General features: G+C 43.7%; 1 protein-coding gene and 1 pseudogene across 2 annotated transcripts; both read right to left on the bottom strand.

Moving 5' to 3' along the window:
* Positions 1-62,690: 62,690 nt before the first annotated feature.
* On the bottom strand, positions 62,691-221,984 carry LOC141145371 (neural-cadherin-like). 2 transcript variants are annotated; one of them, XM_073631992.1, is made up of 35 exons: positions 221,278-221,984; positions 185,877-186,071; positions 181,395-181,620; positions 179,762-179,966; positions 178,576-178,687; positions 177,184-177,433; positions 175,226-175,368; positions 174,819-174,991; positions 173,608-173,776; positions 170,892-171,062; positions 170,574-170,746; positions 167,947-168,114; positions 165,469-165,718; positions 165,125-165,252; positions 162,931-163,117; positions 160,569-160,712; positions 153,085-153,368; positions 150,685-152,302; positions 134,908-134,998; positions 133,891-134,075; positions 133,300-133,532; positions 131,818-132,095; positions 125,311-125,525; positions 111,398-111,525; positions 109,342-109,457; positions 97,697-97,820; positions 96,942-97,122; positions 92,491-92,657; positions 90,656-90,920; positions 84,272-84,452; positions 82,343-82,596; positions 80,500-80,645; positions 78,390-78,449; positions 78,118-78,252; positions 64,194-64,325 (listed from the first exon to the last, which is right to left on the bottom strand). In XM_073631992.1, the coding sequence occupies exons 1-34, from the start codon at positions 221,903-221,905 to the stop codon at positions 78,157-78,159; spliced, it is 7,944 nt and encodes a 2,647-aa protein (XP_073488093.1). In that variant the 5' UTR covers positions 221,906-221,984; the 3' UTR covers positions 64,194-64,325; positions 78,118-78,156. The 2 variants fall into 2 exon arrangements, with proteins under 2 accessions (XP_073488092.1, XP_073488093.1); XM_073631991.1 differs by lacking the exon at positions 78,118-78,252 and having other exon boundaries at positions 62,691-64,325.
* LOC141146333 (5S ribosomal RNA) lies at positions 139,408-139,523 on the bottom strand (annotated as a pseudogene).
* Positions 221,985-246,133: the final 24,149 nt, after the last annotated feature.

Below are 246,133 nucleotides of genomic sequence, written 5' to 3'. Positions count from 1 at the left end.
ACAGCCAGCCACACGCATATGCACCCCCTACCCGGAAATGCAGAATCGTGTGTGTGAGTACTGCTACAGTGCGGGCCGACTGCGCAGAATCATATGTGTATATATATATATATATACACAGTATCTCACAAAAGTACACCTTTACCCTCAACTTCTTTAGCAAGGCAGTGGTTGTCTTGGAGGTGTGTTTGGGGTAGTTATCATGTTGGAATACTGCCCTGCCATCTAGTCTCTGAAGGGAGGGGGATCATGCTCTGCTTCAGTACAGTGCCTTGCAAAAGTATTCACCCCCCTTGGCTTTTTACCTATTTTGTTACATTACAGCCTTTAGTTTAATGTTTTTTTAATCTGAATTATATGTGATGGATCAGAACACAATAGTCCAAGTTGGTGAAGTAAAATTAGAAAAATATATACATTAAACTATTTTTCAGAAATAAAAAAAATGATAATTGGCTTGTGCGTATGTATTCACCCCCTTTGTTATGAAGCCCATAAAAAGCTCTGGTGCAACCAATTACCTTCAGAAGTCACATAATTAGTGAAATGATGTCCACCTGTGTGCAATCTAAGTGTCACATAATCTGTCATTACATATACACACCTTTTTGAAAGGCCCCAGAGGCTGCAACACCTAAGCAAGAGGCACCACTAACCAAACACTGCCATGAAGACCAAGGAACTCTCCAAACAAGTAAGGGACAATGTTGTTGAGAAGTACAAGTCAGGGTTAGGTTATAAAAAAATATCCAAATCTTTGATGATCCCTAGGAGCACCATCAAATCTATCATAACCAAATGGAAAGAACATGGCACAACAGCCAACCTGCCAAGAGACGGCCACACACCAAAACTCACAGACCGGGCAAGGAGGGCATTAATCAGAGAGCCAGCACAGAGACCGAAGGTAACCCTGGAGGAGCTGCAGAGTTCCACAGCAGAGACTGGAGTATCTGTACATAGGGCGACAATAAGCCGTACGCTCCATAGAGTTGGGCTTTATGGTAGAGTGGCCAGAAGAAAGCCATTACTATCAGCAAAAAACAAAATGGCACGTTTTTAGTTTGCAAAAAGGCATGTTGGAGACTCCCAAAATGTATGGAGGAATGTGTTCTGGTCTGATGAGACTAAAATTGAACTTTTTGGCCTTCAAAGAAAACGCTATGTCTGGCGCAAACCCAACACATCACATCGCCCAAAGAACACCATCACTACAGTGAAACATGGTGGTGGTAGCATCATGATGGGGGGATGTTTTTCAGCAGTCAGGACTGGGAAACTGGTCAGAGTTGAGGAAAAGATGTAGGGTGCTAAATACAGGGATATTCTTGAGCAAAACCTGTACCACTCTGTGTGTGATTTGAAGCTAGGACGGAGGTTCACCTTCCAGCAGGACAATGACCCTCAAACACACTGCTAAAGCAACACTTGAGTGATTTAAGAGGAAACATGTAAATGTGTTGGAATGGCCTAGTCAAAGCCCAAACCTCAATCCAATAGAAAATCTGTGGTCAGACTTAAAGATTGCTGTTCACAAGTGCAAACCATCCAACTTGAAGGAGCTGGAGCAGTTTTGCAAGGAGGAATGGGCAAAAATCCCAGTGGTAAGATGTGGCAAGCTCAAAGAGACTTATCCAAAGTGACTTGGAGCTGTGATAGCCTCAAAAGGTGGCTCTACAAAGTATTGACTTTAGGGGGGTGAATATTGAATGCACATTGACTTTTTCTGTTATTTTGTCCTATTTGTTGTTTGTTTCACAATAAAAGAAAAAAAAAGCATCTTCAAAGTTGTGGGCATGTTCTGTAAATTAAATGATGCAAATCCTCAAACAATCCATGTTAATTCCAGGTTGTGAGGCAACAAAACATGAAAAATTACAAGGGTGTGTGAATACTTTTGCAAAGCACTGTATGTCACAGTACATGTTGGCATTCATGGTTCCCTCAATGAACTGTAGCTCCCCAGTGCCGGCAGCACTCATGCAGCCCCAGACCATGACACTCCCACCACCATGCTTGACTGTAGGCAAGACACACTTGTCTTTGTACTCCTCAATTGGTTGCCACCACACACGCTTGACATCATCTGAACCAAATAAGTTTATCTTGGTCTCATCAGACCACAGGACATTGTTCCAGTAATCCATGTCCTTAGTCTGCTTGTCTTCAGCAAGCTGTTTGCAGGCTTTCTTGTGCATCATCTTTAAAAGAGGCTTCCTTCTGGGATCACAGCCATGCAGACCAATTTGATGCAGTGTGCGGCGTATGGTCTGAGCACTGACAGGCTGACGCCCCACCCCTTTAACCTCTTCAGCAATGCTGGCAGCACACATACGTCTATTTCCCAAAGACGACCTCTGGATATGACTCTGAGCACGTGCACTCAACTTCTTTGGTCGACCATGGAGAGGCCTGTTCTGAGTGGAACCTGTCCTGTTAAACCGCTGTATGGTCTTGGCCACGGTGCTGCAGCTCAGTTTCAGGGTCTTGGCAATCTTCTTATAGCCTAGGCCATCTTTATGTAGAGCAACAATTCTTTTTTTTCAGATCCTCAGAGAGTTCTTTGCCATGAGGTGCCATGTTGAACTTCCAGTGACCAGTATGAGAGAGTGAGAGCGATAACACCAAATGTAACACACCAAATTTAACACACCAAGGGCCAGAAGAAGGCAGGACGGGTGAAGGGGAGCCGCGCTGTACATTACAGAAACGATCTCACTGCGTGTTCTCTCTGTGGCATTGAGCTCAGACATCAAGCTATTTACTGCCACCTCTGGCTACTATGTGCATGTGCACCCTCATTTACTGGGCTTTTCTGTGTCAGCAACATGTCAGCTTTGTGAAAACCAGCTGGGACCGGGTAGGAGGAAATTCTTTACAAGTATGGGCTGTGAAGATAAGGGAGGGGGGCTGTTTGTATACAGGGGGGACAAGAGCCTTATATGTTTACAGATTTGTGTATGTGTGGGGCTGACATATATATACAGGTGTGTGTGGGGGGCTGGGCTGGCATATATACAGGTGTCGGTGTGCCACCCCCTCTCTCCAGCCACCCACCTCTATGTATCATGGATAGATTCATGCATTGCATTGCATGAATCTATCCATGCCCGCTGTAGCTACCCCCTATTCAGGCGTCCGGCCCCTTTTCAGCCACTGGGCGCCTAAATTACAGCAGCGGGCGTGTATTTTTAACCCCTTCCCGCCGAGCGTATGCAGATGTGCGTACTCGGCTTTCGGGGGTTATACCGGGATGATGCCCACAGCTGCAGGCATCATCCCGGTACTGTTTTTTTAGAGCCGGCGATTGGCTTTCCTGGTATAATAAACGATGCACCTAAAAGCCGCTCGGCTGTTATACCGGAGGAGTGGGAGGGGACGTCTCCTCCTCCCGCCGCCTCCCGCCACACTTACCGGGCCTCCAGTTCCATCGGGAGGCCCGATGACCAATCCGCCACCTCCGGCGGCTGGGGACAGACTGGAACGAAGCCGTGAGTGGCTTCGTTCCAGCCTCCTAATAGTAAACACAGAAGCGACGTCATGACAACACTTCCCGTTTACTCGGCTGCCAATGGCGCCGGTTTTAAAAAAATACACAGTATTCAGAATCGCTGAAAACGGCGATCTGAATACTTTGAAGTGCAAAGGAGGGATTGGGGGTCTTTTAGACCCCCGATCCCTCCATAAAGAGTACCTGTCACCACCTATTACTGTCACAAGGGATGTTTACATTCCTTGTGACAGCAATAAAAGCGATCAAAAATGTTTTTTCTTTTAAAACACAATTTATCAATATAAAAATAAATAAAATAAATAAGAAATTTTTTTTAAAGCGCCCCCGTCCACGCGAGCTCGGCAGCAAAGAAAACGCATACGGAAGTCGCGCCCGCATATGTAAACGGTGTTCAAATCACACATGTGAGGTATTGCCGCGATCGTCAGAGTGAGAGCAATAATTCTAGCATGAGACCTCCTCTGTAACTGTAACCTGGTAACCATAAAAAAAAATTTAAAGCGTCGCCTATGGATTTTTCTAGGTACCGTAGTTTGTCGCCATTTCACGAGTGCGTGCAATTATAAAGCGTGACATGTTTGGTATCTATTTACTCGGCGTAACATCATCTTTCACATTTTACAAAAAAATTGGGGTTACTTTACTGTTTGGTTTTTTTAAATTCATAAAAGTGTCACTTTTCCCAAAAAGTTGCATTTAAAACACTGCTGCACAAATACCGTGTGATATAAAATATTGCAACAATCGGCATTCTCTAGATTCTCTGCTAAAAAAATATATATAATGTTTGGGGGCTCTAGCAAAAAATACGGATTTTAACTTGTAAACACCAAATTTCAAAAATAGGCTTAGTCATGAAAGGGTTAAAGCACCTGATTAGAGCCATAGGCTCTAATAGGCTTCAAAAAAGGTGAACTATGAATATTTGCTTTTCTAACACTGGACCGCCTCTCCGCCAATCAGGAAGCGCGGGTGTGTTACCCATCACCTGATTGGCTAAAACGACAGGCACTGTGAGTGGACGCCTATCAGGGGGAGGAGAGGAGACACATGGAGGACACACGCCGTCGTCACCCGCTGCCTCACCGAAATAGGGTAAGTGCCAGGCAGACAGCGAGCTGGCTGTGGGGGGGGGGTCACAGTGTTAACTTTTAAATGGGCACAGTGGCGGCATTTGATGGGCCCAGTGGCTGCATTTGATGGGGCACAGTGGCTGAAATTGATTGGCACAGTGGGTGCATTTAATGGGCACAGTGGCTGCATTTGATGAGCACAATGAGGCTGCAATTGATTTTTTTTCTGAATTTTTCTTTTTTTTTGCGCCCCCCCCCTGAAAAATTTTGAGCACCAGCCGCCACTGTATACAGGTGTGTGTGTGTGTGTGAGGAGGGGGACGGCATTTATACAGGTGTGTGGGGGAGCTGACATATACAGGGGTGAGGGGAGCTGACATATATACAGGTGTGAGGGGGGCTGACATATATACAGGGGGGAGGGGGGCTGACATATATACAGGGTTGAGGGGGCTGACATATATACAAGTGTGTGGGGGGGACTGACATATATACAGGTGTGAGGGGGGCACTGACATATATACAGGTGTGAGGGGGCTGACATATATACAGGTGTGAGGGGGGCTGACATATATACAGGTGTGAGGGGGGCTGACATATATACAGGTGTGAGGGGGGCTGACATATATACAGGTGTGAGGGGGGGGCTGACATATATACAGGTGTGTGTGTGGGGGCTGACATATATACAGGTGTGTGTGTGGGGGCTGACATATATACAGGTATGAGGGGGGCTGACATATATACAGGTGTGTGTGTGGGGGCTGACATATATACAGGTGTGAGGGGGGCTGACATATATACAAGTGTGTGGGGGGGACTGACATATATACAGGTGTGAGGGGGGCACTGACATATATACAGGTGTGAGGGGGCTGACATATATACAGGTGTGAGGGGGGCTGACATATATACAGGTGTGAGGGGGCTGACATATATACAGGTGTGAGGGGGGCTGACATATATACAGGTGTGAGGGGGGCACTGACATATATACAGGTGTGAGGGGGCTGACATATATACAGGTGTGAGGGGGGCTGACATATATACAGGTGTGGGGGGGCTGACATATATACAGGTGTGAGGGGGGCTGACATATATACAGGTGTGGGGGGGCTGACATATATACAGGTGTGGGGGGGGCTGACATATATACAGGTGTGGGGGGACTGACATATATACAGGTATGAGGGGGGCTGACATAAATACAGGTGTGTGTGTGGGGGCTGGTATATATACAGGTGTGAGGAAGGCTGACATATATACAGGATTGTAGTGTACAGATGAGGTGGCCGGTGTGCGGATTCGGTAGGATGGTCCTGGAGAATGTTGGTGGTCAGGCTGGGGGGGGGGGATTTCTGATAGCTGCCCTGAGTGCAGGCACAGCCCCACTACAAAGGATACAATTTTAGCAGGTAAAAATAAGTATTGAACACGTCATCATTTTTCTAGGTAAATATATTTCTAAAGGTGCTATTGACATGAAATTTTCACCACAACAACCCCTGCAATCCAAACATACAAAGAACCCAAAATAAATACGTTAAGAAATTAAGTTATGTGTAATAAAATGGAATGACACATGGAAAAAGTATTGAACACGCTAACCAGAGATTAATACTTTGTACAAAATCCTTTGTTGGTAATGACAGCTTCAAGACGCCTCCTGTATGGAGAAACTAGTCGCATTTACTGTTCAGGTGTGATTTTGGCCCATTCTTCCACACAAACAGTCTTCAAATCTTGAAGGTTCCATGCGCCTCTTCTATTAACTCTGATCTTTCGTTCTTTCCATAGATTTTCTATTGGATTCAAGTCAGGTGATTGGCTGGGCCATTCTAGCAGCTTTATTTTCTTTATTTGAAACCAGTTGAGAGTTTCTTTGGCTTTGTGTTTGGGATCATTGGGGGTTATTTACTAAAGGAAAATCCACTTTGCATTGCAAGTGCACTTGAAAGTGCACTGAAAGTGCATTTGGAAGTAAAGTCGCTGTAGATCCGAGGGGGACATGCAAGGAAAATAAAAAATAGCATTTTAGCTTGCACATGATTGGATGATAAAATCAGCAGAGCTTCCACTCATTTCAGATCTACCCCTTAGATTTAGAGTGACCGCACTTCCAAGTGCACTGTCAAGTGCACTTGCAGTGCAAAGTGGATATGCCTTTTGTAAATAACCCCCATTGTCTTGCTGAAATGTCCTCCCTTGTTTCATCTTCATACTCCTGGTAGATGGCAGCAGATTTTTATCAAGAATGTCTTGGTACATTTTTCCATTCGTCATCCTTCAATGACATGAAGTTTGCCATTACCGTATGCTGAAAAACAACCCCACACCATGATGTTCCCACCTCCAAACTTCGCTGTTGGTATGGGGGTGTTTTTGGGGTGATGTGCAGTGCCATTTGACCTCCAAACATGGTGTGTATTATGGCATCCAAAGAGTTCAATTTTGGTCTCATCTGACCAGACTATATTCTCCCAGTATTTCACAGGCTTGTCTAAATGTTGTGCAACAAACTATAAAAGAGGTTCAACATGCTTTTCCTCAGCAATGGAGTCTTGCGTGGTGAGGGTGGATACAGGCCATGGTGGTTAAGTGCATTACTTATTGTTTTCTTTGAAACAATTGTCCTTCTAATTCCAGGTCTTTCTGAAGATCTCCACAAGTGGTCCTTGGCTCTTGGACAATTCTGATAATTCTTTTCACTCCTCTGTCAGAAATCTTGCGAGAAGCACATGGTTGTGGCCAGTTGATGGTGAAATTATGTTCTTTCCACTTCCGGATTATGGCCCCAACAGTGCTCATTGGAACATTCAGTAGTTTAGAAATCCTTCCGTAACCAATGCCATCAGTATGTTTTGCAACAATAAGGTTGCGAAGGTCTTGAGAAAGCTCCCTTTGCTTTTACTTATCATGAGAAGTTGGCAATGAGACACATCATGACACCTTGGTAATGAGACACCTTTTTATAGGCCATCATTTGAGACTGAACCAGCTGATATTAATTTGCACTGAGAAGGGGCAGGATTGCTTTCTAATTACTGATAGATTTCAGTTGGTATGTCTTGGCTTTTCATGCCTTTTTGCACCCCCTTTCTTCATGTGTTCAATACTTTTTCCCTGTGTCATTCTATTTTATTACACATAACTTAATTTCTGAACTTATTTATTTTGATATCTTTGCATGCATGGATTGCATGTGTTGTTACCAAAATGTGGTAAAAATGTCATGTCAATAGCACCGTTAAAAATATATTTACCTAGAAAAAGGGTGACGTGCTCAATACCTATTTTACCCACTGTATTTCCTGATATTCAAAGGACAGTCCTACATAATTAATTTTCAAGACTGGCATAAAGCCAGGCTCAACAGCCTACCGAAATTGGCAAAAGGCAAGTAACACTGATATAGTTAATTATTGATAAATGATTCCCCTTTGAGTTGGTTTTTAGACAATAGTTTTATATTCTGTTGACATTGTCTAAGGTCAAGGAAACTTGCGCCAAAACTTTCAGCTTCAATAGTTCTGCACTCAGTGGGGACACCACTACAATGGGGTGCAGGAAAAAGAAAAAAAATAGATATGTAAGAGAAGGATGAAGGATAAGAATGTGGGAGTTAGTAGTGAAGAGAAAGTAAATAGGAAAATTCAAATTTGGAAATAAAAAAATTAAAAAAGGGTGTGTGATCTTGATTCCCCTGGGATTGGATAGTTTTATTTGGATAGTACATTAGACATTACCTCAAACTGAGATTAGGTAAGCCAGGAAGACCATACCCTTTCATGGGTATTTTGTGCAATTGTTTTCAGTTTTTCATTTATCATTGTGCTGTTTGACCTGCTTTTTATATCCAAGAATCTCAGTGTTGGGGGATTTCCAGCATTGATAGTCAGCATAAAGGTAATATGTTTGTGTGCTTTGTGGGGAATACCTAGTATTGTTTTATTAAGAGGAGCCTCAACAGGATCTTTACTCAAGCTATAATGAAAGACTGCATTAAAGTGGACCTTGCACTAAAAGGCAAGTTCTGTTTATCACATTAGGACTCCCCTTCCTTTACCCTACATTTAAATCTATGCATTTTTTAGTGCATTTTGCAGTTTGCAGAAACACACTACAGTCCATTTAACATGGTTTCCTATGGTACACGTTCACATATATGCGTTTTGGTGCTGGTGTGTTTCTGGAAACAGCCAGGGACCCTTTTTCCTGAGTTATGCATGTAATAGACTTCAATGGAGTCACACCAGAAATGCAAGTGTTGCATTTGTGATGTGGTTTTTGATGTGTTCTTTTTTTCTTTTAAAAACACTGTATATAGCTGGTTGTTAAGGAGCAGTCCTGCAAGCCGGCCGCTGCATCCTTAACAACTGACGAGTCATCAGCTGTCAGCTTCCGGCAAAAAAAGAATCGAAAAAAAACAGCGCCCTTCAGGCCTGGTATGGATTTGGAGGGGACACCGACGCCAAAATGTAAAAAAAAAAAAATGTCATGGGGTCCCCCCCAAAATCCATACCAGACCCTTATCCAAGCATGCAGCCCGGCAGGTCAGGAAAAGGAAGGGGACGAGCAAGTGCCTCCTCTTCTGAACCATACCAGGCTGCATGTCCTCAACATGGGGGGGTGCTTTGGGGCAGGGGGGCTGCTCCCCCACCCCAAAGCACCTTATCCCCATTTTGATGGGGACAAGGGCCTCTTCCCCACAACCCTGGCTGGTGGTTGTGGGGGTCTGTGGGCAGGAGGTTTATTGGAATCTGGAAGTCCCCTTTAAGAAAGGGGGCCCCGGAATCCCGCCCCCCCATGTGAATGAGTATGGGGTACATTGTACCCCTACCCATTCACCAAAAAAAGCAGTCTAGTGTTACAAGAAACAAGAGACAGTTTTTGACAAGTCCTTTATTAAAAATGAAGAATGTCCGCCGTCGTAGCTCTGTGTCTTCTTTCTACCACCACCGATGTCTTCTCCCTCTGGTTCAGTCTTCTCCCTCCGGTGATGTCTTCTCCCTCCGGTGATGTCTTCTCCCTCATCCAGGTTCTGTTGTGATTATGATTTAAAAAGAGTAAACACAGTTGGTTGATAATAAATGGCTCCAGCCAAACACTAACCATGAGTGAAAGAAATGTTTTTGTGTTATCATTCATATTCTCTGAAAAATGGCAAGAAATCATACATTTTGCCAGGATATGTAAACTTATGAGCACAACTGTATGTGCCATACTTATGGGATTCCACTGGAAGCTGGAAATCACTGTAATAGGCACAGCTAATACAGTGATTGCCGCTAGCTTCCTGGTCCCGTGCTCAGCGGTTGCACTGCTGCTTGCTGAATACATACAGAAATGTTCGCTGATTAGACAAGGTAGAGATTATGACATCACAGCCCTGCATCCCCACCTTATTCAATCGGAAAACGCTTTGCATTCATTGGGAGCATGTAAAGTGTTTTCCGAAAGGCACCAATGCTGAGGGAGCGAGCAATCTCCTGTGTTCAGAATGCACGGTTGCTCAGCATGGAAACCAGAAGCTAGTGAAGATCATTGGAGTAGTGGTGGACCAATGTAACTATGTAAAAATTGCCATACCTGAAAATCAATTTTAACCTGAAAAACCTAAAAGTTACTATGACTTAACCCCTAAGCTTAGACCCTAATCTAGACATGTGCAGTTCGTTTCATTCCAATTTAATATTCAGACAAATTTGTCGTTATTCGGAGATTTGGATACATCCAAATACCCGAATTACAGTATAAGCAAAGTTTACCGAATGCTCCGAATAACCAGGGCCGTCCTTAATATTGATTGGACCCTGGGCAAATGTTTTCTTGCCCCCCCTTAAAATCAGTTTACTGTATCGGATCAAGCAGCGATTGCGATTGGTTGCCAGAGGTTACAGTTTCTCATTACTGCTTCCTGACTGGTAGCTAGAGGTTACAGCACACATTACGGCTCACTGATTAGTTGCTAGATGTTACAGCAGTTGCTTGTTGATTGGTTGCTATAGATTACTTTACAGTAATACTGCTCAATGATTGGTTGCTGAGGTTACAGCACATCATCTCACTAAAGGGAGCATGATATGCATATGAATGCCGCCTTTATTTACATATCTATGCCGTCGGATGCAGTTAATAGCATATGAATGCAGCCACTATTTACATATGATTGCCGGTTATTTACATGTAAACACAGGGTCTGCAGGTGAGTCATCTGTACACAACAATAGGGCAGAGCTGGGCAGCATTAGTAGCAGCACTTCACACTGAGATATCAGGACACAGCACGGGACTAAAACTTCAAGGGACAAGGGAATTTAATCTGGGATAGTTAGCAAGTATGAGGCAGCTGCTTTGGGCCTCACAACAATGACAGGGCCCAGGACAACTACCCCCTTTGCCCTGCCTTAAAGATGGCCCTGCGAATAACAAAATGAAATTCACCTGAATTTCTGAATTTTACATCGAATTCCATTAGAATTGGAACTGTAAACATATTTCTGAAATCAAAGACTGTGTTTTATTAGAGTACCATTTCGAAACAATGCTGTTTTTGTTAAGCCAAAGGTGATTTAAAGAGTAATTGGGGTTTATTTAATAAAGACAAATCCACTTTGCACTACAAGTGCACTTGGAAATGCAGTCATTGTAGACATGAGGGGGACATGCAAGGAAAATAAAAACAGCATTTTTGCCTGCACATGATTGAATGATAAAATCAGCAGAGCTTCCCCTCATTTCAGATCTTCCCCTCAGATTTACAGCGACTGCACTTCCAAGTGCACTACACAGTGCACTTGTAGTGCAGAGTGGATTTGCCTTTAGTAAATAAACCCCAGTGTAATCATTTGATGAAGATTTTTCTTTTGTTTGTTCACTTTGCCGCATTCGAATCGAAAAAAAATATAACATTTTAATTTCGACCAATTAAAAATTTATTGATTTGACCGTTTCAAATTGAAAAAATCTGTAAATTAGAAGAAAATTCAAAAAATTCTGAATACGAATCCCAAATACGAATTGAACAAATCAACCAAATTTAACTAAACTAAATAACTGGATTAATGAATCTAAACAAAACTAAACACATTTTTTCGTCATGCACAAGTCTACCTTAATCCTTCCCTTCCAGTATATCTACTAACAAGGGGGAAAAATGTCAGTTGAAAGCAGAACTATACTCACCTCCTCTTCAGTGTCAACATCTTTGCCTGGTATCTTCCAGATACCAGGATTTTCACTCATTTTGGCCGTACGAGGATGACATTATTTCCCCACAAGTGCAGGAGTTCATTCATCCTGGCATATGTTGAAATTATATACTGAGCTGCACAATGTACATTGTTATTAATAGGCAAACAAGAAGGTAAGAGTCTTTTATTGCAGAGGAGACGTATTATGTCTTTTCTACAATAATAAGCCTGCCTGGTCGTCCCTTTTTCAATCGTTCCTTAACATTCCGCTTTAAATCCTGAATGAGACAACCAGATAAGGAAAAATGACAGGTGTCAGCTCATATCTAATCTGTTCTAATAAATTTGGTGACATGTCGTCTTGCAGTGTACAATAGCAGGTGCTAATTTATGATTGAAACTGAGAATACATATGTCCTTTGTGTGTACATGCCCCTCCCATGTTTTCATTTACAATCCTTCCTTCAGGCCTCATGGCAGCTGTGCTGCAGTATAATTCCCCGAGGTGTCTGAACGAGAAAGGAGAGAAGAGAACTTTGAATGCAAACTTTTTTTCTCAGTAATGAGCACAAGTGCTGTGTGATCTATTAGGCCGGGTTCACACTGGTACGACAAACGCTCCGACATTGGGAGCTCATGTCCCATGACGTGTGAAAATCAATGTTTCCCCATGGGAGCCGTCTTAGTTGGTCCGATACAATTCGGTAAGGCTTTGAAAATGCTCTCTGCACTACTTTGGTCCGACTTTGATCCTACTTCAGCCCATTAAATATCACTGAAGTCGGATCAAAGTCGAATCGCCGCCTCAACCGATCCGACTTTTGCACGCAACTTGTGCTCTGATGATCTTGAAGGGAAACTCCACGCCATGTGATCATGTGATAAGGGGCCGGGATCTACCCCTTACTCGGATCTGTGATCAGCCGAGTCTCATAGACTGGGTGACCACAGAGCGTGGCGCGTGCGACCCGGCAATTAAGGCCCGTGCTGCAGCCGTCTTTTGGCTATAGTGCGGGCGCCAAGTAGCTAGCCTGTGTTTTAGTGTAAACAGTGTGCTGCTTTCACTAAGGGAAGTAATGGATTTTATTCCCTGCCTTGTGGGGGGAAAAAATCCATTACTTCCTCACTGACAGGACAGGGCTCTGCCTTGTTTACATAGGCAGGGCTCTGTTCTGTGTAAATTCCGGATGACCTGTGGGTGCCGACGGCATTCCATTGACCGGCACCCGCTGATCGACATCTGCTGTATTTAATCACAGCAGGGCTGGGTCCCCGGTTGCACACGCGCCCCCCTACCTGGAAGTTCCAGATCATGTACTAAGTACTGCAAAGCCACCTTGCTGCCGTATATCTATGTTATATGGTCGGCAAGTAGTTAAAGTGGAGCAAAATATATACACAAAAGTGAGTACACCCCTCACATTTTTGTAAATATTTTATTATATCTTTTCATGTGACAACACTGAAGAAAAGTAAAGTAGTAAGTGTACAGCTTGTATAACAGTGTCAATTTGCTGTCCCCTCAACAAAAATAAGAACACCCCTAAGTGAAAATGTCCAAGTTGGACTCAAAGTGTCAATATTTTGTGTGGCCACCATTATTTTCCAGCACTGCCTTAACCCTCTTGGGCATGGAGTTCACCAGAGCTTCACAGGTTGCCACTGGAGTCCTCTTCCACTCCTCCATGATGACAGTGGCGGAACTTTCAGGGTCGCAGCAGTCGCACTTGTGACTGGGCCCTGCCGTTCTGCCACTGTGGGGGGCCCCAAGACCTGGCATCTGCCCCTGCACCTCTGGCTGTTGGTTTTAGTATGCAGTGGGGGGAGGTGGGAGGTGACGATCGGCAGTTGTATGGTGCCCACGAGCCACGGGATCTCCCTGGGGCTTGTAGTTCTCTCTCCGAATGTATACAGTGGAGAGGGGAGTGGCCTCTGACCCGGGCATGTATCGGCTTCACTCTTCAGTAAGTCGCTCTGCTTCTACACTCTTGCCGATACCTGCCCGGGTCAGAGACCCCTCCCCTCTACACTGTATACATTCGGAGAGAGAACTAGAAGCCCCAGGGAGATCCTGTGGCCCGTGGACACAATAGAGCTGTTTATCTTCGCCTCCCACCTCCCCCCACGTGGGGGGTACAGAGATGTGCTGTGGGTTGGAGGTGCACAGACAGCGGAGACCAGCCAATTACAGGTGAACCTCTGGAAGGGGGGGGCGGGTGTCTGGGGCCTGTGATGTAGGGGCGGCTCTCTGGGGACCTTGATGTAAGGAGGGGCTCTCTGGGGACCCTGATGTAAGGAGGGGCTCTCTGGGGACCCTGATGTAAGGGGGCTCTCTGGGGACCCTGATGTAAGGAAGGGGCCCTCTGGGGGCCCTGATGTAAGGAGGGGCTCTCTGGGGACCCTGATGTAAGGAGGGGCTCTCTGGGGACCCTGATGAAAGGAGGGGCTCTCTGGAGACCCTGATGAAAGGAGGGGCTCTCTGGAGACCCTGATGAAAGAAGGGGCTCTCTGGGGACCCTGATGTAAGGAGGGGCTCTGGGGACCCTAATGGAAGAGGGGCTCTCTGAAGACCCTGATGTAAGGAGGGGCTTTTTGGGGACCCTGATGTAAGTGGGGGCTCTCTGGGGACCCTGATGTAAAGAGGGGGCTCTCTGGGGACCTTGATGTAAGAAGGGGCTCTTTGGGCACCCTGATGTAAGGAGGAGCTCTCTAGGGAGCCTGATGTAAGGGGGGCTCTCTGGGGACACTGATGTAAGGGGAGCTCTCTGGGAACTCTGATGATAGGAGGGGTTCTCTGGGGACCATGATGTAAGGGGGGGCTCTCTGGGGACCATGATGTAAGGGGGCTCTCTGGGGACCCTGATGTAAAGGGGAGGCTCTCTGGGGATCCTGATGTAAGGAGGGGCTCTCTGGGAACCCTGATGTAAGGGGGGCTCTCTGGGGACCCTGATGTAAAGGGGAGGCTCTCTGGGGACCCTGATGTAAGGGGGGACTCTCTGGGGACCCTGATGTAAGGAGGGGCTCTCTGAGGACGCTGATGTAAGGGGGGGCTCTCTCAGGACCCTGATAAAAGGGGGGGGGGCTCTCTGAGGACCCTGATGTAATGAGGGGGGCTTTGAGGGTCCTAATGTAAGTAGACCAGCCAGGTACAGGGGAACCTCTGAAAGGGGGGGCGGCTGTCTGGGGACCGTGATGTAGGAGGGGATGTAGGAGGGGCTCTCTGAGGACCCTGATGTAAGGGGGCTCTCTAAAGACCCTAATGTAATGAGGGGAGCTTTGGGGGTCCTAATGTAAGACCAGCCAGGTACAGGGGAACCTCTGGAAGGGGGGGGGGCGGCTGTCTGGGGACTGTGATGTAGGGGTGGCTCTCTGGGGACCCTGATGTAAGGGGCGGCTCTCTGGGGACCTTGATGTAAGGAGGGGCTCTCTGGGGACCCTGATGTAAGAAGGGGCTCTCTGAGGACCCTGATGTAAGGGGGGCTCTCTGTGGACCCTGATAAAAGGGGGGGCTCTCTGAGGACCCTGATGTAATGAGGGGGGCTTTGGGGGTCCTAATGTTAGTAGACCAGCCAGGTACAAGGGAACCTGTGGAAGGGGGGGCGGCTGTCTGGGGACCGTGATGTAGGAGGGGATGTAGGAGGGGCTCTCTGAGGACCCTGATGTAAGGGGGCTCTCTGAGGACCCTAATGTAATGAGGGGGGCTTTGGGGGTGCTAATGTAAGGAGACCAGCCAAGTACAGGGGAACCTCTGGAAGGGGGGGGGTGCTGTCTGGGAACTGTGATGTAGGGGTGGCTCTCTGGGGACCCTGATGTAAGGAGGGGCTCTCTGAGGACCCTGATGTAAGGGAGGCTCTCTGAGGACCCTGATAAAAGGGGGGGCTCTCTGAGGACCCTGATGTAATGAGGGGGGCTTTGGGGGTCCTAATGTAGGTAGACCAGCCAGGTACAGGGGAACCCCTGGAAGGGGGGGGCGGCTGTCTGGGGACCGTGATGTAGGAGGGGATGTAGGAAGGGCTCTCTGAGGACCCTGATGTATAGGGAGGCTCTCTGAGGACCCTAATGTAATGAGGGGGGCTTTGGGAGTCCTAATGTAAGGAGACCAGCCAGGTACAGGGGAACCTCTGGAGGGGGGGGGGCGGCTGTCTGGGGACTGGGATGTAGGGGTGGCTCTCTGGGGACCCTGATGTAAGGGGCGGCTCTCTGGGGACCTTGATGTAAGGAGGGGCTCTCTGGGGACTCTGATGTAAGGGGGGAGGCTCTCTGAGGACCCTGATGTAAGGAGGGCTCTCTAGGGACCCTGATGTAAGGGGGGCCCTTTGGGGACCCTGATGTAAGGAAGGGGCCCTCTGGGGACCCTGATGTAAGGAGGGGCTCTCTGGGGACCCTGATGTAAGGGGGGCTCTCTGAGGACCCTGATAAAAGGGGGGGGGCTCTCTGAGGACCCTGATGTAATGAGGGGGGCTTTGAGGGTCCTAATGTAAGTAGACCAGCCAGGTACAAGGGAACCTCTGAAAGGGGGGGCGGCTGTCTGGGGACTGTGATGTAGGAGGGGATGTAGGAGGGGCTCTCTGAGGACCCTGATGTAAGGGGGGCTCTCTGAGGACCCTAATGTAATGAGGGGAGCTTTGGGGGTCCTAATGTACGGAGACCAGCTAGGTACAGGGGAACCTCTGGAAAGGGGGGCGGCTGTTTGGGGACTGTGATGTAGGGGTGGCTCTCTGGGGACCCTGATGTAAGGGGCGGTTCTCTGAGGACCCTGATGTAAGGGGGGGCTCTCTGTGGACCCTGATAAAAGGGGGGCTCTCTGAGGACCCTGATGTAATGAGGGGGGCTTTGGGGGTCCTAATGTAAGTAGACCAGCCAGGTACAAGGGAACCTCTGAAAGGGGGGGCGGCTGTCTGGGGACCGTGATGTAGGAGGGGATGTAGGAGGGGCTCTCTGAGGACCATGATGTAAGGGGGGCTCTCTGAGGACCCTAATGTAATGAGGGGAACTTTGGGGGTCCTAATGTAAGAAGACCAGCTAGGTACAGGGGAACCTCTGGAAGGGGGGGCGGCTGTCTGGGGACTGTGATGTAGGGGTGGCTCTCTGGGGACCCTGATGTAAGGGGCGGCTCTCTGGGGACCTTGATGTAAGGAGGGGCTCTCTGGGGACCCTGATGTAAGGAGGGGCTCTCTGAGGACCCTGATGTAAGGGGGGGCTCTCTGTGGACCCTGATAAAAGGGGGGCTCTCTGAGGACCCTGATGTAATGAGGGGGGCTTTGGGGGTCCTAATGTTAGTAGACCAGCCAGGTACAGGGGAACCTCTAGAAGGGGGGGCGGCTGTCTGGGGACCATGATGTAGGAGGGGATGTAGGAGGGGCTCTCTGGGGACCCTGATGTAAGGGGCGGCTCTCTGGGGACCTTGATGTAAGGAGGGTCTCACTGGGGACCCTGATGTAAGGAGGGGCTCTCTAGGGAGCCTGATGTCAGGGGGGCTTTCTGGGGACAATGATGTAAGGGGGGGGCTCTCTGGGCACTCTGATGAAAGAAGGGGTTCTCTGGGGACCATGATGTAAGGGGGGCTCTCTGGGGACCATGATGTAAGGGGGGGCTCTCTGGGGACCCTGATGTAAAGGGGAGGCTCTCTAGGGATCCTGATGTAAGGAGGGGCTCTCTGGGGACCCTGATGTAAGGGGGAGGCTCTCTGGGGACCCTGATGTAAGGGGGGACTCTCTGGGGACCCTGATGTAAGGAGGGGCTCTCTGAGGACCCTGATGTAAGGGGGGCTCTCTGAGGACCCTGATAAAAGGGGGGGCTCTCTGAGGACCCTGATGTAATGAGGGGGGCTTTGGGGGTCCTAATGTAGGTAGACCAGCCAGGTACAGGGGAACCCCTGGAAGGGGGGGCGGCTGTCTGGGGACTGTGATGTAGGAGGGGATGTAGGAAGGGCTCTCTGAGGACCCTGATGTATAGGGGGCTCTCTGAGGACCCTAATGTAATGAGGGGGGCTTTGGGGGTCCTAATGTAAGGAGACCAGCCAGGTACAGGGGAACCTCTGGAAGGGGGGGTGGCTGTCTGGGGACTGGGATGTAGGGGTGGCTCTCTGGGGACCCTGATGTAAGGGGCGGCTCTCTGGGGACCTTGATGTAAGGAGGGGCTCTCTGGGGACTCTGATGTAAGGGGGAGGCTCTCTGAGGACCCTGATGTAAGGGTGGCTCTCTGGGGACCCTGATGTAAGGGGGGCCCTTTGGGGACCCTGATGTAAGGAAGGGGCCCTCTGGGGACCCTGATGTAAGGAGGGGCTCTCTGGGGACCCTGATGTAAGGAGGGGCTCTCTGAGGACCCTGATGTAAGGGGGGGCTCTCTGTGGACCCTGATAAAAGGGGGGCTCTCTGAGGACCCTGATGTAATGAGGGGGGCTTTGGGGGTCCTAATGTTAGTAGACCAGCCAGGTACAGGGGAACCTCTAGAAGGGGGGGCGGCTGTCTGGGGACCGTGATGTAGGAGGGGATGTAGGAGGGGCTCTCTGAGGACCCTGATGTAAGGAGGCTCTCTGAGGACCCTAATGTAATGAGGGGGGCTTTGGGGGTGCTAATGTAAGGAGACCAGCCAGGTACAGGGGAACCTCTGGAAGGGGGGGGGCGGCTGTCTGGGAACTGTGATGTAGGGGTGGCTCTCTGGGGACCCTGATGTAAGGGGTGGCTCTCTGGGGACCTTGATGTAAGGAGGGGCTCACTGGGGACCCTGATGTAAGGAGGGGCTCTCTAGGGAGCCTGATGTCAGGGGGGCTCTCTGGGGACAATGATGTAAGGGGGGGGCTCTCTGGGCACTCTGATGAAAGAAGGGGTTCTCTGGGGACCATGATGTAAGGGGGGCTCTCTGGGGACCATGATGTAAGGGGGGGCTCTCTGGGGACCCTGATGTAAAGGGGAGGCTCTCTAGGGATCCTGATGTAAGGAGGGGCTCTCTGGGGACCCTGATGTAAGGGGGAGGCTCTCTGGGGACCCTGATGTAAGGGGGGACTCTCTGGGGACCCTGATGTAAGGAGGTGGCTCTCTGAGGACCCTGATATAAGGGGGGGGCTCTCTGAGGACCCTGATAAAAGGGGGGGCTCTCTGAGGACCCTGATGTAATGAGGGGGGCTTTGGGGGTCCTAATGTAGGTAGACCAGCCAGGTACAGGGGAACCCCTGGAAGGGGGGGCAGCTGTCTGGGGACCGTGATGTAGGAGGGGATGTAGGAAGGGCTCTCTGAGGACCCTGATGTATAAGGGGCTCTCTGAGGACCCTAATGTAATGAGGGGGGCTTTGGGGGTCCTCTTGTAAGGAGACCAGCCAGGTACAGGTGAACCTCTGGAAGGGGGGGTGGCTGTCTGGGGACTGGGATGTAGGGGTGGCTCTCTGGGGACCCTGATGTAAGGGGCGGCTCTCTGGGGACTTTGATGTAAGGAGGGGCTCTCTGGGGACTCTGATGTAAGGGGGAGGCTCTCTGAGGACCCTGATGTAAGGGTGGCTCTCTGGGGACCCTGATGTAAGGGGGACCCTTTGGGGACCCTGATGTAAGGAAGGGGCCCTCTGGGGACCCTGATGTAAGGAGGGGCTCTCTGGGGACCCTCAAGAAAGGAGGGGCTCTCTGGGGACCCTGATGTAAGGGGGGCTCTCTGGGGACACTAATATAAGGGGGGCTCTCTGGGGACCCTGATGTAAGGAGGGACTCTGGGGACCCTGATGTAAGGGGGGCTCTCTGGGGACCCTGATGTAAGGAGGGGCTCTCTGGGGACCCTGATGTAAGGAGGGGCTCTCTGGGGACCCTGATGTAAGGACAGGCTCTCTGGGGACCCTGATGAAAGGAGGGGCTCTCTGGGGACCATGGTGTAAGGGGGGGCTCTTTGGGGACCCTGCTGTAAAGGGGAGTCTCTCTGGGGACCATGATGTAAAGGGGGGCTCTCTGGGTTCCCTGATGTAAAGGGGAGGCTCTCTGGGGATCCTGATGTAAGGAGGGGCTCTCTGGGGACCCTGACGTAAGGGGGGGCTCTCTAGGGACCCTGATGTAAAGGGAAGGCTCTCTGGGGACCCTGATGTAAGGGGGGGCTCTCTGAGGACCCTGATGTAATGAGGGGGGCTATGGGGACCCTGATGTAAGGGGGGGTATGCACTCAGATATGTAACAATATATACAGTGGGGGCGGAAAGTATTCAGACCCCCTTACATTTTTCACTCTTTGTTATATTGCAGCTATTTGCTAAAATCATTTAAGGTCATTTTTTTCTCATTAATGTACACACAGCACCCCATATTGACAGAAAAAACACAGAATTGTTGACTTTTTTGTAGATTTATTAAAAAAGAAAAACTGAAATATCACATGGTCCTAAGTATTCAGACCCTTTGCTGTGACACTCATATACTTAACTCAGGTGCTGTCCATTTCTTCTGATCATCCTTGAGATGATTCTACACCTTCATTTGAGTCCAGCTGTGTTTGATTATACTGCTTGGACTTGATTAGGAAAGCCACACACCTGTCTATATAAGACCTTACAGCTTACAGTGCATGTCAGAGCAAATGAGAATCATGAGGTCAAAGGAACTGTCTGAAGAGCTCAGAGACAGAATTGTGGCAAGGCACAGATCTGGCCAAGGTTACAAAAAAATTTCTGCTGCACTTAAGGTTCCTAAGAGCACAGTGGCCTTCATAATCCTTAAATGGAAGACGTTTGGAACGACCAGAACCCTTCCTAGAGCTGGCCGTCTGGCCAAACTGAGCTATCGGGGGAGAAGAGCCTTGGTGAGAGAGGTAAAGAAGAACCCAAAGATCACTGTGGCTGAGCTCCAGAGATGCAGTCGGGAGATGGGAGAAAGTTGTAGAAAGTCAACTATCACTGCAGCCCTCCACCAGTCGGGGCTTTATGGCAGAGTGGCCCGACGGAAGCCTCTCCTCAGTGCAAGACACATGAAAGCCCTAAAAAAAACACCTGAAGGACTCCAAGTTGGTGAGAAATAAGATTCTCTGGTCTGATGAGACCAAGATAGAACTTTTTGGCCTTAATTCTAAGCGGTATGTGTGGAGAAAACCAGGCACTGCTTATCACCTGTCCAATACAGTCCCAACAGTGAAGCATGGTGGTGGCAGCATCATGCTGTGGGGGTGTTTTTCAGCTGCAGGGACAGGACGACTGGTTGCAATTGAGGGAAAGATGAATGCGGCCAAGTACAGGGATATCCTGGACGAAAACCTTCTCCAGAGTGCTCAGGACCTCAGACTGGGCCGCAGGTTTACCTTCCAACAAGACAATGACCCTAAGCACACAGCTAAAATAACGAAGGAGTGTCTTCAAAACAACTCCATGACTGTTCTTGAATGGCCCAGCCAGAGCCCTGACTTAAACCCAATTGAGCATCTCTGGAGAGACTTAAAAATGGCTGTCCACCAACGTTTACCATCCAACCTGACAGAACTGGAGAGGATCTGCAAGGAGGAATGGCAGAGGATCCCCAAATCCAATCCAATCCAAATCCAATCCAAAAAAGACTCATGGCTGTATTAGATCAAAAGGGTGCTTCTACTAAATACTGAGCAAAGGGTCTGAATACTTAGGACCATGTGATATTTCAGTTTTTCTTTTTAATAAATCTGAAAAAATGTCAACAATTCTGTGTTTTTCTGTCAATATGGGGTGCTGTGTGTACATTAATGAGGGAAAAAATGAACTTAAATGATTTTAGCAAATGGCTGCAATAAAAAGGGGGTCTGAATACTTTCCTACTTTCCGTCCCCACTGTATATATATATATATATATATATATATATATATATATATATATATATATATATATATATATATATATATATATTATATTATATACAGTATGTCACAAAAGTGAGTTCACCCCTCACATTTTTGTAAATATTTTATTATACCTTTTCATGTGACAACACTGAAGAAATGACACTTTGCTACAATGTAAGGTAGTGAGTGTACAGCTTGTATAACAGTGTAAATTTGCTGTCCCCTCAAAATAACTAAACTCACAGCCATTAATGTCTAAACCGCTGGCAACAAAAGTGAGTACACCCCTAAGTGAAAATGTCCAAATTGGGCCCAATTAGCCATTTTCCCTCCCAGTGTCATTCACCAGTGTACTCACTTTTGTTGCCAACGGTTTGACATGACACTCCCACCACCATGACTTGTAGGCAAGACACACTTGTCTTTGTACTCCTCACCTGGCTTCCATCTGGGACAACAGCCATGCAGACCAATTTGATGCAGTGTGCAGCGTATGGTCTTGATCACTGACAGGCTGGCTCCCACCCCTTCAACCTCTGCAGCAATGCTGGCAGCACTTATACGTCTTTTTTCCCATATACAACCTCTGGATATGACGCTGAGAATGTGCACTCAACTTCTTTGTTCGACCATGGCGAGGCCTGTTTTGAGTGGAACCTGTCCTGTTAAACCGCTGTATGGTCTTGGCCACCTTTCTGCAGCTCAGTTTCAGGGTTTTGGCAATCTTCTTATAGCCTAGGCCATCTTTATGTAGAGCAACAATTCTTTTTTTCAGATCCTCAGCGAGTTCTTTGCCATGAGGTGCCATGTTGAACTTCCAGTGAGAGCGATAACACCAAATTTAACACACCTGCTTCCCATTCACACCTGAGACCTTGTAACACTAACAAGTCACATGACACCAGGGAGGGAAAATGGCTAATTGGGCCCAGTTTGGACGTTTTTATTTAGGGGTGTACTCACTTTTGTTGCCAGCGGTTTAGACATTAATGGCAGTGTGTTGAGTTATTTTGAGGGGACAGCAAATTTACACTGTTATACAAGCTGTACACTCACTACTTTACATTGTAGCAAAGTGTCATTTCTTCAGTGTTGTCACATGAAAAGATATAATAAAATATTTACAAAATGTGAGGGGTGTACTCACTTTTGTGAGATAATGTATATATTAAAAAAAAGTGAACAGGCAGGCTTTTTATTGTGGAAGAGATATACTAAGATTTACCATAGTTGCACATATACATCATTACATCAAAATCCTGAAACTGGAAGAAGACCAGGCATAGATGTCGGTGCCAGTGAAGGAGCTCATGGATGTAACACAGCTGGAGAGGAGGTATGTATAATTTTGCTTTAATGGTAGCATATCTTCCAACTTTTTGAGATGGGAATGAGGGACGCCTATCAGCAAAAGTATACAGGCATAGGACACACCCCCTGCCACACCCCCTTAAAGGAGAATTGTACAAAAAAAAACAAGATTGCTTAAACCCACAAGTGCTTTTTTTTACCACTACTATTCCTTTATATTGGCTTTTGGAATTTACAAATGCAGCAATTTAGAAATCAGATGAAAGGTTTAGTGCTGGAAAACACTTTATGATAGATAAAAAGTGCATTTTATATACATCTATATAGATCAGACCAAAAGGAAGGAAAAATTAGGAGGAATGTAGGACAGAGGGACATTGCTCCAAATCAGGGACAGATGGGAGCTATGTGGTAGCCCCACCAGCTGCTTATACTTACCATTCGTTCACTTCCCTCCTGCTTTTGTTCAGCTGCTGGGAGCAAAGAGTTCAAGCACTGTGTATGTTCCAAGTCAGTGGCATGAAGATTACAAGGGCTAAGGACTCTCTCCCCTCCCCCATGTGACAATACTGGGTGCCTGGAAGTCAATATCCAAGCATCAGCAATATTGCATGGGACACATGGAGAGAAGGGGAGTGAAGCCCACACACAGCATATCTGAAAGTACCAAGTATTGTTCTTCTCTTCTGGTGGCCCAACAAGAACAAACGGTAAGTACAAGCAGCCACAGTACTTGTTTTGCACTCGGAAAATACATTGGGTGCGCATGTGCAGGTAAATGCCGATACAAAGAAGCATTGGCATTTAGTACGGCTGTATACTGTTTACATGTATGGCAGGCTGTACATGGCATGTGCAGCTATCTGGGCACTGGAAAGGCCAGGAAAATAAGCCAGGCATCTAAAATGCATGTGTAAGCCCAGTGGGCATGAACCTCATAGCTGAACTCAAGGTAAAAAAAAAATTCAAAATGCAGGTTTGTAATTCTAAATACAACATACATTGTTAACTGTAACGGGACGAATCCGTCGGACAATCCAACCGTGTGTGGGCTTCATCGGACCTTCAGAGAACTTTTTTGATCGAAAATCAGACGGACTTTAGATTTGGAACATGTTTCAAACCTTTCTGACAGACTCGAGTCTGGTCGAAAAATCCGCTCGCCTGTATGCTAGTCCGAAGGACGAAAACCGACGCTAGGGCAGCTATTGGCTACTGGCTATGAACTTCCTTATTTTAGTCCGGTCGTACGTCATCATGTACAAATCCGTCGGACTTTGGTGTGATCGTGTGTAGGCAAGTCCGTTCATTCAAAAGTCCGTCGGAAGTCCGTCAAAAGTCCGTCAAAAGTCAGTCGGAAAGACCGTCGGACCTTTGATAGCGAAAAGTCCACCCGTGTGCATAAAGCCTCGTACACACGCTTAGGTTTTTGGACAACCGAACGTCCGTTTTTTGTGGCATGCTAGTCTCATGTCGAAAGTGAAGAGGTTACTCACCATACGAAAATTTTTGTGCGACAGAATACAATGTCAGAAGCGACGTCATGTGTTGAACAGTTTTGTATGTCTTTCGTTTCTGAGCATGCGTAGTCTTGCTCTTACGATTTTTTTCATACGAAAACCATACTAATGAAACGAAAATTGGACGTTGAGTTCACATCTGCCAAAAATTTTATAGTCGCATTTACAGCTTTTTTGTGACGAAAAATCTAAATCGGTTGTCGAAAGCACCGTACTAAGGATCCAAAAATCGTCAGACAGCTCGTCTTTCGAATTTTTCCATCCGGTTTTTGGATCGTGTGTATGGGCTTTAACAGTCCCCAGCAAGGTCTTTACTTGCAGTGTCTCAGCAGCTGTTTGCCATGCAGCATCCACAGGAAGATCCTAAGTAAGGGAGATTACAAGGTCCTTCTCCAGACCAGTGGAGTGCCCTCCAGCAAATGTAATCCTCTGGCAATCTTCCCTAGGACTTCAGCCCAGCAGCTGCTGAGGCCCAGACTGCAATGCCCTGCAGCCCCAAAAAACCCGGAATCCTCCCTTGAGGCAAAGAAGCCTCTGCTCAGGCTTTTTACACATTTATTACCTCCACAGCCACCATCTGTGTGCCTCCAGCGATTGGCTTGTACATGACAACTATTCAACTCATTATTTGAATCTCTCAGCCCTCTGTTCTGAGGAAGGGGTTAATTAAACTCCCAGCTCAGGAACACCTGAGCAGACCTACATAATCAATCACTGCTCCACTTACTACAATGGAAACTAAATTTACCTAGCAACCTAACCAGAAGAGGGTGCTACAAATGCAAGCACCCAAACTCAAGCCTTTTGCTATCTACTGTATGGTCTGTGCAGCAGATCTCAGAGATAGGGGAGAGGGGGAAGCAGCACATGAGCCAATCAAGTGCACTGTATGGTCATGATGATAGGAGGAGAGAGCAAAGTGAAAGAGAGATGAGGTTATTAGTATGTTGCTTCACTGTCCACTCACAGGGAGGAAGGGCTGTGGGAAGGGGACCCGTGTAAGGAAATGGCAGCAGTGAAAGTTTGAGTCCCATTTTCTGCTTGACTTGTTGTAAGACAGAGCTATGTAAATCTCAAGGCTGCATGGACAGATTATACAAATCCTTTGACAGGTAAAAAAGCTGTCATGTATGTACGTCATCTATGTATTTCGTTGTTTGCCTGGAAGTCAGCTTTAAACTTCTGATATACATGCAAAAATGTTACTGGCTGCTCGGAAGTATATTTCCAGGAAGGGAGAAACAGGATACAGATTTCAACAAATCCTGGTTTGGCTACTTGTTTATTCTTGGTACATTGTTATGATAAAAAGACATCATACTAAAGTATTTTACTAAAAGTAAACTTTGATTTCTCTTTTCTAAGTGATTATTTTTAACCACTTGCATACTGGGCACTTTTACCCCCTTCCTGCCCAGGACAATTTTCAGCTTTCAGCGCTGTCACACTTACATAGGTTGAAGACGCAAGTCCATCCAGTTCAACCAAAAAAAATAAAAAATACAATCCCATATACAGAATCCTTCACACACAGTTTATCCAGAGGAAGGTGAAATACCCCAGCAAAGCATGATCCAATTTGCTATAACAGGGGAAAAAATTCCTTCCTGATCCCCCGAGAGGCAATCAGATTTTCCCTGGATCAACTTTACCTATAAATATCAGTACCCAGTTATATTATGTACATTTAGGAAAGAATACAGGCCTTTTTGTAAAGCAATTTACTGAGCTGACCAGAACCACCTCTGGAGGGAGTCTATTCCACATTTTCACAGCTCTTACTGTGAAGAAACCTTTCCGTATTTGGAGATGAAATCTTTTTTCTTCTAGGTGTAAAGAGTGCCCCCTTGTCCTCTGTGATTACCTTAAAGTGAATAACTCAACACCAAGTTCACTGTATGGACCCCTTATGTATTTGTACATGTTGATCATATCCCCCTTAATCTCCTCTTCTCAAAAGAGAATAAATTCAGTTCCTCTGATCTTTCCTCATAACTGAGCTCCTCCATACCTCTTATCAGTGACACACTGTGATTGGCTCTTTACCTCGATCTGTGATCAGCTGTGTCCCAAGGACACAGCGATCAGAGGTCCCTGCGGATGCGCGCCCCAGGTGGTGTGCCAGAAGCGTGCCCCAGGGGGTGCGCGAGAAGCGCGATCACAGGAGGACGTCAAATGACGTGTATACATAATCTCTACTACGGTACCAGAAGACCATGTATATAGGTATTAAAGCATATCATCCCTTGTAGAACTTTATGCTTCCGGTACTCAATCTGCCAGGTCAACGTTTTGCTGATAACACAGCTTCCTCAGGACCCGATGACGCAAGGTAGAGCAACTAGTATTGCAGTGGATCACATGAGTACAACAAAGTACATTCTGGGGGTGGGCACAGGGGCACCAGGGTCCACAATCAGGTGGCGAGGAGCGTAGCACACAAGAATGGGGGTCTGGTGGGCGATGGTCTATGACGGTTTGAGATAATAGTGTACCTTGGGGAACACCCATATCTCTTTGGACTTTAATGTGGGACATGCTAGTCATAGCCATAGATATAGCCATAGGTTCCCTAAACTCCTTGGCTGGTGTTTTGGGCCTTATGTGACCTTCCATGATACATCTCTATACATTTGGTCCAGCGAAACCACTACTGATGTTCTAATACGACGGCCCTTTTGAAAATCGAACTATATAATTCTTGTCCACTACGCTCCTCGCCACCTGCTTGTGGGCCCTGGGCCCCTGTGCCCGCCCCCAGACTGTACTTTCCTGCACTCATGTGATCCTTTGCGATACTTGTTGCTCTACCTTGCCTCATTAGGTCCTGAGGAAGCCGTGTTATTGGCGAAACGTTGACCTGGCAGATTGGGTACCGGAAGCATACAGTTCTACAAAGGATGATATGTTTTAATACCTATATACATGGTCTTCAGGTACCATAGTAGAGATTATGTACACACGTATTGATGGATCTATTTTACCCTTCTATGCCTTTGTTTTTATAATCTTTGTATAATAAAATGTATATATTTTCTTATGCTGTCTCCCATTCTGAGCCTCTAAAGTCCGATTATTTAGGCAGGTTCCAGCTTATGTGGCCCTGCATTTTCTTTCTATATTGCATATTGCGGATGTGGCTATAGCCAAAATTCCTTTTTTTCCTATATGGGAGCTGCCAAAATATTTGTATTTCTGTCCCTCTAGTTCTGAAATGTATACAGCGTTGCCACTCAACACAATCCTGCCTGGCAGGGGAGAGAACCTGATCTTTCTCTGGTGCAATTTCACTTTCACTTACAGGTCTCCTTATGATGTGACTGGGCGGTGAAAGGAGAAGCAGCAGGCTGATCAGCTCATCTTTTTTGTCACTTTGCTTTCTCCTCCTATGAACATGCACCTTGCATTTCAAGACACCTGATTGGCTCCTTGTGTTGCTTCCTCTTCTCCCTCTCTGGACTCTGCTGTTCAGGGATGGCTAATACCACATCAAATTCAGGTACTGACCTTGCTTGCATTTACAAAAAATACATTTTGGGCCCATTCACACTTTAGCGATCTGTTGTGCATTAACGCACATGTGTTATTGTATTATTTTGCACGTTAATACACCAAAACAGATCAAACAAATGAACAGCACCGTTTTTTGGCAACACGGCACACCACAACGCACATTGTGTGCTATGGGTTATGCTGTGGTGCATTGCACGTTACTATACAGTGTATTGGGGTGCCATTCACTGTAAATGGCACCAGAATGCACTGCACATAGAGCAGGTGCATTACTGTGCATTGTGGGAGCATGTATTGGACACACTTGAATGTGTGTTGCCACAACACAGAAGTGTGAATGGGTGTATTAAACTCTATGTAAACCCCAAATTTCAGTATGCTTGGCATTATATCTCATTGTATGCAGTTTACCTGGAGATCGTATAAGTACTTCCTGTTACAGGCTGACAACACTAAGCCAAGGCCTTGAAATTAGCAGTAGCATTGTCAGCCTGCCATGTGCATTCCTTCACTCGACCTTTGGCCTGCTTATTAGAGCTATCATACCTGATAAGTGGGCAGCGGCCTCTTTCCTCCTGGGCCTCTAGCCAACTGCAGGTCCCCAAACCTCCCACAGAATGACCCAGCTTCCCATAGTGCCCCCCAGTCCTCCTGATTGCCTGCAGCATTCACAGTGCCACCCACCCCAAAACAGTGTGCCACGGTACCCTCTAGTCTCCCACAGTGCCCCTGCAAATCCCCCAGTCTCCTGCAGAGACTCCCCAGGCCCCTCCAAAGATCCAAGCCCCCACTGTTGCCTGTAGCTACCTCCAGGAGCCTCACCCCCTACAAGGCCTGAAGTCTGCTACAAAGTCCCTTAACCACCCCCACAACTCCCATCCCCCCACAGTGACACCCAGCCCTATCCAGAGCCTTAGAGCATTTCAATACATATTTTGTATTCCCATCTTTTTTTTGTAAGTATTTTTTTTTTAAATAATAATAATAATATTTTTCTCAATATATGGTGAGCAGCAGCCCTTGCCTGCAGAGAATGAGACACAACCAGTACCATGTGTCCTTCTTCAGCATAGAGCAGGGGTCTCCAAACTTTCTAAACAAAACTCCAATTTACTGTTCTTCAGACTTTGGGGGCTGGACTGTGGCCATTGGAATTAGAAAATGTCCCAGCATCAGTAGAAAGCAAATGTCTCATCATTGGTGTCAGTGGGTGGGAAGAATCATGCCCCGTCATTGGTGTCACTGAGAGATAATGTGCCCCATCGTTGGTGTCATTGGGAGAAACTATGCCCCATGATTGGAGTCATTGAGGGGAATTGTGTCCGTTCATTGGTGTCAGTGGGGAGTATTGTGCCCCATTGTTGGTGTCAGAGGATGAAAAATTACCCCAAGGCCTTGATAAAAGCATTCATCTGGCCACATGCAGTCCCCGGGCCGCAGTTTGGAGACCACTGGCATAGATGATCAGATACCCACTTTCTACCTAATGTGGCAGACTTATGACCCATGGCAGCCACTTGATTAGTGGCTCAGGGGCGCCGCCCCCCTAATCCATGTGCCCAGTCCCTAATCTACATGGATTTCAATGGGATTTTTTTTGAAGCACATGGTTAGAGCCCGAGGCTCTAATTGGCTTCAAAAAAGAGTGGGCTCAGGGCGCAGTGAGCCCACCCAGCTGTGTGACAATAGCGAATTAATATTCGTTTGCCGCCCCTCCCCCCCCCCCAAAAAAATGGACCACCAGCCGCGACTGCTTATGACATGGTTTATTAAAGCTAAAGTCTGGTCCAGGGCTATCTAGTTAACTCAGGTCTCAGTTGTTCTCGTTATATTGCTGACTTAATTTTACGAGAGGCCTCTCAGTGGTGGTGGTCTAAACAAGGTGGCTCCAGGTAACTACCACAAAGGATTCCACTGCACACCAAGGCCCCTGAAAAGACCAGGTATAAGGTTATATGGTTCATCACAAGAAAAGGGCAATCCATACCTTCTGACCCACAGTCTTTTAGCAAGCCAACCACCTGTTTCCCCATCACAGCCCACAACACATTAATGCCCAGTCAGGTTCCTTTGCAAAGTAACTTGAAACTTTATCCAGAAGAGCGTTATGTTACAGACATATAGACGTGCCACCTCCCTGAGTGATCTATTGGTGAAAAGCGAGTTTCAGGGATTCGAAGAGAGGAGATCCATGCAAAATATTAGGAACATTTCCTTGTGGCTCATGCACATACTGCAAATACATGGACCCCAGAAGAAATATTTATCTACCAAATGGAATGCGATTCATGCCCAAACTTTTTTCAAACTGCCAAACCAGCGCAGTTGTCTACCTATTAACATGCAGCTGCAATTGCTTTTATGTGGGTAAGACCATACAGAAATTATGGCAAAGATTATATCGCCAAATCAAAGGTATGCAGACCAGCAACCCTGACGTACCTTTAGGCAGACATGTTTTACAGACCCACAATGGTATTTGCCCTAAGATAAAGGTATTGGTTTTGGATCGGGTACACCCCAATTCTCGTGGAGGAGACCTTGACAAACTCCATCAGTATATTCAAATATTGTATTGTATTGATTATATTGTGACACTTGTCTGTTTTTTCTTGTTACAGACACCAGTCTATACGGTCAAATAACAGATGTAACTGTTCAGACGATAACCAAGGGCCTTGGGAAAACTTTGCTGCATTTGCCACTTCATATTTTTCACAGGTCCAGATTGTACTGCCCTTGGTGGCCCACCGAGGCTCCCCGGCACACAGGGGCCCCACAGTGGTATTGTATGCCATTCTGGGGCAGATTCTCGTTCTGGGTTGCATGGGTGAATGCTTCTGTGGAGACAGTTGTTCTCCGCATTCGCGCTAGACACGGTGACGCCGGACGCCGCATCGACCGGGAGATACCCATTGGAGATGGAAACAGGGATCGGTATTGAGGCACAGGTGATCTGGGGAGACATCAGCTGATGATCCCCAGCACCTGTGTTTTCTCCCCCCCATGACCACAACAATAAAGAGCTCTGATTGGCTTGTCTCTGATCCCTGGGCGTATATATGCCTGTCGTGGAGGAGACCTTGACAAACTCCTCCTACAACGAGAACTTAGGTGGATATTCAATCTTAATGCCACATTGCCCCCTGGCCTCAATGAGGCCTTCAATCTCAAGCCATTTTTACCGGGCTTCACCTCAGGATCCTATGACAAAGATTTGTAAATACACATATGTGACCCCTCCCCCCCCCCTTTTTTTTTTTCTTCTTTCTCTCCTCCCCTTCCTTTCTTCCTTCTCTAATTGTGACAGTGTAATATTGTATATATGGTTACATATATTGTTCTCTGTACTTTACTCTATACATTTATAGGCTTGTTGCTTATTGTTATTGCGCATCAGTATATTCAAATATTGTATTGTATTGATTATATTGTGACACTTGTCTGTTTTTTCTTGTTACAGACACCAGTCTATACGGTCAAATAACAGATGTAACTGTTCAGACGATAACTGAGGGCCTTGGGAAAACTTTGCTGCATTTACCACTTCATATTTTTGACAGGTCTAGATTGTACTGCCCTTGGTGGCCCACCGAGGCTCCCCGGCACACAGGGGCCCCACAGTGGTATTGTATGTCATTCTGGGGCAACTTCCCGTTCTGGGTTGCATGGGTGAATGCTTCTGTGGAGACAGTTGTTTTCCGCATTTGCGATCTGGACATCTCCATCGTCCAGTGCACCCGCCCACCACGGTGCCGGCGGCCGTGTCGACGTCTGACGTCACCGCGCTAGACACGGTGACGCCGGACGCCGCATCGGCCGGGGGATACCCAATGGAGATGGAAACAGGGATCGGTATTGAGGCACAGGTGATCTGGGGAGACATCAGCTGATGATCCCCAGCACCTGTGTTTTCTCCCCCCCATGACCTTAACAATAAAGAGCTCTGATTGGCTTGTCTCCGATCCCTGGGCATATATATGCCTGTCAGTGTGAGCATTAATTGCTACACAGCCAGGAAATGCCAGGGATCTCTGTGAATGTGCTATGACATCTGAATCACAGGTAATAGAAACTGTTCATTTCTCAGCTTCTGCAACTTTTGTATTCTTTTAATATATTGCCCTCCTATGGGTTGTGACTAATTTAAGTTCACTTAACCCAATGGAGGACTGTTAATATATAGCTACACTACTTTCCTTATACATATATTTTGTTATATTTTTTTACCAGACATCCGTCACTATTAGTTAGGGGTTATCCCCGTGAGCTTTGTTGGATCGCTTCAGGGCCACTCCTGGACCTGTTTCCATTTATCTAGTTGCAACTGTTTTAGTTTGCACTCCAGCTACATGGGACTGATTTTTTAAACACCCTAAACTACATGAATGCACTTTGGAAGTGCAGCTCAGCAACATCCAGGGCCTGACATTTCGCCTACTGACTTGTACTGTTGAACCTAAACACAGATCTGTAAGTACAGGATACATCTATTCCATCGATTACATGTACCATATTGTTGCTATGCCAAATCAGTTTATTGTAATCAATAGTATATGTTACTCTAATACTGATATACTCCCCCTCCCTTCTTTTTCAATAGAAATGGAACAGCACGCCTTCTTGTAACCCCTGAGGAAGGAAATATACATGTCTAAAAATCCCTCTTTTGCTTTCCGAAACATGTTGGGTACCTTGGTATACACACCCCATCAGCTTGACCTATAGTCTTGATCTGTGGTGTGTTCTAAGTTTAGCGGCTGTTTCATTCCATTGTTAGGTGTTTTATTCCATTGTTTTTAGGTGATTTTTGTACATTTATATTGCATTGTGTATTTTTGTATTAATAAAATTCATAGATTTTTTACTTAATCTTTGGCGTACCCTATTTGCACTTCTCTCTGTGTCCGCAATATCCCTGGGGCTAAACCTTTTTTCCATATGTTACAGACATCTCAGCATTAGAGATGATTTTCTTCAACAAATTGGAAGCTTAGTTAGGACACAAAGCAGCATGCCACAATTAACATGTATCCAGCTGCTCAATAGTCTCTTAGGGTACACTTCTGCTTTTCCCAAGGGACATCCTCTCAAAATTGTACACAACCCTGGATCTAGGATTCTTCTTACATGATGGCTGCTGCCTCCACTTCTTTTTCTTTTTTCGGCAGGCCTCCCTCATTTGATGCAGCATGTAATGTTATATATCATGTCCACCCTAAACCACAGTGTAAGGCAGGGACGCAGATAGGGGTATACGGACAACTTTCTAGTTCAGCTGGAGGCCTGGGCAGCTGACAAGTAGAGGGAATCGGATCATCATGGACTGAGAGGGTGATCAATGCTGGGGGGGGCTGGGGGCTGGGGGGGGGGGACTAGCAATTAAAGGAACTAATCCCCTGTGAGGCTCTCCTTGCAGCAGCTCAAAGCCAGCAGGAGAGAGGATAAGCCGGCTTTCAGCTGCTGCAGAGAGAGCCACATGAGGGATCAGTTTCTGTAATTTCATCCCCCCCCCATCGCACCAATCACCCTCTCTGTTCAGGCCAGGGTCCCCTTCCCCCTGCTGCCTGTGCTCACTTGTGTGCCCCTTTCCCCCCACAGCACTGCTGACTTCCCTCCACTCCCTCCCGATGATGTGGGCACACAGGGGGATTGTTTCAGGATAGATATTTACCAGCTCCTTGCTATTCTGAGTGAACACAGTGAGTGATCGGTACCATAAACTTTGTTTACTATGCTTCAGTTTGTGAATGAACAGGAAGCCTCTGTAAATAGCACTTCCTGTTCATTCATCTCCAGTGCAGCTGAGGCTGCAGAGAAAGAATTTGAGGAATGTATGTCCTTAATCCCTTTCTATATTTCAAAGTGAGACATCGGGGGTCTATTTAGACCCCTGATATTACACTATCAGTAAATGGTAAAAAAAATAATAAAAAAATAAATAAAAAAAGGGCACATTCACATGGGTTTCTTGGCCCATACAGTGTGAATGAGAGGTTTGTTTATGCAGCTGGAGCCGCCTGTTACTCCATGGGGACAAAGTAGGTCCTAATTTGACAGGTGTGCAGGTGCAGGTTAGTGACCCCGAATGCACACTCTCTATGTTTGGGGCCATACACCTGCACCCACATGCCTGTCAAATTAGAACCTGTGTCTGTGTTCACACAGCCATTGTGTACCCATAGGGGGTGATTTACGAAAGCCGTGCGCAATCAGTAGAGGAGCATGGCGAGGCGCAACGCACATCTCCATATTTACGAAATGGTGCGCCGGTAACAGATCGCGAATCCCCCATTTACTATAGCGATCATGGCGCACGGGAGAATGCAATCTGTGCGCCACTACGTGACATGGCGCACGGCATCTCCAAATCAATATTGACAGAAGTTGGAGGTGCCAATATTATGGGGTGATGTCAGGAAGTTTAGTAACAACTGCCAAACTTACAAATATGCCAAAAATAGAATGAGAAAGTAACTTTTTCAGAGAAAGCCTGCTGTGTCTGCAAGTACGTTTAGAACTGCGTGAGATCAATGTAAGCAGTGCGCATGCACAAGTGGTTGTTGCGCTCGTTTACATGCGTTTTTTCACTGTGCGGCCAAAATCTTAGTAAATGTTAAGCAACGTACATGCAATTGCATGGGTTGAACGGGCGCAACTCTAAACTTCACAATTTTTTTTTATGCTGGTTCACCTCTATGTATTTTTTTAAGGAGATTTGCACACAGGTCATGTTAGCATGTTACGTTGCCAACATGTGACATGCTCCTTGTTAAAATTATGTAAAAAAGACTGTCGCTCCTCTAGCTCCTCCTAAGGGAATTTAACCTTCCCCCTCTAATGCATATGATTTCCTTGTGCTAGCTTTTGCTTTTAAAGGGGAACTCCACACTCCATTCTCCAATGCTCATCACCCCCCTCTAACCCCTTGGATATCCATAGGCTAACTATTGCTTTTAAAAGGGAACTCTATACTCCATTCTCTAATGCTCTTGTCTCCCCCCCTCTAACCCCTTGGATTTCCATGGGCTAACTTTTGCTTTTAAAGGGGAACTCTCCACTCCACTCCATTCTCAAAAGGCTGTGTGCATACAACAGGGCCAGCTAGAAGAGCGATCGCCCAACCCCCTCCTGAACCATACAAGGCCACATGCACTCAACATATCCGGCTGCCTTTGGGGCATGTTGGGCTCCGCCCAATACCAACCACAAAGCACCTTGTACACACTAGTTTAAAGGGGTTTTCCACATTCTGTAAAGCCCCCTGTCTGCAGCCCCCCACAACCCCAGCCTAGGGTTGTGTGGAAGAGGCCTCTTGACCCCCTGAATATGGGAACAAAGTGGTTGACTTTTGGGGTGCCCGAGCCCCTCTTGCCCCCAAGCATCCACCCCCCTTTCATGGGCTGGCTTGCTGTGTGTGTTTGGCTAGGGGTTTATTAGTGTGTGGGAGACTAGCAAACTTAACAAGTCAGTTCCCATAGACTGCAATGGTATTTGTTGTATAACTCTTGCCAATGTTAGGCTCTTTGTTTGCCCCCGACCGGGGGGGTGTTTGTCCCATCTGTAATTTTTTAGCATGTTGAATGATGTGCTAAATTTTGGACAAGGGGTGGCTTATTTTGTGCTAGCTGCATTTGGGTTGTTCTAGGCATGCTTAGGGACTTTGTTTTTTTGCTGTGGCTTTTGGTGTGTGAACAGTACTTGGAATTTTCTGGGCATGCTCAGAGAGTGTGTTTTTTGGGTAGTAATTTAAGGACATCCTTAACAGGTAAACTAACTTAGAAGTTCTGTCTCTACATTGGGTGTGTTTCAAGGACTGCGCATGTGTTTTTAATTGCTTCATTAGCACACAAACCTATGTAATGTTAAAGTGGAGGTCTGACGAAGATTTTTCTTTTAAAAGTCAGCAGCTACAAATGCTGCAGCTGCTGACTTTTAAAATAAGGACATTTACCTGTCCAGGGTGCCCGTGATGTCGGCACCCGAGGCCGAACCGTCCCTTGGCCCTCGGGTCCTGCCACCACCATCTTCGGTAAGGGAATCAGGAAGTGAAGCCTTGCGGCTTCACTTCCTGGTTCCCTACTGCGCATGCGCGAGTCGTGCTGCGCAATCCGAATGGTCCCTGCTGTCTCTGGGACCTGTGTGTCTCCCAGCAGACAGCGGGGGTGGACAGGAAGTGGCGTAGACCTCCCGCGGGAGTCTATGCCCTGAAGTGGGTGCAAATACCTGTATTATACAGGTATCTGAACCCCCCTCCCCCCCCTGAAAGGTGCCACCGGAGGGGGGGAGGGTTCAGAAAAGTGGAAGTTCCATTTTTGTGTGGAACTCCGCTTTAAGTGTGTGTGTCATGTATTTTGTTTGTTATGTCTTTGCAATACAGATGTGTTTTAGAGCAAGTTTTTATTTTTGGGGGGGGTATTTTTCACTGAAATATTTTTGATGTTGTCAATCTGTGTTGTTTGTAGGTTGTTAGTTTCACTTTGATTTAATTGTCTGTGCTGCATTATTTTGCAAATTCTTCCTCAAGCTGTTGTGACTAATAAATGGTTAAATCCTTAAGAGTCCTTTTAACTTCTGTTAATTTCCTCTGCAAAATGGTCAGACCTAAAAACCATATTCAGTGTCTCAAATTAACATACATGTGTTTTTTTGCTTTCCTTGCTCATTTCCAAGTCCTGTTTTGTTGACCAATCCAAGTAATGCATTTTACACCCCCCCCCCCCCCTCCATTTTCATGCAACACATTTCGCAGCTGCAGCTTAACTAGGCTGGATTGGCATGGCAAAACAAAAAAGGTGTGATTTGTCTAAAAGATACTTTCCTGGTGCCTTCATGGTAGCATATGCATGGATTGTGCGTATGCTGCCATGGATAGGCACCAGGAAAGGAAAATTGCAGAGAGGTATGTATTCAATTTTCCATTTTAGTGCAGTGGTTCTCAGCCTCAGTCCTCAAGTACCCCCGACAGGACACGTTTTGGGAATTTATCTTAGCTAAAATAGCTGTCCAAAATGCCAAGCCATTGATTCTGATTTAAAGCACCTGTGCAAGATGAACGAAAACCTGCAAACATGGCCTGCTGGGGTTTTTTGAGGACAGGGTTGAGAACCAATGATTTAGAGCACTGAGCTAAAATCTAGCTCAAGACAATCCTATTCTAATTGTGGGCATTTGAGGGAAACCAAGTGAGTGTTAGAACCCCTGCTTGTTTTTTTAGGTTGGGCTTTGTGTCCCTTTTCTGAAAATTGGCTTCACTTCCTGCCAAACAGGAAGTGAGGGTAAAACCCTACCAATGTCTTTCCTTGGGGACACACAGGTCAATCTAACTAGTGTCACCATTAGGCAAATGGCACTCTAGCACTTTGTTGTGTACACCCCAAATTATTAGGTATTTTGGGGTTTATTAAAGGCAAATCCACTCTGTAATTCAAGTGTACTCGCTGTAAATATGAGGGGAAGCACTGTTGATTTTATCATCCAATCATGTAGAAGCGAAGGTGCTGTTTTTTTATTTTCATTGCATGTCCCCCTCGGATCTCCAGCAACTGAACTTCCAAGTGCACTTGTAGTGCAAAGTGGATTTGCCTTTAGTAAATACACCCCAAAGTCCAAGATACCTAATAATTTGGGGTGTACAGAGCAAAATGCTAGAGTGCAATTTACCTAATGGGGAAACTATTTAGATTGACCTGTTTCCCCAAGGAAAGACATTGGTAGGGTTTTACCCTCCTGTTTGGCTATGTGACAGGAAGTGAATACATTTGAAGGAGAAAGCGGCAAAATATGGGAGGTGTCTTCACCCTATCAGGGGTGCAGACATCCCCAAAAACTGACAAGACTTCTAATCCCTCTGTACTCTATCCCCAAGCAAAAATAAGAAAGGATTTAATTTAGTTTAACTTTGCAAAGACACATTCCTAAGTTCAATTGTGATGCATATCAATGGCCCATTTAGACTTTGTTTAATAGAAAACACCAGTTGCCTTTCACTAGAAACATTTGTTAGTCCAATCCTGGAAATCTGCATCTGCTTTACTATTAATTTCCATAAAAATTGGGTTCCTGCAGCTAGATGTGCCAAATGCATCTAGATGCGCGACCGCTGTGTATGTGAGGTGCACAACTGCTGTGTGTGCAGAGGTATGTACCCGTGGAGCATATCTGGTTCCCGGAAGCGGTGGCCAGAACACAGGAATGACATCATGTCCCTCTAGGAATTTGCTTGTACTGCTGCTAATTTCTTGCCACCAACATGTCCCGCTCACTGTTCTCTGAGGAAGAGATGATCCTTTTTTGCAAATTAAGATCATTTTATATTTATTTTTACATGGGGTGGTGTTTGTGTGGGTCATGTGTGTATGTCTAAATGATTTGGCCTCAAAACACACACCTACTTCCTGTGTACAGATTTACTTCTGGGCCAATGTATCCTGCTTCAGTGTGTGTGTGTATATATACATACTGTAGTAGAAGTAATAGGAATGAGATTAACATCAAAAGGTTTAATTAACTGAGAACACCTACTAATTGCCCAACAAGACACATACAATGAGATGAAATTAACCAATTGTATTGGGTGTGCGCTATTATCGATGAGAAAACCGCAGTTACCCTAGCGACAATTGCAGTTTACATATGCAGGTATTAATTATCGCTATTTGCACTTCAATGTGCGCCAGTTCGCACGTTCAATTATTGACTTTTCTGGTGCACCAATTAAATGTACGTACACATGATCGGATTTTCCGCAGACAAAACCTCAGACTTTTGTCCAAAGGCGTGTGCCTGTATTTTGTCTTGCATACAAACGGCAAGGAATTGTCAGCCAACAAACATGAACATAGTGACGTACTACGTGGTTTTTCAGCCCTTTAGTGCCACCCTTTGGGTTCCTTCTGCTAATTTCGTGTTAGTAGAAGTTTGGTGAGTGTTGATTCTCGATTTTCATTTCGCGCTTTTCATTTTGCGCTTTTCAGTTTGCGCTTTTAATTTTGTGCTTTTCAGTTTGTTTCTGAACGGCCGTTCGTCAACCACACATGTTGCGTAATCAGAGGAGATAACGTGTTATTTATTATTGGCCTTGGAGTTATTGCTTTGACCCATGTCCAGTCCAGGAACAGGAGGAGGAGGAGGATTTCTTGGACCAAAAATTGGTTGCTTTATTAATAGTGACCAATTATGTCACATGCCTTTGCTGCGGGAGCTCCAGGAGAATAATCCGGATGATTTTCGGAATTATCTCCGGATGATGGACCCCTGCTTATAGCAACTCTTGGCATTGGTGACCCCCTATATTAAAAAGCAGGACACATGCATGAGGCTTTTATTTTATTTTTTGGTTGAATAATGTTTTGATTTGGTATATTTTCTATATTTTTGGATGCATAGAATGCACTTTTTGGTTAAGTTCTATTAGCAGATAGCATGTCTAATTGTATTTGTTTTCTTTTTTTAATGCACAATAAAAAAATTATGTAGAGTAATACTTGGCTATGTGTTTTACTTCAAATGACAGTTTGGAAGTAGACAGTTACATTTAAAAAAATGACAATGTAAAATTGACAAGGGACCCCAACATAGTTGTATCTTTGATCTTAAAAACCAGGGGATAATGATGTTGTGGTAACTTGCCCAAAAAAATAAAATAACAAGCATAATAATATTATTCTTGATATCACTAGAAAATAAAAGCCTTTTAAAATACGTTTGGCAGAACTCCATCAGTATCCCCAGCAAATCAGCTTCATTATTATCCCATTAAAGAAGAAGAGTATTGTGCGCTGTATTTTGAGATTTCATAATTTGCCGCGTCACGAATGTGAATTTTCCATTACGAACGCTAGTTTACAAGACCGACCGCTTCTGGCTTGTCCTTGCTTCCGAGCATGTGTGTTTGTACTTTGGACTTTTGTCTGACGGACTTGTGTACACACGCTCGGAAAATCCGACAACAGACATTTGTCCGTGGAAAATTTTAAAGCCTGCCATCCAACATTTGTCCACGGAAAATCCAACAACAATTGTCCGATGGAGCATACACACGGTCGGATTTTCCACCAACAGCCTGTCATCACACAATTCCTGTTGGAAAATCCGATCGTGTGTACGCGGCTTAACAAAGGCTACCTGCACACAGCTCCAGCAACATAAAAAACCCACGGATCACACTGTACAGGCCACAGCACCCATGTGAATGAGCCCCAAGACCTAATTTACATACAGAGCTTTATTTATTAACTCATTATAGTTTTATCTTTTAGATTTAACAGGAATTGTGTTAGTTACGGTGTTTGTGTCTGCTAATAATAACTTTATTGTATTTTTTTAGCAAAAAATATTGTTTTGGGGGCTGTCAGGTAGGCTATACAGGGCCCTGTGCTTTCTAACAACAACTCTGTTGTCACCTGCAATGCCAGGAGCTCAATTGTTAGACAATTGTCTCTCCATAACAGGAAGAACCTAAATAAGGACCTTTGTAGCAGGATCAAGTATGTACTACAAATCATAAAATGACTTTTGAAACAATCTTAATATATAATAGTTTCTATGAGATGTTAGTGATAAGGTTTGGTACTACAGGTGCCCATATACAAGAAGAGATGATAACGCAATACAATCATGGCGCATTCGCCATAAACATTAATGTGATACAAGTGATCAGACTTTATAATTATGGTAGTTTACCCAGTATACTCCAAATAATAAATAAGTATAATAATAAATATACAAGTTCATAGACAGTACTGGGCAGGTTGGTTGGCTCACTCTTTAATATACTCTTTGATACCAGTTGTAGTCGTTCAGGTGTCTGGTAGCTCAGATCTACAGCTCTATAACTAGATTCACTAAATTGAAAATTAGATTTTTTTTTTTTTAAATATACAGTGCCATCTAGTGGCCATTTTTGGAAAAAACACAAAACAGAACATTACTGTATAACAGGAGCAGTTACCCATTGCAACCTATCAGATGCATTGCTTTATCTAAAACATAAAATCTGATTGGTTACTGTGGGCAACTGCAGGAGTGCCCACCAACATTCAGTGCTGAAGAGAAGAGGGCTGGATAGCTGGAATGTGGGTTAAGGTAACGTTATTAGGTAAATACTGGTTTATTGTAAACAGTAATGATTCCAGAGGTGTCATCTAGGTAATAAGGAAGCAGCCATGGTGAGAAGCAGGTCTTGTATATAGCTATAACACACAGAAGTACCCCAGTCAAGAATTTCCAGAGAGGAATGTTTATACCATAATGTGCATTATAACATGCGTTGCCATAGTACGCTGTAGATTGGGGATGAGCTTTCTGTTCGAGTCAAACATGAGTTTGACGCGAACTTTGGCTGTTCGCCCGGCCTTCGAAAACCAAACATTATGGGCCGTTCGCGCCAAATTCGAGCGGCGCGTAACGGCCCATAATGCACTGCGGGAGCGCAGTGCATTGCTGTATGATGATTGGCCAAAGCATGCACCATGACCTGCATGCTTTGGCCAATCCCAGCGCCCTCAGCTAAGAGAGCCATAATTGGCCAAAGGCAGGGTGCCTTTGGCCAATCATGGCTCAGGGAGACTAAGTCCACGCCCCACACTATATAAGGCCGCCTGCACATCGGCCTCGTGTAGTGTGTTGCTGGCGTTGACGGAGAGAGAGTGTAATTTAGATTGAGCAGACAGGCAGGTTATTCAGATAGCTGCAGTGTATTTAATATATATACAGACAGTCTCGTGTATATATATATATATATATATATATATATATATATATCCACTGTATCCAGTTTAGCTATATCTGACTGCAGGCCGTTCCTGGTGTACTTTTTCTAATATACTTCAGGCGGTGTACACAGTACACAGTACTGTGCACTCATAGTGCAGTTGCTACTACTTTTCTGATGGTGTACACAGTACACCTATAGTTGTTATTACACTTCTGTTGGTGTCGTGCACCCCTAGTGCAGTTGCTACTACTTTTCTGGTGGTGTATACAGTACACAATACATACAGTACACCCATAATTGTTATTACACTTATGTTGGTGTACACAGTACCGTGCACCCCTAGTGCAGTTGCTACTACTTTTCTGGGGGTGTATACAGTACATAATACATACAGTACACCCATAGATGTTATTACACTTCTGTTGGTGTACACAGTACCGTGCACCCATAGTGCAGTTGCTAGTGCTACTACTTTTCTGGTGGTGTACACAGTACACAATACATACAGTGCACCCATACTTGTTATTAAACTTCTGTTGGTGTACACAGTACCTTGCACCCCTAGTGCAGTTTCTACAACTTTCCTGGTGGTGTACACAATACACACAGTGCACCCATAGTTGTTATTACATTTCTGTTAGTGTACACAGTACCGTGCACCCCTAGTGTAGTTGCTACTACTTTTCTGGTGGTGTACACAGTACACAATACATACAGTTCACCCATAGTTGTTATTAAACTTCTGTTGGTGTACACAGTGCCATGCACCCTTAGAGTAGTTGCTACAACTTTCCTGGTGGTGTACACAAAATATACAGTGCACCCATAGTTGTTGTTAAACTTCTGTTGGTGTACACAGTACCATGCACCCCTAGAGCAGTTGCTACTACTTTCCTGGTGGTGTACACAATACATACAGTGCACCCATAGTTGCTATTACAGTTCTGTTGGTGTACACAGTACCGTGCACCCATAGTGCAATTGCTACTACTTTTCTGGTGGTGTACACAGTACACAATACATACAGTGCACCCATAGTTGTTGTTAAACTTCTGTTTATGTACACAGTACCGTGCACCCCTGGTGCAGTTGCTACTACTTTTCTGGTGGTGTACACAATACATACAGTACACCCATAGTTGTTATTACACTTCTGTTGGTGTACACAGTACCGTGCACCCCTAATGCAGTTGCTACTACTTTTCTGGTGGTGTACACAGTACACAATACATACAGTGACCCCATAGTTGTTGTTAAACTTCTGTTGGTGTACACAGTACCGTGCACCCCTAGTGCAGTTGCTACTACTTTTCTGGTGGTGTACACAGTACACAATACATACAGTACACCCATAGTTGTTATTACACTTCTGTTGCTCTACACAGTACCGTGCACCCCTAGTGCAGTTGCTACTACTTTCCTGGTGGTGTACACAATACATACAGTGCACCCATAGTTGTTATTACACTTCTGTTGGTGTACACAGTACTGTGTACCCCTGGTGCAGTTGCTACTACTTTTCTGGTGGTGTACACAGAACACAATACATACAGTACACCCATAGTTGTTATTACACTTCTGTTGGTGTACACAGTACCGTGCACCCCTAGTGCACTTGCTACTACTTTTCTGGTGGTGTACACAGTACACAATACAGTGTAGTGTGGCTTTGCTAAACAAAATTTACAGCATGTCCGGAAGGCCACCAAGGAGAGGCAGACACTCACAGGCCACTAAAAGAGGGCTCTGTGTCTACAGTCGCCAGTGCAGGTTGTGGACACGGTATATCCTCAGCATGTGGCCGTGGGGCACGCTTGTCCTTTTTTTCTGCAGCTGGCCGTGTTATTGAGCCACAACATGCAGAAGAGTTGGTGGAATGGATAACAAAGCCCTCCTCATCCTCCTCATCCTCTGTCACCCAGGCTCAGAGTAGTTTGCCTGCTCCATGTCAACAGTCACTCCTTCCCTAGCCCCACCATCATGCACAGAGGAGTCCCCCGAACTATTCCACCACAGTGTCGGGTACATGCTGCAGGAGGACGTGCAGCGATTTGAAGACTCCGATGATGGTACCCAGGTTGAGTAAGGGTAACGTGAGCCTAGAGAGAGGGAGTGCCCAAGAAGGTCAAGAAACTGGCACTCATGTTTCCCGAGCTGCAGTATACTGCCAAGTTTGCTCCAGTGACGAGGAGGGAGGGGATGATGAGGTCACTGAGTCTACTTGGGTGCCTGATAGCAGAGAGGAGGAGGAGGAGGCACATCTCCAACGAGGCAGGATGCCCTCCAGGGGGCAGCTTAAGGGCAGCCACCCTATTGCATCACACCGCAGAGCTAAGCAGGTGCAGGGCGCTGCTGACTCCCCACATATTTTGAAAAGTTCTTTGGTGTGGGCCTTTTTTGACATGTGTGCAGCAGATCGCACCATTGCTGTTTGCAACATATGTCTGAGGCGTATCCACCGTGCCCAAAACAGCAGCCGCTTTGGCACCACATGCTTCACCAGACATATGATGACCTCCCATGCAGTCCGTTGGCAACAGCACTTAAAAGACCCACATCAAAGAACAAGGCAGACCTCTCCTTGCTCCTCATCAGCTGGGATCTCCAACCCCACTATACCTCCAGTCCTCTCAGAAACCTGCACTGATAGGAATGAAGGTATAGAAATAGGTGTCCCAAGTACTTGCGGCCAATCTGCAATCCATACACCAGCATCGGATTTTAGCAGGCAAATTTCCCTACCCCAGTTGCTAAACCGTCAAAAGAAATTCGGTCCCAGCCATCTACATGCTCAGCGTCTGAATGCTAGCTTGGCCAAATTGCTAGCACTGCAACTGCTGCCTTTTCAGCTGGTAGACTATGCCCCCTTTCGTGAATTTGTGGAATGTGCAGTACCTCAGTGGCAGATTCCCAAACGCCATTTCTTTTCACGGAAGGCCATTCCGGCTCTCTACCAGCATGTGGAAGGCAATGTCTTAGCCTCGTTGGACAGGGCGGTCAGCAGTAAGGTGCATATTACTGCTGACTCATGGTCCAGCAGGCATGGACAGGGACGTTACCTTTCTTTCACGGTGCACTGGGTAACTCTGCTGGCAGCTGGGAAGGATGCAGGACAGGATTCAGTATTGTTGGAGCTTGTTCTGCCACCACGCCTCCAAAATGCCAGTGTTGATTCTGCCACAGCTCTCTCCTCCACCCCCTCCTCTTCTTCTTCCTCTATGGCCTCTTCCTCTGCAGATTTCTCCTCTGAACCAGCGGTGCTCCGTAGGCGTTCAAGGGGCTACACAAGCACTGAGGCAAAAAGATGCCATGCGGTGCTTGAGTTGGTCTGCTTAGGGGACAGGAGCCACACTGGGGCAAAGATTCTGTCACCTCTGCAGGGGCAGGCTCAGAGGTGGTTGACATCATGCCAGCTTCAGCCAGGAATGGTCGTATGCGACAATGGCACCAACCTCCTCTCCGCCTTCCGACAGGGACACTTGACCCATGTTCCCTGTTTGGCTCACGTCCTGATTGTAGTGGTAGTTCAGCGGTTCTTGAGCAAGTACCCTGGCTTACAGGATCTCCTGAGGCAGGCCAGGAAAGTCTGTGGTCATTTCCGCCGGTCATATAATGCCAGTGCTCGGCTGCCTGACATTCAAAGAGAATGCAGCCTGCCCAAGAACCGCCTCATTTGTGACATGCCCACCAGGTAGAACTCAACATTGGCAATGTTGCAGCAGTTGCATACGCAGCAGAGGGCCATCAATGAGTATCTGTGTGAGTATGGCACCAGGACAGGGTCAGGGGAGCTTGGCTTTTTTTTGCCACACCAGTGGCTACTGATCAAGGATGCATGCACTGTCCTGTCACTTGAGGCAGAACAGCAGGAGGAAGAGGCGGCCTTCCTTACCTCTCAAGGCCGCCTTTATCCAGATACTAGTATTCCTGCAGGCCCGCCGATCACACAGGAAGAAGAAGAGGAGGAGGATTGTGTCAGCATGGAGGTGGAGGATAACACTCAGCAGCAGTCTACAAGGGATTGTTTGCAGTCCCCAGAAACCCATGGAGTTGTACGTGGCTGGGAGGAGGTGGTTGAGGATCATGTGATCCTTGGTGACCCAGAGGACTCAGGATCGAATGCCTCTGCAAACTTACGCTGCATGGCCTCCCTGATCCTGCAAAGCCTGCGAATGGACCCTAGGTTTAGTGGTATCAAGGATCATTACTGGCTGGCAACCCTTCTTGATCCACGTTACAAGGGTAAGGTTGTAGAACTTATCCAGCCTTCGCAGAGGGAGCAGAGGATGAAACATCTTCGGGAGGCCTTGCAGAAAGGTTTGTGCAATGCGTTTCCAGAGCCTGGGAGGTTACAATTTCCTGGTGCTGGACAACGTGTTGCTGAGGCTTCGTTCAGTCACAGAAAGAGCGGTGGAGAAGGTGGCCGACTGACCGATGCCTTCAGACAATTCTTCAGTCCTCAGCGTCCAGGTCTGATCGTTTCCAGCAACCATCGCCAGCGTCTGAATTACATGCTGCAGGAATATCTAGGGGCAAGATCAGACTTGGAGACATTTCCACCAGAACATCCACTGGGTTACTGGGTCTTGAGGATGGACCACTGGCCAGAGCTTGCTCAATATGCAATTGAGCTACTGGCCTGTCCTGCATCCAGCGTTCTTTCTGAATGCACATTCATTGCTGCTGGAGGCTTTGTAACCGATCACAGAGTCCACAGTCCTGTCCACAGACTCTGTTAATCGGCTCACATTCATAAAAAAAATCAGTCTTGGATCACCAGCTACCAAGCAACCGATGCTGATTTAACCGATTGATTTTTCTATGGATGTGGGATCCCTTGAAGACTGCATATTCTGAGTGACTATCCTATTATGCTGAGTGACTATCCTATTCCTCCTCAATCTTCATTCCTAGCTTCTAGAAATATTTTCGGTTCAGGACACCACCACCACTGCCTAAGGCCCAATTTTTCTGCCCGTTTAACAGGGGCATGTAATTATAATTTTTGATCTAATATTTTACAGTAGGGCCTGTTCCTGCGCTCAACAAAAGTATCTGTGAGGCTTTACAGTGTTGTGCCACCACCACCACCGCCTAAGGCCCAATTTTTACGCCCCTGTTTAACAGGGGCACGTAATTACAATTTTTGGTCTAATATTTCACAGCAGGGCCTGTTCCTGCACTCAACAAAAGTATCTGTGAGGGCTTACAGTGTTCTGGTCCCACCAACACCTAAGGCCCAATTTTCCGCAGAGTGTATAGGGCAGGTCGTATAGTAAATACAGGCGGTCCCCTATTTTCAAACATCCGACTTACAAACGACTCCTACTTAGAAATGGAGTGAGACAACAGGAAGTGAGGAAATCTACCCCTAGATTTCTTTGGCTGGAGTTACACTTACAAAATGTACCTGTTCCAAATTACAAACAGATTCAACTTAAGAACAAACCGACAGTCCCTATCTTGTTTGTAACCCGGGGACCGCCTGTATTCTGCTGCTGTTCAGAGTATATAGGGCCTTTTTTTTTTAATTTAGGTGCGGGGTTCCCTTAATAACCATACCAGACCCAAAGGGCCTGGTAATGGGCTGGGGGGGGGCAACATTACATTACAGCCGCAAGCAGTTTTAAATGACTTTTATTCCTTTAGAAACGTCATTTTGTGCAGGGACTGCTCTAAACACGGGAAAAAAAACCCCAGGCTCGATATTTAAAGGAATATTTCACTTTTATTGTTTCACTTTAAGCATTATTAAAATCACTGCTCCCGAAAAAACGTCCGTTTTTAAAACTTTTTTTTTGCATTGATACATGTCCCCTGAAGCAGGACCCGGGTCCCCAAACACTTTTTCTGACAATAACTTGCATATTAGCCTTTAAAATTAGCACTTTAGATTTTTCACGTTCGAGTCCAATAGACTTTAACGATGTTTGCATGTTCGCACAAATTTTTTGCCTGTTCGCATGTTCAGCTGCCAACCGAACAGGGGGGTGTTCGGCTCATCCCTACTGTAGATGTCCATTGTATAGCACTGGGATGCAAAGGTGATTGTACCCCAATGCACATGTACAGTGTGCTGCAATGCATCTGCATTTTAGTGCACCGTAATGCACAGGTGAGTCCTATTAGATGTAATGCCATGCTCTAATTGCAAAGGATAATATCTACCAGTGATGGCCAGTCCACAAGGGGCACCACCCTCCCAGCCCACACCATCTGTGTGGCTGTGCACTGTGTCTCTACCTGGTCCGTCACCCCCTCACAAGCACATGACCACAGCCTGAGGCCCTAATTGACCTGTATTATGTTGTCCTTGAGGCGCAAAGCACTGCACCTCGAGCCCTCCCACCCTGCAACACCAGCGAATGGGCATTGGCTTCCTGCGCCGGCAGGAGCGTACCAGCGTGGGGGGGGGGAGATGTAGCCCCACCCTGGGTGCCACACATTGTGGGGGTGCGGTCCGGGGTCACCCGGGTCAGGTGACACCCGCCAGAGGTGACACCATCCCGAGGGCGGCGAGAGGGCTGCACCCCTTGGCATTTTGTTTTTAAAGCTAAACCAGGACACCTCTGGCGCACTAGCCTGGTCTCGTCTGTCACTGTCTTTTCCCCTTGGTCTGTTGTTTTAGTCCTAGTGGCAGTCTTTCAATAAACCTGTTGGAGGGATGTTGGTGTGCAGCTAATTTTTTTCACTTTTTTTCACTTGGTCTACTGTCTTTTCCTCCTGCTCCACCCACCACTGCTGTGAGCCAGGCCTGTGTCATTATATTCCACCCGCGGTTGCTGCTGCACACTGTGTCCACAGTCCTCCCTAGCTGCCGCCCGGGTGTACCTGAGGCTGGGGGGGGGGGGGTGATGTCGGATTGCAATGATTTCATATAGGGGGTGTTGCTGTGTGTCCACCAGCCACGTATAGTAGCCGATCTGATAAAGGGGGGGGGGGGGTTGCTGTGTCCAACACCCAGGTATAGTAGGTGAGCTGATCTGATAAGGGGGGGTGGTGTGGGGTGTCTGCAGCCTAGTTGAAGACAGACAGTGACCCCCTACCACATCTTGCGGCCATCAGATCCGTCCAGCAGGTCACAGCAGCATCTTGCCATTTTCCCTGCGGTCATTAGATCCCGTCCAGCAAGCAACACACCTTGTCAGCAGGTCAGTTCCAAAATACAAATCAAATAATAAATGCCAATGATGCCATTGTCTGCTGTCCTCAGGGACAGATCCGATCCAGAGATTCCCATACAGTGGGATCTCTGGATCGGATCTGTCCCAGAGGACAGCAGATAATGCAAAATATGGGCCATACTTTGTATTGTCAGCTGTCTCCCCATGTCACTCCAATGTCTCCCTCATAACAGCTACAGTCCAGCCCTCCATGGTGAGCCCTCCACTTTCCTGACCATGATCTGTCCGAAAGTGTGAGATCTGTTCACACCTGAGTGACTGACACCTCTGTCTTGTCCAGTCTATTGTCACTGGCTGCCATGTATGAACAGCATCGGCTGTTATTACACGGAGCAGCAGGGGATGTTCCCCCTCCGCCCAGGTCTCCCATCCCACCGGGAGACCCGAGCCACCAGCCGGCACGTCCATCGGTCTCCGATGTAGAAACCCAGAAGTGACATCACAGTGTCAACAGCACCATTTTTAAAAAAAAGTGTGTGGGGGGGGTGCCAGATATCGGGTCTGCCCCAGGTGCCAAATGCTCTAGGTACGTCCCTGTGTCATCGCAGAAGCCGCAGCGCTGGGCACCAGGAGAGCCATGACTGCTGGCGGGTGAGTGCGGAGTCTGGGTGATCCGGTTCTAGCCCAGCCTGCTGCTTGCTGACACTCTCCATCAGTGGAGCCATTTTTTGGCCAGGACTCGCTCCCAGTCTATCCCCCACTGGCGGCAGGACTATGTCACAGCCGACAATAAATCCAAGATGGCCACCGCACAAGACACAGGTACTGCAGCTGACAGGCAACACTCTCCCCCTCTCCTGCTTTGGCTTCTTCCACGTCCCCCCAAAATCCTCCAGCACCAGCCGCCACTGGCGTCTACTAAATTTAGTAGTATGTACACACACTAAATGGGCCCTAATTTCACAACATTACCAGGTGAAAATAAAGGTTAAAAAATAAACCTAATACAACCACCACATCTAAGGACTGGTAAGCTGCAATATGTCAACTGCTTGCAGAACGTATACAGTAAATATACGGTGGCAAGGCGGCTCTCCTGTGCAAAATCACATACCTGTACGTGATTTTTCACTTCAGATTCTGGGGCACGCGCGTGCGCCGCTGAGGCCCCGCGCCCGCTGTGGTTGACTCAATTTCCGCCGGGACCTGACAATCATTCCCGAGAGAAGCAGATAGCCATTATGTCATTAGGGAAGGTAGTAATCCTGTGTTTCTGCTAAGCAGGGACATGGATCTCTGCCTTCCCACAGTACAAGAACCTCCCCCACAGTTAGCAAGCACTCCCTAGGAACACATTTAACCTTTTGATCACCCCTGACGTTAACCCCTTCCCTGCCAGTGTCATTAGTACAGTGACAGTGCATAGTTTTAGCACTGATCACTGTATTAGTGTCACTAGTCCCCAAAAAAGTGTCAGTGTCCAATTTGTCCGCCGCAATGTTGCAGTCCCGCTATAAGTCGCTGATCGTCACCATTACTAGTAAAAAAAAAAATGAAGTAAAAAAAAATTCCATAAATATATCCCATAGTTTGTAAACACTATACCTTTTGCGCAAACCAATCAATATACGCTTATTGGGATTTTTTTACCAAAAATATGTAGCAGAATACATATTGGGCTAAATTGATGAAAAAATATAGATTTAAAAAAAAATTTTATTGGATGTGTTTTATAGCAGAAAGTAAAAAATATTGTTTTTTTTTTTTCAAAATTGTCGGTCTTTTTTTGTTTATAGCGCAAAAAATAAAAAACGCAGAGGTGATCAAATACCACCAAAAGAAAGCTCTATTTATGGTAAAAAAAATGACATCAATTTTTTTTGGGTACAGTGTCGCACGTCTGCGCAATTGTCAGTTAAAATGAACGTAGTGCCGTAAAAATGGCCTGGGGCCTGGTCATGAAGAGGGGGGGTAAACCTTCCGGAGCTGATGTGGTTAAAGTTTGGTCATTGGGTTTAGATACGCAGTAAAGAAAAACAGTTGTGCATTCAGTAAAAATATTAATGGGATGACTCACGCCAGTGCTGCTGCTATTCATTTACTGTCCAATCACAGGCTGGGACAGGTAGGTGACCTAGCTGTGTTGCTTCCTTTCATGTCCTTTCTCTGATAGAGCTGTGTATATCTTCCAAACTGGATGAACAGAGATAACATTGTTTTTGCAAGTAAACAGCTCCCATGTACTGTATGTATATATTTAAATGGTGCATTCAGTTTGCCGGATGTTTGTCAATTCAGCAGGAACCAGATTAATTTTTATCCATGTGTAACCCTGTCTGTTCAACCAAATGGGCCTGCTGGAAAACCAACATTCAAACAGCACTTGCAGCCAATGGCTACAGCGCTGATCTTTGTATTCTGATAGAACCACCATCGCTTGAATGTGCAGAGTATGCAGGAAAATGTTACCTCCCTGACAGCAGCCAAATCTGGTGGCTCCAGTGTAGTCCTGGTGTGGAGTTTTGGGCGCGCTGTGAAATATCGACCCCTTTGGTTGGACAAGTTTCTCTGACAGCCTGATTTAGCACACGCTTTTATCCTCATCAGATACTCCTACCTAGCACGGTGTATTATTATATGTGGTCCACCCTACCTATCCCTTGAGGAAGGAATATATTTCCGAAACACGTTTGACATTCTTGTCTGGATGCTACATCTTAGAGCTATTGTGCCATACTCAGGCAGCTTACACTGTGATATCTTGAACATAGAGGGTATCTGTGACCGCTACATATCATGCTCTGTATGCAAATGCAGCCATTTTTCATATGTACCACCTATGTTAAGTTTTCTAGGATTCTGCAATAAAGTTGGTATACTTACCTTTTAACTTACTCAGTTTTTTTGGTGTATTTGTCTATAAAGTCCTACAGGGGGTGTTCCTTTTTGGCTGCATTGGGATGCTGGCAATACACCCATAATGCCACTTACCCTATCTTTATATTACATATCTATGTACATACCGTACACATGTAACATTTCCCACCACCACCCCTTCTTTGTTTGGCACATATGGTGCACCAAGATACTGGCATATCTTTAAAAGTCTGAGAAGAGATAAATTCCCCGTTTTTGTACAACTAGGCGCCAACACAACTGAGCATGCTCAGACCTGCAAATAACTCCAATGTCTTTTTTAAAGGGCGCTATAGTAAATACCAGAATGAGCGCTGTATTAAAGAGCATTTTTTGGGAGTGAAAATTGGCGCTATTATAGTCCAATAGAAGTTTTAGCCATTGATTCTAATGGTAAAATTGTAACTTCCCCAAATAAATCCTTTTAATGTTGAGATGAAATGTATCTTTCTCTGAAATACATTTGCCTTTCCAAAAATGTTGCTTCTACTTCAACTATTTTGTTTTTAAGAATGCTAGAATGTGGAATGTTTTGATGTTTTGGTAAAATATATATTTTTCTCTGTCACTTTCACTTGTTACTCTCCATCTCACAACAATCTTTATCCAAACTCACACAGGTGTCTTTACAAAGCACAAAAAATACCATTGCTGATGCAAATTTAAAATGAGTCACAATTTTTTGTGCTTTTTATTATTTCCAATACTTGAGCCCAAAAATGTGATGTCTACCAACATCAGAAATCAAAATGTAATTCCCAAAAATTTGAGGGTAACATCACTATTCTACACTCACCCACAAAGAGCCACCAAGTATCACAGAATAAATCAAGAAGAATAACTCTTGAGTAATGTAATTCTATCACCTGTATGTCCAAAGAAATGCAGTATTTATGTGTGGGAGGATCTCACATGTGGCAGCTCTGTGTCTTAGAGGGTAGAACTCCTGCTTAGCATCTATGAGTGTCTGGGTTCAAATCCCAAACATGCTGCTTCATGTGGAGAAGTTGTCTCATCTCCCAGTTCCTAAACCTATGTCTAAATATAGTATTTATGTGTAGGAGGGTTCCACCACCATTGTAAATCTTGCCAGATACACTATCTAGCCAAAAGTATAGGGATGCCTGCCTTTACACACACATGAACTTTAACCGCTTGACGGCTGCCTCACAGTCACCTTTCCATAATTTTCCTTTCCTGGTGCCTACCCATGGCAGCATACCAATGGTTGGTTGCTCCACCCCCAACCAACCCACAGGACCACTTTAAAAAACTCTAAAAAAAAAAGAGCTGTTGCCCCCCTCAGGCATTCTTGTAACTAGTCTTCAGAACCTTAAGGATTATGGAAGGGAGGGTATATGCTACCATGGGTAGGCACCAGGAAAGGAAAATTATGGAAAGGTGAGTATTCAATTTTCTGTTTTCCTGGTGCCTCCATGGCAGCATACCAATGGTAAATAACTCGCTTACAGGGAGGGTACTGCAATAAGAATTTTAATGAGATTACAGACCTGATAGTTGTAAGGTCTTTTTCCCAAAATCTTGGGAAGTAAGGACTGCTGGATCTAAGCAATAGTGCGTCATGAAGGTGTTGAAGGAAGACCAACTAGCCGCCCAGCAAATTGTCTCAGGGGAGACCCGCACCAAAACTGCCCAAGAAGAGGCCCTTCCCCGCGTTGAGTGAGCATTGACGGCATCTGGGACTGGAAGACCACTAGCCCGGTATGCCTTCTGGATTAGCCTCACGATCCAGCTAGTTAAGGTCGTCTTGGATGCTGCCATTCCTTTTTTAGCGCCTTTGGGAATAATTAATAAACGTTCATCCTTGCGGAACTGCTGTGTCAGTTCTAAATAGCGCCTCAGGGATCTAGCTACATCTAATTTGTGCAGCTTTGAGGAGAATGGATCCTCCTCGAAGGCTGGAAAAACCCATTGAAGAACCCAGAATCCCATGAATAAGTCAGGTATGACGAAACATGTCGGGGCGTGGCTGTACGGCATCCATCAATAGCAGAGTGTGACGGAGGAGACGCTGCATCTCATCTCCGTGTGTCAGCGGCAGGTCCTTGCTCGACCAGACGAGCTTCAGCGAGTGGGGGTGAGAGCCTGTTACCGCTTACCTTGGGTCCGCCGCGACCATCTTTTACATTGGTGCTGGGCGTTTCACATAGGAGGATTGAGACTTTGGATTGCTGTGTTGATTTGGCTTGATTTAAAGAGTTTATCATGTGAGTGCAATGATTGAAGTTTACACAGTTCAATAAATTTTATGTTTTACGGTATCACACTATTTGCGCATTTTTATTTGCATATGGAATGAGATGACACTGGGACGGATGGAACTTGGATTTTTCACCACAACCTGATTATCCAGTTTACTATGCTTGTTTGCCAAAACACGAGAGTGTGAGGCATATTCATCCGGTGAGTGTTGAATCCAGAGGGAGAGGAATCACTGGCACGGTGTGAATTGGTGGACATTTTAGAAATCTGCACACTTTCTCACGGTGTTCTCTCTATGGACATTTTACGGATGGACTGTTTTATTATTAGTTTTCACTTATGATGCAATATTGATTTGTGGCATATTTACAGATTTCTTTGTGAGTGATACACACAATTGTCACGCACTACCACTATAGTGCAAAGGTTATATATCTTGAACAGTGGGTTGTGTCATATCAATGGCATTAGCGCCGCTTACATTAATTTACCTTAATTTTTTTGGTTTTTGCGAATTAATAGAGGTTATTCAAGAACCCATTCCTGGCTGAGGTGGTAGACTGAAGGTACCTTGGGGACAAACTGGTGAATGGGCTGTAAAACCACCCTGTCTGGGAAAAAGGTGATGTAGGGCTCCTGTGCTTGGATCTCCGATACTCTTCGACCTGATGTGATTGCGAGTAGGAAGGCTGCTTTCAAGGTAACATCTTCCAAAGCACATCCTTCAGTGGGAGCAAAAGGAGGGTTTGTTAAGGCATTAAGCACAACTGTCAAATCCAATTTTGGGTATAGTGATTTCCTGGGAGGTCTTAATCTTAAGACTGCTTTTAAGAAGCGCTCTATGAGAGGGTTTAATGCCCACCGTGTGTCCTTTAGCGCTGACGAGGCTGACACTTGAACTTTCAGTGTGTTAAGACCCAAACCTAAGTCCAATCCATTTTGTAAAAAGAGTAGTACATTCTGGACCCCAGGGTTGAGTGGATCGAAATGGTTGACCTCTGCTAGCTCTGTAAATTTTCTCCATACCCTTTAGTAGGTGGCATTGGTGGATGATTTCCTTCCAGGCCCTCAAGTCTAGGTCCGGATGTGGATGAAAGAAATCATCCTAAGATAGGAGGTAGTCCACGCATGGAAGGGGTAGCAGGTTGCACAGAGCCAGCTTGACTAGGAGCGTGAACCACAATCTCTTCGGTCAGTATGGAATGACTGCCAGAATCGTGACCTTCTCCACTGTTGCGCTGGAGAAACCTCAGTATCAGAGGGGTTGGAGGAAATGCATATCCCTTCTGAAATTCCCAAGGTTGGATTATGGCATCTACTCCTGCCAACCTTGGAGATGGGAATCTTGTGAAAAATAGAGGCGTCTTTTGCATTGCGTGGGGAGGCAAACAGGTCTATCTGGGGAGTGCCCCATTGCAGACATATCCAGTGGAAGACAAGCGGGTTCAGAGACCATCCGTTGTTGCTGCTGAAGTCCTCGAGAGGCAATCGACCAATTGATTTTCGGGGGCTGAAATCTAGGAAGTCCGTAGATTGACCAAACTCCTCTAGGCCCATGTTAGAATTGGGGCTACTTCACTGGCTAGGGATCTGCTGTGTGCCCCCCCCCCCCCCGGTATTGAATGTAGGCTACAGCTGCCTTGTTGTCCATCTGAATCAGTACGGACTTGTCTCTGAGAAGAGTGGCTAGATGTAATATTGCCATCCATGCTGCTCTTAGTCCCAAGATGTTTGATACCACGCCTTCTGTATTGAATTGCCATTTTCCTTGTACTAACTGGTCTTTGTAGTGTGCTCCCCATCCCAACCGACTTGCGTCTGACGTAAGTATGGTCCACAACATGGGCCCAAGGGAGCAGTGATCCAGAAGGTTGGATAGTCTCATCCACCACCAGAGGCTGGACTTCATTGTAAGGGTGATCAGTATCATTTGCCCTAGGTGTTTCTTCCTCCACTGTGCTAGGAAACCTAATTGGAACCCTCATAGATGCCACCTGGTCCATTTTACCATTGGTATGCATGATGAGAGGGATCCCAGGAGACTCAGACAGTCTGATGCTGGCATGGATTGGCTTGCAAATGCCCTCTTCACCTTTTCTATCAATATAGGGACCTTTCCTGGCGACACTGCCTTCTCCGGGGTGTTGAATAGTGCTCCCAGATATGTCATTTTCTGTGCAGGTGTGAGTCGACTTTTCAAGTAATTGATAAGCCACCCAAATTTGATCAATGTGTTTAGGACCAGCTGCACATGTGTTTCCAGAGTCTTTCTGTGCTGGTATAGGATCAGAATGTCGTCCAAATAATGTAGGACCCGTATCCCCTTCTCCCGGAGGGGAGCTAAGATTGCCACTTATACCTTCCTGAAGGTCCTGGGTGCCGTAGAGATTCCAAAAGGAAGACATTGAAACTGGAGATGCAGATTGCCTATTTTGAACCGGAGAAAAGGCTGGAAATGATGATGGATAGGTATGTGAAGGTACGCATCTTGGAGGTCTAAAGAGCCCATCCAATCTCCTGGCTGTACCGACAATATCACTGTGTTTAGGGACTCCATCTTGAAGTGTTCTACACAAATGTATTTGTTTAGCCTTTTCAGGTCCAAAACAGGCCTCCGTCCTCCTGACTTCTTGGGGACTAAAAAGACTGGGGAATAGAACCCTGCGTGCCTTTCCGAGTCCGGGACTAGTACTACTGCTTGCTGGTGTAGATGTATTTGAATATATTGAAATAGAGCTCCCTTTTTTTTTTTGGTGGGCTGGAAGGCAAAAGGGTGGAGGGCGGCTTCTGAACTTCCAAAAATGTCCTTGAAGAACCATGGAGATGACCCACTGATCCATACAATTCTCCACCCAAACCTGAGCAAACGACCTGAGTTGAGCTCCTACTGGACCGGCTTGGGTGGGTAAGAAGTCAAAAATACTTCTGGCTCTCAACCGCAGATGTTGAGGCCTTAGGCTTTCTCATTTTGAGAAAAGTGGCCTGAGAGCCCTTCCAGCAACTTCTGTACTCCCTACCTGGGCGGTATGCCCTGGTATCCTCTGTTCTTTGTTGGGTAACTGGCCATTTTTGTGAATCTTTTCCTCCTATTTCTTTCCTGGGGAATCAGACCACTTTTCCCCCCTGTGACTCTAATTGCTGTATCCAATTTATCGCCGAACAGAGCTTTCCCGTCATATGGTATGCAACATCAGGTCTGCTTTTATGATGGGTCTGCTGACCACAGATTTAGCCATAACGCTCTTCTGGTCGTGATGGAATATATAGCATGACCCTGGAGGAACACTTCAAAATATCGATGGCTGCTTCCATCATCTGATCTGAGGCTAGTTTCAATTCATCTAGTACCTTAATGGTTTTGTCCGAGCCTATGCCTTGTCTGAGGGCTGTCACAATATTATCTGACCAAACTCTGGTGGCCCTAGAAATTGATGTCAAGGCCACTACCAGTTTGCACGCTCCTCCCACTGCTTGATAAGTTTTCTTTAGACCTGAGTCGATCCTACAGTCAAGGACATCCCTGAAGGAGACTAACAGCAACGTATTCCTGGCTAACCTCATGATCGAAGCGTCCACAGCTGGCATGGAGTCGAAAAGCTGAGCATCTGCTTCCGCCAGTGGATATAGTTTGAGAAAACGATTATAGGCGATGGGTCTCCTATCCACCTTTAGCCACTCACCCGTAACTACCTTCTTGATCTCCTCCATTAAGAGGAAGGCTGATAACTTCTTCTTTAGGTGAGGAAAATATCTCTTCGCTTTGGACGGAGGCTCCGGATCTTCCTCCCATTGAATCTCGTCTTTTACTGTGATAACAAATAGCTCGACTAAACCGAAATCAAACACTGAAGTGTTTTCTTCTACTGCATCCGTCTCGTCTTCAGAATTAGTTCCTGGTTCAGGTTGATTGGTGGATGTCTCCACTGCTCTTTCGCCCGTAGATGGGGCTATTTGATCTTGGGATAAGGCTAACTCCTGGCAGGGCCGTCTTTAAGGCAGGGCAAAAGGGGCAGCTGCCCTGGGCCCTGTCATTGTTGTGGGGCCCAAAGCAGCTGCCTCATACTTGCCAACTATCCCAGTTTAAATTCCCTTGTCTTTTGAAGTTTGAGTCCTGTGCTGTGTCCCAATATCTCAGTGTGAAGTCCTGATACTAATGCTGCCCAGCTCTGCCTTATTGTTGTGTACAGGCGACTCACCTGCAGACCCTGTGTTTGCATGTAAATAACTGGCATTCATATGTAAATAGTGGCGGCATTCATAAGTAAATGGCTGCGGCCGGCGGTATTGATATGTAAATAAAGATGGCATTCATATGTATATCATGCCCCCCTGCAGTGAGGAGATAATGCGCTGTAACCTCTAGCAACCAATCAGTGAGCAGCAATACTGTACAGTATCTCTAGCAACCAATTAACAAGCAGAAATCATTTGCTGTAACCTCTAGCAACTAATCAGTGAGCCGTAATGTGTGCTGTAACCTCTAGCAGCCAGTCAGTAAGCAGTAATGATATGCTGTAACCGCTGGCAACCGCAATTGCTGCCTGATCTGATATAGTAAACTGATTTTAAGTCTAGCTGCTATTTATTGTATGTCTCAGAGCAGGTGGAGAGTGAAATTAAATGGGGGGCCCAAGAAAATTTTTGCCCAGGGTCCAATCAATATTAAAGATGGCCCTGACTCCCGGATTGAATCCTTAATCAGTTTTTTAAATGACTCCATAGATTCCTGTTTGTCTTTTTCTTTGTCTCCTGTGGCTTCTAGGAGGCACTGACCACACACCAATTTCTCCGGGAGGGCTTGTTTTCCACACACCCAACATGCTTTATTTCCTGGATGTGCGGGCTTGCGTTGGGGGTCATGTCTACTCGAGGTATGCTGAGGTGACCTCTGACCACTGCGGGAGGCATGAGTAGAGGATGAGTGTGTGTCCAGAGCCTCTATGGCCTCTTGACCTCCTATTTGGAGAATTTCTGTGAGAAGATCTGCGGGATGATTCGTGATGCGGGCTGCAGTGAAACAGAGACAAAAAAAAAAGTGTTTCAACATACCCGTAATGCTCTTTTGAGAAAGGAAACTTACCTGTCTGTTGCAGCCCTTACCTAGTGGCATGTTGAGGATCTTTTTAACGTGGCATCGGGCTACTAGAGGCAGCTAGAATGAAGATAATTTAAGATAAATTAATTCATGTCAAAAACAAAAATTTTTCCCTTCTTGGAGGTGTTTTTCCCCCTGACAGCTGGCCCCAAATGAACTGACAGTCTCATTTATATGAGAAGGCAGATTAGGGTGTACCAAGATGGCCACTGTTAGCCTCAACATGCTACTGCGCATGCGCCGTGATGTCATTCCGCGACTCCGCCCACCGAGCCGGCAAAGCGGTGATCAACGGCGTACGCTAAGCGCTGACACACACACAGGAAGGGGAGATGCTGTTGATGCTCCACGTGGGGACGCCATCAGGTTCCAGTAGACCCTGCTCACAGATGTATAAGGTGAGACATGCCGATAATGGGGAGAAAACAGAGGAGGATAACGAGGTTCCTAGATCTCTTGGCTGGCCCTAAAAAGATCCACAGAAAAACAGGCTCCCATACTTATATGGCGCTTTTAGCAACCCAAGTTATGGGACTCCATACTGCAGGAGAGCATGAACCTGCAATGGTCACATCATATGATGGTGAGGTAAGGCTGTTCTGTGATCCTGCAGGAATGAGGACAGAAAAAATAATGCCTGAGGAGGGAACAGCTCTTTTTTTTTTTTTTTTTATAGAGTTTTAAGTTATCCTGTGGGTTGGTCGGGGGCGGAGCAACCAACCATTGGTATGCTGCCATGGAGGCACCAGGAAAGTATTATGTGTTCCTGCTCATCATGTGCAATTACTTTAGACATACATGAAGAGACAGATTGAAAGATACTGGTGGGCGTGTACTTCTATTGGGCATGTGTCAGTGTGCTAACAATGCAACCTAACTTATATAAAGGGCTGCAGTGGGGGGGGGGGGGGGGTTAGTTTGGCCTGATAAGGCCAGGTTTTTTGCTGTGATTTGTGGGGGAGAAGGAATGATATTGTGCATAATGACAAACACCCAAACTGGGGCTGTTTGCTGAAATTCTTGTGCATTTTTTTCATCAAAAGTGGGTTTATGTGGCCATGCTGTCAATGTTGTGTGTGTATTGTTTCTGTCTGACCATGAAAACATGGTTTGGGAGCATGTGCTGACCTTCTACTCTTTGATTTCATTGCTTAATCATGTACACAGAAATGCAGCTTCCAGCAGAACATGGTCACTTATGTATGTGTGTGGATTGTGGGCTGGTGGTGGGTGTTATATTTTGAATATATGCCTTTTTTAATATTATGTTGGAATGCTTTGTAAGAACAATTACGGTTAAGTATGTTTCTATAATCTTGCAGACAGCACCAGAAGTAGATTATGGCGGAAGACACAGCTTGGGGGAGAAGACCACTCAGAGCTACTGTACAATAAAGGCTATTGTATTTTGTCACATTTCACTGCTTTTTTTTGGTCAATGGGTAGGGATACAATGTACCCGATACCCATTCACATGCCCAGAGACCCCCACAACCACTGGGCAAGGATTGTGGGGATGAGGCCCTTGTCCACATCAACAGCTCTCTCATCCCCCCCTCTTTTCCTGTGGCCTGCCAAGTTGCGTGCTCGGTTAAGGGTCTAGTATGGATTTTGGGCCATTTTTTTTGCAAATTTTAGTGTGGGGTTCCCCTTAATATTCATACCAGACCCAAAGGGCCTGGTAATGGACTAGGGGTGGGGGAGACTCACGCCGTTTTTTTCAATGATTTTTATTTATATTGCCAGGACCCAACAATACATTACAGCTGCGAGCAGTTTTAAAAGACATTTTTTTTTCTTTGGAAATGTCATTTTGCTGCAGTACTGTTCTAAACATGGGAAAGATGCGCTACTTTACAGGCATACTAAGGACACCCCCTGGTACGATATTTAAAGGAATATTTCATTTTTATTGTTTCACTTTAAGCACTACTCACTGCTCCTGAAAAAACGTCAGATTTTAAAACTTTTTTTTGCATTGATACATGTCCCCTGGGGCTGGACACAGGTCCCCATACACTTTTTATGGCAATAACTTGCACATAAGCCTTTAAAATTTGCATTTTTGATTTTTCATGTTCGTGTCCCATAGACTCCCATAGACGGTGTTCGCTGTAATTTTTTGCCTGTTCGCAAGTTATGGTGCAAACCGAACCGGGGGTGTTCGGCTCATCCTTACCCAATAGCCAATGGCACATGAGCATGGTTGGTATCATAATATTAATGGATCAAATGCAAAACTTTATTGTATACAATGAAAAGAATCAAACATTAGTAATAGTATTTTCAATGTACGATCATGCTCGACCCAATAGCGTAGTGGTATGCCATGCTCCCTTTAAAGCCATGGGTTTGAATCCCACCAATGGTATCACCTTCTGAAAACGTACATTGTACTCAGCAGCATAATTAGTGAATGCACATCAGTTTGGTTTATTCCAAAATTTTAACTCTTCAAATGCATGCAATGGTATGTAATTATTCAAAAATATTATGGTGTGGAATGACAAAAATCCAGCTATTCAAAAATCAAGGAAAAAAACGGAGTAGGGTCCCCCCCCAGGTGCATATCAGGCCCTTCAGGTCTGGTGTGGATTTTTGGATTTTAAGGGGAACCCTGCGCCAGAATAAAAAAAATGGCGTAGGGGTCCCCGCCAAAATCCATACCAGACCCTTATCCGAGCCCGCAACCTGGCCCCCAGATCCCGCCCCCCTATGTGAATGGGTATCGGGTACATTGTACCCCTACACATTTAACTAAAAAAGCAGTGAAATGTGACAAAAGACAATAGCCGATTTTTGACAATTCCTTTACTAAAAACGTTTTCTTCTTTCCCCCACTTCTTCCTCCATCTTCCTCCCGTCTTCCTTCGGTTTTCTCCTTCTTCCTCCAGCTATTTCTTCCCCCCGCTTCTTCCTCCATCTCCCTCCGGTCTTTCTCCTCTGCCGCCACCGACCCGCTGAACATGAAAACAATGACCCTCCTCCGATGCTGCGGCCAGCCGATCATATCATATATAACTATGGGGTGTGGCCACCAGATGATGTCAGCAGGAGACCCCGCCCCCTTGTGACATCACTGACCCATCATGCCCCGGGTGGTGAGGGGCTGGTTCTGGAAGTGACATCATGCGCCCCATCGCAGCATCGGAGGAGTTTCATTCTTTGAATGTTCAGCGGGAACGGCGGCGGGAGTGGCGGAGGAGAAATACCAGAGGACAAAACGGGGAAGAAGAAGCTGGAGGAAGATGGAGAAGAGCGGAGGAAGAAGCAGCTGGAGGAAGAAGGAGAAAACCAAAGGAAGACCGGAGGAAGATGGAGGAAGAAGCGGGGGAAAGAAGAAGGCATTTTTTATAAAGGAATTGTCAAAAACCAGCTATTGTCTTTTGTCACATTTCACTGCTTTTTTAGGTGAATGGGTATCAGGTACAATGTACGCGATACCCATTCACATGGGGGGGCGGGATCTGCCAGGTCGCGTGCTCGGATAAGAGTCTGGTATGGATTTTCGGGGGGGGCCCCTACGCCATTTTTAAAAATTTTTGGGGTGGAGCTCCCCTTAATAACATACCAGATGCGAAGGTGTGGATTGGTGGGGGGAACCTACGCCGTTTTTTTCTTTGATTTTTACTCTATATTGCCGGGAACCAGCAATTCTTTAGAGCGCGAGCAATTTTAAATTAGATTTTTTCCTTTGGAAATTTAATTTTGCTGCGGTACAGTAATAAACACGGGAAAGATACGCTACTTTACAGGTATACTAAGGACACCCCCCAGTCACGATATTAAAAGGAATTTTTCATTTTTATTGTTTCACTTTAAGCATTATTAAAACCACTGCTCCTGAAAAAACAGCCATTTTAAAAAAATGTTTTCCAATTGACACATGTCCCCTGGGGCAGGACCCAGGTCCCCATACACTTTTTATGGCAAAGAACTTGCATATAAGCCTTCAGTGAGAACTTTGGATTTTGCAGGTTCCAGCCCCATTGACTTCCACTATTCCCACATATGTGATCTGACAGGCATGTTTTCCGGCAATAGCGCTGCTTTCCATTTGCATTAGTGCCCAGTTTCTGAGAGATGAAGTCTTAATTGGGCGCTATTTTTCGGGACTGCAGGATCATTTATCTGCGCTATAGTAAATGACCCCCATATGCTTTAAAATAAATATATATCCTATAGCATTAGCAGTGCTTATTAGGTATATTCCACCCTGTGTCTCTCCAATTCTTGTATTTCACATATTCAAATGTCCAACCAAATTGTAGACTCAGTCCAAAAACATGGTTCATAGAGGAACATCCAAATTTAACCACAGCTCCCATCACCACACCTCGAGACCTCTCCCTTATGCTATTAGACTCATCAGAAAGACTGAATGTATACGTCTGTGTTACAATCCGTTATTTGGATCCTTCCATCTGCAGTTGTCTTCAAGTCAGTTCTTGTGTGCCATGAGGACCCTGCATCCTAGGTCCAGACAGTCCCAAAAGAAGTGTCCACATGTAGTAGTTGAGTGAAATGGCATACCCCATTTAATTCAACTATTACATGTGGACACTTCTAACTTCTAATACTGAATTTTAAAATACCATGACATTTCGCCTTTCAAGAACATCTTTTATAAATGAGAAAAACCAAAGAACTTTGTCTTTAATGCCTTCCTCCTTGGCAGTGTTACGCCTGGAACAAAGTTTGGTCTGTATGCTAAATTCCTTCTTAATGTTGTCACTGTTTGGACAATGAATGATCCTTTAAGCCTTCTCAGAACTTTTGAAAAGAAAAAAAAATAATACATATGCTTCATCACATCATTTTTTTCCTTTTTAAACTAAGATGTTTATTGTATATTTCATATAAAAAATTCCTATGTTATAAATTAGTGTATAACTGTGGGTGTCTGGGTTGCTCTACGAACATGTGTCTGCGGCTAGCTATGCCTCCGTGTCCAACCCCTGATACAGATCTCGGAGTTTGTTAAACTTGGGTCCCCATTCACAGAGGTAGTCATAATTTAAGTCTTCATCAATACTGGAAGAGGTCAGAGAACTGAGACTCCCAGCCAATGAGCCATCACCTTCTGTGGCGTACATGTGGAGGACCTCAGGAGGTTGTTTTTTTTTGTCATTATCTGCAGCCTTAACTATTTGTGAAACATATTCCTGAAAGTTGGGGTTGCTGGTCTCAGCTTTAGTCTGTTCAGGATAATCTGTTCCTCTCGATGCACCAGCACCCTGTAAATGCCAAGGAGTGTGACACAAGTTCAAAGTGGAGGGGACAGTTGAGGTAGAATATAACTGATGAGCATTTACTTTGACTGTCTTTTTCACTTTTTCAAGTTTGTATCCATTCTGTAAATAAAAAAAACAGTAGGTTAGTTATGTCAAATGTTGATGTAGACATATGGACTATAGTTGCCACAAACAGCTATTCTCTGCCCTATCTTATACCATAGTATCCCTCTAGTGCCCAGCGTTATCAGTCTGACATCATATTTGTGAGCCCAACCAAAGGAATTGTGGGATTGGTGGTACCAACAGATGGCTGTTCCCCTGCATGACTATGCATCCGGACATATCCAGATCCCAGGGATCTTTGCTACTACGAGGAAGATTGCTGGGAAGAACTATAAAAGAAACCAGAGACCCGCCTCACGCTTTCTTCCTCTGGGGGCCTTGTGTGTGAAGGACCCCTCCAAGCAGGGAGAGTGAGGTCGCGGCCTACCATGAGGTCCACAGCATTCCTACCTGACCGAGAAGAGATCCAGCGATGTCTGCTGATTATTGGACTTCTGATCAGCACCTTCTCTACAGTGCAGCTACCCACGCTTCGTGCTCCGTAACATGGGATCATCACCAGTTGATCTGCAGCCAGAACGTCCATTTGGGGGTCGCTATCTTGAAGGCGTTGAATCAGCCCGGTCGCTGGTGAGAGGGCCATTGCCTATCTTTGCAAACCTTTCCTTTAAATCATTGGAACACTGTGCACATACAGCTTTACCTTAGGAACACTTCACTGCACCTTTATTTGAACACTGTACTTAATTCTCTTTAGCTACAGTCATCACAAGATATACTACCACTCTGTTACTACACCCTATTGAATACAATTAATGCTCTCTGACTGCCGGTGAAGACCATCAGATCTGCAACAGGGGCATTCTGACATTGCTACATAAAGGGCCCTTACACCATCCATGTTTAGCTGCATCTCTCATTAGGATCAGAGATTAAACAGGCCGGCCTAGGTTTCTCTTTCTAGAAGTACATTCAGTATTGCTGCTTAACTTGTTTATCCTTTCATTTTATGTCCAAGGGGTATTCTACTGTACATAGGTGTATATAATATTCCGTTGTTGCCTTCTGTCTCAACTGACATTTCTTAAGTAGTCATTCGACTGAGTTTGTGCTGCTATCCCAAACTCAGTTGAACTATTACCTCTTTGTACAACCAGACCTTAACTGAAGTATTCCAGTAAACGTTAATAGAATATAAATGCATTGAGTGTTGTCTTATTACTTAAAGGTATTGCAATGATGTCTGAACCCAGAGTGTCAGGTGGGTTGGAAGGTTTACAGGGTCATGGCTATGGATGAGCAGGTAAATCCAAGCAGTCCCCTTGGGGTCCATGCTACATTTGGGGGCTCGTCCGGGATGCTATCTGCAGTGGGCCGTAGCCAACCTAGACAAGAGCCCAATCCGCATGGGAGGCCGCCCTGGAAGCCGCGGTTGCTTGGGGTAGAAATCAGAGAGCTCAAATGGAGAGAAGCCTTGTCCTAGAGATCTCGGGAAGTAAACACACAGAGAGAGAGATTAGGAGGTGGGTGAGAGCTCTGGTCCCAGAACACAGAGCTTTCATGGTAGACACGGAAGTTGAGTACAACTTGGATCAAGTCTGGGTATTACTGGAGTGGCAAGAAGAGATACCTATGTGCTTCCAGAGGGAAGAAGTACGTCTAGCCAAAAAAGTGACTGCTAGAGTGATCCCACTCAAAGTGGGGGGAGAGTCTCCTGAGTGGCAGTCCCCGCCAAGGTCTCAGGAGAAGGGCCCCGTATCGGGGGAGCCAAATCCCAAGGATCCAACATCTCTCCTCTCTCTTTTTATACAGATATGAGCCGGCTAGTTGACAGTTTGGTGAAGAATGGCACTGGAAATGCCAACCAGAGCTATCGGAGGTTTTTCTCGGGGCAGTTACCAATCCCTGTAGGGGAAGATAAGTTTGAAACCTGGATGAGTCAAGCTTTACAGGCCATGGAAGAACAGAGTGTTCCAGAGGCTGTGAAATGACAACGGCTCAGTGTGAGTCTCCGGGGTCCGGTGGCTGATGTGATCCGTAAAATGAAGATGGGAAAGAAAACTTGTTTTGCTATGGACTACATAGGTGCCCTGTATGCTGTATTTGGAAGAGTGAAGACTATCGCAGACTTGAAGTACAAATTCAATTACACCCACCAGCAGAGAGGGGAGAGCCTGTCTGAGTACATATCTCGAGTAGACAGAATGCTGCATCAAATCATCCACAAGAGGGGTATTGATCCCAAAGATGCTGACCAAGCTCATCTAGACCGGGTTCTGCAAGGAGCTAGGCCAAACCACCCGATTGTATTAAAGCTATTACTAAAGAGAGTTAAAGTGGTGCCTACCTACCCTGAATTGAGAAGAGAGAAGAAGAGGCTCTATTGGAAGAGAAAAGCCAAAGGACCAGGGAAGAGAGGGAAAAAGAGAGAAAGTGGTGGCCCAAGCTGTTCATGCGGAGATGAGTTTCTTGGATGAGGACAAAGGGACTGAGTCTGAACTGACAGGGTTGGCCATTCCTGACACTAATAAGCCAGTGAGTGAACTTGGGCCAACCGAATTAATGGCTCAGGTAGCCCAAGCTCAAACCCAGATGTTTAATGCCTTGATGCGGGTGATAGAGACCCAAGCTAAGGTCCAAGAACAAGGGACTCACCAAGGGCAGCCAAAGTTTCCCCAAGGGCGAGAGAAGAGATGTTACGAATGTGGGGAGGTTGGACACTTTCGAGCTGAGTGTCCCAAGGCCAGAATCAACCCTCGAACACTCAGATGTTCTGAGAGCTTTACAGAAATTACTCTTCCTAAAACTGACGGGAAGCTTCAGGGGACCTCAGGGAAGGAGCTAGTTGAGAGTCCAGAGGGAAGACTGAGCTCCAAGGCCAAAGAGAGATCCAAGAAGAAAAGGGGATGCAAGTGACCTGTTGCCCCTCCCCCTACTGCACCAAAGGAAAGACCTAAGAAGAAAAGGGGACACAAACCACCTGTTGCCCCTCCCCTTTCCTTGCCAAGAAAAACAAGAGAAACAAAACCCTCAAGGAAGGAGAGCTGGAGACCGGAAATCAATGCACACCTTACTGAGCGAATAGTTAGACCAACTCCTCTACTTCCAAAGAGACTGATTAGGGCCCAAACTATAGAGTCACCCGCTGGAAATATACCAAAGAACCTAGTGGGGCCTTCTCTTATAGTTTCGATACAAGTAGAAGGAATCTATACTCAAGCACTACTGGATACGGAAGCCCAGGTAGGTGACGTTGCTGTAAGAAGATTTTTATGACAAGTACCTGAGGCATATCCCTCTGTGCAAACTTGAGGAGTTAGAGATTTAGGGCATAGGGACCCAGAAATGCCCATACGACGGATACATACCCATCAAGATAACCTTTGACACTTCCTTGGCTAGAAAACCAGAGACTTTTGACACATTGGCTGTTGTCTGCCCCTGACCTCCTGGGGCAGGTTGAAATTCTTTGTTGATAGGCACCAACACCATCTTGTGAGGAGGCTACTCACTCCACTGGCCCTGAAGGGTGCTCCAGTAGAAAAGATCCAAACACAGCTGCGACAGGCCTTTCAGCAAGTGTTTCAGGAGAAGAAGGCCCCAGTGGAAGGAGTAGGAAGGCTGTGGTGATTGGATGCCCACGAAAAGGTATTGCAGCCGGGTGAGAGGGCCTGCTTAAAGGCCACTGTCAAGCTATCATGGGACCAGCCGGGTCCTTATGTGTTGGTGGAAGCTGATTCAGCAGAAGAGGATGTTGGGATAGAATGGGTCCCGGAGATCATACCCACTAAAGCCTTACTGAGGAGCGGGGGGCAAATCCCTGTCAGTGTGAGGAATGTCATCGGTCACCCGATTATTCTGAGGCCTCGGATGGTGATTGGGAAAGTGAGTGCTGCCACCCCAGTGACGGGGAATGATCTAGTTCAGAAGGGAGATGGAAGAGAGACCACTGTCCACTGCTCAAATCTACCTTCAGGATGGGAGGAGAAGGTTAAAGCCCAATTAGCCCGATGGGAGAAGATGTCCTCCAAAGATGACTTTGATGTGGGCTGCGCCAGGAGTGCCCAACATCGAATTCGGCTAACTGAAGATAAGCCTTTTAGTGAAAGGGCCAGGCGAATCCCTTTGTGTGACCTGGAGGACCTTAGAGAACAACTGGCTCAATGAACTGTCTTTTTCTGCCGTCACTTTTCTATGTTTCTATGGCTAAGCTGAAGAAGTCTGGGGTCATTAAGGAATCCAGGAGCCCTCATGCATCCCCAATTGTGGTAGTGAGAAAGAAGAATGGGTCCCTTAGAATGTGTATTGACTACCGAAACCTGAACCGAAGGACTATCCCAGACCAGTACACAACCCTCCCCGCATAAAAGAGGCCCTTAAATGTCTATCCTGGGCCAAGTGGTTCAGTGTGCTTGATATAAAGAGCGGATACTACCAGATACCCATGCATCTGGATGACCGAGAAAAAATAGCCTTCATCAGTCCTCTGGGTTTTTCGAATTCGCCCGAATGCCACAAGGATTATCTGGGGCCCCCGCCACTTTCCAGAGACTGATGGAGAACACTGTGGGAGATATGAACTTGGTGGAAGTGCTAGTGTACCTTCATGATATCATCATGTTTGGGAGAATGTTGGAGGAGCATGAAGAAAGTTTTCCAACGGTTACACACAGAGGGACTGAACTGTCACTAGAAAAATGCCAGTTCTACCAGACCTTGGTTACGTATCTTGAGCATGTTGTTTCAGCTGAGGGGATAGCTACTGACCCTCAGAAGTTGGAGGCCATTACTTCTTGGCCTCTCCCGAACACCGTCACTGAATTGAGGTCATTTCTGGGGTTCTGCTCATATGATAGGAGATTCGTGAAGAGCTTCTCAGATTGCCAGACCGTTGAACAAACTCTTACAGAAACAGACGGAAGGGGATCTGCAGAAAACCCAGAAGGGAGGCCCCAGGAGGCCATGGGAATTGATCCAGGAACAATAGACGGTGAAGTGTGAAAAGGCTTTTGAATGACTGAAGGGGAGCCTTGTGGAAGCACCAGTGCTGGCCTACGCGGACTCATCCAAGCCTTATGAGTTGCACGTGGATGCCAGCAGAGATGGCCTTGGGGGAGTGCTATATCAAGAATCGGAGGGAAGACTCTGCATAGGGACTTATGAGAGATGCAGCCTCACCCCCCCTGAGAAGAACTATCCTGTATACAAATTGGAGTTCTTGGCCCTAAAGCGTGCAGTGGTAGATAAGCTACATGACCATCTGTACGGGGCCACTTTTGTGATGAAGACGGATAATAACCCTTTGACTTACCTATTAACCACTGCCAAGCTGGATGCCACTGGACAACGGTGGTTGGCTGCTCTGTCTGAGTTTCCATTCAGTCTGAAGTACCAACCAGGAGTGGGAAATCGGGATGCTGATGCCCTTTCCTGAAGACCTCATACCACAAATGCTGGCCAGAAGAGTTGGATTCATTAGTGATTATCCGGGCTCCCTGTGTACCAAATTCAGCCTGAGAGTAAGACTGGTCCCCCGAAGACCTGGTACCGAAATCATCTGTTACCTATATCTGAGGCTGTTTGAGTAACTCCATCTCCTTGTCTAGAGACTTACCAGTCCCCTACGCTGAGGCCTAGGGCCGGGAAAGCCTGCCAACCCATGCTACCTGAAGAAGAGAGTGATGAGGAGGAACTAGCTCTTGATTGGTTATGGATTTCCCCTCCTGAAGACAATCCTGCCCCTCAGGGGACACGTCCTCTACCAGCAGAGGTTGAAGTGTTGGATTTCCACCCAATGAGAGGAAACAAGAACGTCAAGATGGAACCTATTGAAGTAATTTATGTGCCAGAGACCTCCAGTCCGCTCATCAACGAAACAGAGAGAGAAACTGTTCTTGAGCCAGAGTTTGAACCGGAACATGAACCAGAGCTTGTACCAGAACATGCCACAGAGCTTGAACCAGACCGTGAAACAGAACCGCTGGAAAATGTCTACTCCAGATTGAGAGAGAGAATATGCCCCCTGAAAAGATTGACATATGATACCCTTGGGGAAAATTCTGATGAACTTATTTCTATCGCTCAGCACCATAGTCAAGCACTTGCCTCCTTTATTGAACCTTTAGTAAAGGATGACCTTGATCTGCCCCCTGACACTACTGGGTGGGCCACTAACTTGTTACTGGCCTGTCATAAACTTGATATGACCCTGCCTGATAATGTACATACGTTTTTGTTAGAAGATCCCTCTTTGGATCAGTTATTGGCTGTTGCAACTTCTATTTTGTCTTATGATTAACCATTAGTTTCTTATATCCATTGAGGTGATCCTACAGGTTATGCTCTGTCTTCGGGGACCAAAGACTTTCAAGTGGGGGGAGGATGTAGCAATATGGACTATAATTGCCACAAACAGCTATTCCCTGCCCTATCTTATACTATATTATCCCTCTAGTGCCCAGCATTATCAGACTGACATCATATTTGTGAGCCCAACCAAAGGGATTGTGGGATTGGTAGTTCCAACAGACAGCTGTTCCCTTGCATGACTATCGTTGGAAGGCAACATGGTCTAATGTCATATTTCTGGAGTTTCTCTGTCAGTGTTACTGCGTTTATTGGTAACAGTGTTTTGGTATTATCCAGAGTTTGAATTGCATCTGTCATAGATCCGTTACATATCTGTTTCCTATTCCCAAAGATCAGCCATGCTGATACTTGCAGTTCCATTGCTTTAAAGGGTAAAGGTCTGACGTTCTTCCTGGTTGATACCAGGTCTGGAATGTAACGAGTTGCACATCAAAGCCTTGGAGCATATCTGAAAGAAGAGATCAGGCCTCCATCAAAGCTGGACAACTTGGCTCCGAACCGTTTGTTGTTATAATGCTATGCAAGCAAACTTGAAATGGGCCATAGCTGACAAGATGATTGATGAATGTCCTGCTACAGAAGATCAAATGATCAAAGGCATTGAAGATTGACCAGGATACATAGACATAGACAATCCTGCCCCTAGAGGCCAATACAGCAGGACGAAAAGTAATATAAAATATTGAGGAGGACTGCCCCATAAATACTGTGATTCTTCAAAAGTCTAGATGGGATGGCAATGGGGTTGTGTCTGGATGGTGTATGATTGAAGTATAAAGGGCTGAACGAGTCAGAGAGCTATCCCTCTCTAGCCCTTTTTCACTCATGGTTCTTGCCTGATGGTTCTGAGCCTCATGGCTATCTCTCTTTGCCATCTGAGCCCAGCTGATGAAACAAAGTCTCGAGGAAAGCATTGTGATAAGTATCTTTGATATTCTTGTATTATATAAAAAACAAAAAATTAGACAAACTCCGCGATTAGGATCAAGCAAGGGTGTGCAGCCTCCCCTAATAGACTCCCCTAGGGAGCTAAAATATGAGTAAAAGCTGCCTTTGAAAACGTCAATGACGAAACACATAAGGCGGAGCCACGCAAACACATCACTTCCGGTACGATAGCAGGGAGCCTGGAACGCAGTTGGAGCGCACGCTGCAATCCAGTCCCTGGATATACTATATCGACCATAGCCTGTAGCAGTTTAGAAGGCTTTTTACCCTTTTGGTGGGAAGCTTGTTTTTAACCGTGACTTTTTAAATAAATAACCTTTATACTACACTATGGGAGCCATATCTCTTCTTTGTGAGGATTTATCCCTGGGATTTTCACTGAATATTTGCTGGGAAACTGGGATTGGAAATTCCTGGATAGGAGATCACTTTGAACATCCTGGTCTGCAGGATCGGCTGGAGGAGCCATTAAAGGGATATCACGCCAGGCTATCGGTGAATCAGGTGGAGGACCAACCAAGGGACATCAAATCTATGGTTATTCTATATATGCCATTTACCCCTGCAGGGGTAATAGGAGCTGGGGAGTGGGGACCCTTAAGGGGGAGCACAAGAGTCACCTGATCTGCTGAACACTTTGGTCACTTTGAAAATCTCTGGCAACTTTTACAGCAATTTTGCACATCACTTGTGTGGGAATATTAAATTTTTAAATATTTTTTGTCAACACATTTATTCATTTTTTGATGCATTATTATTTTCTATATATACACATGTACAGTGGGGACGGAAAGTATTCAGACCCCCTTAAATTTTTCACTCTTTGTTATATTGCAGCCATTTGCTAAAATCATTTAAGTTCATTTTTTTCCCTCATTAATGTACACACAGCACCCCATATTGACAGAAAAACACAGAATTGTTGACATTTTTGCAGATTTATTAAAAAAGAAAAACTGAAATATCACATGGTCCTAAGTATTCAGACCCTTTGCTGTGACACTCATATATTTAACTCAGGTGCTGTCCATTTCTTCTGATCATCCTTGAGATGGTTCTACACCTTCATTTGAGTCCACCAGTGTTTGATTATACTGATTGGACTTGATTAGGAAAGCCACACACCTGTCTATACCTTACAGCTCACAGTGGATGTCAGAGCAAATGAGAATCATGAGGTCAAAGGAACTGCCTGAAGAGCTCAGAGACAAAATTGTTGCAAGGCACAGATCTGGCCAAGGTTACAAAAAAATTTCTGCTGCACTTAGGGTTCCTAAGAGCACAGTGGCCTCCATAATCCTTAAATGGAAGACGTTTGGGACGACCAGAACCCTTCCTAGAGCTGGCCGTCCGGCCTAACTGAGCTATCGGGGGAGAAGAGTCTTGGTGAGAGAGGTAAAGAAGAACCCAAAGATCACTGTGGTTGAGCTCCAGAGATGAAGTCGGGAGATGGGAGAAAGTTGTAGAAAGTCAACCATCACTGCAGCTCTCCACCAGTCGGGGCTTTATAGCAGAGTGGCCTGACGGAAGCCTCTCCTCAGTGCAAGACACATGAAAGCCTGGAGTTTGCTAAAAAAACACCTGAAGGACTCCAAGATGGTGAGAAATAAGATTCTCTGGTCTGATGAGACCAAGATAGAACTTTTTGGCCTTAATTCTAAGCGGTACTTGTGGAGAAAACCAGGCACTGCTCATCACCTGTCCAATACAGTCCCAACAGTGAAGCATGGTGGTGGCAGCATCATGCAGTGGGGGTGTTTTTCAGCTGGAGGGACAGAACGGCTAGTTGCAATCGAGGGAAAGATGAATGCGGCCAAGTACAGGGATATCCTGGACGAAAACCTTCTCCAGAGTGCTCAGGACCTCAGACTGGGCTGAAGGTTTACCTTCCAAGACAATGACCCTAAGCATACAGCTAAAATAACGAAGGAGTGGCTTCACAACAACTCCGTGACTGTTCTTGAATGGCCCAGAAAGAGCCCTGACTTAAACCCAATTGAGCATCTCTGAAGAGACCTAAAAATGGCTGTCCACCAACATTTATCATCCAACCTGACAATACTGGAGAGGATCTGCAAGGAGGAATGGCAAAGGATCCCCAAATCCAGGTGTGAAAAACTTGTTGCATCTTTCCCAAAAAGACTCATGACTGTATTATATCAAAAGGGTGCTTCTACTAAATACTGAGCAAAGGGTCTGAATACTTAGGACCATGTGATATTTCAGTTTTTCTTTTTTAATAAATCTGCAAAAATGTCAACAATTCTGTGTTTTTCTGTCAATATGGGGTGCTGTGTGTACAATAATGAGGAAAAAATGAACTTAAATGATTTTAGCAAATGGCTGCAATAAAACAAAGAGTGAAAAATTAAGGGGGTCTAAATACTTTCCGTCCCCACTGTATATAGATATATATTAATTGTTGGGTTTTGGTACCTTTATCCACAGTTTATCTGTATTATCACATTTGAGTTATTTATGGTGTTGCTTCTCACAGATGGGATTCAGTTATTCTTTGACATTTTGGATTAATTATTTGATCGATGTTTTAAGCAGAGGATTTTTGTTTGTTTAATATTAACCCAAGGTATCATATTCACTGCGGTTTATGTGATTCTAATCATTATTAGAGCACACTTAGCCGCTGGGGGGCACACTAATGTTAATTATAGAGAGTGAGATATCCCTCTCAAATTTAGGGTAGCGCCATTCACCCCACTTTTTGCTTTTACTTATTCTTGTATTATATGTTTTGGTGTTGTATGCTTTGTAATATCTGTCTTTAGTATTAGCGTTTTCCTATTTTCTTGGGTAATAAATAAGACTTTGTTTTATTAAGCAGTGTGCTTGTTTTCATAGCTAACCTTGTATTATAGTGATATCAACAGTAACATGTGATCAGAGTTTTAACAGACTAGCTAACTAGGGGAATAGACATGGTAATACAGAGGTGCAATAGATAGAGGGAATCCGTAACCACCCTTGAATAATATTTATTGTACCAATGACTTCAACTATGCATCCGGACTACATATCCCAGGGATCTTTGCTACCACCAGGGAGATTGCTGGAAAGAACTATAAAAGAAACCAGAGACCCGCCTCACGCTCTCTTCCTTCAGAGCCTTGTGTGTGAAGGACAGGGAGAGTGAGGTCTCGGCCTACCACACGGTCCACAGCATTCCTACCTGGCCGAGAAGGGATCCAGCGCTGCCTGCTGTTTATCGGACTTCTAATCAGCACCGTCTCTACAGTGCAGCTGCCCACACTTTGTGCTCCATAACAGGGGATCACCACAAGTGGATCTGCAGCTAGAATGTCCATTCGGGAGTCGGCAGCTGGAAGGCATGGAATCGGCATGGTTGTTGGTGAGAGGGCCATTGCCCATCTTTGCAAACCTTTCCTTCGTTTCATTGGGACACTGTGCACAGACAGCTTTACCTTGGGAACACTTCACTGCACCTTTATTTGAACACTGTACATAATTCTCTTTAGCTACAGTCATCACAAGATTTACTAGCACACTGTTACTACACCCTATTGGATACAATTAATGAGCGCCGACTACCCAAGAAGACCATCAGATCTGCAATGGGGACATTCTGACATTGCTACTTAAAGGGCCTTTACACCATCCATGTTTAGCTGCATCCCTCAGAAGTTAAACAGTCTGGCCTGGGTTTCTCTTTCTAGAAGTACTTGAGTGTTGTCTTATTACTTAAAGGTATTGCAATGATGTCTGAATCCAGTGTCAAGTGGGTTGGAATGTTCACAGGGTCATGGCGATGCAGATGAGCAGGTAGATCCAAGCAGTCCCCTAGGGGGCCGTGCTACATTTACTTCTTGATAATTAAAGATACTTAAAAAAAAACTGAACAAAACAGCTGCAGAAAAGATGCGTAGGCACCTAGAGGAGACTACACATACAAACTCTTATTGCCTTTATGAGACAAATTCACGGACATTTTTGTAGGCACTTCCAGTTAGTGCCAGAGTTTACTGCTACCCGCATTCCCACACATTTGTATGAACCTACTATGCTTGGCAGCTTATGGCCAGCCAGTAGAAATATACAGCAGGCAGGCATTGCCAAAACTTTGCCTGCCTGAACAGCCCAACATTCACACATAAAGGCGACTACATATTATATATGTAGAAGTTTTTTTTTTTTTTTTTTATTCAGACAGGTTTCTTTTAAAACATAGTTTGCACTATATGCATAATGCAATCAATAGTGCGGTATTCTCCCTGCATTCAACTATCCTCCTATTATGTTTTATCAGCATTTTTGCATGTGAGTAGGTCAACTTCAGCAGAATAATGCCTATATTCATTCCATGGATAAATCTAGAGGAAATTTACAAGTACAATGAGTGACTTTTAAAAGGGTGCAGGATGGAACTGGACAGGTGTACAGTATAAATGGCCCCATTAATCATCATATATCTCCCTGTAACCTTATTTTAAACACAATGAAGTTTCTCAGTTCTCACAATACTTCAACAAGAGTTCTCCACCAAGTCCTACAAAACCATGACAAAAGATGTTATTCTCTTGCAGTTAGGCTCACCAGTTGTTAAAAGAATAGGTCTCACTTCAAATTTTATTGATGTGTTCTGTTCCATAGGGAACAAAGTATATGCAGTATTTTGTTCAATGTTCCTATATGCTGTTTAAAGGGGTTGTAAAGGTAAACATTTTTTCACCTTAATGCATTCTATGCATTAAGGTGAAAAAACTTCTGACAATACCGTCGCCCCCAGCCCCCCCGTTTTACTTACCTGACGCCTTGAAAGTCAGCTTCTCGTTCCCGACATCTATTCCTCCGCTCACCCTGGCCGCTGATTGGCTACAGTGGATGGATTGGAAGCAGCGCAGCCATTGGCTCGCGCTGCTGTCAATCACATCCAATGACGCGGCGCGCTGGGGGGCGGGGCCGAGTGATACAGTGAGCGGCTATAGCCGCCGGCTGTATCACGGGAGCGCACCCGCAAGCACTAACCACCATGCGAGGGAGCTCGCATTAAGGTGGTTAATGCTTGCGGGGAGGAGCTGAAACAGCCGCCGAGGGACCCCAGAAGACCAGGTTCGGAGCCACTCTGCTGCACAGTGAAGGCAAGTATAACATGTTTGTTATTTTAAAAAAAAAAAAATTTTACCTTTACAACCCCTTTAAGGCTAGCTATGAGGCTGGACAGGGCACCCATCCTCCTTTCATGGTTATCTAACAACACAGCTAGTAGAGAGATGGCTGCTTTGACAAACAGTACTTTTCTTCACCTCCAAGCACCTTTTCCAAGCAAGTGCTAGGACAAGTGCTAGGAGAGGAAGTAAAAGGCAACCTCCTTGATAGCTTCTTTTTCGGACAGTCATGGAGGAATGAGGAAGGAGGGGTGCTCTGTCCAACCTCACAGATTGCCTAAGACATCACATAAGAAGATGGGGCAAAGTACTACATGTATTTTTCCCCTGGGTAACAGAACACATTAATCAAATTAATCTTTATATATGCAGAATCTAAGGGGGAAGTGTGACATAATAATTGTAGCAGGAAAAAGGTACTGGATTCTGGTTGGGATATTATGTAATATATGGATCCACACGGCAACAACCATATGCCTTGTATTGCCTTCCTCTGGATCATCTGTGGGTATAGGATTGTGTGTAGCACCCTCTAGTGTGCTAGGTGCGAACAATAGTTTTTTTTCTCAGTGTAGGCAAATTTATGCAGGCTTGGCTAGTAGTCAGGCCTGCTTGTTTTGTTTCTTGGGTTGGCAGAAATCCAGGGAGAGCTACATGACTCACAGGCATCACTAAGACCTCCCAATTATTTCCAGAACGTGGTGGAACCTTCTGGAAAGATAGGAGGAGAGGTTAGGTGGAGCTGCCTGGAGTATTCTGAGGGCCCTGACCAATCCCCAACTTGGACTGGCAGGGGGCAGGCCTCCTAAAATACTCAGCGGACTTGTTCGGGTGGAAGCTGGAGATGGAGTGTTGGGCTGTCATGGCCTTTGAGGGAGCTCTCCAGTCTGGGGGAGGATTGGGGGTGACCTTCGCGCCTTGGACCTGGCTGAGCCAGTGTCAGGCCTCAACAATAGTGCTACTTGTTCCCAGGGAGTGATAGTCTGCAATCAATTGAATGTGCTGAAGGAAAGGAGGAAGTTGCATATACCGGAGGTGTATATAGTTCTCAGTCCCTATGTTGCTTTACAATCAAGTGGGCATCCCATATCTACCCTATCACCATCTAAGTTACAATCCCCTAAATAAAATAACAAAAACAAAGTACAAAGGACATTAAGTGACCACTGTATGTCTGAAGTTTTTGTGCCTGGCTGTGCAGGATGAGAGGGGGACCACAGCTACCAGCAGGCCCTACGGTGATGCCGCTACATGTGCATTTTATGCATTTATCAGTTATGCAGTGTGGAAAAGCCCAGTCTCTGCCAGCATTCATTGATCATGTGGACTGAATTAGCTCCACCTCTGCTCGCACAATCTATAATGCTCACGGTTGGAGGTGTGCTCACCTGGTCATTCAGATCACACAGTTCAGGCTTGGTTGGCTGTCAAGGGGTGGAGCCACAGCAAAAACATGAAAAATGGCTGTCTGCAGAGACCGGTACACGTGCATTTTCAGTGGATATTGTGGGAAAACTGCTCCTCTGAAACATAAAAGAAAGTCATACCCTGGTTGTCTTGGAAGATGCATTTTAAAAACACAGATGTCTTGTTTTGAGGTAGACAATATTTCAAAATGATGAGTACAAATGTAGTGATAGACAAAACAATGGCTACTTACAATAACTTTGGTGCCTTTGTTGTTTAGTGCTCCGCTTAGTCTGTCTGTTTTCTTCCAGCGCTGAAAATGACAGCACAGTGACTCTTCCTTCTTTGCAGTATATATTTAAATGTAATATATCACTACAAATTGTGGCACGGTTTAATGGGTCCCTCCACCCTGCTGCACTATTCTCTGGCTTATATATCACTTGAAACAGGTGATACCATCCCTTAACAACCATTCTGATTGTTAAACCGACAAACCCTATTATTCTCATTTTTTTTTTTTTTTTTTTAATATTTATATATTACGCTTCATCTGAGCAGCACAAACCAAAAATGCTATTTAATTCATTTTTAATATTCAAAACAAACTCACCCATCCATCCATCCATGTCTCCATGCTTTATTTTGTTGAGAAATCAAAATACCCAACATTTCTGGCCATGGCCATATTGAGTAAGGGCAGATGATTCATGTTGCATTCATTTCCTGGAATCCACCTGCCCTTAACTCAGTCATGCAAGCAGGAAAGGATGTGCTTAGCTGAAAAAGCCCCTCCTCCTCTCCTCAAGACTCCTGAGATGTAAAACATAATTTGCCTAGGCATGGAAACCAGAAAGTAACTTAAAAGAGAAGGGTTTTTGTTTTTTTAGGAATAATACTTACCTCGTTGGATGCAGCATTGGTCCGATGCTGCATCTGTCCCCCGGCGCCTCTACACTGAGAACCGAGCAATTGAACACCACTGATCATTCGATTTTCAGGTTTTCAGAGCTCCGCGAGCAGAGAACTGTAGACTGTCAGTCACCAGCTCTCTGCTCTGCCTCCTCCTCGCCTCCTCCTCGCTCACTGGAGCTGTGGGCTGTGGAGGGGGCGGGGGCGGCCTGCTCAGGCTCCCAGGGGCTCGCTGGGAGGCTGAGCCGGGTGTCAGTCCAGGCACCTGGCGGATCCAGAATTTATTGTCACGATGACGCATTGCCTGGACTGACTTCTATGATGTCAGCAGAAAGCAGACTTCAGACCGCTCTCCACTGAAAACGGGTCACAGAAGTACAAAACGAAGTGCACTCCTGTGATCCATAGGAGAAGTACAGCCAAACGAGCTTAGGCTGGACTTCTCCTTTAAAAAATGGGAAAAAAAGTTTCAAACACGCAAATATGATATACTTTCCTATCCATTTACTAATGCTAGCAGCATAAGGATTAAAAATAGTCAATGTTGATTGAGAGAGTGAATTACTGCTTTAACTCTGGATAAAATAAGTTGTTTTAACAATACACTTTTATATCATATAAAATATGCTGAATTGCCATGCAGCATGTGTGCAGCATCAAATATTTGCAATATACAGATTTATGCCCCGTACACACGGTCGGATTTTCCGACGGAAAATGTGTGATAGGACCTTGTTGTCAGAAATTCCGACCGTGTGTAGGCTCCATCACACATTTTCCATCGGATTTTCCGACACACAAAGTTTGAGAGCAGGCTATAAAATTTTCCAACAACAAAATCCGTTGTCGGAATTTCTGATCTTGTGTACACAAATCCGACGCACAAAGTGCCACGCATGCTCAGAATAAATAAAGAGATGAAAGCTATTGGCTACTGCCCCGTTTATAGTCCCAACGTACGTGTTTTACGTCACCGCGTTCAGAATGATCAGATTTTCCGACAACTTTGTGTGACCGTGTGTATGCAAGACAAGTTTGAGCCAACATCCGTCGGAAAAAATCCTAGGATTTTGTTGTCGGAATGTCCGATCAATGTCCAACCGTGTGTACAGGGCATTAAAGTTAAAGGGAGAGCCTTTCAAACTACTAGGGAACAACACCTCAGCAAATGGATCCCTGAATGCCATGATTCTAGCAAACAGATGGCCTTGTTTTATATATGCAGACCAAAAACTGCCTCCTCTCTGAATATGTTGGTCAGAATTTAATGGTACTTTTTGGATAAAATATTCAAGTTCCAAGTTATTGAATCAGCTTATGCCCAGATGATCTGTAACCTTATTAAAGGATGGTATTCCTCGCAATAAAATTTAACTTTACTGTCAGAGGCAATATCGTTTCAAAGACCACAATCAGGAATTCAAGTCAAGAGACTATGTAATACTGTGTACCTGGCCTCCACCCTCCTCGTTATAATTCAAGACGTTCCCTCTGATATCTTCCCAGCTTTCATGTTCTGCAGGAATGTGATAAACTCCACCTTTCCGAAACTTTGATCTTCCCCACTGACTCCATACTGTGTAGGAGACCAACAAGGCTGCAACAAAAACATCAACCCATCTTAAATAAAGTCAGAATATTGATCCAAATAAGACAGATTACTGCTGCATCTTAGATGAAGGTGGAACAAAAATCTAGTTCAGATAAAAGGGAATGAGCGCTTCTTCTCATATAAAGAAGGGCAGAAGATTACTTCATTTCAGGTGAAGATTAAAGGAGATGTATGGCCAAAGCTCTTTTGGCCATACTTCTACAGATCACAGAAGAGCACTTAGTTCTGCACTCCTGTGACCCATATTCAGCAACTAGTGCTGGGAGCTCTCTCAGGTCTCTAGAAGTTAACAAAAGCCAGGGAGCTCCTGCAGAGCTACACCAGGCAACAAATTAAATCAGTAGACTGTGAATGTTTTCCAGGAATTAAAATAAATATACTAAACAGAAAGTCTGCCCAATTTACAATCTTAACTGAATATAATTTGTTACAGTTGGAGTCAGAAGTCTTTGATGGTGCTTGTGGGCTGCAAGCTGTTGTCAATTGGAACTGTTCTGTACACACTCCATCTCTTACAACTACGGAGGACAGAGAAGCACTTCTTCACCCTTACATGTTTCAATTCATATCCAATCCAACTGAATACTATAGGGAATTTAGACATAGCGCACAATTGAAATGTTTGCAGAGTACCTTTAAGAGGAAGTAAACCCTGATGGGTTTTACTTCCTCTTTTGTTCCCTGCAAGTAAAAGCATGATGGGCTAGTGGTGCCACTTACCTGCAAACAAAGCCCGCACCGGAAGTAACGGTTCTGCCGCCCGGAGAACTTGTCGTGTCCCCGCTGGTGGCCGCATCCATCTTCGCCCCTCTTCCTTCTGGGGCTGCGGACTCCAGCTCTGTGACTGTCCGGAGCCCCGTGATGTCACTCCCGCGCATGCGCTCTGGAGCCGCCAGTCACGGCACTCGCTCGGGAAGAAACGGCGTGGAGGGCCATTTCTTCACAGTGCACTGCAAGGTAAATATCTCTTAAACAGCGCACGTTTAGGAGAAATTTACAGTACCTATAGGTAAGCCTTATTCTAGGCTTACCTATAGGTACAAGTTCTAAAAAGAGGTTTACAACCACTTTCACTTCAAACCACTGGGTCTATTGAAATCTGAGTTCAATGTTTGGTGGGCTTCACCTTTACTATTGTGCCTCAAATAATATAAACCCTAATGTACAAAAAAGATACATCTATATGTGTATGGCAGGATTACACTAACATACAGTAGTTTTTACCAACTTCTATTTTATATACCATTTTCCAGATAAGTGTATAACTAAAGGCAAAAACCTTTTCTTTAGTTTTGGATAGAGTGGCGAGGAATTGAACGCTTGTCAGTTTTTATTGCTTTCTGTGTCCCTGTTATGGAGATTCACTCTCTCTATTTATCCTGTTTACCATTATCAATGAAAGTAAAAGAGAGTCCCAAATTTTGGGTTGTCAACAGAAAAGTAATAAAGGAGAAATCTTCCAATGGGCACACTAATTCTTTTGACCTGGGGGTCCCCAGAGAATATCATTATTTGCTGGAATTTCCGTGAAGGGAAATCACTGCAAAGAGACACAAATGACAGAAAACAATCTGACAGTGGTTATAACCCTTCCGTGCTTTATCCAAAATAGAAAAAAAAAGTTTTACCTATAGTTCTACTTTAACAATGTGAAAAAAAAGGAAAAAGAACCATGATCTTACCTATGAAGATCAGAAGACACATGCTGATGGCTAAAATGGATCCTGAGCTCAGTCCAACAATCTTCCCAGCTCTGGCTTGAATGGTCTCACAGGTCCTGCCCTTGAAGCCTTTTTTGCACTGGCAGATATACTTGTGCTGAGACTGAGCTACACAACTGCCCCCATTCCGACAGCTCCATTTCGTACAAGGTGATGGGTGACAATCCTTCTGTCCTGTTACATTATTCATCACTCCAACTTTATCTGTTGGGCACCTAAACCAGAGAAACGTACTGCATATTTGACAAAAGCATCGAGAGAATTACAGAATCACTACATAGATATGTCTAAGATGATCTTCAGTCATTGGGTATCTATTGGTAGTAAACAGAACCCAAATAGATATGAAATTCTACCATCTTTTTTTCAGTGCCTCTGTGATAGAATGGGTCTGTCTGACTAATTCATTTAGCAAGTGTTTTTCTCTAAGATCCATGTGACATCTTAGCCTGTTACTGTAAAGCTAAGGAGTAAACCCCTATTATTGGAACCTGACATTAAAGAAGAACTCCATAAAGCATCAACAAAAAGGAAGAGGTTTTATATGTATTATGTTAATAACTTACCTTAGTGCTGTCCCTTCTGGGATGCAACAGTATTACCATTAGCTGTCTGCTTCTGATCCCTGCTCATTATATGTTGTAGAAATAGAAATGTACTGAGACAAATTTGTATCTCAGGAAGGACAACATACAGGTAAGTGCAATAAACTCAAAGCCCTACATTCCGCAGTCCGTTTTTGATTAAAATGATAGTAAAGTCAATTCAGTTCGCTAAATAAGCTACTTATAGCAAAACTTACACATGCTTACTGTTGTTCTTATATTTTTTTCTGAGTTTCCTCCTTATATAGCAGCCCCATAGCCCACTGCCTGCCTCAAGGTATGTCGTGCCACCATGCCTGCCAGGACATATGTGGTTCTGCTGCAGTCTCCACTATGTGTAAGCTTGTGTTTATAACTGCAAACTTATATGCAGACATTCCCAGTGGCGCACACAGAGAGAGCGAAAGGGACACTCTTCTCCTCCTTCTTTATAGCAGCTCCTTAGTCAGCAAGACTTTAGTTCTTTGTCCCTCTTGGAATGGATGCATGTGAGTTTGTAGTTCTAAAAGGGAGGGTGTACATATAGAGACTCCATAAGGACTCCATAAGACCTGGCAGGCGCAGGCGAAACCCACATACCTGGTGTCAGGTAGCATGGCTAGGGAGCTGTATGAGGAAGAAGCTCCGAGATGGAAAATTATAAAGACAACAGTCAAAGTATCTAAGTTCTGCTATTAGCTGCATAAAAAAATCAGCACAAGGGATGTTACTTACCTTTAATGTGATGTGTCCCTTGTGCTGCTTTGTCCTGGTTTAGCTCAAGAATGTCTGAATATGCCGCCCTTTCTGCTTGCTCTTTCAGCTTCTCCATTTATAAAAGCTGGAAGTACAGCTTCATCGAAGGTGGAAGATTTCTGCTAAATCAGGGCACAGCAACACAAGGGACACATCACACTGCATGTAAGTAATATCCCTTGTGCTGATTTTTTTCTTAAGTAAACTTGGGCTTTAAATACCACCAAAAGAAACCCCCATCTGTCTATAAATGATATAAAATTAATTTGGGTACACTATTGCATTACCAAGTAATTGTCAGTCAAACACAATACTGGAAGCTGAAAAATGGCTCAGAAAGGAAGGGAGTGTAACATACTGGTATTGCCGTGGTTAATAAACCTTTTTCTATAAAAAAATGAATACTTGTACATAAATGTGAGCAATATACCGGAGAGCTTTCAGGAGCCCTGGAGCTTCTTCTAAGATCCATCAATCAGAGAATAAGTGGGCGTCCAAGAGTAGTAAACCCTGCCTCTTACCAATGTGTCATCACCAAATAGTATTGTACCTGCATTCATGTTTTCTCCATAAATCAATACAGTTGAGGTGAGAGGGGCAGGGCTGATTCCTGCAGACATCCGAGTGGCACCCATTGCTGATTCCCTGCGAGCTGACAACAGAGCTGTGCTCATTACCCTCTCCATCCAACGGCAGTACAAGACCATTGACGCGCACATCCCGAAAACATCCTGTGCACAATTAAAAGAGCCCATTAAAGTTTTCCTTAGATCATGAGGACAAATATTCATAGATTTCACTAACATGACAGAAAAGAAAGTTAATGTTGTAGCTCTATCTGCAGATAAGCACATCCTGTTCCCCTTCTGGCTGTGCAGATTATAACATGTAAGCAAACTTCTGGCTACTTTGCAAGCAAAGCTAAACATATTACAAGCTTTAGAGAAACTTTGGGTTATAAGGATGAGAATTTAGGTTTCATTTACATTGACGCACATCCCCGTACAGCGTGAAGAGCCCTTTGATTACTTCTCTTTCCTAGCGCTGAGCTGCATGCAGACAGCCCAAATTACTGAATGGACAGTGCATAGTGCCCAATGGAGATCCTGTGCATCCAGGGCCATGCACTTGTCCCTGTATACCTGTCAAACGTGGCTGTGTGGGTGGATTGCTGATTCTTGCTAAATATTACTTAAATATTGTATTTCATTGCAGTTATCTTTCAATTTAACTCCCCAACACCCCCCAGAGCACTACTCACCTGTCCACGCTCCTACCAGATCCACACTGTGACCCACACATCCTTGGGCCGGCCCCTAGCTACCTGTGCAGGTGTGTGGAAAAACCCAATGCATTCCTATGTAGAAGTTCATGTGACACAACAGCTGCTCTATAGGAATGGACAGAATTTGTGCGCAGAAGCAGTTAGGCCTGGTTCACACCTATGCATTCTTTAGCACGTTTTCAGTTTTGCAGAAACACACTACAGTTCATTTAACATGGTTTCCTATGGATGTATTTCACATCTGTGCATTTTATGGAAAGGGCCAGGGACTTTTGGTTCCATAGACTTCAATGGATCAAAAACATGTATTGAAAAACGCAAAATGCATCGGGAACCTGCAAACTACAACCTGCATAGGTGTGAATTAGACCTAAGTGACCAGCCAGGTGTGCATCTGGCTGGAGCATGCAAAGATGACTTTGAATATCAAAATATTGGGAGTGCTAGGGAATGGGGGGGGGGGGGGGGGGGTTGCAATTTAAGGATAACATTCCAAAAAAAAAAAGTAATCCTTAACACTAAAATAAAAGAGATAGCATTGATTGAGAGGCCACTTTACCATGTTTTAAGGACGCTTTAAGATACCTTAAAGTGGACGTTCAGTCAAAACTAAACTTAAACCTACTTCCACCGCTATTCTAAGCCTATTCTATCTACCCTGTAAAATAAAAGATGCCTATAATGACCTATTCCGAAGTCACTCTGGTCCAGTCACATGACCGGCTTCCTGCTGCAGCTTCAGTGTAGAGGAGGGACGGCCGACAATGGATACCCCATAGTCAGCCTCTGCAGCCGTTGTCGACCGTCCCTCCTATACACTGAAGCTATTTTCACTATTCGTACAGCAGGAGGAGATATCTCTTACGAATAGAATGAAATACTGCAATCTTTTGTTACTTATTATAGTAATTTATATCAAAATAAAGTTAAATACTCTAAGACAAGTCTTAAGGAATTCTTAGACCCACTAAAACTCCCCTCTCTCTCTGTAACTTATAGACAGGAATGTAATGCCCCATTGACATTAGAGGAACTTGTCAAGGCAGTGGCAGAATCCCCAAACGATAAGGCCCCGGGTACTGATGGTTTACCATCAGAAGTATACAAACAACATGGGGAGGTCTTGCTTCCAGAACTGTTGAAAGTTCTTATCCAGGCCTTAGAATCATTTAAGCTTCCAGATTCTATGAGGGACACCTGTATCATTGTGCTACCAAATCCTGGAAAGGATCCTTTGGCTCCAGAATCTTACCGTCCGGAAAAATGTGATGGTGATTCGAAAAAATATGAGTGAAAATAAGCAACAAATTATAAGTGCAGTGTCTACACACATGAATTATCTAATTAGAATAATATACATCACCCTACATCACAGCAGTGTATAGTAGTATATAAGGGAACAAAGTCCATACATAAAAAACTCTAGCGATAACGCTGTGCAAACTGTGGCACTGATGAGATCCCGTAGTGATTGTTACATCTGGTGGGCAATCTTCCTGCATACAGATTTCATATAGAAATAGTAAGAGGGATGCGCTTACCAGAAGGGATGGACACTCTCACCGTACGGCGGGGTGTCATAAGAGCTTGTGGATCCAGATGATCCTATGGGTGTTCACTGGAAACTCGGTGAGGCGTGCCAATGGACAGTACCGGAAATTGCATACACAGCGACTTCAGAGACGAGGTAGACTGTAGGTCATCGGATGGATGGATGGATTCACCTCTCCCAATACGCTGGTGACCGAAAGGATGTAGTTCTCACTTTTTTATCTGATGCTTGTGAAACGTCTGCTGTACCGCTGATGATTTCAACTAAACCTGCTGTTATCGGTTCATGCACCATGTGGAGATTCCCTTTTTTTTCCCCTATGTGGATGACATTGTGACGTGGTGAGAACTACATCCTTTCGGTCACCAGCGTATTGGGAGAGGTGAATCCATCCATCCATCCGGTGACCTACAGTCTACCTCGTCTCTGAAGTCGCTGTGTATGCAATTTCCGGTACTGTCCATTGGCACGCCTCACCGAGTTTCCAGTGAACACCCATAGGATCATCTGGATCCACAAGCCCTTATGACACCCCGCCGTACGGTGAGAGTGTCCATCCCTTCTGGTAAGCGCATCCACCTTACTATTTCTATATGAAATCTGTATGCAGGAAGATTGCCCACCAGATGTAACAATCACTACGGGATCTCATCAGTGCCACAGTTTGCACAGCGTTATCGCTAGAGTTTTTTATGTATGGACTTTGTTCATAGGTGTGCACAGCCTAATGCATTAGGGTGTGCACCCTTAAGCTCAAACACACAATCATGTGTATGTTTCTACATATATATGACCCCGGCACATTGATCTTCCTGCTGGCACAGTGAAAGAGAAAAGGATAAACACTTCTCTTATGGCAGAGCCGGTAAGAGGAAGATCTTTCCCATGTTCCTGTTGCTACACAGAACGATAACACTAATGCGCATGGGGGGATTAGGGTGTGCCTGGGCACACCCGGCACACTCTGTGCGCACGCCTATGACTTTGTTCCTTTATATACTACTATACACTGCTGTGATGTAGGGTGATATATATTATTCTAATTAGATAATTCATGTGTGTAGACACTGCACTTATAATTTGTTGCTTATTTTCACTCATATTTTTTCGAATCACCATCACATTTTTCCGGATGAACATCCTTATTACCTATGAAAGGTGATATGTTTGATTATATGTTTGTATAATCACTGAAAACGCATGTTTGATTATACGTTTGTTTAACCACAGAAAAACACATGGTTAATGACACTTAGCGCTGCATTTATTTATTTATCACATTTTGTATACGGTTATCATACTGGTGATGTTGGCAGCTGATTTACACTTTTAAGAGAAAATCTTTTTAGTAGCGCAACAATACTTTTCTCTCTTTCCACAATCTTACCGCCCGATATCACTACTGAACTCGGACGCTAAGATTCTGGCCAGGGTCCTGGCAACAAGACTAAGCAGATATGGGCCCCAGGAAGACGTAAGGTATTACGAAACATGTAGGGCGGTGCTATGCGCTGATGCCACCACGCCACATGTGACCCTAATACACGGGTGTTTGCATTTTGAGTCTGCCAGCTATTTTTATTTATTTTTATCTTGCAGTATTGCGGTTCTTACCGCCTGCTTTCCTTTTTAATAATAAAGGCTCCTTTTTAAAAAACGTTATTTCACGATTGGAGTCCTTTTTCTTTTATCCCTTGTACACTTTTGGCTTCGGGTCGGAGTGTATTCCCCTAGATTGGAGTGCCTATTAGTCTGTTCCTGTTATACCCTGCTGAGTGGCTCCTGTTAATACTCTGAGGATTCCGGAGGTATCGAATACTTATCAGTCCCCGCAGAGGGCTTAATCTGCCTGCACTTATGACCTTGCTCTAGAGGGGGTCCATCTGTTCTGGTAAGGGTTCCCACTCATAGAGTGGGTTCTTCTCTTCAGATTGGGATCCTTTCCTTTTCTCTCCCTCTCCTCCCCTGTTGGTGAAGGTGGACAACCCTTGGAACTTTGTACCTCAACGGATTTTTCTTTTTTCATTTATTGTATTACTTTAATGGACTTTTTTTTATTCATTTTTTCAATTGCCATAATTTTTTTTTTATTTTTATAATATTCATTAACTTCGTTTTTTACTACCCACTTTCAAGTCTGTTATTTGCATACGTTTTTGTGTTTATGAATTTTTGAACTTTCACTGTTTATTTATTTATTTGCACCTTATGTCACTTGATTTGTGATCTTTTTCACATTTAGCGCAACTTATTTTTTACTATTTTACTTGCACCATAGAGATATTTGATGGTTTTTGTTGCAGCTAATTTTTGTTATTTTTTTTTTTTTTTATCATTACTTTGTTTTTTTACTAGATTATTATTTATAGCACAAAAGCTAATTGCCCTAAAGTGGATATCTCCAAGTGTACCCTCATTGGAGGAATTAAGCCTTCAAGTAAATGACAACTTTCTGAAGGAACAACAAATCTATTGTAATAGGGGAATACCTATAATAATTTAATTAAATTGTGGAAACCATAGATATTGGCCCCACGATTGGTCCCATCTTCATTGGCTTTTTTTGTTCCCTTGTAGGGAGGTCAAAGGTAGCTTGTGATAGTAAGTATGGTATCAGAAGGAAAATGGGGATGGAGGGCCATACCAGTGGGCAGAAAGGAAGGTATTGTAAAAACCCACCAGAAGTGATAACTTCTTTTATAGACATAGATAAACAGCTTAGTATATTAGCCAAGGATTGGATTAGTCGCTCGATTTATTCGCCCCCCTTTTTTCTTTTTTTTTTTTTTTTTGTTCTGTGTTTTTGTTTTTTGTGTGTTGGTTAGTTTTTATATTTGTGTAGTGTAAAAGAAAAATTTCAGAACTGGCCTTGGACTGACCTTATATAAATGGTTTTAGAAATAAGGAAATTATGTATTAGTTTAATAAGGAGATAAGAATTAGATTTTCCAACAAGAATGTATATTGGTCTGTAAATGATGAAATTCTATAATAAAGAAATATAAGTGAAAAAAAAACACTGAAGCCTGTGCTGGAAAGATCATGTGACCAGACCAGAGCAACTTCAGATTAGGTAAGTATAGGCACTTTTCCTTTTTCAGGGTAGATAGAATAGGCTCAGAATGCTGGAGAAAGTAGGTTTAAGCTTAGTTAGGTTTTACTGCATTTCCACTTTAAGTGCTATTTCAACTCGTAGATCAGAACCGACATGTGTTACTACCTTCCAGGGCCGGGACAAGGGGTGGGCAGGAGGGACAGCTGCCCTGGGATATTATGTGAGATGGGGAGGAAACCACAAAGAGATTTTTTTTTGGGGGGGGGGATATGTGTTGGGGGGGATTTGAGGGGCAGGCAGCAGGGGGTAATAATTGTTCTAGGAGAGGAAATTTGAGGGGGGGATTTGTGTTTGGAGGGGGAATGGGGGTAGAGGATTTGTGCTGTAGGAGGAGGGATTTGGGGTATTTGTGCTAGAAGAGATGGTATAGTATAGTGGGGAGGGGAGGTTGTGCTAGTAGGGATGATTGGGGGGTATTAGTGCTTGGAGGGGACATTTTTTGGGGTGGGGGAGATTTGTACTAAGAGGGAATACTTGTGCTAGAAGGGGGGATTTGGAGTAGGGGAAAGGATGTGATCCCAGGGGGAAGTAGAGGATGTGTGCTAGGAGGAGTTTTTTTTTTTTGGGGGGGGGGGGTGATATGTGCTGGGAGGATTTGGGGAAAGAGAGGAATTGAGCTGGGAGGGGGTATTTCAGTAGGGGAGTGGATTTGTCCTGGGAGGAGGGGGGATTTATACCTAGAGGGTAAGCATGCAGATTAGTGCTCAATTCTTTTTGTGCTAACACATAATGCTCATACATCTTGGGGGGGGGGGGGGGGGGGGCACAGATTGCCACGTTTGCCCTGGGCTCTAGATGGCCTTGTCCAGGCACTGCTACCTTCACTTATATTTTCTACTAGATTTGAGGATAAACTTTTTATTTTATGAGCTGAGCAGTTTTCTACACTGATAACAGCACACAAGTGTGGAACTTTAATAAAACATGAATTAGAATTTGAGAAGGCTAAACCAGTTTTATGATACTCTGTGTAAACACGTACCTTGAAAATCATTCTCAGCTTGCTGTGGTAAGCTGTTTCCTAACATAACATTCGATGGATCAGCTTGGAATAATCTACTTTTTCCCATAGTAGCTGTCACTTCTCGGACACCGCCTCCTCTTTCAATACGCAATGTGAACACATTGCCATAGCGCTCCAGGCTCAGCAGTGCCCATCGCCCATGATCTATACGTAGGTCCAGCAGCCTGATCAGATGACTCCTTTCACCAAAGTTGAAACCAACAGTGAGGTGTCCTCCACTAATCTGCAGGTGACACAGGTACATGAAGTGATAGTGCTTACCAGTATAGAAGGAAAGTTGCTTTATAATAAAATATTCTTTACAAAGCAGGATGTAATACATGCCTGACAATAAAGGATGTGTGGTGATAAAAATAATGAAAAAAAAAAAACAAAACACAAGGGAGATTCCTGTGCTCACCATAAAAACATTTTATACTCTTAAAGCATATGTAAACCTGAGAACAAAACTTTCATATATTGCAGCTTTCACCCGATGATCCTGCCAGTAACACACGTTCTGTCTTAGGGTGACAACACTGGCTTGCTATATCATATCTATGGAGAGCAGTGTTGTCTCCCTAGACTGGTCTCCTGATTTAGACCATATAGTCACCCCCCACCCTTTCTTCGTCTACAATCCATAGGGGGCAGGTGTTCTGTAGCTCACAAAAGATTCCTGGGATGGCTGATAACATTGCTTGAGATATCAGTTCAGTGCACAGGAAGCAACATGCACACTGGGTTTCTAGCAGGATCAACAGGTATATTCCTGCACTTTCTGAAAATGTTCCCAGCCTGAAAAAATGAAATGAATGTCACCCAAAAGAAACTCCTGCTCCTTTTTGGGCGAAAAGCTTAATGCAATGCAATTTGCAGTGATTGCAAATCGTGCAACAATCAGGGCAAAACCGCACCCTGTTTTAGGTGCTATTGAAAATAATAGCACCTGATTCTGCATTTTGTGATTGTAGCATGTTTTGAGAATCGCAATTCTGCCGCAATCCCAAAACACCCAGGTGTGAAAGTGGCTGTAAAGGCTTCCCCTCAGCCCCCCCTAATACTTACCTAAGCCCGATCTCGATTCAGCAATGTGCACGAGACCCGAGGCTCTTCCGGATCACTCCCTGCTGATTGGTTGAGATGCAGCAGCAGGAGCCATTGGCTCCTGCTGCTGTTAATTAAAGTCAGTGAGGCAGGGTTGAGTCATGCTCTCTGTGTATTATGGACACAGAGAGCCGGCTTGGGAGCGAGCAAGCAGGGGTACCCCCACAGCAAGCAGCTTGCAATGGGGGCATGCAGCAAGGGGGAGGGGCCCAGTTAGGTGGCAGGGGACCCAAGAAGAGGAGGATTGGGGCTGCTCTGTGCAAAACCACTACACAGAGCAGGTAAGTATAACATGTTTCTTTTTTTTTTAAAATACATTTTTCATCTTTATAATAATTAAGCTCCAGCAGCGTGGCACGGGGGGGGGCGACTCTTGCCCTCTTCTGAATGCTGGGGGTGCTCCTGCTGCTAACATTGTAGCAATGCATGATGCCATGCATACTGCCCCAGAGCATCACTGGTTGGTATGGTGCTGGTGGAACCATAGCAACTCCTGGTGCTGATCCAGGGCAAACTGGGTCCCTTGCTCCAGGCACCCCATGGAAACCCAAAAGGCACCCTAGTTGAGAAACGCTGAATTAAAGAACACAATAGGTATCTGGTTGTAAATACTCATTCTATAGGTTGTGATTGTTACCATGATGAATTGCCACATCTTTCTATTTCATGTATTATCTGTGATAACATCCAGCATTTTTGCAGCTCACCTCCAGCTTCAGATAAGAAGACCTGTCCCTGGAAGTCAGGTGGAGTATAGTAGCAGAAGATATTCGAGTTCGAAGCATGAGTTGTATATAAGTATAATGCAGGCTGAGCGGATGATGAATCACATAATGAAGCCAACTTCCTTTCTCAAGGCTCCATTCCTGTAGAACTAACAGACACATCATACACTTACATACCTCCCATGTGCTGGGTATTACAATAACAGAGATACACATAAATAGGGTTACAAGGATATGTATGTGTTTATTACATATGTAGACTAGGCTACAATAGTTATTGGTATGTTGTAGTCAGGGGGCCGGGACAAGGGGTGGGCAGGAGGGACGGTTGCCCTGATCACTGTGGTATCATTTGAGAAGGTGGGGCGCCACAAGGAGATTGGGGTGAGGGGATTTGTGTTTGAAGGGGGAATTTGGGGGGGCGGCCAGGGGTAAGTATTGTTTTAGGCAGGTAAATATGGGGGTGGGGGGGCAGGGGTGCTAACAGTGGTGATTTAGGGGGATTTGTGTTGGGAGGGATGGGGGAAGAAGATTTGTGTTAGTAGGGGGGATTTGGGGGGAATTTGTGCAGGGAGGGGGATATTTGAATTGGGGGAAAAGATTTGTACTAGGAGGGGAAATTTTAGGGGTAGATGATTGGTGCTGGGAGGGGTGAATTTTTTTTTGGAGGGGGGGGATTTGAGCTGAGGGGATTTGGGGGATGGAGGGCAAAGATTTGTGCTGAGAGGGGGAATTTCATAAGGGGGGCAGATTTGTACTTGGATGGGGGGGCGGGGTTATACCTGGGGGATAAGCCTGCAGATTAGCGCTCAGTGTTTTCGTGGGGGGATTGTTGCTGACACATAATGCTCATACATCTTGGGGGGGTGGTCAGTTTGGCATGTTTGCTCTGGGCTCTAGATGACCTTGTCCTGGCAATGGTTGTAGTATTAAATATGCCTACATGGACCTACAGCAAGGTCCATGTAGGCGGAGTGGAGGAACTTGGGGTGGAGGAACTTGACTGGCCTGCACAGAGTCTTGACCTCAATCTGATAGAACACCTTTGGGATGAATTAGAGTGGAGACTGTAAGCCAGGCCTTCTCGTCCAACATCAGTGCCTGACCTCACAAATACGCTTTTGGAAGAATGGTCAAACATTCCCATAGACACACTCCTAAACCTTGTGGACAGCCTTCCCAGAAGAGTTGAAGCTGCTATAGCTGCAAAGGGGGGGGCAACTTAATATTTAACCCTACGGACTAAGACTGGGATGCCATTAAAGTCCATGTGTGTGTGAAGGCAGGTGTACAAACTACAAGATTGTTCAGATTGTTAGGAGTGGGCTAGAAGTAATTGAAATACAATGTGAAAATGAATATAGGATTTTACATATTGACCGCAGATACGCTTCAAATTTAAAACCAACGATTATGAAAGACAAAGGAATATAAATAAAAGAGGAAAAAATATTTATGTGACAAGAAAATACACATCAACCACTTGCCGACCACCCTATAGCAGATTTACTGCTACAGGGCAGCCCGTTCTGTACAGAATTACATATATATATATATATATATATATATATATATATATATATATATATATATATATATATGATTCTGCACTTAGTCACAGCAAAAGCCGATCAGCGGGTGCTGGTCAATGGATGTCCGCCGGACTTCCTATGTAAACAATGCTGAGCTCTGTCCTGACAGTGGGGATGTGAACGATTTTCTTTTCCTGCCAAGCAGGGAAAGAAAATCCTTCACGTCCTTCAGTGAAAGCGGCACATAGTACACACAAACACTGGTTAGGCACACATTTAACCCTTTGATCACCCTAGATTTTTAACCCCTTACCGAGCAGTGTCATTAGTACAGTGACAGTGCAGATGTTTAGTACTGATCACTGTATTATGCCGCGTACACACGGTCGGATCTTCCGACGGGAAATGTTCGATGGAAGCTTGTTGTCGGAAAATCCGACCGTGTGTAGGCTCCATAGGACATTTTCTGTCGGAATTTCCGACAAACAAAATTTGAGATCTGGATTCCGACGCACAAAGTTCCACGCATGCTCGGAATCAAGCAGAAGAGCCGCACTGGCTATTGAACTTCATTTTTCTCGGCTCGTCGTACGTGTTGTACGTCACCGCATTCTTGGCGATCGGAATTTCCGACAAGATTTGTGTGACCGTGTGTATGCAAGACAAGTTTGAGCCAACAACCGTCGGAAAAAAAACATGGATTTTGTTGTCGGAATGTGCGATCGTGTGTACGCGGCATTAATGTCACTGGTCCCCACAAAGTGTCAAAAATGTCAGTGTCAAATTGTCTGCTGCAATAATACAGTCCCGCTATAAGACACTGATCGCCCCCATTACTAGTATAAAAAATAAAATAAATAAAAATTCCAGTATATATCCCATAGTTTGTAGACACTTTAACTTTTGCGCAAACCAATCAATATACGCTTATTGGGATTTCTTTTTACCAAAAATATGTAGCAGAAAACGTATTGGCCTAAATTCATGAAGAAAGTCATATTTTTTACATTTTTTTATTGGATATGTTTTATAGCAGAAAGTAAAATTGTATTTTTTTTTTTCAAAATTGTCGGCCTTTTTTTTTTGTAGCACAAAAAATAAAAAACCCAGTCGTTATTAAATACCACCAAAAAAAAGCTTTATTTATGGGAAAAAATGACATAAAATTTATTTATGTACATTGTTTCATGACCGCGCAATTGTCAGTTAAAATAACGCAGTTCCCTATCGTAAAGAATGGTCTGGTCATGAAGAGGGGTAAATATTCTGGAGGTGGGTAACACAAAGGGGTATATTTATAAAAAAAAAAATATTGTATAGCCTTTCGTTCAACAAATCCGCATGTACATTGTCAATAGTTACATTTATTTTCTAACTCCCTCTAGTGTTCTTTAGAATTGTTACATTTCTACAAAGACATTTCTTATGCTCTTCAGCTCCATCTTGTGGCCATAATGAGGTATTTTACTGAACATTTGTCCAGAAGAGGCAAAAGCACATTTGTTTTTGCCCAATTAAAGGAAAAGTACAGCCAAACAGAAGTACAGCTCGTTTGGCTGTACTTCTTCTGTGGATCACAGCAGTGCAGTTCGTTCTGCACTACTGGGACCCGTTTTCAGCAGACAGCGGGCTGAAGTCTGCTGACCAGGGCCGGTGCTACCACTAGGCAAACTAGGCAGCCGCCTAGGGTGCACTGCTGCCTAGGGGCGCCGGCCACTGATTTCCCTCTGCGTCTGAATGCTTTGCAGGCTGCAGCATGTAACTAACTCAGTTTTAGGCTCCGTCTGTCCGGTAGTATAATTAGAGCCGCGGCGCAGCACAGCACTGGAGCCAGAGCTAGAGGAAGCAGAGCTGATACTTCCTGTATAGCGCCACCTCCTGTCACATGGGCAGGGCAAAGGGGGTGGAGTCAGGGGTGGAGCCAATGGGGGTGGCAAAATGAGGTTTCGCCTAGGGTGACAAAAATCCTTGCACCAGCCCTGCTGCTGACTTCACAGAGCCGGTCCAGTCTTGGGCAAGACAGCGACAATGGAGTCTGGATCCGCCCTCAAGCTAGGACCGACACCTGGCTCAGCCTCTCAGCAAGCTGCTGAGAGGCTGACCCGGCCTCTCCCTACCCTCTCCACAGCTCAGCGCTCCAGTGAGGGGGGAGGGGGCAGAGCGGAGAGCAGTGACTGACAGTCACCAGCTCTCTGCTCAGGGAGCCCTGAGAACCGATCGATCAGCGGTGTTAGATCACTCGGTTCTCAGTGTTAGAGCCAGCAGAGGACAGATGCTGAATCGGACCGATGAAGTAGGTATGATTCTGAAAAAAAAAAAAAAAATCCCATACATCTCTTTTTAAAACAGAACAAATGTACAAGCAGAATTGCTGGACAAATTACTGCTGTTTTTCCTCATGTGACACATAAAAGTTCATGATGTGCCGGTTACACACTTCTCACGATTATTAGGACTTAACGGCACTGTCCATAATTTTAGCAACTTGACTACAGGTCAATAGATTGTATGCAGTGTACTTTACAATCACTTTAATATTACATTGCTTCTGAATCAAACCCTTAAGAATCCAAAGTCCACATAACCTCCATTTCACACCAACCCTTTGGGCAGAATTTACAGAATGCCAGTCCAGGGCTAGAAAAACTGAGAAGGTTAAATGTAAATAAATTTGATGGGCATTTTTTATGTAGCGCATTTATTTATAGCAGTCAGATCTTTACACAGCTGAGCCATGGTATAAAATATAATGCCCATGTTCATGAACTTGTTTTAACCCAGTACTGATGGGACTAAAACATTACTAATCCTGTGGAATTAAGTTTGATACATAAACAGTTTTAAAGGTTAAAATGGTTCATGGATTACACATTTTTATTTAACTCTTGCTTTACATTTTACCTGAATCACAGAGTTTCCCATAATATCCTGGATGACAGGCACATTTAGCAGAAGTCTGATCACTTATGCAGAATCCATGCTTTCCACAAGGTGGCGATCTAATTGTACTGCACTGCTCATCTGTCCCAGCACATCCTGCAGCACTGTTCACTGACTCCAGGGGCTTTTCCAAATCATTCATCTCCAAAACACAAAACAATTCAGTTGGTTCATTTTTTCTTCCGAAAATAAACACCATTTAGGACTTTGCATTTGTACATAAGAATGGACCACCGAAATCCATTTCAGTAAGAAATTGATTAGTAAGATTCCAAATGTAAAATAATCTGAAATTGAATTTAACGCCCAATATTTAATAAAAGGCAAAACCCACCAGTATGGTGCTTCTTCCTTTTTGTATAGATATTGTATATGTATTGATGCTTAGAAAGGTTTTATTCCTTTCTTGAGACATGGCGGCTACAATTACTACTGCTTAATCTGCACATGCTAGTTCCCTGGTTATCATGCTTACACTCTTAGACCCCATACACACTATTAGATTTTCTGCAGATTTTTGTCTTCAGATTTACCAAAACCATATAATATGAGGTCAACCCTTAAGAGTTTCAATTTGTATGCATTTAGGCATTACATGGTTTTGGTAAATATGAAGACAAAAATCTGCAGAAAATCTAATAGTGTGTATGGGGCTTTAGACCTTGGACTGTGTTTACACATCCTGAACTCATATACCATACTGAATCATATCTTACCTTACTATCCACCTGCAGATTTCTGATGCAGCCAGAAAACCCTGTGAAGTGGATGGATGAATGAATACTGCCTGGTATATTCTTTACTCCTCCAAGCTGCAGGGGCTGGTAAACATTGAGGAATCTAGAAAACAAGACGCAAATGCAGTTTACAGTTAATATTCAAAATCAATACAATTCACAGATTATAAAGCAAATGTGATGGCAGGGAGCCTAATAAAATCGAACTTAATTGATATTAAAGTAGTTGTAAGGCTGAAGGTTTATTACCTTTATGCATTCTATGCATGAAGGTAAAAAACCTTCTGTGTGCTGCTCCCCCTAATACTCACCCGAGCCCCCTCTCAATACAGCGATGTACAAGGGGAGACTCGGCTGTCATTGGCTGAAACACAGCAGTAGTAGCTGTTGGCTCCAACTGCTGTTAATCAAAGCCAGTAAGCCAATGAGGAGAGAGTGGGGCGGGGCTGAGCACCGCCTCTGTGTCCCATGGATGCATAGAGCGGGGCTCAGGCGCGAGCACGCACCAGTGCCTCCATAGCAAGTGTCTTGCTATGGGGGCACTGATCAAGGGGGCGGAGCCAGCAGTGCTGGTGGGGGACCCAAGAAGAGGAGGATTGGGGTTGCTCTGTGCAAAACCACTGCACAGAGCAGGTAAGTATAACAAGTTTATTTAAAAAAAACAAAATTAAACAAAAAAACAAACCTTTAGAATCAATTTAAACTTATATACCAGCAATTTATCGGTGTGCGACGCGTTTTTTCAAATGCCACTTCACAAAAGTTATGCTCTAGGGCTCATTCACCCCAATGCCATTTGTTAGCACTCGCATATTAATGCTTGTCAAGTTGTGTGTTAACGTGCGTTGCGTTAAGGCAGCCTATTCATTTGAATGGCTTGTGTAACATACTAAAAAATATGCATGTACCTTTACCTTTTCTGGCAGCACATCACAAAGCACATTAGTGTATTTTGCCATGTGTTGAGCTGCACTGTAATGTATGTCCGTCAGCAACGTGCGTTGGCGTTCCATTCACAAAGAATTGCAACACATTACACTAATGCATGCAGCGTGCGTTGCCGCATATTGGGGTAACACAGTGGCATAAGTGGGCCCTTTTAATTTTGAAAACAGTAAAGAATGGTTAAAACCTCTATCAAATTTTTTCTTTGCCCATTGTGTCCCTTTGAGGAAATTTCCATTCACTTCCTGTGCTATAGAGCAGCCTTTCTCAACCAGTGTGCCACGGAACATTAGGGTGCCGCCAGGGGTCCTCAGGTGTGCTGCGGGATCAGGTGAGAGAAGGGCCGTCAGATGAGCCCGATCCCCCGATTTCCCAGCCGAACTGTACATCAGCACTGTGAAGGAGCCCTGTCAGCCTCAGCAAAGTGAAAGTAAAGGGAGGGGGAGTGTGCTGTGCTCTCTGCTTCCCCCTACAGTGCAGTACCCAGCTGAATGAAGAAAGGTACTGTGCTAGAATGTTTTAAAGGACTTTATACACGTGTATGTGTGTATATGTGTGTCTACGTGTGTGTATGTGTGTGTGTGTACACATGTGTGCGTGTGTGTACATGTATCTGTGTGTTTGTGTACGTGTCTGTATTTGTGTACGTGTTTGTATGTGTGTACTTTGTGTGTGTACATGTGTCTGTATGTGTGTGTACACATATGTGTGTTTGTGCCTGGATATGTGCATGTATACATGTGTGTGTGTTTGTACATGTGTCTGTATGTGTGCGTGTGTATCTATGTATTTATGTATGTATGTTACTTTTAATCAGGGCCGTCTTTAATATTGATTGGACCCTGGGCAAAAATTTTCTTGGGCCCCCCCCCCATGCAATTTCACTCTCCACCTGCTCTGAGACATACAGTAAATAGCAGCAAGACTTAAAATCAGTTTACCGTATCAGATCAGGCAGCAATTGCGATTGGTTGCCAGCGGTTACAGCATATCATTACTACTTACTGACTGGTTGCTAGAGGTTACAGCACACATTACAGCTCACTGATTAGTTGCTAGAGGTTACAGCAAATGATTTCTGCTTGTTAATTGGTTGCTAGAGATTACTGTACAGTAATACTGCTCTCTGATTGGTTGCTAGAGGTTACAGCACATCATCTCCTTACTGCAGGGAGGCATGATATACATATCAATGCTGCCTTTATTTACATGTCAATGCCGTCGGCCACAGCTATTTATTTATGATTGCCGTTTATTTACATGTAAACACAGGGTCTGCAGGTGGGTCATCTGTACACAATAGGGCAGAGCTGGGCAGCACTTCACACTGAGATATCGGGACACAGCACAAGAGTAAAACTTCAAAGGACAAGGGAATTTAAACTGGGATAGTTGGCAAGTATGAGGCAGCTGCTTTGGGCCCCACAACAATGACAGGGCCCAGGGCAGCTGCCCCTTTTGCCCTGCCTTAAAGACGGCCCTGCTTTTAATCCTGACCTCCGTATTCCTGTACCATCAGAACTGCTTTTGTAGGGCTTGTTTGTGATAGCAGCAAGAACTGCTGCTCCTCTGAAAAGCAATCCATGCTCAGATCGCTCTTCAGAGGCATTTGGCAGGTGGTAAAGAGGCAATATGTTGCCTCCTTACCACCTGTTTTAAGCCCGTAAATGCAGCATCAGCACACCGCAACAGTGCAATGCACAAAGTTGCGGGGAGTTGCAGTGCAGACCCATTCACCTTGGGTATACCTCCAGCTGCAGCCACAGCATGTGTACACCTCCAACTGCTGCCTTTGCAGCTAAAGGGGGAGAAGTTGGGGGTGGTAAAAACAGCTCAACAATGTGGTTTTACCGCCCTTCCAAACTGACATGTGAACAAGTACTTGGTTCACATCTGTGTGGATGCGTGCTGCGTGTAGGGCAGCCCATTAATTTCAATGAGCTTCTCTACCCACAGAAATGCAGGGAAAGAAGTCATCAACCCTTTTTTTTAAATTGCACCCCATGTTTGCCAATGTGTGGGGTACCATTAAGAATTAATGTATAGTGTGGTCCCTCGCGCTATATTGAGTAAACAGGTTATGTGAATATCCACGTGATGAACTAAAATAACGGATAATGAAAAATTTGAAAAATAATGATATTAAATATGTGTAACTGGTGATGATGTCTCTACGGACTGCAGCAAAATCGAAAGTGTTCACTTACACTCAGCAGTACAATAATAATAAAGTGATTTCGCGCTTCAAATCTATCACCTCGAAGTGTAATACATACAATTTACTAATGAAATAAATGTGTTCTATAAGTGTAACATCATAGCAGTGCTCAATATAAAATCAATAGGTGATCATCAAAAGTGCTGTTGTGCTTCAATATTTAAAATAAAAATGAAAATAAAAATCAAGAGTTTATATTGTGCATCAATATTTGAAAAAGAGTTTGTATTGTGCTTTTCCACTGGGGTCATATAATGGAGAAGGGAAGTGATAATGATTGTTAAAATGTGGTGATCCGGTGACACCGGGCTCTCTGGACTCTCACCTTAGATAAAATAAATATGGGCATCAAAACAGGTTCTTTGTTCTCTGTAGTGAAGTGCCATTCAGGTGGAGCTTCTCTGGTGGTGTAGTGGTTCTCCTGATTTAAAGCACCTATCAGATATGGGAACAGAAAGGGGTTGCCCACCTGGGCTCCACCAGTCCGGTGGTAAGAACAGGAAAGGGAGAGAAAGATGCCTCCAATGGTGTAGTATGTTAATTAAAAATAACTATTTATTGAAAATATAGGTGGTCTCTTACATTAAAAATAATTAAAAACAGCATAAACAGTAAAAAGAGGTTGAGGAGCGGCGTCTGAGGCGCCTCCTTACTGGCTTCCGGTTTCGTCTGCTCTCGGCCACGCCCTACGCGTTACGTCACCGCTCGTGACTTCAACTGGGGAACCGGATTGGTCCGAGATGGATGTCTTTTATGTGGTGATACCGGAAGTTGTGTAGCGGCCATTTTTGTTGTGGTAAAGTGCCCTTATATTGTTAATGGTCTTTATAGCGGCCATTTTTATACTGGTAAAGTGCGCCTGTGCTGTCGCGGCCATCTTGCAGGTGGCACTGTGTGTAAGATAGCGGCCATATTGAGGAGAATCAAGTCAAATATAGAACGCTGTTTAGTGCGAACTCCGTTTATATCCTATTTATCTTTGTGATGAGGAACATAAAATATGTAAAAGCCAATGTGAATGTTTCCGGGAATACATGTAATATTGCTGTTTCATCATTATATGAAATATTAAAGCGAGAAATGATATTGTATGTCGGCCATTTTCTTGTAGTCTTTTGAATTATACCCGGCCTTAATACCAATTAAGTCATATAGGTGGCGGATATTTTTTGAAGGGAATAGTGTTGTTGTCTGCCATGTTACTGTCTGCAGTGGAAGTGTTGTGTACTAAATGATGATAGGGACCATCAGTCGCCACCCGAGTCCCGAAGGAGGCGTCTCAGTCCTCATATCAAAATTACAATACATGCACAACTATAATTCGAATAGTATAATTAACATAATTAAAATGGTACACATGCTCAGATATATATTAAAATAAATAACTAGTCTAATACATAGACTTAATATGTATAATATACTAAATAAAAATAAATAAATAAAAATGAATAATTATATTACACCAACAATGATTATTGGTAACGATAAAATCGATCAAAAAAGATCATAAAAATTAAAAATTGCTTAAAAAACAGTTTAAATCAAACTCTACGTTCATGCCCCTAGGTGTAAGTGTACGTAGAGTGTGTATCCAATATGACTCTCTTTGGCTTATGCTTCTAATTTTGTGACTACCTCTCCATGCACCTTTATATTTTTCAATACCCCAAAATTGGAGGTGTGAAGGATCTCGGTTATGTGCTATCGCAAAATGTTTTCATACGTTGTGTTTGGGATTACCCTTTAAAATATTTTGGATATGTTCCTTAATTCTTAATTTGAGGGCTCTTTTGGTTCGTCCTACATATTGTAGTTGGCAACTGCACTGAAGTATATAAACTACCCCCTCTGTATGGCATCCTACAAAGTCTTTGATTTTGTATTTCTGCTGTGTTGTAGTACATGTGAACTCTTGTCTTTTGCCTTGGAATTTCTTTGCATGGCTGCATGCGTAGCAGTTTCTACACGGGTAAAATCCTTTTCCTGAAAAAAAGGAATATGTTGCTTGTTTCGGAGGTTCTATAACTGATTTGACTACCATATTTCTCACCGTTGGTGCTTTCTTGTATATAATATTTGGTTTTGTTGGTAGTATTTGGTTCAAATCTTTATCGTTCCGGAGAATATGCCAATATCGTTGGATTATACGTGATACCTGTTTGTAATGTACACTGTAGTCAAAGATGATACTTGGTGCTTCTTGATGGAATGTTTCTCTAGAATTCTTTTCCAGCATTTTTGTTCTGTCCATCTTATTGACTTCTTCTATTTGTTGTTGTATCCAAGTGGGTTCATATCCTTTTTCTGTGAATCTGGATCCTATGAGTTTAGCCTGTTCTTTGTAGTCATTTTCACTCGTACAGTTTCTTTTTATTCGGACTAGTTGTCCCTTGGGTATATTATATAGCCACGTTTTGTGGTGGCAGCTGTTTAAGGATAGATAGCTGTTGGTGTCCACTTGTTTAAAAAATGTTTTCGTGACTAATTTGTCTTGTTCTAGACTGATTTGTAAATCTAGGAATTCTACAGTTTTTTCATCTATATTCCATGATAAGTGTATGTTCTTTTCATTTTGATTGAGTTTTTCTAGAAATTGTTCTAGTGCTTCTCTTTTGCCATTCCATACTATGATTACATCATCGATGTATCTTCTGTATAGCGTGAGTTCTGGTGGGGTATCTGTGTATATGGATTGTTCCTCCCACTGGGCCATAAACGCGTTGGCCACGCTCGGTGCGAACTTGGCACCCATTGCTATACCTGTGGTTTGTTTATAGTAGGCTTAATTATGCCAAAAATAATTACATTTCAGGTAGGTGTCTAGGCATTTAATGAGGAATTTTCTCTGTTTGCAAACCAGATTGCTATATTTCCTGAGAAGCCACTTAGTTGCTGAACATGCATCATGGTGTTGTACTATGGTGTATAGCGAACTGACATCCGCCGTGGCTAGTATCGTTCTTCCCTCCAAGACTGGTGTTTCGATTAGTAACTGTAAAACATGTTTTGTGTCTTGTAAATAAGCTGGTGTCTGTTGTACTGCTGGTTGTATGAATTCATCTAGGTATTGTCCTACTCTGGATGTGAGGGAGTCTATCCCATTCACAATGGGCCTCCCCGGTGGGTCTTCTCTGGACTTGTGAATCTTGGGAACAGTGTAGATAACAGGTATTCTACATGCCTCTGGGATTAGATATTTTGATTCTTTCTTGTTGAGTATTTCTTTTTTTTTTGTTCCCAATTGTATAAAATGTTCCAATTCTTTTTTATATTTCTTAGTGGGATTACTCAGTAGTTTGATGTATGTATTTTCGTCTTGTAGTTGTCTTTCTAATTCATTTAGATATTGTTCCTTTGATAGTATCACTGTTGCTCCTCCCTTATCAGCTGGTCGGATTACGATATCCTTTCTTTCTTTTAATGATTTGATCCCTTTCCTTATATGTATGGGATCCGACACTTTTTTGACTTCTAAAGCTTCCAGGTCTTTTAGCACCAATTTTTTGAAAACTTCGATGTGATGGTTGTCCGATACTTGCGGGTTGAAAGTGGAGCTGTTCCTTAATGTACTATGTTTAATTATTGTGGGGGTGATTCTCTCTGTGTTGGTGGTTTTGTACGGGTTAGATAGGTAGTATTTCTTGATAATGACTTTTCTAATATACTTCAGGATGCCTATATATGTATTGAATTTGTTGAGGTTGTTGACCGGTGCATGTTTTAAGCCTTTGTCCAGAACTGATAACTCTTCCGTTGAGATGGGGCATCCACTCAGATTAACCACATTAGCGCCTACTTCTCTCTTTTGCGCTTGGATTCTCTTTCCCGCTCTCCTTCCTCTCTTCGTTCTGGACTGCTTCTTCTGTCCTCTTGTTGTTTTCTCCTTGGTGAGGGGTAAGGGTCCTGTGGGTATCTCCGTGGGGAGTATTCCCTTCTCTCTCTCTCTAAAAAATGTTGTTGTTGTTGATTGTATTCTTGTTCGTTATAGTATTCTCTAGGGTCGTTATAGTAAGGTTCTGGATGGTTCCTAATAGGTTCAAACCTATTGTAGGTGGGTATCGGATTTCTTGTCGGTTCTCTGTATACGTCTTGGTTGTTGGGAGGTCTATTATATTCCCTTTGATTTCTGTCACTTCTTTCATTGTATGGTCTCTGATTATATGGCTTTTTAAAAGGTTTCTTGAAAAATTTCTTCCATGGTTGTTTCGGAGTATATTGGTTATAGTTGTTGTAGTGTCTATATTCTTGTTGCAGTGTTCTTGTTCCTTGTTGTGTCCCATTGTCATAATGCGTTTCTCTATTATCCCATCTAGGGGGATTGGACACGTGTGCCATTGTTGGATCTTGTATTCTTACTTCCCTTTCAGGTGTGGAATATGTTGAATCTGGTATAATTGGATCTGTTTTTTTCTGCCACTTGAAGACCTGTTCAGTTTTGTAGTCCTCTATGTCTCTATGGTACTTTTTAATCTTCCGTTGTTGTACTTCAAGGTCTTTATTAATTAGATCTTTGTTGAGTTGTGTGGCTAGTTTTTTGAGATCAGGAGATTCCTTATATGGTTCTAGTTTGAGCTTGATCTCTTCTATTTGTTGTTCTAAAATTCTTGTTTTTTTATATTTTCTTCCTAATAAAAATTTCAGGCCTTCTATGCTTTTGCTGTTAAAAAATTGAAACCACTCTTCCATTGACTCCTTGTCCGTCAATCCATCATTGGGTGGTAGTTCCCACCGGAGTCTTCTGGGTACAATATTCTCTCTAATATATTTTTCAAACGTAATGGTGTCCCACCATAGTAAGACTTTTTTCTCCATATGGTGTCCCAGTTTCCTTACTAAGCTTTCTAGATCTGTGTTCCGTGTGTTGGTTTGTGATTTAAAAATATCCTCTAAATTAACATTCCTATTCTCCATGAACTGGAATATATCCATGTTAGCAGCAAAGGTGGGTGAGTGAATAGTGTCAACAAAAATGTATAGTGTGGTCCCTCGCGCTATATTGAGTAAACAGGTTATGTGAATATCCACGTGATGAACTAAAATAACGGATAATGAAAAATTTGAAAAATAATGATATTAAATATGTGTAACTGGTGATGATGTCTCTACGGACTTCCGGTATCACCACATAAAAGACATCCATCTCGGACCAATCCGGTTCCCCAGTTGAAGTCACGAGCGGTGACGTAACGCGTAGGGCGTGGCCGAGAGCAGACGAAACCGGAAGCCAGTAAGGAGGCGCCTCAGACGCCGCTCCTCAACCTCATTTTACTGTTTATGCTGTTTTTAATTATTTTTAATGTAAGAGACCACCTATATTTTCAATAAATAGTTATTTTTAATTAACATACTACACCATTGGAGGCATCTTTCTCTCCCTTTCCTGTTCTTACCACCGGACTGGTGGAGCCCAGGTGGGCAACCCCTTTCTGTTCCCATATCTGATAGGTGCTTTAAATCAGGAGAACCACTACACCACCAGAGAAGCTCCACCTGAATGGCACTTCACTACAGAGAACAAAGAACCTGTTTTGATGCCCATATTTATTTTATCTAAGGTGAGAGTCCAGAGAGCCCGGTGTCACCGGATCACCACATTTTAACAATCATTATCACTTCCCTTCTCCATTATATGACCCCAGTGGAAAAGCACAATACAAACTCTTTTTCAAATATTGATGCACAATATAAACTCTTGATTTTTATTTTCATTTTTATTTTAAATATTGAAGCACAACAGCACTTTTGATGATCACCTATTGATTTTATATTGAGCACTGCTATGATGTTACACTTATAGAACACATTTATTTCATTAGTAAATTGTATGTATTACACTTCGAGGTGATAGATTTGAAGCGCGAAATCACTTTATTATTATTAAGAATTAATGGCACCTCACCATGACCGTGCCCACGGGTCCCGCGGACACAATGTCCGCCGGGAGCCCTCAAACGTGTCAGAACGGGGGGATGCCTATGTAAACAAGGCATTTCCCTGTTCTGCCTAGCAACATGACAGAGATCTACTGCTCCCTGTCATCGGAAGCAGTGATGGCTGTCATGTTCTAGTGAGACAATCTCCCCCACAGTTAGAATCACTCCCTAGGACAGGCTGTCCGCCATAATGTCGCAGTCCCAATAAAAATCGCAGATCGCCGCCATTACTAGTAAAAAAAAAAAAAATGCTATAAATCTATCCCCTATTTTGTAGACGTTATAACTTTTGCGCAAACCAATAAATATATGCTTATTGCAGGCATGTAATGGCCATTGGGACTACAGGGAGTTTCCCGGTGGGCCGATGGCTCAGTGGGCCGATTTCAGTCACAGTGGACCGCTGCCTCCCTCCAGTCCTCTGCCCCCCCCGCAGTGCTCACCTCCTCTCCCTGGCTAGTTATGCAGCACACCTGAATACAGACATGATGCTCAGGAGTCAACACTTAGAAGCTCATCATACGATCTGGAAGGAGGGCGGCCTCACTTTCCTGCCTAATCTTGTTCCATTGGGGGGGGGGGCACCAAACTGATTCTTTGCCCCAGGTGAAATAATGTCTAGCTTCCCCACTGGTACTGCCTATAAGAGAAATAATGTAGAACGGCTAATAGCTAGTGGGGGGGGGGGCTTGGGTGGCAAGCCGGCATGGGAGAGACCTGTCAAAGTGGGCCAGTCTGGGTGAAGTCCAGGGCCAAATTTTTGTCCCAGTCCAGCCCTGGCTTATTGCGATTTTTTTTTACCAAAAATATGTAGAAGAATACATATCGGCCTAAACTGAGAAAGAAATTTGTTTTTTTTTTAATATATTTTTTGGGGATATGTATTATAGCAAAAAGTAAAAAATATAGCTTTTTTTTCAAAATTGTTGCTCTTTTTTCGTTTATAGTGCAAAAAATAAAAACTGCAGAGGTGATCAAATACCACCAAAAGAAAGCTCTATTTGTGGGAAAAAAATGACGTCAATTTTGTTTGGGTGCAATGTCACACGACTGCGCAATTGTCAGTTAAAGCGACGCAGTGCCGTATCGCAAAAAGTGCTCTGGTCAGAAAGGGGGTAAATCCTTCCGGGGCTGAAGCTGACAGAGGCTTCTTACCACGTGATCAGCTGCGACGAATCAAAGCTGATTATCGTGTGAACCAGGAAGTGCTGGTAAACGGCATTCCTCGGTTCGCGCTGACAGGGAGAGCCCATCTGTGGTTCTCCCTGTCAGAGGAGGGGAGCACATTGATTATCAGCACAGCCCCCAGATGTGCCAATCAGCTGTCAATCAGTGCTCAACAGCTGCCAGTCAGTACCCCCTCAATAAAGTCTCTCAGTGCCCACCACAGTGTCAATCAGAGCCCACCACAGTGCCAATCAGAGCCCACCACAGTGCCAATCAGTGCCCATCACAGTGCCAATCAGTAACACCTGTGAGTACCTCATCATCAGTGCTGCCCATCAGTGCCATCTATTAGTGTCCATCAGTGCCATCTGTCAGTGCCAATCAGTGCTGCCTATCAGTGCCAGTCAGTGCCACCTATCAGTGCCCATCAGTGCCACCTGTCAGTGCCCATTAATGCCACCTATCAGTGCTGCATATCAGTGCCACCTATCAGTGCCCATCAATTCTACATATCAGTGCCTCCTCATCTGTGCCCATCAGTGCCACCTTATCAGTGCCAACTCATCAGTGCCCATCACTGCTGCCTCATCAGTGCCGCCTCATCAGCGCCCGTCAGTGAAGGAGAAAACAATATTTTATGACAGAAACTAAGAAAAACTATTTTTTTCAAAAATGTCAGTCTTTTTTAGTTTGTTTAGCAAAAAATAAAAACCCCAGAGGTAATCAAATACCACCAAAAGAAAGCTTGTGGGAAGTATATGAAAAAAATTTAGTTTGGGTACAGTGTTGCATGACCGCACATTTGCTATTCAAAGTGTGACAGCGCTGAAAGCTGAAAATTGTCCTGGGCAGGAAGGGGGGGGAGTGCCTGGTATTGAAGTAGTTAAAGTAAGGGAAATCTCCTCTTAGAAAGTTGTCTGGAACAAGCACCCTCACTGGAAGATTTATCCTCTATGCCTAAAAATTTGGGATTTTGCCTCACTGTCTGTTCCAGAAACAATGGTGACCAAAATTCACAGAAAGGGTTCATCTCCACAGCGGTGTGCTTGGGGAGAAAGCACTTAAAGGGTTTTCCAACCTCATTAGATTGCTAATCTTTGCTAGATACAGGGCACAATGGTCACTAGGACAAATAGAGAAGGTGACTCTCCCCAGTGGGGGCATAGACAGCAATAGAAACCCAACAGGGGTTCTAAAACCTCATCACTCTATCTGAAATACATTAAAAACAGTTTTTGCTTTAGGCACATTTATTTTTTGGTTTGTACAATAGAAGATAAATGGAGGACATGTGATCAGCAGTGACAATAACTATAACTTCTATTTTTAACTATGTTTTTACATTACAGTTATCTTATTACCTCTTGCTCCCAGGTGTCTCTCCAGACACTTCGCACCATGACCAGTCTGTATTAAATCCATCAGAGTCTTCACTCACCAGGTCTCCCAAGCAGTTATCAAGGGTCATCTTCACCCTCTAATGACAAAATATTTGACAAATTAGTAATATTATAAAAAAAAAAAACTGCTGTAGATAGGGTTGGTAACTGTCCTTCATTATCAGGAACTTTATTTTATTTAGACCTTTGCAATTACTTTTTTTTAACAGAGAATTACCTTTGCAATTACTTTAATGTCTTTTGAAATCAGTGATTGGTAAGCTGTGTCGGGGTCAACCAATCAGTGGAAGTTATGTTGTGTCTGGGCCAGCCAATCAGTGGAATTTAAGCTTTGTTTGAGCCAGCCAATCAGTGGAAGTCATGGTGTGTGTGAGCCAGCTAATCAGTGGAAGTTAAGCTGTGTCTGGGCCAGCGAGCCAGTGGAAGTCATGGTGTGTCTGGGCCAGCCAATTAGTGAAAATTAACCTGTGTCTAAAAAAATGGATGTTGATGGAAGCGGATGAAAACTGATTAAAATAGAATGATCATCCGTTGTCATCCGTTTTTCCATAGGAATGCACTGATGTCTGTTTTTTCATCCGTCAACGGATGTTTGAAAAACGGACGAACGGTCCGTATGTGTGAAAAGGGCCTAATTGTACAAAATTTTTATTCTACAAATACAACGAGCAAAATTCTAAGCGCAACACTTTTGTGTTTGCCCCTATTTATCATGCGCTGAACTTAAAGATCTACTACTTTTTCTATGTACACAAAAGGCCTATTTCTCTCAAATATTGTTCACAAATCTGTCTAAGCCCTGGTTCACACTGGAGCATTTTGACATGCGATTTGACATCAAATCGCATGTCAAATCGGCGGCAATTGCCGTCAATGGCACCGTCCTAATCGGTGTGACGCCGCACCAATTTCAAAAAGTAGTTTCTGTACTACTTTTTGCGATTTCTGGCTGCAATTTACATTGACATCTGTGCAGAAGCCAGCACAGATGTCTCTGAAATTGCGGCCGAAATCGGGGCTGACATGCTGGAGTGAAATCGTACGTGTTCAGCTGAACTCACGCGGCTTCATTCCTACAGCTCAGTGTGAACCTGGGCTTAATCTGTGTTAGTGAGCACTTCTCCTTTGCCGAGATAATCCATTCACCTCACAGGTGTGGCATATCAAGATGGTGATTAGAAAGGGGCAAACACAAAAGTGTTGCGTTTATACTTTTTCTCAGTGTGTACTAAAGGAAAATAGACTGTGCTTTGCATATGCAGTTTCACTCTGCTAGTGCATTTGCTCCAGAGCTTAGTAAATGAGGTAAAGCTTCACTTTACAAAGAATACCCAATCACATGCAAGGAAAATAAAAAAACAGCCATTTTGTCTGCACATGATTGGATGATGGAAGTCAGGAGAGCTTTACCTCATTTACTAAGCTCTGGAGCAACTGCACTTGCAAAGCGCACAGTCTATTTGCCTTTGGTAAATCAACCCCAAAGTGTTTGTGTGAAACACTATTTGAAGTATAGTATTAAAACGACTCAGCAAAATAGTGGAGTCCTGAGGGTGCCCCTTTCTAACTGGTAATGTCATAGCTCATATTTAGTTGACTAAAAGCAAATAAAATATATAACATTTTAAAATTGTATTCCTAAAGGTAATAAGAAGTATATAAAAACACAGGCTATGATCTGGTGGCCCAACAAACCCTGTTTCTTAATTTTAGGTGGGAATGGTGTAAATATATGGTTGGTAAGGTTGAGCAAAGACATCGATCCATACAGTTCAACCCCAGCTATAACTGAATTTTTTATATCAACTTAGTCCCAGCATCATTAGTCTAGACTCAGAAGCCAATACACTATATACTATGAGAAAACACAATTTTCCTGATCTTAGTACAAGGGCAACATTATAACGCATACGTTTAATCTAAAAAAAACATGTACCACCAATCAAAGCCTCCCAGTCATTATGTAGGTTAGAAGACAGGTTGTCCCTGTTGCTACATTTATATCCATTGGCTGTACCTTGCCATTGCTCATGATCTTTATGTTATGCCAGCGCTGATCTAACACATTGGCTTTTCTTCCAAACTTCAGGAAGAGAGATCCAGAACCATGGTTAACAGAGAGGGAAAGAGATCCATTGTAAAGCACTAAATAAGAGAAGCACAAAATTAACATATGATTAATACATAATTTGCTAAGACAAATGAATTCCAAGCTGCTCCTCCACACTGCCACCTTTAAACCCGGGTATCGGGGGTTGTAGAAGCCATCACTGCTTGCCGACTAAGCGCTAAGACGAAAGCAACTGTATACCGGAGGGATCACTGGTGTCCCATATTTATTGGGAAGGATATCCACATTGACAGGCCTCATCTAGGACCATGCCTCCAATGCTTTCACTTATAGGGCTTAGTCGTAGACTAAGTGATCTAAGTGACTAAGTGATCTCTCCGGTGAGCAGTGGCTTTCTTCTTAGCACATCATTAACTAAGCTTAGAGTCCAAATTTTTATTTTGTTATGGATAGAAAGGGAAAGCGGTAGAGCCTTTGTAATTTTTTAATTGCTGTCTTTGTCCCTAATTGGGAAATTCGGCTCACTTCCTGTCAGGGCAGGAAGTGACAGGGAATCTCTCCAATCAGAACAAAACAAAAACACATTTTTACTAGAGTAAAAAGGTTTAGTCTGATGATATAAAGAAAATATTCCCTAAGTCATACTGGAAAGTGTGTATTGAGGAGCACTTAGTACAGAAGCTTGTATCACTTAAAATACTTTTTTGATCACAGGCACGAGTAAAGAATATATTCCCTAAGTCATACTGGAAAGTGTGTATTGAGGAGCACTTAGTACAGAAGCTTGTATCACTTAAAATACTTTTTTGAAATGTTTCTTGGATAAGCGCATCAAATACAGAAAACATGGTTTATGGGAAAGGCCTTCCTCCTTCCTCAGGGCTTGAGCAGTGGATCTTGTTCAAATCACGATGAGATGTAGTAGTCCATCAGCCGGAAGTTCACAGTGATGACAGTTTTGATAAAGCCCTAAGAAAGGTCTTCTATTAGATCTCATTGTGATCCTAACAGCATCCAGAACTCAAGCCCTGAGGAAGCAGAAGGCCCTTCTCCCGAAACATGTTGGCTGTGTTGGCTGTATTTGATGCTCTTAACCAGTAAATGCTTCAAAAGGACTTTTAAGTGATATGAAATTTTGCATTAGGCACTCCTCAATACCCAATGCTCCTTGTGTCACAATCAGAGAGGTAGCAGCTTAGGACAAGAACATGGTCCACCTACACAGTAGCTTCAACATGGCACATCTCCTTTGAAGAGCTTTATGTGTATATATATCAGAACCAAGCCTCAGTTCTATTGGTCCAGTGCTATCACACACATATCAGACACCAAAAAGTCACAGACAGAGATAATATAATAACCTGACAGAAATTGTAACTCTTCCTCACCCTATCCAACAAATGGAAAAAAAAAAGGCTTTTGTTAGGACTGAGAGCTTATACATTTCTCTTTCTGCTTATAGCCCAACTCCAGGCAACTACAAAATGATCTCCTACTGCCCACACTGCAAGGGTTATCTGTTCATTTAAAGTGGTTCTAAAGCCTAAAGGTTTTTTACTTTAACCACTTCCGCTCTTACACCTCTTCACCCCTCATGGATCAAAGCAATTTTAAAATTTCTGCTATAAGCCTGTTTATTCGCTGATAATTTTGTCATTACTTAAGATAACGTAATATATGTATTACCTTTTTAAGGACAAACAAGGCTTTCTTTTTGTGAATATTGTCCTGCAACAATGATTTTTTTCCGCAATATTTAGACAATTAAACGTAATAAAAGTAAACAACTTTTTCTTTTTTTGAGCAGTGTTCATTTAAAAATAAATAGTGTTACTGTGCATAAAACGTGTGCATTGTATTCTGTATTCTGTAATTTGTCCTGTTAAAAAAAACACTAAAATTATGATTTTGGTATAAAGCATTGCAAAGTTATTTACAAGTCACCATCAGGTGATTGGACACTAGCAAGCCTAATTACAAGGCGAGTTCCTCCCCTATATAACCCCTCCCATATGGAGAGTACCTTTTTTTTTTTCGCCAGTGTCTAACGTGGTTGGTCACGCTAGAAGATGTGCTAATAAGAAAGCTCTGCTTGATGGTCTCTGCGGGGGCCTAGGAGCTATACAACCGTATCCATACCTCGGGCCAATATATACGCCTAAGATGGATGGTACCCGGGCCTCGTGTGTGAAGAAATTAGGTTTTGCCTGTAATGTCTCTCTTTGAGGACTGGGCTCTGGGATCCAGTGCTTTGGTGCACAAATTAAGTTGCGCGAAAAGTTTTTCTGGCAGAGTCTTCTACAGGTCCAGGGAAGAGGATCCTGTGAGTAGGAACCCAGAAACCTGAAGGTTGGCACAACACTACCCACCGTGATGGGTGAAGGTTGGATCTGTCTGTTATCAGCAGTCATGCGGTGGGGATAAGGTAAGTGAAGACAATCCTAAAGTATACACATTATGGATTATATTTTTTTGAGTAGTTGCATGTCTTACCTGGTTTCCACCACTAGAGGGAGTAAGAACATACCTGGTGTATACTTATATGAATTGTCGGTCCCGGTAATACACATAAAAGTCATTGATAAAAACGGCATGGGATTCCCCCACAGTCCATTACCTGGCCCTTTGGGTCTGGTATGAATATTAAGGGGAACCCCGCGCCAATTTTTTTTTAAAAATGGCGTGGGGGTCCCCCTCAAAATCCATACCAGACCCTTATCCGAGCACGCAACCTGGTAGGCTGCAGGAAAAGAAGGGGGCGAGAGAGCGTCCCCCCTCCTGAACCGTACCAGGCCGCATGCCCTCAACATGGGAAGGGTGCTTTGGGGTAGCCTCATCCTCACAACCCTTGCCCGGTGGTTGTGGGGGTCTGCGGGTGGCTTATCCAAATCTGGAAGCCCCCTTTAACACAAGGGGACCCCCAGATCCCGGCCTCCCCCCATGTGAAATGGTAACGGGTACAAATGTACCCCTACCATTTCACAAAATAAGTGTGAAAATGGTAAAAATGACATGACACGGCTGGCATGGGAAACATGCGCCACTTTACAGGCATACTATAGACACCCCCAAGGTACACAATTTACAGGAATATTTCACTTTTATTGTTTCACTTTAGGCATTATTAAAATCACTGCTCCCGAAAAAACTGCGGTTTTTAAAACATTTTTTTTGCATTGATACATGTCCCCTGGGGCAGGACCCAGGTCCCTAAACACTTTTTATGACAATAACTTGCATATAAGCCTTTAAAATTAGCACTTTTGATTATTCATGTTCGTGTCCCATAGACTTTAACGGTGTTCGCGTGTTGGAACAAATTTTTTGCCTGTTTGCATGTTCTGCTGCGAACCGAGCCAGGGGGTGTTCGGCTCATCCCTACAGTAGAGTACTTACAATACCTAGGCTGGGTCCTCAATCTAGAAAAATCTTCCTTAAAGCTCCTAAAAAGGCTGGAGTATCTGGGCATGATCATAGACACAGTCCAAAGCCGAGTATTTTTACCCGGGTCAAAGGCCAAATCCATAAAAGATTTGGTCCGGGTAGTCATGGCAAGGAAGAATCCCTCCATTCGGCTATGTATGAGACTATTAGGGAAGATGGTGGCCTCTTTCAAGGCTGTCCCTTATGCTCAGTTTCACTCAAGGCCTTTGCAGAGCAGCATCCTCTTTGCCTGGAGCAAAAGGGTACAAGCCTTGGATCTCCCAATGTGCCTGTCTCCTTGGGTACGCCAGAGCCTCAATTTGTGGCTGCTGACCAAGAATCTGCTAAAAGGAAAATCTTTTGTTCCAGTTACTTGTTAATCTCTGTATCAATGAATTACCTTTTTGCTCTGTATGTTGTCCTTGGCCGATGTCTGTTTTTTTTAAAAGATTGTTAAATAAAATATTTATTTTATTATATGCTCTCTACCTTATTGATCCTAGCACCGTTAAAAGTCCCTGGGGCCCACATATGGCCTCAATGTCCCTTTCTATCTTAAATGTATTCTCTGGGATGTGGTGCTTTTGATTTTTTCTCCCTTCCGAATATCTTTATTTAACTTAAACTTGAGGTGTTACCCACCTTTCACCTTTTAGGAAGTGGAGGAATTTCAAATTTATATTCAAATGTACCCATGTATTAATTACCTACTACATCGATTGATCCATATTTAATGATTTAGAACTTTTTGCAATAATATTTTTTGCTTGCCCGTTTTTGTTTTGCTTTTTGTGTTTGTTTTTTGTTTTTGTTTTTTTGTTTTTTGTTTTGTTTTTTGGTTGTTTTTTGTTTTTTTTGTCTCTTTTTTTCTATATGGCTTACTATTGTGGTAACGCATTTGAGGGATTTATGGATCAGATCCATAAATCCCAGAATGCCACTGGGGGTGGCTTATCCATGGACCGCTTCTTTCTTCGTCTCCAGCAAATGCTGGAGAAGAAGGCAAGAGTCTATTGGAATAAATGGTACTTTTCGAAATATTTGGACGATCAGATTGCCCCTTGGGGTTTGAGAATCCAGATTTTTCCCACAGTGAGTAAATTAGAATCAGACTTCAGAACCAATTGGGAAACCAATCTCCAATCTTGCTCCATGAGAATGATGGAATTATTATGTGGACATTATGGCGAGGAATTGGCCTCTCTAGATAAGGAAATAGAAAAACTGTATGCTGAAAATAGCTCGATTGTTTCAAGTGAGCTCTTCTCCAGTCGTGAGGGAACCCTCAAAACGCATATAGAGACCTATGTAGCTGAAATTTTAAAGACTAAGGAAAAGAAATTTTTAAGAGATAAAGTATCGTATGATAACAATCAAGCGTATGCTTGGACACAGACCAAAATAAGTAAGAGACGAAATACCAAAATGCGAACTTCTAGAGATGCCCCTTCCGAACCTAATGATTCTGACACCTCTTCTTCTTCCTCCCTCTCTTCACAGGCACCAGAAGGCTCCAAGGATTCTGGATCCTCTAAAATACGCACCAACGGTAACACCAACGCACCCGCGGCGCCAAGTAAGCGGCACCAAAACACTAATCGAACACCAATCCACACGAGAGCCACTACGGCCAAATCTAACACCTCACACGCACCGGTACACCGGGACACTCTTCCTAATACTCATGCAAGTATTTTATCATCCCTAACATCGGTACCTTCAATAAATAACACTAATAACTCCATTAGTCAGTCGGATTTTCGTCCGGCTCCGATCTTCACACAACCGGTACACGAACCGAAAACAATGACTATCATGGAGGGTCTCCAGAAACAGGCCAAAAATTTGAAATAATCAACCTATCCTCCATTCCCCTCAGTGCTGATCAATTTTCTGTCTTGGAATTAGGCTTGACCTTCTGTCCGACAAAGAAAATCGATCAGTTTGAACTTATTAAAGATCTCAATCTATTTGCTCGCAAGCTAATGCTTCGCATTATGTCTGACAAACCCGCACAATCTAACTCCACATCACCTCACTCCCAACCCGCAGTGGAAAACATCACACTGAATGAAATTAAAGCAATGGAAGAGCTCATGGAGCTTTGGGACAAGGGTCACATAGACAAGATAGATCTTTTGGAAGCCCATACCCTTGATCGGGATGGTCCTCCCAATCATGAGCCCTGTGCCACCCACCCAGTAGTCCCTTTCACTCCCAGGGAATACAAACCAAAATCTAAAACTTTCCCCACACCACAGGGCAACCCCAATGTTTGGGCCTTCATCCACCAGGTCACTGAGGACATCTGCAGGACCAAATAGAAGGGCATAAGACAATCAAATCTCACAAGCCAACAAAAAATGGCCTTAAAGTCACTACAGTTGGACTCCCGTCTGGTGGTTAAGCCCTCAGATAAGGGAGGCAATTTGGTAGTGATGACCACTGAACAATATGAATCCATGGTCTTATGCCTTTTACAAAATCGAGACTGGTACAAGAAAGTCTCAGAGATGCATGTCACCAACATGATCATACGTTATAGAAAGTTAATTGGGACTGCCTACCATCAGGGCCTGATTACTAAACCAACATGGGAGTTTCTCAATGTGCCCTGTCCTCGGATTCCTACACTGTACGCCCTTCCCAAGGTACATAAGGACCTAAACAACCCCCCCGGCAGACCGATAGTGTCCGGAAACGGATCTCTCACTGAAAATGCTAGCCAATTGATAGATGAATTTCTTAGACCCCATGTGGAAGGTTTGACATCTTACTTACAAGATACTAGTGAACTTCTTAGAACTTTGGATGGTTTGACCATCCCAGAGGGAGCATGGCTTGTGGCTTTGGATGTGGAGGCCCTCTACAACTCCATCCCCCATGAATTGGGAGTGGCAGTTGTAGAGGGCTTGATGGTGATGTCCCTCAGACTTATAGGGGATTCATTCTGGATCTTTTGAGGTTTATCCTCATGAATAATATTTTTTTGTTTGCTCGCTCCCACTACCTCCAGGTGCAGGGGGTCGCTATGGGGACCAGGTGTGCCCCCACCTATGCGAACCTGTACCTGGGGGAGTGGGAGCAGAGACTTTTCTTTAGGGAAGATTTGCAAATCCTGGTGGAAAATATACCGATATGGAAACGGTATATTGATGATGTGTTCCTAATTTGGACCGGTAGCAGAGAAGATCTCTCCCGTTTTTTTGAGGGTTTGAAAACCAATCCCTATAACCTTACTTTCACCATGGAAGCAAGTCAGTCCACTTTAACGTTCCTGGATGTCACCCTCTTTATCAATCCTGATAGAACCATAGGAACTACCCTTTTTCGTAAAGCATCAGCAGGAAACTCACTCCTGCATGCCACCAGTTCCCATCCTCAGCCACTCATTAACAATGTTCCCTACGGACAATATCTAAGATTAAGGAGAAATTGCAGTGAGAATGCCCACTTCGAATCCGAGGCCAGGGCACTGAGAGAACGTCTCAGGGCACGTGGCTACAGTAATAAATGTCTAAAAAGAGCCTACCTTCGGGCCAAAAAAAGTAACCGCAGTCAACTAATTCATGGGCACACCAAACCAAAATTAGACCCAGGTTTAAGAATGATTACAACTTTCTCCGGACAACATCGGCAAATACGTGAATTGCTGCAAAAGCACTGGTATTTGTTGATGGGGGATCCGAAGGTGTCCAAACATTTAAAAAATTATCCCGAGATTACGTACCGACGATCCCGATCAATCAAGAATCATATAGTTCATAGTCACTATGTCCCACTGTCCACAACCCATACTAAAAACAAGGGCACTAAACCCTGCCACAAATGTGACTTTTGCAGATATATCTATGCATCCCGCAATATCATCCTTCCAAATGGTCAGCTTTATAATCCCAACTTCCAAGCCACATGCCAATCCATCGGCGTGGTTTATATAATGATATGCGAATGCAACGCATTCTACGTGGGGAAAACCAAACGTCCTTTTTTCCATCGGATCAGAGACCATGTCTCTTTAGTGTTTAAAAAAAAGATGCAAACCCCCATAAGCCGACATATGGGTCTCTATCATCAATTCGATGACAGTAAAATGCACTTTTATGCCCTGGAACATGTCCCCCCAAACGAGAGAGGGGGGGGATTATGATAAGATCTTATTACAACGCGAGACTAAGTGGATTTGAAACACCCAGGCCTAAATGATGCCCTGAGTTACAAACTTTTTTGTAGGTTGTTTGTTTTTGCTTGGGTTTTTTTTTTTTTTTTTTTCTTCTTCATCACCACCTACGTATCATTTTCATATACAATTGATTTGTTTATATAATTGGTTGATGGATTAACTAATTACATTTTTTATTCTTTTTGCCATTATCTGCATATCCTGATTTTGTGCGTGGTATGAGCTTTTGCTCTTATTTCTCCTTCAGTCCTTTTTCCTCCGTTTCTTTGGTATGTACGGACACCCGGGGCACTCAGCAAGTCATTTCTTAATCAATGTTTTGATTGCTTTGTTGCCCTTCAACTGACACCTAGTGTTGCTCTCCCCTCTTCCGGTTATCTATATATACGGTATAATCATGCTCTAATACCTTTGCTGTAGCCTTTGGGCTTCCTTAGTGCAAAACTCAGGGCATAGGATTTACAAAGATGGCCGCGGGACAGCTACGTTATACCAGACGCCGCATACATTGCCCGCGTTGCCAATACCTACAATTTAATCTCTATTTTTGAGCCTTGTGAACTTCCGTAGTGCCAGATTTAGGGCACAGGATTTTCCAAGATAGTCTTATATGCCTGACGCCGCTTACGTCTATCTCCGTCAAATGAGTTGGGATGCGTGCGCATGCGCAGGTGTCATTTTCGGTCCGCAGCGTGACGATGAGTCAGACGTCGTCACGCTGGAGAGTTTTAAAAGCGGGTTTTTTCCCCGCCAACTTCTGTCATTCCCCTTGTTAATGCGCTGGGCAGACGGACCTTCCCTATCAGCAACGCTGCTATAAAACTTCTCAACCATCAGTAGTAAGTCTTTTCAGCTACCTCTTTTTTCAGCAATGATCTATTTTAGTGTATATGATTGAAAACTTAGTTTATTCATCATGCCTATATCTTTAGGTTCTCTGTGGGAGTTTGCAGACGTTTTTTCAGGTCTAGCTCATCCATCAGCTGTTTATGGGCGTTCTGGCCCTGTATGCTGCCCACTTCCTGACTGCTACTCTACTGCAGTACAAGAACCGCCGTCCCATACATTCAGCAATCTAGCTCCTTATCATCCCTTGGATGTAACCCTTCATTATCTATAAATTGATTCTATTAGAGGTAAACCTTTATCTTTATTCTGGATTCTTTTCACTCCCATACACAATGTCACCGATAGTTGACTCTATTGAAACTGATATTACTTACCATAATACCTTTGTATTTGATTTTTCTCCTTTTCAGAGAATTTCATTTACTCCTAGAAATTTTATTCCTCTCTGCATGCCTTTATAGTGAGGTGGGGACTGAAGAGCAAAAACATCTGCCATCGCACAAATCCATTTTTTTAACTATATCTTTCTCTATAGGTAAGACTGAAAAGTAAAATTGTGACGTGGTGGTCGATGGGGTTTTTTTTTTTTTGTTACAATATCATTCTGATACACATAGTATGTTGTATGTACTTTGATGTATGATATATGTATATATTTTTATTTTTTGTACCTCCCATTCATTATACTGTTTCTTTATGATTAAATCAATATACATTATGATTGTAGGATTCACAAGCAGACATTAACTCTTATTGTTTACATTTATTGTTTACATATATTTTTTCTATTTTCATAGTTGACCATAATATCACAATATATCTCCTGAAGAAGCTTAGGAAAGCGAAACATGTTGAGAAATGTGGTATTAATCTCTGTATCATTGAATTACCTTTTTGCTCTGTATGTTGTTCTTGGCCAATGTCTGTTTTTTTTAAAAGATTGTTAAATAAAATATTTATTTTATTATATGCTCTCTACCTTATTGATCCTAGCACCGTTAAAAGTCCCTGGGGCCCACATATGGCCTCAATGTCCCTTTCTATCTTAAATGTATTCTCTGGGATGTGGTGCTTTTGATTTTTTCTCCCTTCCGAATATCTTTATTTATGGTAACCACAGATGCCAGCCTAATAGGCTGGGGAGTGGTTGTGGAAGAAGCTTCCACCCAAGGAAGATGGTCCAGAGCTGAAAGGCTCTTGCCCATCAACATTCTGGAGATTTGGGCAATTCGGCTAGCCCTCAAGGCCTGGACTTGCAGGTTGCAGGGTTGTCCTGTCCGGATACAGTCCGACAATGCTATGGCTGTGGCATATGTCAATAACCAAGGGGGCACCAAGAGTCTGGATGCCCAAAAAGAGGTGAATCACATTTTTTGATGGGCAGAGAGACATGTTCCTTGCCTGTCTGCGGTCTTCATCCCAGGGGTGGAAAATTGGCAGGCGGATTTCCTAAGTCGCCAGCAGCTGTGCCCAGGAGAATGGTCTCTACACCCCAACATATTTCAGGCTATATGTCGAAAATGGGGTACCCTGGATGTGGACCTGTTGGCCTCCAGGTTCAACAAGAAACTGGACAACTTTGTGTCAAGAACAAAGGATTCGCTAGCACAAGGGTCAGATGCCTTAACGATTCCATGGGATCAATACTCTCTGCTATGCGTTCCCTCCATTTCCGCTTCTCCCACAATTCCTTCAGAGGGTCAAAAGGGAAAGAAAGCCAGTAATTCTGGTGGTTCCAGCTTGGCCCAGGTGACCTTGGTGTGCGGAGATCATAAAGATGGCAGAGGGAGGACCTTGGGTTCTTCCGCTCCGCCCAGATCTACTCTCACAGAGTGCAATATTCCATCCTGCCTTACAAAGTCTAAATTTGACGGTTTGGCGGTTGAGACCCACATTTTAAAGGGTTGTGGCCTTTCAGGGCCAGTCCTGTCCACCCTGGTTAATGCTAGGAAGCCAGCTTGCAGGCTCATCTACTACAGAATCTGGAAGGCATGTGTTTCCTGGTGTGAATCCAGAGGGTTGCATCCTAGAAAGTATGCCATTAGCAGAATTCTTGCCTTTCTCCAATTAGGCATAGAAATGAAGCTGGCCTTGAGTACTATCAAGGGCCAGATCTCGGTCTTGTCAGTATTCTTTCAAAGACCACTTGCCTCTCATTCCCTCGTATGGGCCTTTGTTCAGGGAGCACTATGCTTGAACCCACCGGTTAAGCCTCCTGTGTGCCCATGGGATCTGAATTTGTTTTTTTCTGTTTTACAGGAACAACCTTTAGAACCATTGCACCAAGCTTCTTTAAATGTTTTAACAAAGAAGTTGGTGTTTCTGGTAGTCATATCCTCGGCTAGAAGGGTATCAGAATTAGCAGCTCTTTCTTGTAAAGAGCCATATTTGATTATTCACAAAGACAGGGTGGTGTTGCGCCCTCACCCGACTTTTCTGCCTAAAGTGGTTTCAGGATTCCATCTGAATCAAGATGTGGTCCTACTGTCCTTTTTTCCAGATCCACAGTCTGTGGAAAAGGAGTTGTGAGATGTTGTGAGAGCAGTCAGTATCTATCTGCAGGCAACCGCTCAGATACGAAAGACTGATTGTCTCTTTATTCTGCCAGAGGGCCCCAAAAAGGGCCAGGCAGCATTGAAATCCACTATCTCTAGCTGGATTCGGCAGGTTATTATTCAGGCTTATGGTGTAAAGAAGAAAGTTCATCCTTTTCAGGTTAAAGCGCACTCTACTAGAGCAGTTAGTGCTTCATGGGCAGTGCATAACCAGGCCTCCATAGAGCAGATCTGCAAGGCTGCTACTTGGTCTTCAGTCCATACATTCACTAGATTCTATCAGGTGGATGTAAGAGGGCATGAGGATGCCGCCATCGGGCGCAGTGTGCTGCAGGCAGCAGTATAGTTCCCCTAGTCCGTTGGCGGTCTATGTTTTTTTCTGATCTGTGTCTCCCTCCCCTCAATTTGGGCATTGCTATAGGACATCCCACTAAGTAATTATCAAGTCTCTGTGTCCTGTGATGTATGAACAAGAAAATAGGATTTTTAAATACAGCTTACCTGTAAAATCCTTTTCTTGGGAATACATCACGGGACACAGAGCTCCCGTCCCTCTTCGGGATTATACACTGGGACTCTTATTGCTTTGCTACAAAACTGAGGTACTCTCCATAGGGGAGGGGTTATATAGGGAAGGAACTCGCCTTGTAATTAGGCTTGCCAGTGTCCAATCACCTGATGGTGACTATCTAACCCACTAAGTAATTATCAAGTCTCTGTGTCCCGTGATGTATTCCCAAGAAAAGGATTTTACAGGAAAGCTGTATTTAAAAATCCTATTTTCATTGTAGCTTTCTGTATTCACAGCTGAGCAATGTTGTTGATAAACATTGCCAGCTCCAATTGCCGGTGTTCTGTCGAATAGTGCCCTCTATCGAAAAATACCCACTTCCGGCTGTGCATGAGCAGCACGGAATGGCACAACAGCTGATTTCCCGATCAGCTGTTGCGACGGCGCATGCGCAATGCGTCGTAGACAATAGCAGACGAGCACCGAGGGACAGAATTATTCTCCGATTCGACCTCGCACTTGTGGGGCATGTTCAGTGTTGTGAAGGGCAGGTTTTTTGGTGTTGATGGCCAGGTTCAGTACTGCAAAGGGACAATGTTATTCTCCGATTCATACGCCCTGCAAAGCACTGATCCCGCCCATAAACAAAAAAGAAGACTGCCCTTCAACACACTGAACATGACCCACAAGTGTGAGGCAGAATCAGAGAATAACATTGTCCGTCGGCGCTCTTGGCTATTGTCTCTGATTGTCTCCGATGCACTGTGCATGTGATTGGAAAATCAGCTGTTGTGCCATTCCGTACGGCGCATGCGCAGCCCGGAGCGGGCACTTTTCGATAGAGGGCACTATTCGACAGAACACCGGGACCTTTTCTGTGTACTCAGCAATGCAGCTGTGATTAATCAGAGCTGAATTGCTGTGTACTGTGACAGGGGGAATCCTGGCAGCAGGGCAGAAAGACTGGATGTACTAGACATGCCCTGTGTACAATCATGACATTTTGTTTGGGAATGTCTAGCATGTCCTGAGTCTGCAACTGGTTAATGCATCCTATGTATTAATGTAAGAAACCTTTCTGTGTCACAGAACCCCCACTGACCCCTTATACTTACCTGAGCTGATCTCGATCCAGCGCTGTGCATGAGAGCATTGGCTCTCCTGGCTTGATCCCTCCTCACTGAGTAGATTGATAGCAGCAGAAGCCATTGGCTCTCACTGCTGTCAATCAAAATCTGTGACGAGGGAACAGGGTGCAAAGCTGAGCCACCCTGTCTGTGTCAATAGACGCAGACAGGACAGCTTGGGAGTGAGCCTGTATGAGTGCCCCCATAGGAAGTGGCTTCTTATGGGGGCACTCGCAGAAGAGGAGGAGCAAGGAGCACCAGCTAAAGACCCGACTCGAGACTCTGGTCTGCTCTGTGCAAAACCATTGCACAGAGCAGGTGAGTATAACTATTATTTTATGTAAAAAGAAGCAAAGGTTTAATATCACTTTAAGTCTAGAGGGGGCAATAAAATAACATTTACTTACCTGATCCTCTGCTCCTCCCCATACCTACACCATCCCCCCCGCAGTGTCTTCTCCCCCAAGCTCTAGTGGTCTAAGGTCCTGATGTCATCAAGACCAAAGCAGAGTCCATAGCCCTGCACTGGACATGTTGACGTAAAGGAACAGTCCACCGCCAAAGTGTGGGGGAGCACCATCTTCTGGGGGAGTGGAGGATCAGGTAAGTAAAAGTGGTAAACCCTCTACCCTAGACATACCAAGCAAGTAACCGCTGCAGTGTGGGCGCAGCCCCACTGCAAGGTATAATTGCACATTTTCCCAGAGTTGGACTTTAAGGCTGGGTTCACATATGCTGCGGCCACGTCTCACAGCAGGGGTCCGGTGCATCTCTGTACACAAATCCAGGTGCGAATCAGGTCTGAATTTTTGCCTGAATTCGCACCTGATTAAGAACCAAAGACGCACAGGACCCTTTTTAATTGCGGACCGTGGCCGCTCAGGAGATGTGTGAACTGGCTCCATTGAGAGCCGGTCACACTCTCCTGTCATGCAAATTGAATGTAGGGGAACCCACATCCAACTCATATATGTGTGAACCTAAAGATTTTATGTTAGCTTTGAAGAGGCATTAACCATTTACTGCTCTATCCACAAAAACATTTTTCTTTGGAGTTGGACTCTATAATTAATAGGGAGATTTTTATATTCATTGTATTATGGTGAACTAATTTGTTTTGTTTGTTGCACCTTAAAGTAGAGAAAGAAGTTTATTCAATAATGGCAATATCTGTTCTATGGTGCAGTTTACCCGGCAAAAAACATCCTCACCTAGAGCGATGAAATCCCCTGAGTCTCCATGACTGCTGGCGGACATGGGACCATTGTACAGCAGAAGGCCATCAGGTACGTCAGTGATAAAATCCAGGGAAATCTGACTTTCATAGCAGAGCTGCAGGGGTGGGAACCAGGCATATCCAGGGGCAGTAAAGGAGCGTTTTGTCTGCTGACACTCAGGTCCATGGTACTCAGGAGGACATTCACACCTGAAGAGCAAAGCACAGCTTCATCTCATTAAAATAAATGCATTTTATACTGTCAGCATGACGCACTAGAGCAGAAATTTAACACAAGAAAGTTGAATGTGTGGGTTTTTATTCCTATTGCTGAAAATTATATTATCATACAGTTATATCTTTTGCCAAACACAAATTATGTCAATTCCTCAAGCCTGGGTTTGTGCAAGACAGAAAAAGGAAGCACAGGATGGTTTCCAAACATTTCCGGTCACAGCAGAGCCACACTAGCCATATCAGCCAGTAAGATGAGCACTAATACAACTGGTACTGATTTCTACATGCGACAGGAAGTACAGCCAAAAAATGTAAAAGCACTGCATCAGAATATAGAGTGATCTGCTATATTAACCCGTATCAACTTGTATGAGATGCTTCCGGAATAAGCCATGTGAAAGTGCAGTGCCCTGTCACTGTGTTAAAAGGGTTTTGTTTGGGGCGTGGCCACGGCCTGCAGGTGTGAGGACATGTGTCTGCCGAGCTCCATGAAACCCGCTCTCTTACCCGCACCTATGGCAGTTTACCGGGTGGAATTGACCCCACATCATGCCCCCTAAGACGTCACCACAGCCACAGCAGACCCCCCCCCCCCCCAGGGCCGCTCAGGATCTCTGGATGCCTACTTTACAGAGACCTGACGGGGACCTCCGGGACATTCCAAGATGACGCCCGGTGAGCAGACTTAAGCTGCACATGCAGCATCCCCGATTCCCTCACCACTGATCCCTGTGCACTCGCTCCCCCTCCCTACCTCACCCTCAGGCTCAGACAGTCCTGCTGAACCTTCTGCATTAGGGGAAGCCCTGGATGCTAGGGATCTACAGGCACATATTCTGTTCCTCACCACTAAAGCTGATCTGGAGCTGTTGGCTCACAGGGTGGAGAAAGAATTGAGAGAGGACATAGAAGCCCTACAGGCTGGATGGGAGGATGTGTCACCTACTGTCCAAGCCCTTACAGAACGATGCAAAACACAAGACCAATGGCTTAACTCTTTATTAGATCAAATGGATGACTGAGAACAGGAGCTGCAGAGTTAACATCTGTATCAGGGGCCTGCCGGAAGCTACGGGGCCCCAGGACATAGTCCCCACCCTGCAGGGAATTTTTTAAACAAATTCTGGGCCGTGAGGTATCTGATCATATTGAAATCGATCGAGCTTACAGAGAAGTTCGTCCACCATCCGCAGATCCAGATAAACCACGGGACATTATCTGCAAACTCCACAAAAACACCATTAAGGAACGGATCATGTTTTGTCTTCGGGGTGTCTGCCACATGGACTTTGATGGAGCCAAACTATCTTTCTTTCCGGATTTATCCAGGAGAACCCTAATGCCAAGTCGAGCACTCAAACCACTCCTTGAGGCACTGCAAAATTCTAAGCTTATTTACAGATGAGGTTTCCCTTTCCACCTGTCAGTTTCCAAGGATGGACAGCAATACTTTTTGAGGAATAAAGATGACCTACCCCAATTCCTGAAACACCTTAATTTGCCAACAATTGACATCCTGGATTGAAGGTCTTCCCCTGAGATTCCGCTTCCATCCCACTCACAGCCCTGGCAACCCACTAGGCGTAGAGGCCATAACAGGAATAGAAGAGGCCCCTCATGGGCCACACCGCAGCCTCCATATCCCCCCCCTCTGGGATGGTCCCTTGGAGGACTCTTCAGGCATTTCTATGTTTTGCAATCCTGTTGCCCAAATTTTGAGATATTGCCACCACCCCCCGCTTTGCTGCTGTAGTAATTTGTTTGAACTTGATATCACTGATGTTATAGGTTTACACATACTCAGCAGCAGGACCTCTCCTTTGCTCTGAGTGTCACTTCTCCCCAATAGGTCAACTCCTTGGAGTTATGTCCCTGTTTTGGGGTCTCTCCCTGGTCACTGGCCTCCACTCTCTCCTTGATTGGGAGAGGTGGGGGAGACCCCCGACTAGTGGAGCTTGGATGCTCGACTATTTTTTCAGAGTTTTGTTTTCTCGTACTACTTTGTTGAGTGTTTTTTTTCTTTGTTTTTTATGTGTCTCTTGTTTTTTCAGCACTTATCTTGTGGGTCAGTTCATTGAGGTCTGCAGGTCTCTCTCTGTTCATGTGGTGATCAACAAAGTCCCAAGCTCCACCTCTCGTCATGGCTTCCCTGAAAATCGTGTCCTACAATGTCTGCAGTCTGAAGTCGCCTTGTAAGCGCAGTAAGTTGTGACTCGAGACGAAGAGGCTGGGGGCGCATATACTTTTATTGCAGGAGACTCATTTTCACATTGATTTGGTCCCACGGTTGCCTACACAGCTATACAATCAATGGTTCCTCAGTAATTCTCCACGTCCTAAGTCGGGGGGTAGCCATAGCTATACACAAGCAATGCCCATTTGTCTTGCAGGAACACTTAGCTGATCCTAATGGCAGATTTGTGTGTTTGAAGGGCACCATTCTAGACCGCAAATATACTTTTGCAGCAGTGTACCCCCCCCAATACTCGACAACTTATCTTTCTAGACTCTGTCTTGGAGTCACTCTCGGCTTTCCTGGGGAGCCAATTGATATTGGGGGGTGACTTCAACGTATGTCTGGAGCCCCAGCCAGATACATCCACAGGACACTCCACTTATTCCTTTGCCTTCCTCAAACACTTTAAGAAATCCCTACACGCTCACCATCTGGTTCGACTGCTGGAGGATACTTAATCCTACTGATAAAGACTTCAGCTACTACTCAGCGACCCATGTCATTTACACTTGCATAGATTTACTGCTGATGGATCAGTATTCATTGGAGTCTCTCTCTGGTGCGTCGATTGGCTCACTAACGATATCTGATCACGCCCCAGTTTCTATTAACTTACATCCCCTATCCCCTGACCAAAAGTCGTGGACTTGGAGTCTGAAGGAGAATATCTTAGATGATGTGGTGGCGCTAAACAGGTATCGGATTCGATATCTCGATACTTTGGGTCTAGACTAAAAAGGATACAGGAAGGGGAATTGCAGAACCTATTGCTGAAAATCCAATCTGCAGAACTTAGACACAAACGCAATACTACCCCGAAGTAGGCTGTGGAACTTCGATCCTTACGCTCGGAGCTGGCCAATCTCTTAGATGCCTGGATTTGAGCCCGTCTACGACATGTTTCCCATAAGTTCTATGAGTATGGGAACAAATGTGGGAAACTACTTGCTAGAGCCCTTAGACAACAACGAGCCTCAGGACATGTGCATAAGGTCCACACAACTTCAGGGTCTACTGTGATTCACCCCTCCAAGATAGCTGCGGTCTTCCAGGACTATTATGCCCGGCTTTATCAACTACCCGGTACATTTTCTGGTCTGCACGCGGAGCAGAAGGCGGACCATATTCAGCGATATTTAGAGGAAGCTCATTCCTCACAGCTCAGTACGGAGGTTAGTACACAATTGGAAACGCCAATTACATTGTCAGAACTGGCGGCTGTCATTAAAGACCTCCCGAAAGGGAAAAGCCTGGGGCCTGATGGGTTCACGAATGCCTATTATTGCACTTTTCACTCGCTACTAGCTAATCTAATGTGTACCTACTTGATTGCTCTGGCAGCGGGGACTGTAATACCTAAAGAGGGATTACACGCCCACATCTCAGTAATTCCCAAGGAAGGAAAAGATCCTACTGCTCCCAGTAGTTACAGGCCAATTTCGCTCCTGAACACCGATATTAAAATATTAGCAAAGATTCTAGCTAACCGCCTCAAACCCATAATGCCCACAATTATTCATCCTTACCAGACAGGTTTCATTATGGGAAGAGAAGCCAGGGACAATTCCAATCGTGCCATCCAGTTGATACATTGGGCCTGACTACAGACCGACCAGCCACTCTGTCTCTTACTCTCCACAGACTCTGAAAAAGCATTTGAAAGGGTAGACTGGACATTCCTGTGGTCGATTCTGACTAAACTGTGTCTGGGCCCCAGCATGCTCGCCAGGACGGCATCATTTTATGGTTCCCCAGAGACCGAGTTAAAGTGAATGGTGTGCTCTCTGACCCGTTTCCCATCTGTAATAGAACGCGGCAAGGATGTCCACCCTCCCCCCTAAATTTGCACTCACCCTTGAACCTCTGCTGAACAGGATACGCTTAAATCCCAGTGTTAAGGGACTGAAGGTGGGGTCTGTGGAGCACAAATTGTCCGCTTATGCAGATTATGTCCTGTTTTATGTCTCTGACCCGTTGGTTTCCCTTCCCAATATCATGGCTGAATTGCGACATTTTCATGAGATCTCGAATTTTAAAATTAATTACATTAAATCTGAGATCCTGCCTTTGAATATTCCAGGGGACTTACAAACACGGCTGCAATCCTCCTTTTCTTTTTCTTGGTGCAATTCCTCCTTGAAATACTTAGGCATCTTCCCACCTCATTTCTCTCAATTATATACCGCTAACTATACTCCACTACTCTCTACCATAAGGGTGGACCTGCAAAAATGGGACAGGGCGACATTCTCATGGATGGGCCGAGTCAGTGTGCTAAAAATGAATGTGCTACCAAGAATCCTCTTCTACTTGTAAATGGTGCCCATCTCGCTGCCCATATCCTTCTTCTCGACCCTTAACAGTCGTTTCTGAGATATATATGGCATGGACGGAGCCCGTGTTTGGCTCTCCGTAACCCTGCAGCACTCCAAGCAGACGGAAGACTTGGGGGTGCCTACTATTCATAAATATTATGAGGCTAATGTCTTACAACGGATATTGGACTGGCATCATGGGGTAATGACTAAACTGTGGGTCCCTCTGGAAAAAAATTTTACTCCTGCTGGGCCTGCTACCCAAGGGATAACTTTATTTTGCCTTTTTATGGTTTCTTGTCTAAATGTCTTATGTTTTGTTTTTTACATATTGAATAAAGAAAGACTACTTAAAAAAAGGGGTTTTGTTTCACCCAGGATTCTCAACTATCGTAGGCAGGTTGAGGGGTTGTAGGTGCTTGTTTCATTTGGAAGAAACAGTTTTTTCAGTTTCCTCAGTGATTAGTAAAACCCGGTTTGGGACCTGGAGCCTGGAGATTTCTTAAAGACTTGGGTGGGATGAAATCTCCAATCCCGGGTCCTGGTCTTGAGAATAACTGGCAGACTTATGGTGCAGGTGTGAGCCAGGTTTTTAGGAGAATCAGGACTAGGGTTTCGGGGGTTCCACCCTCCCAAGGAGTTAGTGGGGTTGTAAGGGAGCAGCCAGAAGTGTGCATGTCTGCATGATGTAGACTATGAAAGGAGGACAGACAGAGAGCCCAAGCCTGAGGATCAGAGCAGCAGGAAGCAGGAGAAGATAGCTGACAGAGGTACAGTGTTTGTACCAGAACATGGGGATGCTGTGGAGGATGCTGTGTTAGATGGTCAAGAGGACCGAGGAACCAGGCCTGAGCAGCGGCGCAGCTAAAGAGCCAGGATAGTGGAAACCCCTGCGAGGGAAGCCATTTGTTCTGGTATGAACTTTTTCTTTCAACTGGTGAGTGCTACATTTGAGCTAAACAAGCCCAAACATCACAGCTACATACAATACAATCAATTTATGGATGAAGAAATGACAAATGGTCTTGCCTTGCAGAGAAACAGAGAGGACTGCTCTTAGAAAATTAAAATATCAAAGCTCAAGAAGGAGCACACTGAAGTTGGGTAGCTGTCTTTAATGTTAAAAGTAAAAAATAAAACACTCACAGATTAAAATCTTTGCACAATGAGTATCTAGTAAGAGGCAACATGTAGCTGGTACTGCCGCTGAAGCCACCAGCACAGGTGTCCAGATAGAGTGTAGCTGAGAGACTGGTGGTTGGAATGCACACTGACATTGGAAGAGACACACACCTCTTGCTGAGTCTTCAGATTTCTCCCCTTGGTAGAAACCATGCCTATGTGCAATTCCAGGATAATGTTGCTTGGAAACACATTTTGGGGATACTCATCCCCTTCATCAATTTAGCAACTGTGAACCCTGTCCATTGTACTAAGAATCCCTTTCCAACCACCAATCAGATTGGCAAGTCTGCTTTGGATGCTTGAATGTGATTAGTGTCACATTAGTAAAGTTGTCCCGCACAGGTTTCAGAAATAAGACCCACCCCACTAGTGAGGATTTCTCTGGAATTTGGCTACAGTACTTTACACAACATTTAGACTGAGGTAAAATTTTCTGGCTACAACACAATTGTATTGTCCCCTGGATAAAATTGCAGTGTGGAAACATTCATGTATTTTTTTTTGCTTATTAGCATAATCCATACCTTACCTATATCCAAGTGCAGTGTCTATGCAGGTGCCTCCATTAATGCACGGGTTGACTGGATAGGAGGAGCAGGATAGATGCCGATACTCTCGGGCAGCACAGGAGCACTGGACTTGTGTCACCACAGTCACTGATCCAAAGGAGACGTTGGGGGATCTGATCATAGTGGGCATGTGTTTGTATGTTTTCCCAATGATACATCCAGTCTTGTGGCTGCACTGTGCCTTATCACACTCGTCTTCTCCAATCGTATCCACTTGTACCCCCAGTGCAGATTCTATCTGTGGAAAATATAATGTCATGCCCTCTTATGTACATTAGACACTTGTTACTGATTATGAAACAAAAATGGACAATACTAGATTATATACATAGTCAACAAATCTCAAATGTCATTTTTAAAACATGTTTCATGCATTTTTTTTTTTTTTGGTAAGAGGGGAAAAAGTAGCTGGTATTGGTGGTGAACCATGCACAAAACTTGAACACCCTGGAAAAGTCCAAGTAGGTTTGCCCTGTGCTTTTATTCAGTCCATAACATAAAACAAACAAAACATCTGCTTGTCCAAGTCACTATCTAAATTCATGTCAGGTCCTGACTAACGGTGTAGCCCCTTAATGGGTTCCCCAAAACAAACAGGCCATTCTTGTACCTCTTTTCACACAGCAGCAGGCTCTTACAGCAGAGAGAGAGAGAGAGTCCTGAGCCTCAGCTCACATATATAAACTCCTGTGGATAGCTGAGACTAATAGCAAGGTCTGGCTACCAGGTAAGATGTAGACCTCACTCTGTCCTTCTTGCTGCATACTTGTACCTGGTCATTGACCCAGAAAATATTGAGGGTGGAAAAGGCAGGAAACGCAGCATACCGATGAATTAATTTATGTGTCATTCTGCTCTCTCCTCCTATCAGCTTGTTTTTTTGCGCTGCATCACACCTAATTGGCTCCTTGTGCTGGTTCTCCCTCCCTTTTCTGAGCTCAACTGTACAGTAGATTGCAAAAAGCTACTACAGAGTCAAATTGAGGATTTACATTGCTTGCATTTAAAGAAACATGATTACAGAGCTGAAATTATTTGTGCCTTTTATATTTTCCTGGAGTTCAGCTTTAACTAAGTACAACTATAATAGCTATGCACTATAAACTACTGTTATATGAAGCTTCCATACCCTCTAATGTTGCCCACTCTCTATAAGTTTTGTTGACAGTTTGGCTGAGAGCACAAGCAATTGTGATTATCATTTACAGCATTATTTGAATGTAAGTATTTTAGGGAACTGGTAAAGTGATGGGTTTACTTCTACTTTTTAGCAGGAATCTGGTTAACTGCTGTGATTAACCTCTCTCAATGATCTCTTGCAAACAGTTTGTTTATCAGGGAGTTTCAACCAGAAAGAAAAGGCGAAGAACATGGCAGAGTATTTAATCGATTGAGCCATGTTGGCAGAACTAAGATTGAACAGTGGAAAGATTGTATCACACCTTGTCTAGGTGGGAAGCCACAATTCCATTCAGTTTTTCAGCCTGGTAATAGGGAGGTCCGGACACTGTAAACCAGACATCAGTTGTGTTATCCAGGTCAGGAACATTCAATACACTGAACAGGTTCACATTCTCCCATCTACAGGGGATTATGTCTGACAGCAGATCCCTCATCTGTTCATATCTACTTCCAATGCTGGGTGTCTGAGCTATGAATTCTTCAGCTGTGATACCTGGAGATAAAAGACATTGGAACATGTTTTAGTACTTTTAGATGAAAAATAAACATGGTAAAACATATATTTCCTTTTTTTACACAGGTAGATATGAACTACTGCATACTTCTATCCAACCAACAGGTAGAGCTCTAGCCTTCTTTTCACATGTTTCACTATTTCAGCTGCGCTAAAAGAAGCCATTAGCTTACCGAACAAAAAGATAACAGGAATGCATGAAATCAGACTTAATTTGCCCATTCTTTAAACTGGAAATGTTTCTGTATTTTTTTCAAAGCCCATCTTTGTGTAACCCAATTCTTATGTTGGCCATACATGTTGGAAGTTTTGTGGACAGTTGCGGGGCTTTCCTCACCTTGCAGTCTTATGGCTCCAGCGTTATGAGCTTCTTTCTCAGTAATGTCAGTGAGCACAACCTTAACTGTAGAGACCACATCAGGCCACATGCCATCTGTCATTCTCACCCTCATTTTATAGGTCCCTGGCAGAGCCCCTTCTCTGATGGTCAGCATGCCGGTGGCATCATGGAGAGTGAAAATCCTGCAATGTAATTGCATTAAGGTTACCTTGATGTGTTGAAGTGTAGCTAAATACAGCATAATATACATTAAATGAAATATGTTATAAGCATAAAAATAAATATTGGGGGTTATTTACTAAAGGAATATCCACTTTACACTGCAAGTGCACTTGAAAGTGGGACATGCGAGGAAAATAAAAAACAGCATTTTAGCTTGCACATGGTTGGATGATAAAATCAGCAGAGCTTCCACTCATTTCAGATCTACCCCTTAGATTTAGAGCAACTGCACTTCCAAGTGCACTTTCAGTGGAAAGTGGATATGCCTTTCATAAGTTACCCCCATAGTGTATATAGCTTGACAGCATTTATATCATTGCTTTTTCCAGAGTTTACACTTCCCAGTAAAGAACAGCCACAAGGGCCAGCCAAGGACAATATGTTATTGTGCCCTTAAAAATCACACAGGAAATTTAATTATTATTGAGCGCATGTAGCCAGTGTTGTAAATATGCGTAGACTTAGATTTTAGACTGTAAGCTCTTTTGGGCAGATTTCTTATTCATGATGTTCCATATATTTGTGCATGTTTTAATGTTATTGCTAAAGACCAAGCACTGAAGATCTTGATGGCACCAAATAAAACAGACATTAACATAGGCCAGTTCTAAAGGAAAGCATATGACAGCTTATTCTTCACAGTGTCTGCTTGTCAATAGGTTTCTCAGCTTGTGTATGGTTCACTCATTCAGCAAGTAGGTATAGAGGAGATTTCTGATTGAATACTATGGGTCACTGCAGTGCACTTTGCACATCATTCATGTTCTTTTCTCTTTTTATTATTTTACCTACCTTGATTTACTTTCTAGTTGATACAATTTGTGTTCCCAGTCATCTTGGTCTGGTGCTACAACTTTTCCAAGAGCAACAGCTGGCAGAATCCCTTGGAGAAATAAAATGGTATTTTTCATTTGTGGAGGAAAGGTTGATTGTATTATGATACAGTACGTTTTTTGGGAAGAAGAACTATGTCTATTTTATAACTAGGAAATACATTTATGCAGTAATGGTGGCTTTCCATGGGCACATAAATAGTCACATGTTTGGAATTATCACTCTAATGCCCCGTACACACGGTCGGACTTTGTTCGGACATTCCGACAACAAAATCCTAGGATTTTTTCCGACGGATGTTGGCTCAAACTTGTCTTGCATACACACGGTCACACAAAGTTGTCGGAAAATCTGATCGTTCTGAATGCGGTGACGTAAAACACGTACGTCGGGACTATAAACGGGGCAGTGGCCAATAGCTTTCATCTCTTTATTTATTCTGAGCATGTGTGGCACTTTGTGTGTAGGATTTGTGTACACACGATCGGAATTTCCGACAACAATTTTGTTGTCGGAAAATTTTATATCCTGCTCTCAAACTTTGTGTGTCGGAAAATCCGATGGAAAATGTGTGATGGAGCCTACACATGGTCGGAATTTCCGACAACAAGGTCCTATCACACATTTTCCGTCGGAAAATCCGACCGTGTGTACGGGGCATTAAAGGACAAACCTACTACTAGTCAGTTGTTTCTTGGTGCTCCAGGATCATGATCTCCCCATAAAAGTTAATGAATCTGGATCAGCCCCACCATAAACTTTTCATCTTCTTGCTGAATTTTCTGTTATGCAGAAGAAGAGATTCTCTCTATTGCCCTGTACACACGGTCGGATTTTCCGATGGAAAAAGTGCAATCGGATTGTGTTGTCGGAAATTCCGATCGTGTGTGGGACTTCATCTGACTTTTTCCGTCGGAATTTCCGACACACAAAGTTTGAGAGCAGGATATAAAATTTTCCCACAACAAAATCAGATTGTTTAAATTCCGATCGTGTGTATACAAATCCGACGCACAAAGTGCCACGCATGCTCAGAATAATTGAAGAGACTAAAGCTATTGGCTACTGCCCTGTTTATAGTCCCGACATATGTGTTTTACGCCACTGCGTTCAGAACGATCGGATTTTCCGACAACTTTGTGCGACTGTGTGTATGCAAGACATGTTTGGCCCAAAATCCGTCGGAAAAAATCAGACGGATTTTGTCGTCGGAATGTCTGATCAATGTCCGATCGTGTGTACAGGGCATTTGAATTGCTAACATTTCTTTATATGGTTAACTGCTCCAAGGTAAAGTTAGTATGTATCTTAGTGCCATCTCTCTCTTAAGGCGCTTTTAGATCGTCTTTGTCTCATAGCTTTTACATGTACTTCAAGACTGCTCTCCACATCTGCTACTGTTATCTTCACTACCACTCCAATAAAATATCCAAGACATCTCCCACATTTATTATTATTACATTTACTCTGGAATGCTCTTCATTCCCCTATTAGGTTGTCTGTGTATTTCAAAAGCTCTATGAGAGGGCAACTCTGCAGTAAAGTCTATCAAATTGGCCAGTGATCTAATACCAACCTAATCGCCGTCTCCGTTCCTCCCAAGACCTCCTGCTCTCTAGCTCCCTCATCACCTCCTCCCATATCCGCCTCCAGGACTTCTCCCGAGCCTCGCCCATACTCTGGAATTCCCTACCCCAATCTGTCAGACTGTCTCCAAATTTATCCACCTTTAGGGGATCCCTGAAAACTTTCCTCTTCAGAGAAGCCTATCCTGCCTCCATCTAACAACTGCACTGTTTTCTCCATTAGCTCATCCCCCACAGCTGTTACCCTCTTGTATAACTTGACCCTCCCTCCAAGATTGAGCTCTAACGAGCAGGGCCCTCTGATTCCTCCTGTATTGAATTGTATTGTAATTGTACTGTCTGCCCTCCTGTTGTAAAGCACTGCGTAAACTGTCGGCGCTATATAAATCCTGTATAATAATAATAATAATTGGCTTATACTCCACACAATGGCACCTCTACTTCTCTGACTTAATTATACACTCTTTCATTATGCTTAGACGTTACTGTGTACCTCCATGTTTACAATTCAGTAACATATCCTGCAAAAGCGATTTCTGCACTTCTAAGAGCTGTATGCACTCATATATACTGTATATAACAGCCATCCTATAGCTCAAATATTGTATTGTATGGTGTTGGTGTTTTGTTCGATCAGTAATGTTACAAATCACAATTTTCAGAATGGCAGAAAAATAGGATTTTTATAACAGCTTACCTGTAAAATCCTTTTCTTTTGAAGTACATCACAGGACACAGAGCCATAGTAATAACTATGTGGGTTATAGTCCACCTTCAGGTGCTGGACACTGGCACACCCTAAATAGGAAGTTGCCTCCCTATATAACCCCTCCCATACCGGGAGCATGTCAGTTTTGTAGGCAAAGCAATACACGTCTATACTGGAAAGAGGGGCGGGACCTCTGTGTCCCGTGATGTACTTCAAAAGAAAAGGATTTTACAGGTAAGCTGTTATAAAAATCCTATTTTCTTTAATCGTACATCACGGGACACAGAGCCATAGTAATTACTTTGTGGGATGTCCCAGAGCAATGCCAACTGAGGGGAGAGAGACACAACAAAAGTAGGGCACCATGAGATCAGATGACTTATACTGCTGCCTGCAGTACACTGCGCCCAAAGGCGACATCCTCATGTCTTTTTACATCTAACTGATAGAATCTGGTAAATGTATGGATTGTAGACCAAGTTGCGGCCTTGCAGATTTGAGCCATGGAGGCTTGGTGATGCACTGCCCAAGAAGCACTAGCCCTAGAGGAGTGCGTTTTGATTTGAGAAGGTATAAACTACCTCATTAAACCATACGCTAGAACGATTACTTGTTGAATCCATTTAGAATAGTAGATTTCCATGCTGCCTGTCCTCTTTTAGGACCTTCAGGCAATACGAACAAAACATCCGTTTTCAGAATCTGAGCAGTCGTCTTTAAGTAGACTGCTCTCACCACATCAAGAAAATGTAGTGGTTTTTCTTCCATAGAACAGGGTTCTGGAAAAAATGAAGATAGAACAATATCCTGGTTTAGATAAAAACCTGATACTACCTTCAGTAAAAAGTTAGGATGAGGACACAATACTACCTTATCCTTGTGAACAATAATAATATGGCTCTTTACAAGAAAAAACAGCCAATTCTGATACCCTTCTTGCAGCAGATATGGTTACCAGAAAAAAATAGTTTCCTTGTTAAAAAAAGGACCAAGGTAATATGTCGTATTGGTCCAAAAAAAGGCTGTTTTGTAATCCCGCCAAAACTAACTTCCCAAAGGTTCAGAGGTGACCTAACCGGGGATTAAGCCGTGTTACCCCCGAATAAAGTTACGAACCAGAGAAAGTGAAGCAAGTGGTCGTTAAAATAATACTGATAAGGCCGAGACCTGTCCTTAGAAAGCACTCAAGGCCAGCTTTATGTCTCACCCCATCTGTAGAAAGTCAAGGATTCTACCTTTGACCTATTTCCTGGGGTGCAACCCCTGGTTTCACACCAGGAGACATATGCTTCCCAGACACCATAATATATAATTATGGAGGCCGGCTCCCTTGCATTAACCAAGATAGAAACCACTGAACCTGACAGCCCATGTTTCTTCAAAGTGTGGGTCTCAATAGCCAAACCGTTAAATTTAGCATTTGTAAAGTAGGATGGACCTTGCGAAAGAAGGTCTGGCCGTGGCGGTAGGGTCCATGGGTCCCCTGCTGTCATCTTTACGATCTCTGCATGCCAAGATTTCCTGGGCCACGCTGGGGGCCATAAGAATCACCTACTTCCCTTCCTGCTTGATCCTGCAAAGAAGTCGTGGAAGCAGGCAGAATAGGAGGGAATGCATAAATCAGTGAGAACCAATTCCACGGGAATAGCAAGGCATCTGTTCCGCATGCTAGCGGATTCTTTGTTTTTGACACAAAGTTGTCAATTTCTTTGTTGAACCTGGACGTAAACAGATCTCTGTCCGGGATCCCCCATCTTTGACATATTGACAGGAAGATATCGGGGTGAAGGAACCATTCTCCCGGGAACAACTGCTGGCGACTCAAGTAGTCCGCCTGCCAATTTTCTATTCCTAGAATGAAGACCGCCGATAGGCAAAGTACATTGTTTCTGCCCAAGATAGGATATGATTCACCTTTCTCTGGGCCGCACAACTTCTTGTGCTCCCTTGGTGATTAAAATAGGCCATTGCTGTGGCATAGTCGGATTGAATCCTGGCAGGACAATACTGTAAACTGAACGTTCAGGTGCTCTGCCTGAATTTCTAGAATGATAATGGGCAAGGCCGTTTTTGATCTGGGCCACTTCTGTGGTAACTGAAGGAAGGATTTTCCCCTTTGCAGATTTTTGGATATTAACCATAAACTGAGGCTCCGGCGTACCCAGCCTACAGCACCTGGTATTTCCAGGTGGCCCATCCGGGTACTAACCAGGCCCAACCCTGCTTAGCCTCCAAGATCAGATGAGATCTGGCGCTTTCAGGGTGATGTGGCCGTAGGCTTTGGAGTCAGACACACTGGGAATCTAGAGCTTGAACCCTTTGTTCCAAGCCGATAGAATACTGTTTTGCAGCAGTCTCGAATGAAACTGAGCATAAGGAATGGCCTTGAATGAAGCCGCAATCTTTCCCAACAACCTCATGCAAAGTTGAATAGAAGAATTCATCTTGCTTCAACCACCTAAATCAGTTCCTTTATGGCGCTGATCTTTGCCTGGGGCAAGAATACCCTTTTCTGGGTGTACCTATGATCAGACCCAAGTATTTTAGCCTTCATGGTTTTAAAGAAGATTTCTCCTAGGTTGAGAATCCGACCTAGATATTCCAGGTAGTTAAATGTGGTGACCATACTTTGGTCTAAGCAGGCTACCGACCGGACTATCAAGAACAGATCGTCCAGGCAAACCATAATCGTTATACCTTGGGCCCTTAATCTGGCTAGAAGAGGGACCAGAACCTTTGTAAACACTCAAGGTGCAGTAGCTAGACCGGAAAGCAGAGCGACACACTGAAAATGAAGATTTTCCATCTTGAAAAGTTGATATTACTAGTGAGCGAGGAAATAGGCATATGAAGGTATGCATCTTTGAAATCGATTGACACCAAAAGTTCTCCTCCTTGTAGGATGGAGATAACTGATTGGATTGACTCCATGCGAAAATAGAGTGGTTATATTAAGGAATTGAATATAGATTTTTGAGATCCAGAATATCCATTTGGATTTAACCAAACCCCAACCTCTGCTCTTACATGGGGGCCATCATGATCACTTTTTGCCAAAAGATGGTCCAATGCTTGAGAGAAAGACTTGGAACTCCAGTTTGTACCTTGGAGCTATTGAGGAAGTCCCCTATTCGTCTTGACACTCTTCCTGCCAGGTCCTTGAGAACTGCAGAATAATTCCCCCTATTGAGCGAGCGGGGGCACCTCCTTATAAGGAGGCTTTAGTATCTTGTAGGTTTTCTCCCCCAAGACCTCTTTTGTCCCTGGGGTTAACCCTGAGGTTTACCTTTTGAACCTGACGGCAGAAGCCGTCGTGACTGCCTGGAGGCTGATGCACAGAAGGAGCTTTAAAACTAAAATACATTTACTCCTTTTCTTAAATGGCAAAAAGGGGTACTTTTTCCACTAGAATTTCTTTGGATGTATTATCCAAAACATCCCCAAATAGCTGTTTCCCCACAAAAAGGAAGACTAGCCAGGAGCTTCTGCATGGTGCTTATCGAAGGGCGCAAGGCCTGAAGGATAGAATCTCTGTTTGCAACTATTGCAAACATAAAGCTACCAGATCCTGGGCCTGCTGAGCAGGATAACCTTGAACACCTGTTTAAACTGGTCTCTCAACGATTAAGCAATTACTGTCAGCGCCAGAGAAAAAGGTGTTTTTTTTTTTTTTATAGGAATTCCAACTTTTTATCTGTTGGATCCCTAAGCATTTGAGCATTGTCTGCCGGACAAGTCAAACTCTTATTAACAGAGGATATAGCAGCATTATTGCTGGTATACCCTACTTAGTGAATTTCCTCTACCATAGGATAAAGTGTGAAAACTTTTTAGGAGGAAAAATAATGCTTATCTGGGTGATCCTCTCAGATACAAAAAAGCTTTTCCAACAATGAATGGACAGGAAAAGGTATGCACAGCTTGAGGAGGCTTTATGAACCCAAACACCCAGTTAAGGGTACATAAATGTGGAGCGGACCATTCAGTAAGAAATTGCACCATCAATCTTAAGATTGAAACCAGCTGATTCTCCCACATTTGACACCTCAGAAGAGGAGTCATCAGCCTCACCACGGTCCCCTGAGGGAATTCGACTTCTCCTGCCACTAGTTCCTCAGTTTGAGGGTCCTGGGTAATGGAAGAGAACCTGTCGCATTTTGACCCACACTGGGATGCGATTAGTCGATAAACTTTTTTTTTTTAAAAACCTATCATGGCTGAGGAAAAAAGATCTTTTTAGTAAAATAAACAGGGGCTGCAGTGTTGAAAACAGTTGCAAACAATTCATGACCCCGATGCTCACTCTGACCAGCCACCCCCTCTCAGGGGAGGATGCCATTTGTAGAGATTAGTAGGCTTTCCAGAGCTTGACTTTCGACTAACTTTTGACGGACTTCCGATAGACTTTCTAACGCATGCGCGGAGTGATGGGACAACATGTCGGCGGTCGAAGGGGAGACGTGGACCAATGTGGGGGCTTCGATCTGAGGTAATACATGATTAGCTAGTATGCTATGCATACTAGCTAATTATGCCTTTGTCTTGCAGGGTTTTTTGTTTTTTTCGTTTTTTGCTGAGGGTTTACTTCCTCTTTAAGTGCAATGTCAATAAGGTCAATGTGTGATCAAAAGTACAATAAAAAAATAATCTTTACAATGGCCATATCTACATACTGTATATCAGAAAGGTCCTCAAAAATTAGGTGTAGCTGGGTGTAAATAATTATGGTATAATACTGACATTGCTATTTTGGAACATCAAGTTTATGCCTACACTCCATAATAAGTTGTCTATCTGTACTTGGTAATTTGACATCTATATAACTGTGGTAATGAAAACAAACCTAACAGCTTGTCCTACACATACCAGTTCATATTGCTCCAGGTGGACTAAAGGGTAATGGCACAACCAGTGTGTATTGCATACATTTTTCTCTTGAATTCCACCACTTTTGATGCAATAGAAAGCTTTATGCAATGCATGCTGGTTGTGATGTCATTCTCATCTCTTATGCCCTGTACACATGGTCGGACATTGATCGAACATTCCAACAATAAAATCCATGGATTTTTTCCGACGGATGTTGGCTCAAACTTGTTTTGCGTACACACGGTCGCACAAAGTTGTCGGAATTTCTGATCGCCATGAACACGGTGACGTAAACCACGTACGATGAGACTAGAAAAGGCCAGTTTAGAACCAAGCGCGGCACCCTTTGGGCTCCTTTTGCTAATCTCGTGTTAGTAAAAGTTTGGTGAGAGACGATTCGCGCTTTTTCAGACTCGTGGTTTTCAGATCGTATTTCTGGTGTTCAGTTTGTGCTTGTGGGTTTGTATCTGGTCTTCAGTGCGTGCGAGTTCCATTTGATTTGTTATTGTGTTCTTGTCCGTTCGTTACTGATTTTCAGGTCGCTCTTCACAGCCCTGGCTGTTCTTCAGTGCGTTCTGTTACTTCGTTCTGACCAGCCGACCGTTTTCTAGCCATGTTGCGTGTACGCACTCATCGTAGAGTTCGTGCTGTGTGGGGGCTTGGTGTTGGGGTTCTTACTTTGACACAAGCCCAGTCCATGAACAGGGCGAGGAGGAGTTCATGGACCAAGAATTGGTTGCTCCAGCTTGACCAATTCTGTCACATGCCTTTGCTCCGTGAGATCTGTGAGAATAATCCTGACGATTTCAGGAACTTTCTCCGGATGACGGACCCCGTATTTCACCGTTTGTTGGCTTTGCTGACCCCTTATATCAGCAGGCAGGATACCTGCATGTGGCAAACCATCACTACGGAGCAGAGGCTAGTCGCCACCCTGCGGTACTTGGCGACGGGGATAAGCCTGCAGGACCTCAAGTTCTCAACAGGCATCTCCCCCCAGGCTCTAGGGATCATTATCCCAGAGACCTGTTCTGCCACCATCCAGGTCCTGCAGAAGGACTATATTAAGGTAAGATTTTTATCCTTTAACATCACATTTTATTGTATTTAATGTTTGCTAATGTAATGTATTTCTTTCCTTATTCCCTAATTACCATGATTGTAATATGCTGTGAATGTCCCCTTTGTCCTCATGCATGCTGGTTTTATTTTACAATTTTTTTTTGTCCTTCATGCATATTTGCCTTCACTTACCTCCCCAGCATGCTCTCCTGGGCTTATATCCACCTCGTCTAATCACTTAACAATGTATTTTGTCAGCTCCATAGTAGTGCTTTACCCTAAATACCCCCTAAAATGTTTAAAAATGTTTTTTGTGCTTTAAATTCTGGCAGAGGCTTTTTGGGTCCCAAAATCATTTGGAACCCTCCCTCCCCTCCAACTGCTAACTCAGCTGATACCAATCCTCTATCTGCTGACTTTGCCAAACCCATACAAACTATACCTACCTCTTTTGTGGTCAGATTTATGGATAAATTCCGCCAATGCATGTAGTGCAAGGGCCTGCCTGAATACTTTCAAATGGTACTGTTTCAAGTTTTTGTATCCTATTATTATCTTGATAGGTAATAACAGAATGTAAAAATGTGCTAAAATGTGTACAGTATGTATTTATGTATGTATATATCTGTATTATGACACTTCTTACCTGTACAGTGGGCTGCCAATAGTGTAAGTAAGGAGGGGCTGGCCAAAGTAATACACATTATTTAGGCATTCATCTCTCAATGAAGTGGAGAGGGTTACCTGTCCAAAACATCTCCCCCCCTAAAAAATGTTTAATCGCCCATGAGAGAGGGGGAGGAATCTGATAGGTGGACCTTATACCTTTGTCTTTAAATACTCCCTAAAATAAATGTTATACTGATGTTGGCCAAGAATGTTTGTGTCTAATCTGCTTTCAATGTTTATGTGCAAAATGATTCATTTTTGGTTCTTTTTGACTCCACAGTTTCCTTCCAACCCACAGGAATGGCAGACTGTGGCCTCCCACTTTGCCCAGCGGTGGGACTTTCCTAACTGCGTAGGGGCAATTGATGGGAAACACGTCCACATCGTCCCACCACCCAACTCGGGGTCATACTATTATAATTACAAGGGGTTCAATAGTATTGTGATGTTGGCGGTGGTGTCGGCTACTTACGAGTTCCTGTATGTGGAAGTGGGGAAGGATGGCCGGATGTCAGATGGTGGAGTCATCGCCCACACAGAGTTCTACAGGCATCTCCAGAATGGCAGCTTGGGCTTGCCACCTCCAGAAGACCATGCGGAAGTACTCCCATTCGTCTTTGTTGCAGATGAAGCGTTTGTGCTGGGGGACCATCTTATGCGGCCATTCCCTATGAGGACCCTCACCCCGGACCAGAGGGTTTTTAATTACCGGCTGGCCAGAGCCAGAAGAGTGGTGGAGATCACGTTTGGAATAATGGCCAGCCGGTTCCGCCTATTTCTTACACCCATACACATGGCGGAATATAAACTGAATCACATCATCCTGTGTTGCTGTGTTCTCCACAACTTTTTAAGGAGAAATTCTTGAAACTATGCAGGCTCAGTTGGGCCTGAGGCCGCAATTAATATTAATGAACCAACCCTGATGGCGCTTGAAGCTGGCCGTCCTGGCTTGCCCCCCCAGAGTGCCAGCGAGGTGCGTATAAGGTACATGGAATACTTTGCGGGTAGGGGGGCCATCGATATGCCAGGCAATGTCTGAGACATTTTTTAAATAATAATATATTTTAAACTGAACAAATATTTGCTTTGATTTCCTGCTTGGCTTTCTTTTAGCTGTCTCCTCGGTTATCTTTTATTAATGGTCTAATTTTTTGGCCTTTTTCTTCAACAGTGCAAACGAAATTTCGTTGACACATGAGGTGACAATCTCTTCTTCGGCTAACTATTAATTATTATGTTGTGGGTCTGCTACACACACCTTTTTTTTATTGTGAATGTATGTAATGCATTACTGACAATAATAATAATAATTTTCAACACCATGCCCTAAATTTGTGGAGTCCTGAAAATGGCGTGATTGTGGAAAATTAGAAAGCACTGTTGGGTGTTATTTACTAAAGGAAAATAGACTTTACACTACAAGTGCACTTGAGACTGCACTGAAACTGCACTTGTAGTGCAAAGTGGAGTTGCCTTTAGTAAATAACCACCATTGCCACTGAAAACACCAACTTTACTCCAAAAAATGCTTTTGAGCATTGAAAGAAGAGGCCACACATTGTTGATTATCAATCTTTTTTAATCAAAGCACAGTCACATGTGCATTTCTAAAAGGTTTTTTGAACAAACCAACATGTTTGTTGTCTAACAATTTTTTGGGTCACATTAAAATTAGTAGAAATTGCCTTTTATTAAGGTAAAACAGGCATGTTTACAACCATAAAAAAATACACAACTCTGGAACTTACAAAGTTCAACTTTTCAAGAAAGTGAAGGCAATATCAGACATGAGTATTTATAAACTGTGTTTGATATTGCGTTCAGCAGATAGGGTGAAGTCACCCCTGGAAATTTTTGAAAGATGCACACAAATTGCCTAATGTCAACATGTGCTAGCTGCCATCATGGGGGATCAAGGGACGTGTTTTGTGGGTGCAACCCCTTCCTCTCAGCTACTGTATTATTGAGGAAGGGGTTGCACCCACAAAACGCATACATTGATCTCCCGTGATGGCAGATAGCACATGTTGACACACTGTGTGCATCTTCAAAATTTGGCTTTACTAGAATATGTCAAAAATTTGTCATAAAAATAACAATAAATAAAGCTGCAATAAGTTAGGGATTTCTGGGTGTTTTAAATTCTCCCTAAAACATCAATGATGTTCTTCATTTTGTTTTGAACATCATTGATGTTTTGCTTGATGTTTTCCAAATCCCTATTACACCCCATTATCTCCCCGATGAGGATCTGGGCACTTTCACTGGTGAAGTGACATTCCTCTTCCACAACATCACGATCACCTAAAAGAAAAAAAAAATAACACACCATGTATTATAAATATGCAGGCATCATCTCTTACCTGAAGCTGTGGTCGCAGACACTCACCTGTTGTGGTGACAATTTCCACAACGTCTCCTTCTTCCTCCTCTGGTTGGGTTTGGGGAATTTCACGTTCTTCCTGAGGTGGGGGGTCCGTGGTCTCCTCTGATGAGTGGTGTCCTCCAAGTCTTTTCTCCCCTATTTGAACCAAAATAGGTATACTTAGCACACATGTATTTGATGGCAGAAATAGGAATATGAAACATTGCTTAGAAGTGGGGTACAATTGTCTGTTTTGGCAGAGTTCCAAGATGAAGAAATATTTTTGGACCTTTGTAAAGCTTGAATACTTACCTGTTTTGCACAAGCTTCACAGATGGAGACACCCCTATAGTATACACTGGAGCACCTGTGTGGGGCCCCCTAATAAAAAGGGTGTTCTGTCGTCCCACACTAGTGCGCCAGCGTCCAGATGTGTAAACAGCTGCTGAGTGTCCTCTCCTTACACAGAATCTAGTTTGCATTTCATTCTAGTTACAAACCCATCTAGACAACAAACTTATTTTAGGAGAAGTAGGGCATAAAAAATGTATTGAACTGCATCTGGACAAAACATGGTGTTTTATTGGCCGAACGAACAATGTTTCCTACGAACGAATAATGTGTCCATGAACATGAAAGTTGCCATTTTAAAATGTACAACACTAAAGAAAAGCACATGGAGCAGCATGAACGTTAGAAAAATAAAGAATAGGAACAAAGGACAATTACTTACTTTTTTGCAGCACTCTCCTGATCCTTCTATACTGATCATGCTCCCTGATTTTGAGGTCCGACCACCGCTTCCTCAGTTGATCCTTGGATCGCTGTACCCCAAAATTTCTGTGCAGACTCTTCACAACTTTCGCCATGATCTTGGCCTTTCTGACATTGGGGTTGGGGTAAGGTCTATACTTCCCGTCATAGTCGGCCCTCTTCAATATGTCGACCGTCTCCACCATCTCCACAAAGGACATATTTAATGCCTTAAATCTCTTCTGGGATCATGACGTTTCTGGCTCCGGCCTTTCCTCCTCCTCCTCGTTGCTGCTATTAGCACGCACCTGCTGTGTCTCCGCCATGTGCTCTTCCCCACTGCGCCAAACGAGAAGGGGCGGGGAATAAACTAGAAAGAACATCAGGGGCGGGCGGAGTTTCACGCAGTGTATATAAAGCATAACACGCGTGCGTCGTACGTACGATCTGTGAGCGGAGGAAGGAGTATTGGAAGCGCCGATCGTGATAACGAAGGTAACATTTAAACTTGGGCCTATACTGCTTATAGATTGAGGCCTATATTGGGAAAGATTAGGAGACTTTAGCCTGACATTACGGTTTGTCTTGTGTATTGCAGATAAAATGGATGGCTTCAATGATCACAACTTCCTCCCCCTGTTCATAGACAAATACAGGGAGCTGCCCTGTCTGTGGCAGGTCAAACACCCGCATTATGATCATAAACAAAAGAGGCAGGCAGCGCTGGAGAAACTGCTGGAGTTGGTGAAGCCCGTGGTCCCCACGGCAACCATCCCCTATTTAAAAGCCAAAATTGGTGGCCTGAGGAGCACTTATCTTAGGGAGCGCAAGAAGGTCCAGGATTCCCAGAGATCCGGAGCTGTAGCAGATGACGTTTAAGTCCCCAGGCTGTGGTACTATGAGAGACTGCGATTTCTGTAAGACCAGACTAAAGTCAGGGAATCCCTCTCAACCCTTCCTTCCTCTCTGCCTTCCACCCTATCTTTCACCCCAGCTGAAGCTTCCGATGTCCAACCTGGGCCTTCCAGCCAGGAAGAAGTGGAGGAGCCCAGCTTGAGCCAGGTATAGCATTGTTCAACATATTTCTGGTCAATAAATAAATGATGTTTACTAGATGTTATTATTGATCACTAATTGCTGATTTAATAAAGTGTTTTACATATCACTAGACAGTAGTGGGCAAAAATAATTGGGACAAGAATGAAAAATGCTGGGCTCAGAATGATAGTCTTTTATATTTGTTAACATTCAATTTGCAACAGTCATGAGGTGAAAATTGTGTGTGATTGATGAAGAAAAAAATAAAACTATGTCCCTTTTTCATACACAGGAAGACCTCAGCCAGGAGGAGGCTGTGGAATGTGGCACACAGGAGGAGGCCGGGGTTAGTGGCAGCCAGGAGGAGGCGGGTGTTAGTGGCAGCCAGGAGGCGGGGGTAAGTGGCAGCCAGGAGGTGGCAGGGCCCAGTAGGAGCCTCACAGAATCGCAGGTCCCTCCCCTCCGCCTTCCAAACAAAAGACCCAGGAAGGGGAGTAACGTGGAGGAGTCATCGCTCAGGCTGATTCAGGAGGCTTCTGCGTCCCTCAGAGCCACCCCCACTCGTGAAGAGGCCTTTACCTGCATGGCTGCCACAAAACTGCAGGACATGCAGGAGGGCCAACGCCTCATGTGTGAGGAAATCATTTATAAAACATTAAATAAGGGGTTAAGGGGCGAAATCACACCCAATACCCACCTGAGTGAGTTGCATCCTCCTCCTCCTGCCACACCTCCAACACCACAGACACAGCCTGGAAGGAAGCGTGTAAGGAAGACAAGAAAGTGATGGCCTGGGTTCAGTCTGGTCTGACAAAAGATGCATGCTCTTGTATGACCACAGCCTGGGGATACTAAATGTCATCTGCTGCTGTTCATGATCTCTTGGACTTCTGGACCAGATTGTACTCCCTTATATATGGACTCCTCAGGCCACCAATTTTGCAGTAAAATAATTGATGTGTGCCCTGGGGGCCAAAGGCTTCGCCAATTTCTGCTGTTTCTCCAGCGATGCCTCCTCTTTCTTTGGTTATGACCCCTTAATAATTTTTTAGTTTGTTTTATTATACTTGCCTATGTGTGTTTTCCTTCAAAAAGGGCAGTTTGTTTGTGAGGAGGCAGGTACATTTCAAAACTACAATGTGAGATTAACAAGGGACACCAACACCAAGCAACCTCCTTGAGATAAAATAATACAAGATAATAATGGTGTTGTGGTAACTTGACACACAAAACACACCCAAAACTATTCTGGAGTTAAAAAAATATATACAAAAAATAACAGGAGTTCAGGATTTTTAAAAAATAAAAACAAAAAAACAAAATCTAAAAACATCAAAAAATGTAATTCTTTTCGGGAGATGTGACAAATAAAAATATTATATTCATGAAATCACGATAAATAATAAAGAAAGAAGTTTGTGAGAAGTCTGTGTGAATGAGCAGCAAAACAACTTCATTCTTCTAGCATTATAAAGAAGAAGAGAGTGCGCTGCATTAAACAATTTAAAACATTGCAGCGTGACGAAAATGCTATATCCATTATGAACGCTAATTTTACCAGACCGAGCAGTTCCGTCTCGGAATTTATTCTGAGCATGCGTGGCAATTTGTGCGTCGGAATTGTCCACACATGGTCGGAATTGACACAAACAGATTTTGTTGTCGGAAAATTTTATAGCCTGCTCTCAAACTTTGTGTGTCGGAAATTCCGATGGAAAAAGTCCGATGGAGCCCACACACGAAAACAAGCTTTTCTGTCGGAAAATCCGACCGTGTGTACAGGGCATTAGAATTACTTCTGCTCTGATAAAAACGATTCCTTTCATTCACACTTGTCCTGTCAATTTTGGCAGCTCTGTCCTCCTTCTGTGCTTGCATTTCACAAACTGGCACAGTGTCAGTCTGTCCAGTTAGGTATTATGGAAGATACTGTATCCCTGTCGGAAAGGTGGAGTAGCTGTGTCTAAAGCCACTGATTACTGTGTCTGTATGCCCCATGTTGGCATGGTGTCCACTGTCTTTTCTCTGTTGTAACGCAGGTCAGTGACCAGACCTGAATCTAGTAGTTCCCCCCATCTTATGTCTTGATGCCCCATGTTGGCATGGTGTCCTCCATAGCATTTGCAGTGATAAAGCAGTGTAGGACTGGCCATAAGAGGGATTACTTTGATGCAGTAGAACAGCTTAAGCATGTATTGCAATATGTATGAACTAAAAATCCCTGTTTTTCGTTGCATAGTTTGCTGGAAAGGGTGTGTAGCAATGTGCAAAGGGTCCATCCAGAATTTGTAGTGTTCATATGTGGTCACACCCCTTTGGCACCTGATAGTTTAAATACATGTTCAAGCTATTGAGATTTGAGCACAGGTATATGTTTTCTCAGGTGTAGCGCCAGGACACGGGGAACCCTGCTAGACGTGTTGGAAAAGCATTATGTGCCCAGCACTAGCGACACCCATGCTTACAACAGTTTATAGAGAAAACTGAAGACATTTTGGTCCTCCATGACCTACTGTATATACATTTCATTTATATTTTATGTTTTAAAAGGTTTGCAGACCTCTCTGCTGATAACTGATAATTTCTTTAAATACAGTATCTAGGATGCATTATCCTTTGTATATGTAAAGGGAAAGAAGAAACCCTGCTTCCTGTCAACAGGCGCAGTTGAGATTTGTTACCCTTATATGAGTAGACCGTACAGTCCATATGTCCAGAAGAATGAGGATGATCATTTCTGTCTCCGATTACAACTGTCAATGTATTTGTTGATGTGATAGGAGGACTCCCACTGTCAGTAATAACAATCGGTAAATACAACACCTTTTGTATTTCTCTGTCAAAGCTGCGCAGAGCAGTGATCATGGCACTTCCATTGTGAAAGTCTGTCAGACTGCAATCACCAGTAGCCACAGTGTCACTTAACAAGAAGAATGAAAATGGGGGACCATTAACTGCTGTGTCATTGTCTTTAGCATATAATAATGTTGATGTTTTGTTTATTTGTACAACATGGGGATATTCTGAGTTTTCCCAGATGATTGGACTATATTGGACTTCAAATTCAGGAGCACTATCATTTATATCCTCAAGGCTGAAAACAATGGTTGCACTTCCAGTGAGGGCCGGCTCACCCATGTCTGTGGCTAGTACCACCAGCCGATGATAAGGAGATGCTTCCCTGTCTAATGGCCTGGAGACCACAACGTGGCCATCATGATTAACTAAGAACTGTCCACCAGGATCAGAAGAGTCCAGAATGTGATAGGAGAACAAACCATTCACTCCTGAATCCAAATCAACTGCAGATACCCGAACCACTGTTGTGCCAATGGAGACATCTTCAGACATTGGAGGCAACTCGTACATATATTGATAGAACACTGGAGCATGATCATTTGAGTCTTCAACATGGATGATGCAGTAGGCCACACTGAAGAAATCCATGTCTTCAACTTTTACGGTCAGATTAAATGATCTCTCGTAGGGTTTTTCATAGTCCACTTTTTTCCTGAGACGAATGATCCCCCGTTTATGGATCTTATCTGTCTCTATAAAGAATTTGCGGTCATCATCTCCTCCAGCAATGCTGAATACCATCATTGCATTTTCCCCTTCATCATTGTCCCAGGCATGTAAAACAGTAACCTCACTGTTAACATTAGAACATTCAGGAACAGAGGCTGTGTACATTTTCTGAGAGAATACCGGGGCATGGTCATTCACGTCAGATACTATAATTGTGGCAGTTCCAGTCCCAGAAAGGCCACCTCCATCTTTAGCTTCTACAACAATCAGGTATCTGTCCTCCTTCTCCCTATCCAGAGAACCCAGCACAGTGTATATGGAGCCCGTAGAAGGATGAATTCCAAACAAATTAAGGTTTATCTCATTTTTGACATTCTGGACAATTCTATAGGTCAAAATGGCATTCTGTCCAGATTTTGGGTCATCCAAGTCAAAAGCTGTCATCTCCATCACTGTAGTATCTGCAGGGGAATTTTCTGGTACATAGCCCACAAAGCAGCCATCAGAGGTGCACAGGAACATTGGTGGATTGTCATTTATATCTTTAACATCAACTATCACATCAGCGAATCCAGTCAAACCTTCACCATTTGCATCAGTGGCAAGAACCAGGAAGCGCCAAGTTGCTCTCTGTTCTCGGTCTACAGTTTTCTGTACATATATTTTTCCATTGTACTGGTCAATGATGAACTCACTGTTGGCTCCCTGACCATGCAAGGAGTAACGAAGAGCACTCTGATCTGCTTCTTGGTCAGGATCGGTAGCAGAAACCTGGACAAAACAAACAAAAGAAAAAAAAATGAGTGGCTATTTTCTTTATCATTAAACAAAAATACAAAGGATACTATGTTAATCAAATTGGAAACGGGTTCATGGAAAAAAAAACAGATCTACTGCATAAAGATATTTTTAAAAGTGAGTCCAGGAATTTAGCTAGAATAAAATAGTTTACATCCAAATAGAACTATATACACACAAAAAACTATACAAAGGGATTAGAAATTCTGTTCAGTCAGTCTTGTGATCCAGGCATCCCCACCACATAAGAACATGACCAGATTGTAAACGTCCACTTCACCAATACCACAAATTGGTAAAGAACTCACCTACTGCTTGCTGATCCATCATCCATTCTGTGGATCTGTGATTTCTACATATAATCCTGCAGCTTCTTCATTATTACCCCACTAGTTCTGACATGAGGAAGCAAATCGCTGATCCTCTATCAAGATGGCTGTCTCCACATAGAGGTACAGTGCAGAACAAGACATTGTACTGTATTTTGGTAATGGAGAAAGATCAGCTCTAGCAAGCCCAGGGACAATATGTAAGTAGTCCTTAGCGCTCAGATTTTTTTTTGTGCACAGTAGTATTCCATGAGGCAGGGTGACAGTTTAATAAGTATTCTGACCTTTATGAAAAAGGGACTACAGAGTCTTTTAGGAAGCTAGGGGTTGGGTGCATGCTGCGTGTGAACTCAGCACACAAATTATACACACTGTATAGATTTCTTAAACTCACAGTAAAAGTTCAGCAATTATTTGGGTCCTTACTTGCAGCACCAGTACAGGGAGCTCTGTCAGTTCCTCCAGAATACTATCATGATATTCATTCTGTGTGAAGACCGGGGCCTCGTCATTTAAATTGACCACGCTGATGACCACAAGAGTGTGATTTTCCCATTTACCATCTGATGCCACCAGTCTTAACTCAAAGAGCATGTCCTGCTCATAATTCAGGCTCTGGGTGAGAAATATTGCTCCGATCTCTGGTTCCACATCAAATATGCCCTTGGCATTTCCACTGGTGATCTGGTATCTGAGCTTGGCATTGGCACCTGTGGAAAAGTATTAAAAATTTAAATCTGGAAAGCTAATATTTTGCAAGAAACAGTACTAATATGAGAAATATAAGATGGAAACGAAGGCTCCATGTGAAAGGAAAGAATGGAGAAATCTCAACCCTCTATTATCTGAAGTGCTTAGTGGACTGAAATCCAAATATAGATTGACCACTCCCATTAAGAACAATTGAAGAGAAAAAGGATTTTCAGTTTTTTGTGGAAACCTTCTTTAAACTTTTTATAGCTTTACTGAGAATTTTCCCTGCCCCAGTCCCTTATTTTACACTAGCAAACCAAACAAATATAATAATCACTGCACTCCTGTGCATCCTCAGCATCTCTGTTACAAGAACCTAATCTATTGGTTCTGCTGATCATATATTTGCTGTATATACAGAACTATCCAGTGGGCTGAAGGCAAAAAAAAACCTATTCACATTGGAAAGGCGGTAGGGGGTGCAACAGGTACAGTGCCTTGAAAAAGTATTCATACCCCTTGAAATTTTCCCTATTTTGTCATAATACAACCAAAAACGTAAATTTATTTTGTTGGGATTTTATGTGATAGACCAACACAAAGTGGCACATAATTGTGAAGTGGAAGGAAAATTATAAATATTTATTTTTTTATTTTTTACAAATAATTATCTGAAAAGTGTGGTGTGCATTTTTATTCAGCCCCCTTTACTCTGATACCCTTAACTAAAATCTAGTGGAACCAATTAACTTAAGAAGCCACCTAATTAGTAAATAGAGTCCACCTGTGTGTAATTTAATCTCAGTAAAAATACAGCTGTTCTGTGAAGCCTCAGAGGTTTGTTAGAGAACCTTAGTGAATAAACAGCATCATGATGGCAAAGGAACACACCAGACAGGTCAGGGATAAAGTTGTGGAGAAGTTTAAAGCAGGATTAGGATATAAAAAAATATCCCAAGCTTTGAACATCTCACGGAGCACTGTTCAATCCATCATCCAAAAATGGAAAGAGGATGGCCCAACTGCAAACCAACCAAGACATGGCCATCCACCTAAACTGACAGGCTGGGCAAGGAGAGCATTAATCAGAGAAGTAGCTAAGAGGCACATGGTACTTTTTTTTTTTAAGTAGATTGCTTTAAAAAAGGCCTGGATTCTTTCCTAAATGTACATAATATAACTGGGTACTAAAATTTATAGGTAAAGTTGATCCAGGGAAAATCCAATTGCCTCTTGGGGGTTCAGGAAGGAATTTTTCCCCCTGCTGTAACAAATTGGAGCATGCTTTGCTGGGGTTTTTCGCCTTCCTCTGAATCTGTGGGTGAAGGATTATGTATATTGGATTGAATTTTTTTTGGTTGAACTAGACTTGGACTTGTGTCTTTTTTCAACCTGACTAACTATGTAACTATGTAACTCTGTAGCAGTGTTAATTTTAGCAGCAAATGTATATTTAATTTTAGTCTTAGGACTAAAATAGCATTTTAGTTTTAGTCCCATTTTAGTCTTCTGCTATTGTTTTAGTCGTATTTAGTCGACTAAATCTCCATTACATTTTAGTCGACTAAAATCTCCAGTACATTTTAGTCAACTAAAATTATTTTATTAGACTAAAATTGAATGTGTTTAGTTAAATAACGCATTTTTTAAGCATTTCTCTAGAATTTTGAAACTCATTATACACTCCTGGAGTAAAAAAATACCCTAATATCATGTTATTATTTATGGTTTGAACAAACTACACAGACACAGATTTAGCCGTTATATAACGTCTTTACTCTGTAAAGCAAAGTTTTGTTACAAAAAAAATATTGATTTTTTGAGTCACAGCTTCATTCCTTGCTATAAGTGCATGCTACTGTTCTGTTGTTGAGAGCAAGTAGCCCAAAGACCACCTACACATGAGTGGGACATACCAAAGAGGAAGATCCTAAGTGTTATAACAGACAATAGGAGTAATTTGGTGGCAGCATTTAAACAAACTACAGCAGCAGCAGAGGAACCACCCAGCTGTAGGGAGGAAGACTCCCCCATGACAGAAAGTGACTGTAAGACTGAGTCCAAGATTAATGATTTGCGGTGAGCCATTTTTATTATTCTTTTACATGATGACACTACAGTCAATTATCAAATGGATATGAAATTAAGGATCTGGGGGCTGTCTGCTCTAATGGGGTATCTTTGTTATTTTTCCACTTTATTTGTATCTCGTGTAAAACTTTTCCCATAAGATGTTGGACCGGACACCATGTGTGGTCATGTCTGGTGCATGGAGGCAAATGTTAAAACAATCTTTGATAAAGCAAGATCAATAGTGACTGTCTTTAAGTCTTCCATTCCATTGCAACACTGAAGATATTGGAGCATTGTGGCCTTACTGTTTTAAATGGCTTCCCCACACTCTGGTCAAGTAATACCACTAGTACATTCAACATGATCGAAAGACTTCTTAAACTGAAAAAAATTGGTCTGCCAAATCACAAATAACATGGAATGGGACACAGCTTGCTCCCTAGTTAAATGAAAAAAGCTCACATCATTGCATGACCTACTGCTGCCTTTTGCAGAGGGGAACATACTAAAACCCTCCAGAGTGACACCATGTCCATGTCCCTGCCCTCTTTGATCTACTCTCTTCTCAGCCACCTTGAAGACTTTAAACAGAACACTAGCTACCAAGACCATGCCACAATTGCACAGAGGTTGAAAGAGAATGTGAACCAGTGTTTTGCTTTATTCATTCCTAGATCCAAGTAAGTGATGAAATGTTCTCGCCAGTACTTGCAGCAGCTGCTTGTTTTTTTGTCAATTCTGTGGTCTGTGAAAACCCTTGTAGATGTTGAAGATGAGAATATTCAGGAACTTTTAACCACTTTAGCCCCGGAAGGATTTACGCCCTTTCCTGACCAGAGCACTTTTTACGATACGGCACTGCGTCACTTTAAATGACAATTGCGTGGTCATGCGATGTTGCACGCAAACAAAATTGATGTCCTTTTTTTCCCACAAATAGAGCTTTCTTTTGGTGGTATTTGATCACCTCTGCGTTTTTTTGCGCTATTAACAAAAAAAAAGCGACAATTTTGAAAAAAAAGCAATATTTTTTACTTTTTGCTATAATAAATATCCCCAAAAAATATATAGAAAAACATTTTTTTTTTCAGTTTAGGCCGATATGTGCTCTTCTACATATTTTTGGTAAAAAAAAAATCGCAATAAGCGTATATTGATTAGTTTGTGCAAAAGTTATAGCGTCTACAAAATAGGGGATAGATTTATAGCATTTTTTTAATTAATTTTTTTTATTAGTAATGGCGGCGATCTGAGATTTTTATCGTGACTGCGACATTATGGCGGACACATCGGACACTTTTGACACCATTTTGGGACCATTGTCATTTATACAGCGATCAATGCTATAAAAATGCACTGATAACTGTGTAAACGACAATGGCAGGGAAGGGGTTAAACACTAGGGGCGATCAAGGGGTTAATTGTGTCCTAGGGAGGTGTTCTAACTGTGCGGGGGATGGGCTTCCACTGACATGACAGCGATCACTGCTCCCGATGACAGGGAGCAGTAGATCCCTGTCATGTCACTAGGCAGAACGGGGAAATGCCTTGTTTACATCTCCCCATTCTACCTCTCCACACCGCAATCGCGGACTGCCAGCGAACATCGCATTCCCGGGACCCGCGGGCACACTCCCGCTGTGAGCGTGTGAGCGCCCGCTAGGCGACAAATTTAAAGGGATGTACAGGTACGCCCATTTGCCTGCCTGTGCCATTCTGCTGACGTATATCATGTGTGCGGCGGTCGGCAAGCGGTTAAGAAGGCAGAGGAGTGTGCCTGTTCCATAAGAAAATCCACATTGCCTCACTTACAAGATGAGGATCTGTCTGACTCTGAAGATGATGTGTAAGAAGAGGAGATTATTGAAAAATCACAGGAAGTGGAAAAAGCATCATCCACATCAAAGCAGTTTTTTGGCTTCTTTCAAAATGCCCCAAAATAACCAGGCAGAGCATCTCCCCAAACAGGCAGCATAGAGCAGCAGATCAGTTTGACTGGTAATCCGGTGCACACAATCCATTTTGCTATGGCCTTCTCCCTGGCCTCAGTGGCCTCTTGTTCCTTAGAGTCAATTTTGTATTTTGAAACAGTTAAAAGAGCAGTGCAAATAGTTTACTGTGGTGGTGCACTGCCTTGACTTGGCCCGTCATTCGAGGTTTCATATATCTGTGGGGTTGAATTAGGGGGGAAAAAATCAAGTTATTCTGGTTTTACTTTCTCTCTCACCCCACTCAGTCAGCTCTAAGTTGTCTCTCTATAATATATAACATGTATGGCCCTTCCTAGGGCCAGCCTTAGGCCTTTAGGCACCCTACGAAAATTATTGACAGGTCCCCTCCCAGTGACCACATCCCTTTATATATATTTTGGTGAGATACTTCAATTCTGGGAAAGCAGCAGCTGAGAGATAATATGAAATCACTCCCAAAAAAAATCCCTGCAATGTACATAGATAAGCCTGTTCTCAACAAAAGTGGAGTTAAGTGTACTGTGCTTACCTTTGTATGCATTTCGGGATAAGTTGTCTTAAATGGAGGCCTGTAATGCTGCAGAGTGCTCTGGACGGTGGTCTGAGAAGGCCTGTAATGCTGCACAGTGCTCTGGACGGGGGTCTGAGGAGGCCTGTAATGCTGCATAGTGCTCTGGACGGTGGTCTGAGGAGGCCTGTAATGCTGCATAGTGCTCCACCACTACTATTCCTATATATTGGCTTTTAAAATTTACAAATGCAGCAATTTAGAATTTGGATAAAAGGATTAGCACTGGGAAACACTTTTTGAAAGATAAAAAGTGCATTTTATATACAACTTTATAGATCAGACCAAAATGAGGGACAAATGAGGAGGAAAGATAGAAAGAGGGACATTGCTCCAAATCAGGGACAGTCCCTCGAAATCAGGGACAGTTGGGAGCTATGTGTTATTACAGTACACTCACAGTCTGCTTTTCTCTGGGCACCTGGCGGCACGGTTGTCTTGTTAGGAGTCGGGACTCGGGAGGCCCCAGCCTGGCTGGCCTGTAATGCACAGTGCTGTTCTCACTGTCTCTGGCAGTCGTCTCGTCATAGTGCACTTGCTTGCTGGGAGCGGATTGCAGAAGCAGGTGGAGCTTCGTGAAAAAACGGAAGTTAGTTCACAAGGGTAAACGTCCCTCCTCACATTTTTATCCAGTTTTTATTCGTTAATGAAAACGGATCTGATTTTCGTCATAGTTTTCATCAGTGGATGAAAATGTGCTGTACTTTTCATTTCATTTTCGTCACTGTGAAAATGCCGCTGATTAAATCTTTGACAAAAAAGTTTGCGTTGATTAAATTAACACTGCTCTGGAGGAGTTACAGAGATCCACAGCTGAGGTGAGGGAATCTGTCCACAGGACAACTATTAGTCGTGCTCTCCACAAATCTGGCCTTTGTGGAAGAGCGGCAAGAAGGAAGCTATTGTTGAAGGAAAGCCATAAGAATTCCAGTTTGCAGTTTGCGAGAAGCCATGTGGAGGACACAGCAAACATGTGGAAGAAGGTGCTCTGGTCAGATAAGACCAAAATGTAACTTTTTGGCCTGAAAGCAAAACGATATATGTGTCGTGGAAAACTAACACTGCACATCACCCTGAACACACCATTCCCACCGTGAAACATGGATGGAAAGATGGATGGAGCCAAATACAGGGCAGTCTTAGAAGAGAACCTGTTAGTCTGCAAAAGATTTGAGACTGGGGCGGAGGTTCACCTTCCAGCAGGACAATGACCCTAAACATACATCCAGAGCTACAATGGAATGGTTTAGATCAAAGTATATTCATGTGTTAGAATGGCCCAGTCAAAGTCCAGACCTAAAGCCAATTGAGATTCAGTGGCAAGACTTGAAAATTGCTGTTCACAGACGCTCTCCATCCAATCTGACAGAGATTGAGCTATTTTGCAAAGAAGAATGGGCAAAAATGTCACTCTCTAGATGTGCAAAGCTGGTAGAGACATCCCCAAAAAGACTTGCAGCTGTAATTACAGCAAAAAGTGGTTCTACAAAGTATTGAATCGGGGGGCTGAATACAAATATTATTATTTTTATTTTTACTTTTTTGTGTAAGCTTTTTGTTAAAGCTTACACAATAACAGAGGCCACACCAAAGGGCTTACACTGAGAACATTCAGGTCTTGTGTAATGACTGATTACTCTCTAATGTCAATGGACAGCTTTAGTTTTAGTAAAACTGGCGCCACTGATCCTAATGTATGACATTTGCTGTTCCAGTATTGATTTCTTCCTGTACAAGCTACTGTTTTCAATAGTAGTGGGGGACATTGCAGAAATATTTTAAAACATGCCAGCAACATATAAAAGAAGAGCTGTCATTTCAGCCCAACTTTGGCTATAGCAGGTAGGAGTTAAAACCTCTGTCAGGTTTTTATTACAGTCTGCATCCTTATTAGCAAGATTTACCTCCCAGGAGAGGAGTTGATGGGAGATCTCTTCAACAGGCACACAGATAAAAACAAAAAAAACACTTTTAGTAAAAAGAGTAATGCTTTTACTCCTGACAATATTTTTATTGCTGTCCGTGCCTTTCTGTCCCAGTGACACCAATACCCCTCATTTCTTTTACGAGCCTCACAGAAGTTAGGGAAATTATCTGCAATAGATTTAGAAAGTTAAATTTTTCCCTACAGTAATCAAAACTAAAATAAAATTGTTTGTTGGGGCTTTAATATAAAAGCTAATTTTGGAAAGCCTGTGTATTATTAGGATTTCATTACACAAACTAAGAGAAAAAATATATATTTTTTTTTTTTCAAATAACAATTTTTATTAAGCATAAAGACATATATATGCATAGAACAGTAGTGTCGTTTATAATTAAGTGCGAGAAAAAATATTTTTAAATGCAGGTGGACTTTATTGGATTGAATTTCTCACTGCCATATTTTATTTGGACCGCAGAGAGAGGACATTTCTCCCACATAGTTCCCAATGAAGTTTCCCTACTCCAGCTACTAAAGGTGTCATTCCTTTTGAGTACTCCCAGTCTATAATATGAGGGAGACAACTCTCCGGCTGCATTCTAAAGTTTACATCTCAGCTTTACACAGATTAATGACCATTTTGTAATATAACACGCAATAAGTAGACAAATTCATACTTCACCTTCATCTTCATCCACAGCGCTTACAGTTATTACAACATAACCCACATCTTTGTCCTCTTCCACACTAGCCTCATATCTCTGTAGTGGGAACATAGGTGCATTGTCATTGATGTCACTGACAAATATTCTCATGTAGGCCGTATCTAAAGACAATACAGTTCTTAAGTCACTTTTTTGTGCATGGATCCACCTTTTCAGAAATTTTCTTACAAAGACAATCATTGACTATGTAAAAATTGAAACAAAAGAAAAGTAGTGTTGTTAACCACATCAACCAATTAGCCATTGGCTGTCTATTATCCACTAATTTAAATGACACATCATGAATCATATACACTAGAGAGTTATTGAACTTTACCTTCATCTATATATCTTCATTTAAGCTTTGCATATTGAGGATCAGTAAAACTATGATAACATATTCACCTGCTTTTACTGCTTTTTTAAAAAAAAATTCAGGGATTTTGTAAGTGTTTTCAACATTTGAGTGGTCATTAACACTTTTTTCATGAGGGATAGTCTATTCAATTTTTACTATATATGCTCTGGTTGGTTACATCATCGGTGAAAATGATGTACTGTAGGTAAAGCTAGACCCTGTTGCCAGACCAATCTTTTTCGTCTTTCCTTAAAGTAGAATTCAAACTTAAAGTGATTGTAAACCTTCATTTTTTAAATTAAAATATAAAGATGCTATACTTACCTGCTCTGTGCAATGGAATTGCACAGAGAGGTCCCTTATTTCCTCTTCTGGGGCCCCCGCTGGTCCTTTCCACTCCTCCCCTCCTGTATGTGCCCCCATAGCAAGCTGAGTGCTTGCTATGGGGACATACATAGGGGGGTGCTCCTGAGCAAGGCTGTGTGCATCCATAGACACATAGAGTACAGCTCCAAAAAATGCATTAGGGTACAAAACCTTTAAAGTGTAAAACCACTGTAACATTAACTTTTCTTGAAAAATGTTCCCTCCTCCCTTCTCCTACCTACCTGGTCTACCTACCTGAACATATTCAAAAAATACGGGGGTTTGGTCACACTATATGGTCATTGGCGGTTCAGTGATAGAATTCTCGCCTGCCATGTGGGAGGCCCGGGTTCGATTCCCGGCCACTGCAATTATGGTCTCTTTGTCTTTCCCACTAATTTGGGGTACTTTGTCGCAGTAAGTGCGCTTAGCACTATATAACCATATAGTGTGACCAAACCCCTGTATTTTTTTAATATGTTCAGGTGTTTTTAACTAGCCCTGCAGGAAATGTCATTCTTGTATCTGTGCGCTGTAAAATATTTTGTACTGTTTGTAGGTCTTATAGCAGCACCATCTTGAATTTAAACGCATTGTATGGTGTGCCCCCCAAATATGTTCTTGTATATTGTGATGGAGAGGAGTCTGTGATAAGGGGAATCTGTGATGGGGGGGGGGGGGGAGTCTGCGATGGAGAAGAGTCTGTGATGGGGGGGTTCTGAGATGAGGGGATTCTGTGAAATACGTTTATGGTGAATAAATTGTTCTTTATTTTATATATTGTATTTTTTCCTGTTTTTTTTGTACTACAAATAAGATGTGTGCATAGGAATTCGTTCATATTTTTTTAAAACTATAGTCCACCCCCCCAACAGTCTGAGGGACTGTGAACTGGCCCCCTGTTTAAAAAGTTTGAGGACCCCTGCACTATAGCATAATCCTATGCTCATCCCCCAGCTTTTACACAAAAGATTATGAAGGGAAGAGAAGGGAGGAGTGAAGGAGCTTGGCCAGCACAGACAGTAATACACTCCCAGAAGATGAGAGGGCTATAATGTATAAGGAGGAAGGGGGCTGTGCTGGGGAATTGATTCTTCTGAACTTGTCAAATTTACTAGCAAGTTTAGGGGAACATTGCAAATCTACATTTTAAAAAAAGCATTTAAAATACTTATTTTTTCTGTGCTTTTACATGCATTTTTTTTTAAGTTGATGACATGGTGCCTTAAGATGTCCATTGAAATACAGATTGCTCTTTGAACCAGCCAAGGCAAATTTGACAATAAGACAACTGGGGTCAACTATTTTTTAGAGAAGCCATATAGGAAAATTTTGACTGACCACTAGCATTCCCTCCAGTGCTGGGGATATCATCCAACTTTCTCCTGATCCTCCTTGAAATATATAACCATTTATGCACAGGTTATTGCTGAGCATATTTACGTAGAGAAATAAAAAAAATGACTCTCTGGTAGTTAGATACTGTCCCCATGTCAACCCACCCTCTGATTATCTTTGGCCAGTTATAATTTTAAGAAGCAAGAGAGGCCTAAAGTAACTCCTGTAGAGATTAACATGTAAACTAAGCTCTTGGTGACAATTCTATATAGGCTTACCTGTGTTAGGGTGTCCTTGCATTCCTGGACGGGCTGATTCTGAAGAATCTTGAGACTGAATCTCTATGAGGTAGGATGCTTGTTTTTCTCTATCAAACAATGTGCATGTGTATATGACTCCAGTCTCTGGGTTAATGGTAAAATGTTGGTGGTCTCCACTGGTGTCTCTCAGTATGGTATATTGAACCTGCATGGCACAGAATCCCTTTTGCTGGTAAACATCAGGTAACAATGGCTTGAATTGTAGTATTTAAAGGATGCATTTTGCTTATTTTTTGTATTTTTTCAATTTATAGAGCAACAACTGGCAAATTGTTTAAAGCAATCAGTGAAATGTTTATACTATTCCGGATATGCTAGAATGGTTCCAAAGTGAGCAAGTCCCCATAATTTACTATAATCTAAATTTCAGTTAATCTATTGCAAAATCTATTGCATGCAAGTTTATATGTGTTTCTGGGCTGGGCGACATCCCACTCTCTCAGTCTAGAGCTCACAACACACATTACAATCTCCTTTAGAGCTACCAACATGTCGGTAGTGCAGGGTCCTGCCTAATTAAACAGTTTATTTATTACAGGTACTTATATAGTGCAAACAACTATGCCCTCAAGGAGCTTACAGTTGAAGGTCCCTATCTCACATTTGTACCCAGGTCAGGGGCGGACTGATAACTCATGGGGCCCCTGGGCAATAGGAGATTATGGGGCCCCCACGCAATCAGAGATTATGGGGCCACACAGTATACACACACACAGTATACAATCACACAGTATAAAAAATACATGTACACACAGTATATACAGACAGATGTAAAAAAAACACAGGTTTATACATACTGCCCCTGGTTTTACTGAGGCTGGCAACCCTGATGGGGCCCCCTAGTGGCCCAGGGCCCTCGGCCAGTGCCCAAGTGGCTCAATGGTCAGTCCACCCCTGACCCAGGTAGTGTTGGCCCTTTATGGGAGAATGATATTTGCCACTCAGCACAGACTATAGTTCTGAGGAAAGTATACTCTCACCGCTGTGTTGCTGCATTTCCACTCTTTTCCTTCTTTCAGACTTGACATGTCAGATAGTGTGGTACTGCCTAGTGGGTCTCTAACACCAGGAACAGGGGAACCTAAATATCAGCAGATCCTTCAGGAGTAAGCTTCGCACATGCAAACACACACATACTAGGGCCAATTGAGACAGGTGCCAATTAACCTGCTAGAGTGTTTTTGTGTGAGAGGAAACTAGAGTACCCAGAGGAATCCCATGCAAGCACAGGGAGAACATGAAAATTCCATGCAGATAATGTCCTGACTGGGATTCAAACAGAGGACCCCAGTGCTGCAAAGGTGAAGTGCTAACCTCTAAGCCACTATACTGCTGTTACGCTACAGCTATGCCTGGATGATGATCATCAAAATGAAGTTTTTGTTGCTCAAAGAAATTCCCCCTATCATATTTGCCATGTAGTATGGAAGAATGAGAGGGAGAAGTTGATTGGTTACGCAAACTTTTCTGCCTTCAGATACTTTCATGCATGAGGTTGTTCATTGCTAGCAAACATAGTCAGAAATAAAATTGAGAAAATGAATCACCGCTCAGGAGAACTTGCTTTCAGGTGTGTATTAGTGAATCCTTCAGAGGAGGGGAGTCCCAGGTGCTGGCTAAATGCAAATTGAAGCAGGGTTTGAAACAGGAAAATCTGGATGCCGCACACCGGATAAAGTTGAAAAAATCTTCTTTATTATAACACTTGGATCATAAAAAAAGAGGACAATCAGGCGGGTAGTACAGACACAGCTGACGCGTTTCGCACTCTAGTTCGAGCGCTTACTCATAGCTTATGAGTAAGCGCTCGAACTAGAGTGCGAAACGCGTCAGCTGTGTCTGTACTACCCGCCTGATTGTCCTGTTTTTTATGATCCAAGTTTTATAATAAAGAAGATTTTTTCAACTTTATCCGGTGTGCGGCATCCAGATTTTCCAGTTTCAAACCATGCAGAAATAAAATTGCTATACCGAAATAAGTATTTCCTAACATGCCACCTTTGCATGGCTAGTTTCTAATGAGCTGATTGGCTGTAACCTTTCAAATAATTGTTCAGGGCACTGAAAAACTGGCTTTGCTATTTATAGGTAGTAGGTCTACTTTCTTGGGGAATCTAATTATATTTGATGTATTTTAAAACAGTTTGCAAACCTTTCCATGTAGGCCAGAATCAAGATCCGTGGCTATAACTTGTGCAATTGATGATCCAATCTCAGCCCCTTCCTGTAACGTCACTTCATATGTGGAGGATGTGAAGAATGGAACGTTGTCATTAACATCTGCAAAAGATAAGGTGTTCTGACATTAGTAGACAGGACATGGGCAATTAGATAAAGCAAATTAAGCATTTTGATATTAATAATACAATCAGTCTATTGTTAAGGAAACTGTAAGGTAGGATTGGACCTCTAGTGATGACTGTGAAACCTGGACTTTGGTTATTTTTCCAATAGAACTGGCTTTCACAGACAGATCAAAAATTAGATGTAACATACCAGTCAAGTTGACATAAACAGTTGTAAAAGATGCTAGAGGTACTGTAGCAACATTCTGGGCTCTAATCTTCAAGGTAAAGAATTTGGTCTCCTCGTAATCCAGGGGCTCAGATACCAATATGGATGCTGAGCTGTCAGTTCTGTTTGTTTTCAGGTAGAAACGAATGGGGTTATTTGTCTCTGAAACAAGCCCTTCTTCCATGTTGTATGTCACACGTGGGTCACCCAGCAAAGATGTGGCTTTCACCGTCTGAAATAAAAGCAAAGTAAAATGAACGAGTAGGTGGCCAGATATGGAGATGATATAAGGATGATAGGAAAACTGGACAGCAAAACTTCCCATACCAAATTTGGAAACCTCTGACATACCCTGGTAGCATCAAGCTCCACACATATACCCCATAGCTGGGGTAAAACATGCATAGTTTTCTTAGATTTGTTCCTTTAGTTATCCAGCCATAAACAGTATTGGTAAGTGAGGACAAGGAGATATAAAAGTAAGGAATAGGTGTCAGAGGAGATGGCTTGAAGAAGGAAAAGGGCCTGAGGGTACAACTAGAGTTAAAAAAGAGTTGGAGGATATAAACAAGTGGGGCTAACTGAGAGGGTTGAGTAATCGTCACTATTAGTTTATTAAAAAAGAGAGATGCACTTACAAAAGCGATAAAATTTCAGACATAAAACATAAGCCGGCCGGCCAGATTCGAAGCTCCCGTCCTCCTCGACGAGACGAACATGGTGACGTCAGCACGTACCTCCTCAGACCCGTTTCGTTATAACTAACATTTTCAGTTTTAATAAACTAATAGTGATGGTATTACACTATAGTGTGCTATATCTTTCCCTTGGGTATATACACTGGCATTCATGGTCGGATGATCCGCTCAGTCCACGCTGAAGAGTGATACTAGCATTTGACATCCAGGTGTATGTTTTGAGCCCAGATGACTTCTGGCCTTCCTGAGGGGATTATTTGCCTGATTTTTTTAGTGTCTGGTAAGGAGGCAATCTATGTGGTGTTGGGTCACTCATGTTTTGGTCTTTCTCACATTGGTGACAGTTTTGTCCCTTCTCGCTCCAGAGCATCTATTTCTATGTGTACACCACTCATAATTTTTACAGTATCACGCTATGTTATATATTTTTTGATTTATATCACTATCCACGGATCGCATATCTGCTGCGGGAGGATTTCAATTTTCCTGGTTTAAAGATTCATCACCCAGGCTGTGGTTAAAGCCATTTGCACGTTTTGGCTTGCTATCTGGTAAGCCTTGATTTCACATGGTGTTCCATATATTTTGAATTCAATTGATCAGAAAATCATTGTGTGCAATGTTCATACATAATGGGACTTTTTTTATATAAATTACGCATCTAATTTAATTCACTTTGGACTTAATTTAGCGCATTTTTTTTCTTATTTATTTATCTGTGTCTTTTCACATTAATTGCAGCTTTTTTTTGGGGAGCTTGGTCCACCCCTATTTGTGTACTGGGCTAGCGCAGTTGTTTTTTCCTTTTTGGGGTTAAAAGTGCCCACCTAGCGGCCGAAAAGCGCTGCTTAAACAGAGGCCGCGGCCCCAGTGTGAAAGGGGTCTTATAGTTCATTGTTGAATAGTTCCCTTTGTAACATACAGCTACCAGTTAGGACAGCTGGTCTAAGGATATTGATTCACTGGATGGGGAAACCTGGCAGGCTATTTTGGAACAGGTCCTATCTGTGGTATCTATATCACCGACCCAACGTCTATCTCAGCTTTTTGTAATACATAGAGCTTATAGAACATAGAACACAAATTATATCAATGGCACCATAGAGAGACCAGAATGTCCTAGATGTGGAGGTTCCCCTGCAGACCTTCTTCATATGCTCTGGAAATGCCCCAAGTTAGTACGCTATTAGCAGTGTATTATTAATATCATTAATCAGGCTTTTCAGACTCTGTTACATAATGACATGTTGACAAGTGTACTAGGTTTCTTAGACAAGGAATTATTTACTCCTCAAGCTTGGGCCTCTATCTCATGGTTGCTGTTTTTGGCCCGAAAATGTATTTTATTAAAATGGAGGATTGGCAAGAGCAAGTTAATTCTAACCTGCTAAAAGAACGGCAAATCCTGTTACATAGCGGTAACCCTCATAAATTTAACAAGCAGTGTACCTCAATGAGTAATAATTACTTTTATATTTACTGAAACGTAGTGTTGTGTTGTAGCATGTGACCCCACTGGAGCGATGTCCCATCCCCAGTGGGAATACAGGCTACGAATAAAAACATGATAGAGACTTCATCACTTTCCCCACTTTGTCCAAAACTAAAATCAGACTGGAGTTGTGCTTTAAATTATTACATTTATAAAAAAAACAAAACAAAACAAAGCAATAGAAAATAGTTATCTAAATAAGCCTTGATTAAATTTACACAGTTATAAAATCATTACATTTGCTGTGGAGCGAAAGCAGACTACACTTACCACAATATTAGTGTCCCGAGTGATATTTTCTGGGATAGAGACCCAGTATATTGTTTGTAACCACTCTGGTGGCTGGTTTAGAATGTTAGTTATGGCCACTGTAAGTTCGACGCTGGTGCTGCGGTTCCCCCCATCTGTGGCAAAAATGTGCCGAGTAATGCGAGAAGTCTAGCGAAATGCAAAAGTGGTTAAGCATTTTAGAAACATTTTAAACACATTATATATTTGTGTTTACTGTGTTTTAGTCGTACTTACAGATTTCCTCCCCACCCCCAACCTGTGACTGGACAGTGAAAGGAGAAGCAGCACATACTAATAAGTCTGTCACTCTCTCCTCCACCACACAGCTCAATGGCTTCTTGTGCTGCTTCTCCCCCATCCAGGTTAAGTTCTGCTGTACAGTGGATTTCAATAAGCTGATATTCAGATGCTTATACTGCATAAATTTAAAGATTTATTAATGAATAGAGAGCTGCATTATATTGTGTCCTTTATATCTGCAAGGAGAATAGCTTTAAAGTGTTTGTTAAGGCAAAAGTAGAAATCCGTGACAGCCCCTCAGGCATACCACACTGTATATTTCTTTTCTAAAAAAGAGGCTTGTAAATACCTATTTAGAGCTATCTTCAGGCCGGTCATGTGTCTTGCGGCCGCTTTACAGCTTCGATACATGTCTTCTGCAGGAGGGGCCGAGATCTCCCTCTGACGTCAGCTGAGGAGGTCATGTGGCCACTCAGCCCCTACCGCAGAAGCCCTGTATTGGAGATGTAAAGCGGCCACGAGTCACGTGACCAGCCTGAAGATAGCTCTAAATTTACAAGCCTCGTTTTTAGAAAAGACATATGCAGAGGGGTATGTCTGAGTATCATAGAGAGGCCGGCAGTGACCATTGTAAGTTTTTGATTTCTACTAACAGCAGCAGGGGGGGGGGGGGGCGGAGACAGAGACACACAACGCAGAGCTGACAGGCAGGGAGGAGTGGATGAGGGTGAGAGAGGAGAGCTGAGAGCATGGCTGCGGATGACGGAGGGACGTACTCGCACTTCTATGGTCAGAGCTCAGCAGCCCTAAATTTTCCTGGTCAGTACAGAGAGGGGGATACAGGAAGTGGCAGGTTCAACCAGGTTTTTTACAATTTAGGGAGGGGCAGATTACACAGCACAAGCACTATGCTGTTTAATCTGCTTTAAGGGACAAGGATATCCATTTTTTGGGGGGGGGGGGGTTAACAAACGCTTTAAATCTGCAAGGAGAATAGCTTTAAGTGCTTACAGGTCCATCATTTACAGGAAGGCGGAGAATGAAATCAGAAAGCAAGCCACTGCTGCCTATCTACTTTCCTTTTGCCTACAGTAATAATAATCAGGATTACTCCTGGTAATTCTGTATAAGATATATGCAGGTGCCACAATCAATGTTTGTCAGCAGGATAGTTAGAGCAGCCTTGCTACCAGTCCTGCCACCTTTGTCCTGTTTCCACGAATTCTACTGGCACATCCCATCATATAAATTCATTAAGGCCAAAATCTCAGAGGCATACTACAGCATACACATATGCGAGGGCTGTGTTTGCCAGCATAAGGGGATGCACAGGTGTTCTGTGCATCCCCGTGCAGGCAGTCCCATTCATGTCAATTGGGACACAGCTGCTGCTCCCAACTTGACATCCATGAGGGTGCAGATCCCCGAACACACAGGGGTTGATTTACTAAAGGCAAAAAGACGGTGCACTTTGCAAAGTGCAGTTGCCCTCTGCAAGAGAAGTTGCTCCAGAGCTTAGTAAATGAGGTAAACCTTCACTTTGCAAAGAATACCCAGTCACGTGCAAGGAAAATTAAAACAACTGTATTTTTGCTTGCACATTATAGGATGGAAGTCAGCAGAGTTTCTGCTCATTTACTAAGCTCTGCAGCAACTGCACTTGCAGAGTGCACAGTCATTTTGCCTTTAGTAAATCAACCCCACATTGACTGTGCTCGGGGCCATGCACCCGCACAGCTGTCAAATTGGGAGCAACAGCTACAATACGTTTCAGTGCAGACACTGCATCTCAGTTGACATGAATGGGACTGGCTGCATGGGGATGCACGGAACACCTAAGCATCCTTGTGTGGGCATTGGGCAAACACAGCCCTTAGCACAGATGTACGCTGCAAGGTCCAAAAGAGTAATGCCCCGTACACACAGTCGGACATTGATCGGACATTCTGTCAACAAAATCCTAGGATTTTTTCCGACGGATGTTGGCTCAAACTTGTCTTGCATACACACGGTCACACAAAGTTGTCGGAAAATCTGAACGCGGTGACGTAAAACACGTACGTCGGGACTATAAACGGGGCAGTAGCCAATGGCTTTCATCTCTTTATTTATTCTGAGCATGAGTGGCACTTTGTGCGTCGGATTTGTGTACACACGATCGGAAATTCCGACAACGGATTTTGTTGTCGAAAAATGTTATAGCCTGCTCTCAAACTTTGTGTGTCAGAAAATTCGATGTAAAATGTGTGATGGAGCCCACACATGGTCGGAATTTCCGACAACAAGGTCCTATCACACATTCTCCGTCGGAAAATCCGACCGTGTGTACGGGGCATAAGACTGGACATAGCACAATTAAGTTTTACCTGGGAGATGGGATGGTTGACATACACCCACCCTGTGCTGGGGTTTATCTGGAGATACTCTGGTTGTTCTGCTGATATTGTATAACTTATGGCAGCATTAACGCCTTGATCACTGTCTAGAGCAGCAATGCGAAGAAAACTAGTTCCAACTGTAGTATCTTCTCGAAGGAAATCTAGATGAATAAAAGATAATGTGCAAACTTAAAATTCAATTCTCTTCAGTTGGATGGTCAATTACAGACTCTTGGGTTTCTCTATTAAAATGCTAAGGACTAACAGATAAGTAGGTGTTTAGCCTTTGTGGACATTTGTACTCACATTGGTAACGACTGTTCTCAAATTTAGGGTCATTATCGTTGACATCGGCAATAAGGATAGTCACTGGACAAATGCCAATTAGGGGCTCTTGAGCTTGGTCTGTGGCAGTCACAGAAATCGTGTACTCTCTTTGCTTCTCCCGGTCAAAACTTTGAGCTGTGCTGATCACACCTAAATTATTGTACACATACAAGATAATTAGATACGGAAGTGCAAAGACTGTGTGCAAAGGTTCTGTAACCAAATCAAATTTAAACTTTTATTGACCTGGCTGCAGTAAACTTATTTCTGATTGCTTGTTATCCCCATCCCAGCCCATTGACTGGACAGTAAAAGGAGAAGCAGCACACTGATGAGCTCTAATTTCTGCCACTCTGCTCTCTCTTCCTATATTTGGCTTCTTGTACTAATTTATGATAGGTTGTTAGGGTTTATTGCCATGGCTTACAGCTCCATTGCAAAGCTTACATAGGGCTTTCCCCTGGGCTCTGACAGGTGAACATACTAGAGGGGGGCAGCAAAGGTGAGGGTCAGTCAGGGGGTACCCTATCTAGCCACTTAAGGACCAGCCTCGTTTTGGATTTTAGGTGTTTACATGTTTAAAACAGTTTTTTTTGCTAGAAAATTACTTAGAACCTAGAAAACATTATATATTGTTTTTTTTCTAACACCCTAGAGCATAAAATGCAATACTTTTTTTTGCACCGTATTTGCGCAGCGGTCTTATAAGCGCACTTTTTTTGGAAAAAATTCACTTTTTTGAATAATAAAAATAGACAACAGTAAAGTTAGCCCAATTTTTTTTATATTGTGAAATATAATGTTACGCCGAGTAAATTGATACCCAACATGTCACGCTTAAAAATTGCGCCCGCTCGTGGAATGGCGTCAAACTTTTACCCTTAAAAATCTCCATAGGCGACGTTTAAAAAATTCTACATGTTGCATGTTTTGCGTTACAGAGGAGGTCTAAAGCTAGAATTATTGCTCTTGCACTACCTCACATGTGTGGTTTGACCACCGTTTTCATATGCGGGCGCTACTCAAGTATGCGTTCGCTTCTGCGTGCGAGCTCGTTGGGACAGGGCGCTTTAAAAAATTTTTTTTTCTTATTTATTTTACTTTATTTTATTTTTTTTTTCACTGTTTTAAAAAAAAAAATTGGATCACTTTTATTCCTATTACAAGGAATGTAAACATCCCTTGTAATAGAAAAAAGCATGACAGGTCCTCTTAAATATGAGATCTGGGGTCAAAAAGTCCTCAGATCTCATATTAGGACTTTAATGCAAAAAAAAAAAAAAAAAAAAAAAAAGTCGTTTGAAAAATTGACAAAAAAAAAAATGTGCCTTTAAGACAAATGGGTGGAGCTGACGTCATGACGTCGCTCCTGCCCTCCTATGGTATGGAGACGGGTGGGGGCCATCTTAGCCTCACTCGTCTCCATACCTAGGAAGTGAGAGGACCCAATCGCCTCCGCCGCTACCGACAGCACTGGTAAGTGGCGGAGGGCGCGGGAGAGAGGCGGGAGGGGGGTGGGCACCTCTCCTGCTGTCGTTAACGGTAATCCCGCCACAGAGACCACTTTTATCATACACAGAACCGCCGGCCCTAAAGTTGGATACCTCGGTTGTGGCAGCAGCTGCTGCCGTTACCGAGATATCCATCTTCAAAGTAATGACATATATATACAGTGGCCGGTCGGTAAGTGGCTAGAAATCATGAATAGGCATAGTGACAGTTTGTCTTGAAAGTGTATTTAAACCCTTGCAATTGAAACTCTTCTGTTATATCTGTTTCATAAGTGAAAAAATACTCAATGACCTTGCCAGAAATCTTGTGAGCTGATAACCTCCTGTTTCTCTCTCTGACTGTGTTGCATTCTTATCAGTTACATTGTTCCCAGTTATTTCAGAGGACTATAGAACCCCCTTCCCCAGGTTTATGTAAAAGAGGAAGAGATGTTCTGTAGTCCTCTCCAAGGACAATGTTGTTCCTCCATAGATATGGTACAGGTAATGAGCCTTGTTACCCTAGGACAAGTCTGAAAAAAAAATATTGTGACCACGACATATATAGACATGCAAGCTGAAATTTATTGCATATTTGTGCTTTAGATATGCTTTACACAATATGCTTTAGGTACATTTACCTAAATGTAGCGCCCTGCCCTAGTTCTGCTAAATTTAAGTGGTTGTAATGGCTGAAAGTTTTTTTACCATCATGCATTCTATGCATGAAGGTAAAAAAACCTTCTGTGTGCAGCTCCATCCACAGCCCCCCTAATACTTACCTGAGCCCCCTCTCAATCCAGCAGCATGCATGAAAGCCTCGGCTGTCCCGGGACTCCATCTCCTCATTGGCTGAGACAGCAGCGGGACCCTTTGGCTCTCACTGCTGTCAATCCCAGCCAGTGAGCAAATGAGGAGAGAGTGGGGGGCGGGGCCAAGCCACGGCTCTATGTGTCTTATAAACGCAAAGAGCAGGGCTCGGGAGCAAGCACGCACCAGTGCCCCCATAGCAAGCAGCTTGCTATTGGGGGCACTGGTCAACGGGAGGAGCCTCCACTTTTTGCTCTGCTGTACTCATGCTTTAAACTGAGCCACAGAGGGCTCCCCCTAGTGACACCTTCACAAATCTCTATGTAAAAAGAATCTCATAAAAATGAATTCATGATTATTTATAAGAAATAATGTAATAAAATATAGTTCAATACCAGTATCTGCATCAATGGAAAATGCTGGAGTGGCTCCCTCTCGATGCATTATTCTGTACTTCACTTCCCCATTCACACCAGTGTCTGCATCATAAGATTCTACCTGTAGGACAAAGGTACCCGGAGGCTGGTTCTCTAGGACCCAGGTGTTCTCACTGTACTGAAGACACTATGCACAGAGAAATGAGACTCAAAATTAAAGTGCTGGAAAAATAGGCACACTAGCGACACAAAGGATGGACAACAGCTGGGTGACAGATGCTAGGAATATCCCAAGTTAAAATACTGTGCAAATCAAGCAACACAGCAATGTAATAGCATAGCTAAATAAAACAACTGCATGAACTTCTTCAGGTATAGACAATGTGCATCATTTATGACCAATAGAGAAAAGAAGAGCAAGCCCTAGCCCATATTGACCAATCAGATTTAATATTTATTTTTCCTAGTGCACTGTAGGGAATGAAAGCTAAAACCTGATTGCTTAAGCAAATGGCCATATTTTATTACTGATTAGGTTTTCATATACAGTATCTGCTGGGACAGTTAAAATCTTTCTTGGGTGTTTATTGCTGTATTACATTCTGTCCCTGTAACTACAAAAGTAGTAAGGGGAACCCTCCCCAATGAGAACACAGGTAGTAATAAAAACCTTACAGGGATTCTATCTTCCCAGCACTCTGCAGAAGGGCTTGCAAAAACCACAAACCAGACCATGCCACAAAGTCGGCTTCATTACCCGTTTGCTAGGTGCTCATGCCAGCAAGAGCTCGTTCTGGTTCCAAGAGCAGTCCACCACCCAAATTGGTAAACGTTGAATGTATAACACAGGTTACAACATGGGGCCCGCTTCGGGAACTCCTCTTCTGATGTGTTTCACTGACAGATGGGCTGTCAGAGGATCAGCTGATCACGTGATCACTGTTATTGGTTGTCACAGGGGTCATATGATCAGGAGACAGTCTTAATGGCTCCCGATCATACTATGACCTGATTGCTGTCCACGACAACTCGGTCATTGTGCTGGGAACACACATTGAGCACACTCTCAGCACAGAAAGCTCTGCCACTTATGGACCCATATGTGTGGTGTGTGAGCGTTCAAGCCCACCCTCTTTGCTGCTGCACATATGCATTACGTGGATGACAAGAAGTTAACGCACAGGTTTGTTTAAAGTAATAGTAGCTCTGTTACATAGTATTAAACTCACCTCTCTGAAAATAGGTTTATTATTATTAACATCATTTATTCCCACAATGACTTTAGTGAAACTGATTAATGAGGATGATCCCCCAGAAATATTATCATCCACTGCAGAGATGTTTAACACATACTGAGTTTTCGTCAGCCTGGGCAGAGGCATTCTACGAAGTCTTAAGATACCTATAAAAAGATTGTAACAAAAAAAAACTGTAATAATTCATAATGGTGTCTAATTACTAAGGTTAAAAAAAAGGTCTTATGGAGAAGTCAGAAATAAAAACCATCCTTGCCCACCAATAGCAACCAATCAAGATTGCCAGGCAATGAGGCTGAGCAAGACAGACAGTACTTTTTTCAGGCACCTTGAGACATTCAACACAGAGATGTTTGTCAAAAGGCATTTTGTTGTTTTACCTTTTTGACTGTCCAGTTCAAAATTACCATCTTCGTTCCCTTCAACAATGAAGTATGACACTCCATCTCCATCTGGGTCCTTAGCATGGACTGTCGCTACTAAGGTGTTTGGCCCCGCATCTTCAGACAGGAAAGTGTTATAGCTATCAAGAAGAAATGTAGTTATAACAGTCAAACTATTCAAAGCCAGGCAATAATTAAAAATCTGACAGGGGGTATAACCCCACAATACATGAAATAGACTAATGTTGATTTGTAATGTAAGACCAGTTTGCTCCAAACCAACATTTCTGTTTTTGTTAAATGCTGGAGAGTTAAACCACCTACAATTTTCTTAAATATATCTTAAGGACTTTACTTGTAAGACATAGACATTTCCTAGGTCTTCACACTTGTTGTGGCCATTATGGCTGGGAGATCTCACTGTTAGAGCATCCAAAGCATATCAGATACCAAGAGTGGACAGCCCAGGAGGCTCCACCCGTAGCTAAAATATCACTTTTAGTTGGACTAACCCTTTAAAAGTCTGGGTTTTGCCCTCAACACTCAACTGAAACTGCTCTCCAAAAACTCACAAACAGCTAAATCCTACTCCTTGACCTCTTTCCTGCTTTTGACATGGTGGACCACTCCCTCTTCCTCAAAAAACTTTACTTCTTTGGTCTTCATGACTGTACTCTGTACTGGTTCTCATTCGCCTATCCCACTGCACCTTCAGAGTTTCTTACATTTCTACTTCCTCTTCTCCTCTTCCTTTCTTTGTTGTGGTTTCCCAAGGTTCCGTTCTTGGACCTTGCCTATTCTCAAACTACACTTCCTCCCTGGGTCAGTTAATAGCCTTCCATGGCTTCCAATACCATTTTATTTTGATGACACCCAAATCTATCTCTCTACTCCTCAGCTCACTTCATCTGTCTCCTCACGCATCAGTAATTTACTAACAGACATATCAGACTGCAAGTCACACCACTTCCTTAAACCAAACTCATAATGTTTCCTCTCCCACAGACCTCTTCCCCTGACTTCTCTGTCAAGATTGACGGCTCAACAATCAACCTATCCCAGCATTCCAAGGTGCTAGGTGCAATCCCAGACTCTGCACTCTCCTTTCGACCCCACATACAATCAATGTCCAAAGCTCCACCTCGACCTCCGCAACATCTCCAAAATAAGCCCCTTTATAACCAATGACACTACAAAGCTCCCTGGTCATCTCTCGCATTGACTACTGCAACTCATTCCTCATTGGCTTAACTTTACATAGGCTATCTCCACTTCAGTCCATTGTGAAACTGCTGCCTCTTTGTAAGCTCTAATGAGCAGGGCCCTCTGATTCCTACTGTATTTATTTTTTCTTTATTACAGGTACTTACTGTACATAGCACTGACAATTTACACTTTAAATATATCATACATTCACATCAGTCCCTGCCCTCAAGGAGCTTACAATCTAAGGTCCCTAACTCACATTCATACATAAAGTACATATACTAGGGCAAATTTAGACAGGAGCCAGTTAACCTACCAGCATGTCTTTGGAATGTGGGAGGAAACTGGAGTACCCATAGGAAACCCACGCAGGCACAGGGAGAACATGCAAACTCCAAGCAGGTAGCGCCATGGTTGGGATTCAAACTCATGGCCCAAATGCTGCTAGGTGTAAGGGCTATCCATTTAGCCATTGTGCCCCCCATGTATTAAATTGTATTGTAATTGTACTGTCTGTCCTTATTTTGTAAAACGGCACGTAAACTGTTGAGGTTATATAAATCCTGTATAATAATATTAATAATAAGCAGTGAACTAAATAAATTAATCAATAATGACCAATCAGAACAATTTTTTCGATGCTTGCGTACTGTAAGCTTGCTGCATGGCACTATCCACATCAGAGCCTGCACTGCCTTATAAATTAAATATTACCTTAAGTGATGTTACATCTATATTAAAGTCCTTACACAGACTGGGAGAAGACTGGGGCTTCATCATTGACATTGGCCATGCGTAGTCGCACAGATGCTGTTCCAGTACGAGGGGGATTTCCCTTGTCCACAGCTACTACTACAAATTCATACATGTGGTTGGCTCGCTCATAGTTGAGTATCTGACTGGAATGGATGACTCCTTGTAGCGTGATGGAAAACTCTGAGCTTTGAGTGAAGTAGGAAATCTCTGCATTGGTTCCAGAGTCACAATCCTGGGCAGTCACTGATAAACAAAAAAACACGATCATTATATGCAGTCACACATGGTACAATATCACCACCATCTCTCTACATGGGGTTTTTACTGGAAGCTAAGATTTTACAATGTAGACCAATGTTTCTCAACTGTAGTACAAGTTTAGTCCTCTCCCCACATAGTTGCTTTTGAGGATTTAAATACTAACAAAATACTTTTACAGAGCTACAGTAGCTGGTAGAATCTTTAGCATCTGACACTTCCAAGTGTTTTGGATGTCTGTGTCTAGGTAGCTAGGCAGCTAGGTAGGAATTGATGGTTCCACTCACCGGCTACTGCTCTACTAGTGTGACCATGCAAGTTAATGGGCTGAACCACCAAGTGTGTTAGTTGTATGCATCTCCCAGTGACGTAGAAGCCAGTGGTTCCACCTAACAGCTTTTACACTATTAGTGCTTCCATGCAGCAGAAAACACAGCCATTCAACCACCCGGAAGTGCTGGATAAATAGGGTGCTACCAGCAGCTGTAGTGCAGCAAAGATTCCATTCACTGGGAGCAGCTAGTTGTCTGGCTGTCATGCTTATCCAGTGAATTTAAACTGAATCGGTACACATATACATATCAGAAATTAGTATTAGATCAGTACTGGTTATCTTTAATGGAAACATACTGATTTAAATTTGGTAGTGCTTTTGTGCGATCCAATGTCCACTTTGTTCAGGATAATATTACCATGGGAGGTGGAAGTAGTATCAGCCATTATAGTGACAGTAGCACCAATGAGTGGTACATATAGAAACTCTTTAAAAGTACCACACAAATTACACTACACTGCAAGTATTTAGATGGTGGTAGTTGTAAACCATTTTAGTTACCCAAAGCAGTTAACCAGTAATTTAATTAAGATGGAAATATGCATTTTTGAAGGTTACAAAATGGATCTTTAAAATTATATAATTTAAAAAAATGATCTTTTACAGGTGTAGTAACTACAGCTTTGTGGGTCCAACATTAAAACCACAATAAAACTGGAGTGATAATATGATAACAAATGGACTATGCTCTCTGTTTTTATTAAAAAATTGCCTGATAGCTACACTTTATCATGCAAAATTGGGCAAAATGCTAAAACAGCACCAATTATACATGCAGGAGGCATCAATCTACCTTGCAACAAGGATGTCCCCACTGGAATATTCTCTAAAATGTTGTCTCTGCTGTATATAGACCTCAGGAACTCAGGAGAGCAATCATTATCATCTATGATGTGAACCATGACCTGAGAAAACAATAAACCGGTCACTGGAAACAAAGCAAGGCAGTGGAAGAATGCAGATGCAAAGGTTTGGGTGGATAGATAGATAGATAGATAGATAGATAGATAGATAGATAGATAGATAGATAGATAGATAGATAGATAGATAGACAGACAGACAGACAGACAGACAGACAGACAGACAGATAGATACAACCTTTCTCAATTAAGATTCTAGCAGAGGTTGATAGGCGTGCCCTGATCAATGGGCATAATGAAACCACTGACACCATTAATTTTTTTAGCTCAGTGTAAGGGGGATTATTTCAAATGACCACAAATGTAAGAAGCATTCTTCCCAGTGCCTGTCACGCTAACTGATATAGATATAGTAATTATTAGCAGGGATTTCCTGGGCCTTCAAAAGCTATATCAAGGGTTCCTTCATGTTAAAAAGGCTGCCAAGGGCAGATAGATAGATAGATAGATAGATAGATAGATAGATAGATAGATAGATAGATAGATAGATAGATAGATAGATAGATAGATAGATAGATAGATAGATAGATAGAAAATGAGGAAACCTATGGCTGAAAATAGAAAATAACTGCTACTCATTTGTCCAAAACTCACCACAACATGGCCACAATGATATCAGTTTTTCAACTGTTTGTATTTAAAAAAACTTTCCCATAGCAATATCTGTGAATCTAGCACCTGTGGCATGTGTAATAATGGGCTTCTAAACTTAATGAGCCTGTGACTAATGTGTATTCTCCTCTGTAGTGAAAGTAAATAGGGGCATACTTTGGCACATCAAACATTGACTATTACTGGTCCATATATAACAACACTTGGGGATGGAAGTTCAGGTACAAAGGCTGCATTGTGTTGAGGCAGAGGGAATATGATATGTTCCCCTATTCCCAGTTATACCAGATATTTATTGCGGTGGTCTGTACTGGGAAGTGTTGAGTAGGTATGTACTGGCTACTTTAGGTTCTTCCTATAAAGCAAACCTGGTGCTATGACTAGTAAAGACACAATGGAGGTTTTCTTTAAGGTACGGTAGGATTTTCATGAATGTGATGCAATTACCTCAGTGACGCTGCTGAGTCCACTGTCTGCCTCCACAGCTTTTACCAACAAGTGGTAGAGGTGATGTTCACTCTCATAGTCCACAGCATGGGTGAGGCTCAGCTCTCCGCTCTCCTGGTTAATAATGAAGAGGCTGCTGGGATTCATCAGCAAGCTGTAGGTGATCGGCTGGCTCTGGAAAGACACAGCTTCTACAACTGCTATTCTGCACAAAGAAGGACACATGCTAACTTTAGGGGTCAAATATTTGATAAAATATTAATTTGTAGATGCTTAAAGTGGATCTAGCATCAAAAATGTTATGTTAAGTGCATGCATGATAAGAAATCTGTAAGACTTACAGGTAATTACTACTTCTCACACAGATCAAAGAACTGCCTCTGACAATGTCTTCATCTACATTTCTCTTCAGAAAGACAGAGCCATATTTGTTCAGGAATGGACGGGGTCAACATCTACAAACTAGATGCTGATTACTTTTACAGTATGGGTGGCACGTCCCCCCCATGGTTACTGGGCTCTCCTCCGCTCTTCTTGAGTGCTCAGGACTACATCAGAAGGCATGTCCATATTTGGTCAATGACAACCCCTGTTGACCCTGCTTTAGCGGCAGTGGGAACAGTCACTCCATTCAGTGTGGAGAAAGCAACGGGATCGATCTGGTCTCGGACAGCGGGTGGGTCAGCAGTTGTGGTTAATGTGGACCTGCATTGCTGGATGACCTGATTGATGATGGATGTATATCAGGGGACATTTGTTTTATTTTTTTAAATAAAGGACTGATTCTGAGCTTCTTATATGAAGGCCACTGTGTTCTCTGGTTCTGAGAACCTCCCTCTCCCTCTAAAAGAAAAGTGTAAAAAAATACTGACCTTACCAGTAGTCTCGCCTAAGCAAGGGTTAGTAATTGTAGGATCTTGGGAAAGCTGGGGACCCCAAATCCCAAGAGAGAGAGCTGTGCCTTTTTGTTCTGACAGAGGGACCCCCCCCCCCCCGACACCCCCCCCCCCACTGCTGCCAGAACACGCTGATCAGATGCTGGCTTTATCGCCCTTTGACAAAAGCTGATCCTTAGATCACCTTTTATCGCAAAGACAGCTGTACACACTGACCAAATGTCTACCGGTTCCGGTGGAACCGACTGATACCGGCTAATATTCAGCTTGTGTGTACCCAGACTTAGACGTTCATTCATTTTTTCTATCCTGCTCCTTCAAATTTTCTCATCACTGAGTTTAAAAAACGAATGTTGGTTTGTCCCACTAACAATTAGAAAGTTGAAAGAATGTGCTTAAAAAAAATTGTGAACAAAATTCTGAGTATATTCTGAGTATAGCCAGTTTAAAATTCACCAAAACTATGTTATATGATGACCTACCTAAACCATCCACTCACCCAATCAGGCAGGCCTTTACACTATATCGTTGTTGGTAGATCTAAAGAGGTTTGTATGATGTAATGTAAGGGCCTACTTAAATACCAATTTAATTTGGATTCAGTCATCCAGACCCAGGCACTACATATTGGTAGATCTAAAGAAGATTGTACAATCAGAATGTAATATGTATAGTAAGGTTTGGCATGTATGTATGTACACGTGCATGAATTGTAAAATGTCCATCTCCATACTCACTTCTCCCTAGCAGCAGTGCTTTCTGGGACAAACAGACTGTACGTCATATTGGTGAACTGGGGAGGACGCAAGCCGACCAGAATGGAGACAGAAGCATACAGACTTTTTTTCCCATGTCTGTCAATTGCCTGCACTGTGAGAGCATATTCCTTATCCCAAATCAGTGGTAAACCTGTTGTACTGATGACACCAGTCTCCTTGTTGACCTCAAACTGCTGGTCATATCCTGAAAAGAAGATAATGAATAGGAATCATCCTCCTAATATTCATGTACAATTTAGGACACGCATGCAAGGTATCGATAAGAACAATGATTGGGTGCTAACGGTGAAAACCCAATAGCCACCAATCAGAGAACGTTCTAGTTGATCTTTTTTTTTTTTTGTTTGACAATTTCTGATATGTTTTTATGCTTTATACATTATTTAAAGCACATAACACCTAAAATACACCCCTCCATAGTTAGAAATATAAACTATAACAAGAAATATAAACGTGTATTTTCTTTTTCAAAGTCTTTTTATTGGTTTTCAAAAAGAGAAACAAAAACAGAAAAAGAGAACAAACAGTTAAACATACATTGGTCTTATATGATGTCTATGTGATCCTTGCAAGAATCACGCTGTCACCTTTTTTATGAAATATATATTATGAAATCAGTCATAGCGGTACAGTTTACTGGGTCATGAGGTGGTGCTATGTGCAGTTGTACATGGTAAGATAGCATATTGTAGATTCATTGTGTACACCCGGCACCCGCTTGGGAGCTACTTAGTGATTGGGATCTACTAAGAGGCCTCTGAAGCGGTGGAGGGATCTGCCAGCCACTTAGACCAGACTTTGCCATATTTGTTGGGGCAGCCTCTGTTGTCATATGTGTCTTTATACAGAGGTAAGCTATTGTTAATTAATTGTTTCCACAGGGAGAGAGGAGGGGGGGTTGGTGTGCGCCAACTAAGGGCTATAGCTTTACGGGCATAGAACAGGAGCAGTCCCACCAGTGTACGTCCTGCCACCGTAGGAATTAGTTGTTCTACCAGGCCTAGTATGCAGATTGACATTGATGGTTGTAGTGGCACAGAGGTGATTTGTGTGATAAAGTCCAATATCTCCCTCCAGTATCCGACAATTGCCGGACAGGTCCAGAAGATGTGGGTGAAGTCCCCAGGAGTCCCACCACATCTGCAACATCCGGGAGGGGAGTCGGGGTTCATTTTGTGTAGTCTGTGAGGGGTAAAATATGCCCGATGGACTATCTTGAATTGGATCAGGCGATCTCTCAGAGAGACCAGGGAGCTAAATGGGAAATCCCATATGTCATCCCAGTCATCGTTGTCAAAATTGGGGATGTCACGGGACCATTTAAATCTTAGCTTTTCCATAGTCGGGAGAGAGGTATAAACGTGTATTTTTAAAGCGGAGATTCACTGACACTTATCCTCCTCTTCACCACCATTTCTGACACTTTATGTTTTTTTTTTTTGAATCAGGTAATTTTTATTGATCATTTTTCAAGAACAAAAACATCTGTTACCGAAGTAAAAATCTTGTCACAAGGGACAAATATGTAAAATAATAATCAATTTACATTAAAATAAATTAAAACATAAAAGAGAAAGTGTACATTAAAAGGAAAAAAAAATGTTTATTTTTTAGAGGGAGCAGATACATTTTTGACAGATACCCACTCCCACTTCCTCAATTCTCGCCTAGGCAAATATTACATCACTTGTCCTGCCCCCCTCCCTGCCCATTGCCTCCGGGAACACATCCTAAGGGGATGCAGGAATAGTATCACTGCACCCTGTGATCTCACACATGTTCAATGGGGATCCAGCTGTGATTCCTCAGGAAGTCACAGCCAGCTCTCAAATCTAAGATAGCGATGCCGGGGACCCACATCATTGAGAAGAACCAGCTGCAGGTTGACATCATCTCCTGGTGCTTTTTAATTAGTAAACGAACTGGTCACTGTATGCATTTCCTCTAGAATATTGGTGAAGTCTATGTTTGGTGTTCTTTGGATAGTAAAGGCAGATTAAGGCCATGCATATATTGAATGAAAGTGAAACTAAACTGTATCTGAGCACCACAAACTGAAAACACTATTTATTTCATTATTAATATTTAAAATAAAACTCACCCATTCATGCATGTCTCCATGCTTTATTTTGTTGAGAAATATCTTTTAATATCTTTTAAAAACACCCACCTATCATTTATAACTGCAGCCATCTTGAGTAAGGGCAGCTGATTCCAGTAGAAGGCATTCAGGCAGGAAGGTATGTGTAGCACACTCCACATAAGAGCAGCTGCGGAATTGGGATCTCCCACCCTGCACAGCCAGGCACACCAAATTTTCACAGGAATACTTAGATTTAGTGAACAGTCCAGCACTTTGTTTTTGTACTTTATTGAGGGGATAAAACTTGAATAGGGATTAGGGAGATTATGGAATGCCCACTTGACTTTAGAACTCTTTAGGGACAACTCTTCCTATGTACAGCTATATGCACTCCTCTTAGCAAAGCCCTTAAGCAAAGCCCTTTACAGGCAGGGACTGTGGGCCATTTTGATGTGTAAAGAAAAAGTCCAGTGTCCAGCTACATCCTTGTGGCTACTGATCCCAGCACCACCTCTTCAGGCACTGCCAGTCCGCCTGACTGCAGCTGCCCCCTTCACCAGCCCACCCGGCTACTTCCCACAGTCCTTCCAGACTGCACACTCACCAGCCACCCGACGGTCTTCTTCCTAGAGATCTCCTGGATGTGCTGACTCTTTCCCCCTGTCCTCACACCTGCTCCCGTGCATCCAGGAAAGGACTCCTCCATGTGTTGTAAATGGATCCCTCCAGCACCCGAGCCCCAGGCCTGAGGTCACCCCCCCAGACTAGGGGCACCCTCAAGGGCCACCGACAGCCTCCTCAGCACTCTGTCACCAGCTTCCACCCAACTGCCCCCTGCTGGCATTAATCAGAGTATTTAAGAGGTGCCCACTCCCTGCCAGCCCACTTGCTGGGGATTGGCTGGCGCCCATACTTCAGGCAGCTCCTCCTAACCTCCCTCCTATTCTTTTGTAAGCTTCTCCAAGGTTCCAGCAAGTAGGGGGAGGTACCAGAGGTGCAGCCTGATGAGTCATCCAGCTTCCCTGAGTTACTTATCCCTGACCCAGATTCAATCCAGGCTTGGCTGCCGGCCAAGCCAAAATTTACCTATACTATCACTAACTATGTACAATCTATTCTAGCACACTAGAGGGTCCTACATATGTTTAGCTGAGATAGCTCTTCCTCTTCTCCTCCAGATGAAAGAAAGAAAATGCCCATGAATAGGGTTGCCACCTGTCCGGGATTCACCTGGACAGTCCAGGTTTTGAATCATGTGTTCATTCAGCCTGAAACCCGGACACAGTATTTCAACAGGAATGTGGCTCAGAATAGGGCCTGACAGGAGGGTGAGGAGGCACTATGCATGCCGCATTACTATCCCCTTTGGAGCACCCAAACGTGTCCTAGGTCTGTTATAATCCTATAGTCTATGCTAAAACATTTTTTTTTGCTGTGCCAGAAAAAGTGGCAACTCTACCCATGAAGCCTCCTAGTATGTATGACATACTTTTGGCCTAGGCCAGAAACCAGGAAGCAACTGAAGAAATGTAAAAAAAAAAAAGGTTTAAAATAATTAAATATAACATACCTTCCTATCTAGTTAATGTTCAACAAGAATAATTAGTTTCACTTCAGGAAGCCTCAGAGTGGGGGGGGGGGGGATTGGAAATATATAGGTCTGATTAAAAAACGGACCAGTTCCCGCAGTATCAGGAAGGTGAATTCACTATTTGTCCCTCAGAGTTAATGAATGATCCAATGTTATTTGAATATTGTTGGAATTGAGCAGTTTTAGCTAGCAGTTGATCAGCTTTCTCTCCCTTCTCATAGTAAGCCAGTTTACTAGAGAATTGTTTTTTCTCTGCAGATAAGACGGAAGGGTGCTTCAGAACATCCTGAGCAGTCATCCATACATCATGTGTCAAAGCATTGGGTTTCGAAACATATTCCAGCACCTGCTGGACCACCTGGCGCTCACTTAATGTAGTTGTTATTTTATCAGCATTCATTTACGAAGTAAATATGCCCTGCAGGTATGGCTTGAATGCTTCCCAGCAGGTGAGCTTGTCCGGGTAAGTTTTATGCACCTGAAAAATTATTTTATCTGGCTTTCAATGGAATCATGTGAAGGTGAGGTAAAGCCAGAAGGCCAGAGGATCTCTGCATTGGCTACAGAAACAGCAAACAAAGTTCTAACCCTTCCCTAATCATCACAAAAACTAAAAAAAGAAAAAAGATTTGTCTGGAATTAAGATTTAATATCTTATAGAGAACAATCCAGTCCATGTATTATAATATATTATATTATATTATATTATATTATATTATATTATATTATATTATATTATATTATATTATATTGAGACATTACTTACCTTCCATAAGGTAATATGATATCCCACCACCTGAGCTCTCATCATTGTAGTAATGGGCTAAAAGCTGGTACACAAAAGTGCCCTTTGGTGCTTCAGGATCTACACAAGCCAGGTAAGGGAAGGGGTACATCGTCCACTCCAAACTCTCCTCTCTGGGCACAATAATGGTTACGTGGCATAAATACCAGTCACTGTCTGCAAATACAAGAACCAGAAGTTACGGGTTTTTGTCACTGCCAAAGCTAGAAAGAACAATTATATAAAAAAAAAAAAACAACCACAAGGGAGAGCGCTTTTTAAAAAAAAAAGTGTTGAGCCTTCCATTTTATGGCCCAACTACGGAGGTGCATGCAACACTTCTATTTTACAGCATGAGATTGAAAATAAAAAAAATAAAAAAAATATGGCACCTCTAAATCTAGGATTGTCTATTAAAACTAAAATGTAATTAACTAAGTTGGGGGCAGTTGTGAACTTGAGGCATTTCACCAAAAACTGAACACATTACATAAATATAAATATATATTTTTTAAGTAAAGGATATCAACACGATCTTAGAAAAGCCATGTCAGCTAGGGTTCTGTGGAATCATAGGGTTCTTCCAGAAGTTACCAGGTATTCCTTGAGCTGTGGCTGTTTAATCCAAAATTTGATGGTGCCTGCATATTTATGGGGCCAACATCACTTGGCATAGCCAGCTGCATGACACCAATGGACTTTTAGCTGTCTGTAGGATGGCATTCTTTTCACCACTGTAACTGGGACATTCTTCCCACTACCCGCTAATATAAGTGGCATTTTTCCCTCTGACCCCCCACAATGAATTGGTTTTAGCAGGGTGTAGACCTCAATGCACAGGTGGCACTCAGCAGCCACCTTGCAGAGATGCAGAGTGCAGGAAGGATGAATGCACATTCCTCCTGGACCCCTACAATGTCAGCGTCCAATTGGACCCTGCCACTCAGGTGACCCATGCAACCTTCTTTAGTGATTCTTACTACAGTTGGCGCACATTCTGTGTGTGGTTAGGTTAGGGACAGGAACCCCTTTGATAAGGAGAGTGTGCATAGTGTAGAGAGAGGTTCCAGAGGAGGAAGGACAGAATAGGGACTGTCATCAAAGTTTCTACAGGGCAATCTTTCCATGTCTAGTTCTTGCTGCATATTCCTATCAGCCGGGTGCTGCCTGTTTCTGTGCATCACTCTGCAAGTACTGTATAACCTGTCTAAGCCATTGCATAGACTCGGTTACTGTGTGTTGAAACATTTTTGCCAATACAATTCCTGCAATTTCAACCGCTGTATGTGTCGTGTTTTCCCTCTGGGGTGCCTACCACCTTGGCCCCTACAGCCTACAAGGGGTTCCTCAAGACCTGAACATTATTTCAAGGGTTCCTCTGGTTTTAAAAGGTTAACAAAGGCTAGAGGGTAAGGAATCAATTTCAAGTTTATGTACCTTTTAAAAAATGACAATGCAGTATGTTTAAATATATTTCTTAAAAGTTTTCCAGGACTTTCGTTTCCAATAGGAGTTCCCAGTGGGACCTGTGTTTAAGGGTCAAGACACCACAGCTGGCTTTCAGTTCAAAGAAGAAGTTGCTCTTCTACTTGGTACTCTTCTCACCCGATCATGTGGAATAAGCCTAGCTCCCCTTACGTGAAAGGTTGTTGTGCTTTTGATTTTGACTTTTCAGCAATCAGCCTCAGGAAACATTGCTACTGACCAGATTACAATACAGGAAGAGCAAATATGTAAACCTGGCCATACACTAGTAGAATTTCATTTCAAATATTTAATATTAATAAAATTTGTTCAATTTTCCAGTGATTATTGAGTATAAATTGATGTTAAGTCTCGTACACACTACTAGTTTTTATTTCGTTCAACCCAGAGGGTTGAACGGAAAAAAGATCACAGCTCAGGTCGGAGCCACTGTACTAACATTCCGATGTTAGTACAGCGATCTCCCCCGTTGTGCTATTGTATGACAGGGGGACAGCCCCCTGCCAGAACATTCTGGTCAGTGCTCTCAGCCATTGGCTGACCCTTGGAAAGATGGTAAGGTAAGGACATGCTAGAAGAATGGTAAGGTTTTACTTGATCCTTGAGGCATTTTGTGGAGTTAAGCTGGTCATATACTAGTAGATTTTTGAATGAACATTTGTACAAATTCTCTCAGCCATTGGCTGAGAGTACTGATCGGGTGCCAGTTGGCAGGCCGTTTTCGGTCATGACCCTTGGACAGATGGTAAGGTAAGGATATGCTAGAAGAATGGTAAGGTGTTCTTGGCCCTTGAGGCATTTTGTGGAGGAGATGAGACTGTAGGAGGAGGACGTGGAAAGGAGGTGATGGGGAGATGAGAATGGGGGAGAGAGGACATGGGATGCAGGAGATGGGACTGGAGGAAGAAAAGGACATGGGATGCAGGAGATGGGACTAGAGGGGGAAGAGGACATGGGATGCAGGAGACAGGACTGGAGGAGGAAGAGAACATGGAATGGGGGATATAGGATCATATAGGTGAGTGGGCATGCCCTGGGGAATGTTGATGGTCAGGCCCAGTGGGGCCCAAGCCTAAAGCTGTGTAAGGGGCCTCAAAATTTCTGATGGCTGCCCTGCATAAGACTAGTTACAATTTCTCGACCAGCAGCCAATTTAATGATTAGAAATCTACTAGTTCCCATTAGATTCAACAAATATTTTCCATCCTTATCCTTCACATTTTTTTGCTGGTGTGGTGGAAACCATTCATCGAATCATCCACTTCAAAGCAGACCTTTCCCCCCTTTTACTAAAATTCACATCAGCAAAACATTTTTTTCACCATTTTCTCTGGTCTCCACCTTCCTGAGGAAGCATACCATAACATGTCAACTCTCAAATTCTCTGTGTCGTCCTATTCAGTTAATTGTTATAGATTTAATGGGCAGTATTAGCAATGCTTCTCTTGAAACTTAATTTGTTTTTATTTGAATACTGTATATACTCGAGTATTAGCTGAGTTTTTCAGCCCATTTTTTAGGCTGAACCGCCCGCCCCCCCCCCCCCCCCCTCAGCTTATACTCGAGTGAGGTTCTCGAGTGAGGCTGCAGCCATACCTTTGTTTACTAAAACAGCGGGTGTCTCCCGCTGTGTTATGCAGTCTGTTCGGCGGCTGTCAATTGTGACAAAGCCCCACCTCCTCCTAGTCCGTGATAGAGGAACACTGATACAATGCTGGGAAACTGTATCAGTGTTCCGCCTATCACGGACGAGGAGGAGGCGGGGCTTTGTTACAATGGACGGCCGCTGAACAGATGCATAACACAGCGGGAGACATTAGGTGCAAATTACAAAGTACAAATTAGGTGCCTCGGCTTATATTCGGGTCGGCTTATACTCGAGTATATACAGTATATATTGTGGATAGGATATACTACAATAGGGGGTTATGTTCATACTTGTTTGATGCACATTGTTTATAATCTTTTTGTATGTATTGTTTTTAAATATTATCAATCAGCCTTTTGCTGTGTTTTTATGAATTAACGTCTGTAGTTTCTTGAAGGAGTAAAAGTTCCTCTATTTTTTTTTTTCTGGCTGCCGACCTAGACAGTAATTTTTCTGGATGTTTTGGGCTGCATTCACACCTGAGCATTTCGTTTTCAGGTAGAAAGTCGCATGTTTTTCCCCCGATTTTTGGCGCAATTTTGCACAGGTCAAAAGGTCACCAATGTAAAAAGCAGAAAAACGCCTGTAATCTGCCCAAAAAGAAGCTCGTGTACTTTTTTGAGCTTCAGGCATTTTGCTTCAGGCTACAAAACGCTCAGATGTGAACAGGGAGCATTTAAATTAATTTGATTTTTGCTTGTTGGGCGTTTTTCGGACGTTTTTTCGGGCGTTTTACGAGCTGAAAATGCTCATGTGTGAATGCAGCCTAAAACAACATTGGCAGCACTGACATCTAAACATCTGGCACATCTGTATGCCTATTACTGTCATAAATACCATAGAGCTGCCATTTCTACAACCATAACAAGAAAATTACCAGGACATGCAACCAGACATCATGCTTTATCCCACTAGCTGGAAAATCCCTTCCGGATCCTTTGATCAAGCTTGCTGAACAAAATGACCAACACAAACCCACTTCCTGGATAAAACGTATCCACGATGAGTTCACCTGGACCACACAAGTGAGACCATCGCTATTGTGCCTGGATTAGCAGTGCCTGGTCATGTATGAAGGCACATTGCTCTAATTTTAATTCTATGAGGCAGAAAACACTTATGATGCAGGGGCATGGGATATTTCACTAGAACAGCAATCACTTACGTGGAAAAGGGATGTGTTGAAACATTCTTGTGATAATTTACTTGTTCGGCTTACTGTTTGCCATTACATTGTAACAGAATTCAACAAATATTTATTAATACAAATAGTTATACCTTATAAGAACTGTTGGTGAAAGGTATATACCCTATACCCAGTCTTTCTGAACCTTTTTACCCCAGTGGAACCCCTAAAATAATTTTCAGGTCTCGGGGAAACCTTACTAAAACCAATTGATTGAATGTCAATGGGGAAAATGTGCCTTACATTGGTGATTAGTAGGAAGAATGTAATCCATACAGTGGTGATCATACACCCAACCTTACTGACAGCTAAAAAGATCATTTAGGTCAGGATGCTGGTTTTTCCATCAGATGGGAGGTCAATCAGATGCAGTTCAGGGTACCCTAGCATCCTCAGGAGGAACCCTAGTGTTCAATGGAACCCTGGTTGAGAATGATTATGATAGCACTAGCCAATATGGCATGAATATATGTGAGCTGACAGGAAACTCTGAAATTGAAATCAATCTACCATATCCTACCTTCTTCATGAACAGAGCTCATTTATAAGGCCTCATACACATGGACGTTTTAACAGCGGATTTTTTGAGCTTTTTTTGCTGCTTAAGAACGCCACTCCATGTTATTCAATGGGCTCATACACACCATGGCGTTTTTGAGCTGTAACAGGCATGGTCGTTTTTAAGCTCCAAAAAAAACCAAGGACCAGCGCGTTCTGAGGCTCCAGCGCTAGAGCTGTTTTGACGCCGAAAAAAAGCTGTTTTGACGTCCGTGTGTATGAGGCCTAAAAATCTGAAAGAAGGAAAATATTTAAAGCTGTTTTTTTTTTAGAAATGGTGAGTGGCTGCTCAGGCCCCAAGTGTTACATTGCGGGAGGAAGGGAGCTGAAGTTGAGTGGGGCAGGGGGTGTAATTAAGAGAACCTGTCACTTTATGGCTCATGCACACTGCAGCTCAAAAAAACAGCTGCTTTTGAGCTTTTATTTTTGCCCATAAAAGCTTGAAGAAGCTTGTTTTTATTGAGCTCTTTCAAGCTCTTTCGAGCTCTTTGGAGCTTTTTTTTTTTTTTGGAGATAGTATTTTCTTAACCACTGTATAAACAAAACAAAAAGCTGGAACAAACGGTTTTGCGCGTTTTTGAGCTGTTTTAAGCTCTTTGGGGCACTAGCTCCTCTCAAAAACATGAGTTTGGTGAGGTTTTTTTCTGCCCGTAGAAGCATATGCCTGAAAAAGCCCTAGTGTGCATGGACACATTGACTAACATGGAGGGTATTTTCTAGGTAGAAAAAATAAGCGCTCAAAAGCCTGTAGGAGTCGCTTCTTTAAACTGCAGTGTGCATGAGCCCCTATTTACTGTGAATTGTGACAGCTTTTTTTAAATAAATAATAATTACTGATTATGTATTATTATTATTAATATTTTTAAATGTTGTAAGGTCAGTCCGCCTGAAATGTGATTTTTTTATTTTGGGCAGAGATAAGCATTCAATAGCTTATTCTTTTACATACTCTGCTCCTGGGTTCCAAGCTCCACTCTCTTGTGAGGGCAAAGACCCAAGATCTTTTGTTGCATCTCAGTGTTGCTGATTTCCAGCTGCCTCTTTGCAGCCACTTCCTATCTACATGCATTCACTGTAGAATTAATGCACATCATTGCTCTAGCACGGCTCCTGAATGGTGACAATGGCCCCCCATGCCTGGGAAATGAGTGATGAAATAGATGCTAGTAATTGTTATGGTGGGCGCAAGTGACAACCCAGGAGCTGCCCCCCTATCACAGAAAGTGCCTAAACAAGGACCTTCATGGCAGAATCACCAGGTATTATTGTCAAGAAAGCTGAAGATTTAATAACATAGAAAATGTTTTAAAAATTACATTATAACTTGTTAAATATATATAATTATAGGAGATTTTAGTGATTGGGGTAATGTATGGCAAAGGACATATTGCACAATATCTCTGTGGTATGTGTTTCTAGAATAAACATTTTAATTTGATTTATTTAAATGTTTATGATTCTCAAGCATCAGTGACATATGGAGACTCCTAGAAGAGAAGGGACCAACAAAGGCAACCGGACAAGGAAAATCTTGTTTAATCTTATAAAGCTTCAGCAGTCAACAAGTGATGAGGTTCGAAGAGCCCTTTCCCCCTCTCCCATTCATTTAGAAATAGGCTCTTCTTTTCAGCGCAGTGAAGGACCCGTCCATGGATTAGTCAGATGCAGGAGTTTAATATGGGACATTTTCGAGAACTGTTTAATCCCTTAAGCATGGTTGAGTTTCTGTTCAGAGTGGCCACCAAAGCCTCTCCATATTTCACTTGGTGGATTTTCCTGGCAATGGACCTTATTGAAGCCATAATTAAAAGTAAGCCTTAGTCAGTGAATGTGAACAAAGTCACGTCTAGATGTTTATTCATGTTCATAAGTCCACAAAGGATTTTTTCAGAGCCTCTATTGCTTCCAGGTTGGGGGGATTTGACATTCCTGACATCATTTCAAACCACTTCACTTCATCATTGAAACGATTTCCCTCCCGTGGTGTAGTGTACCAACTTGCAGACTTTAATGTGATGTGGAATTATCTGTTCATAAATTAGAGCTTATTTATGGGTGTTTTTCCAAAAAACACAATGCACTGTGGTCAGTGCCAACATGCAGGGATGATGCTAGACCATGGCACCCTGGGCATGTGGCCCCAGGTCTTCTACTGAGTGCCTTGGGTCTCCTTTGAGATATGGAAATGATACAGTCTATGCATCATACAGTCTACTTCTCAATATTTATTTTGTGATGTGGAATCACAGTTTTTAGACAAAATCATTTTTATTCAGTTAAAAAGTTTATATTATTATTATAACACAAGATTTATATAGCACCAACAGTTTGCGCAATGCTTTACAATGTGATATTAGTCTTGGATTTGTTCCAAAGTGGTCTTCATGGTATTCTACTAATTTAATGTGTGTGCCCAGATGCCCCTGGTCTATTAGGAACCTAGAAATACCCCTGCAAAAGAGGTAACAAATATAAAAATGTAATAATTTCTAGAGGTATAGCAACCAAGCTGGTTTGTAATTTCTGATTTGCAATCTACTTAGATCTTATTGCAGGTTCAGAGAAAAACACCAAATAAAAGCAGGACTTTTGGCTATAAAATTAAATTGAGCAGAGGTGGTTCTGATAACTATAAAATAGGGATCAGTAATTCTGTAAGGTGATTCCGACTCAGTGTATATAGTGATCAGTACTCCTATACTGCTAGATATGCTTGTTTTACGTATCAGAAGCGGGTGCATACAACCATATTTGACCCAGACTAATATCACGTAGATACACCATTCCTCTTTTATCCTCCTGAAGAATTGAACCTTAGTGAATTGAGAATGAACCATCTTTCTATCCAGCACTCTTTGGCATATTCAAATGCCATGTTTCTTTTTGAAAATATTGCATACATATGTAATATATACTGTATATGGGAGTGGGCAGATATGGAGGATATGTTTAGCGATGTCACAAATCAGATACAATGTAATCAGCCTTTGTATATACAGATTTTTATATTTAAATTACAGTCAGGTGCATAAATATTGGGACATCGACACAATTCTAATCTTTTTGGCTCTATACACCACCACAATGGATTTGAAATGAAACAAACAAGGTGTGCTTTAACTGCAGACTTTCAGCTTTAATTTGAGGGTATTTACATCCAAATCAGGTGAACGGTGTAGGAATTACAACAGTTTGTATATGTGCCTCCCACTTTTTAAGGGACCAAAAGTAATGGGACAATTGGCTGCTCAGCTGTTCCATGGCCAGGTGTGTGTTATTCCCTCATTATCCCATTTACAAGGAGCAGATAAAAGGTCCAGAGTTCATTTCAAGTGTGCTATTTGCATTTGGAATCTGTTGCTGTCAACTCTCAATATGAGATCCAAAGAGCTGTCACTATCAGTGAAGCAAGCCATCATTAGGCTGAAAAAACAAAACAAACCCATCAAAGAGATAGCAAAAACATTAGGTGTGGCCAAATCCACTGTTTGGAACATCCTTAAAAAGAAAGAATGCACCGGTGAGCTCAGCAACACCAAAAGACCTGGAATACCACGGAAAACAACTGTGGTGGATGACCGAAGAATTCTTTCCCTGGTGAAGAAAACACCCTTCACAACAGTTGGCCATATCAAGAACACTCTCCAGGAGGTAGGTGTATGTGTGTCAAAGTCAACAATCAAGAGAAGACTTCACCAGAGTGAATACAGAGGGTTCACCACAAGATGTAAACCATTGGTGAGCCTCAAAAACAGGAAGACCAGATTAGAGTTTGCCAAACAACATCTAAAAAAGCCTTCACGGTTCTGGAACAACATCCTATGGACAGATGAGACCAAGATCAACTTGTACCAGAGTGATGGGAAGAGAAGAGTATGGAGAAGGAAACGAACTGCTCATGATCCAAAGCATACCACCTCATCAGTGAAGCATAGTGGTGGTAGTGTCATGGCGTGGGCATGTATGGCTGCCAATGGAACTGGTTCTCTTGTATTTATTGATGATGTGACTGCTGACAAAAGCAGCAGGATGAATTCTGAAGTGTTTCGGGCAATATTATCTGCTCATATTCAGCAAAATGCTTCAGAACTCATTGGACGGCGCTTCACAGTGCAGATGGACAATGACCCAAAGCATACTGCGAAAGCAAGCAAAGACTTTAAGGAAAAGAAGTGGAATGTTATGCAACGGCCAAGTCAATCACCTGACCTGAATCCGGTTGAGCATGCATTTCACTTGCTGAAGACAAAACTGAAGGGAAAATTCCCCAAGAACAAGCAGGAACTGAAGACAGTTGCAGTAGGGGCCTGGTAGAGTATTACCAGGGATGAAACCCAGCGTCTGGTGATGTCTATGCGTTCCAGACTCCAGGCTGTAATTGACTGCAAAGGATTTGCAACCAAGTATTAAAAAGTGAAAGTTTGATGGATGATTGTTAATCTGTCCCGTTACTTTTGGTCCCTTAAAAAGTTGGAGGCACATATACAAACTGTTGTAATTCCTACACCGTTCACCTGATTTGGATGTAAGTACCCTCAAATTGAAGCTGAAAGTCTGCAGTTAAAGCACATCTTATTTGTTTCATTTCAAATCCATTGTGGTGGTTTATAGAGCCAAAAAGATTAGAATTGTGTCGATGTCCCAATATTTATGGACCTGACTGTATGTATTGTTAAACAATAGAAAAAAGGTATTCAGCGCTGACATAAGAGACACAGCCAAAAAGAACTGCTAGCTAACACGGCTAATTCAAACAATACCTCAAATAGACATCATAATATAAATAGTGCTGCGCAATTCGTAAATGTCCATAGAATAAAATAAAAGTATTCAATAAAAGTCCAAACAGGGGTATGTGGAGACAGCTTGAATCGCTATAGGGTGCGGTGACACACACAAAGAAAAGGATGACACATCCGGTGACTGTGATCCTTCCACCACAATTATAGATGGCCTCTCACCTCAAGAACTCGACCTGAAACAGGTCACAAAGCGGTATACAAATCACCAGGCACATAATCCCCAGATATCAGCTGCGGTACTCGTCTGCCTCCTCCGCCTGGACCAGCCTAATCAAGCTAGGGTGCGATGTGTGTCACCGCACCCTATAGCGATTCAAGCTGTCTCCACATACACCTGTTGGGGCTTTTATTGAATACTTTTATTTTTATTCTATGGACATTTACGAATTGTGCAGCACTATTTATATTATGATGTATGTATTGTTTAACCACATACAATATTTTCAACTTATGTGTACCTTAATCCATTACTGCTGCCTCTTGGTGGTCTTTTGGGTGGGTGTTAATGCCAAACAGTGGAAGTGGCTGAAGTGATTGCTGTCATTGGCCGTCGCAGCAGTCACATGATTGGGAGCTCATGTCTTTGGCACCTGATCACAAACAGTGCCCAGGAGTTGTCTGTGACAGCTTGGTCAGTGTGCTTGGACACAATTGACTTCACAGGTTTTCAGGAGGCAAACATTCCTGTTCTTCGAGAAGACCTCGCTGTCATGCAGGTATACGTCTAATTTCTAATTATATACATTATATGCTGGAGGAAGTACAGTGGGAGCGGTAATTCCTGGCCACCCCAGTTGTAAGTGCAGCAGGTCTTACTTTGCCACCCCACACTTCTCATTCCCATTCACAAAACATACAGCCTCGCCTCTGTTTTGTGAATAGCCTGGAAGAGATGGGTGTGGTGACACGAGACCTGCTGTGCTTCCATCCAAGGCAGTCAGGAAGTACCACTCCTATTATAATACATCCAGCAAATAATCATAGCTCCCAACTGTCCTTTTCTCCTCATTTATCCCTCATTTTGGTCTGATCTTTTTAGTTGTATATAGTTGCACAATTTATCTTTCAAAAAGCGTTTCTCAGTGCTAAACCTTTCATTCAATTTCTAAATTGCTGCATTTGTAAATGTTAAAAGCCAATATAAAGGAAGAGTAGTGATAAAAAAAAAAAACACTGGTGGGTTTAACTTTTTTGTATAATTCTAATTTAAGAGGGTGTGGCAGGGTGTTTGTCCTATGTCTTTTTCCTGTATATAAAGTAATTTAACACACCCAGTAGTCCAACTTCGGGAGTGTGAGGTACTGGTAAATGTAAGGTGCTGTCAAAAAAAGAAAATAAGTCTTTCCAATATGCCGACAGATCAGGACAGGACCAAAACATATGCAAGTACTCTGTGTCTGTAGACCCATATATGGAACAGGATGCAGCAAACCCCATTCAGGCCAACCTGGCAGGAGTGTAATGCAACTGTGTATATTCATCGTTGGACTCAATAATGTCCTGAAAGCAGATTTCCGAGGGCTCCTCCCACCCCTCCTCAGACAGCCCAGGAATCACAACCTCCCATTTCTGTTTAACCAGTTGGAAGGGGTTGACTTTGGCCGACTGGAGGCAAGAGTAAACAGTCGTAACCAGTTTCTCAATATCTGGATATGACAGCAGCGCCTCCAGTGGTGATTCAGAGCGCTCCTGGGTTAAATTTGCAAACTGTGCCTGAATGGCATGACGCAACACAAGATATTTGAAAAAGAATTTATTAATCACTCCACACCGAGCCTTCAACTCCTCAAAGGAAGCGAATACGTTGTTAACAAAAATGTGGGAGGCATAGGTGACATCGGGTCCTGTCCACCACTGAGAGTCCAGGTGGCCCAGGAGCTCTGAGAAATTGGGATTGTGCCACGGGGGGGGGGGGGGGGGGGGGGGCATTAGGAGACACCCTGCCCGAATTTGTTATCACCTTATAACCCTCATGCCAGGCCAGCCAGCTAACCTCTATCGGAGAGCCGCTAGAGCAGCGTTTGGGCATAGACCTGCGTAGTGCATCTACGAGTGAGGCCCTAGAGCCAAATAGTGCAGTCAGTAGAGCAGTGGAGCAGGACAAGGAGGCATCCAGGAACCAGTCATAGACATAGGTAAGTTGACGCTAGAAAATAATGCCGCAAATTTGGGCAGGTCAATCTACCATCAGATTTAGCAGCTTGTGGAGATGCTCTTGCAATACGTGGGTGTTTTCCCTGCCAGAGGAAGGTGGATAAGATCGAATTTATTTTTAGAAAAAGGTTTTTAAACAAAAAACTGGGTATGCCCGGAATACGTATAAAAATTTGGGTAAGTATATCATTTTAAAAATGTTCACATAGCCAATCAGATTGAGAGGCAAGGAGGTCCAGGTGCATAACCTAGTCTCTATGTGAGTTATAATTGGGGTTATATTAAGGGATTCAAAAGTGGATAGGTCCGCATTAATATAAATCCCTAAATATTTAAAGGTGGGCTGAATGGTCAGTTTGGATTGAGAGAGATAGGTATAATCGAGGTTGGGGCCAATAGGAAACGCCACAGATTTCTCCCAGCCAACACGTAGTCCAGAGACATTCCCAAACTCCGCCACAACTCCCAGCAGTGAGACAAAGGACTGTTCTGAGCCATTTAAATATATTAAGGCATCGTCCGCATAGAGGGAGATCTTTTCAGACAGCTCCCCATAACAGATGCCACCCACCGCCGCCGTCTGTCGCACCGCCAGAGCAAGGGGCTGTATTGCCAGTGCAAACAGAAGCAGCGAGATCGAGCAGCCCTGCCTTGTTCCTCTCTGTAAGGGAAAAACATCAGATATATCCTTATTAGTACATACCCTAGCTCAAGGGTTAGTGTAGAGCAGGCAGACCCACTTAATGTATTGGGGGCTAAAGCCCATGCGGTGCATAGTTTCCAAAAGAAAGTACCGGTTAACAGTATCAAAGGCTTTCAGCACATCCATTGATAACACCAGTCCACTTTTTTGGTCAGTGGCTGCCCTGTGAATATGCAAGTAAAGACGCCGAATATTGTCATACGTACTCTTTCCAGGCATAAACCCAGTCTGGTCCTGGTGGACAAGGTGAAGAATAACCTTTTGTAGTCTTGTAACTAAGAGTTTAGCCAGCACTTTAACATCACTATTTAAAAGTGAGATGGGACGGTAGGACCCACATAACAGTTTATCTTTCTCGGGTTTGGGCAACACTACAATCAGGGCTTCATACATGGAGGCGGGAAGCTCGCTGTCCTCTAATGCCTGTCAGAGCAGAGAATGTAGTTTCTGTGCTATGTCTTCTGCATAGTTCTTGTACCATTCAGCAGGTAAACCGTCCAACCCTGGAGTCTTGTTGGGAGGGATAGAATATATGGCCTCTTTATTCAAAGAACCCCACCGACTGAAATTCGGTTGGGGGGGGTCTGAATATAGGCATTCATAGAAGGACTTGAATGTCTGGTTTATGGTCATAGTATTTGATGTAACTGAGCCATCAGGTAGTTGGATTTGTGGTATGGATCCATTTGTGTATTCCATACGAGAAAGATAGGCCAGCATCTTACCACTTTTCCCATTTTTCTTGTGTAACCTAGCCGACAGATAGAGTTGTTGCTTCTGAGTTATGTCCACTGTATGGAGATCCAGTGCCTTATGTTCCCCCACCAAGACACCATGGGAGTGGGGAGTGCAGTATATTGGGCCCTAGCTGTCTCTAAGGAGGACTCCAAGGTCTGAAGGGTAGCTTGAGTAGATTTCCTATGCTTGACAATATTGGAGATATAGGAGCCCCGCACAGTTGCCTTAAAGGTGTCCCATGTGGGGCCTGAGGAGTAGGACCTGGCATTGTCCCTCCAGTAGTGAGACATGTCCTGCGGGATGGATTCCTGAAATTCAGGGGTGGATATCCAGAGGGGACTGAGCTTCCACAGCTGAAAAGAGGGCCTATGTCCTAATAGTAGTTCTACACACAGGGCAGAATGGTCAGATATCGTCTGAGCTAAATAAGAGACTGTCTGAATATAGGGGACTAGATCCGATGTCCCCAGGGCATAGTCCAGCCTGAAAAGAGTACGGTATGTCCGAGATTGGCATGAGTAAACCCTGACTGTAGGATTTTTTTGTCATCATAGGTCGACATTGCAAAATGAAGCACACCACTGACCAAACAGCCCAGATTCATAATGGAGAGGCTTCAATCGGTCCAGACAGGGGTCAAGTACCGAGTTAAAGTCCCCAACAATAAGGGTAGCAAGCATTGGTAAAGTGGAGAAATGGACACTCAATTCTGTGAAGATCGCAACCGTGACAGGGGGGAGCATATACCACCAATAACAGTAATGGCATAGCGTATACTGAGCATAGGAGAAAAATATATTGACCCTTAGGATCCAGAACAATCCGGTCACATGAAAAGCGGAGACCTTTCCGTATTAGAATAGACACTCTCTGGGCATATGGAGATCCAGTGCCTTATGTGCCCCCACCAAGACACCATGGGAGTGGGGAGTGCAGTATATTGGGCCCTAGCTGTCTCTAAGGAGGACTCCAAGGTCTGAAGGGTAGCTTGAGTAGATTTCCTATGCTTGACAATATTGGAGATATAGGAGCCCCGCACAGTTGCCTTAAAGGTGTCCCATGTGGGGCCTGAGGAGTAGGACCTGGCATTGTCCCTCCAGTAGTGAGACATGTCCTGCGGGATGGATTCCTGAAATTCAGGGGTGGATATCCAGAGGGGACTGAGCTTCCACAGCTGAAAAGAGGGCCTATGTCCTAATAGTAGTTCTACACACAGGGCAGAATGGTCAGATATCGTCTGAGCTAAATAAGAGACTGTCTGAATATAGGGGACTAGATCCGATGTCCCCAGGGCATAGTCCAGCCTGAAAAGAGTACGGTATGTCCGAGATTGGCATGAGTAAACCCTGACTGTAGGATTTTTTTGTCATCATAGGTCGACATTGCAAAATGAAGCACACCACTGACCAAACAGCCCAGATTCATAATGGAGAGGCTTCAATCGGTCCAGACAGGGGTCAAGTACCGAGTTAAAGTCCCCAACAATAAGGGTAGCAAGCATTGGTAAAGTGGAGAAATGGACACTCAATTCTGTGAAGATCGCAACCGTGACAGGGGGGAGCATATACGACCAATAACAGTAATGGCATAGCATATACTGAGCATAGGAGAAAAATATATTGACCCTTAGGATCCAGAACAATCCGGTCACATGAAAAGCGGAGACCTTTCCGTATTAGAATAGACACTCTCTGGGCATAATTGGAATAGGTGGTGTGGTACGCATGTATTACCTAATGTTTTTTGAGGGTGAGGATTTTGGATCCCTTTAAGTGTATTTCCTGCAGGCACACTATATGCAGTTTGTGTACCTTAAGGAAATCAAATAGGGAGGCCCTGTTGAATTTGAAACTTACCCCCCGCACATTCCAGGAGATGCATGTGACTTTAGACATGATAAAATAGATAAAATTAAACCAAATAAAGGAAAGGTACGGGCAATCAGCTCCTTGAGCTGTCCATAGGCCCCGCACGGCTGCAAACCCAGAGGGAGGAGGAGGCAAGGTGGAAAACATCACACATACATACATCATACATACCAACTAACATTAGAGCTATATCAAGAATAGACATTTGTAGTAAAAACCACAGCCAAAATTGAATCCAAAAACAAGGAGCGGGCTTAAACCCCAAACAGCAAGTAGATGCAGGGAACATGGCCAATACAGCCAAATTTAATGAAAAAACGTTTGATCAGTCAGTGATCAAAGATTAAACTAACAAGAGCAGCATAGTCTCCCAGTTGGGGATCTTTATCCTCATGACTAGGCATAAAAATTGTAGATACTTGCCCCAGCAGTGATTCCAGAAGCTGGGATGGAAAAGGCAAAACACTACCAGAGGGAGAGCACAGATCAGGTTTTAGGTGCCCGGTCAGACAAACGACCAGGCTGTTGCAGGGATTCCAACCAGGAGAGAGCCTTTACAGGGGTTTGGAAAAAATGCACCTGGCCTTGGTAAACAACTACCAATACTACCGAGTATTGGATGGTCTTCTCCCTCAATTTTTGCTTGACTTGTTGGTACTTGGCCCTTGAGGAACGGACAGCAAGGGAGTAATCAGGAAAGAGGGACACCGTTGCATTGTTGATCTTTAGGCTCCCTTTTCAGGCGAGCAGAGCGCAGAATGAAAGGCAGGAGAAGCTCATTAGCGACCCCTGCCTATGGGAACAGGGGCTGAAACAAATAGGCAGTTATTGTAGTGTAATTTATTGATCAGTTAACTGTTATCAATAAACTTTATTAAAAAATTCTGGAAGCTTCTAAGAAAGGTCAGGTGACTAGAAGTACCAATAAGAAGAAAGAAGAACTATTAACGGTCATCAGACCAACGGCAGCACTTCAAGAAGAAGCATCCCTCCCTCCCTCCTTATGTCGTGGTTCTTGTTATGTGGCTGGTCCCTTCTGCTGTAAGGGGGTATGGTGTAATAACGTTAAAGACGTATATATATATATATGGTTTGAGCTTTAATGGCTGAACTATTTGGTTTGTTTGAATATAGTTCGAGCTTTGATGGCTGAACTATTATTGTTTTGGTATGATTTTTAGTAAGCTAATTGGTATTTTTATTATGCCAATAATAAAGGACCACGGCCATTTTTATCCAAGTCTATAGTCTGTTTGTATTTATTTTAATTTATTATCATTATATTGTACATCAGTTTTCAGCCTCTGATCCCATGGAGTCCCTGTCCCGATAGTTGACAAGACGGATCACCATGGTGAGGGGAGGGTTGCCTGCAGGGAGCAGTCTGCAAGGAACTCTGTGAGCTCTTTCCAGGACAAAGCAGGGAGATAGACAGTCCTTCCCAAATTCCTGGGTAAACCAGCTTTCCAGAAAGGATACCGGATCAGAACCCTCAACCCGCTCTGGCATGCCCACCAAGCGAAGGTTGTTCCTGCGCAGACAGTTTTCCAAATCATCAACCTTGTCCTCCAATGATTTGATTTTGGTGCCACAAGTTTTTATTGCAGGAAGGACAGGGTTGTCCTCCAAATCATTGATGCGGCGCTCCGTGTCCGAGACCTGGTCCCGTATCTTTTGCATGTCCCGGCACATTATAGTTATATTCAGCTTGAGCTCTGCCACCTTACCCATAAGATCAGTGTGATTTACCTTAATGATCTTAAGGACATCCAGCAGGGTAGGCTCTGGTTCTGGATTGTCCTCCGTGCCGTCATCACTAGGAGATGTTTGTGACAGCAGCGCCGGAGGAGCGGAGGCACCAGGAGAGGGTAGCGGAGAGGGATCGGGTTCCTCTCCAAACATTTCCGATGTGGACGGGTGCGGAGCAGTGGAGCGGCGGCCATCTTGGCAGGAGCGTGTGGTAATACTCATCTTGGCCGGGGGCTGTTTCTTCTTACGATTTCTTACGGGTTTAAAGTGGTTGTAAACCCTTTACAACCACTTTTGCCTACAGGTAAGCCTATAATAAGGCTTACCTGTAGGTACCGTGAATTTCTCCTAAACTGTATATTCACTGTATACGCATGTGACAATTTCATCGGCACATGCACACTGAAGAAACAGCTCGTACGTGCCATTTCTTCAGCTGCTGGGCCATTACCGGCGGCTCCCGTGCGCATGCACAGGAGTGATGTCATAGCGGCTCCGGCCAATCACAGCGCTAACCCGGAAGTAACATTCCGTAGACATGTCACCCGTCACAGCGGTGTACAGGGACCACTGCAACAGCTTCATTCTAAGTTATGCGATGCATACTAGCTCATTATGCCTTTGTCTTGCAGGTTGTTTGTTTTTTTTTGTTTTGTTTTTTCCTAGGGTTTACAACCACTTTTAGCGCCGGTTCACATTAGAAGCGGCACGACTTGCAGGTCGCCTCACCGAGGCGACCTGCACACGACTGCTGCGGCGACTTGCAAGACAACTTCTGTATAGAAGTCTATGCAAGTCGCCCCCAAAGTAGTACAGGAACCTTTCTTCTAAGTCGGAGCGACTTGCGTCGCTCCGATTAGAACGGTTCCATTGTACAGAACGGGAGGCGACTTGTCAGGCGGCTAGGTCGCCTGACAAGTCGCCCCCGTGTGAACCGGCTCAAAGGCAGGCCATACATGGGTCGAATTTCGGAAGAATTTTCTTTAAAAAAATCTTATCTAAGAATTTACGTTCGTATTTTGCACCATTAGTGGGCTGCAGCAACAATTTTTTGAAAAATTAACGATTTTCTAATCAATGATGGGAGAATTGTGTGAAAAATGTAATCGAAAAAGAAATGTGCATGTGCAAAAAAAGAAAATTCCCAGAAAGAAAAGAAGATTCCCAGCCACGAAAATTCTTTTCTGTAGCAACATGAGGTGAAATTGAAGGCTTGGCTGGCCGAATTTCGAAATGGCACCATTGGATCACACAACGCACAAATTTTCTGATTTTCAAAAGAAAATGATTTTGACATTTGACCATGTATGGCAAGCCAAAGGCCTGGTTCACACCTATGCATTTTTTTAGTGCGTTTTCAGTTTTGCAGAAACACACTACAGTCCATTTAACATGGTTTCCTATGGATGTAGTTCAGGGCCAAGGACTTTTTTCTGGTTTTTGGTTTCATAGACTTCAATGGAACAAAAATGTGTATTGAAAAAAGCAAAATGCACTTGGAATAAGCAAACTGCAACCTGCATAGGTGTGAATTAGGCCTTAGGGCTCGTTCACCAGTGTTCTGAACTGCGTTAACTAGTTGCCGCCCGCCCACCGTCAAATGACAGTGGGGCGGTGCGGCTGTCGTTCGGGAACGATGCCATATGACGGCCTCCAAGAGCGGCCACTCTTGCACTGTGTTGCTAGGACACGGCGTGACCCCGATCTCTGTAAAGACCAACGTCCGTGGCTCTTTAACCATGTGATCGGCTGTGTCCAATTACAGCCGGTCACATGTGAACACGGAGATGCCGGTAATCGGCGCTCCTCGCCTCACACTGACAGAGTGTGTGGCGAGGAGAGCCGATCAGCGGCATCTCCACGCAGGGAGACATCTACACATGTAATTAGGGTACTGATCATCAGTGCCCTGATTACAATTTAGCGCCAACAGTGTCACCAATCAGTGCCCACCATTGCTCACTAGTGCCAGCAATCAGTGCCCACCAGTGCCAGCAATCAGTGCCCACCACTGCCCACGAGTGCCACCAATCAATGCCCATTAGTGATGCCAGTCAGTGCTGGCTATCAGTGCCGCCTATCAGTGCTGCCCATCAATGCCCATCACTGCTGTCGATCAATGCCCATCAGTGTCGCCCATCAATGCCACCCATCAATGCCCATCAGTACCGCCTATCCGTGCTGCCTATCAGTGCCCACCAGTGCCGCCTATCAATGCCCACCAGTGCCGCCTATCAGTGCCCACCAGTGCCACCTATCAGTGCTCATCAGTGCCACCTATCAGTGCTCATCAGTGCCACCTATCAGTGCCCATAAGTGCAGCATATTAGTGCCTCCTCATCAGTGCCATCTAATCAGTGCCCATAAGTGCCACCTCATCAATACCCACCAGTTCAGCCTATCAGTGCCCATCAGTGCCGCCTCATCAGTGCACATCAGTGAAGGAGAAAAATTACTTAGTTACAAAATTTACTGACAGAAACTTTTCTTTTCAAAATTTTTGGTCTTTTTTTTTTTTCTTGTAAAAAATAAAAAAAAACCAGCAGTGATTAAATCCCACCAAAATAAAGCTCTATTTATGTGAAGAAAATGATACAAAATTTGCTTGGGTACAGTGTAGCATGACTGTGCAATTGTCATTCAAAGTGCGACAGCGCTGAAAGCTGTAAAATTGCCTGGGCAGGAAGGGGGTGTAAGTGCCCTGTAGGCAAGTGGTTAATCAATGCAAGCTCATTGCATGAACACAGCAGATACTATTGCTGTCTAACCCCAAAGTTCAACCCTAAGCATTGTGTTGAGGAGAAATATAGACATAATTAAATGTTGTTTTTTGCAGCACACAAAAGAGTGTTACAACATGTGACAATACGTCACAATCTACTGCACCACATAGAATAGCATAGAGATTTTTAAGAAAAGAAGTAATAAAAAAGCAAGCACTGCAGTGCATTTCACCAACACATTGCAGAGCGTGTTCAGCGCACATCAGCGCACACGCCTCATACACAATAACATGCACTGTACGCTGTGAACAAGCTCTTACTTTTCAACAACAGCCATATCGCTGCTGAGGATAAACAGTTCATGACACGTTTCGCTAAGGCAGCCATTAATAACCTCACAGACACATCTAAAGAAAACAAATACCGGGTTCAGTGTAGCCGATTCCCCTCTTTCCTGTTTATAAACTGAAGAGGTGCAGGTCAGGTGACTAGCCCAACATGAACTTTCTGGGGACGCCATACAGATGTGACCATATTAGTATAATGTACTTGTACTGACAGTCACCTCAGACTCCGCAAATGTAAACAGGAGACTGTGAAATGGCTGAGGGCTAATTACTAAATATTATTTATAGTCCCTGCACCACACAGTCACACTGGATTGAACATTCCTTTGTTATTGCTGGTGTGAGGTGGCTGTATGGAGAGGAGTAGGATATAGTGAACAGATCCTTGGCAGCACAGGGAGGTTTGATGGCAGACGCACATTAACGTAGATGTAAAGTCTAACTGGATGACATTTAGTTTGCTAAAGCATTGTGTATCATTATGTAGCACTAACTCTCGGTGGAGCTGCTGATTTAAGCGGGTCTGTTACCTTCACTCCCCTTCCCTTTCACCGGCACCGGGTCTAGGGTTCCGTTGAGTTTACCTCTGGACGACACAGGCATCAACACTGAAGTACGTTTTCAATGCTTTATTAAACAATTTCTTAGGAAGTAACAGGAAAGAGGCGGAAAGGAAACTGCAGAAGAAACTCAAATATCTTCCGGTAGGGTTCTTTAACGAATGTCCTGGTAGGATTCAGAGTATGTGGAATGCGCTCCCCTCGTGGGACACACTCTTTGCTCGCCTGGATAGGCCTCTCTCACTAGCCTAGCAGCCAGTACGCAGCACGAATAAAAGTCTCTGCCACAGACTTGTTTTGGGAACAAACCTGTATCCTCTGCCACAGGATGTATCGGTTTTCTGCAATGAACTACAGTCACAGTGTCTGAACCTTTAAGCCAACCCGGCAACACTATGCTGTATAGTTACTTTCGGATACGTCCTCCAAACGAGTCACCAGGCCCCTCTCCAGACCAGCACATTGCGTGATCCTTCCATGACGGGTCCTCCCCTGGGATCTTCTCGGTGTTCCAGCCTCGTCACACAGGACCGACAGCTCAGGACCATTCCTCGGCCGCGGTGGTAGGCTCCAGACAAGCCTCTGGACCCACCCCGGCGCCGCTTCGATGTGGGCCTCTGGAACGGAGGACCACGAGGTAGCTCCTTAACGCATACCTGTCGGCCAGGAGGGCCAGCAGGTAGCTGCAAAACGAACCCCAAAATATGGCGTCTGTCCCATAAATACCCTCGCCCAGAATGCAACTCGGAGGACCACCTCCACCGAGTTATCTCCAGGACAGAAGAGCATCCATACGCTTCAACACGTTGCTTTTCCAACACTAACCAGTGATAACAGCGACACTCACCGGTCAGTATGGAAACACACACAACGTCAGCCAAGCTGGAACAGAGGCAAACCTAACCTATCTAACGAACAAGTTACTAAATTTACCTAACGTGCGGTAGATTGCAAATCTACCAGCGCTACAATTATACTATGCATGTTTTCCTTTTCTTTTTCCATCAAATACTATTTTAATCTTTTTTTGTATCGCAGTGATGCTGATCTCCTCCAGCTTTTTTCATCCACTTTGTTTCTATATGCAATTGCTGCACATCATTACTCTGGACTGGTTAACTGATGGTGATAACAGTGGATCATGTCCGCGTAATTTGTGTTGGCAAGGCCCCTTGTAGTCTGGATCGGGGGCTTATGTAACCAGGTGACATGTCAGGGGCACAACTGGGTGATAGTTGTCACCCCATAACTGGAAATGACTGAAAAAGAAACCTTCCTAGTTTTCACTTAGGCTTGGTTTCCACTAGTGCGACTTGTCATGCAACTTGGGACTGCAAAGTCGCACGACAAGTCGTACCCTATTATTTCAAATGAGTACCGTTCATATCTGTGCGACTTCAAGTCGCTGCAATTTCAAAGTAGTCCCTGCACTACTTTGGTCCCACTTTGATGCGACTTGAGGTCCATAGACCTCAAGAATACACAGGCATTGTTTCAAGTTGCATCAAAATCGCAACAAAAAATCCCAGGACAATTATGCGACTTTCAGGTTGCAATAGTGGAAGCCTAGCCTTAAGGCCTCATGCACACTGAACATTTTTACAGCTGCTGTTTTTGGCTTCAGACGTTTTTATTCTGAAGCCAGTAAACTCCCCAGAATGATATCCTGTGTCAATGCAAGGCTGTTATAAGCGTTTTTTGGCAGGGGCGTTTTCTGGCTGGAAAAAAACCCAGAACTAGTGCGTTTTCAGAGGAGTTTTTCAGCTGTAAAAATATTCTAACTCTGATAAAAGCTGAAAAACGTGGCTATTCTGCATTTATCTGTTTTTGAGCTATACGCTTATGTGGGAGTATAGTTTTGCTACAAAAAACTCTACAGCTAACGTTGAAAAATGCCGAAAAACGCTACTACAAAAACACTGCAAAATTCATTCTACAGCTACAGCTAACGCTATTGCTGTTTTAAGTGTAGTTTTTAGTGTGCATGAGGCCTAATGAAAAATGTAGATTCAAAGAAAGTGAAAACAACTTTTGAAAATACATTTAGGGCCTATTTACATACATGCTTATCTCCATGCAGCAGTCATTTGTTCACTCTATTTTTTATTTGCTCTGAGGTGCGTGCAGGGATGGTTGCACAGACCGAGTACAGAGTCCTGAGCTGTGCACCCTTCCCTGCACGCCTGTGAAACTCTTTTACCCTTCTATATCTTTCTTCTAATCTGCCCTTTCCTTTTTTCACATATAATGCAGATACAATTCTCAAACCAAAGCTAGTCTAATGTAGCACCCTCCTAGGTAGGTTGCTAGAAAGGCTAGGTGAATTTAGTTCCTTTGGGCTCCCCTGTAAACAGTGGTGCAGTTGGTGACTGCTTTGGGCTGTTCTGGGCTTCACAGGTTGCCAGTTTGATTGTTTACCCCTGTCTTCTGGAGGATTTCAGAATATAGTGAGCATAGCTCCCAACTGCCCCTTAATTTGAGGGACTCTCTCTCATTTGGAACAAAGTCCCTCTGTCCCTCTTTCCTCCTCATTTGTACCTCATTTTGATCTGATCTATATAGATGTATATAAAATGCACTACTTATCTATCAAAACATGTTTTACAGTATAGTAGTGGTAAAAAAAAAGCACTTGTGGGTTTAACCCAATTCTCCTTTAAGGGGGGCGGGGCAGGGTGTGTGTCCTATGCCTACATACTTTTGCTAATAGGTGTCCCTCGCTTTGATCTCAAAAAGTTGGGAGGTATGTAGTGGGTTGGAAAGAGGCAAATCAGCAACCTGAATATTTATGTTGCTTCAACCAATCCCTGGGGGAGAGTGCCCAGTATGTGGCTGGGGAGTGCATAAATACCGGGGGTCTGGGACAGCCCTGTTCTTATCCAGCCTACAGGGCTTCTGCCCTTCCAGGCAGCCCAGCTAAGTTTCTACATGTGCTCATCGAGGTCCCAGCTATGTTAGAGTTTGGTGGTGTGTTTGCTGAAAAATCCCTGGAGTTCACTGAGGATCTGGTCTGGAAAGTACACCGGAGAAATGTCTGGCTGATATTACTGTACTATTATATGTATGAATGTATATGAAGACTGTTATCCAACCATTCTAGCCACATGTTTTCTAGTTGGCTTTTGTGCTTTGAAATACTTAATAAAAAGCAATGGAAACTAAATGTCTGGCTGATATTAGAACCGTGGTTCTCAACTCCCGTCCTCAGGACCCAATAACAGGCCAGATTTTATGTATTACCTTGGGGAGATGCAGACTAGAATACTGCAATCACTGAGCAGCAAATGATATCACCTGTGATGTATTTCAGTTATCTTACAAACCTGGCCTGTTAGTGGGTCCTGAGGACAGGAGTTGCGAACCACTGTATTAGGAGTCATCCAAGTATCAAGGAACATTGTGAGTACATACCTGAGTGTAGTATCCTGGTGACTGTTGCTGCTGCTATCCCTTGTACATTGATGCTAGTGCTTGCCTGGTCTGGGACATTTCTTATAGTATCTCAGTGCTGTCCATCCTGTTGACCTCTACTAGAGAGACTGTTCTAAGAAGTAGTGGCCAAGTGAATAGTGTCCTTGTATTACTGTTCAGTGTTAATGGAGTATCCAACAGCTCCCTATGCCCTATCCAAGTTTATTCAGAAAAACATTTCAAAAAGGCAACCCCTAGACTATTCATTGAACCAGAAAGAGTGACTTTTGCTTTGTGCCTGGCTGCCGCTACACTAATCTGGCAGAGGAACCTGTGGCAAATCAGAGGTCACTTTTGGGGGTGAGCCTAATCTGTAAAGTAGTGTCAAAATCCAGATTAGCATGTGTTATAGTTTATAGAATTGTAACACCACTGGATATCTTACCCAATGTATCCTTAGGAAATGGTCATGAGTTACCTTGATACTAAAATTGATGTGAGGAACTCATTGATATTGTATTGTTCAATTGAGTATCTGTATATAATTCTCTACATTACCTACTTTGTATTTGTAAGTCCTTCATAAAACATATTGCCGATTTAAAAAAAAAAAAAAAATCCTGGTTAAGTCCTACTCAACTGTAACAGCCTGAAGAGGAGCAACTATCTGCATGTACACAGTATACCAACAAACATGGCCGGCAGTAGTGCGGCCTGATCTGTACCCTCTACAAATCAATGGCTGGCGTCACTGCTGTTCACATGTAACTGCTTCAATGAGGCATTAGGGCCTGTGACTGACCCAAGACACAGATTAGGGCCTCCAGGGATACAAACTGGCTGCGGCTAATCATCCAGTGTGTATGCTGCCAGAGTTCTGCTGTGTTCAGAGGCAGTGTTTAGGCCTGGTTCACCCATCTATATGAGGCCTAAAGGCACAATGATGCTGTGGATACGAGGTGTAGTTTTAGTGTTATGTTACGTAGCCATTTTCAACCAAATAAAGCTTACAACAGAAAACAGACACTTCCAGCGCTACTCCACAGTTAGATGGATAATATAGGACAACTATTCCAGATGCTTGACAGAGGCAGCCCTCCTCAGACTGGGTAATCCAAAGTACAACTACAAAAACAAACGAACGGGAAGGTGCACGCACCTAATGCATTACCAAAAACATTTATTAAAGCGATAGAGACTGCTGCAAATGGATACTCACAAAATTGCAACTTGTACAAGCCAATGAACCACAAGATGCCATACAGTCCAGGATGCACATACTCCAATTACACCCTACTGTGGTGTCAAGTTGACGCATTTCGGGGGCACCCCCCCTTCCTCAGAGCTTAGCTGTATGGCCTCTTGAGCACCTCAGTAAGGGCAGGAAAAAAAGATTGCAGGAGATTATTTTTTCTAAGGTGAACTTAGTAAAGTGTTTGTTACTCCAGCATTTCATATTCCTGATATGCGCCTTCTGTGCCATGTTCTTGTATAAAAAAGTATCCTGTTCTCTTTGTATTACTTTCTTTATGTGAAATCCCAGGTGTTCCTGCCAGTCCCTCGGCTTTCCTATTAAAAACTGACCACACTAAGCAGGAAAGCACAGATAATGGTTTGTTCTTTAGCTGTACTGGGAACTCAGTATGCTCTCCTTCAATGATCAGACTTGTCCTGACACTCCCCCCCCCCCTCCACTGCACAGCCATTCACTGGGAAGAACAGTGTACTGCTGCTTCTCTTCCCCTAGCTCTTATGCCCCGTACACATGATCAAAAATTCTGCCAGCAAAAGTCGGATGTGAGCTTTTGGTCAGAAAATCCGACCGTGTGTATGCTCCATCGGACTTTTGCTGGCAGAATTCCAGCCAGCAAAAGATTGAGAGCAGGTTCTCTATTTTTCGGTCGGAAAAAGTTCCTATCCGAAAATGCTTTCGTCTGTATGCAATTCGGACGCGCAAAAAATCATGCATGCTTGTACACAATTCGACGCATGCTTGGAAGCATTGAACTCCATTTTCTCAGCTCGTCGTAGTGTTGTATGTCACCGCGTTCTTGACGGTCGAAATTTAGGGAACTTTTGTGAGACCGTGTGTATGCAAGCCAAGCTTGAGCGGAATTCCTTCAGAAAAGCCATCCAAGATTTTTCTGACGAAATTTCTGATCGTGTGTATGGGGCATTATGCAGCTGAAAACAGAGAGAATATGATCACTTATAAAAAAGGGGGAAAAGGTATTTATAATGTTTTTTTATATCTATACAAATATGTTTTGCCTTTCATGTCTATTTTAAACTGAATAGGTTGTTTTACAAGGTGATCATTTACAGGCACTTTATACAGGGGAATGCTAAAACCCCATCTGCTTTATTTTTTTAATTGTCTGTTTCCATGTTGCAGATTTTCTCTCACTTCCTATCTGGTAAAGCATTGTCCCCAGAACAGGAAATGAGGGATAAATCTCTGCTACAAAGCCCTGGATAGTGGACTAGTTCAGCCTGATGGCTGAGATCTTCTGACAAGTTTTTAATGCTGTCTGTACCCTCACCGAAGCAAATCACCCCTCTATTTGTCCTGGTGACCAGTAAGATAAAAAGTGAGGGGAAACCCAAATATTACAGTTGTCATAAGAACAATATGCAGGGGGAAATCATCCAATGGGGACAAATGCTCCAGCAACAGCAGTGCAGGGTGGGGAATTATACTCACTAGTGAGATTTTCTCTCAATTCCTTTTGCGTCTCCAAGACAGGAAATAAAGAAAAATCTCCCCAGTTTAAACCAGAAAAACAAAAAACAGACAAATCCACTGTGCACTACAAGTGCACTGCAAGTGCACTTGAAAATGCAGTCGCTGTAGATCTGAGGGGAAGACCTGAAATGAGGGGAAGATCTACTGATTTCTATCATCCAATCATGTACAAGCACAAATGCTGTTTTTTTATTTTCCTTGCATGTTCCCCTCAGATCTACAGTGACTGCACTTCCAAGTGCACTTGTAGTGCACAGTGGATTTGCCTTTAGTAAATAAACCCCAGGGTTTACACAATGCTGTATCCTGGCCTAGGCTGACAAGGCCCAGGCCTAGGGCAGCACTTTGCAGGGGGGCAACACGGAAAGAGTCCCCGCTGGCTTACGCTGTTTATTTTTTACCATCCCTGTCCCATTGCAGAGATTTCCCTTCACTTCCTGCCCCATAGCCAAACAGGAAGTGAGAGGAAATCTATGCAAATGAAGGGAATCCATTGCCCCCCCCCCCAAGCCCTCAGAACTAGTGTCCCCACTGTGGTCTTGACAGGAAGGGGTGGGTCATATTTAAATTAGAGGGTACACGAGTTTAGTCAAGCCTAGGGCAGCACAAAACCTAAATACACTACTGGGTTTACATTTTTCTTCTTCTTTCTCTCTGAAATCAATAATTTAAATAAAAAGAGTTGGCTATAAATACACTTTAACCAGTTCCGGACCGCCCACTGCATATATACTGTGGCAGAGTGGGCCGGCTGTGCAAAATCATGTACAGGCATGCACGTGGTTTTGGGCATGTGCGGGCCGCCGAAGCGGCGCTCCTGCTGTGATTGGACACAGCGGGAGCCAATCAGCAGGTCCGGCGGCCGTGACATGCCAATCATTCACAGGAGAGATGGATCAGTTGTCTGCCTGTGCAAACAAGGCAAATGGTGGATCTGTCAGGAAGGGAAAGAGAGATCTTGTGATTCAGCTAAGATGACACTGCCCCACACAGTTAGTAAGCACCTCCCTAGGGAACATTTAACCCTTTGATCGCCCCTTTCCTGCCAGTGTCATCTATACAGTAATCAGTGCATTTTTAAAGCACTGATCACTGTATTGGTGTCACTGGTCCCCAAAAAGTGTCACTTTTTATCAGATTTGTCCGCCGCAATGTCGCAGTCCTGTGAAAAATCCCCCCAAAAATTAAAAGTCCTAAATCTATCCCCTATTTTGTAGACCCTATCACTTTTGCACAAACCAATCAATATACGCTTATTGGGATTTTTTTACAAAAAATATGTAGCAGAATACATATTGGCCTAAATTTATGAAGAAATTTGATTTGTAACATTTTTTTATTGGGAATGTTTTATAGCAGAAAGTAAAAAAAAAATTGTTTTTTATTTAAAATTGTCGGTCTTCTTTTTTTTTTTAAAGCGCAAATATTAAAAAGCGCAGAGGCGATCAAATACCACCAAAAGAAAGCTCTATTTGTGGGAAAAAAGGGCATCAATTTTATTTGGGTAAAGTGTCGCACGACCGCGCAATTGTCAGTTAAAGCGATGCAGTGTCGTATCGCAAAAAATGGCCTGGTCAGGAAGTGGGTAAAACCTTCCGGTGCGAAAGTGGTTGGTGAAGTGCTCTACAATTGCCTGGATTGATGGATGAGGCTTGATTTTCACATAGGGTCTGCAATCTTGTCATTCCATTATCTACACTTTCATTTTCAGATCTCTGACTCTCAGTTGAAACTGTCACTGAATATAAGGATCCTTATGTTGCACCTAAACCGGTCCTAAAATTTGCACAGGAGCCTTTTTAGAAATGGACCGCAGCAACTCTGGACATGTGTGAACCGGCTCCATTAAAAGCCAGTCCGATTCACATGTTATGCGAATCGGATGTAGTTAAAAACGCATTTGATTCGCATATACGTAAACCGAGCCTAAACAAATCTTATACATGGCACATAATACTAATAAGTAATATTCTCTGTGTTTGCTGGAAATCAAGTCAATAATGGGAAGCTGGCACAAGAGACTTCTAAGTTGTCTTGAACTGTATGCCATGCCTGGTGCAGTCACAGCATAGAAGAAGGAGCAGATCACTCCTCACTAACAAAGGCACTTGTGCTCCTTATTGGTAATTAGTAGCAGGATCTGCTTTGTTTTCTCAGATTAGAAGAGTGGCGCAGGCTTTATGCCTATGCCAATCTTTCGTAATTTCCCCTTTTTTTGTGTAAAGAATATCTCTTATAAGAAACTTGTATTGAAACAGATACTTGGGCTGCCATCATGGACCTCTTGCATGTATGCTATTCTATATAGTACACAGAAAGTCCCCCGGGTTACAAACAAGGTTCTGTAGGGTTGTTCTTAAAGCTGTTGACTTTTAAAAAACAGCCACTCACCTGTCCCTCGATCCAGCGGTGTGCTCACCCCGTCGGTCTTACGCGCTGTCATTATATGCATTAAGATGAAAGGCCTTCTGTGTGCAGCAGCCCCCCTAATACTTACCTGAGCCCCATCTCTCTCCAGTGATGTCCACAAGTTTTTCGGCCGTCCGGGACTCTTCCTCCTGATTGGGTGAGACACAGCAGTGGCGCCATTGGCTCCTGCTGCTGTCAATTAAAGTCAGTTAGCCAAACAGGAGAGAGAGGGGGAGGGGCGAAGAATGGACACACGGAGCTTTGCTCGTCTTGGGTGCCCCATAGCAAGCTGCTTGCTGTGGGGGCACTCAACAGGGAGGGAGGGGCCAGGAGCACTGAAGAGGGACCAGAGAAAAGGAGGATCCGGGCTGCTCTGTGCAAATCCACTGCAACAAAGCAGGTAAGTATATGTTTGTTATTTTTATAGAAAAAACAAAAATGAACGAGACTTTACAATCACTTTAATTCAACAAAGCTTACACACCAGGACAAGTATACTTATATTCAAAAATAGTGGCAGTTATTTTCATTGAGACTTGAAAATATAGTCACATACTACAGTAAAGATACCTATCCTTGTGTTAAAGCTGAACTCCCACCGCAAGACTTGCTTTTGTCTAGGCTAACAAGGTGCCAATAAGAAGCACGTTTTCTTCACTTGCTCTGGACACTCTGGGTTTTGGGTATTGGGATGCTGGTGGTCCTGCATTGTGCATGTTGACATCAGAGTGCAGCTGCCCCACAGAGTGCCCAACAGAAGCTAAACAGAGGGAAGGAACCTGCAGGAGTGAGGGATATGGTAAGAATGCTTTTTAATGGTACCCTAGGCATAAATGAAGATTTAAGCCCTGCAGTGCGGGAAAGATGCCACTACAAGAACAGCGGGTGTTTTTTAATTCAGCTGGAGATCAGCGTTAAAGCTTTGTGAACAGAGCCCTTTGTATTATATGATTTGGGGATGGCACAGTACAGGCGCCCTGCACAGTAACATCTTAGGATGGTGACCAAATCAAATAACCTTGACCAGCATTGTTTATGAACAGACCCTCCCTGAGGGCAGAATGCCTGTCAATACCCTGTCATTAGAGCTCAGGCCGGGGACATCACAGCCACACAATGGGCTGACTGGGGAGAGGCAAGGAAAAGCTGATCGAAAATAAGCCGAATTTCATAACACCCAGTAATGGGACTTCTCACCTTCCAATGGAGGCTGATAATAAAAATAAAATGTTAATTCACAATATTGTATTTCTCAGTGTAAAATGTCTGGCTATGAAGGGGGAATATCTGGCTATGAAGGATGAATGTCTGGCTATGCAGGGGAAATGTCTGGCTATGATGGAGGAATGTTTGGTTATGGAGAGTGAATGTCTGGCTATGAAGGGGGGATGTCTGGCTACAAAGGGAGAATGTCTGGCTATGATGGAGGAATGTTTGGTTATGGAGAGTGAATGTCTGGCTATGAAGGGGGGATGTCTGGCTACAAAGGGAGAATGTCTGGCTATGATAGAGGAATGTTTGGTTATGGAGAGTGAATGTCTGGCTATGAAGGGGGGATGTCTGGCTACAAAGAGAGAATGTCTGGCTATGATGGAGGAATGTTTGGTTATGGAGAGTGAATGTCTGGCTATGAAGGGGGGATGTCTGGCTACAAAGGGAGAATGTCTGGCTATGATGGAGGAATGTTTGGTTATGGAGAGTGAATGTCTGGCTATGAAGGGTGAATTCGGAAAGAGTGGAGTTGAGTCTCTCTATTCATGTTGTGAATACAGATAAACATATACTCCAAGATGTAAAACAATTATTTCATACATATAAATACGCACACATATATACACAAAGCCCATAATTGTCCTTGATTGAACATGGCACATGATAATTTATGATAAAAAACATAAATAGAGATGAGGTGACAGTGGATCATTCACTATTTTTGGCTCTGATGAAGAGGGTTCACCCTTGAAACCCATCAGCAGTTTGGATACCCCCTGGTCTTCTGGCAGGACCGATGGAAGTTATTAGACCTTCATTCAATGGAGGACACCCGTTGTGACATGTTTCTATCAATCACATTTATGAGTATATATTGCTCTATGCTCTTTTAATCTTTTCAATAAATTATATTGTGGTAATACACTAGGTCTGTGTGCCTTTCTTTTTCTATTTCATTCGTTTCCAGTTTGAGGATGCCCAATATCCTGGGAAGGCAGCAAGACCAGCACCAGCATTAAAGCGGTGTTCCAGTAGCCACATTTTTTTTTTTAAAAGTCAGCAGCTACAAACACTGTAGCTGCTGACTTTTAATCAGGACACTTACCTGTCCAGGGAGCCTGTGATGTCGGCCCCCCGAGGCCGATCCGTCCATCGGATCGGGTGCAGGCGCCGCTATTCCAACTAAGTGAAACCGGCAGTGGAGCCTTTCGGCTTCACTGCCGGTTTCCGACTGCACATTTGCGAGTCGCGCGGCACTTTGTGAATGGCCAGCTGGTCTTCACACAGGTCCCAGAAGAAAATGGGGGGCTCGCCGCAGAAGAGGACGTGACGACCTTGGCCGCAGCCTGGCTGGATCGGAAGTGCACTCAGTACTTTCAAAAAAGGTACTATAGAAGAAATTTTTTTTTTTTTAAATATTCAAAAACGAGGGGTGGAAAGGTGGTCTTTCGTTTAGGACCACCTCTCAAAAGTGGGTGGAACTCCGCTTTAAGAAGTTTTTATACTGTTCATACCTCTGGGTCGCCACTGTGAGCGCAGGAGAATATTTGCATGTTATGGAGGGAGAATGTCTGGCTATGGAAGAGAGAATGTCTGACTGTGAGGGCTGGTTCACACCATAAAAACACACTCCAGATCTGTACCGGATGCGTTTCTGCATGTGCGTTTTAACACATTTTTGATGCATTTCCAGATGCTTTTTTTCTGTTTTTGTTTTGTTCACTGTACTGGGGTCTGATGCGTTTTTGATGCATTCCATTCCGATGCACTTTGATGCATTTTACCACATTCCAGTACAGTCCAGTGCAGGAAAAATTCAGCATGGTCTACTTTTTTTTCTGAAACTGGAACGCCCTGGAACTGGCCGCACTTGGCGTGAACTATGCCATTGGAAACCATATAACCTACTTTCCATGCATTTTTGATGCAGAAAAAAAAAAACGCACCAGACTGCATGTGGTGTGAACTGGCCCTCAGGGGGAGTGTTTGGCTATCAAGGGAGAACATCTGGATGTGAAGGGGGAATGTCTGCAAATGATGGGAGAGTGTTTGGCTATGAAGAAAAAATATCTGGCTATAATAGGGGAATGCCTGGCTGTAAAGCGGGGATGCTTGATTTTGAAGGGAGAAAGCCTGGCTTTAAGGGGAGAATGTCTGGCTAATTTTGAGCTTTCCCAAAGTTCAGCTTTAGGCAGTATTGGTGGAAAATGCAAAAACTTTTTTTTTTTTTTTTTTTTTTTAGACAGAGCAGGGAGAGGTTTAAATGTATATCATTGTATATTTGGTGCCTGTGACCTAATGGGCAGATTTCCCTTTACTTCCTGTCCTGGATGCAACAGAAAATTTGTGAAAATCTCTTAAAAGTGAGGGAAATTCCCATCTAAAGCAGGCCATACACGGTCGAATTTCGAACGAATTTTCTTTTCAAAATCAGAAAGTTCCTTTTTTTGTGATCCGATGGTGCCATCATTGATTTTCGAAATTAGGTCAACCAAGCCTTCAATTTCAACGCATGTTGCTACAGAAAAGAATTTTCGTGGTCGGGAATCTTCTTTTCTCTCCATAATTTTTCTTTTCTTATTACATTTCTCGCACGATTCTCCCATCATTGATTAGAAAATCGTTAGTTTTTCTAAAAATTTCCAACATGTCCGATTCCTCAAATTTGATTGCCGCACGAAAATCGTCCGTTGCTGCAGCCCACTAATGGTGCGAAATTCGTACGAAAATTCTTAGATACGATTTTCGAAAGAAAATTCTTTCGAAATTCGAACCGTGTATGGCCGGCATTAGAGAGTTGTCAGAGGAACAGGTATCCCCCCTTTGGAGGATTTTCCCTCACCTCTTGCTCTGATGACAACTCTAAAATTTTGGATTTCCACTGTCTTATGCCGGCCATACACGGTTCGGTTCGAAAACATGAGCTGAAATTGAAGGCTTGGTTGGCCGAATTTCGAAAATCAATGGTGGCGCCATTGGATCACAAAAAAAATGAACTTTCTGGTTTTAAAAAGAAAATTTGTTCGAAATTCGACCATGTATGGCCTGCTTTAAGCTGTCCTTAGATGGATAGAATTTCAAATGAACATTTTTAGGACAAGTCGTAGGAAAAATCGTACTTATATTCTCAGAACATTCGTTTGTTGTTCTAAAGATTTTGTTTGGGGTTAATACTTGATTCTGGAATGAATTGACTTTACCGAATGGAAACCACATTGACTGTTAGAAATTTGTTCATTCAAGACAGCTTTTCGACCTTGCTTCTTCGATTTTTCTCATCGATGCAGTAAAAAACTAACATTGATTTGACCCCATCAATGATAAACTTTTTTTAGAACGTTCTTTCCTAGAAGTTTAGTTTGAAATTCCACCCATCTATGGCCAGCTTTAGTGACAAAGGTCACCAAGACAAATTCACACAATTCAGACAATGTCACAGAGAGGGTGACAGCAATAAAAAATTGATAAAGGGTCCAAAACTTCCCTACAGTTTTTTAAAATTATTATTATTAATGTGGGTGCATATATTAATTATTAAGGTGGACTATGCCTTTAAATAGCTCCTAAAGGAATACAGAAGCCCCTTCCCAAAATCTCCCACCCGTTCTGTGTCTCATTATATGTGTGCTTTTATGATTTTCGTTCTCTTCCCAGAAAGGAAAAGGGTCACAGTGAAAAAAATCCAGAGCAATCCAAAAAACAAATACAAAATGCACTCAATTAAAAGAAAACAACTATCCTAGATACACATTTTCTCACTGTCATGCCATCAATCATTTGACACATTATGCAACCAAAGGATTAAAAATATTAAAAGTGCTTGAAAGTTTCCCGAGAGCCTAACGCCGAGAACCCCATAGACTTGAGGTGATTGCTCCCAACCAAACCGGGACATAAATATATATATAGCACATGTAAATCCAATTATCACGATATTCTCATCTGCCAAACTATGGAATTTCTTCACTAACATTTAAAACTCTTTCAAAGAATTTAGCAGATTTTAATATAAGATTAAGATGTGAAGATCGATGGATTGTTAAATGGTCACTTTTGACCTCCAATAAACTTCTTTTTTGTTTACAGTGATCTGAATGATATGAGTTTTTATTACAGTATATCTATGCTGCAGACAGCAATCATTTCAGATACCTGATTGATTAAAGTGATTGGATCTAGATCTATAGGTCGAGCGCTTGCAGAATTGATGTGTGTAGGGTGGCCATGCACATTGCAATCTGCAATCTCATTTACATTTACCAAAACTATGTAATATATCAAACCCAATAAAATGTAACAAAACCATACAATATATATATATATGCAATGTAACAATATATACAGTATATCACACATGTAAATCCAATTATTGCTATATTCTCATCCAGTCTGGCGACTACAGTTTTTTTTTTCAATTACATGTAAAACCTTATAAAGAATTTAGCAGGATTGAAGTGAAGATTAAGGAGGATGTAAAGATCGATGGATTGTGAAATGGTCACTGTTAACCTCCAATAAACTTTTTTTTATGGTGATGATCAGAATGACATGAGTTAATTTATATCTATGCTGCAGACAGCAATCATTTCAGATACCTGATCAATCAAAGCAATTGGATCAAAGGGTTGACCACATGCAGAACTGATGTGTGTAGGGTGCCCATCTGATTGTGCAATCCCTGTACAATCTCATTTACCAAAGTTATGTCATATAACAAAGTTAATGTAATGTAACAAACCTATACAATGTATATATGTAATATATCTCTATCTAAAATGTAACAATATACAGTATAAATGTAATGTAACAAACCTATAAAATGTTATATAAATATATTAGATAATTAGAGAGAGAGAGGGAGAGAAAAGAAGAGGAGAGAGGAGAATGAGAGAGTGAGAGAAGATAGATAGATAGATAGATAGATAGATAGATAGATAGATAGATAGATAGATAGATAGACTGCCCTATACAATGCAATCAAATTCTATCATTATATAGTCGTTTGTAGATATAAAGGAGATGGTACAATCAGATTGTATAGTGTATGTGAATAATAGGTGGTGACAATGACAGATCCTCCTCACCTTGCTCCAGGTTGTGTACCTTCACCTGGATCTCTGTCTGTCCTCCTTGCAGTTTCTGGGTCAGGTACAGCCGACCAGATCCGCTCTCTATCCTCATCGGGGGCTCTGGGGGCCAGCTGATCTCAAACCATTTCCCCCGATACCTCCTATCGGGGACAGTGAAGATGGTCTCCCCTAGGGCGCCCCCTGCTGGTACCCGCACAGTGTAGGAAGAAGATATCCCCAGAGGCTGAATGGATCTGGCCGATCTATATCGGGCAATAAGTGGGGGCAGAGAAGGAAGTGATCGGGCTTTGCTGAGCTGGGATGGGACCGTAGTGGGTGATAATGCTGGTGGGAGATGGTGAGGATGAATATTAGGGAGAAGAGGGTACAGCGGGGAGGTGGTTGGCTCAGGTGTAGCAGTCAGGACATCGGATGGGGGGATCCCATGAAGAGCTGTCCGTCCTCCTCCCGTCTGATCGCTCTCATCAGCACCAGACACAGTCCCATCAGGAATGGGCATCGGGACCCCAGAAGAATGGCCGGGACCTTGATGGGGAAATGTTGCAGGACTGGCAGCCTGGCACAGCATGATGAGGAGAGCGGAGTATAGGATGATGTCCTCCTGTGTGTGCAGCCTGTACATAGTGCCTGCTGCTGGGACATGGACAGAGCCGGGGACGGTCCTAATGAAGAGTCAGCAGATCACTGAGACACTCAGCTCTGACTCCAGCCGTCACTGACACCCACAGCGTACATGTGGGGACACGCCCCCTCCCCATCACTGCACTGACACCCACAGCATACAGGTGGAGGACACGCCCCCTCTCCATCACTGACACCCACAGCATACAGGTGGAGGACACGCCCCCTCCCCATCACAGCACTGACACCCACAGCATACAGGTGGACACGCCCCCTCTCCATCACAGCACTGACACCCACAGCATACAGGTGGAGGACACGCCCCCTCTCCATCACTGACACCCACAGCATACAGGTGGAGGACACGCCCCCTCCCCATCACAGCACTGACACCCACAGCGTACATGTGGGGACACGCCCCCTCTCCATCACTGATACCCACAGCATACAGGTGGAGGACACGCCCCTCTCCATCACAGCACTGACACCCACAGCATACAGGTGGAGGACACGCCCCCTCTCCATCACAGCACTGACACCCACAACATACAGGTGGAGGACACGCCCCCTCTCCATCACTGACACCCACAGCATACAGGTGGAGGACACGCCCCCTCTCCATCACTGACACCCACAGCATACAGGTGGAGGACACGCCCCCTCTCCATCACAGCACTGACACCCACAGCATACAGGTGGAGGACACGCCCCCTCCCATCACAGCACCCACAGCATACAGGTGGAGGACACGCCCCCTCTCCATCACTGACACCCACAGCATACAGGTGGAGGACACGCCCCCTCCCATCACAGCACTGACAAGGTGTGCTATAGCCAGGCTGACAGTGACATCCATTGTTACTTCAGGGTACCATTCATCTATTTCCTCCATCATCACCTCACCCTCCCCGAGGGCTCATCAGAGACAGTCCTGGAATGACTTTTCCTGCACTCAGTCTCTGGCTCATCAAAGAGATGTAACTATACTAGATATGTGACAGTTCTCTGGAATAACAGGGACTGCCTGCAGCAGCCAATCAGATGTGTGCTTTCTATTTTTTTTTTGGTTGGCTGGAACATTGTAATCCCACTGATACATGTGAATCTCTGCTCATTTGTTTCATGTCATGAGGGCTTTTTTTTTAGACTTGCGTATTGATTGATGCACAGGTTTGGCTACCATTTGGCTACATTCACACCCAAGCATCGCGTTTATGAGCTTTTTAATTTTCGAGAGTTTGTATGCACATTTTTGAGCATTTGTGTAAAGTGTTTTTAAAAGCATTTTTGAGGTTTGGCATTTTTAATTAGCCAACAGAGAAAAAATATCATCTGTTTAATCATTTCTTGCTATGTTTTTTAGCTTTTTTATTACTTTTTTTTTTTTTACGTAAGAGATTAAGGGTTAGGGGTTTATTTACTAAAGCTAGCGAGTGCAAAATTAGTCACGTTTCTGCATAGAAACCAATCAGCTTCTAACCTTAGCTTGTTTATTAAGCTTTGGCAATAAAACCTGGAAGCTGATTGCTTTCTCTGCAGAATTGTGACTAATTTTGCACTCTCTGGCTTTAGTAAATAAACCCCACAAGGTTTAAAGGTTAGAGTTTAATTTATTTACTGTATTATTTATTTTGTGAGGATAGGGTTATGGTTTATGATTAGGGGTTAATATTAGGGTAAGGGTTGGGGGCTAGGGTTTTTTATTATTTATTCATTATTATTTATTTCATTTATTGCATTTGAGCACAAAAATCTCTCAAAAATGTGTGAAAATGCACTATAATTCTCAAATCAAACATTTCCATGCATTTCTATGGAACAAAAAAAAAAAAAAACGCATCCGATTTGTTTGTTTATGTTTTTCATCAGCTTTTATTTATGATTTATTATTATTTATTACTTTTTTGTAAGGGGTTAAGGGTTAGGGTTTAATTTATTTATTTACTTATTATTTATTTTTTTTTACTTTGTAAAGTTAGGGTTAGAGTTTAGGATTAGGGGTTAATATTAATGTTAGGGTTTAATGTTAGGGTTTAAAATTGGGGTTAGGGTTTAAAATTAAGGGTTAATATTAGGGTTAGGGTATGAAATTAAGGGTTAATATTAGGGTTAAGGGTTAGGGTTTTTTTATTCAGTTATTTTTATTATTTATTTTATTATTTATTATTATTTATTTCATTTAGCTATTGCATTTGAGTGCAAAAACCACTGAAAAACGTGCTACAAAATGCACTGGAATGTTCAAAATCAAGCGTTTCCATGCATTTCTATGGAACAATAAAACGCTTAAAAAATGCACCAATCTACCCGATTTGAGCTACAAAACAAGCTCCAGAACTTTTTTGAGCTTCAGGTGACTTGGAGTGGAGTTTTGAACCAACTCCATAGGGAATAATTCCATTTTTCTTCTCCAGCATTTTATAACTTCGAGCCTCAAACTACAAAATGCTGATGTGTGAATGGGGCCTTATTCTTTTCACCATCTTTAATGCATCTTTTAGGGTGTGCCCCCAAATATCTTGTTTGTTTATTCTTAATGGCGTCCCAGACGTCGTGAGATTCTGCTGTGATTGTCACATGATAGAAACGTGCAGAAATCTCTGCAAAATTCACAGTTAAAAATCGCACTAAGCTTGTCACCCAAAAAGTAGCCAGAGCTTCTTTTGGGCGACCAACACACATAGGGCAGCCCTTTGACCTGAATGGTCTGCTCTATGCATGACACGTGTTTCCGTGTGTAAGTTACGCTTTAAAAATTGCGAGTGGGAACCTATGTGAGGTCCGAATGTTACCTTACAATGGCTTTAAATCAATAAAGCAACACATGAAAATAAGAATTACAACAAAGCAAGCATTTAGAGATCCCAAGAATTGCTCAGTTTGTGGTAAACTGGAATATTAACTGCACAGATTCTGGTCCTTCCCCGTAAACAAACATTGATACATTGTAGCTACATGGACTATATTTTCTTCAGCAGGGGCTGTGGTCTTTTTTTTATTTGCTCTGTTATTGTTTAGTTTGTAGAGTATATTCCATGCCAAGATTTTACATGATTTTGGTTTTGCTGTATCCAAAAGGTCCTGTACTGTGAAAAGCATTGTCCCGATAACCGCATGTTTTAATACATATGATGATAGTATTCAGTAAGATTTTTATTTGTTTAGATTGTCATTATTTATACACTTCTTGCTACATCTATATACAGAGCAAGCTTTTTAGCAAAAGTGACAGTAAGCACTGGCTCATACTGCCGCGACTTGTCATGCAAAGTCGCATGACAAGTCACTCCTCATTAATGGCAATCCTTAAAATCCATTAAGGAGGGGTGGGCTCCTTCCAGGTCACCTGTTGTCACCAATACATTAAAATGCATGTGCTCCCACTGTGGAGACTCAGAAGTCAAAGTTAGGGACTACAGAGAACAGGATGCCTTGATGGGGCCTGTAGCTTATGCATGTATTTGAAAATGTGTGCAGACTAAACCCTTGTTCTTAAGACAGGTCAATTTGTTTGGTCGCTGGTTGGTTGGTAAGTTTGCGCTTGAAAATCTCTTTGTGTTTCATCCATTAATGGCAATGGAACTGTTCTAATTGGTGCGACTCAACTGGCTGCAACTTAGAAAAAGGTTCCTGCACTACTTGGGGGCAACTTCAGCACGATTTGCATTGATTTCTTTTAAAGGAGTCGCATGCAAGCCACAATGAAATCACGCAGGGATGTCGGCTTCAAATCCACGCTAGTGTGAACCGTGCCTGACAGAGGATGGGGTAGGCTATATGTCACTAAGTTACCTTTAAAGCAATGGTTTAAATACTGTATACAGGCATACCTAATGCATATGCCTATTCAAGGGCTGTGTTTGCCTGCATGGGGATGCACAGGTGTTCGTGCAGGCAGTCCAATTGAGACCAGTGGCGGCTGGTGCTCAATATTTCAAGGGAAGCGGCAAACCAACACCACCCCCCCCCGCTGGAGACTGATGGGGAGACGGCGATTCCCCAACCCCCCTTCCCCTGTGGGGGTCAGACATAAAGGCAGCGATCACCCGCTGCACTTTCCCGCAGAAGACGGCGGAAAGAGGCCTCCTTACCTTAGGAGGCAGATGATAAGGATCCAGGGTAGGGCTGCTGCTCCTCGCCCCAGAGCTTCTCCTGGCTGAACAGGAAGTGGGTCCTGAGACCTGATTGACCGAGAGTCCTAGGACTCCCTGGCTAATCGGGTCTCAAGACCCGCTTCCTGATTTGCCGGGAGGAGAATCAGGAAGACAATAGCGAAGAGTAATTCACTATTGTCACACAACTGGGTGGGCTCAGGGCGCAGTGCTCACCCTTTTTTGAAGTCAATTAGAGCCTCATGTCCATATGTCTGGCGCCCTGCATGTAGATTAGGGGCTGAGCGCATGGATTAGGAGGGTAGTGCCCCTGAGCCCCATATGGACGGGCCGCCACTGATTGGGACACAGAGGCTGTTTGGAAACAGGCACTGCTCCCGATGTGACATTTGTGTGGGTGCATTCGTGGACCCGCACCCACACGGATGTCAAATTGGACTCAGTGGGAGCCAATCAGCAGGTCCGGCGGCCGTGACCCGCCGATCGTTCTGTGTAGAGACAGATCAGCGGTGTGCCTATGTTAACAAGGAAAACCGCTGATCTCTCAGGGAGGAAAGGAGAGATCTTTGTGTTTCAGCTAAGCTGAAACACAATCTCTCTTTTCTTTCTGTGTCCCCATACAGTTAGAAAACACCTCCCTAGGACACACTTAACCCTTTGAATGCCACCCGGTGTTAACCCCTTCCCTGCCAGTGTCATTTATACCGTGACAATGCTTTTTTTTTTAGCACTGATCACAGTATTGGTGTCACTGGTCCCCAAAAAGTGTCACTTAGTTTACAATTTCTCCGCCACAATGTCACAGTTCCACTAAAAATCGCCCATTATTAGAAAAACAATAATAAAAAAATCCCTAAATCTATCCCATAGTTTTTTTTTTTTACCAAAAATATGTAGCAGAATACATATTGGCCAACATTGATGAAGAAATTAGATTTTAACATTTTTTTTATTGGGAATGTTTTATAGCAGAAAGAAAAAATAATGTTTTTTAGTCAACATTTTATTTATTTATAGCGGACAAAATAAAAACTGCAGAGGGGATCAAACCACCAAAAGAAAGCTATATTTGTTGGAAAAAAAAGGACATCAATTTTATTTGGTTACAGCGGCGCACGACCGCGCAATTGTCAGTTAAAGCAACGCAGTGCCGTATCACAAAAAAAGGCCTGGTCAAGAAGTGGGTAAAACCTTCCAGAGCTGAAATTAAGTACACCCCATGTGAACGAGGCCTAAAAGGAATGTATAGTGCAGTTCCTGTGCGCCACTGCTTAGGTTCGAGGAAATAAATAATCAAAATATAAATGAAGGAATGGTAAACTGTGGGGTAGCTGCTCACAACGAACATGTCTCCCCACATATAAAACCCCTTTCACACTGGGGCCGTGGCCGCATTAGCGCTAAGGTGCGCTCATTTTAGCGGCGCTTTAGCACTGTTTAAGCAGCGCTTTTCGGCCGCTAGCGGCGCTTCCGAAGTGCTTTTAAGGAAGCTCTGCCCATTCATTTCAATGGGCAGGGAATTTTGGCAGCGCTCCAAAACCACCCCAAAGATGCTGCTTGCAGGACGTTTCCTAACATCCCACAAGCGCACCTCCCCAGTGTGAAAAGTCACACTGGAATGAATAAGAGATGGTTTTCAGTATTTCTAGTGCTAAAAAGCCTGAAAACTGCCTCAGTGTGAAAGGGATCTAAATGATATCTTATAAATAGGTGAATGCGGTGCTCACTCCTATATTAGCTCACTGTGCCATCCTACTACTGTTAACTAATTAACCGCTTAAAGCGGGGTTCCACCCAAATTTTGAACATTATCTCTATGCATTCTCTTCCTTGCCTAGATGCTGACATGCTGTGTAAAAAAATTTAAATCGCCGTAATTACCTTTTTTTTTCTAATTTTCTTAGCACTTCCTGGTTTTCCTCCCATGGGAGTAGGCGTGTTTCTAGCCTCTCCCTGACCTCCCACAGTCCCCTGGGAGCTAGTCTCAGGCTTCCCAGCATGCATTGTGCAACAGCGTCATCACAACATCTTGGTGAATGCTGGGAGCACAGCATTCACTGCATCCAGGAAATACATGCTTGTGGGCTTCAAATGCCCACAGTGAAGATGGAAACCGCCTTCAGTGAATTTTATAAGTTATTCTTTACAACTAAATCGGACACAGGCGGACTTATTACACAGAACATGTGAGTAGATAATCATGAGAAGAAAAGTTTGTGAATGAACTCCAAAAAAAAAAAAAAACGATAGATAGGTGGACCCCCGCTTTAAGGACCAGCAGCCATCATTATACTGTGGCAGGTCAGCTCTCCTGGGTGAATCATGATGGGTGTACGTTGCCAAGGCGCGGGGCTGGTGGCCACGATATCCGCCGGTCTTCTGCAATCAATCCATAGAGAGCCAGAACGGGGATTTGTTAATGTAAACAGACAGATCCCCGTTCTGACAGGGGAGGAGAGACAGATCTGCTGTTCCTGCTGTTCTCTCTCCTCCTCTGGTCAGTCCCATCCCCCCACAGTTAGAAACACCTCCCAGGGAACACACTTAACCCCTTGATCACCCCATAGTGTTAACCCCTTCCCTGCCAATGACATTTACACAGTAATCAGTGCATTTTTATAGCACTGATCCCAAAAATGTGTCAAAAGTGTCCGATCTGTCAGCCGCAATGTCGCAGTCCTGCTAAAAATTGCAGATCACCACCATTACTTGTAAAAAAAAAAGTATAAAAAAATGCCATAAAACTATCCCCTATTTTGTAGACGCTATAACTTTTCCAAAAAAAATGTAGAAAAATACTGTTTATTATTTATTTATCATTTGCCTAAACTGATGAAGAAATTAGTTCTTTTAAAAAAATTGGGGGATATTTATTATAGCAAAAATGAAAAAATATTGTTTTTCTTTTCAAAATTGTCGCTCTTATTTTGTTTATAGCGCAAAAAATAAAAACCACAGAGGTGAATACACCAAAAGAAAGCTCTATTTGTTGGAAAAAAAGGACATCAATTTTGTTTGTGTATAACGTTGAAATATATATAGCAATATCCTGATGCTGTTACCCTACTGGGTGTTAATTCCAAAATAGCAGTGCTGCAAATCCTATGTGATAATGTACAAAATGTCCATAAATATATAAATAAAACCAAAAAAGAGTTTTCACTGCTAAATCAACAAGGAAGTGCTATTACTCTTATGCAGCGTACACACGAGCGGACTTTTTGACCGGACTGGTCCGACGGACAATCCGATCGTGTGTGGGCTTCATCGGACCTTCAGCGGACTTTTCCAGTCGAAAATCTGACGGACTTTAGATTTGAAACATGCTTCAAATCTATCCGACGGACTCGAGTCCGGTTGAAAAGTCCGCTCGTCTGTTTGCCAGTCCGATGGACGAAAACCCACGCTAGGGCAGCTATTGGCTACTGGCTATCAACTTCCTTATTTTAGTCTGGTCGTACGTCATCATGTACAAATCAGTCGAACTTTGGTGTGATCGTGTGTAGGCAAGTCCGTTCGTTCAGAAGTCCGTTGGAAGTCCGTCAAAAGTCTGACGAAAGTCCACCGGAATGGCCATCGGACTTTTGTTGCCGAAAAGTCCGCTCATGTGTACACGGCCTTAGGCTCCTTTCACACTGAGGCAGTTTTCAGGCGTTTTAGCGCTAGAAATAGTGCCTGAAAACTGCCTCCCAAAGCGCACCACTAGCGGCCTTAAGTAGCCTTAAATTTTGGTGCCAAAGAGCAATTAATTTAATTTATATTATGCAAATAGTACATAGCAAAAATTACACACAAATCAAATACATTTCCATTGGTGAAGTGTCCGTGAATTCCACTGCGCCAAGTGCTCTTAATGTATTAATCTCACTTTAAAATCTCTAAAAAGAAAAAACTAAACGTGGTCCAAAAACAGTGCTCCCACACCGTGTGCAATGGCCGCTCACCTTTATATCTGACTCATACTCTCATATAGGTCTCTCAACGCTTAAAGTTCTCTCCCTTGTAGCCTTCTCCTCTTTCCATCTCCTTTTTAGTGTTCTCCTCCTTCTCTCATTAATCCTCACATGGATATGTCATGTAAACAAAAGGTAATCTCCATAATGTGAACCAATTAAAAAAACACCTTTTATTTATAAAATAAAACTCCCATTATACAAGAAACACCCAAACAATTGAGTGTATGCGCATTGGCAAAAATGTAAAATCACTTTGCGGTGTTCTCACCAACTTCCTGTCCGGAAGTGATGTTACCCGGCTTCTCCCTACGCGTTACGACACTGATCACATGACTTGTTTTGGATAAAGTGGAGAGGGATTAAAACACCTGTCAGGTTTTTATTGCTCTCTGTGCCCCTCTCTATTTGTCCTGTTTACTGATATCACAGAGAGTGAAAGAAAATCCCCAAATTTTGGATTGTCACCAGAACAGGAATAGAATGGAGATCTTCCAATGGGTTCTGGTACATCTCAATAAGTGTTTGGATTGTACAATAAATCAATGCTATTAGGGGGAGGCATACTACTAATGAGCCAGCACACTTACAGTTGAGTTAAAAATAATAGCAGTGTTTAAAAAGTCAGTAAAGATCAACATCCTTATAATAGTTTTTATTTATAAAAATGCAGGGAACACTGCACATGTCTATTCAATGTTTCAAATTTGTTATTACTTTACAGAAAGTGAAGAAAAAGGAATATTAGACTTTTCCAAAAAAGCAGTGTCTGCATTTACTTAAAAATTTACTGTATAAACTGAAAAATGCTTGAAGATTTAGCTTTCCTGTGAATCACTGAACTATTAGTTGTATAAGCACTCTTTCTGAGAACTGCTTCACATCTGTGTTGCATGGAGTCGACCAACTTCTGGCACCTGTGAACAGGTATTCCAGCCCAGGACGATTGCACTACATTCTACAATTCCTCTGCATTTCTTGGTTTTACCTCAGAAACAGCATTTTTGATGTCACCCCACAAGTTTTCTATTGGATTAAGGTCCCAGGATTGGGTTGCCTATTCCATAACTGTTGGTAAAATTCAGATATGTATATGTTGTTATCCATGTTTTACATACATGGGGATTTATTAAGTAAAATGGTGGCAAAAGGGTGAGCCGCACCCTGATGAGTTATTTGTGCTACTTGTCTTTTCTTTCATATAGGAACAGTTTAGTGCCATGCCCTTACTTAGTAAAGTTTTTAAAGACCTACTGTGATTGGTAATAAAGTCATTGTCACACAATAAGCCACCGGTGGGTTTTAGCCAATAAAAGTATTAGTTTATGAACATATACTGTATAAGGAAGTCACACATCCTGTATTCTGTGTGACTCTGCCTTTGAACAGCTTGCTGTAAGAGCTCATCCTTTTGTGTCGACACATCTGAAATAAATTGTCTACTTTTCAATACATCTGGAGTTTGACTGATCACAGGAAAAGAATATTGCTAACATTTTGGTCCTTCGAGCCGGAAGCAACGAGTGGAACCCGGGTCGCACAGTCCCGACCAAGACCTCGTGAGTATTGAACCTCAAAGCTCACTGAGAACCAAAGACCCCCCACTCAACGTTAGTGGCAAAACAGGGGCTGGTCGGTACTGGGACCTGGACCCACCGTCTGGTTTCGAACCTGCATGATCCAGTCCTCCAGGATGTTTGAGAGGTAAGACAAAAATATTCTTAATCCTTTCCTCTCTCTCTCTGTTTGATTTTTTGATCTGATGAGTTTATAAGCGAGTTGTAATTGCCGACATTGGGATTGATTGTATAACATCTTGGTAATCCTAATGGTTGAAGACAGAGGCATTTGGGGCGTTGCCTAAGGTAAAATAGACGTCACCAGCTGTCCAGGACAGATAAAAATAAGATTTGTTGAAAGGTATACCGAACGTCAGAGGTTGATTGCCTGACGATCTAAAGCGCTAAAAGTTGCTGAGTGATCTAGAAAGATCGCAAGGCTAATTTTCTTCTGGGTGTTTAGTTTCTTCTTTCCCATGTTTAACTTTTCTGTTGACACTGTAACTTTATTGAACAACGGTACTGAAGAGACAGGTTTTAACTATTTTTTGATTCTCCCCATAGTATGGGGAGTCTTGATATTTTTGCTTTACTTGTATTTTTATTGTTACCGTGAACCAAGGGTTGCTAGTTTAGTGTTTTGATTTATAAGTTGATAAAAGGCCCGCTAACGATGGGGAACTTGTCTGTTAAGGCAGTTATATGTTCTGCGTGCCTGAAAATTTGTGGTTAGAAACTGGACTCACTCCCCCCCCCCCCCCCCCCAGACATCTGTATGATAGTTCTGTGAGTCAGCGCTGTATTGTTAAGGAATTCTCTAAGTGCACTTCCTCTTTTGTGTGTGTGTGTACGAGTGATTTTTGATCAGATGACTAATTTTACTGTTTGTTTTAACCAACTGTACTTTGTGGTGAAAAGGTGAAGGTATAAATTGTTTTTATATATATTTCCTGTTGTTTGGGGAGTTTAGACTTTGTTGTTTTATATAGATTTTGGCAGGGTTCCAGAGTAGAATTACCAGTCTTGTATTCTAAACTCAAAACGGAAGCAAAAGACATGGGGAATAGTTTCTGTAAGGGAATGTCTTGTGCTTGTTTATGCTGTTGCTGTGTTCCTAATGTACCATTAGAAGGCAATAAGAAGTTTATGCATAGCAGAGAACCTAAATCAAGAAACCTAAATTAAGTATTGTACTAAGTGGGAAAGGAAGTTTGGATTTAATGGTAAACTAACTGTAAAAGGGTGTCAGGATTTGGTGGATAAACGTAAATTATTAGTATCCAAAGATTAAAAAAGGTATGGGTTGGAAATGGCCGAGCACTGGCTTGAATGCACTAAAGTTAGAACAGAGGGAAGGAGAACGAAAGAGAAGTGCCAAGCCCAGATGCCCCTAGTGGACAAAGAGGATGATTATATTTGTTATAACCAGAGACCGCCCCCTTACAATGACCCTCCCCCTGTGCCACCGCCCAGAGCACAACCCCCCCCCCCCCGTGATATCCACCCCTGTCAAAGGGACCGCCCTCAAACAAAACCCCAGCCCCACTTCCCCAATCTCCGCAGATGACAGTCCGCTTCGTGCTATGAGTAGATCCGAGTTAGAAACATTGACTGACGCATGGTCCCGGGGATGGGGAGCTCCCGAGGGAACTAAGAGACCTAGGAAACAAGTAGATTATGGTGAGAAGGACACAGAGTGCGGTGAAGGGTATCCCCTAATAGAAGTTCCAAACCCTAGAGGTGGACAAAATGGTCAGCCCCTAACTATGACTGTTTTTAGACCATGGACTAAGAGTGACGTGCAGAAGGCCACCGAGCATATTAAACATCCTAAGTTTGGGGCCCCAGAATTTATTGAAAATATGGAAGGTCTCAGGAGCAGTTATAGGCTAAACAGGGTCAAAGTGGAAAGGGCCATAAGGAGGGTTCTAGGATCATATTGGGCATCATTAAAGGGAAATTGGGAACCCTGTGCAGCCCCAGTGCCCCCTCAACAAAGAGGGGAACCACTGGCCCATAATAGCCGAGACTTGACAGACAGATTGACTGCCTTTTATCAGAGATGCAATCTTCGATGGGTACAAAGGACTGACTGGCAAAAAATAAATATGACAGTGCAGGAGGACAAAGAAAGTGTCAGTGATTATCTGAATAAATTACAAGAGGTTTTCAAGGTGTTCTCAGGGCTCCCCGAAGCTGAGGATGTAAATAGTGCCTACCAGCAGCAGTTGAAAATAGCCTTTGTTAATGGTTTGAAGCAAGATCATAAGGATTATGTTATTAAGAATATGATTACGTACTGCACTGCTAGTGTTTTAGATGTCCTGCAATATGCATAACATTCTCAGAAATATTTAAAAACAATGGCAAAAAAGAATGTGAAAGCAAAGGTTTTTGTGCAAGGTGATGAAGGAGATGAGGATGTAGAAGAATACACCGCCGAGGCGGAATCAGAGGAATATCATAGAGGGAGAGGCAGAGGTGGTTTAAGAGGAGGTTTGCAGGACTGACACAATAGCTCTGTTATATTTCCTCCATGACCAAGGGCATAGGGTAAATAAAACTAAACTCCAGTTGTGGCAACAACAGGTCAAATACTTGGGGTATAATATCTCAAAAAAGGTCAACACCTGGATGAGGAGAGAATTTAAGCCCTCTTCAGGGTACCGAAACCAAAGACAAAGAAACAAATGATGTCCTTCCTGGGTATGACAAATTTTTGTAGAGCCTAGATTCCTGGGTATTCCATACTGATGGCCTTGTTGCTTCAGGCAATACATGGGAGACCTAAGGCCTCCCAGGATACTGTAGAATGGAATGAGGAGACAAAAACCGCTTTTACTGATCTGAAACAAGTTCTGTCTAGTTCATCAGTACTAGCTTTACCAAACTACGACAAACCCTTCGAACAAACAGTAGATTCAAGGGAAGGACACATGACATCAGTACTTACACAGTCACATGGCAGGCGCCAGAGGCCGATTGCCTACTACTCTACAAAAATAGACAGTGTAACTAGAGCACTTTCACCCTGTGTACAAGGCAGTGGTAGCTGCAGCTAAAGCAGTTAAGGCCTCAGCATCTATAGTGCTATATCACCCGCTGACACTCAAAGTACCACATGCAGTGTCTGTTATCCTTTTACAACCAAAAATATCACATCTGAGCCCGGCATGACATCTTTGCTGTATGACAATACTCTTGACACAATCTCACTTAACAACACAAAGGTGTACTACATTAAACCCATCCACACTACTACCACTTCCTACTGATGGTCATAAACATAACTGTACTGCTGCCATCGCTGAAAAAGTACTGCCACAAAGTGATTTGAAAGATGTACCCTAACCCTGACATGACACTTTTTTGTTGATGGTTCCAGTAAGAAAAATCCAGATGGCACAAATGCAACTGGATATCCAGTAGTGACACAGGATGAAATCTTAGAAGCTAAGCCATTACCAAAACATTATTCAGCACAAGTAGCAGAACTTGTAGCACTAACAAGAGCATGCATACTATCAAAAGGAAAATCCGTAACCATATACACCGACAGTCAATATCCTTTTCAACAGTACATGTTTTTGCACAACAATGGAAAAACAGGGGGATGGTCACCTCCAGTGGTAAGCCAGTTTCACACATGGACTTCATTCTAGAACTCCTAGATGCAATACAGCTACCAAAAGAGCTTGCAATCTGCAAATGTCAAGCACACACAAAACATACAGACCCCATCTCGGAGAGAAATAAAAGCACAGATGAAGCGGCCAAAATAGCGGCACAAGAAACATCAAATAATGACAGAACAGGAAACCATAGAGATAGATCATACAGTCCTTACTGATATGCAGCAGAATGCACTCCCCAGGGAGAAACAATATTGGAAAACAAAAGGTTGCACAATAATAGATAACATTATTGGGGCGTACATACGGGCGGACTTTCTGACCGGACTGGTCCGACGGACTTTTGACAGACTTCCGACTGACTTTTTTTTTACGAACGGACTTGCCTACACACGACTGGACTACGGACGGACTTGCCTACACACGACCGGACTTTCCGGCAGACTATGTGCGCCGGTCTTTCCGACCGAGCTACGACGGACTTTCCGAATGAATGGACTTGCCCACACATGAACAAGTGCTTTCATTTTGAACGTGACTCGGGTACGACGGGACTTCGAAAGGAAGTCAATTTCGCCGCTTTTATCGGCGAGATTGACACCTTGCGATCCCTGTCGCGGGGGATACCAGGCCCTTAGGTCTGGTATGGATTTTAAGGGGAACCCCCTATGCCGAAAAAACGGTGTGAGGTCCCCCCAAAATCCATACCAGACCCTTATCTGAGCACGCAGCCTGGCCAGTCAGGAAAGGGGGTGGGGATGAGCGAACGCCCCCCCCCGAACCGTACCAGGCCGCATGCCCTCAACATGGGGGGTAGGTGCTTTGGGGGAGGGGGGCGCCCTCCCCCAAAGCATCACCCGGTGAGCACGCCCCCTTATGATGTCACAGTCCCAGCATGCCCGGGACTGTAACGTCTTAAGGGGCGGGGTCACCACCTATATAAGTCATTGCGGAGCGCTCACACAGCATTACAGTGGGAGAGAGTGTCGTGTCAACATCGGAAGAAGAGAAGAGGGAAGAAGACGATGCAGAAGTCCGGGCCACCGCTAGCAAAAGAGCGGCAGAAGATAGCGGAGGAGCAGGCAGAAGAACCGGACACCGGGAGAAGAGGTTGAACACCGGGAGAAGAGGTCAGAGAGAGAGAGAAGAGGTCGAACACCGGGAGAAGAGGCCGAAAAGAGCGGCAAAGTCGGAAGAAGACCTCCAAAGTCGGAAGAAGACCCCGGAGCTGTCTAATAAATTACTTTAAAAACCTGTGTAGTGTGTTTTTTTATTGACACTTTTTCCCTAGGTGAATGGGTAGGGGTACGATGTACCCCATACTCATTCATATAGGGTGGGGGGCCAGGATCTGGGGGCCCTCTTATTAAAGGGGGCTCCCGGATTCCGATAAGCCCCCCACCCGCAGACCCCGACAACCAACGGCCAGGGTTGTTGGGAAGAGGCCCTTGTCCTCATCAACATGGGGACAAGGTGCTTTGGGGTGGGGGGGTGCCGCAGGGTGCCCCCCTCCCCCAAAGCACCCACCCCCCCATGTTGAGGGCATGCGGCCTGGTACGGTTCAGGAGGGTGCGCTCGCTCGTCCCCACCCCCTTTCCTGACCTGCCGGGCTGCGTGCTTGGATAAGGGTCTGGTATGTATTTTGGGGGGACCCCATGCCGTTTTTTTGGCGTAGGGGGTTCCCCTTAAAACCCCTACCAGACCTACGGGACATCGTCGCCTCCTTCTCACGCTCGCCGCAATAGAAAAATTAGTTTTTTCTATTGCAGCGAGCGCGAGATGTAGTACCCTGCCCTTGCATCATATCTGGTCCATCGGACCAGCATACAGATGAACGGGCTTTCCGTTAGGAACTGAGTCCAGCGGAGTTATGATGTAAAGATTTGAAGCAGGTTTCAAATCTAAAGTCCATCGGATTTCCGACCGAAGCGGTCCGTCGGAAGTCCGATGCAGCCCAACACACGGTCGGATTGTCCGCCGGATTCGGTCGGTCGGACCAGTCCGGTGGGAAAGTCCGCCCGTGTCTACACGGCATTACCTGAAGGAAAACCGGTATTGCCAAAATCCCTATTTAGGTATGCAGCAGTATTGACACATGGAGTAACTCATGTGTCAAACAGGGGGATGACTGAGATGTTAAATAAGGTATGTACAGCCTATGGCTTCACAAACTACTCAAAAATTTTTTGTTCTCAATGCATTATATGTGCAAAACACAATGCTCAGGAAGGCATAAGGCCACAAAAAGGGAAGTTCCCCACAACGCAATATCCATTCCAACACATTTGCATGGATTTTATTGAATTAGACAAATGTGAAAGGAAAAAATATTGTCTGGTAATAATAGATGCCTTGACCAAATGGGTGGAGGTATTCCCGACAGAAAGTGCCGATGCACAGACTGTGGCCAAAGCATTACTAAGAGATGTAATTCCTAAATTTGGAATCCCTAAAAAGATCTACAGCGATAATGGGCCCCATTTTGTAAATAAAACTATACAATATTTGACAGAAGTGATGGGTATCCAAGTAAAAAACCATTGCAAAAACGAGAAGAGATAGCTGCGCTCAAAATTAAACAGGATATAGTAATGAGCAAGTATAAAACCAATAAGTGAAATAATGGGTAATAGTAAATGGTTATGAGTCCAAAAAAAATTGCAGAAACAAAATGTAGAAAATATCGTGACAATGCAGTATAATCCTCCACCACCATTGAGTGCTGATCACCATAAGGAATGCACGCTTACCAGAGGCAAGCAAAGAAACAGCTATAACCCAGCCAAGGCCTTTATGTAGATATCAAGGATGAATCACACAAACTTTGACCGGGACTCCGTATAGATGCCACCCACTAAGATGCATGGAAGTGGGTACTGAGTGTAGGCCGGGAAGACAAAAACGAAGCTCCCACAGTGTATTACCGTAATAGATTTATTATTAAAAAAGTAAAGATTGCACTTACAGATAAACGAAGATAAAAAGCATCATCGTCATCACGGTAGACCTTCCGAGCGGACGGGCGCTCGCAAGCTGGCCGGCTTTACATGCTTTTTATCTTCGTTTATCTGTAAGTGCAATCTTTACTTCTTTAATAATAAATCTATTACGGTAATACACTATGGGAGCTTCGTTTTTGTCTTCCCGGCCTACACTCGGTACCCACTTCCATGCATCTTAGTGGGTGGCAGCCAGAGGCGGCTCTAGGCTTTGTCAGGCCTTAGGCAAAACCTAGACATGAGGCCCCACTGACGCGCATAACGGGAAAAATAATCCAAGCGATAAAAAAAATTAACTGTATAAATTTCGTATATTTTTAGAGCTTTAAAGTGCTGGTGTCAGTGCTCTCTATCTCGGTGCTGGTGTCAGTGCTCTTTATCTCGGTGCTGGTGTCCGTGTCCTCTCTCTCGGTGCTGGTGTCAGTGCTCTCTATTTCGGTGCCGGTGTCAGTGTTCTCTATCTTGGTGCTGGTGTCAGTGTTCTCTATCTCGGTGCTGGTGTCAGTGCTCTCTGTCTTGGTGCTGGTGTCAGTGTTCTCTGTCTCGGTGCTGGTGTCAGTGTTCTCTATCTCGGTGCTGGTGTCAGTGTTCTCTATCTCGGTGCTGGTGTCAGTGTTCTCTATCTCGGTGCTGGTGTCAGTGTTCTCTATCTCGGTGCTGGTGTCAGTGTTCTCTGTCTCGGTGCTGGTGTCAGTGTTCTTAATCTCGGTGCTGGTGTGAGTGCTCTATATCTCGGTGCTGGTGTCAGTGCTCTCTATCTCGGTGCTGGTGTCAGTGCTCTCTATCTCGGCGCTGGTGTCAGTGTTCTCTATCTCGGTGCTGGTGTCAGTGTTTTCTATCTCGGTGCTGGTGTCAGTGCTCTATATCTCAATGCTGGTGTCAGTGCTCTCCATCTCGACGCTGGTGTCAGTGCTCTCTGTCTCGGTGCTGGTGTCAGTGTTCTCTATCTCAGTGCTGGTGTCAGTGCTCTCTGTCTCGGTGCTGGTGTCCGTGCCCTCCATCTCAACGCTGGTGTCAGTGCTCTCTGTCTCGGTGCTGGTGTCAGTGTTCTCTATCTCGGTGCTGGTGTCATTGCTCTCTATCTCCGTGCTGGTGTGCGTGTCCTCTATCTCGGTGCTGGTGTCAGTGCTCTCTATCTCGGTGCTGGTGTCAGTGTTCTCTATCTTGGTGCTGGTGTCAGTGCTCTCTATCTCGGTGCTGGTGTGCATGTCCTCTATCTCGGTGCTGGTGTCAGTTCTCTCTATCTCAGTGCTGGTGTCAGTGCTCTATATCTCGGTGCTGGTGTCAGTGCTCTCTCGGTGCTGGTGTCAGTGTTCTCTGTCTCAGTGCTGGTGTCAGTGTTCTCTGTCTCTGTGCTGGTATCAGTGCTCTCTGTCTCTGTGCTGGTGTCAGTGCTCTCTGTCTCTGTGCTGGTGTCAGTGCTCTCTGTCTCGGTGCTGGTGTCAGTGCTCTCTATCTCGGTGCTGGTGTCAGTGCTCTCTATCTCGGTGCTGGTGTCAGTGCTCTCTATCTCGGTGCTGATGTCAGTGTTCTCTATCTCAATGCTGGTGTCAGTGCTCTCTATCTTGGTGCTGGTGTCAGTGTTCTTTATCTCGGTGCTGGTGTCAGTGTTCTCTATCTCGGTGCTGGTGTCAGTGTTCTCTATCTCGGTGCTGGTGTCCATGAGGGAGGTAGCAGCGGAGAAGCCAATCAGCAGGCAGTGCTAACGCAGGATGCAGAGCACCCGGCCCACCATGGCTGAGGATCAGCACTGGACTGGGCTGGGACCTCCCGACCCTGCAGTGGAGCCCTGCATAGGTGGGGGTAAGGGCAGGGTGGAGGGAGGGGTCAGGGGCTGTCAATCACAGGTTGGCACATTGGCACAGGACTGAGCTGCCCTGACTGTGGCACTGATAACCAGGAGGAAGGGAGTTGGGGGGATGGGGCAGGGGTGGATATAAAGGCCAGTGGCTGTGGCTAGGGGATGCTGGAGGAGCAGGGATGGGGGTTTACTCTCTCCCATGCTGGTGGTCACTGGCTGCAGACGGGGTTGTGACCTGGTAGCTGTGCTGTGCCTCTCCCTGTAGCTGGAGCCCCGGATCTCCCCTCCTCTTTTGACAGATCCAGAGAGGGGCGGCCCGGACACCTCTTCAGCTCTTCTCTCCTACCTCCCTCTTCCATCGGCTCCATACAGCTCTAGCAAGGCTTCCTACCCAGCGGGACCCTCCTCTTCCCCTCTGCTTACCAGTTAGATGCTGGATGCCTCCTCCAGGTGTGCGGGGATTGCTCAGCGCAGCATTCCAGTGGGGGGTCATTGGGCATCTCCAGAGCAGCGGGAATATTTATTTGTATTATTTTGCTCCAGCTGCTGGAACAAGTCCCCTCCCCTTCTCCTCCCACGGACAACACAGCACTGACCCCACCTCCTCTCCAAGACACAGCCACGACTCCATCCTCGCTCTTCACGGAGCTCACAGACATTAACCCTCTGCTCACCGGAGTGCATCACCGCCACAGCGGCATTGTTGTCAGTAGAGGCAGCTCTTCATTTAGACAAATTAGATGGTCGCGAGGCCCCTGTGAATGCGAGGCCTTAGGCGACCGCCTAATTTGCCTAATTAGAGAGCCGCCTCTGGTGGCAGCTATACGGAGTCCCGGTCAAAGTTTGTGTGATCCATCCTTGATATCTACATAAAGGCCTTGGCTGGGTTATAGCCGCAAGCTGTTTCTTTGCTTGCCTCTGGTAAGCGTGCATTCCTTATGGTGATCAGCACTCAATGGTGGTGGAGGATTATACTGCATTGTCACTGTCATTTTTCTACATTTTGTTTCTGCAATTTTTTTGGGACTCATAACCATTTACTATTACCCATTATTTCACTTATTGGTTTTATACTTGCTCATCACTATATCCTGTTTAATTTTGAGCGCAGCTATCTCTTCTCGTTTTTGCATAGGTGTATGTATTCCACTTATTAGTTGCTGCTATGTTTGTTTTTTAGGCTTAGCGCGGTATTCACTCTTTTCCTTGCAAAAAACCATTGCGCCTACCACCCCCAATCAGCTGGATTGGTGCAGAGACACAATGAAATCCTAAAAAATAAACAGAGAAAAGCTATGGAAGAAGCAGGTAAAAATTGGATGTACTGCCTACCATTGGCTGTGACTAGTATGCATATTACACCCACAAAAGAAGGTTTGAACCCATTTGAAATGGTACATGGAAGGGCCGTATTGGGTTCTTTTCAACACTCCCACGGCTATAAGGAATGCAGAGAGGTCTACCTGGATTCACTAGTCCCATTGCAAAAAGGTTTTACAGGCAGAGCAGGGCCAGTTGGCTACAGAGAACCAGTAAGTCCGGCTACAAAGGGAGGTCTCACACAAGGTGGGACTTGTCTCAAACCGGTGAAGTTCTCCCCCACCCTATCCCCTGGAGCTCTGTGGATAGTCAGGATGGAAGGGATAGCGATCATCCTTGAGTTACTGGTGACTCTAGGAGAGGCATCCATAAGAGGGGGTGTACGTTATGGAGGAGCAGAGGAACCTTTGGATTGGGAAAGTACAGGAAAAGCATTGAATCTAACCTTTATAGAGGGAATAACTAGCACTATACTGGTAGACTTCTGTCAGATTGCAGATTGTGCGGATACAACTGGGGCTAGGGGACTTCTATGGGCAGATAAATACATTTGCTGGCTCTGGAATAGGGCAGGATGTCAAGCATGGGATCAGGCCCTGTGGACCACAGCGCATCAAGATTGAGGGTATAATCTACCAGGGCCTAAAGAGAATGGAATAAAGGAAAGACTCACAATTATAAAAGCGGCCAACTACCCCTGCACACATAGTAAGAACTGTAACCAATTATTGATAACATTAAAGGAGTCGAGGAAGGAAGATCAGCGGTTGTACTCTATGGGAGCATGGGTGTCAGGAACTGACCCCTCAGCCAAATTTTTCCTCGAAGTGTTACCACCTAATAAAACTAGACAACAGGAGAAGGTAGACACGAGGGCCACACTAAAATAGAAATTTTGAGTAAACCTGTGAGATTCACTAACTTAACTGTAGAGGATGCCATAGCCCTAGAGACAGGATATCAGGAAAAAAATGAGTGCATAGAATGGTTGAGATATACAGTTAAAACCCTAAAAAGAGAAAATTGTCTAGTCTGTGCAGGAGCTAAGCCCCATTTGGCAACAGTTCCTTTTCCTTTGAATAATAGCACAGATCCAGATGGAATGGAGTGTATGTTACAACTATATAATAGGAACTATAATCCTGATAGGAACGCCACCTGCTATACACAGAGTTTGTTGTTTCCCCCAGTACAGAGACCTAAGATACCTCCGGGCAGTTACTGCATATCTGGCCAACTTTACTTGTTTTGCACTTCCAGGGAAAGATAGTGGGGTAGATCTTGGGTCACTGACTGATGACTACTGTACGGAGTGAATTAACAGAAGCAAGGGTGACTGGGTTGAGCATGACACTCAGTGGGCTGATGTCTGGCGGATGTGTGGGGATAAGAAATTGCGAGCTAGGGTACCGGCCAATACCCGAGGGGATTGCGCCATGGTACAACTTGCTATGCCCCTGAAAATCCTGTCAGAATACCCATGGACTAAAAGTCATCAACGACATAGATGGAACACCTCTCCCATTTGACTCTCAGATCTACATAGACAAGATTGGGGTTCCGCGTGGCGTTCCGGATGAGTTTAAGGCTAGGAACCAGGTGGCAGCTGGATTTGAGTCTCTTTTCTGGTGGGTGACTATATATAAGAATGTTGATTGGATTAACTATATATATTATAACCAACAGCGATTTGTGAACTATACCAGGGACGCAGTGAAGGGTCTTGCAGAACAGCTAGCTCCCACATCTCTAATGGCATAGCAAAACTGTATGGCCCTAGATATGATATGATATTAGCTGAGAGAGGGGGAGTATGTAAAATGTTCAGTACTATGTGTTGCACTTTCATTCCTAATACAGCTCCTGGAGGAACTGTGACTAGAGCCCTGAAAGGACTGACTGCTCTGTCAAACGAGCTGGCAGAGAACTCAGGTATTAACGACCCTTTTACAAACTAGCTTGAAGGCTGGTTCGGTAAGTGGACAGGACTCATCACATGATGTTTGAACTCAGTCGCCGTGGTCTTGGCTATTCTTGTCACCTGTAGCTGCTGTTGTATCCCATGTATCCGAGGACTTTCACAAAGATTGACTGAGACAGCAATGACAAGAACCATGTATTAAACAATCCCTACTCAAGATGATATCTATAATGACACTGAAAATACTCCTCTTAGTGATGTGAGATCTGAAAACCCCATTGCGGAGGGGACCTACACGGAGGCCAAGTCAAGAGAGTAAAAATGGATACCAAGAGGAGGGAGATGTTGGGAAAATTCATGTATGTATATGTTGTTATCCATGTTTTACTTACATGGGGATTTATTAAGTAAAATGGCGGCAAAAGGGTGAGCGCACCCTAATGAGTTATTTGTTCTACGTGTCTTTTCTTTCATATAGGAACAGTTTAGTGCCATGCCCTTATTTCGTAAAAGTTTGTAAAGACCTACTGTGATTTGTAATAAAGTCATTGTCACACAATAAGCCACTGGTGGGTCTTAGCCAATAGAAGTATTAGTTTATGAACATATATAAGGAAGTCACACAACCTGCATTCTGTGTGACTCTGCATTTGAACAGATTGCTGTAAGAGCTCACCCTTTTGTGTCGATACATCTGAAATAGACTGTCTGCCTTTCAATACATCTGGAGTTTGACCGATCACTGAAAAAGAATATTCCTAACAATAACGTTAAACTTGTTAGTCTGGAACCAAGATGCTGCTCGCTTACTGGTGTGTTTGCGGTCGTTGTCTTGTTGAAACACCCATTTCAAGGGCATTTCCTCTTCGGCATAAGGCAACATGTCCTCTTCAAGTATTTTGATGTATTCAAACTGATCCATGATCCCTGGTATGCGTTAAATAGGCCCAACACTATAGTATGAGAAACATCGCCATATTATGATGCTTGCACTACCATGCTTCACTGTCTTCATAGTGTTCTGTGGCTTGAATCCAGTGTTTGGGGGTCGCCAGATAAACTGTCTGCAGGCCCCTAGACCCAAAAAGAACAATCTTGCTTTCATCAGTCCACAAAATGTGCCATCTTTTCTTTAGGCCAGTCAATGTGTTCCTTGGCAGATTGTAACCTCTTCAGTACATTGTTTTTTCAACAATGGGACTTTGCAGGGGCTTCTTGTCGATAGCTTGGGTTCACATTGGTGTCTACTAATTGTTGCAGTACTCACAGGTAACTTTAGACTTTTTTTAATCACCCTGGAGCTGATCATTGGCTGAATCTTTGCCATTTTGGCTATTCTTCAATCCATTTATAAATGGTAGTTTTCCGTTTTCTGTCATGTCTTTCTGGTTTTGGTTGCCATTTTAAAGCTTTTGAGATCATTTTAGCTGAGCAGCCTATCGGTTTCTGCACTTCTTTATATGTTTTCCCCTCTCCAATCAAAGTAAGCTGTTCTTCATAACAATGTCTGGAATGGCCCATTTTACTCAGATTTTCAGAGAGAAATGCACTATACCCAGCATGTATGACATTTGCTGCCTTCATCCTTAAATAAGGACTGTCACGGACTTGAGAGGCTTTTGGAGGGGACTCTAGGCCCAGGGTCTCTAATTAAGGCCTAGCTGCCTCATTAAAAATAGTGACTGCTTCACACTGTGAGACTAAAAGATGCTAATGTCATCAGCAAGCCACCTGTCTGGGGCCTCCGGCCATAATGTGTTTATTGTGAGTAGGTCTCCTGCTATTGTCTGAAAGTTTGCTGTGTTTTTACTTATGATAACGTGTATTGTACTGAGGAGCTAGGTGACAGCAAGTCTGACCTGAAATGAAATCTCTGAATAGTAATAGTCTGGGTGGGCACTCACCCAGGTGGCTAATTAAGGATCCTCTGTGATGGGATTAGCCATGAGTCAACTGTACCACGTTAGCTAAACCATTGTGTGAAATTTTGGGTAAATATTTGGGTCATTGTTAATGTGGTGAGTGACCTTCTTCTCAAGTGTATAAAAGCCTGTATTCTTGTTCAAATAAATAGTTTTATTCTGGTTTACTCCAAAAATTGTGTTGCCTAGTTCTTGGGGTAACTATTGCCAGATGTACTGGTCTCGTGTTCCAGAGCCTAGGACACCGAGTCAGGGTGTCTGGATTATGTCACATTTGGTTGGCAGCGATGGGATGCTTCCCTGTGCCTGGAACATCCAAACCACCAACAGGACCTTGTTGGAGGGAGCTTAGCTACGCCACCCTTAAGCAAAGCACACTCAAGGATCTCCTGGAATCAAGGGGACAGAGCGCCAGCAACAAGTCAAAGGCCACCCTAATTGCCGAGTTGATGGAGAGTAACCAGGCCAGCGACCGAAGCAGAGGGCCAGCTATGGAGTGGTCCGGGATGTTCAAGCTCTGGCAAGAGATCCAGTAGTGGCTGTCGCTCTACAGCACCATTCCCCCCCAAGAGGTGATCACACAGATAATTACAGACACAACCCGTCTGAAAATGCTGGAGGTCCAAGAGGCGATCGGGGGTACTGCAGCTGCAGAATAGGGTAGCTGCAAGAAACTTCCCTACTTGGCGTTTCGACCCTTCCAGGATGGAAGGGTGAACCGGTACCTTCATGTCTTCAAGACCAAGTGCGGTCTCCAGGGAATTAATGTAGCTGACTGGGTCACCATCCTCATCAGCAAGCTGTCTGGTCTAAGACTGGATGCTTTTAAAGCTGTACTTATGGAAGACAAAAAAAGACTACGAGCGAGTCAAGAAGCGGCTGTTGGCATACGCAATCACACCCAAAACTCATCGGTCCAAATTTCGCAGCCTACAACAGAAAGAGGGCCAGCCCTATACAGAATGGGCTCATCAGGTGTCCCGATCGGTAGATGCATGGTTCTCTGGCTG

The sequence above is a fragment of the Aquarana catesbeiana genome, linkage group LG05, assembly GCF_042186555.1.
Source record: "Aquarana catesbeiana isolate 2022-GZ linkage group LG05, ASM4218655v1, whole genome shotgun sequence".
NCBI classification, from domain to species: domain Eukaryota; kingdom Metazoa; phylum Chordata; class Amphibia; order Anura; family Ranidae; genus Aquarana; species Aquarana catesbeiana.
Note: the sequence above shows the minus strand (reverse complement) of the source record. Positions and strands in the feature narration are given on the sequence as shown.

Coding starts and splice junctions, on each gene's coding strand:
- LOC141145371 (XM_073631991.1), bottom strand. CDS start 221,905: ATGTACAGGCTGCACACACAGGAGGACATCATCCTATACTCCGCTCTC. Junction 163,118..165,124: donor ATTCTGGCCTACATGGAAAG/GTTTGCAAACTG, acceptor TGTGCCATGCAG/GTTCAATATACCATACTGAG. Junction 90,921..92,490: donor CTTCTTATCTGAAGCTGGAG/GTGAGCTGCAAA, acceptor TGTCACCTGCAG/ATTAGTGGAGGACACCTCAC.